The sequence below is a fragment of the Mixophyes fleayi genome, chromosome 6 (genome assembly GCF_038048845.1).
Source record: "Mixophyes fleayi isolate aMixFle1 chromosome 6, aMixFle1.hap1, whole genome shotgun sequence".
Lineage (NCBI taxonomy): Eukaryota > Metazoa > Chordata > Amphibia > Anura > Limnodynastidae > Mixophyes > Mixophyes fleayi.
This window is the reverse complement of record NC_134407.1, coordinates 182,614,808-182,884,088: the sequence shown is the minus strand read 5'-3', so window position 1 is coordinate 182,884,088 and position 269,281 is coordinate 182,614,808. Positions and strand designations below refer to the sequence as shown.

Sequence of the window (269,281 nt, the reverse complement as noted above, 5' to 3'; positions counted from 1 at the left end):
CCCATGGGTGGTTCTAACAAGTATATTGGCCACCCTGCCACCATGTCCTGTTTTAGCCTCTTTTAATTCATGTTTCAATCCACCTGAACACGTGTGTGTGTGTGTGTGTTTGTGTATAACAACCACCTGCTCTGTTTTCAAATTATTAAAATGTTCCCTGTATGTCACACACTATCTTTGCCTTACCAATTATGCCACCACCAAGGTTTTTTGTCAAGAGATGACACTCTTACTTAGGAAGCCTTATTTATTTTTAATATGGGAAATAAATAAAGATATTGCCTCCACACAGCAGGTCATAAGTTCCCCATCATTTGCATACAAAATGTAAATTTTGTAAGTGTGACATTTTCCTGTGTCCTTTTTTCCCTTCATTCACACTTAGCCCAGCTTCTCTGTCCCTTCAGTTGATATGTCCTGAGATATCACCAGCAATGTGAGGGGTCTGTTTATTGGATGTCACTGATGTTATTGATTTAACCTTACAAAGATATTTCAAAGGCCTTTGCTTTTATGACCTGTGCCATAAATTGTTACTGGGCACTCATCTGTAACCAGTGTCCAAGCTCTCTATCCATAAATACCTCATGGGTAGAGCAGAAGAGTGTATAAACTAAATCAAAGAGATAAGGTAATTTAGCCTCCCCCATCAGTTTTAACCCATGGCTGGACAGAGTTTACCCTGAGCCACACCAACCATGATGTGCACAATGATGAAGAAGTTGAGTAATGTGCCTTATGGCAGATGTAACAAAGGTCAGGGGGAGGAGTGAGAGATGCAGAGATTAGTAGTATATATCAGTGAACTGTGGCAAGCTGAGCAATGCTGGTGCACTTTGTATACCAATTGCCAAGTCCCCCAGTAAAAACTTCAGCAATGATCAAATTGAGTAGCTTTTGGAGAGAGAAAAAAGAGTAACAATTGGGAAAAAAATAATTGGTTAAAATTGTATGGGGGGGATAGAAGGTTGATAAAAGAGGAATACAAATATAAAATTAGTAGAAGCCAGCAGTTGTCGAATAGCTTTTGCCCATTTTTTTTTTTTTTTTGCTGCTACACATCTAGAGAGAAGGATTCAATTGCAATTAAAATACATTGATTTGAAATATATCTTCAAACAGAATAACTGTGTTTTATTACCTATGTATCATTAAAAGGTAATGTAAGAGGATCTCTATACAGAAGTTATCAATGGTGGAAGTGGAGGTGTACAGTGGTATGCCATACCGCCACTTCTCCTGCTGCCTTCAATGTAAAACTATCAAATTCCATTCCCATTACGTTGTTCATACCACCACTTCTAAATGTCTATACTACCACTCCTAAATTTCCACTTCGACTACTGTAAACTACATTTTAATCCCAAACTCATTCCAACTGCTATGTTTATAGTCTGCAGAATTTTGGATGCTGAAATGTGTGGCACAGATCCGTAACTCTCGTCCTACCTCACCTTCTTATATGTGCTGGGATTTGTAAACACGACAATTCATAGTAGTTGCTTTGCAGTACAAATACATTTCCCTGGAAACTTTGTGGTGGAAGCAACTATTAATTTCCCTAAGGAGAGTCTGGGAGATTACAATTTACACATATTATGTTGCTTAGCAATGCTGGGAACTACAGTAGCCAGAATGCTTTAGGCTAAGACAGTGGATCCCAAACTTTTTCGGTTCGAGGCACCCTTAGGGTCTTCATCATTTTGTCAAGGCATCCGTAAGCCAAAATAATTACCCAGTAGTCCTCCGCCTTGCTAACCACTGGCCCTGGCCGTGCACCCCGGTGAGAGCTTCGCGGCACCCCAGGGAGCAGCGGTGCACAGTTTGGAAACCACTGGGCTTAGCAGAGCGTCCCTTTGGCTCGGGTAACAGAGCTGCTGCCATAAAGCACTCACTCTGGGGCAGGTAGGTTAGTTTCACAGGTAGTTTTGCTACCAACCAGAGTGATAAGCAATAATGGTGTATGACTGCGCACAGCTACACCATTGTCTCAGCGCTTGTGTATCATATCAGCTGCAAACCAATATTCCTTTATATATACCTGGAGCTACAATATTACAGAAATAATATTTTATTTTAGCCAGTCACAACTTCCTGATACTACAGAGCAGCATCAAAGTAACATAGCTGTCAAACTCACAATTTTGACAGTCCAAGTAATAGGCTTTCCTGATAACATCCTTACACTAGCTGGTCTGATACACAGTCATCATGTCATGGGATAAAGGACAGAATGACAGCCAAGTCTAAGGGGAATCTAGCGAGTAAAAGAAGGGATTCCCAGTTTGTATTTTTCACAGTGCTAAGGTACATTCTGCTTTAAAAAGAAAATAGTATTAATTCAGTTCCAGGAGCTGTTTTATGACGCGCTGGACAGCATTAATGTGAGAGTTACGGACTGAACTTCTCCTAGGAGATGACAATGCCCAGCAGGGATCTGAGCCCTGAAGAAGGCTTTAGGGGTTTTAGGAATACATACCACCCAAATAACACTTTGGTGAACTATACTTAGTTCCACGATATTGTATACGTCATATATAGGGCAGATTGAACAAATGGTACATTTTATTTATTCATACTGCGGAATGCGAAAAAAAATTCTGGATTCTTTAAAAAGGATGTTATACATTTAATATCAAAAGGTACTTACATTACATTGGTTTAGAGAACAGGTTTCTTCTTGCCCTAGCTTCCCTCCCCCCCCCCCCCCCCCCCCTCACCACTTTCCCACCCTATCCTTCTCCCCCTCTCGTTCCAGTTTATTTTTTGGAAAAAATGGCCCTTGTTTTGTATATTATTTCATTATATTATTTGTAACTGTTACTTGTGTCGGTATTGTATTGCCTTAAGAGCTAATATAGTAGTTCATTTTTTACTATCCCTATAAGGGCCCTTACCCACTGGTGTCCAACTATATGCTTTTATTAGTGTCTTTTTAACCCCAGTTAAAACATGTAAACAGATATGGGGGTAAATGTATCAAGCTGAGAGTTTGCCTGTGGGTTTGAAAAGTGGAGATGTTGCCTATAGCAACCAATCAGATTCTAGCTGTCATTTTGTAGAATGTACTAAATAAATGATAGCTAGAATCTGATTGGTTTTTCAAACCCGCCGGAAAACTCTCAGCTTGATACATTTACCCCATGGTGTTGGAAACCATTGGTTCCAATGTCTCCACACCCACTAGCACTTACAATTGGGAGTGTTTGCATTACAGTGACATATTTTTGGATGCTACATATTCCATTTACATGCATTCAGCACATAAGAACGCCTTGAGGTTAATCGAGTGTTCTCTGTTGACCCACCACCAGCAATCGCACGTGTAAGCGCTCATTACCACAGCATTTCAAATGCAATGACCGTTGGCATGCAGGTCTACTGGAGTTTAACTACTCATCAGTGGGTAGCCAACATTAGTGAGTATTGCAAAAAAATAATAACTATAACCCTCATTGCTGCTGTACTAAAAAGTGAATAGTGAGCAGTAGTTTTAGGGCAACTGGCAGCTGCAACAAAAATAAAAAGAAGTAAAATAATTTAGCATCACTAAGCGTGCACTATGGCAAATAATAAATATTATTTCACAGATGAATCAAATAATTATTAAAAACAATTATATAAAAAAATATATATAAAATATGTCCACTCTATGTGTGGTTAGTACATAATGCATGAAAATTAGCTGGCTAATTTGTATATTACATATACAATGACATATCCTTCGGAAGAAAGCTCAAACTCACTGTTTTAGGAATATACAGTCCAAGGTGCCGATTAGTGAGAGAGCCGCCCAGTAATTTTAATACAAAGAATCGCCTAGATTTAAACAGTCCTAAGGGCCTATTTAAGCAGCTCCTAAGAGCTGAAAATCCCCTGAAAAAGGCAGTTTTAGGTAACACTCTTATCTATTAAAAAAGGATCACTGCAGATATTGGAGATATCTGCTGCAGTCCCACTGTCTTTGTATGCAAAGGCAATCCGGATAGGTTTCTATAGGGACGGCTATTTTGCGTAATTTAACAAGTACTGATAATCTTTGATTTTCTGGTGACCCATCAGAGAATCCACACCAGGGACAGACCATACGTCTGTGTGGAGTGCGCTAAGCACTTTAACCAGCACTCGACTTCTATACAGCACCACAGAACAAACAGGGACAAGATGCCAGTGGCTGTTATGGAAGTAAAAGCTGATTTGGTTGTAACTTAAATATTATCCTTATCATTATAATTTGGACACCCCAATGTTATGTCTAGTGCCCAACACCTCCAAGACCCACATTTGCTGCCCTGGCAGGCTCTGTTACCCACACCTGTGACCGAGGCCTACTGGGGACCTTCAATTGTGGGACCCCTCCTCCAGACCTCGCCTCCTGTCCTCATTGGGACACGTAGGCTGTCACCTGCCAACCTCTGGACAGCCAGAGCTGAGCCAACTAGGCTACACCAGCAAAGGAAACTCTGTGCAGGGGGAAATGTCAAGCAGTTGCATCACTGCTCCCGCACAGGACACATCGCTCCACCGGACCAGGTGAGCGCATTTGCTGACACTAACTATACCCTGGTAGTCACTTAGGGATCTAACCCAGCTCATGGTGCTACACCGTGCACCTGCCTGTATCCCTCGAGGTCTCGTGTCTCCCAGTGTCAGTGACCCTCTCCTATTCGTATTTCAACTGAACGTACTAGTGTACCGAGTAATGGCAGCAGGGCCGTAACTAGGACTGTGTTATAGGGGCGACCGCCCAGGGCGCAATGCTGAAGGGGGGCGCAGTTTATGAATATTTTAGGTTCATTTGGTTAAAATTGTGGGCTTAGGGGGTGGCAGTTTCGTTTCTCGCCCCAGGCGCTAAAATTTTAAGTTACGGCTTATGGCAGACTCTGCCATCCCTGGTGCTCTGTTTAGCGGTTGTGGAGAATATCTCCATACTATAGCTTTTCATCAACTAAGCTTCCTACCAATACCACCCTGCTCCCTGAACCAAATAGGAGCTGTATTACTCAGCTGCATTGATTAACCACACCCCAAAGGAGCCTACAAATTAAGCTAATCTCTGCATCTCTACACCTTTGATTATTACATAGCATCTCTGATGCCACAACCTGGACTGAGCTCACCTGTACACCGCTACTAAGGAATATTTGCCTCTTTGAAATTGACTTTAGTCCTTGCATTATTTGTATATTCCTTTATGGACATTCCAGGAATTGTGACTACTCCACATTACACTGCTACCACCTTGTGGTCCACTAAGCAAATAACAGCGATTGCTTCTGGTGATTATTTCTGCTATCAGTATTGTGGATTGGGAATCTTCCCCGTTACTGTTCTTCAGCTGCTACATCACCCACTACTCTGCTGCCATCTTGTGGTCATCTGGATGGGACATGGAGAATATCTCATCTGATTACCTCTGACTCCGATGTTGTTAGTCAAGCACCTCCTGGGACTTTGTTGCACCTGGACTATTCCTTACCCACCCAGCCTATTATCAGCACAAACAAGAAGATGATGGAGTTCTTTTTACCTCAAAATGCAAAAATCTACTGGTAAAGGGCACAGTCGGGGAAATTACACAACACTTTTTAAAACAAGGGAAAAATGCTTCTTCCTCGCCACCACTCTCATCATCTTTGGCTTCATCAGAGGTTGAACCAAGACCTTGTACTATCCCCTCTACTAAAGCAGACATTGAAGAATTATGAAATTTAATTGTGGAAAGGACAAACTCTTTGTCGTCAGCTCTACCAAAGGCCATTAGAGACCTTATAACTGAGATGACTGCTCTCTCAAAGCGAACAACTAAACTTGAACACAAGGTGTAATCCAATCTCACATTTCAGGAAGAAGCTTCTCAAGATCTGAATTATTTGCTGCGGGAAAATGATTGTTTGAAGGAAAAATTGGAGGACTTGGAGAATCCCAGTCCTCCAATTCGCAATGAGACTGAGACCATTAAATCAGGAGACTTGGAACAGTTCTTATTTAGACTTTCCTCATCTCTGGTACCCCACCTTCTCGCTCAATCTATCCATATTGAAAGAGCACACAGGGCTCTCCGCCCTCGTACTAAGCACTCAAAACCCCCTAGAGATGTTATTCTCAGATTGTTCTCATTTAAAACGAAACGTGCAGTGATTTCCACCGCAAGGAACTCCTCTCATGTGCTTTTTGAAGGGGCACGTATCCAGTTCTTCCAGGACCTTGCTCCTTCTACAACAGCCAAGAGATGTGACCTCAGAGATGGGACCAGTTCACTACATGAGAATGGCTACTAGTATCATTGGGGATTAGCCTTCTATGTTACTGTCGATGTTGAAGGTAGACAGGTTTCCATACGGAACCCAAATGAAGAAAAAGACCTACTTCATAAATTGAAGCTCCATCAACATTCTCGCGACCATCCTTGGGATCGCAAGCAATCTCCAACCTCACATTGTGTGTGATTTCCACCCTGATAATGTTATAAGATGCTTACTGATTTGTCACTGATTTGTTTTGTTTTTTTTACCTAGTCCTGACTTGTTTTGAATCATTGTTGTTTCCTATCAACTTTTTAGTCTTGTTATAAAATTGTTTTGTACGTTTTTCATATACTCTTGATCCTAAAGTTTGTTCATTACAGGATCGGGAATTGTTCCTAGACTCACCATTTCACCCTACTCATTTTTTAATTTACTTTCATTTGCAATCCCAATGTTTGTAATTTCATTCTTATTGTTCTCATTTACTCTTCACCTGCCTTCCCTGTTCTGTCAATGCATTATACTCTTTTGCCACTTCCAATCTCCATTTAGTAGGACACCCTAGCACTACCTACTGACATATTTCTTGAGGCAAGCACCTCTACTCCTTGCAATGCCATATCATTTTCTCTCTCTTAATTTCAGGGGACTTAAATATTCCTCAAAAACATTTTTAATGACCGGGACATCACTTCTTGTATTGCCGTTCCGACCGTTTCCTAAGCAACCGTCGGGACGCTCTTCAATTCGGCAAAAGTCCAACCCAGTGCGTGCGCATTTGCAAGGAATTAATTAATCAGTCCCTGGGGCTGATTATTCAAAGGCAGAGTGCCGGTTTGCTCATTTGACAGCTTTTGTATTTAAGGCAGGGAGGGCTTAGCCTCCCTGCTGGTTATAGCTTTTGTGGGCCTCAGTTTGCTGACCTACTCCTTTGGATATCTTTCTGTCCAAGGTTTATTTACCTGTTGTAACCCTGGTTCATTTTTTAGACACTGCTTGTTTGCCTGTGCTCTATTGACCATTTCCCTGTTTTCTGGATTCTTTGTGTTTGTAACCTGCCCTTACCTTCAGCTTGTATTCTGACTTTTCTGCTTGCTATGGACCCACGACCTAGGCCTGTCCCTGGTTTCTGCCTCCAGTATTCCGGTTCCCTACCCTGCACTGCGGTTACACTGATAAGTTTCTACTAACATAGAGTTAAGTCCTGGAGTCTTCTGAGCACCTCCAAACGCATCTTGTTTTACGGGAAAGGCGGCTACTAAAGGTGAAGACCTCTACTAGTACTAGTCTCAAAACTTATCAGTTAGCAACGACCCTAACACACTGTTCCTTTTGTGCTTTAGATTCCAAAGTTGACTATGAATGCTGCTTTATTATCCTCACTGATAACATCAGGCACCTTTCTGCTGCCCTAGTGAACATCTATGCGACTAATTCAGGCCAGTCAGCTTTCTTGAAATATTTCTTCACATGTACTGTTCACTCCTGGTTGGTGGCAATTTCAGCACTATTCTTTATCCTACTTTGGATTGTCCACCAGGACTCCCCTTCCTGACAACACTCCACACAAAATCCAAAAACACACGACTGAGACTGGTTTATTTGATATCTGGAAACTGCTATTTCCTCCTGGGATTATATGTTCTATTTTTATCCTCATCAATCCTACTCACACATTGATATGTTTATGTCTGCAGCCATCTCATTCAACATCTTGTGAAGGCTGAATGACATACTCACAAATAAGACTCTTCTTAAAGTCCCACACTTCAAGGATACTGTATCAGTCTTCTTAAGAGAATGTTTTTAATTACATTTACACCCCAATGTGCAACTTCCCACTGTGTGGGAAGCTCATAAGGCTGTCATCAGGGGTGCGATAATTAAATATGCCTCTCACAGGAAGAAACAACAAACTTGCACTTTGTACATGCTCACTACCCAAATGCACGACTTGGAATGGCTTAACAATCACTTGCACTCCCAAATTGTTCAAACAAATAACGAACTTGAAAATGGAAATTCAATGGATAGAGGCATAAAAAAAAGAAGAAAAAAAAGAAAAAGTTTTTGTTGGTCATAAAAATTTTTTATGAGAAAGGCAATAATGAGGTCTCTTTATTGGCAAATCGATTGAAAGCCAAAAATGCATCGCAGGCTATCTCGGCTCTCAGGACTGTGAGAAGTGCAAGTTTGTTGTTTCTTCCTGTGAGAGGCATATTTAATGATCGCACCCCTGATGATGTTCGATAATTGTGTTTTTTCCCATATACCTATTGCACTCTCGGTTGTTGTTATAACTAAAAAAAAAAATCAGCAAAGTGATGAGAGACTTTAATTGAAATATCTAAATAATGCATTAAACAACTACTAACTGCCTGTGACAAATTATCAACAAATAAGAGTTTGTGGACTCTTATTTGTTGGAATGGAAGTATAATGGGTCTATACACAATATCCTATTATGCTCCAGCTGTATAAAATTGTTAGCAACAATATTTGCTAGACTTTATTATCTTCTTACCTACCTGTGGCAATATAACATAAAAATATAATTCAGATCAAAACAATCCACTATTAAAGAAGTATCTTGCATCTCACCATACACAGGACAAGCACAGTACTGGCTACTTCATCATAATTTTCCCCATCCATCAACAGCTGAGCCAGTAGAACGGATTGTCAGGACGGGTAACACCAAAAAAGTAAAGGCTTCATATACATCCCAGAATATATCTTAATATTTAAATGAGTTTGAAGGCCTTCTGAATTCTATTGTCTTACTGTCACTTTAATTCAGCATATAAACACCCATTTGTCATGTTTATTTGTAATGATATCACCTAGTGATAAAAATCAAACAAAGTGCTTTTAGTGTGTATAGAATTATATATAATGCCTTTTAACATACATGTACCCAAGCCATTAGGCTGATGATATCATTGGGCCTGATTAATTAAGGATCTTAACTTAAGAAACAGTTTTTTCATGTAGCACACAAATATCAACTTTAAATTTCAGTGTACAAATAAGCTATCAAGTATTTTTGTGCTACATGAAAAAACAGTCAGTATTTAACTTTTGTCCAAAACAGAAAACTAAATTTGCACCCCTTGTATTGTAACATGGTTTTGTCCAGGAGACTAAAATAAGAAGTTTCTTAAGTTAAGATCCTTAATGAATCAGGCCCTATATTGTCATCATCATATAGGGATTTAAGGAAAATCCACAGCATCTAGCATACTTGGGTTCTAGTGGGTAATACACGGGTATACGCGACAGTCAATATTATACTTTAGTGTGAAGATTTGTAATCATTTCTCATCCTCTGCACTCGGAGAATCTTCTTTTGTCTTAATATCGGAGTGGGTTTTTTGGTGGGACTTAAGAGTAAATTTGTCTTTGAAACTTTCCCCACAATCTATACAAACATAGAGTATCTCCTCTGTGTGGATTTTCTGATGTACCAAAAGATATGATTTGCGGGTATATTTTTTACCACAGTTCTCGCAGGTGAATGGTCTCTCTCCTGTGTGGATTCGCTTGTGTAGAACTAGCTGTAACTTACGGGTGAAACTTTTACCACACTCGCTACACACAAACTCCTTATCCACTGTGTGAATTTTTAAGTGGCTGGCATATGTTAAACGATTACTGAGGCTTTTACCACACTGATTGCAGATGTATACGGTTTTTTCAGTGTGAAGTCTTTGGTGTGTGACCAGATATGATTTGCTGCTGAAACTTTTTCCACAGTCTACGCAGGAGTATGGTTTCTCTCCTGTGTGTGTTCGCTGGTGTATGACATAATGTGCACTGTTGCTAAAGGATTTGCCACACTCTCTGCATGAATATGGTCTGTCTCCTGTGTGTGTCCTCTGGTGTAAGACAAGATGGGAGCTTTGGATAAATGTTTTTCCACACACAGGGCAGACATATGGCCTCTCTCCGGTGTGAATCCTCTGGTGAGTGCTTAATGTTGAACTCCTTGTAAAACACTTTCCACAATCTAAACATGCATATGGTTTTTCCCCTGTATGTGTTCTCTGATGCGTGGAAAGTGTCGAACTGTGAGTAAATATTTTTCCACATTCCATGCAGATGTATTCCTTTTGTCCCAAACGAGATTGATACTTCCTCTTACTTCTTGGTTGACCATCAATCTTAAACGTTTTGATCTGTACGGGTACATTCTCCACACCCCAGTTAGGAACACTGTCATTGAGAGCAAGCACAGGCTGACAAACGGTATCATGTATTGAGTCATACAGATTAGTCAGTGTGAAATCCTGCCCATGGTGAAGTGACCTATGTCTTGAGAGACTGTGATATTTATTTAGCTCTTCATTGTTTCTAAAGTTGTTTTCAGGAAAAAGCTGCACAGTAGCACTCTCCTCCATTGTATCAATGGCTATTTCATAGCGCTCATCTAAAGAAGGATAAACAACAGCAAATTACCAATAACAATTTGCAAATCTGGAGACTATTGTTAAAATAGAAAGTGATTTAAAAGTCCACTAATCATTAATTACACACTGGCCTATTATGAACAGACATCTCGCAACATAAGGAGACTGCTACATTCTGCAACTATACATATATTATGCAATTGGTGCATACATACCTGTGTGAACCAGGGGCAGATATAGACTTTTCTTTTAGGTGGGACATTTTAGCAGAGCCCTAACCCTCTATAATCTCTATTGTAATAACAAAAATAATCAGACCCCAGATCTCTGATGACATTATAATACAGAGCCCCCCTTCTCCCTAAACCCTATTGGTGTAAAAATCAGACCCCCAGATCTGTGGAATGACCCAATTAAATTACACATCCTGTGGTTCCTTGTTGTATTTCGGCACACAGTACAAGCCATATGACAGCATCTTGCACTCTAATTGGTGGATAGTTCCAGCTATTCACCAATCAGTTTGGAGACCTCCTATTACTCTGTTTGGTGAATGGCTGTTTTGTGAATGACCTGATCTCAAAACATTGGACTTTCCAAACATCTATATATGAATTCAATGCCAGTTGTTACTCATTTTCATTGCGGCTGTTGTCTGAGAAAGCGTGAAATAAGGATTTTCTGTTTTCGTAACCCAAGGTATGTCTGCCAGGTTTTGTAGGGGTGTCTTTTTTTAGGAATAAATGTAATCTTTGCATCGTGTGTATCTTTTTCTTAACCACTTTTTCAACGTCCAGTACAGGTCCCGGCGGACCTGGATGATAGGGTATGCTGGCACTTGTAGTTCATCAACAACTATGCCGTCTGCTTTGGAATAGGCAAGCAGGATGGAGTGCACAGCAGCAACATTGAAACACTAGGTGGAACAGCACAGCAGTCACCAAAAACTGTTAAAATTTTACCTTTTCACTCTCTCTTCGTTCCCGAAGCTGCTGTCCGGTTCGAAAAAGTCTTCTGCGCATGCTCCCTCAGAAAACTTCTCTGTACTTCAGTGATGCAGAGGGCGGAGTGTGACAGGGAGGGATCATGTGATCCCTCCACACATGCGCTGTAAAGCTCTGCTCTTCGAAGCACAGATGAACAGTGCAGAAAAATAGCAGAAACGGTCATGTACGGCAGCCTGAGCTGGCGTACATTACCGTACATGTAAAAGAACTTTCATTCATTCTTAAATTGCGGTACATAGCAGTCCCCATAGACACCTATGGGGACTGCTATGTATTACGAAGAAAAGTGATATGCACTGTTGATAGATTAGAGAAATACTTTAATTGGCGTCTATGAAACTGAGGTTTAATAAATAAGCCCCTATATGTTTGCTCAAATCAAAAAACTTTTTTCCCTCAAGTTTACATTTTTTACAGATATTTTTTTTCCATACAGTAAACTAGCATGATTTATTGCCAATTGACTTTTGCATTTTTCCCATAACCTGACATTTGGGGTGTTTTAGACATTTCTTTCATTTTGTACTTTCCCAGATGTTACACTCATTTTTGTGGTACCTTAAAAATAATAAAACACGGGTTTGATTGTATCACACAGTTAGCAAAGTGTCATCTGTCACACTGATAGAAAATAAACCTGCATATAAATAGACATGATTGTATTAAAAAAAATGTTTGTTTCTAAAAAAAAAATGTATCTTCAGAAGATTCCAATACAGGAGTCTGTATAATAAAGCTCAAGAGACATACTCAAGTTTCTAATATTATTCTCCTCTGAAGGTGAATCATTATGAAGACACTGGACACGTTTACTATGGAGTTCTATTGAACTACATAGAGCATACAGTGGCATAGATTAATAGATTACTTATAACAAAACGTATCGAGACCCAGTAGCAAGATTTGAAAGGAGTAACGTTATCACACACGGACTAGGCAGAATAATGCTGGCATAGCTGATGCTGCTCTTCTGCAGTTTTCTTATCTAAGTATAGAACATAAGCTAAAGACTCCGATATAACATACACGAATACACACAATTGTTTAAACGTATATAAAGTATTTCTGAATTGTACATAACATGTTTCTGCTGTGTGGAATACAGCAACATGACAGTCAGTCATTGGAACGTTTAGTAACAGACAATTAGCTCCAATCTCCCCATAATTGGCCTACCTGGTAACACTGCAGCTGTAGGCGCAGAGACCGTTCTCTGCACCGATAGGCTGCTTCTGATCAGGTGATCTGCCGTTTTGGAACGTGGGATATGTAGTTCTCAGCCTTACCCCTGCCTTTATTGCTCACGACAAAAGAACTACAACCCCCAGATCCGGAGCGCTATTATCAATGTCTGTACATTGCAGTCTGTAAGCAGAGCCAAAACGAGAGATTAGAGACGGTGAATAAATACTGACTACGAGTCTGGCAACAACTTTCAAGGGGAGATTTAGTGGTGAGCAGAACTATTTTACAGGTAGTGCTATCTTGGTAAGAACTTTAGTCTATTATATGCAATCTCCAGGTTTGTAAAAATACAATCAATAAAAACTCCATATGCTATTAGAGACGTGCTATATTTTAATTATTTGGTCAAAATTATGAAATGATTTTGCACTCACCTGATGCATTTCTAAATCCATTTGTGCCAAGAACAGGCCATACCCAAACATACATTATTAAAGTCTAGTAAGCGGTTATCACAGCCTGTGATTCACAGGTAATTGTCTCTGCAGGGATTAAGCTTCACTGGCATTCTCAGTTGCCTTCAAACCACAGCAATCCTCCTACTATTTATTTCTCAGGATGGTAAATGCAGGCAGGGCTGCCAAGAGGAATTCAGGGCCCCGGTACAACAAATTCATGGGACCCCTCTTGTAGTCGAGTATGCGAAAAAATATTGCGCCACCTTACGGCAGCACAAAATTTTTCAGGGGTGTGGTCATGCATTTGGGAGCGTGGCAAATGTGCCATTGGGGCGTGGCTAACATCAAAATCACTAGGCTCTCAATTCGCCTGAGCGCCACATATGTCCAAGCACTACAGTGTAGTATACAAAGAATGCAGTGTGTACACAAAGAGTTCAGTCTTGGCCTGCACCTTACATTACACTCACCAAAAATTCAAAAATTGCCATTGTCCCTACTAGAATCACAATATTTCACATACTGTCCTGCTCTCTCCTACCTGTTCTTCGCACTTTCACCACCTGTGGCTGCATGTTTCTTTAGTTGCGGCTTGTCTGGATCCTGGAATGCTGGGGGCCCTATTTGGGAAAAAAAGGGCTACATTTAGATAATTCCAAACAACCCTGGCGTTAAATCAATACCACCCACGATTAATAATTAGGCCCCCCCTGTTATTTAACCCCTCTGTGCCCTCCTCATTTTTTAACCCTTCTGTGCCTCCCACTCCCCGTTTTTTAACCCCTCTGTGCCCCCCCCTCCCTTCACTTACCTTTTCTTCTCTCTTCTTTCTTGGTCTTCTCTGCTGCTCTGTGCTCCATTGCTCCAGACTGACTGAATGCTGGGCGTGACATGATGACGTCACACCCGGCATTCAGACAGTCTGAATGGAGCAGAGAGGAGGGACGCCGGTGCCGCGATCACGTGAGTATGTTTTTTTTTTCAACTACCCTGCTCCCCCCCACCAACGACCCCCCCCCCCCCCCCCGCTGCAAAAAACAAACAAACAAAAAAACGGCGCCCGGGTAAATAGTACCCCCCCCCCCCCCCCCCCTTACCCTCTAAGCGGCCCTGAATGCAGGAGATATTCAATGGAAAAATGCTGTATTGTTGAAATAATTTTTTGAACTGTGAATTACATTGAAATATTTTGTATGTAATTTGAAACTTTTTTTCTTCTTCCAATAAGCTGAACTGAAAGCCAGGGCTTACATGAACCAGCTAGCCAGGTAAGACATGTGTATATCCTTGGACATTGGCCCAAGAAGTGGCAAGTCTACACTTACCACTCTCTACCAGTACCACCGTGCAGCTGATTATCACTCATCTTCCCTCCTGATATTGTATTAGTTTTATTAGACAATCATGGTGATAGGAAGTTTTCCATCTGCGGTAGGAAACCATCGCCATACAGACTTGTCCGTTCTAAGAGACATAGGGGCTGATTCAGAGTTGAACGCACAGTGCGTTTCTGGAAAACACACTTAACGCATATATTGGTGAGGCATGCAACAAATTAAACTTTTAATTTGGCATTAGCTTCAAGATGCACCAGCTAGTAAATGTATCAAGCTGAGAGTTTCCCGGTAGGTTTGAAAAGTGGATATGTTGCCTATAGCAACCAATCAGATTCTAGCTGTCATTTTGTAGAATGTACTAAATAAATGATAACTAGAATCTGATTGGTTTTTCAAACCCGCCGAAAAACTCTCAGCTTGATACATTTACACTCAGGTATTTGTCACATAAGTGTGTGTAGTGTGCAGCTGGATGCAATGTCTAAACAATAGGCGCAACTTTGTATTAATTTGTTTTACGATACCCATCCCATACTAGATTTTCCTTGTGCTGCTATCTTGTATCATCTATTTCATATATTTTATTTTTGGGTTTTTTATGTCATTTCATTTGTACACTTGTTGATTAAGAGAACACTGTAGCTTCTTAATAAAGAGCCTACTTGTAATTACTTTGTAGTTTTTCATAGTTTTGAACTTTGTTAATGTTATGTGATCTTTCCATGTGCTAAATATAAATTTACATATTAAGACCTTATTGAATACATGTATCACTTACTGTTACTGCAACTTAAAAACCTTATTCTTCTCTTTTTATACACTAAAACACACTTTTAGTGGAAAGAAGCCATACTAATATGAAGGAAAAAAAAAAAGAAAAAGATTCTATAGTATAAATTAAATAAACAAAAATATTCAGTGCCAGAATCGTTTTTTTTAAAACAAATAAAATAAGGTACACATATATACATACATGCCGGAATGATTGAAAACACTGATTTCAGCTGGGTAAGCAGTTCCACAATCGTGCAACCGCTGGTCAACTTCACTAGTGTGTGTGTGTGTGTTAGCTTTCCTTTTGTCCTCACAACAGATGCAAAAGAAGTGCCTGATAACTGATAATATTAAAGCATTTGTGCAGTGTATTCACTTGTTGTAATATAATGTATCCGTATACACCAACACACTATAACTCCATATGGTTTCTCTCCTGTGTGTGCTCGCTAGTGTATGACATAATGTGCACTGTAACTAAAGGATTTACCACACTGCATGAAAATGGTCTGTCTCAGTGGTCAAAGTGGAAATTTAAATGTGGCTGAAGGAAATTTAGAAGTGGCCTTATGGAAGGGTGGGGTACAGCATATCGATGCTGAGTACCCCGACACGAGGACTCCGAAGGGCTCCTTTCCGGCCATGAGCGATGACGACTCCTCTTCAAAGCCACTTCACCCAATCACGATCAAGTAAGAAGCCTTCTCCACTTCATGACGTTAGTCACCATGGCGACGGTATTATCACTGTTGTTAAGGGGGTAATGTAAGTATGCACCCATGTACAATGTAGTTTACAAAGCCTTCTACATTGTACATGGGTGCATACTTATATTACCCCCTTAACAACAGCGATAATACCGTCGCCATGATGAATGACGTCATGAAGTGGAGCCGGCTTCTTACTTGATCGTGGTTGGTTGAAGTCGCTATGAAGAGTAGTCGTCATCGCTGATCGTCGGGAAGGGACCCTTCGGAGTCCTCATGTCGGGGTAAGTCTTGTCGGGGTACTCAATCATCATCGATATGCTGACTACCACCGGTATGGAATATGTAAGTGAATGTAATTTGATAGTTTTACTATGAAGATGATAGTGGCGGTATGCCATACCAGCCTACTTCGACCACTGGTCTGTCTCCCATGTGTGTCCTCTGGTATGAGACTAGATGGGTATTTTTGATAAAATAGTTTCCACTCTCTGAGCACCCATATGGCCACTTTGTCAATCCTCTGGTGACTGGCTAATGCTGAACTATGCGTTAGTCACTTACTATATGTAAACAAACATATGGCTTTTCCACAGTGTGTGTTCTCTGATGTGTGGCAAAGGATGAACGGTAGAAGAACTTTTACCCACATGCCATGCAGACATATTGATTTTGCCCCAAACTAGATCTAGCTAACTTTTGGGCTGATCTGAATTCTCAATCTTGATCTGTATGGGTACATTATGTAATCCCTAATTAAAAACATGGTCATTAAGAGCAGCCACAAGATGACAAATAGTATCCACTGAGTCCTACAGATTAAAATCCTGCCCATGACGTAGTGACCAACTTTTTGAGTTTCTGTGATATCTTATATTTGTTTACTTTTGTTATCTTATTATCAAGTATTGCTGTACGTCTGTTATTTTGCTTGTATGCAAATGTTTAGACTGAGATCATTGCAGATGTCTTTTCTGAACTGCCAAAGGTTCTGTTTTTATATAGAGGTGGTAGCACTTCCTGATGATCAGATACTGAACATACTAGTAGATGAATTTTCTGCTGACAAAATTAACCCTAGTCTACATGTGTTAGGGCATTTAGATTGTAAACACCAATGGGGCAATGACTGATAGGAATGACAAAATATATTCTCTGTACTGCGGAATTGGTGACACTATATAACAAAATGATGATGATTACTTCATTAGCAGCACATGACACAAATTACTCTTATATTGCTGTGGAAACAGCATTATTGTTTTATTAACCTATATTTATGTAGCGTCTGTAAACTCTTACAGTGCTTTACAATTAGGAACAAACTCAAGACTGGGTATTAACAAACAGCCATATTTGGAAGAGGGCAGGGATCAGTAATGGTATACATCCATTCACACATGGCCTCTCCATGTTGGCTTAATGTTTCTGTTGAAGAATCGATTGCAAAGTAAAATCTGTTAACCCGTGCATGATACTCATGCATTCTAGTCAAATCAAGCTACTTAAGGTGTTAAAAAGTTTCTTGTCATGCATTTGGGGCTAGGCCAGGCCTCCTCAGAGGAAGAGCGTTACTTCCTGACGTAAGCGCCCTTTTTTAACGTGGTTTTGTCCACATGTCACCACCTCATTATTTTTCTCCATCACCTCATCCTTCATCTTTATCGCCACATCTATCCAGATGTCTATCCAGACACAGGGATCTCTCTCAGCGGTCCTGAGTATCACACGCCTCTCCCTCTGTCACCCCCGGCAACCACCAACCACTCCCCACTGTCACCCCCGGCAACCACCAACCACTCCAAACTGTCACTTCTCCTTCAAGAAATATATATATATATTTTTTTTAAATCTTTATAAACACTTTTAACAATTAACAAATTAAAAACATCTCAGTATACCAAATTTCAGCCCTTTCTGAGTTTTTTTTTTCACACACTAAGAATTTAGTAGGTCAGTGTATAACTCCACCCAGCAGGTGGTGCTGCAGCAAATTTCAGCCCTTTCTGAGTTTTTTCCCCCCACTCACACTAAGAATTTAGTAGGTCAGTGTATAACTTCGCCCAGCGCTGCAGCTTGTTTTTTTTTTTCCACACACAGACACACGCCACTAGGCTTTTATATAGTGTGTGTATGTATATATATACTCATGCATTCTAGTCCAATCAAGCTACTTATGGTCTTAAAAAGGTTCTTGTCATGCATTTGGGCCTAGCCCAGGCCTCCTCAGGGGAAGAGCGTTACTTCCCGACGCAAGCGCCCTTTTTTAACGTGGTTTTGTCCACATGTCACCGCCTCATCATTTTTCTCCATCACCTTATCCTTCATCTTCATCGCCACATCCTTCATCAAGCTACTTAAGGTGTTAAAAACTTCCCACTGCCACCCCCGGCAACCACCAACCACTCCCAACTGTCACTTCTCCTTCAAGAAATATATAGGTCAGTGTATAACTCTGCCCAGCAGGTGGCGCTGCAGCTTGTTTTTTTTTTCCACACACGCCACTAGCCATTTATATAGTAGATATATATATGTATATAGAGAGTGTGTGTGTATATATGTGCGTGTGTATGTGTATATATATATATATATTATATATATATATATATATATATATATATATATATATATATTGTGTGTGTGTATATATGTATGTGTGTGTATCTATAATATAAATGTCTAGTGGCGTGTGTTAGTCTGTCTGTGTGTGTGTAAAAAATAAAACCAAGCTGCAGCGCCCCCTGCTGGGTGGAGTTATACACTGACCTACTAAATTCTTAGTGTGTGTGGAAAAAAAATTCAGAAAGGGCTGAAATTTGGTATACTAAGATGTTTTTAATTTGTTAATTGTTAAAAGTGTTTATAAAGATTTAAAAAAAATATATACATATTTCTTGAAGGAGAAGTGCCAGTTGGGAGTGGTTGGTGGTTGCCGGGGGTGACAGAGCGAGAGGAGTGTGATACTCAGGACCGCTGAGAGAGATCCCTGTGTCTGGATAGACATCTGGATAGATGTGGCGATGAAAATGAAGGATGAGGTGATGGAGAAGAATGATGAGGTGGTGACATGTGGACAAAACCACGTTAAAAAAGGGCGCTTACGTCCGGAAGTAACGCTCTTCCCCTGAGGAGGCCTGGGCTATGGCCCAAATGCATGACAAGAACCTTTTTAACACCTTAAGTAGCTTGATTTGACTAGAATGCATGAGTATCATGCACGGGTTAACTTGTATGTGTATGTGTATATATATATATATATATATATTTGTTTGTTTTTATATACATATGTGTTATGCCTCCAAGTCCCTCTCGCTCTCCCCTGCCTCTTTTCTCCTCTATCTTTCCTCCTTCCCCCTGGGTCTCCCCATCCCCCAGTGTTCCAGGGTTTCTCTGTCAATGTGTTTGATGTAACATATAATATTTAATAAGTATTTTGTGCAGCTGGTTAAAATATAACATCACATGAGAATACTAAAAATAAAAACTAATAAAAATCAGTTTCTGCCATCTTGCTGAAACTCCCACAAAAAGTCCCAGCTCCCCTTATCTATCTATTCTCATTGCACTGACCTTCACTTTGTAGCATCTAGTCTGCACACTAACATCTTTTGAGTCTGTAATGATAATCCTGTAATCTCCTTCCACACTGTACAAAACAACTAGCTCATGTTTTGGGATTCAAGTCACTAGTTTACATCCCTGGATTTACTCATTCCTGTGTTTTATACTTATTTTCCTGGTACCCTCATTTCCTAATGCATTTAATTTGGATCATATATAGTTATGTCTATATGTCTGCAAATATATTTATATTCACGTATTCAATGGCTGGCTGATATCTATTAGTTTCCATTGTCCAGTCTTACACAACCTGACATATTGCAGATTTCACACACACATATACATAGAGTAGAATAGAGAAATACATAAATACATAAATATATATGCTTTGTATGCATTCTACACTATTTTAAATTACAATTCATGAATTATACAACAACAATACACTACAACACAAACATAATATTTACAGGCCTGAGTTTATATTCTTCTTTCCTCCATTGCTCTTCCGTCTTCCACATTCTTCCTGTTCTGTCCTCTTTCTTCTCCTGATTCTAATCTTCCTAACTATCCTGCCTTTATATACATATCTCCTCATCTACATGTGGCATCATCACTCAAAGTATGGGGTTACTCCCATAGTTGGCTAGAATAAACTAGAAGTTGCTGAGCTCCCATAGTTTGCTAAGCTAGAAGTTGCTGAGCTCCCATAGTTGACTAGGCTAAGCTAGAAGTTGCTGAGCTCCCCTAGTTGGCTAGGCTAAACTAGAAGCTGCTGAGCTCCCATAGTTTGCTAAGCTAGAAGTTGCTGAGCTCCCATAGTTGACTAGGCTAAGCTAGAAGTTGCTCATCTCCCTTACTTGGCTAAACTAGAAGTTGCTGAGCTCCCATAGTTGGCTAGGATAAACTAGAAGATGCTGAGCTCCCATAGTTGGCTAAGCTAGAAGTTGCTGAGCTCCCATAGTTGGCTAAGCTAAGCTAGAAGTTGCTGAGCTCCCATAGTTGACTAGGCTAAACTAGAAGTTGCTCTTCTCCCATACTTGGCTAAACTAGAAGTTGCTCTTCTCCCATACTTGGCTAAACTAGAAGTTGCTCATCTTCCATACTTGGCTAAGCTAGAAGTTGCTGAGCTCCCATACTTGGCTAAGCTAGAAGTTGCTGAGCTCCCATACTTGGCTAAGCTAGAAGTTGCTGAGCTCCCATACTTGGCTAAGCTAGAAGTTGCTGAACTCCCATAGTTGGCTAAACTAGAAGTTGCTCATCTTCCATACTTGGCTAAACTAGAAGTTGCTCATCTTCCATACTTGGCTAAACTAGAAGTTGCTCATCTTCCATACTTGGCTAAACTAGAAGTTGCTGAGCTCCCATACTTGGCTAAGATAGAAGTTGCTGAACTCCCATGGTTGGCTAAACTAGTTCCTATGACTCTGGTTTTTCAGATATTTTAAAATGAGCTTTGAAATGTCCATTGAAATTACCTCCCAATAATAAACCTAATATATGTAACCTGTTTTACTTGATTGATTTGTTTATCATTTCTTTAGGTCCACATGTTTTTCAAGAAAATAAGGTAATCTAATACCAACTTTTAGTAAATAGCAAATAATCATTATGTCCCTTTTATATAGCTACATCACCTTTTATAAACCTGCCTTTATAGATGTAGAACACAAGAGATTTAGCATAACTGTGTGTTGTCTACTTAGCTAGTGTGTTTTATGAAAAGTGTATTAAGATTAACTCTGGTATAAATTAGAATTCTATTAAATAGGAGGTAGAAAGTTGACGAGCACTCTAATTTATATCCCTGCTACTGGACGACAATATCCATCACTCTGCAGTGAGTCCTGCTCCATGTCAAGCACCTGTTTTGAACATTACATGGACTCTCCCTACTGACATGTTAGCCTGGGTAAGATCAATGCCGATTTAATGAACCACTTGCTTCTCAGTGCGTCTAATCTGTTGATCTGTATTACCATGTTATTCATCTGTACTACCACGTACCTCTTCCCATACTGCACTGACTGCTTTCAAGGTGTCTCTACACTGCCCCATGTTCCTTTCCTCCCTCCAATCTCCTCCAGTGTGACCCATCTTCCTACCCTATATCTTTACCTAATGCAGCAGTGAAACTTGATAAAGTCTTACTCGTGAGACTAAGCTCTGCAGCACAGTGAGTCTGCCAGAGAGGGCAGCCAATTCATTCTGTTTCACTGTCTCAGCTGACCGTCACAATTATTTTAAATATATGTTTTATAGATGTGTTCTATTTTAAAGTGAAATCATTGTGGAAAGTGTTATATACATCATGAGAATATGGCATGTATTTTCTGTAACTTCCTATGTTAGTCTCACAATGTATAAGACAACAAATTAGGGTATAAGAAACCACTATACACTAGTTCAATCATTTGTTTAATTGTATTGTATTTTTTTTTATACTGTACAATAAAAAAAGTTAGAAACAAAAAAACATATTAAACTCAATAATGCCACATTTGATAGCTTTATTTGTAAAAACAAAAGGCCTTGTAGAATAAAATCGGGGTATTCATTCCCCAAATATAGCAACTTATAGTATAGTAATTTATAGAATATGAGTCATTAAATCAATCAGATTGATACTAGATCATTCCACAAAAATACACTGACAGAGGCCAGCTATAAATAAATAGGATTTTGTGGGTTCTTCCATTATGTCCCTTTTGCAAGCCTAGCAATATTCTAGTAAAGTGATTAAATATCTAATACAGACTGATATTAGACTCCTGATTATTGATTTCTCCTCTAAAACAAAAAGCAATTGTCACACAATCAACTCTTCACACATACCCTGGATCACACTAAATGGAAATAGTGCACTGCACACTGCATGTCTTTTTTCCCTAATGTAAAACTCTATTAACATGTTAGCGGATAGCATGTACAAAAAAATTACGTTAAAAACGTTACATTGGGTTTACCTCTCCCCTGAAAGATGATACATTACAGGTTTATCAGATTAATATTCATGTCATAAGTATCATACGCATGACACTAGTATTTATTCTGTACATAGCTGAAGTAATATACGTCAGACTATGTGCAGTTGTCTCCGGAATTAGCAATTTCAGCTCTCGTTTCTACATCAGCTTCATCACAAAGGGTAGAAAAAAATATTATTAATAATCTCAGCTAGAAAAAGCATTTAGCCTATCTGGATCTATGATTCACCTCCCACTTTAAAGTTTGATAAAGTGAAATGGTTCATGTATTTCCAATGTACCGATTGGTCTTTAAATAATCACAAATAAAACAATTGAAGTTTGGAAAACTTTAATGATACATAACCAAATTACCTGTGGCACTGACGGCTGCTCCTCCTTTAGGGGCGGATCTAGACATAATTTTTAAGGGGGGGTGATTTTGCATAATCACGCTCCTCCTTCATGCCGATTGGCTGGCCCCAGAAAACCCCGCCCACCACCCACAATTAGCCCCACACCCTCCACGCGTTTTGATCGGCGTCTTGGACCCAAATTTAAAGGACTTGTGCTGCTGGGGGGATTGCCCGGGTCGCGATCCCCCTTGGATCCGCCAGTGCTCCTCCATGTTAGTGATCATCTCTGAGTTTGGTGCTAGATTATGTCACAGTGCAGTGCTGCATTTGCAATGTGAGGATCAGAGGAAGCCACCCCCACCTGTCTCCTAGCTTAAGCAGCGGGTGGGGTGCAATGGGAAGAGGGGTGCCACTTCCAATAGGCTGGGGGCCCCCCCTTGGGTAAACCTCTTATATATGCTCCATATCCTCTTTGCTTTATTGCTGTATTTGGCCTGGCCGCAACTTGTACTTTTTAGCATTTTATTCTGCATCTTGAGTCTATGTTTATTGCCTATTGTGGGTACTGACAACACCATAGCAATAAGGACATGGACCAGTGCTCAAATATTAATTACTGTTACATATAACAAATTACAATTCTGCCCATAATATACAAGGTCCAACCCTGTACCACAATTCAATAAAATGTAAGTATCGGGCACAGAAGACATGCAAATAAAATAGATAAAATGATAATCTTATCAAAATAAAATAAGTGCAATACAATGTAACAAATGACATAGAGACAATATAGAATCACGTTATGAGTATGAACAGCAATATAGCCTTGTGATTTAATGCATCCATTGTAAGTTTTTAGTGAATATTTTGTTTTCATTTTATTGGACGCTCATTCTATTTTGTTAATTGGCAATTATCACCCCTATTTATATCGTCTCTGCACACACCATTGCTGTTACACCCTGAGGAAGACAGGCAAACAGACAAAATGCATTCATGTCAGCAGTTACACATCTACAAGGAAACAACTACCTGGACATTTCATTTAGTCATTTTATTTCATTCTATTTAATGTATTTTACTTATATCAAGAAAATTCTGTTTAATTTGCATGTCTTTTGAGCCACTTACTTTAGTTTTAATCAGTACCTTTGTAAAGGATCATGACATGTTAATGCAGCCTAAACCTATGCACCAACATTGATATATAGTAGTCATAGACCTCTATTGCAAAATGCTACGGAATATGCTAGCGCTACATAAATAAATGTTGATGATGATGTGTCTGTATAGGGGCAAATGATGGGTGGGTACAAATATAAATGTTGCTAATGTTATAAATAAATAATAAATATAAATGTTATAAATAAATAATATATAGATATAATATGTATAATAAAAGTGGATATTTGTATATGTTGATAAGATGTTTGCAGATGTCTAGGATGATAGACAAGTGCAAGACGGCACTTTTAATGCAGTCTCTTTGCAGCCTCGAACCTATATAATATTCTATATATATCTCCATCCACAAAAGGTTTATGGCACAAAAGGGAGGGATATTACCAAGAAAGTTTCATTTGTTACTGCGCTAAAAACCTCTGTAAAAGACCTTAGGTGATACAGAAATATTATGTTAATATCTATATATAAAAATATACAAATGTATATGTCACAGGATCAACCGATAAAATAAATAAAATATTTAATAAACATCAAAACGAAACATAAATACATGCAAAATAATATATGGTTCATGAATTGAAAACATACAAAAATGGGTGAAAGTAGACCCTGTTATAATAAATCTCTTAAAAAACAATGTCGGGAATAGATGTAATTGATATCAATTCTCTGTTCGCTGTGCACACTCCAATAGGACCACAGGTTGTTGAAAACAGTTGGTCAAACGAACAAACTCATCAATTGAATAAGATACAATACAAAGTCTGTTTTATTCAGACAGCTAATGTGGTCAAAAAAAATACCACAAACTCTTTGTTCATAAGAATGAGTTAAGGGACAAAATTCATCCTAATGGGAATGTTCCATCATGTAATAATCCCAAACTAATCAGATGTAGTGAGTGGTAAATAACTGTTAGGTACACGCAGTTTAGTTATTATTATAAGCCATAAGCAGCCTCCTAATAAAGGATATAGATGTATATTCCACAGGCATACATTGAGTGTGTCGGGAGAACGATACCTGTCTGACTGCATTATGACAACTGTGAAGTTTGGTGGAGGAGGGATAATGGTATGGGTGTCACGAGCCGCGGCGGTACTCACAGCCGCCGCGGCTCGCTTCCTGTGTGCCCCGGCGTCCTGGCCGTCACTATGGCGACCGGGACGTCACTTCCTCCTAACCCCTCGGCCGGATACTTTGCAAGGCAGTGCCGTGTCCCGGCAACAAGGGGACAGCCGGGCGCGTGCACGGAGGTCTTTAATAGCCTGATGGCTATTAAGCTAGTTATGTTAATTAGCCAGCCCCTGGGTGTGCTTGCAGAGCTAGGCTCTGATTGGTCCATGTGTATATTTAAGGCAGTGCGGTCTGCAGCCTCACTGCCGGTTATAGTTGCCAGTGTGTGACCTGCTCCCTGCCTTGTTCTGTCCTTTGGATATCGTGTTGGATTGCTCGTGTATGACCCCTTGCCTGGATTTGGACCTTGCTCGTGTTTCTTGTGACCCTGACCTTCTTGCCTGTGACCCTAGATTCCCGTCTGCTGCCGGCCCTCGACCCCTGCCTGGACTTTACTCCGCTTTCCTGGGTTCTCCCTAGTCGGTACGCACTTCACGACCCTCTGCTAGTCTGCGGCCAAGTCTGTCCCCACCACTAGGGGATCCAGTGAACACCTGACTGGCAGAGCAGACTCCGGGTTGTGCTGTACCGGCTAAAGGGGTTCCTGACAATGGGGCTGTTTTTCAGGGTTTGGGCTAGGCCCCTTATCTCCAGTGAAGGGCAATCTTAGTGCTCCAGCATACCAAGTCATTTTGGACAATGCTATGCTTACAACTTTGTGGAAACAGTTTAGGGAAGGCCCTATTCTCTTCCAACATGACTACCCCAGTGCACACAGCAAGGACTACAAAGACATGGTTTGATGAGTTCAGTGTGGAAGAACTTGACTGGCCTGCACAGAGCCCTGACCTCAACCCCACCTAACACCTTTGGGATGAACTGAAACAGAGAGTGTGAGCCAGGCCTTCTCGTCCAACATCAGTGCCTGACCTCATAAATGCTCTACAGAATGAATGGGCACAAATTCCAACAGAAACACTTCAACATCTTGTAGAAAGTCTTCCAAGAAGAGTGGAAGTGTCAGGAGTCCCAATATAAGACCACAGAGAGAGCATAGTGAACAATGTGGGTTTTTATTAAGCACTGGTTACACAGGTATCAAGATGCAGTATGGTAGGGTATAGCAGAAATAACAAGAGAACTCAGTAAACAACAAAAACAACTCAATGGTCTGCAGGATTTTACCACAAAAAGTGGTGATGACACACAAGGTGCGACGGTCTGCAGAGCAAAGCACCGAAGGTAACGGACACAAGATGTGATGGTCTGCAGCTAGACAGCGAACAGAAGCATTGGTGAGCAGGAGGTGGAGCAACAGTTTAGTCCTATGTAACACTGGAGAGCTGAAAGCAGGTATTGGTGGTAATACTCTGCAGTGGGATAATGCTGAAACACCAGAGAGATGAAAGCAGGTCCAGAGTTACAAACAAGCCGAGTTAGGGGTCACAGGAAGAGGTGCAAAAACGGAGGGACGAGCAGAGGTCAATCAGGATAACACACAGGAAAATCAACACAGGTAATGACAACAGATGATCTGGCAAAGGCAGCTGGGACAAGCAGGCTTTTCTAGGCCAAGGACAGGTGTTAAGCATCCTGGAGTAACAAGCCTAGCTCTGGCATGTAAGAGAGCAGTCTAAGTATTTCAGTGGCCCCTTTGAAGGTACAGTGGTACTACAGGCAGGATACACATAAATATTTTTAGATATATAAAAATATATATATATATATATATATATATAAATATATATATATACACACACACACACACACACACACACACACACACACACACACACACACACACACACACACACACACACACACACACACATGTCCAACATAGTTTCCGGCAGACAGGAGCCACAGAATGCAGATCGTAACAGGAGGCTGTTATCTCTGCAAAACCAAGTCCATATTAAAGTATATGTATTTAAATAAAATGTCATTACAGTTCCTGTTGGCGTAATGGTCAAACGTCCAAACACTTTTGTCCAGAATATATATTTCATTTATCACATCCCCCCCCCCCTCCCCCTGATTTTCGGCTGGGGTTGAGAGAGGAGCCGCAGAAAGTTAGTCTGGCTCTGCCCTGTGTTAGTGATGAATACCCAATGCATTTTGTCTATCTGGTAGACTTCCTCAGCTGTGTCAGTATTATTATTATTATCATTTATTTGTAAGGCGCCACAAGGTTTCCGCAGCGCCGTCAGTACTCATTGGTATTTTTTCAAGAGCTGTCAGACCTAAAGCAGTTTGTAGTAATCTTGCTGAAACAGATATCAGTGTGAAATGAAAATGGTTTACAATAAGGACCAATGCTCCCTCTTATTAGAGTTGCAGCCCCTAAATACACTTCTCACCTCCCCTAAATACACCCTTCAAATGCGGCGGACACTTTGGTGAGCAGGGACTTACCTCCCAACTTCCCATGAGTTGGGAAAAATGTGCTGACTCAAAACAGGACTGTCCCACCTAAATTGTACAAGTTATGTGCTCTTTATAAGATATATATTGTAATGTGTAAGCATTATTAGATCTACCACCAGGGGTTAATACCAAAATTAATACATTTGCATGATCCAGATTCCCCTTATTTTGCTGTCCCACAAAACTTGCACACACAAATGTAAATGAACAAATTGTCCATAATGCAGAACAATCTCCATCATTATTATATCTGCTTTCCGTACATACATTACACTATTGACAAATTCCAGGCAGATTATTCTGGAAGCTGTCAGCAAAGGCTGCAATTACAAAACTGTTTTATGTCAGTCTGTAGAACACCCATTTCACATGTATGACCAGCTGCTTCACACGTGTGGGTTATTTAAGTTCTGCTTTGAAAATTCTATTTATATCAGCAGATGGCCTCATCTATTATTAAAATTTCAATAATATGTTCTATGGCGGGACGTGCGGCCGGGCGCAGGATAGACTAATCCTGTGCTGGGTAAGTAAGTGCAAGAGGCAGGAGGGGGGCAATAATCTGTTTCGGCGGCCGGCACTGGACATGCCGCCGCTGGATACTAACAAGTAACATCTGGTGCTGCTGACCAGGAGGGGGATTGAAGAGGGCTCCATGGGCAGGGAAGGGAATCCATCCAAAGACGGGAGCACGTGGAAAATGAAAGAAGCGGGGCAAGATTGAGTAAGGGCATGCAGAAGGAGAAAGTGGGGGAAAAGGAGGAGGATGGGGAAGGGTAGAAAAAGGAAATGGCTGGGAGAGGGACAAAAATCAGCTAATTAAACTAAACATCTGCAGCACAGATAATGGGGGGTCTGAGCAGCTGCACAGAGAATGGAGTAAGAGAAGAGGGGAGAAACAGCAGGAAGAAGGACATAAAAGAAAAGGCTGGACACTGAAGGAAGAGAGATGAGAGATAAAGATAAGACATAAGTGGAGACAAATTGGTATTAAGAAAGAAAAGAAAAGTTACGCCACTTCAAGGCTTCAACCATTGTTACTGAACAGTCACACACCTCTCATGTCTCCCTTCACTGACAGTCACACACGGCTCTCCCACTACGCCTATGTCACTCCCCCAGGTCATATACATAAACAATTTGGGGCAAAAACCTAATCCGCTGTGTCTGTCCTTTCCTCGCTCGTTTTCTGAAGTGCTCTGCAAGTCTCATCTCCAGATTATTGTTTGTCCCATGTACGGAAAGCCACATGGTCATTGTTGGAGGCATACAACTATAGTTCTACATGTTACTGTGTTTTTAGTGGTAGAAGTAAATTCTGTTATAAATTGAGTGCTTTTGTTCTTTGTTGTTTTGCAGGCAATGCATAGTTGCATCTGCCCTGAAACTAGTAACTATTTGCTGCTGTGTGAGCCAGCTCCAGGTACAAGTGAATCATATTGATGTTCCAGACACACATACAGGTTCAATTAGCACATGGATATCCTCCATGTGAGCAGTAACGCCACGTCATGGCTTCAACCATTGTTACTGACCATTCACACACCTTTCATGTCTCCTGAGAGCCATAAACCTCCATGCACCACCTCCGCATGGTCTACCTCGCGCACCACCCCCTGTGCACCTCCTTGGAATAATCTTTCATCACCTGTGGTAAGGAGTCATACCCCAGTCAGTACCACCCTATTCTGTTATAAAGGATTCAGCACAAGCTTTACAAATCCTGTTTTTTTTTTTGCTTTCCCCAGGCTCTACAAAGAGTGCTGACAACGGGAACCCTTACTAACTGACCAAGAGTTCCCATATAATAAAACTAACCACTGACTTAGGGGCTTAGCTGGAGTGAGCCTTGCTGACTGACATGAGGCTGCTGCACTCTGAAGTGGTTATCACAGCGATATCCTCCTGAACAGGGAGAACTCCTGAGTTCATGCTGTCTCTTCATGGTGCATAGTGATGGCGCAGTACACAGGAGCCACTTCCAGTGTGCAAGGCTGCGCTTTTCAAATTTCTATAATACAAACACAGCTGGACAACAAGTGGTGCGTCAATGGAACGAAACACAGGGGAGCCCTGCACTACAGAAAACCACAACCTTCTCCCCAGCTGTCCTGCCTACCTGCAGACAGAAAGATGTGGAGGAAGGGGAGGGTCTTACATACTATCTGAGGGCGGTGTTTTTGTTTGCTCTAGCTCAGGGATAGGCAACCTGCGGCTCTCCAGGTGTTGTGAAACTACAAATCCCAGCATGCCTTGTCACCTATCTGGTTATCTACTAGCAAAGCATGTTGGGACTTGTAGTTTCCAAAAACACCTGGAGAGCCACAGATTGCCTACCCCTGCTCTAGCTAAACAAAACAGAAGCAAACCCAAAGTAAAGGCTGCCATGGAGGAATGAAGAGTAAAAGATAAAACCTCACACACTGCATGTCAGCTAAAGTGAATTTATCCATTAAGTTAGGGGAACCAAACACTGTCTATATCATATTTAACTGAACACAATTGACGCAGCACTGCTTTAATTGATTAGAATGAATTTTAATGACACATCCCATGTTGACATAAATCACATTCCAATAAAACACCCTTCAAAAAGGAAAACCCATATTTATTATTTTAACCAAGCATCAATTATTTGGCAAGTTTCTCTGTGAATTAATCAGTAATATTTAAAATGTAACAAAATATAAAATTACCACCTGAACTGTCAAATTTAAGTCAGAAGCAAAGATATATTAAACACTTAGGCCCATTTACGGCTGATATGAATTTCTAGAAGATAAATTTCTTGACCATATTGAGGGATATTCTCAAAAGTTGTTGATATGGTCCATTGTAGTAAAAGTAATACATTTTTCACTACTATATTTCAATTGTTTTGCTACTGGAAGACAATCTATGTAGCAGATGGAAATCAAGCTTCACTGTGTAAACATGTTAGTGGGTCGAATAAACCAGTTTCTGTAAAAAGTAACGAAGCACTTGCTGCATGCTCAGGCATACAATTACTTGTACTGCCAGGTCAGAGATATGAACATTAACAATAATAGAAATATGCCATCAGGTGACAGGAGTAATTTATTTGGTCAACAACCTACTTGAAGTGAGTTAAATAAAAATAGCATTAAATACTGTACTTCAAAAGGCAAATATTCTGCATTAATCGTGGTTATGTGTTTTACACCATTAGCCAGAAATTATAACCCGGAGATACAGCTGGTGTGATCGGTTACTACAGTATTTTCAACGAAGTGACCTTCGAAACTATTGCAATGCCTCTGCTCTTAAATTTATCAGAGAAATGATGTAAATGCCTCTCTCCCCACAACACCTGAAGAGGAGTGGGGTTTTCACCACAGCTCTGTGCTGGATACCTCAGTCACCCGGTAGCTCTGCAAAAGAGCTCCATAGAGTACGCCCATTTTCCCGGCAGCATTGGGGCATGTTTATTTAAGGGACTGTCCAACACCTTTAAATTCTTATTGATATATTTAAGAAACACCGGTTTTTTTTTTAACACTATAACCATCTTTATATACTTTGATTTTAAGAGCATTCGCTATATATTTTTTTATGTACAAAATTGCTATCAAAATTATACATTTTAGCCCTTTTGTCCTATTAAATTTACCTTTCACCTTACTGGAAATGTGCTATACTCTGTGGTGCAGTAGATCAGTGTCCGTCATCCCCCATTCTCAGCAACTGTGTATGTTTGGATGAGCATTTAATCTATTAAGTTGTGCTACTGTAATAAGATCAACAATTACACACGTTTACCTGAGATAATGTGAGCCACAAAACTTGCTCTGATGGTGAGGCTATTAGCCAGGATAATTGAGGGCATAGAGCCAGCATTACATTCTTGCCGCTGAATGAAGGTTTAATGAACACAAACATATATATTTATCTCTTCACATATATTAAGAGGGGAGACGGATTTGAGAGTCCCCTTAAAATAATTAGGAGTGGCGATTGTGTTGTAAACCATCTCAGCATATAGCATATAAACACAGTACATTTCTTTTACTCATAGGAGTAAATGTATCAAGCTGCGGGTTTCTGGCAACCAATCAGATACTAGCTGTCTATTTGTAGAATAAATAAATGACAGCTAGAATCTGATTGGTTGCCATAGGCAACATCTCCACTTTTCAAACCCTGCCGGAAACTCGCAGCACAGAACTTACAAGTCATTTTCCGCAGAACCCTCATCTCTAGGTGTGTTTCATCTTGAAGTGAATATGTCATCTAGCACACACTGCAGGCAGCCATTTTGAACTCTCATAAAAATGTAATGATGACAATACGACAGAGCCTCAGTGATGACGCCCATTCCTAGCAAACGGATAGACTGCTGAATGCCTTCACTGCATGACAGGTCCACTTTAATTGTTTCTATTGCATGAATCACGCAAGTACATTGACAAAAAAAAAAAAAGCCTCAAAATGAAACCACAGGACATTCTAGCATGGTACTGACCAATATTTTCCATGGGAAAACTCAATATATGTTACCAATACATTTCCATGAGAGAGTGATCCAGTTAAACAGATGTTTTAAATGATGTTTTCAGTGAGGCTTAAGTCCACAGGGGTAAAAAAGCATTAGCCTAGATGTAACCCATTGGAAGTCTTAAATAAACATGGAAGAAAGTTCCTGACAAGTGGTAATATACCAGGAGCCACACACATCAAGGATCGACATAGTAAAATGTACTTTTAACCAAGTGTTTTGTTGCTCCCTACTGTGTATAAAAGTCAACTTTTAGTACTTTCAATAAGACATTCATATACAGATTATACAAATCACCTTCAAATATGCAAAAAGAAACCTTCCTTCTCTAAACATTTAATATCCGAACACATATACCGACATCCACTTTTAAAGATAATTTTCTTGTAATGTGCTGTTGTACAGCTCTTTAAAAACCACACGGTTACTCTGATTAAATATAAAAGACGTCAGGTTCCTTTCCTCTCATCCAACAGAACTTCGGTTCACACCAGACATGTGTAGTTACTGGGTCTGCTGGTGACTGCTGGGTGGCCAGATGGCAGTGGATGGTTCCAGTTATACACACCACAAACTGCATTCTCCAAATGGGCAGACGTTACCACAGAAAAATACATTCACCTTCCCCCTTGGGGCAGCACAAGGGAAGATTCAATTATAAGAGGAGACAATCTCACCAGTGATACAGAATGCATCCGCTGTAAACTGCCAAAATACATTGCATGTGACACCAATAACATTTCCGTGGGAAACAGTGCAGGCTCCAGAGAACGTCATTTATAAGAATCTCATTCATTGCGTATTTCTCAGAAGGACAGTATGGAGTTTATGTGAGCGCACACGTTCTCCTTGTCTTTTTACATGTCCCCTTCCCGATTTCCATAGAACAGAAGAGCAGATTTACTAGTCTCTGGGCCTGCCTGGAGATACAGGATATCTTTCCTTTATGTGGTTTTGCCGAGATCGATCTTCTTCTGAATGGCACGTGTGGAGTGGTAGATGAGAGCGTCCATGAGGCCGGCAACTAGATGAATAAAGAGAGGGTCGGATTCCAGAGACTACTATTACAGTCTACAAGTAACTCACAGACGTATATGTAAAAGTGTCCAGGAATTTTAAATATTTCACATTATTTTGATGTGCTTTCAGGCTGGGGACTGAGCTGCTGTAATGTCCGCCTATGGGACTACTGACAAAGTCTGCTGTGATGGGTTGGGCAGAGTATCCCTATTTTGCATTTAAGGAGGAGGTGGGGCAGTGTACTGAAGCCCAATATAACCCCTTATCTTACAGGTAACAATGTTCTCTACATATTTGTGCATTTTAAGATTCATGGCCACTGCAAGGCTGGGTAGCACCCAATGCTTAGCTATTTGTGCAGTTTAGTTTATATTAGCATCCTTTTGGTCACTAAATGCAAGAAGTGTATTTTGGCATAAAGGGAGAAGAAGATACTTTACACCATGCTTTTTAAACAAAGCTGCGTTAGGAAATCAGGCCAACATGCTGGCAGCACGGTAGCTTAATGGTTAGCACTTCTGCCTCACAGCACTATGGTCATGAGTTCCAATTCCTGACCATGGTCTTATCTGTGTGGGGTTTGTATGTTCTACCCATGTTTGCGTGGGCTTCCTTCAGGTGCTCCGGTTTCTTCCCACACTCCAAAAACATACTGGTAGGTTAATTGGCTGCTATCAAATTGACGTGTGTGTGTGTGTGTGTGTGTGTATTTATTTCTATTGGGGCAGGCACTGATGTGATTGAGTTCTCTGTACAGCGGTGCGGAATTAGTGGCGCTACATACAATAGTCTGATGATGAGGCTTGGAAGCAGCCATGCTTTACATAAAGAGAATTACATTTTAGGCTTAGATGCCCTTTAAGAGAGTGCCAAAACAGTGACTAGATAATGCTAATCTTCCAAAATAACAATGTCTGCATGGCAATACCAATTTACTGAAGCCAGACAGAGGACAACTATTTCTTTACTGACAGAGACACTAGTAATTTTGAAGTACAATGTGGTAACAACATAACTTGGGCAACCTATTACAGCAGCAAGATAAATAAGTCTCAGCACACATAAATAGCACAGTTACCTGTAAACACTCCTCCGATTATGGCACACACTCCAGTTAGAAAGTGAGTAAATGATCTAGAAATGAAAACATAAGATCACATGATGTGCGTATTAGAATGTACGTCACAGATGTCACATAGCGAGGCAAGAAATTACAGCCAGATTAGGCGAATGGGGATACGGCATTCAACTTACTTATGCTTTTCTGTGAGTTTTACCATCATAGGAGAAAGCTCATATAGGACAAACACACCGGGCAAACCCTGATCTCCAATTAGTCCATTTGCAATCTTTTCATGCCTGGTCACTGAAAACTGGTTGGTACGTAATACCTACAAAGAAAATGTGAAGATAAAAGCAAATGTGAAATCAATACATCACTATACCAATCTGACAGGCTGAGGTTTAAGGTGGATGATAAAGCTAGGTCATATTTTACCCTGTATGCATCATAGAGCTGGTCAAACCAAGGCACTCTGTTCCTTACAGTAATTAATTGCATGTTTTGAAAAAAAAAATATATATACAAATATCAAAGATTCCAGTACTGGCCAGGGACTCAGGAATTGGTGCGTCACAAAAGTGGAATTTTAAGAATGTGTTTGACTACTGACCGAACACCTTTTTTTTTTGTTTTTTCGTTACCAATATTCATATATTTGTATGTACCCGGCTGTGTATCCTCTCAGATCATATGAATGTTAACAGAAGCCAGAGTATTTCAGGAGATGGGTGTGTTGATCTTGTGGGAAGCAGTGGCCCGTCTCCTCTTATTACTGTGTTGGTCAGGAGATGGCTGCATGTGACAGGGACAGTGTAATGATGTAAGGAGGAGAATGGACACAAGCCGGGGACTACAGACAGTTCAATTATGAAATTAGCATGGAAACAAAAAGATACCATTCCAGACACGGTAAAATCACACAGTCTTGAAAAGAGAAATGACTGGGCTTCCAAGTGAATAAGTGGAAGAGCCGACATGTTTAACATCTGGAATGATCTTTCATCATCCAAAAACATACTAGTAGGTTAATTGGCTGCTATTAAAATTGACCCTAGTCTCTGTGTGTTGGGGAATTTAGACTAAGCCTCAATGGGGCAGGGACTGATGTGAGCGAGTTCTCTGTACAGCGCTGCGGAATTAGTGGCGCTATATAAATAAATGGTGATGATGATGATCAGATGCCACAGCGTACTGGCTGAGGAGCGATTACTCTAATTGAGCTATTATTTTGAAAAGTGCAGGGTACCCCACCAGCACACTCCACTGCGACACTTCTGACAAACTGATGCACAAACATTGTGTTGTTAAATGCAGGTCAGTATGAAATAAACTTCATACATGCACCTTGCTTTATATAAATAATATAAAAATAAAGTATAACTGAATGACCAGTTTGCCTTTAATATATGGATTACACGCTCCTGAATGGATAAAATATTGTATGAATGCATCTGCCTGCTTTCATCGATACCTAGAAGACCACGGCACTGAGGAGCCACAGTTCACCATGACAGCTATAAAGTATCCCGCTGGATGGCCTCTAGATGTGTGGGCTCCCTGCCGAGTGACCTCTCTATGTCTGTAGGATTTCTCAATCTGACAACAAATGTATATTCTCCTTATAGCCTAATTTCATGCACTGTAGCCGTTTTATAACGCCAGCACCAGGTGTCTTGGAAAGAATTGGTTTCCTGCACTGATTCATTAGTTTACTTTTCCCAGGTATTAAAAGACATCATAGTGTCACAGTAAAACGAATGCTGGCTCACTTACTTTACAGCTGCTATGAGCCTATAAATTGAATGAGCAACTTCCACTTCTGTAGCTGCAGTACAAATGTCAGATAACGGCAGAATCAGAGATACGGGACACGTTACTTACCTCTCCATCAAGTTTTACATATACTGTAGGAACAATTTTCACAAAGTACTGGAACATCATAGATGCTGTAAGAGAGAAAAGAGGAAACAGTGGTTGTAATAAATGTAACGTGTAATTATATATTCGGAGTCAGTACAGAGAATAAATCTATAAGTACAACAGTGAGCATTATCCAAAATAACGCTTGTGCCGATATCATTTTGAGTTAACTTTTCTAGATTAACAGTACTCACACATTCTGTTAAATAAGAAGAGATCCTTGAGCGGACGCATACATGTTAGGATAGCACTTGCACAGTACCCAGCACTTTGGGGATATATAAAATATTTGTTCTGTCCCCAAATGAACTGCATGATTTCATATTCAAAAATAAGAAAGTGAAGCAGCAAGCGGTATATATGGGCATGGTCAGGCAGACTGTACCATCAACCAACACTGGAAACTTCTCTCAGTGAACAATTAAATTACTCTTCTCCCATTGTTGTATTCTCTCTCCTTCAGGTGCAAAGAGGAGACACAGTTCCATTATGAGAGTGTTTGACTGAGTATTGATAACAAGTGAAGATGTTAGGTATCGGAATATAAGTGGAAAGTGAGTGCACAAGTAAAGAGGGTAAAAGATAGAGGAAGGGCATTGTAGAGGCTAAAGGGGTAAGACAATAGTGTATGTTAGACAAGAAAGGACCATAATTAAAATCCAAAACTGCTAATTAATTTCCCAAGGGGAAACAAGTGACAAGAGAGGGGAACCTAGCATTGACCCCCAATGCACTCCAACTAACAATATCAGAGACGTGACAAGCTTACCTTGCATGGCTGCCACACTTGTACCATCAAGAGGGTTTACTAGACCTGGATAATCTCTTCCAAAAGAGAGATGTTTCATATGATGGGTCATATTTATCTATGAGAAAAAGATAATAGCCAGTCACTATAAGGGCTTCAACACAGTTTGAACTAGTTTAAGTTACATATGGGTAAAAAAAACAACTGTTGAACAGACCATGGAGACACATGAATGACTGATGGGATGGGCTTACTCTGCCATCTTTATGGGTGTGCAACTACTTCTCGCTAAATACTCCAACTCGTGCTACTTGGCCAAACCACAGAATAGCAATTGCAAACCAAAGTGGTGCCATACCTAGGTGGGCAATTACTGCCAGCACCTGGCTCCTTTATCACCACCTGTCATGGGCAATGTGTAGCTGCTGCAACACCTCCTTGCTGGTTTCTCTGGCTGAATCATTACTGACCACTTACAGCAACCCAGTAACAGATTAAAGTGTGCGCTATCATCTGTTGCTCACAGCAACAGACAGAACCTTAGTAGTAATGATGTTCTAGAACGCTTATAGGAGCGGATCCTATGAGTGCTTACACATACTACATGAAGGTAGTGATGTTAACAACTTCTTTGTTCTGCAGACAGGGTGCAGTGGGGTAAGCTGGCCCCCAGCCCTCTTATACAATTCAGAATGACACTCTAATCTGCACACAAGGGTCAGCCTGGTCACTTTACACAAGCAGTTAGCGGGCACGGGGCTTAGATACTGGTGCATCTTATTTCTAGTTCTTGCACTCAGATTTCCTTCCTGGGGTTCGGCGCTGGGCTATAGGAGCTTTGGAGCCAGATACCAGGAGTGCAATCCCGCAGCAGCAGATGAAATTCATTGATCTCTGCTGCGACACTTTGCATTCTGCCATCATTCAAAAACTGCATGTTTGAATGCTTTTTATTAGATTACACATAGCAAGATCTCATTACAAATTAAGATGGTTGCATCTGTGGATACCTTCACACAGCAAAGGAGACCTAATTTTCCTGCTTAATTGCATTTACTGCCCCACTATCTCATTAATTTGGCAGAAAAGCAAGGGAACTGTGTATCTAGTGGTCACACAAGGATACATATGTAACCGGGATTCATTTTGGGACTTCTCTAAAGCATAGTACTATACTTTAGCTCACACAATGAACTCTACAAAACCTAATTAAAATAAGTATTTGTTTTAGCAAAATGTTAAAACATGAGGTTAAACACTTGCTCTGGAATCACAGCAAAATATATAGTAAATCACACTTACACTGTCAAGTCCGAAGCTCTGCAAGTCATGGACTGTTGAAGAAAAAAACACAGATTGTTAGTACATCTATATTAAACAATACAGGTAAATGGCTCACTGATTTTGCTGTACTCAGAGATATGAAAATAATACACCTCAGGACAAACTCATACTAGGTTTACCATGCACTTTATAAGCGGTGCGCTTACGATGAAGGCCAAGTACCTCCTCTGTTCACACTAGGACACAGCTTAAAGGGCGCCTGCAATGGTAATGATTGTATTTAGCATGTGCTATGGTATGAACATGGTGGCACAGTGGCCATCAGTCATCCCTAGATCACATGCATTTTACAAGTTGGTCAGCGCTGCTGATAAAGCAGATGAGACACTCTACAGAAGGGGATCTTAACTTTTCTTGTGCCATGGACCCCTTCTCATAGTCCACACCTACCCATATCAAATAAGATATGAAAATATTTGATTTCTATTGCCGACAGTTACAAGTACTGCTAATACTACTGCGGTTTGTTGCCTGTATTTATAATTGAATAAGGAAATGATACATTTCAATTAGTTAGTGACTCTAAAGATGCTATTTTTTCCCCCATCCAAGTTCACGGAGCACCTAAAATCTATCAACGGACCGCAAGATAAGAACCCCTGCCTAGTAGATGGCCTACAGTTAATGAGCCTAAGAGGACATCTCCTAAATTATTGGTTGCACGGTGTTGTTTTTTACCAAAATAAATATGTGCAGTTAATGTTTTATTTCCTAAACAGTGTCAATGACTTAAGCAGGCTACAAATCTGTATGGAACTAGGCACCCCTTGTTGTGGAGGCATGGCAGGATTACCAAGCATTAGAAATAAAAGTCTTCAATAAAGGAGGTTTGATTCCTGAGCAAAATCCAGTATCTCAAAAGTCCTCAAAATGCAGAACTGTGCAGCAAAAAAATGAAATGTACTGTCCTACTACCACCATCTCCCAGGGCTTTGCTGCTTCATATATTTACATATTGGTTACAGTGCTGCTGGTTCGACTACTCCATTACACCTCACAAACATTCTGGCCTAAAGGGCACATTATGACTACACGGTAAGAGACACTCAGGAAATGGCTGAATTTCTAGCCCTAATGTGAAGCACGAGCTGTAATTTCTATCCAGGAGCTTCATGATCTGTACTTTTTATTTGCAAAATTCACTCTCTAAAATGACGTCACATGGGAAATTACACCCCTCTATCAGTCGTTCATGTGGTTCATTGAGGATTCAACAGGTACTTCTTGTAAACTTAAGAGAAAGCTATTTGCAGAACTACCTGAAGAGTTCTTATTAACACAGATTGTTCTAATAAGTGGCAGAATAATTATTCTACAGTAGCTTCTGTAGTGGAATTGCAAACCTTCTGTTAGAGGTGATTAGACATATAATTCAGAAATGTCAGACAAACAGTCCTATAAAATGTCTTACACTAGCCAGTAAAAATGCAAGTTGCAGTGCAACACACAGGAGAGCTCATCAAAGCCTGTCTATAAGACCATCAATAAAGAGTATACAGGAGTTTCCAACTTACTCTCAACAGCATGTACTGCACACAGGAGTAGGCAGGGAAAGAAGAGAGAAACGTTTTCTTAATTATACAACAATACCTGTTACTAATTCACAGAGCTTCCCTCAGACAACAAGTTTAGGTGATAAACTTAGTATTCGGCTATTAAAAGAGTTGTCCTCTTTTGGAAAACCTCCCCTATGTGAGCCCTGCCACATCTCTTGTGGGGAATAGGATGTAGCAAGAGTGTGGGGGTGGCTGTTCCCTGCAACTGGGAGCCAGATAATGGTGTTTGTGTAAAAACAGCAACTAAAGAACACAGTGAATCAGACTGGATGAATTAAGTCCCTCTGCACTAATTCAGGCTGGAAACACTCTGCCGAGTAGAATGGATTGTGTCCTACCACATCTGCCTCATATAAAACAGTGCAGTCCAGCTACAAGTAACAGGAACAGACATCCCACAAACTGCCCGTTTGCTACATCAATTTAATACAGGTGTGTGTATGTTATGGAATTTAGACTAAGTTCCAATGGGGCAGGGACTGATGTCAGTGAGTTCTCTGTACAGTGCTGCAGAATTAGTGGCGCTATATAAATAGATGATGATGATGATAATGAGAGGAAAACAGACAGGACATGAAGGGTTCAGGAGAGGGACAGGGGACGGAGGACGTGACTGGACAACCCTTTTAATGCAAATAGCTATACATTATGTGCCATAAGAAGGATTACGAGATACTGGATTCATGTATGTAAGATCCTAAAGGCAATATAACTTCAATTTTTTAATTTACAGATTTGAAACTTGCAGTACATGCACATATCCCACACTAGATACCCCCTCCCTCATTTAATTTGTTTACAGATTCTTAATGATGGAATACAAGTGCTCTACCAGCATTATCTTGTGGGAAGAAAGAATGGAGAGTTTTAACTACACTGGAGACAATCTGCAATATAACAGACGGTTTGGGCAAATGGCCTAAAATACTGTAGTCTGTGTAGTCCCAAAAATCGACCATGATGCACACTAGTGCTCCTATTGAGATCAAAAGAAATATCATCATGCACGTTAGTAAATGCAGTTGGAAGGTGATCGCTATCTGCCTGTGTGTGGTCAACTTGTATTCTTACTAACAGGCTATCCACATGTGTGGTCAAAATGGAACAGTGAATGAAGGGCCAAGTGGAAGGATCACAAAGTATGTGACCAGCATCAGATACACAGAGAGGCTGCTATTGCAGAGAACAATGAGAATAAGGCTACATCCAAATGGATGTATTTTCATGCAGGTTTGAATCTGGGAACAAGGCACATCCAGAATGAGTGTAACCATCTATGTTCTTTATATTTTCTTGCAATGCTTACACATAAAGGCGAACCCACTAAAAGAGCATGCATAGGAGCATAAAACACAAACATTTTTTCTTTACAATTAATACCTATAGGAAGGCAGTTTCCTAATTAAAGCTATATTTGAAATAAAATGTAGACAGGATAAAAAAAAACACGTAAGATATGGATGTAGCATCGTGGCGGCTGTTGAATATCTGGTGATACTACAAGTAGGACAAGGCTTATACTTGTATCCACAATTCCAAGAGGTATCCCCAAAAATATAAAGTGTGGGGTTAGAGAGACTAAGGGGTATATTTACTAAACAGCCGTTTTGAAAAAGTGGAGATGTTGCCTATAGAAACCAATCAGATTCTAGCTGTCATTTTGTAGAATGCACTAAATAAATGAAAGCTAGAATCTGACTGGTTGCTATAGGCAACATCTCCACTTTTTCAAACCCGCAGTTTAGTAAATATACCCCTAAGGCTTTTAGGAATCTTGTCACAATGGAAAATTATTTATGATTAGCAAACACAGAAAAAAAGCACAATTCAAAACACAAAAAATATCATTGGGCTCAGGAAATTATAAATGGGAAAGGGCAGAGCATAATTATATATAAAATAAAAAGCATGCAATTAGGAAGTTGAGACAATTCCCCAAGCATAATCCACCTAATCAAAGCCTTTACTTTGCAAGCAGAACATTTTTAACAGAAAGATAAATTGGCTTACAGAAAAACGTGTTCCTATTCTCACATTGCACAAAAGCCTCAGTGTTTACCTAGGTGTTCAGATCCTGTTTAACCTTTACCAAGCTGCGTGCACTCAAGCATGCAACACAGAGCTCTCTTTGCGTGATCTGAATATCAACTGTTCTTCGTATGCTAATAGTTTGTATTAAAAGAGTCACGGCACTTACCGTGGACATGAGATTGCTGGAAGCTTTTCCCCGGTGCAAAATGAAAGTTTCCAGCCACCTAAATATCATGAAAAAGTTAATAAAAACGGATTGTCTCCCAGAACATGTTTATCAGTTTATGTTTATCACATATATAAGACATTCCTGTTCTTCAATAGAGAAGCAGGTTCTGAAATGTAGATGCTCCACAACCAGCATGTACACACAGCTATGCATTAGGGGGAACACTTTTAGGGGTATATTTACTTAACGGCAGGATTGAAAAAGTAGAGATGTTGCCTATAGCAACCAATCAGATTCTAGCTGTTATTTTGTAGAATGTACTAAATAAATGATAACTAAAATCTGATTGGTTGCTAAAGGAAACCATCTCCACATTTTTCAAACCCGCAGTTTAGTAAATACACCCCTTAGTGTCAGGTCAAGTTTACATAAACAACAATCTACAAACTATTAGCCACCAATGCCCATATGTACTAGGCAGCCTGACCAGAGTATAGTTAGAGTCTAGCATGAATTGTATTCAAAAGACATTACCTTGTTGACTTCTAGAAATCCGTACACCTGACATCCCTCATTCTTCTGCTCCTGCATCTTCTGGCTGAAGCCCTCCCGCTTACACTGCTCTATTGAATCTGGGGTCTTAAACGCCCATCCTTTCCGCCGATAAGCCTCCCGCACATCATCACATGTATTACAACACCTGCAGGGGGTCAGGCGGACATTACACAGAGATACACAAAAAGAAAACCACCAACTGTGTAATAAAAACCTAATTACCTAATATCTTCTGTTTCTGCACCGTAACAGCTTTCACAGCGATTTGAATCTAACGTTTTGGGGTCAAATACTACAGGTTCTTCTGCTTTACCTAGATCTGTAAACAAAAACAAACAAACCAGACCTGAATGTTACTTTTCCTGCACCTCCATGGCTGTAAAGTTCCAACACATATCACTAAAAGAACAGAAATAAAGGGATTTTTTTTATATTTATTTTTTGTTACTATAAAGGTTAAATTCCTTTCTCCAAAGCCAATAGAGGGCACAGATAAGATAAGATTAATGAGTTACCAGGGCACTTTCATCTGCTCTGACCCCTCCCTGCACAGAACAGGGCCAGTTTAACATAACAATGAGAAAGAATAACCACCTTCTGGAAATATGGACACAAACAAAACCATATCACTAGATGAGAACAGAGGTGCTCACAAACAGGACAACTGTGGACCCCGACCGTAGAGATTCCACATCATTAATGTTTCCAGAACACACCGGTGTTCAAATAACATATACAAAAAACAAAAACATGATATATAAAAGGGCATCTTGCTCCCTTAGATCCAGTTTAAGAGGCTATCTTAAAAAGCGCTAGGGAATTGACCATGATCAATGTATTCCAAACCATCCATACAAGCCACGGGGAAACTGGTAAGACATCGGATCCCTTGTCAAAATTTTCACACTCTTCCATATAACCTCCTCTCCTCTTTAGTCAGTACACATGTTTCTCCTCTCACCTAATATTCCCAGTGTTTATTATTACTGTTGTACTTTAGCTCCATATGTTACAACCTTATCTGTTTCAATCCAATCGTAATATTATTACTCGGAACATGCGGTAACCGACAGCAACCAAACTGTCATTTTTATGTACTTTAGAAATAAAGGAAACAGCTGGTTACAGCATCTCTCTGCACACTTCACCATATAGGTCATGTACCTCTTGTTTCAACAGTTAGTTCTATATTATACATGCAATAAAAATATTGGATCATTGTCAAAAACCTGTTAAGTCACAGGGGCACACATTGCCTTACAGCCACCATCCTATGGACATTTAAACAGAACTGTGAAGACGCATATATTTCAAGAATGATGTCAGAATTAGGGATGATGTCAAATCTTGGATGACATATCTATCCATATCTATAAATAGATATCACCCTATACAGGTCTTTAGCAGACACTAGTAATAGAGTTGAGGGTAAATTTAGTTTTAGAAATTTATTTAACCTCCAAAATCCTAATCCATCACCTCCAATCTCAGCTGTAACAGCTCAGAACACAAACTGCAACCATGGACTTGCGGCATTTGACGCTGACTCATACCGTGCTTCTCTGCTTCTGAAGTCACAGGATTCCCATCTTTGTCCAGCCGCTGCTTGAACAGATTGTGTTCTACATCCAGCTGTTGCTCCCCAGCTACATCCATGGCATCTATGCTCAGATCTGCCATACAATAAACACATGATTAGGGACACATAGAACAACCTCACAAGATGAATGGGTGCCGAAGGCTCGAGTTATGTCACCTGCCCAGTAAGGTGAATCCACCTTCTACATAAGAATTTTCCAAGCTTCCACGGGGCCTGATAATTCCAATAAGTCTGTCAGACAATATTTGATTTATACCATTTTATGATAGCGGTACCTCACCCCACCCTCCACATATATTAACCTCCTCTAGCAGTGAAGATCTTGACATAGTGACAATGTCTGGCAGCAATGGAGACTAGTAGAGTATGTTGTGCTTTGCAAATCAACAGCCAGTTATTTACATCATTGGTTTTTCAGGATAGAACTTTCATTGCATAGTACATGCACTAAAAATGTGGATAGTACAATAAAGTATAGGTTACTCACAAGCACAAGGCATATGGGGAAATATAATATCGATGTTTATCTTTAACTTGTCTCCTCTAGATTTATCCACAAATAATTCTGGGTAGACCTAAAAAAAAAATGAAGAACAAACCTAGCTAAAATAAATTAAACAAACAAATAGATGTGTTACAATTGCTTAAAAAAGTTAAGCTATCAGTACTGGAACTAGTGTTTACCATAAGCTAACAACCTGTGGCTTCCAAGCCGCTGAGTGACGAAGTTCCAGCATTACCTGCCATAAAGGAGCAACAAGATGCCAACCTCCGGTATAGTGAGGCTAAATTATTACGTTTTAAAATACAACGTGTAGGGCCTTGCTCATTATGTACTGAGCAAATAAATTGGGGATCCCCCATGACAAGGTTTGCCCAAGAGAGTGCCAGTGTTCTCTCCAGGACCTATTGCCCAAGTGCTCCACCAGGCTATTTTTACTTGATGCGGCTCTTGGAGTCCGACGGACTCTTACTATAATAGGACAAGCCACTGTTTGTCCTATTATAATAGGCACAGTGTGAGCAGTGCAGCTAGCAGAGTGTGTTAGACCACTGACCACCAGTCCTGGAAATCAGTCCAACAGGCATATAAAATATAAGTGTCTCCAGTCCAGCCAGCAAGCAATAACCTTCAGACTCTTTATAAATAATATAAGTGTTGGCAATAACCTCCAAAATGTTTAATTATTATTACAGCAAAGTATTACACTGCCCCAACTCAGTTACTTCTTAATGCCAGCAACAGATTCTGGGGAGAACACTGAGAGCATTACATATACAGCAAGCTCTTTATCCACTATGCTCTCTTGTTTCTCCAGACCACACAGGTAAGGAGCTCTGAAGTAAATAGTAAGCCAACCTGGGAGGAGCACAGTGCAAGCTCAACTTAGAAGGCAAATCAGGCTGTCAGCATAGAGAGTTCATAGAGATAGTTTCCTCCATACCGCACCTATAGGTCTCCTGCTCTTTGGTCTGAAGGAAACCAACCCAGGAGAAAGCATAATGCATAAAGAGGATTCTTCGACAAGTGTCTATTTCTTTTTTGCCAATATAGTGCACATAACAGTGTGCAGAAAAACAATCAATTACAACAGGACAAGGTAACAATTTAAATCCAGATAAATTTTAACCGATCACAGTCATCTTTGGTGGAGGCCAAACACACAGCGATATCAGGACTCAATTGGCCAATTTAATTGCCACGTGCGTTGCCAGCTTTGTTGTACACATCAAAATAGGACAACTGTTCAAGATATTACCAGAGAATGAATATATACTGTGCTGCTGTATAACCAGTTACTTCATAATGTATTACAGTATATACACACGCACAACACAGAAAAGTTAACATTGTATGACTCTTGCAATGTAAAACCCTGTTAACTATGAAAAATATACACTGGCAACATAAGTGGAATGGAAAATTAATATATCCTACTTACTTCTTTGGTGAGGAAATATTGAAGCTCAGAGAAAAACAAAATCAGCATTATAAGACCACTAACCACGGTAACTAGAAGGAAAGATCAAAATTGAGCATTGTTAACAAACGAACAAAGATACAGAGTAGATGCAGTATTTATCCAAAACAACAGTATGCTATTTTTATCAGCAGTCATTAAAACCTTATATAAAGTTAAACCAGGAACAATATGTTTTATTTGTTGTAGACTAGAGGGAACAACTGTTTACTAAGAAAATTATGCAGAAGATGCGCGCTACGCAATGCCATATTTCAATGACAGTCTGCCCAACATCTAAAGTCAATGTACGGCTTTCAGAGAATGCTTAGCTTTATGTATAGCATTTTAGTTTTAACTTAAGAGTCGTGTTTGTGAATTTAAACTAGTGCACAGTATTAATGCAAATGCCTGAGTTAATTTAGAGGAGTTAAGCAGTAGCAATAGAAACACTATAATGCATAGGTTTATAGGGTATACTGGAGAAGTGCTGTGCCATACCATAGTTTTCACAAATATAGCGAAGAAAAACTTTATGAATATTTTCAGTAAACTGAATCTTCCAGGTTTTTTTGTTTTGATCCAAGTATAACTCAAAAGCACGAAACCAAAAGCCTTGGCTAGAACCAGCTGAGGAAGGTCACTCAGTTAAGATAATTGGCCAAAGACAGTTATGGTTCCTAGAGACACACTTTTTAAGATTTCTACAGTGATTGTGTCATCTTTCACGCCTCCACCTTCCACATTCCAAGCATACCACCAGCTACACAGAAATGACAGTCGCCAATGGCTGCTTTATTATTAGTGGCTGATAATGCAACTGTCTAACAACAGCCCAATGCTGCTTCCCCACCAGTAACTACAATTGTTATTCCGCTACCTTATCTATCAAGTGTTCCCCACAGCGCTTGGATTAAAAACTCATTTGGGCAACTTTACCTGATGTTTCATGTCAATGTATGTCATTTGTTTGCATCATCCCCTTAATGTGCAGTGTATTATAAATAAAATATTAGTATAAAAACCCCAAGTAATCTCTTGCAGATCTGTTATCACTAAAGATGGTGCAAAGTTGACTAAAGCTGGGTACACACTACACTGTTTTCGTCCAATAATCGGCTCAAACAGCCGACATACGACCGCTCGTTCAAAAGTCGGGTCAGTGTGTGCAGTGACACGATTGTTCGAAAGTCTGTCCAAATGGACGATTGTCGCCTCATTTGGTTGGTCGTACCATTTAATATTTTCGTTCCAATCTAGTTTCCGCTGTGTAGTGCGTATAAACTTCCGACCGATCCACAACAGTGAGTACTAAATTACAGTCATTGCTCATGACAACATGGCTGTAAAAAGTCGCTAAAGAGACGTCCGCTCTCCCCTTTATCGTCCTAAACAAGGCTAGCGTGTATGCAGTCCATGGACTGAGCGATCGTACCATCGATCGCAGATAAAATCGCTTGGCATAAAAAGTTGGTCAAAATTTCTGTAGTGTGTACCCAGCTTTACCCGACAAAAGTCACAGTGCTTTAGCATGAACCAGCAGTTGCAGATTGAAACCAATGCAGCAGAATGGCAGGATATCATAACAGTAAGTTGGTGAATCTGCATAAGCCTTTACAACCATGTCAAGATCCCAGCTAATTAGAGTATATTATTAAGATAGCAGAAGAATAATAGGAGGCTCACCTAATGTCAGCCTAACAATATGATACCCAATGTTATTTTATTGCAATTGATAACATTTATCTTGTAAGCACTGTGTTTCTGTATGAATAAATTGCACCTTTATACATTCAACAGCTGTCAGTTCATCAGCATTAAAAAGGTATTTGTACTTTTATAGGACAATACAGTCTGGACAGGTCTTTTCTGTAAACCACCATATGTGAAACAGAAAAAAACCCCACATCACTGTAGTGTAATAAGTAGTACACCGATAATGCTGAACCAGCTTTAAAGGGGGGCTGACTGTGAAGATTCCACACAAGGAGGGTTATGGGAGGTGTAGTCCACACAGGGTGCATCTGACAGGGAGGAGAATGGGAGCTGTAGTCCACACAGGGTGCCTGACAGGGAGGAGCATGGGAGCTGTAGTCCACACAGGGTGCCTCTGACAGGGAGGAGCATGGGAGCCTGACAGGGAGGAGCATGGGAGGTGTAGTCCACACAGGGTGTCTGACAGGGAGGAGCATGGGAGGTGTAGTCCACACAGGGTGCCTGACAGGGAGGAGCATGGGAGGTGTAGTCCACACAGGGTGCCTGACAGGGAGGAGTAGTCCACACAGGGTGCCTGACAGGGAGGAGCATGGGGGGTGTAGTCCATACAGAGTGTCTGACAGGGAGGAGTATGGGGGTGTAGTCCACACAGGGTGCCTGACAGGGAGGAGCATGGGAGGTGTAGTCCACACAAGGTGCCTGACAGGGAGGAGGAGGTCCACACAGGGTGCCTGACAGGGAGGAGCATGGGAGGTGTAGTCCACACAGGGTGCCTGACAGGGAGGAGCATGGGAGGTGTAGTCCACACAGGGTGCATCTGACAGGGAGGAGTATGGGAGGTGTAGTCCACACAGGGTGCATCTGACAGGGAGGAGTATGGGAGGTGTAGTCCATACAGGCTCCTTGCTAATGTGCACAACCTCCAGCAGTCACCGTTAGACTACTTAGGTCACTAACCCCGAGCTCTTTAACCTTTTCTAAATAACCTACTTCCTTCCATGTGATCAGAACTGTCCTCACCTACAGCCCCGCCACATGTTTTCACTCTAAAGTCCTCCAATGTCTTGGGATAGGCATCAAACTGCCGGAGCCGGTGAAGCGCCTCCATCTTCTCAACCGGAAGCAGAGACAGCAACACCACTTCCGGGTCCTATTGCAATACGTCCTAAGCTCATTGGTTGAACTGAACGCCAATAGGCGCAGGGCACCGTGTTTGCCGCATGCGCAGTTGGATTTATGTGTTTAGTCTATTAGTGCGAAGTGTGAGTGCACCACCTAGCGGTACACTTCGTGATTAGCAATTGCTTCATGCATACTGCATTATATTATAAGGGGTCAGATAATCTGCCTGCACTTGTTACCTGTATAAATATTGTATAAGGGGACACACATTTGAAGGACAGAGCCATCAATTTGTGCCATATCACAGTGTGATAATAATTAAATATTATGTTAATGTTTTCCACTTCTTTTCCAATTCCAATAACCTGGACAAGGTAACGAGAAAGCAACCTCAGAGCTAAACTATACAAATTACGGCCTATTACAGCAGAGGCTGGGGCCAGGAGGAGGCAATTTGCACGGCCCCCGTCCACTTCACTAATGAAGTGGACGGAATGCGGGAGGTTGCCCTGATCTCCCCGAAGAACTCTCAAAACTTTGGGAGTCACTCGAACATTCCGGGAGAGTAGGCAACGATGACCTTATCATTAGAGATGCTCAGGCTCGGTTCCCCGAGAACCAAACACACCCGGACTTAGAAGATCCGAGTACTCAGCCGAGCCGGCTCAGTACTTTCAAACTCCCATGGAATTGAAAATGAGGCAAAACGTAATCGTTGCGTTGTCGGATCTCGGATCTTGCGAGTTTTGGATTCTATAAGTACCGCCCTCCACGGCGATCCAGTGCCATTTAACAGAGGGACACAGAAGGGGTAGCACAGTTCTTGGCAGTATCTAGTGCAGTTGGGCAGCGTCATAGGTAGAAAAGAAAGAGGAGGGGTAGCAGTGTTCTTCAAAGTCTCCAGTGACATTAAGGAGAGCTCCATTGCTCCATTACTCCATTACTAATTGTCATTGCTGAAATAGAAATAATAGGTCTGGCAGGCTTGGTCTTCTAAATCTGCAGTCATGTTGTACTGTGTTATATAGGTAAAACACAAAGAAGAGAGCTCCATTGCTCCATTGCTAATTGTCATTGCTGAAATAGAAATAATAGAGCTGGCAGGCTTGGTCTTCCAAATCTGCAGTCATGTTGTACTGTGTTATATAGGTAAAACACAAAGAGGAGAGCTACATTGCGAGTTGTCAATGTTGCAATAGAAATAATAGGGCTGGCAGGCTTGGTCTTCTAAATCTGAAGTCACACTGTACTGTGTTATATAGGTAAAACATAAAGAGGCGTGCTCCATTGCTAATTGTCATTGCTGAAATAGAAATAGTAGGTCTGGCAGGCTTGGTCTTATAAATCTGCAGTCACATTGTACTGTGTTATATAGGTAAAACAAAGAGGAGAGCTCCATTGCTCCATTGCTAATTGTCATTGCTGAAATAGAAAAAATAGGGCTGGCAGTCTTGGTCTAAATCTGCAGTTACATTTTACTGTATCATAGCTCACTCAGAAACAGGAGAGGTGGCAGGGTTCAGTGCTGAAGCAGAAATTGTAATAACAGGGCTGTCAGTGTTCTTAAAAGTCTCCAGTGACATTCTACTGTGCCATAGCTCATACAGAAACAGGAGGGGTGGCATTGTTCTTGTTCCTCACCAGTCTCAGTCATGATGATACTAATCCCTCTACCTCATGTGCTAAAGCCTATGTTCAAGTGCACAGTGGTATTAAGTCAACAAAAATGTAAATATAAAGCTTGTACCTTTGTAAAAAAAAAAACCCTCTCTAATAAAGGTGAAAGTTTACTGTAGAAAAACATAAAATTGCCAACATGCCATTCTACCCAAAATATCACCAAGCATACCAGCATCAGCTAGCTCCCTTCTCTCAGCTAGATCTCAGCACCTGCAATCTACACTGTCATCATATTCCTCATCAGTGTGTACATCATCCTCAAACAATACCAATTCATCCCCACTGGAATCCACTATCACAGAAGTCTGTGTACTTTGATGTAATTGCAGGTAATGGCCTTCCTCATGGAATTTGTAGTTAATTTTACGGATGAGCTGTCACGATTTTTGGCCAATTCTTTTAGACCAGACCAAATGTCAAATATTGTGCAGACTCATCTGCATCACCACTGGGTGTCTCGGGAAAGTTTTTTCCTAGCAGCAATTTCCAGAGAAACTGAAGAGGGAGACATCATTGTGTCATGTAACACTTGAGCTGTCAGCTTGCTTACCAGGAGCTCATTGCATCTCTTGAGATCTGGGTCAGTTGGAAAGAAAGAAAAGACATAGATCTCAAAGCTAGGATCAAGCACAGTTGCCAAAATGTTATGATCCGATTTCAAGATGTTGATAACTCTTGGATCCTGGTGAAGTGAATAAAGTACTTAATCTACAAGTCCAACATAATTAGCGGAATTGCTTTGTTTAATTTCCTCCTTCAATTTCTGTTGCTGTTTTTCAAAAAGTCTAATTAGGGAATCAGTTGACTCAAGCTAACAGTGTCTGCACTCTCTTCACAGGTGACTACTTCCAGTGGTTTCAGCACCTTGCACAACACGGAAAGTATTCTCCACTGTGCTTGACTAAAGTACATTCCCTCTGAATTGTATTCTTCTTGCACCTGCTGCATTCTCCTACACGCTGTTGCACAATCCCGAAAATGACCCTAAATATTTCGGGACACAGATAGCATCGTTTGCATGTCATTGTCATTTTTTAAAAAGTTCTGTACCACCAAGTTGATTGAGCAAAACAAGGAATGTAATGGAATTCCCCCACCTGTAATGCTCTAACAATATTGATGACGTTATCAGAAATCACATATACTCAGGAGAGTACAAGCAGGATAAGCCATGTTGCAATGACATCCCTTAGTTTTTCAAACAGGTTCTCAGCGGTATTACCTCTGACCTGCGACTTGTCTCGTCTCTGGTAACCACCTCTCACTCCCGCCTTCAAGACTTCTCCTGTGCTTCTCCCCACTTATGGAATTCCCTACTAGGCTCAATCAGACTTTCCCAAAAACCCATCTCTTTTTTAGAAGTGAGCTTATTCTCAATAACACTATTCACTAATGCACCCTCACAACTATCCCAATCTCCACTCTGAGCCACACTCGCTCCTCTTGTTTCAGCTGTGCCCTTTTTGAAGGATCCCAGACCACTAGGCAAGATGGCGTCCAATGATAGAGGAACGCCGGGCTGAACAGCGGATAGCGGTAACCAAGGGAAACCAAAGCACACAGTGAACCTGGTGAGATGCGTGATAGTATGCTTTATGGTGGCGTTAGAGGAGCACTCTATAACAGTTATTGAATTTTGTTGAAATTTGACTGAGATTGAAGTTTATGATGTGAGTAAACACCATTGATGTAGAATTCCAAGTTGCCAACCCAACCATCTCAGTATTTCACTATTGAGAAATATACTTAGACATCCAAGATTTGTGAGATATTTGTTTTATGGATCTGCCAGGAGAGTGACTGTATGTATCCCAGTGACCCACTATCCATATGTACATTTGTCTGTTAATTTCTTACCACCGTTGTGCCTATATACATGTGCAATTGCTGTTTATTCACATATTCTATTCTGACTGTTTTTAGTAATATGAAATATTTTATTTGATATTAAATATTAATTTTGTGGATTCAGCGCTCTTCTATCCTTTTCTTTCTTAAATAATACAAACTGTCCCCAAGTGTTCTTAATTAATTTCAAAGTATTTTTAAGATTATTCCCTCTAGCAACCACTGGTGCTATAAATTACAGATGCATCCCAATGTGGATTCTCGCAGAATGTGTCTAATTTTTCGAGCACAACAAATTGATTGACTGTGCTCCTTTGATCTGAAAGCCAGGCTGGACATTATGTGCTTGAAAAGGTCAGAATCTCACGAGCTCTTTGCTGTTTATATATCCCATTTCCTTGTGGAGGCCATCGCTATGTGTTTAGGATTGGGTGAGAGAACATTTAGGAGCATAGTCAGAGCACGAACACAGGGAAACAAAGCAAATTATTATGAATCAGGAAATAGAAACGTTTGAACACTATTGAGGTGCTTAGTTTAAGAGATGAAAACCGATCATTTGAGAAAAATGAGAGAAGAGCAAAGATACCGCTGAAAAAAAGTAAATAAATGGTGAACGCGCATACATCATACATACATCATACATACATCATACATACATACATCATACATACATCATACATACATACATCATACATACATCATACATACATCATACATACATCATACGGACGTTGGGGTGTGCGTGAATGGAAAGAATAATAGAAGTGCTGGCCTGAGCTTTATAAAGCCGGGGTCTGGTGCTCCACCCTGTCTTCTCTTGGATAACCCTGAATACACAATTCATTTTCATTTCTCCTCTTTCCCACAAGGCTATGGGACACTATATGGAAATTATAGGCTATGTAGTATTGGGACAGTGATGTTGTTATTATGGGAGCAATAGCACTATGGGAGCAGTAATATTGTATTGGATAATGATTACAATGGACTGTAAGGATTATGAATCTGTTGGAAGGATAATAATGGAATAACATTTTAATGAAACCTTCATCATCATCATCATCATTTATTTCTATAGTGCCACTAATTCCGCAGCGCTGACAGAGAACTCACATCAGTCCCTGTCCCATTGGGGCTTACAGTCTAAATTCTCTAACACACACACACACACACACACACACACACACACACACACAGATTAGGGTCAGTTTGTTAGCAGCCAATTAACCTACCAGTATGTTTTTGGAGTGTGGGAGGAAACCGGAGCACCTGGAGGAAACCCACGCAAACACGGGGAGAACATACAAACTACACACAGATAAGGCCATAGTCGGGAATTGAACTCATGACCCCTGTGCTGTGAGGCAGAAATGCTAACCACTAAGCCACCGTGCTACCCAACCCTTGTAATGAAACCTGAGATAAACCCACATACAGGTGATATACTTGTTTAAAAAAAATAATCCAGAGTAATGGAAGCTTCTTAATGTTTTGTATCATCTATGCTAACTGTTTTATATATGTGTAAGATTGTTATTGGAAATTATGTTAAAGTAGGATATAATATCTTAAATGAAGCTCCACATCTGCATGCAATCTTTCTTGCTATAAGTATCATTGTCCCTATGATGTTATATGTATTTAAACTTACATTGATATCTATTTGTACTGTAGAAATATATAGCATAATCTGCATGTAAGTGTCTGAAAGAAAATTTTATATACTGTATATATGATTATAAGTCCCTAGAATATCTGTTATGGTGTGTTTGCGATTAGTATATAGTGATACATAGTTAATTCAGAGCAGAAAATGAACTGCCTTTCTGTGAATGGTTAGTATACATGATCTTACCTGTTGAATTATACTGTATTATAAATTATGTAAGGATTAGGATTAGTCACACCCATTGCCAACAGGCACATAGCATTAAGCACACAGCCATGCAATCTCCATTGTCAAACATTTGCAGAAAAATGGGTCGAACTGAAGAGCTCAGTAACTTTCAATGTGCCACAGACCTAAAACGCCACCTTTCCAACAAGTCAATTTGTCAAATTTCTGCCCTGATAGAGTTTCCCAGTCATATGTAAGTGCTGTTATTGTGAAGCTTAGCTGCGAGGTGGTAGACGACAAGCTCACAGAACTGGACGGCCGAATGCTGATTCATGTAGAGTGTAAAAATAGTCTGTCCTCAGATGCAATACTCACTACCAGGTTCCAAACTGCCTCTGGGAGCAACGTCAGCACAAGAACGGTTTGTCAGGATATTTAAGGATTTGGTTACTTGACAGATTGTCAAGAGATGAGCGGCATTGATCAGCAACTGCAGCAGCAGCTATTTATATAGCGCCACCAATTCCGCAGAGCTGTACAGAGAACTCACTCACATCAGTCCCTGCACCATTGGGGCTTACAGTCTAAATTCCCTAACATACACACACACAGACAGACTAGGGGCAATTTGATAGCAGCCAATTAACCTACCAGTATGTTTCTGTGTGGAGTTTGTATGTTCTCCCTGTGTTTGTATGGGTTTCCTCCGGGTGCTCCGGTTTCCTCCCACACTCCAAAAACATACTAGTAGGTTAATTGGCTGCTATCAAATTGACCCTAGTCTCTCTGTCTCTCTCTCTCTGTCTGTGTATGTTAGGGATTTTAGACTGTAAGCTCCAATGGGGCAGGGACTGATGTGAATGAGTTCTCTGTACAGCGCTGTGGATTTAGTAGCGCTATATAAATAATTGATGATAATGATGATCCAAAGATTTCCTTGTTATTGTCTATGCAGAAAAAAAACATTCTAAAAGTATTCCTTTAAAATTTTCAGGCTGCCCCACATATTTAGAAAACGTCAATAGCTTATTTTTGTTGTTGATCTTTAAAGCAAGTGTTCCAGCCTGTTTGTCAGCTACTTGGGTATAGTGGCATATACTAAAGATTTGTTTCCATGTTTGCAGCTAATTCTTTTCAGATGTATCTGAAGATGCAAGTAGCTGGTTTTACCCAATGTCTAATGTTGGTTATGTAACTGTTGTGCGGTGTCTTCACACCACAAGCTGTAGTTCAGTCACTCCAGCACACCGTTCAGTATGACACACTGCCTCTGGAAAACTCTGTAACATCACCCCATCATATAAAATTCATGCAAAGGAAAATGTATACAGGATTGGATACTTTGCCTGCCTGTGAAGATAAAAATCTCTTTAATTCCTCATGTTCAGGTACCATTAGATTCACTGGCGCAGAACGTATGTAACTAACAATGTTAAGAGTCAGTTACAAGGATATCTGCTGACAAACAACCATTGGTTTTCATTTTAACTTTACAGCCTGTACTGCCGCTGTTCAGTTCAGAACTTTGAGTCTGAATGTTTGAGACTCTTGGTGGTAAACAAATGTATATTTCATTGAGGTAAGAGTCAGATCAGATCTAAACCTGTACTTGCTGGCTCTATGTGGACTTACCAGCTTTTCCCTCCACTGCTGTAAGATTTAGATCCACAGTGGCAGCTCTCTATTATCCGGTCTCCCTCGAGCGTCAGTGCGTAACTGCGCACACATGCACCGCTTGTGGGAAGTGCACTGCAGGCAGGAGTAGTTTGGGTCATGAATTTTAAATTCAGCTATGTTGTAAAGTGAGTACAATGAGACATTTCTGAAAACCGTTCTACGGGTAAGTGTCCATGGCATCCAATCATGTGTCCTTTACTAGAAAAAAATATTGGTTGCTATGGTGCCTCCCATAGTGTTCTGAGATTCAATATTCTGACTTGTAGCATATACAGCAGTAGTTAGATTCTCTAATGTCATTAAATTGACCTCATACAAATAGAAGCCAACATTCCATAGATCCTATTTTAGGCAGGAGAGACCTGATTTTGTCTTGACTACCGGGATCTTGGCAGGCATGTCCTGCCATCATGAGCGGGTACTATGCACACCTGACACTGTTGCACAGCTTTTCAAATGTCCCTTTAGGGTGGGGCACACAAGATTTAGAAGCACCAGATACACCCTTGTGATGTGAACACAACTGTTTGTTGCACAGCACCATTCACATTTGTCCCGGGACCAATGCTGGGAGGTATGCAAATGGAATCAAAGAAATTGTATTACTTAGATGTAAAGTTGTGGTACAGAAAATGTATAGCTTCATAAAGTATAATTATTTTACCACTCTTCTAGACCTACTGCTATTTTGATAACAATGTATTATAACGTGTATATATACCACACACACACATTTTATTTTCTACATACACAACTGTCAATCAGAGATGACCACGGAAAGTGTAGATGTCTTGAAAGGATTTTCCACTTTAAAGCAACTCATTCATATTGAATTAACCTTCCGTGTAATGCAATTGGCCACACCTGTTACCTGTATCAAAAGGGCTGGCACCCTGCAAGTCACCCACAGAGCTTGAGAAGACCTTGTTTAAAGCACTATGGGTGGACCGCGTTCTCCAGCTCTATGACGGAGGTATTAAATGGAGAACCCCGTTCAAGTAGAAAAGTCATGTTTTGCATAGGTGCCTTGTACATTGCATGGCAAAGGATCCACTTATAGCCACCAGTTGATTCCCCTGGAATCTTTAGTGTTCAGTCAAAACCTAAAATAATAAGTAAATTAATATTCAAAATTGACTTAAACAAAAGCTTATTACTGACCAAATGTGTTTACGAAAAAAATGTTCGCATATTACCCAAGATTAAACAGCAAACCTATTATTAATTGAAGTAAACTCATCTTTCATAGTACCGATCCCTGTGCCATGCACAGTATATATATATAATCTGACATAGCCTGCCTGCTATCATAAAAGGCATTTTAAGTTCTAGAACATATTTGGTTAGAACGTCAGATATTTTAAGTATATTATTTATTTCAATAATATACAGATTTTCCTACGCGATCATGTCCAGTTGTTTTTTTTACTTGTACTGCGATATATCCCAACGTCTAATAGTAGACTTACTTGCACTTAATAAATGATGGGAATACCTAATGGTGTATGAGGATTTGTTTTAATCTTCTTCCCAAAGCTACAATGTTAGTTATCCTTGATTTGTAAATTACAAAAAAATTGTGTATGGTAAGTACCACAATCCTAACAAGATGCATTATGGGCAAGAATGTTTTCTTTATTCTTATCAAAGTACAAAAACATGACACCAATTTTCCTGGCTACAGTGACGTGAATTATATATAAAATTTCAGTCTTCCTTCCTTGGCTAATGACTCTATGAGTTTAGACTCAAAGTCTGCGTTGTGGACACCGGTCCATCGGAAAGCTCCTGCAAATCTGTTGTTTTCCCAGTAGTGGTGCCAGTTTCCGTTTCGGTCTGCACCAAAACCAAACACTGATATCTAAAAAATAAAGAAATAAAAATAAACATCTCTATTATTAGAAAGAACCATTTAAATCTGCAGTTCTTTACATTAGAAGGGTCGTTAAAATATATATGTTTAGCTATGTCTGCAGATTTTAAATTGTCAGAAATACAGGTTTTGACAGAAGGTTAATCTAAAATTGCAAAACTATGTTTTTATTATAAATTAAATAACCAACACATTTCAGCGTCAGGAACGCTGATGCATAATTTTTTTATTACGTTTTTATTGCAACTGGAAAAGTGCAGTACTTTTAAATTTCACAGCTTTTAATGAGCGCTTAAAACGCTGTGTGACAGGGTCGGCTCAAATATAATACATTTCAAACGGAGAGTGTTTTCATTGAGTAAAATCACCCAAGTGAATTTTAAAATGTTGACCAAAGCAGTCAGTGATGAATGATTTCAACTTGGTGCAGTTAGACACTGCCCTTTATACATGGAGTGGTAAATGCCTGCGCGACACCACACAGAGACTCCAACTCTAACAAAATTGATACTGTCAAAGTAATAATTAATAAAAACCCTATATTACCGTTTAAGTTCAATAGAATGAACTTGAATTTTAGGCATCTGTGCTTTTAAGGGAACGGACAAACACATCTTGCAGAGTAATCCAAAAAAACTTTACAGAACACAAGATAAGAACCAGATGTTTAGTGAATTTCCAGGACCTTTTGGATGAAATAATTCCAACAATAAGGGCCAAAATAAATCGCCAATAATCTATCAATTTACAGAAGATTAATGATAGAGTCTTTGAGTGTCAGCATTGATGTAAGTTAGGGAAGGTGTGGTTTTGGAGAGAATAATTAGTGTTTCTGGCAATGATGAGTAACATTTTCCATAGGAGAATGAGTTAACTAAAGACACATTGTCAACTTGTATTTGAGACCCTGGACATATGTCTGCTTCGTCCAGTAAGGGCAGTATATATGCATCATATCTTTTAATACAGAATAGAAATATTATTTTGAAAAGCTGCTCATCTGATTTATTATTTAAAGAGAGGATTAACCAGCAAGTGAATGCTAACTGTCTGGATGACAATTATTTATTACAGATCAATATTGGTCTTCAGAAAAGAGGGCTCAGTCCCTAAAAAGTGTTACAGAATAAATAGAACTTGTATTTTTCTTCAATTATTTAGTTTATGCAAATTAAGTTATATTTTAGACCACTTATTGCTAACTGATTAATATCAATCATGTAATTAATTTTATGGGTGGCTGAGCTCAAGTTGTCATCGTTTTAACCCTATTAAAGAATAATATAAAAATTGTTGATGGCCTTTGCTGTCATATGCCAGCTCTGAACCTCTCTCCTTTTACATCTAGATGATTCAATGTTAATGGATGGACTGTGGGGCAAGGACTGCATCTGGTCCTGAAGACCTAAAGGATATCAGAGATGTCAATCAATTAGGTCCATTAGCATGGTGGCTCAGTGGTTAGCACTTCTGCCTCACAGCACTGGGGTCATGAGTTTGAATACTAACCATGGCCTTATCTGTGTGGAGTTTGTATGTTCTCCCCGTGTCTACATGGGTTTTTTCCGGGTGCTCCGGTTTCCTCCCACACTCCAAAAACATACTGGTAGGTTAATTGGCTGCTAACAAATTGACCCTAGTCTGTGTTTCTTTCTGTCTGTGTGTATGTTAGGGAATTTAGACTGTAAGCTCCAATGTGGCAGGGACTGATGTGAGTGAGTTCTCTGTACAGCGCTGTGGAATTAGTGGCGCTATTTAAATAAACGTAGATAATGATGATTGACAAGTATTATAATCGGATATGCTCACCTCATCACATATATGCAATGCAAAAAAGAGCGCCAGCATTCCAGTAGATGGATACTTTCCATGATGAGTGGTCCAGTTATCATGAATGTATTTGAAAAAAGCTGGATTAAATATTAATACCTGGAAAAAAAAACAAAAAAACAACAAACATGAGATACATACAACATATGTTTTATAGAGTATTAATGAAGTGCGTGCTAGGGACAAAAAAAAAAAAATAATTGTAATTTTTACATACATGTCATTACACCGTTTTCATTTTAGTAAAAACAGGCCGTGTACTGCTGGTTCCTACCCGCAAAGCTGACAGTGATATGTTGTGGGTGGAGCCATTCATTTTGCAGGTATTTATTCTTCATAGGCATGAGTGTAGCAAAATATCTATTGGCCGTCACCACAATTTGTTTTGTACACTCGTATAATTAATGTTAATTTGGTTTACATAATTTGGAGTTTGCCCACTAAATTGATTTTGCCAAGAACATTTATACACTTAAAAGAAATGACATGTTTTTGTTACACAAGATCAGTTTTGACCACAAAATCAGAAGAAAATATGATTCTACAAAATGATAATAAAATTATTTGGTAACAGAAAATAAACTGATTTGTCTACAAAATAAGTTATATATCCAAAGGTTTGAACCAAACACAAACAAATTGTTAAACTGCAGATTGCAAAACAGGGGCATACAAGATCACCATTGTTCACTAGTTTCTGCAAGAAGATTTGTCCATCAAATTAGTCAACTATATTATCGGGTGCACCCCTCCTCTAATAGTGATTTTCACTCTCAGAGATAATAGTGATCCTGCACTGATTTGCATCATCCATTCCAGGTGACTTCATTGACAACATACATATGGAGTTCTAAGCTCTATTAATCAATTGAATTTAGAGCAGTAATATTACATCTTTTATTACACTTTTCACTTAATACCTGTAGTTCTTATTCATATCCTTCCCTGGTACCCCTTTCCATATTATTCTCTACCCCTCCCTTGTGCACCCTCCCTTTCCCTTGCAAATCGCTTTTTAAATAAAAGCTTTTAGTTCCAAAACCGGACTGTTCATTTACAGTGTTGTGCTATGATAATCAAGAAGGTATATGTTTTATTTTTTATTGAGATAAGTTACACCATAAGGAGTAATTCAGATAGAGCTTACCTTGTCTTTATCAGCCTGGATATACTGCTTCACCCTTTTGTATGTACTTAAAGAAAAAAATAAGAGAGTACATTACCATTCATATGCATGGCTAGACAGATCTTAAATAACTGGGGTGGAGTTCCCCTTTTTATTTTCCCTTTTTATTTTTAAATAAAATGGTTCAGGTATACTAAACTGTTATTAAAACATTCAGAAGCTTGAAAACTAAGAAAATCATAACAATTGTTTTACATTGCTGTTTTTAGATCCAGATGTAAATTAAATCCATATAAAAGGCTTTTAGAAAGCAGTCAATGATCTATGCACATTGGTTTATATTTGCATGCATATATGCATTATTACAAAATGTATTGTATTTATCTATTGTGGTTGCTACAGGCTAGGTGGCACAAGTTTGCAACCTGTTCAGGCCCTGGAGTTTGGGATCCTTCCCTATAAGATTGAAAATGTGTGTTACCAGATCCAGAAGGAACACAGTATAAGGCTGGGAGAAGAGCAAGTGGCAGGAAATTTAAGAGGACTAGTCTGAGATGGACAAGAGGTCTGTCCCAGAAGTCTAGAATTGATGTCAGAGATGACATGTCAGTGAAGAGCTCAGTAGAAGGTTCAAGTGTGGGCCTGTTGTGTGTCCTACAGGATATCTGAGACAGGATCAGGTGAAGACAGGAGGACATCCTGTCCCTGAAGAGAGAGGGTGACTATCGTGTCTGAGGAGGGAACCCCACAAATACAAGAGCTGTGCAATTCAAGTGTCCAGTCATTAAATATATTAAGTGGTAAGTGGCCTAGCTACCCAATGTTTAGAGAAGGGAGAAGAAGTGAAGTAGTGGCCCGACTGGTTAGGTGTTTGTTGTTTTCTGTTATTTTGCTGCAAAGCCGATAATTAAAGATTCTTTATGTTCAAAATGTAGCCCCCAGTAACATGTGTGCGACCTTAAGGGAGGCTGCATAGCTAAGTAATGCTCCGTCTCCCACGCACTTCTCTGCCCTGGTTAGCTGTTGGGTGTGGGCATAAGTGACTACAGGACCCCTGCTCATGTGTGTCTTACAACAACTTTGTTATGCGGTCACAGAGGTTGTAGGGTGGTGGTGCACTGCCACAAGTAAGTTTTGTGTTTTCCACTCTGGTTTGTCATGATATAACAATTATGGTTTGTCCCATCTACTGTAAGGCAATGCGGATCTCTTGTGGCACCTTATTAATAAACGATAATAATTATAGTTATTATCTCCTCCTGCACAGGTTGCATAAAGGTCAGATAATATAACATGACAAATCCATCTCCATTCTTCCTGCATATCGACTTAAGTTGCAAATACAGTTAAAAGCAGTTCACATTTCAGTCAGGGTTTACTCACAAGATCCTAACAGCACTCCTGACCGAAATCAGTAGTTCCACAGAATATCTGCAGCCAGAACCTTGCTATGCTTTCTGCAGCAGGTTCTCTTTCAGGCTGCTAAATACTAGCGCCCTACTCAGGCTGTATCTCGCTGGTGATCACTACTCACATGATTCTGATCCCCTATCTTAGGGTGGTCCCTCTACAGCCGGGCTCTTTCTCCCCTCTAGCAGGCTCTCAATAGCGGTCACGCTGCCACATACAGCAATCCCCCCTCCCACAAACCTTATTTTGCTCCACACAGCTACCTGCAACAAGCCCACTCCCGGGAGACCAGACACCTCCTCTTCTCTGTATTGGACCCTGGAGCAGTACTCCTCTCCCCATCTCATCATGTAATTATATATGGACTTAGGTTCCCATGTCACCAGCCAAGCAGACTCGCTCAGTGAGACATGAAAGCAACTCTTGGGCACACACCCCCTCACAGAGCCTGCACCTTGGCTCCAATTCACATTCCTGGTGACCCCCGCCTGCAGTCAGCAGGGTGCGCAGAGTCTGGGTTTACCAGGTGGAGACACTTTTGTGCACTTAAACACTTTAACTGGGACAAATAGCTACCTTTTGAGCTATCAACACTATGCAACCTTTAAATATATAAGTTTTGAAAATCCTAAATAAAAATTAAGATCAGAAACAACCTCTCATTTTTACCTTCTGTATTTTCTTGAAGTTTGCACTAACATTATATTAGACAGAAATATAAGATATATATCAGAGGAATCACCAGAGTACTCAGAAAAGCTTAATAGGGTCATGATCTGCGTTATGATAGAAGGGAGCCCTAATTCTTTGTAGTCACTATAATTTTAATATGTTTCCCTGCAACTGGATACTTACTACTTAATCTCTCCAGTTGAAAGAGCACTAGTAATCCACCTTAGATCTTGTAGTTTAAATGGGACCAGGACCAAGTGGACTCCATGTGGTAGGTGCACAGCACTTTCTGGGTACATAAAATGATGAGTTGTTCTAGAGCCTACGTCAGCTTCAAACCCGGAGATGCGAGCCCCATTCATTCTGATATAGGGGGGAAAAAAAAATACAGGTTGAAACCATGAGTGCTGATTGTTGACAGTTCCTAACTTCAGTACAGTACAAACATAAAAACACAGAACCAGCACATTAGAACCTAGGTTTTACAGGGCTATTTAACTTCAAATATATCTCTAATTTATAATAATAGCACTGCCATATACCACAGTACTATACAAAAAGAACTTTATTTCCTGACCAGCAGAGTTTACAATGTAATTTCCCTACTGCGGGCTGACACACATACACATGGCCATTTTAGTAACAATTCATTTAACCCACCAGCATAGACGTCAACTATCCCTAGTTTCCATGGACAATCCCGGTTTGTTCATAGAGATATTTGTTCTCGCAAATATTCCTACTTGCCAATGTCCAACTGTACACTAAAAGTCCTGTTTTTCTGAATGTTATCATAAGATCTTACTCATTTTCAACAAAATTACATAATGTATTGCTCCAAGGTCTGCTGAGTTGTATTACTTGTAACCTGCATGGATGGCCTGGCTCAGCAGCAAAGTGTCACTTAAAGTTGTCTTTTGTTAACAACTACGTGCCAGTATGATGGATATAGCTTATGACAACTTGTAGAGAGTACTGGAAAAAAGCTTTTTATGCTTGAAAAGCTAGTAAAGTTCTATCATATTCAAACAATCCCAGTTTGAAAGGATTCTTGGTAATTATTTGGACAAACTTTACTCCATGCACAACTTCTTCCTCTCAAACATCCTCCAATCTCTCATCTCTGCTCAGGCTTCTAACCCCAAACACCATTTTACTACATTTAAATCTCTTCTCAACCCTTCCTCCCCAAACCATCCGACTACTATCAAGTGTCCAAGATCTTCAAGGACAAGATTGACGAAATTCGAATTTTATCTTGTTCCTTGACAAACAACCAGCTCAATTCCTTCCCTGCCCACTCTGGTACCTGCTCTTCATTTGATCCCACAAATGATGAAGTATTTACTCTTTTCTCATCATCTTCCTACTCCACCTATCCTCACAAATCAGTTAATACCCGTCTCGTGTGCTCATCCCAACCTCAACTAAAATCTATACTCTCTCTCTACTGGTATCTTTCTTTATTATTCAAGCACATTGTGAACTCTCCTATCTGAACAAAAATAAAATTCGGACTCAAACTCTCAAATTACCGCCCCATCTCTCAGCTCACATGCCCCTCTAAGCTTCTTCAGAGAATGGACTACACTCGCCTCACACACTTTCTTCCCTCTCACAACCTATTGGGAATGAAAGCCTGACTAAAGAGGGTGCAACTAAGGTTGTCAATGATTTGATCACTGCTAAATTTAAAGGCCATTACTCGCTTATAATTCTCCTGGATTCCTTTGCTGCATATGACACTGTTGACCACTCTTCTCCAATCTCTAGGTGTTCAGGACCGTCCTATCTTGGTTCTCATCCTACCTATCTAATCATTCTTTCAGTGTTTGTTTCTCTGGATCCAACTCCACATAGAGAGGATACCCAACGTTATCTATCCCATTCGGATCTCTCACCATCTGTGTTGGTCCGCATTACCGACTGTCTATCATTTTATTTTGTATGTCGTCTTGCCAACTGAATCTTTCAAGAGCTGATCTAGTAATATTCCCACCAGAAGTTACCTACCTGATATTTCTATTTCGGTTGACACCACAATAAATCATACCCTTCTAGATGGCTGCCTAGATGTGATCCTTGACTGAAAACAATCCTTTGTTCTTCACATCAAATCTATATCTAAATCCTGTTATGTACATCTAAAAAACATTTCCAGAATACACATATCTCACACAAGACACTGCAAAAACTTCTAATTCACGCACTAATCACCTCATGCATTGACTATTGCAATACCATCCTTACTGATCTTCCATGAATCAGACTCTCATCCCTACAATGTATTTTAGATGCAGCAGCTAGACTGATTTTCCCTGCAAATCGCTTTTCCACTGCTGAACTGCTCTGTCAGTCCCCACGTTGGTTGCCTGTTTTTTACTGAATCCAATATAAAATACTTCTACTAACATAACAAAACTGCACCAACTTACAGCTCTTTACTTATCTCAAAATATTAAAAAATATTAAAATATTAAATATTTCCCAACTCAACACCTCCGTTCTTCACAAGATCTTCATCTCTCATTACCTGTTCCGATTCTGTTACAGGACTTTTTCGGGCTGCACCCACTTTGTGGAATTCCATCCCTCAGACAACAAGACTTTCCACTAGTCTTCAAGCATTGTCTGAAAACCCACCTCTTCAGGCTAGCTTATTAAATTCCTCAACAACCCTCTAAACCTCCTTAGGATACCCTATTACCACCCACTATACAGTTTATATAAGACTTGTATGTGTTCTTTCTATACTCAATCAACCCTCTGACCCCCTGACCTACATTGCAGTGTTTCTGGATCATATAGCCCACTAAGCACTTTCTACTTTTGCTATCAGGCTGGACCAATATTCAATATGTAACACTCATCTATCATATCACTATTGTCCTTTGGTTTCTAAGCTTGCTAGCAGGGCCCTCTTACCACTCTCCCTGTAACACCCAGTTTCTTTCCTACGGTGTTACAAAGCACTATGGAAAAAAGCTTGCGCTATATAAATAAATATTATTCTTATTATTATTAATAATAATATAATTAAATTATTTATATAGTATAGAGGTGGCCCACAAGACCTTTTCACGTAGCATGGAAAGAAGTTCATTAATATTTTATAGAATTTTTCACAGCTACATAGTTCTATGTAAGCTTTTAGCAGTTGTTTTATTGTTCGTGTGACAGATGCAGGAGAAAGACTTCTATGATGCAATTTTGAGTGCTTTATTTTTTTAATGTCTGTCAGATTAGAAAATCTGCTTTGTAACACCTTCTTTATCATACCCATAATATAAACAAGAATGTAAAAAGCCCAGAGCTAAAATGAATACATAAAATAAACCCAAACAAACACTATTTAACCACTTAATGAGATGGAATGTTCTCAACCCCTTCGTGACCAGGACTAATTTCTATTTTTGGGATATGCCTCAGTTTTTAATGGGAATTACTTTTCTATTTTTTAGCCTACCCAAATAATATTAGATAGTTTTTCCTCTGGACAGACCGGTCTTTATTTTGGTAGAATATTGAAAAAAAAATAATATTTTTTTCTATGATACTTCCAAAAGTTAATTAATGCAATAAATGCACCACAAATGTAACTGGCAAGTTCTCCTTAGTATAAGGATACCAAATATGTGAGATCTGATGGTATATCTAATCTTAGGGTGGGAATAAATGTAGAGTGGATAGAGTTGGCTGACAGTGGGTGGACAAAATTGGGGTAAAAGTCCTTTTATTTTATGTAAGTTTGAGGTTCATCATCATCATCATCATCATCTATTTATATAGTGCCACTAATTCCGCAGCGCTGTACAGAGAACTCACTCACATCACTCCCTGCCCCATTGGAGCTTACAGTCTAAATTCCCTAACATACACACACACACACACACACACACACACACACACACACACACACACACACACACACACACACACACACACACACAGAGACTAGGGTCAATTTGTTAGCAGCCAATTCACCTACCAGTATGTTTTTTTAGTGTGGGAGGAAACCGGAGCACCTGGAAGAAACCCACGCAAACACGGGGAGAACATACAAACTCCTCACAGATAAGGCCATGGTTGGGAATTGAACTCATGACCCCAGTGCTGTAAGGCAGATGTGCTACCCACTAAGCCACCGTTCTGCCCAGTCCAGATTTCCACAAGGGAAATGCAGTTTCTGCACTAGGGACATATTTAATTTGGGTCCTGAGAGCCCAGTTAACTGTCAGGCTGGTTCCAAAGCTTGTAATAGAGGGGCCCTACCCCAGCAATACCTTTCAGAGCCATTCATAAAATGTAGTACTGGATTGCTTGAAGGCTAAGCAGCCATTTATATATGGTTAATAGTAAGGAAGTAGATAATTCTCACCCTAGGAGTTTCGTATAGAAACGTGAATATTGTCTGGCTTAGCTTTTAGGCAGGGGTTATTCTATTCTTTCAGCTGTCTGAATGAAACCGCACACCTATTACTCCCACAGTGTGCACCCCTTCCCCCCCTCAAAAAGAGTGTAAAGCCTTAGCAAAAACATATCCCAATTTTCATTCCCAAAGGCCTTTGGATTAGAACACACGTGAATGTCAGTGTATAAGCAAAGAAACAAACAGGTAAAATAGATTAGTATGTAAAAGTAACAAATATGAATTGGTAATTAGTAAGTTACTGAAAGTGGCTTATGCTCTTTCTTGATATATCACCTTTCTAAAATCTGAGTACCATGCATGTAGCGAGGTATTCAGCAGAGTCCCATGATATATAGAGTTTCACAGCAGAGTTACAGTATAGCGCATACTTGCCAACTTTGGCAGCAAGATCTCTGGGACGGGACCATGCAAATCACGTATTCAGGCCCCACCCACCCAAACTTTACAAATGTGACCTATTACTGCAGGGGGTGGGGCCGGGATACTACAATTAGCTCCGCCCTTATCCCCATTACCAAAAAAGTGGCCAGAAATTGCCCTGCTCTCCCAGAACTCCCAAAAATTCAGGAGAGTAGGCAACTATGTTACATCTGCAAAGCTTGAGGATGGAGTATGCATTTCTGGAGGTGACAGAGAGCATATAAAGTTAGTAATCAGCTACTAAGTTTTCTGAAGAATATTGCTGTAAGTATTTATTTATTTTTAGAAATAAATAAATAGTGTGAATATTTCCTCATTCTATTTCATCACGGTAAATAAAGCTCATTTTGCTGAAACTCCTCTTGTCCACAACTTCTCTATAATGTATTAACAGAAATTCTAACTGCGCTGACAATATGTTCAATTAGAACACATCTCATGATGGCAACAATTTCTACAACTATTAGCGTCTGTTTGAAAACCTTTCTAAAAACCAGGACATTTTTAACTATTTAAAGATTGAATAAATATTGAAAACAATAGCTTGTGCTAAACAAACTGGGTTGCTTAGGCCGGTAGGCACGAAAGTAAAAATCATTACAGTTAAATAAATGCCTGGTTTAAAGCACCAATTAAACCATATATTCATATTGCGGTTAGCAGGCAACAGACATTTTGTCCATAAGTTAGGTCCTTGCAATAAATCTTTAAAGCTATGCGTTTTTTGCAGAGAACAGACATGTCTGTACTCTGCTTTGGTGTCACCAGTTAAGCAGAGATTCCTAAGGAAACTGCGTTTGACGCGCGGTGGTAATAAGCACTTGTGGTTGGGGGGAGCGCACATTGGAAGAAACTCCACTGACCACCTCGCGGTTTCTTGCAGTGAGTGAGAGTAAATAGAGCAGGCAGCGTCTGAAAGACTCCACTAGTGCTCCAGACCACAGGTACAAGCACAAGGGTGTATGGGGGACATTGGAACCAATGGTTTCCATCCCCACACTCTTATCATGATTTTAATAGTGTTTTTGATCCTTGTAAAAAGCATGTAATTTGACGGGCAAGGGGCCTTATTGTTCAAATACTCCAAAACAAAATAAGAAAACTCCACTTAAAAGACACTCCTTGTTCTTTCTTTATTTTAACATTACAATAAATTGTGGAATGACATCTCATCCTTCTAACACAGTGTTTGCTAACCTGTGACACTCCAGGTGTTGTGAAACTACAAGTCCCAGCATACCCTTCCAGTAATAAGCTGCTATATATTGGCAAAGCATGCTGGGACTTGTAGTTTCACAACACCTGGAGTGTCACAGGTTAGCCAACACTGTTCTAACATGTCTGCCATTCAGACTTAAGTTGTTTCAATCATTTTCTTTATTTAGGACTCTACTAGCACAAGAAGCCTTTTTCCCTTCAACATCTGGTGACAATTTAAGAAGGGAGTTTCCGGCTGTGAAAAATGAAATGCCTTCTGTAATCAAGTCTAGGCCTTCAGGAGAAAGGTCAAACTAAGTTATGGATTCTTGTACTGTTAAACCATCATTTGCAATAGGTCCAGTTTAACCATATTAATTAAAGTAGCAATCCCATGTTAACAAACACCTAATTTTAACATGAATCTCGGTGGCAGGCTATATGGTGTTTACCATTTTTTGCACTATTTTTGTTTTTTTTCAGGCTGCGATTAAGGATTTATAATTCTGCAGTGTGTCATGGACTACCATGGCAACCACGACACATGATGCAGTGACGGAGAAGCTTGGAACGCCCCTCTAAGCTCGGTAGGCTTCATGTAATCCCCCGTCCTCCTCCCTCTGCCTTAACATGACATGTTGAGAACGTCTGTCTAACTGGCAGCTATATTTTGCAATCTCCAGAGATTTTGAAAAGGAGATAATGACTTGTAGAAAGACTGCTAAGAAACATGACTGACTGCAAGAATGAAATAAGACGTTTAAAAGAAGGGTACCTAATTTGCTATTTAAAGAAGAAAAAAAACAATGTAATTGCTGCACATACTGTTCTCTGGAATAATGTGCACAGACAGTGTCTCATAGCCTCATTACTAGACAGAACTGCCATATTATCCACATAAAGTCAGAAACTACGTAGGTTCAAGACACAGAATCATTCTTTAGCTTTTAATAAGTAGTATAAAATATTATGTAGCTCTACAGATACGATTTTTTTTATTACAGAATCTCAATATTAATACAGCACTCACCTGAAAATTAAATTATGGGAATCAATTTTTTTGCCATAATGTGACCCCTTGAGGTTGCCAGAGTTCCCCACCACAGCACAGTGCCGGCACGGCCTCTTATACTGTTCTTCATAAGGGTTCCCAGATGGTACAACTTTGAACATCTGTTCTAGAATCCAAGGCATGCGACTTGCATTGTTTACTCCTTGGAGTTTCTATAGCATTTAGAAAGAAAATGGATTAAGTAGACATAAGCAATTAAAGTCATTTGATTCCTTGAATTAGTGCTAAGCACTGGGTATTGTAAGAATGATATAAGTTAGTGCCGAAACAGAATACTCAACTACAGACTGTTTCTCGACTCATCAGTGCAAGGCAGAGTTTTTTGTTTGCTCAACATGTAAAGTTCTAGAGAGACAACCACAACTTAACATACTAAAAATTATAAAATATAGTTTTAAATCTACACCCTTGTTACAATGTCCAAATAAGAGAACCCATTCCAAAAAGTCAACTTCTTGGGTACTCTATTTACTTACATGTGTTGTATATAATTGAACATATTCAAGATTCAGTTACCGTATATACTCGTGTATAAGCCGAGTTTTTCAGCACATTCTTTATGCTGAAAAAGCCCCCCTCGGCTTATACTGGAGTCAATAAGTTTACCCAGTTTTCTGTAGTCCTCGGCTTATATTCGGGTCGGTTTATACTCTAGTATATACCGTATGTAATCTGTTAAAGTCTACCCACCTAAATTACCAATTTCTTTGGCTTCCAACTACAATGTTTATGGACACTATCCCGTGCAGTTATCAGCTCAATCCTCTGTATCCCTGTACTCCAAGCTAATTACTTACAAAACAGTTACAGACAACTACCGCAGTCAGGTAGGTCTCAAAGGCTGGATTTGAACTCGAGTCAGAAAACTATGTAGCACATTTATACCTTTAAACCTTTTGACAAGTGAATAAGCAGGGCTGGTGCAAGCCTTAGAAGCCCCGCCAAACCCCTCCCCATGCCCCGTTGTTTTTTTACCTATAGTGGTTAAAAGAAAGTATATGAAGTTTTTAAACATCAACACAGCTTGTGATTTTGTGCCCACGTTAGCCAGCAGCTAAAGTGGGCACAAACACGAGTATATCAAACGACTTTTTTGTTAAACCGCCGATTTGAGATGTTTTTTATGGGCGGATTTCAAACCACCTGATGTTTAAAGGCAAAACCACTGATAAACTGACCCAAACACTGCAGTTTCATCCAGAAAAGCGTTCAACATCGTCGTCCCAATTTTTTTATTTTGGCTACATATAAACCATTTAATGTGTGAAAAGGCCTTAAAACCCGCTGATCTAAAGAGGTGGTTGTTACAGGCAAGGTTAGTAAAAGCAGGTTCTATTGGCCTAAAATGAATGGCGATGACTATAAAAAGGACCTGTATTTCTGTGGTTAAGATAGTGGATGTGGGTAACAGAATGCATACATGCTATAGTATGTAAGCGGTCATTGTGGTCCATGAGGCCAAAAGGAGGGAGGAAGTGGAGCACCAGGTTCCGCGGTCTTTCACTGTCCGTTTGAACCTGGACTCCCTGACCAATCAGTAGGTGGTGCCGATACGTCTCCTGAGATGCAACAATCTTCTGAATCTTTATGAATAGGTGAGAGTAGAATTGCACCCGGACACATCACGGCCTCCTGCAGTGTCTAACTATTGTTTTTTGCTGGCCAGACTCCTTCATTATACACTCTTCTGGAAATGTCATTCTCATTTTAATCCAAAGTAAAATTGAACAAATTAAAAACAATAATGAATAAAAAGGATTTTATTCATTGTTGTTTTTAAATGTGTTAAATTTTGCTTTGGATTAAAGTGGTAATACACTAGATAGTATTGTATTCCCTTTCTTCACATATACTCTGATGAGAATGACATTTCCAGAAAAGTGTATAATGAAAGAGGAGTATCATTTGTTGACATAATACAATGCAAGTACTCAAGATTCATCTTGTAAGCATATAAGATGGAAGATATTTATTGCATATTTATGACACGTGGTTGAGGAGTGTTTCTGTTTCTTCAATATATTTTTGTTAACTTTTGTTACCTTTATGGTGAAGTTTAATTGCATTTATACAAATTTACTACACTATATCAGTTTTTTATTTATTTATATTCCTCATATATTGGTCTTGTGCACGATTGCAAGAAGAATCCTATTATCCTGTTCTGGTGGATGTCTATGAGCGCCTTTGTACGTATAATTTTGTATTTGTTTTTGATATATTGGGATTGGTGGATTCCCCCTTTATACGTCAGGGCAATCTCACCGGTCCTTTTTTTGCATAAAATATATTTGTTTTAGTAAAACATGTATAAGTTGCATATTCAGAGTAGTAATTAAAATCTGCCTTCTGTGTCATTCCAGGCAATTCAGGATACTATACTAGCACCTCCGTTTAATCCGCAGACTCATAGCCACTAGAGGTGGGATAGAACGTACTTTTGGGCTCTTGAAAGCCAGGTTCAAGTGCCTTGACAAAAGTGGTGTTCTTCTTTATCCTCCGGCCAATGTGTCTGATATTGTGTTGGTTTGCTGTCTGTTGCAAAGACGCAGGAGGCCAATTAACATCTGGCGACAAGCGAACAATAGAAGGAGGTAGGAAATCTAGGCAGGCTCTGATTAAGGGGTACTTCTCATGCAAGTGTATGTATAACGGAGTACCCAAATTTGTCTGGATATTATATTGTGACAAGCTTTAAAGTGTCAGCTATTTTATCCATTACTTATAGAAATCAATACTTATCCTTAGACCACGCTGCCAACAGATGACTCAAGTGTATTTTTATCTGAAAGTTCTTAATAACCTTGAATATTCAAAACAATATACTCTAGGATAATATCAGATATTGCTGGTGTTTACTGTTGAAATAAACATATGATATCATTTTACAGAATACATAATTATAATATATGCATTTGACAAGACTTAACAATAGATGGATTTTACCAGGACCATATATACCATCATGTAAATGCCACAAAAAAAATTGAAATGGAGAGCAATTTAACATTAGTGGGATACTGTATCAAACATTTAAAAGATAATATTATTATTTGCCATGTGCCATTTCAATGGCTGGAACTGATCTACAATGTGCTGCTGTGACGTCTACTGTGGTGTGAGCACTTGTTTTTGTGCAGATGTTGGAAGTGTAAGTGATTATTGGCTCCTCCTCTCTATCATCAGGTTCCTCCACTTCAGATGGGAAACTCTGCAGGGACCCCCCCCCCCCCCCCCACCTGTTCTTGCTGCTGTCTTCCTCTCCTCAGCCAGCTGATCTTTTAAAATCTTTATTTCTGAGAATCTCTATCTAAAAGTAACTAAACTAACAGAAGTAGCACTCACACAACACTCACAAACAACAGACAGCTCAAAAAACAAACCAACCCACAATAAAGACTAAAGACACACTAATAAAAAAAAAACACCAGTTTCAGAAATCACCAATAAACCCACAAATAAACTCTACAATCACTCACCTATTCTCCTCTCAACTATCCAATAGCTCCTCACATCCCTTTCAAAGTAATGGAGGAACAACCCAGCCTTTTATAATGCTAGCGATGTTAAAATTGTATGTGAACTGAACTATTCATTAGAAATTCGGCGGGATTGTAGAAACGGACGCTGTTTAGCCTGAAACCACCGCAGTTTATCAGTGGTTTGTCCTTTCCAATCTGATGAGCATCATGGACAGTCTAAAATAGGAGCCTCAAAACCACTGGATGATACATTTGGTGTTTTGAGGCACCAAACCCCCGGGAATAGATGGCGGTGTGCAGCGCTGTTTGCTACATTTACCCCAGGGCCACTCTGTTCAAAATTTAGCAAAGTAACAGGGACTGTCCAATCAGGCAGCAATGAGAACCCTACACCAATCTTCTTACTGGGTACCAGATAACAGTGACTGACCAATCCTGTTATAGCAGCCACACAGAATATAGTTATGCAAACGAAAAGTACAAGGCAAAAAGTTGACGATTGGTATGTCTCTGCCTTCAATTCCATGCAATACTATACACTTTATGTTGACTCGTAAAGCTTTAATATTTCTGGATATCACATCTGCTGTCCTCTCCTGGGCTGTAACTGGCAGGGTACAAAGAGGTTTTCCTTACAGGAAATGAATGCGTTAACAATTTATTTTATAACCTCCATTTCATTTAGTTTATACTGCTAAAAACACATATTATAATGTGGATATTAGTGTAGATTATCTCAGCAGACGTCTGCAGAACACTATTCTATTTCAGATCCCACATAACAAATATTTATATTATTCAGAGGAACTCCTGTGAAAAATTTGGGATCGGACAACTATATTTTGCAGTTCTTAGCAGTAAAGTGTTACATGAACAGTGTTCCAATAAATCTCTACAGGTATGTCCAATTAACTGTAGTACTGACATGTAAATTGCTTAATGAAATCTTGCCTAGGTGTCAGCTCCCTGTCAAATGATTAACAGAAAGTGAAAACAAGATGCAAACAATTCTACTATCGCTGTTTCCAAAGAAATATTACATTTTATACATCACTTCCTAACCAAATCTCCACCATAAACAAAAACATCAAAATAAACCCTGACCAAAATAATTGTGTACTACAACATTTGTTGCATACAGCGACTGACATCATACAGACAGGCCAGCAATAGCATACAAAACGTGATATCTTTACTCACCAGCCACCATTGTAGAACATGGTCCGGTATCACTTGATCCTTTCTCACTAACAGAGGCTCAATAGATCCATTGAAACGTTTCTCAAACCATGGTGTCCTTAGTGTTGCGGTCTTATACTGTCCACACATGGGTACATGATCAGATCCCTCAACAAGCTCCAGTGGATTTGAGTAGTCAGGGCAGAAATAGATGAAATAGATCAAGAAGGCGACCACACACAACAGAGGAGGGATCCATACTGTCCTTCTGTGGTGGTTTAATCGGCAGTGCCGGCGAATACAGTGCATCCTAATAACCTCAGCCACTTGTCTTCTGCAGCAGGACACACGACAGCAGATCTTCAGTATGATCTCAAGGTCTTCTCAACATTATATAACATTGTCCCGTCCCCTTTCTGGACCATCCATGAACATGGTGCAGAGGAGTGCTAGAGAGGAGGACTACGTGTCTTGCACTTGAGATTGTGTGTGAGCAGGAGTTTAATTCAGACTACACTATATCAAATACTTTTTAAGAATAAATAAAACACATAAATTTACTTTTAAAGGTAGAGGGGGAATTGTGCAAATCCTTGTAAATTATCATTGAACGTTTCACAATATTGGCACCAGACAAGCCCTATTCCAGATATTCACTGCATAGGAGCAACACCGAGTTGGTAATTTAGATCCCGAATAAGTTTAGAATTAATTGAATACTATAAGAAATGTCCATTCAAAAGCTCATAAGAAATGTGTGTTCAAGGTACACGTGGAAAGGTCTTGTGACTTAATAAGTGCTTCCAATAGTGATTTCAGCATAACTCCCAAATTCTTTAGTAGGAGCCAGTTCTAGAATTTTCAGGATAATAGGAATTATGCCAGGATTTATATCTTCATTTCTTAACTTAAAAGCCGGGGTTTCCTTGGGAGGACTGAAATATATACAAAACAAACAATTTAGAAGGATGTAATCTAGGACTTGCCCTACAGAGGTCAATGTATGTAAATATTCTAGGAACAATCAGATATCTAATATAAAATATAAAAATGTTAAATAATTTAACCCCTGCATGTGCTTTATTATGCACTATATAAAACAACTTTATAGAATTAGAGGAAACAACAAATAACACATTTATAACAAGGCAACCTGCAAGTTGAGTAGGTTTAATCTAGATAAGAGGTGTCTAAAGTCTAAGGTCAGGGCTTAATCTGTACAAAAAATATATTAGAATATCAATGCAAGGAGAAATCGTAAGCTGTGTTGTGCTCCATAGAGGGGGCAGCTTTTAGCCCTCTCTATTTTGTGTGTGGCTTGCTTTTCTTGTTACCCTGCGTTGCAGAGCAACACAACTTGGGACGTGTCTCTCATCTGTCCAAGACAACATCACAACCCCCCACCCCCCCTGTAATTACAATTCCCACCCTCCCTTTCCCCCAATGCAAGTATTTTATCCCCCTTTCTTTGCCCCCATGCAATTAATTTCCTTCCGCTCCCTCTACCATCCATGTAATAATTCCTGACCCTCACTCCCCCTCCAGTGCAATTAAATTTGACACTTCCGTTCTCTCCCTGTAATTACTTTCCCTCCTCTGACACATATTACATTTACTACAGCGATGCAAAGAAATGTGGAAATCAAGAAATCCCCTTTCCGGCCTACATACTCCCCTGACTGGTGCACACAGTTCACCTGGTCTGTACCTGCACCTCAGGGTGTCAGACAGAGATAGAGATAATTCACATACAAAGAGAAGAATTTAGTGCACCAACCAGATATGTGAGATTTGTGCGTGCTGCATGGGGCAGCACAGTGGCCTAGTGGTTAGCACTTCTGCCCGGGAGAGCAGGCAAGTCTCCCGCATCCCGCAATTCCCTGGTTACAAATTACGCGATTCACGGTGAATCGCGTAGAATCGCATCATTTTGGCCCCGCCCCTGGTGACAAATCATCTGTTATGGGGGCAAAATTACGTGATTGGCTGCGCCCCGCCCCTCCCGCCCTCTAGTCACACCCCTTTCCCGGACTGCACTGCCTGAAAGTAGGCAAGTATGCATAAAGCTATGCCCTGGGAATGATTTTAGAGATAGAGATAATTCACATCACTCATCTCTGAGGTGCTCTGTGAAATGACAGCTCTCCGACGAGAAAATAAACTAAAAATAAACCCTATTACGAGGTGCAACAGTGGGTCTTCTTGCAAAATGTGTCAGAAAGTCATTGCTGACATCCCAAGACAAATTAAGCTCTGTTAAGGACCTAATGTTGATTCAATATAATATCTCCTACAGAGGACATTTTGGAAACAACATTTTTTTCTAAGAAGAAGTTCAGATTATTTCAGAACAAAGATAATACAGGGACATTCCAATAGAATCATCAGCAATTTAACCCCATTTATAATGATTAGTAACATAGTAATAAGATATACGTGTGACAATGCATACTTATACACGGCAACAAGAATTTGATTTATTTTTTGTTATCCTGGAATCAGGGTTATTATAAATATTAGACAACCACCAAGCCAATCATAGTCAGGTGAAATAGATTACATATCACATTAAGAATCAGAAGAGTTATATAATATATAATACAAGAGGAGACCTGAGATACAGGAGACCAGGAGCAGAGGAAGTTCACCACCGGCAGACATGAATTGAGTAATCTTGTAAAAACACTATTGTTTTGCGATAGCATCAGAGGACATATTTAAAAGTAAGAACACACCCTGAAGAGCATATAGTAATGTGTTATTCTGCACAATAAACATTACCCCTCAATATTTGCATAAAGATCAGAGATATAAGAACCTTAAAATATTAATTAAAACAAGTGAAAATAGCAAGGCACATGAAGTAGGGTAGGTGTATTTCATGAGATGTTATGTACACAACTGCATTTACAAGCTGGCAAATATAGACATCCTTCCTAATACATGCCTGTACACTGTCAAATACCAAAAAAATAAAATAAAATAAAAAAAAATTGTTGTAAACTTTGGACGAGCTAGTACCATCCATAGTGCTTCCGCAAAGCACAAATGGAGATTCATGGACAGATTGTAGTGCTCATCTTGCTACTCTGGTGAGCAACCACTTTAACTAGAGATTTCATCGTTATTTAGTTGTTATGTTCATTCTATGCCTTTTTTTGGAATGGGAACGCCTGTGCTTTTTAGCAACGTATTTAAGTATTCAGTCTAGTATTGTTGCTTTGGGATTTAACACAAAGCAGAAGGTGTCAGGTTTTTCATCGGTTGCACCAGAACCTCTGAATGTACCGGCCCATTCCATACACACACAAAAAGACTTGCACAGCAGTTCAGTGTAGAGTTCCAAGTCCTGATCCTCGCTCTTCTGGGCCCATGATATTAACCATACACCAGCTAGACCAGAAGCAATCTACATCAGTATCTCGGTCCTTGTAGTTAAGCAGCAAGAAACGACAAGAGAAAGTGTTGTATGCCACTTCTAAATTCATACATAACACAAATATAATTTAGTGCGCTGAAGAGGTGGGGACAAACCTTATTTGTACATTGACCTCCTGCTGTATATGTCCACCAGTGGTCTTCGTCTTCACCAACATTGCAAATTATACAGGGACCAGACAGAATGAGAAAGGTTCAGTGTCATTGTTTTATTAATTCATTCTGATAGGATCAGAGAACCAGGCCGACAACTGCCTTATTCACAGACAAATGGAAATCTAGCTGTCTAGTGCATGTCTTCAAACTCTGCAACCACAAGACGTGGGAGGACAGAGCACAGTAATTTTCCTATGATTGTAGGTCTTATATTTAATATTGCAAACTTTCATAAAGCAAAGCATAACCTTTGAAAAAGACTTTCCAAGCCAAAATAAAGAATATGGTCTGGTTACTATGGGAGACATTGGCTGTGCTATTAGCAGAATGGAGACACAACAAGTGACCAACCTGCAAACTAACAAAGACACAGATATCAAACCCTAAAAGTGATAGGACAGTAATGGAAGAAATATGTATGTTGCATTGTTCTTCCTGTGGTTAAACGTTAAAATGTTCCAGTCACTTACACAGTGAAGGTATACAGTTTATGAGCTGAACCAATACGCAGCTTGTCAATTTAATAGGAATTAGTGACATCAATGTTCCTAGTTAATTGGAAGGCTAGGTTACCATGAATCTCATACTTTCCAAACAGTTCAGCCTGCAAAATATCTGCCTTTACTGTCTGTGGACAACAGGTAAACTTAAACTTTCCAGTTGCACACACACACACATCGAAAACATTTACTCTACAGCCATCTGAGTAATGTACACAGTCAGAACAATAAAAATCAGTCACCACAGACAGGGAGTGTATGAATGGAGAGGGAACAGGGAAAGAGATTGATGTGGTTAATGAGAGGCAAAGGTATGGGGCTCAATTTTTTTTCAAATCTCTGTCCACTACGTCATTCTTAAACAACAACAAAACAAAGGGGAACACTTTTAGGAATATAAACTTCCAGACTCAAATTTTCAAAAAGTTATTTATTTGTTAGGGGCATAACAAATTGGAGATGCGCATGTACCCCCGTGTTTTGGTTTTGGTTATAAAAGTTCTACATGGCAATCTAATAAAACATGCAATCCCTAGACTAGGAGTCCCGGACAAGGGAGGTGGTCTATTTTTTCTATACAGCCAAACAAAACACCTGTGCAAGGCATATTATAAACTGTTTATTGGCAAATTATATTGATGTTGATGCCAACTATAGTGATGCCAGAGACAATAATGTTACAGGTCCAAAACATATTACAATGGAAGGATACTTGACTTTACAAACCAACATGAAAGTACTTCTAGTACATGGGAGCCCGGTTGTTTTGGGTTTGTTCTGTTTTGACAAACAATAATAACGCTTCCTTTTAGAGTGAATAATGTCCCTGTAAAAGGATACAAACTTTACCAACACATACATATACACACACAAATATATATATATATATATATATATATATATATATATATATATATATATATATATATATATATATATATATACACACACACACACTTCAGATGGCATGTATCAAAGTGTCTGTACTTACTGCATTTTCCCATGTAGTCACTGACTAATCTAACAAAGTGAATATTTTACGTTTTCTAGAAGTACATTTACAAACAAATATGACCCAAGCCACAATGTTTGTTGGCAGCTATTTGCCATGTGATGTAAGCACTGTAAATGTAATGATGAAATACATTACACTGTTCTGCACATTCAACTTGTTATATAAGACGGTCTATGCAGCATTTCTAGCAGAGGAGTAAAGTGTCTGTGCCGAGTGTATATGAAAGGAAATGGGATAGCTGGCAGGGACAATTAGTCTGGCAGAGGTCTATGAGGGTTTACAGCTGCAAATTCTTTGTAACACTAATGTATCCAAGGCCAAAGATTCTGTGTCATCAAAGAAATGGTCCGCTACTTGCAGATAAAGTTTCTGGAAATCACTATGCATCACAAATGGTCTTGTAGGGTAAGTGCTCCTATTATGGGCAAAAGATGCAAATTACAACAAACAGAAGACTCCTATATAGGACAAACACAGGTGGGGGGTCCAGTATTCCCTCTAAACCTGAAGTTTTGGGAGACTATTTCAAGGATCAACTTTCTGCAAAAAAGATACTTATTCTGTCTCCCTACAATTTCAAAGTTTGTCCTCTTGTCCCAAGTTGACACTTATTTATATTACCTATGTCCCTTCTTTCCTCTAAGCTGATCAGTTTTTTATACATATGCACCATTTTATTAAGGTCTTTTTGGAGATAGGGCTTCAGAACGTTACACAGTACTCAAGATGAAGTCATAAAGTTTCAACATATCCTCCCTCTTCCTTCTACCCATATCTCTATATAACCAAGTATTCTCCTGGATTCATTTCTAACTTGTAAATTCAATTCCCTTTATTCTGTTATTACATCACTATTCATTATTATGTATTCTGCTATAAGATTTTGGGTTCCACTGGTATTTTACAGTTTGATTTATTAAATTAAAGAGTACACACTTTATTCCATTCCCCTATTTTCTCTAGATCACTAAACATAAGCCAAACTGGGGTATCAAACCGGTTACAAATCTTTGTATCATCTGCAGTCAGGCAAACATTCCAGTTCTAGGGCACAAGTCATATCACTAATGAAAACATGGCAAATGTATTTCTCCACCCACCATTAAAAAGCAGCAGACGGGGGTGATGGAGCAGGAGGCGGAATCACATCAACCTTCGATCACAATTCCCATTTTCAGCCAAGGTTGTCAAAGGAAATGAGGAAGTGAAAGGCTGTGGGCAGGGGGAGGGGGGCACGAATACATTTTACTACATTAAAAAAAGCTAGCGTGAGCAAGTGTATAGTGACAAGTGAAATATAACATTCTATAGAAACAAGAAGTGTAAAGTGGGGAAAGATGCCAGATAGTTAGAGAAAGGAATTAGAAAACAAAGAATAGTGCAGGGGGAGAGGTGTAAATAAAACAGTATAGTTGTCAGCAAGCAAAATATAGTAAGTACTATGAGTAACAAATCAATACACTCTTACTAGATAAGATAAAAGTATATAAAATCAGTAGTTAGTAGACAAGCTAATACATTAGGGATTCACTGTAATTTTATACCAGAGTGCAAAGCACTACAGTTTTTTTACCCGATTATCGTGCCAATCACACAATAAACGACTGTTAGGTCCTATATCGCATTAGTGATGGATCACGCTTCACCGTTCGGCATTCTGACGGACTAAACTGGGTTTGGCACATGCCAGGAGAATATTTCCCATCAGAATGCGCACTGCCAAGTTTGGTGGAGGAGAAGCAATGGGACTGTTTTTCATGGTTTGACCTGGGCCCCTTCGTTCCAGTGATGGGAAATCTTAATGCTACAGCATACAATGACATTTCAGAGAATTGTGTGCTTCCAATTTTGTGCTAAAGGTTTGGGGAAGGCCCTTTACTGTTTCAGAATGACACTGCCCCATAATATATAATATCTAAATATAGTCATGTGTGTTACGGTGTATGGCGGTTAATGTCAGAAACACAGCTATTCTTCATTGTAATTCTTTTCCCACCACCGTGACCCATAGTCCTCTGCTGTACTTCAGCTCTCTCCCTGTCTGCAAGTCATTCTCTCTCCCCTCCCACTCCCTGCCATTCACTCTATCCACCCCCCTCCTATGTAATTCATTCTCCCTCCACCCCTACCATCTCATCACCTGTAATCCATTCTCTCCTCTTCCTCACACACCATACTGCTTCTCCGGGTCATTAATAGGTTGTGAACACGATGACATGACTGCTGTGCTCACAGGCAATTGGTGACACTGAACATCATTTTGGTGTATGATACCCAGAGACAATCCTTCCTCTACCTGCTGCTTGTATATGAGAAAATAGGAGGCGGAGGAGGGGTGGTGAATCCAAAGGTGAGGCAGGAGGATGAATTACAGGGGGAGAGGGTGACATGTCCGTGTACATCAGGGGAATAAACAGTTTGGTTTTTGGTGCTGCAAACATTATTTTAGTACTTTTAATACTCTGGGACATATATGAGCTGTACCAATTCACCCGTACATTTTTAATTTTGAGAGTTCAGTAACATCTCTTCTATATTTGTATCTACAATACAGTACTGTATATCTTCCCCCTATAATGTAGGTGACCCGTTTGATTTTTCAATAGTAAATACAGAGCATATATTTGACAAGGTGTATTATTTATTTATTGGGGGGGGGGGGCATTTTTCAATAAGAACTAGACTTTCTGTTTGTAAGTTTACTGAAATAAAAAGGCTGAACTGGGCAGCACGGTGGCCTAGTGGTTAGCACTTCTGCCTTACAGCACTGGGGTCATGAGTTTGATTCCTGACCATGGCCTTATCTGTGAGGAGTTTATATGTTTCCCCTGTGTTGGCGTGGGTTTCCTCCGGGTGCTCGGGTTTCCTCCCACACACCAAAAACATACTGGTAGGTTAATTGACTGCTCACAAATTGTGTCTGTGTCTGTATGTTAGGGAATTTAGACTGTAAGCCCCAATGGGGCAGGGACTGATGTGAATGAGTTCTCTGTACAGCACTGCAGAATCAGTGGCGCTATATAAATAAATGGTGATGATGATGAATTAGAGGACACAGCTTCACTCAAACCTCTTCTAGTCATGGTATGGAAACTTCTGCCTCACTCATTAAGCCTGATCAAAATATAGTTAAAAACTGTGTCCAACAACGATCCTAATGCAGCATATATGGGGTCATCGTTCAGCCTAGAATGAGGGTGGACATGAGCTGCCACCTGGCTGGACATCAGAGATACCTGGGTCAGGTTTGCCCACAAATGTTCTGATCTGGTGGTCAGCGATTTTTCAGACTTGTTTGAGCATTTAACCGACAAGGCTGAAAGAGTCAACAAGACTAACTGCATCAGGCTGTCTCCTCTCCCTTATGATAATTACAGGACTGAGTGAAACCAAGGAATAAAATTAGATATTTCCAGAATCTCTTATGTCCGTTTGCTACAACGGTGATGCCGTTTATATGCCTGAAATTATAAAGGCATGATTTTCAGACTAACCACTCAAACAAGTTCACCTCATGGCAATATATTAATTTAATTATTTTATATTTAAATTTATATTTAATTTACTTGCTATCAATAGTGTAAACAACACATCAAAAAACATATTATATATTTTAGAAAAAAAAAATACTTCAGAACACTTATAAATAGAAGCCACAGGGACTTAGAATAGCAGCTGTGTGTACTCTGTGGTTGCACAATGGGCTGTAACAGCCTCTGTCGCAGAGAAGTTAACAAAAAAAATAAAAAATGCATAAAACTAAAACAAGCAACCTATTTTGACAGCCAAGCTTCCCAAATACAGACACCTGACTCACGGTGGATGTCAGCCAAATCTCCAGGGTTCATAAAAGAACTGGAAAAAGAGCAGCACACAGAGGTATGTGCATGGTGTACTCAGATCAAAAACAGGACATTGCGTAATCAGAGTTGCCGAAAAGTAATTGTCATTTCAAGAGAGGTTTTGGAGCATGAGGTCTCTGCAGATTTACTGCGGTACACCGCCAGCATCACATCAAGCAACCCCCAGACACTGCATCTACTGCACAGCTAAACAAAATAATTAGAGACACCCAGGCTTTCTATTGATGTAACCTAAATTCCTGTAGATAAGATCATATTCACAATGCTTCTAAACATAAGGGACTAGCTACTCAATTATTTTGATCAGCGGTTTTAAATATTCTTCATAAAATGTTAACGCACATCTAGAAAGGTTTCTGCAAATCAGGCGAACATGTATAATAGACATTTAACCAATGCGTTGTCACATCACAAGAACCTTTACCTTGAAAAACAAAATTATTCTTATTAGCCTTTATTTATCGGGCGCCACAAATTTTCCACAGCACCGTACAGACATTAGACCATACAGGGTTAAACTGTACGGAACATTAAACAAAAAATACCAGGACTTCAAAACACTTCAAACATAGCTTGCACGTTGAAGATTGAGCAGAAGAATAGGTAGAGAAACAAGAGGGAAGAGGGCCCTGCTCGTGAGAGCTTACAAAATGTAAACTACAATAAAAAAAAAAAAAGAAATCGTAAAAGTTTCAACAACTTTTTTAAAAAAAGCCAAAAAAAACCAAAACGGAACACTAAGTAAAAAGTGGAAGCTATGTATCATGCAGACGGCATGCTGTAACCAGTTCCAGAAGAGACTTGCATCACATAGCTTAGTAATGATGATTTGCTGGCACGCAGTATTAGGGGGTTAATATAGCTGTGTATCTCCAATTTAAATATGTTTCTGCAGTAAGATGCTGTGTCCTAGTATCTGGACAAATAAGGACTAACCTCTTTTCTGAATCAAGCGCCTGTATCTCTCTTTCCAGCTAAAACATATCCAGCTTGTTGTAGCGGATTAAAATCTTCATTGTAGGTCTATACTTTCTGTGTCCGCCCCACTTAAAGCTTGCTGATCTGTCAAGAAGAATATGAAGTTTTTGTCTTCTTAGGAATGTAGCCTTAGGGTGTAAGACAAAGAAACATGATCAGATGGTTTCTGATCTTAGCTTGTGTGGTAATGGTAAGTCTTGTGCCAGAGGAGTAGGATTTTAAGGCTGAAAGAGTCAAAGGAAGTAAAAGAAGCATAATAAGCCAATAGTGCGTGTAGAAAGCAGCGCTATGTTGTGTGGAGCTTACTTAGTAATGTTTAATCAGTTTAACACCTGATAATAAAGGTTATGTTTCTTTCTTTAGGCTGTATTTATCTATTTTATCAAACAGCATACACAACATTGTGAAAAACTCATAAGTTAAGAAAATATCCCTGGTTAATGTTTCACTGTAACTTTACGTAGCTATAATTGCATCTAATGTGTGTACTCAGGGTTGGACTTACACTTCAGGTTATGTTTTAGGTGGGTATCATGAGATAACTATAGGATCATGATTCATGAGCAAGACCTTTATTTTCCTGTGCAGGTCTCACTTCTGGGGGACTCCCGAAATTCAGGTGGGTCTCCCGGGAGAGCAGGCAAATATCCCGCATATTGCATCTTGTGCCTCAAAATGACGCGATTCGCGGTGAATCGCACCATTTTGGATCCCCCCCCCCCGCGACAAAAACGGCCTTTTGTTGCGGGGTCGGAGCCAAAATGACGCAACTTACCACGTCCCGCCCCTCCCGCCCTCCAGCCATACCCCCTTGCCTGGCATCTCCCGGAATTAACTTACCAAAAGTTGGCAAGTATGGAATAAATTAGTGGCACCTAACATTTCGTCCTGGCTCCTGTCTGTTCTGGACAGGCCCACTTTAAGTGTTGTGTGGGCGTATTTGATGTGTGACAGCAATGCCTAATTATTCTTGCTTTTCAGATATTTACCAGGGATACCTTGCTACAGAGACCACACATCTAACCACAACATGCACACTAGGGCCTTGGCCTACCTGGGAGCATTACAATCCTCATCATGTTAGGTTTACGGAGTGCTAAATGAATGTACTTTTTTGGCATTTCAAATGATGCCTCTTCAATAAAAGTTAACTTATAAAGCTTAGAGAATAAGATGGTATCTAACAGGGAGAAAAAGATGAATTTTATTGTGCAATTGGTCAATACTGAGAAATAGGGATATAGCCAAGGAAACCTATTTAGAATCTGAGTACACCTATCCTCGCTTCTTCTTCCACAAAGCAGTGCAATAGCTTTTGCTGTCTGTAGCATAAATGAAAGATAATTGCATTTTTATTGATCTACATTATTCTCTGACTGTCACATCATTTACTGATGTTTAAGCCTTAGTCTGTAACAGAACAGAAAATAAATTGACTGCAACGTCCCCAACAGGTTGGGGTCCGGACAGCAAATATTGCATAGTTCCATATTGCAAATATTGTATTGTAACTACCAAAGGTCAGTGCAGTAGACAAATATTTGTGCATTTTCATCATCACCATTTATATAGCACCACTGATTCCGCAGCACTGTACAGAGAACTCACTCACATCAGTCCCTGCCCCATTGAAACTTACAGTCTAAATGCCCTAACATACACACACACACACACATACAGAGAGGGAGAGGCTAGGGTCAATTTTGTTAGCAGCCAAGTAAGTTTTTGGAGTGTGGGAGGAAAACGGAGCACCCAGAGGAAACCCACGCAAACACGGAGAGAACATACAAACTCCACACAGAGTCCATGGTTGGGAATTGAACTCATGACCCCAGTGTTGTGAGGCAGAAGTGCTAACCACTTAGTCACCGTGCTGACCATCTGATTTAATTAGAAAACAACTATACACAATTACCTTGTTAATTCTATAAAATGCAAAACACTGCCTTGATGCCTGCCCTGTGTTTGATTGATTGTCCTACAACAGAATGTGCTTCACTGCAGCTCCATAAAAGAATAATGCAAGACCATGGTTAAATTTATAGTCACCTAGTGTAACACAATGCACGGACCTGTGGCAGTCAGATTATGATCTCAAAAGTCAAAGTAGACCACAACCTTATCTTGCTGTAGACCTGAGTAGCAGATGGCTGGCAATTACAAAACAATGGAATTGATTTTGCTCAGCATTTTATACCATTTACATACGTTTTTAATTTACTGCAGAGCCTGTTGACACATTGTGGAGAGCAATTCTAATAATACAAAAATAATAATGTAAAAAAAAATAAAGCAAATATTGTCCCAAGTCACTTTGCATAGTCACCCCCCCCCCCCCACACACACACACACACACACACACACACACACACACAATGCAACACCCAAGCTGCAGTGTTGAATTTTTACCTTAAACCTCTATGTGCTGATAATCTGGATATATGGACACAGCCAGTATTGCAGATGCAATGGTACCTACAGTCATGGCCAAAAGTTTTGAGAATGACACAAGTATTGGTTTTCACACAGTTGCTATTTCAGTGATTTTAGACCTTTTTGTCAGATGTTGCTATGGTATACTGACATAAAATTACAAGAAATTCATAAGTGTCAAAGGTTTTTATTGACAATTACATTAAGTTTATACAAAGAGTCAATTTTTGCAGTGTTGACCCTTCTTTTTGAAGACCTCTGCAATTCGCCCTGGCATGCTGTCAGTCAACTTCTGGGCCACATACTGACTGATGGCGGCCCATTTTTGCCTAATCAATGCTTGGAGTTTGTCAGAAATTTGTTGGTTTTTGTTTATCCATCCGCCTCTTGAGGATTGACTACAAATTCTCAATGGGATTAAGGTCTGGGGAGTTTCTTGGCCATGGACCCAAAATTTCGATGTTTTGATCCCCGGGCCACTTAGTTATCACTTTTGCCTTATGGCAAGGTGCTCCATCATGCTGGAAAAGGCATTGTTCATCACCAAACTGTTCTTGGATGGTTGGGAGAAGTTGCTCTTGTTGGATGTTTTGGTACCATTCTTTATTCATGGCTGTGTTTTTAGGCAAAATTGTGAGTGAGCCTACTCCCTTGCCTGAGAAGCAACCCCACACATGAATGGTCTCAGGATGCTTTACTGTTGGCATGACACAGGACTGATGGTAGCGCTCACCTTTCCTTCTCCGGACAAACATTTTTCCATATGATCCAAACATTCATCAGACAAAATGACTTTACCCCAGTCCTCAGCAGTCCAATCCCTGTACCTTTTGCAGAATATCAGTCTGTCCCTGATGTTTTTCCTGGAGAAAAGTGGCTTCTTTGCTGGCCTTCTTGACACCAGGCCATCCTCCAAAAGTCTTCATCTCACTGTACATGCAGATGCACTCACTCCTGCCATTCCTGAGCAAGCTCTTCACTGGGGGTGCCCCGATCCCGCAGCTGAATCAACTTTAGGAGACGGTGCTGGCACTTGCTGGACATTCTTGGATGCCCTGAAGACTTCTTCAAAACTACTGAACCTCTCTCCTTGAAGTTCTTGATGATCCGATAAATGATTGATTAGGTACAATCTTACTAGCAGCAATATCCTTCTCTGTGAAGCCCTTTTTGTGTAAAGCGATGATGACTGCACGTGATTCCTTGCAGGTAACCATGGTTAACAGAGGTAGAACAATGATTTCAAACACCACCCTCCTTTTAAAGCTTCCAGTCTGTTATTCTAACTCAATCAGCATGACAGAGTGATCTCCAGCCTTGTCCCTGTCAAGACTCTCACCTGTGTTAACGCGAGAATCACTGACCTGATGTCAGCCGGTCCTTTTGTGGCAGGGCTCAAATGCAGTGTAAATGTTGTTTTTGGGATAAAGTTCATTGTCATGGCAAAGAGGGACTTGGAAATTAATTGCAATTTATCTGATCACTCTTTATGACATTCTGGAGTAAATGCAATTTGCCATCATAAAAACTGAGGCAGCAGACTTTGTGAAAAATAATATTTGTGTCATTCTCAAAACTTTTGGCCATGACTGTAGAAACTCCACATAGATCAGCACATAAATTAATTGTGTAGAAGTTCAATGGGTCACTCCTTATTTGGCCTACCCCAGCAATAAAACAAGAAACATACACCCCTCAGCCTGCCTTTCCAATCATTTTTTCAGCCCAGACAAGCCATATATGGGCTCACTGTAGCATCATCCAGTAGGTCAGACATGTCCTGACCCTTATTTTAAGTGTTTACCAAAAGATCACAATGCTTATTCAATAGAAATGGTGAAACCATATATAGAAATATAAATGCAAAACAGTTTATGTAAAATAAAATAGAAATAAAACACAGAAAAAAAAAAAAAGAATTACACTCATATGTTCTTTTGCGTAACCAGCCGCTTAGAGAAGGCTGGAAGGGAAGGTATGGACAATTCCTCCATAGAATACTAATCCTTAAATACTGCTGATTTCTAAAATCATTTCATCACTTTTAAAACTTTATTCCTTGCACAAACCCCCTCCTTGTTAACATTACTAAAATAGGTGAGGTGGTATGCTCATCATTTTACAACCAATGCATTGTCTTTTAGTCCACAAAGAATTCTATGGGTTCTAAAAATCATATTATAACTGCAATAATTTCACTAAACACGGTATGTTTTTACATACATATACAAATGAAACATAATTATGTTATATTGAGTCTTTGGGAAAATAATTTATCCCTGTATGTTCCTAATGTGGCCTATATAGGTCCTTTACACATTACCTAGTAGTACCAATGGTTACAAATTTATACACATATGTCTTCTCAAATATGGATTAGAGAAAGTATTGCTTTGATCCATTATGCTTCCTGTAAGGATTATACACAGGCAAAAGATTTTTACCCAAGATTTTAGGACCTATGGTACTCTGAGTAATATAAAGGGTTGACTGATCTTCCATGATAACATGACATCACTGGATAAATCGGGCCAGGTGACAGAGAGCATGCCATCAACATACATTCACCCCTTCTTTGCTCATAGAGTGATTTGTTGGAACAGTTAAAAATAACCTCATAAAAACCTTACCAAATAAATATAAATAAAACAGCTGTTTCTGGGGTAATTGCCAATCCCCAAAAGGATAGACCACAAAAATGAAAGCAAAAAGCTGTTCACAATAATTAACTAATATCAAGTAGCTGATGTTTATGTTTATAGGTTTGATCTCCCAGTGCCTCTGTAGTTAATGGCTATTATTGTTTTTTGTTGTCTTCTGTTTTAGCGATTTGCTGGAAACCAGGTTATCTAAAGTAACTGAAGATTTTAGGATAGACCATGACCACATTAAGGTTTCCTAATTATCCTAGTAGGCTATAAAACATGTCAAAACCTTTAAGCAGATTGAAATGAAACAAGTGAACACACATTTAAACTCATAGAACAGGGTAGAGACATTTGTGTTTAACACTAATACAAATATTTATATTAGCTTGTGTAAAGAACGAGAGGAGTGCCATGGCGTAAGCTTTCACCAATACAGGTCAGTTTCATCACTGGCCGATCAGGGAACAGAACTGTGACACGGGTAAGACCTTGGCAGAAATTCTCCAAAATGCAACACTGTCATTATGAAAACTCTACTACATTTAGAAAAATACCAGATTATAGTTTGAACATTATTGAAAACAAAATAATAAAACATGTGGTTACCTGCTTTTCCACTAAAGTGTAATCCAGCGTTTACAAGCAATTTTGTTCAACGGGTCTGCTGAAAGATCTATTACACTCTACTTGTAGCCTGTTAAATATCATCTTCCTGCTCACTTATCATCCCATTTATCTTTTCCCTCAAGGTCTGTAAATAAATATTTCACAGCTGTCCTAAATAGACTGACATGGTTAACTCATGACTACCACAGGACAAACTAAAAGTATGTGCAACATTTTAATTACAGGGGGACCTATATATGTGGCATATGTTCCCCTCATTTTGCGTGGGTCCTAGTCCTACCCCAATATATAGAAGTCATAGCCTTAGCTCGATTTAGACACTATAAATTGAGCAAAATTTCTCTGCATGGTAGCATACAGCTGCAGGTTTTTTTAGGTGGCCGTCCAGGTAGGTTTAACAGTTGGTCTTCTAAAACCCAAACGTCATACTATCCAGTCTCCTGCAATTCATTTCTCCTCCACCAGTTTCCTTCTTACCCTGTCAGGGGCGCACGCAGGATTTTTAAAGGGGGGTTTCCCCCCTACCCAAAAATAAATAGAAAAATAGAGAGAGCTGCTGTGCATGCGCCCGCGCATGTACAGCAGTTCCATTTCGGCAGCACTGTACTATACAGCAGCCGCGGCGCTGTCAAAAAAGCATCCACGGTGCTGCTGTATACAATACTGCACCGCCGCGGACGCTTCTTTGACCGCCGCGGCTGCTGTATAGTACAGTGCCGTATGTAGAGGCACTTCGATAGCGGAGGGGTTTCTGGAGACCCAGAGGGGGTAGAGCGAGGATATATCCCTGGCTGGTATCACACACCATGTTGTTGGTCTGGGGCAGTGATTGGCCTATCATTGGGAGGTTGCAGGCTGTAATTTCGACTCTCAATCTTGTGAGTGATATACACAAAATTTTCTGTGTACATCCACATATAGCTATTTTATTTCACATACTTGCATGGCAGAAACCTAGTCTTTACTTATAAAGAATAAATTACCATTTCATAATAAGTTTACATCCCCAAAACTATTTTGGATCCCTCGACAGAAGTTTTGGGCTTATTATTAAATTGCTATATACAGTATTACTTTATTTCCCGGAAAATATACCCATTCTGCATCCTCTCCCTGAAATTGCCAATAAGGATTGATAGATGAAAAAAAATTATTTCTGCTTGTACAGATATCTGTATATAAAAATATATATGCATTTTTATTTCATGTATCTGAGAAGCATCTCAGAACTGTCTTGTTTGTGCATGCTGGGACCAAAGTCTCCATTTCATAATGACCCGAGTTTCACACCAAGTCACCACCTACACTTGCAATGAAAAAAAAATCTAGAGTGTGCAATTTAGATTTTACATCAGTAACTCACCTTGGTTTTACCCAGATGTTGGACAATTTGTGGGGGGAACACCATCTGGAGGGACTTAAACCAGACTTGCAGAAGCCAAAAACTGTCCACGAGTCTGTTCCAGGGCTCCCTGCTGCTACAGCAAAACATGTGTGGGAGAATATGGTCTCTAAGAGACTGACTAATAGACACAAAGACATTGCATGGATGGCTATCCAGGGAAGGGGAGGGGGGTTCTGACATTCATGCACTCCCGGAACCTGTGGCGATATGTCCACTGTCCCTTCTGCATCGCCAGAAGTGAAACAGTTCAGCATCTTTTTTGGGACTGCCCCACATATGTGTCTGTACATTGGCGATATGGTAGGAGTATTTCTACATATCTTTTTACTGTTGGAACTTAATGCCTTTGATTGTCATCTTTAATGGGACACAATAAAATTGCCCCTTTTTTATACAATATCACGCTAGATCTGTCTTTCTGTTGTTTTTATGGTTTTAATGTATTGAGAGATACTACGAAGAAAGAAATGTTTACTGGCGAGACAGTCTATGATTACCTAAGAGGGGACGGAAAAAGAAAGAAATAAAGAACTTGCTACATGCTCATCACTCACTACCCTCTGGTAGGAATTTATCTCTTACTTTATACATGGAGGTGATGGTGAGGTGAAAGTCACGAATATCTCTGTCCCACGAGTGACCACGAGTGACATATCCAGCATTGAAGAGACTTTATATGATATTAAGATATGGACGGTTGTTTTGCAAATTGGACTCAGTTCATTATTATTTTATTTTTATATGTATAATTTTGTTTTTGTTTGTATGTATTATTTTTGAAGAGACTTTTTGGGTACCTTTTAGCGCTGAATAATCTGGATATCTATATTTCTGTATAGTGTAGGATGTCATATCTTGTACCGTATGTCCTGTATTGTGCTAAAAAGTATGAATGATTATGTTTCACAGTGTGTTGTGTACATTTGGATATAATCTATCATATGTTTTTTGTACCTTTAAACAAATAAAGATACTTTTTCAATCAAAAAAAATCAGTAACTCATTTCGGGAGTGAATAAACAGGTATATTTTTTATTACATGTGAATAAATTCATTTGTAAAAACATTTACAAACTTTTTTGCATTCTGCAGATTTGCTAAAGCAACACTAAACACTAAACATTGCATTCAGCAGTACTAGGATTTTTGTAAACAATTCTGTACTAGAGGTGCAAATTGAGATGTAACAGTGGCATCTGGTATATACCGACTACCAGATAAATGCTGCATCCTCCTACATTTGTTTGCAGTTGCACAAGTGATACTTTAATTTAGAGAGTAGACAACTATATTAAACGTGAGATAAGTCAAAAAATAAATTGTGTTTTGATGGTATTGGTAACAAAAAAAGGTATAGTATTTACTAAGTAGATTAAACTATTATTTATCTCAGCCATTAGAACTATATACTAATAAATCAGATAAACAATAATAGAAATATAGAAAGGGCTATTCCAATTCCTAATGCTAATTTCAGTGTGCTACTTTAGACATGGTTTTTGCAAATCTGCTAAATTTAACAATTGTGTGTGGGTGTGTTGCTCATTCGCCTAGTACTACTGTATAATCAGCCTGATGTTCCAAATCCCTCTGTGCTATCTATATTTTGCGAGGTGTCTGAGCTCTTCTTAAACCTCAATCCTTCTACCTGTCAGGAGCTGCTCTTCCCATCTGTTTCATTTGCATCCAATGCCATCTCCTAGTCGCACAAATACATAACATTTCCCTTCTAGAAATTAGTCTAGTAAAGCTGCACTACCACCTACATCCCTCTTACAACCCCCACCCCCTGGTTTTAGGAGAAGGAGCCCTGGGTAAATGGCTGCATTTAGAAGCCATCCAGGATGTGGCTAGAAGGAGAGGCCAGGCCCATCATCAGGGGAAAGGGCTATGAGGAGCCCGGACAGACTAAGGGGCCCAGACAGACCCCTCCACGGTGACGTCAACACTGTACGGGCCGCTCCCAGTCTATCAGTGTCTGTGAGCAGCCGCATCGTGGAGGCAAGGTAAATGATCTAGAGCAATTACATGGAGAAGGGGGGCCCCGGAGCATGTACTGTTATTTATGGGGGGGGGGGTATTTATCGTGAGGAGGGACATGTACGGCGAACGAGAGGGGCCCCTAGCAGATTAATTATTACTGGGCCCCATAGTTTGCCAGACCTGGGAGAAGCACATTAGTGAAATCTTTTATGTTGGTGGTAGTGAAACTTTAAGTAGGCAAAACGAAAAGACAAAATACACCAGTAAATGCATGCACTGGAAAGAGCTACCTCATTTTCCCATTGACTTCTGCCTCACAGCACTGGGGTCATGAGTTCGATTCCCGACCATGGCCTTATCTGTGTGGAGTTTGTATGTTCTCCCCGTGTTTGTGTGGGTTTCCTCTGAGTGCTCCAGTTTCCTCCCACATTCCAAAAACATACCAGTAGGTTAATTCTCTGAGATTAAAAATTGATACTGTAAGCTCCAATGGGGCAGGGACTGGTGTGAGCGAGTTCTCTGTACAGGCTGCGGAATTAGTGGCGCTATATAAATACCTGATGATGATGATGAATGTAAATAAAAATACTAATGAAGGAATAAAAAAAAAAGTAAATCACATGGATTTTGAGTGATTTTTTTAAATTAAAATTTTCATTTTTGGTCAAATCCAAAACCAACACACCAGCCCAGTGTTGCAAAAAAAATCAAGACACAGAATCCGGTGCTCCTCTTCAATTTGTATTGATGAATGAATGTGCCACTTTCATTACTTGTTATTATACTGAACACCCACTGCCGTGAAGCATATGCTGCTTAGTTATTAGGGTTTGTGCCAGTGGTGTCACTGTGAGGGAGGATTAATTGACTGTATGTTTAAAACATCTCTAAGTTAAATTGTATTGGCTGAAATAGGATAAAAGTCAATAAGCCCCCTTTTCTCTCTTCTACCCCGGAATACATCCCTGACCAGTTAACTCCCTTCAACGCCAACTGATGTATTCACGTGCAACAGAAATATGATATATTATTATAGGCAAGTGTACAAACAAACAATACTTCCAAAATCTTTGCTGGGGACAGGTGTGTGATCAGATATTGTATGGCTAAGGATACATTGCCAAATCAGCCATTTAAAACTTGATATATCTAAAACATGCTACACACCTACTCAACACGTTGTCACAGGTGGAGTTCATTTAAAATAAATGGATGATGACCAGGCAATCCTGACACAGAGCCTGATAAATAAATATGCACTAGGCATAGTAAATGGACCAAATTCATGCACGTGTTTCATAAATTATCTGGGTTATGCCAACAACTTGGCGAGAAGGGAGATGCGCTATGACAGTGCTGTCTAGAGGGTACTTTGACAGGAGGTGATTCATAAGTAGGGAATAAGGATAATAAGGCGTTACTGTCCTTCTCAGCTCCTTACCATGTGATGTGCTTATATGGTGCTCTACAATCTCTAAAACAAATCTGCCTAATGTTGCCGTTACAGTTAACAACTGCATACAATCGGGTGCAGAAACCTTAGCTACCGATCTGTGCACAGCATTCACTGTACAAATGTCCTCTGCCTTGCAGCTAACACATCCTAAATCTGCAATACATTGAGATCTTGAGTAACATTATGCTCTAGTCAGCTCCCTGACATTACCTCGGGGTCCCCAGCACCTCCAGATCGATCCTGATAGCAGAACAACGAGCTGGCTGAATCTCATTTCATGCGGACTGTGTGTTGGAGAGCAGAGAACGTTCACATCCTTGCAGGAACCTCCCCCACAGGCAGACAGGAAACATCAGCATAGTTAGCAGAAGATGTTTCGCCTACTAGAGTGTGGAGGTTAATGAACTTGCTACATTCAGCCATGATGCTCTGCTTAACGGTTTGGAGCCTGTTTCTCATGACTGCCAAAGAACTGTCCCTCTGTAGCTGATAAAACTGCTGACCACAAGCATAAGTTGCTGCCCTCTAATCACTAGGGAAGAGGGGAAATAACACACAATGCAAAACATCCTGACATAGCAATAAAAAGGTGAAACATTGTCCCAATAACAGGAACGGCTGATCAGACAACCATGCACAGCTGAGCTCGAATTAAAAGGGACTTCCCAAATGTAGAAAGAGAAATAGATCTATATGTGAGTGTCTTACAGTAAAAGTTAAGAAATACAATGCTTGCTCTGCAGAATATAAAGGAGCTAAACAAATCATTCTCTTTAAATGTCGGCTTCCATTATTATTTGCATAGCATTTTATTCTGCTAGAAAAAGTTAGTTTGGTTTGTTCAGAAAAATATTGTTCAGGCCTACAGCTTTGTAAGTCACAATAGGCTTTAATGTTATTAACAAGTTTCAAGGACATGCAAGAACTGCAACTATGATTTGTAACAGTTATGTCCAGTGTCACAGGACATGAATATCTTTCTTTGTTCTTTGTAACATTTGCTGACCTTGGATTTTGTGATTCAAGCTCGCTCTACGTGACTAAACATATATAGATGATTTGTTTGAATAAATTCAGAGCATATACTACAACCTTCCTGTGCATGTAATTATTGTCTCTCCGACCCTTAGGATATATCTTATCTGACCACTGACCACTTAACAAATATCGCTATCATAATTTACAATATGCATTTCACTTTCCACGGCTAATTGCAACTGGCGTTCTCCTCACACTGCACCTAGTGTAATTACTGTGATACGCATAACCAACACGTTTCCATTTTCATTCATTTAAAGAAACAAGAATTTTAATTTAAAGTCCGCCATTGTGGACTTTTAGTTTTAAAAAAGATAAAAGCCCAGACTAAGATTAAAAATGAATAGACTAAACGGCGCTCGGTGAGACCAATAAAGTGCTCAAAAGTGCTCAATAGCAATATAATACATCACATACAGTAGGCACCAAATGCGGATGCAAGAAACCTATGTAAACATAAGTAGAAAAGCGCCAAACAGTGTGATACCACAATTATTAAACAAATAATATATGAGTGCTCCAGTATCAGCGTTCCAAAAATCAAATAAGTATGAGTTTATCTGGTTGGAAATTCAGCTGAAATCCAGATTCTTCCCAGAGACACACATCTGATCCAAATTCATGCTAGAACTCAGGAAAATATAGAGTAATATAGTGTAGTAGATTCATAATATCAAATGTTGCACATAATTTTTTTTATTAAAACACAATCCAGAAAAAGCAAATTAATGCCCGTACATAAAAAAGAAGATATAAGGCTTATCTGTAGTTAGAATTCTCGCATGCAGATGACCCCAGGAGAACACTCACTAGCCAGGGAAGCACTCTCCAAAGCAGGCTGAAAGGACACAGATACCTCCTTGTCCCTTGACGCGTTTCATCAATATGACTTTATCAAAAGTGTGCTTCCCTCAGAATTGTACTCATCGTCCACTTTTCAAGCTGTTTAAACATTAAATGCATCAAACTATTACATTCCTTGCACGTTACTCACTAACGATGAACAACGATAATATTCTGTAAAGTGGTGTATTTTTCCCTAATACGTCCACAACGTGCTAATTCATGTGCACAGACAGCCTGCAATGGCCAAGCAGACAGCCCAGACCTGCCTGGTACCAGATCTCTAGAAGAGTGCATCAAACATTACCAGCTTCTAGACCCGTGATGGGCAACAGGCAGCCCTAGAGCCACTCCCAGACCTCAGAGCCTTCACCTGCAGCCCCGGCTGCTTTCTGCTTTATTGTCAGATTTGTTTGTTATGTTTTGTTTCAATTTATTACTGACATACCGCCCAAAAGTCTCAATTCAAGGGTTGTAAAATGATTATAGTTTACAAAAGCAGGCGCTGTTTTGCCCCCGAGAGTGGACATTTCTGGGTGGGAAATTTCTGGGGACTTTGGAGGCCAAGTCAACACCCGGAACTCTTTGTCATGTTCCTCAAACCTTTCCTAAACAATTTTTGCAGTGTGACAGGGCATATTATCCTACTGAAAGAGGCGACTACAATCAGGGAATATCATTGCATGAAGATCATACTTGATCTGCAACAATGTTTAGGTAGATGGTATGTGACACTTGGATGCCATTAATGGTAAATCCCAGGGTTTCCTAGTTGAACAGTTACCAGAGCATCACACTGCCTCCACCGGCTTCCCTTCTTCACATGCCTTCTCAGTGCATCCTGGTGCCATCTCTTCTCCAAGTAAACGACGCATATGAACCCAGCCGTCCACACGATGTAAAAGAAAACGTGATTCATCAGATTAATTTCTTCCATTGCTCCATGGTCCAGTTCTGTGGCTCACATTCGGCTATGCAGATCCACATGCAGCAAGCTGCGATGCACTGTGTCTTCTGACACCTTTCTATCATAGTCAACATTAACTTTTTCAGCAATTTGTGCTACAGTAGCTCTTATGTGGGATTGGACCAAGCAGGCTAGCCTTGGCTCCCCACAAGCATCAATGAGCCTTTGGCCCCCATGACCCTGTCGCCGGTTCACCTGTTGTCCTTCCTTGGATCACTTTTGGTAGGCATTGCATGCCTGGAATACCCCACAAGACTTGCCATTTTGGAGATGCTCTGACCCAGTAGTCTAGCCGTTATAATTTGGCCCTTGTCAAAGTCGCTCAGACCCTTACGCATGCCCATTTTTCCTGTCGGTGGTTTTAATGTTGTGACTGATCGGTATATTTTGGCATATTGTGGAAAATTAAATATACATAAGTTATCTTGATCAGCTTTCTTTCCACTCTGACTCACTTTTGTGACTCTATCATTTAGGTATTATTTTTTATTTATTTATAAAGCACCTCAGATTCTGTAGCGTCGGATACAGAAGCAAGTAACAAATAGATAAGATAATAGATATAAGTAGCAGAGATGAGTGTCAGTAATGCTATGGGGACTCGCACAGAGTGCAGCAAAAGATGTGACAGCACAAACAAGGGAGTCAGGCAGTAGACAGACGTAGGACAAAAGGTAGTTATGGATTTTAACTTCACAAATGAGCTGAAAACCATTGAGAAGTTGTTTAAAAATCTGACATTATGGGTGAAAATCAGATGGGACTGCCAAAACCTATAATTTGTACACAAAATCTAGGACATGAAACAGTACCTAATTATAAATAATGGACATTAAGAATTGTGAACTGATTAAAGAGATGTATACACTGGAATATACATCTGCTCAAACTTTGTTCACAGTGTTTACTTATCACACTGAACATTAATGAAGGTTTACTATGTGAACTTTCATAGGAAAAAAGATGGCTGATCTTCAGCAGAACAAAATAGCTTTGCTGTATCTGTCATCAGTGTCATAAGTAAGCTAATTACTAGTCATATAAAACGGCAAATATATGTTTTGAATTAATTCATATTGATAGTTTGATGTGGCCCAGATGTACTCTGTGTCCAGCTATGGGTTAAAACCTGGAAGGGGAGGCTAAATTAATGTGTGACGGTTTCTAAACTTTTGTTCTACCCGGGGGGGAGGGGGGCATATTTATGAACTCCCAACACGTGGTTATAGGTGAGCATCCTGTACCAATTTAGGACGGTACAAAGACGCTGAGGCCTTTGAAATCCCTTTTTCAGGTTACATCAATAACATCTGTCATATCTCAGAACAGTGCTATGCTACCAACAGATATTTCAACTGCGAGGCAAGAGCAGTGAGGTTAAGTGTGAAAAGGGAGATAAGGACACAAATCATATTTTCACAAATGTCATTCTTGGTGGTGCCATAATTGGTAAGGTAAAGATAGTGTGTGGCATAGATAGGGAAAGTTGTAATCATTTAAAACAGAACAAGTGGTTTGTGATTAACCCTTTGTCACACACACGTCTTTAAAGAGCCCGATCATCCCCCTTCTATTGAGACCTGTTACGGAGAAGAGTTTGAGGTCAAGCAGCTGTTGGATTCTTGGGTTTTCAAGGGGAGACTTCAATACTTAGTCGATTGTAAGTTCTATGGCCCAGAAGAAAGGTCTTGGGTCAAGGCTGAAGAGATTCATGCCCCACATGTTTTGGTCAAATTCAAGAAAATGTTTTCTCCAAAAAATAAAGTCTTGTAGAGGGGAGGTATTAAAGACTGACAGGTAAGACAACATGACTTCAGTAATGGAGACAGAAATGTAAATGACACTTCAGTCTCTAGAGATTCATTAGCTGCTGTTCTTTAACGCATAGTTGCCTTCTCCCGCATTTCTGGGAGACCTCCCGGGCTCTCGGGAGAGCAGAGCAACCTCCTGGTTCTTGCCCCTGCAATAGATAAGTTTGCCGGGGAAGGGGGGGGCTTGATGATGCAAATATTGTGTCATCTCGTGATAATCGTTTAGGGGGCCAAAATGATGTGATTCCTCAAGCCCCGCCCCCGCATGCCCACCTCCCCCGTGATCTCCCTGAAGCCAAAGAGGAATAGTTAGAAAATATGTAATAAGTGTTATGATATCTGGTGTAAAAAAGTCTTCTTTGCTGATTGGAAGCAACCTAATGCCCTCGTAATCCAAACCATTATTAGCAGGTTATGGCATACCTACTGTGTGGAATACATGACCAGCATAATTAAAAACTCTGCCAAGTTTTCAATAATATTTGGCAACCATGATGTCACGGTTACAAACAGAAGTACAGCTAGGAGTCACGAATATGGTGAAAACACTCTGGCCCTGAGTCATTAAGGAGAGCAAAGCATAAAAAAAAGGAGTAACATTTGCACCTGGGCAAAACCATGTTGCATTGGAGGGGGAGGTAAATTTTAAATGTGGGGACAGATTTATAGTTGGGGCAGGGTATGTCCTAGATCAATTTAAAATTTCAGTGTAATAATAAAGCTATTAAGTATTTGTGTGTTAGATGAAAAAACAGCCAGTATTTAACTTATGTGCAAAATTATAAACTAATTTGCACCCCTTGCATTGTGACATGGTTTGTCCCAGAGAACATTTACTCCTTTTTTTGCCTTAATGACTCAGGCCCTCTGTGTTTATTTGCAGACAAGTATAAATAACAGGTAGTCAGGAGTAGTGGTAATTACCAGGAGCAGGCTGATGCAGGAAATAATATAAATGTCCAGAAACAAGCAGGTACACAGCTAATGCAGGGAAGCAGGGGTATGAACAGATTCCAGGCAGCATGAACCAGAGGAGCAAGGCAGGAGGAAGAATCCACAGGTAACACAGGATATGACATCACAATAGGACAACAATAACCAGCCATGTGTGCTGGGAGTGACAGGGTATATAAAGGGAAAACCACACCCAGGTGCATGGGATAATTGGAACATGAAGGTTAACCCCTAATGCACACAATAAGGCACAAAAGCAGCACCTCTGGTGAATGGAGGTACTGCCAATACAAATACAATGATAAAGACAAAAAGGCAGGAGCTGCCATGCAAAGCAGCATGCAATGCATAAGCTGTAGGCAGATCGTGACAGTACCCCCTCCCTTAAGGGCGGATTCCAGACGCCCAATTACCAAAAATGTCTGAATTCATCGGAATCATAGTCCAGAATTGGGGGCCCGGCAGAAAAGTCCTCGTCCATGGATGGACGGGCAAAGGAGACTATGCCAGCTGCCAGTTCAAGCACTGCAGAACCACCTCTTTTCTTACGTCCTCCTCTCTTACGGGACTTCCTTAGAGTTGGAACCTGCGCCAACTGGGTGGAGCACAAGGGTAGTTCTCGGACTGTAGTGCCGGGTAGTTTTGCTGAAAGCACAGGTGACCCACAGGATGGCACTGCAGGGGTTGGAGAAAACTTTTTAAATAACTTCCTCAACAAACCGTTGTAAGTTAAACAGGATGGGATCTTGGGTTTCAATAAATGGATTTGCCCATTCCAAAGCCTCTCCTTTAAAATACGTAATAAGGAACAGTACCCGTCCCTTAGGGTTGTTAACAAGCTCTGGTATGGAGGGGATATAAGAGGCAGCAAATTTTAGAAGGGCACAAAGTTGGGAAATGTGCCCCTCAAAGAAAGGCAACGGCTCAGACTTAGCACCCTCAGCAACAGATGGCTCGGACTTGGCAGCAGGCTTGACAGGAGACCCGGACTGGGCGGAAGGCTTGGCAGAAGGCCCGGACTGGGCGGCTGGCTTGGCAGCAGGCCCGGACTGGGCGGAAGGCTTGGCAGCAGGCCCGGACTGGGCGGAAGGCTTGGCAGCAGGCCCGAACTGGGCGGCAGGCTTGGCAGCAGGCCCGGACTGGGCGGCAGGCTTGGCAGCAGGTCCGGACTGGGCGGCAGACTTGGGAGCAGGCCCGGACTGGGCGGCAGACCTGGGAGCAGGCCCGGACTGGGCGGCAGGCTTGGCAGGGACAGCACTTTGAGAAGCCTGAGGGCAGACAGCACTTTGAGAAGCCTGAGGGCAGACAGCACTTTGAGAAGCCTGAGGGCAGACAGCACCAAGTGGTAACTCGGGCTGAACCGCATGGGCTGGCAACTCGGGCTGGACCGCATGGACTGGCTGGCAACTCGGGCTGGAGCGCATGGACTGGCAACTCGGGCTGGAGCGCATGGACTGGCAACTCGGGCTGGAGCGCATGGACTGGCAACTCGGGCTGGAGCGCATGGACTGGCAACTCGGGCTGGAGCGCATGGACTGGCAACTCGGGCTGGAGCGCATGGACTGGCAACTCGGGCTGGAGCGCATGGACTGGCAACTCGGGCTGGAGCGCATGGACTGGCAACTCTTCTGGAGCAGACTGGAGGGACAGGACCCCCTCTGGAGCAGACGGTAAGGGCAGCGCCCCCTCTGGAGCAGATGGTAAGGGCAGCGCCCCCTCTGGAGCAGACTGGAAGGGCAGCGCCCCCTCTGGAGCAGACTGGAAGGGCAGCGCCCCCTCTGGAGCAGACTGGAAGGGCAGCGCCCCCTCTGGAGCAGACTGGAAGGGCAGCGCCCCCTCTGGAGAAGTCTTTAAGGGCAGCGCCCCCTCTGGAGTAAACTGTAGCTCAGGAACAGAGACAGCGGCTAAAGACTCTGAACTGGAGACAGAGGCTGAAGACTCGGAACTGGACACAGTGGCAGGAGACTCGGAACTGGACACAGTGGCAGGAGACTCGGAACTGGACACAGTGGCAGGAGACTCGGAACCGGACACAGTGGCAGGAGACTCGGAACCGGACACAGTGGCAGGAGACTCGGAACCGGACACAGTGGCAGGAGACTCGGAACCGGACACAGTGGCAGGAGACTCGGAACCGGACACAGTGGCAGGAGACTCGGAACCGGACACAGTGGCAGGAGACTCGGAACCGGACACAGTGGCAGGAGACTCGGAACCGGACACAGTGGCAGGAGACTCGGAACCGGACACAGTGGCAGGAGACTCGGAACCGGACACAGTGGCAGGAGACTCGGAACCGGACACAGTGGCAGGAGACTCGGAACCGGACACAGTGGCAGGAGACTCGGAACCGGACACAGTGGCAGGAGACTCGGAACCGGATACAGGGGTAGCAGGCTCCAAGCTGGAGGCAGATGATGACGCCTCGGCACAGGAGGCAGATGATGACGCCTCAGCACAGGAGGCAGAGGCTGGCGCCTCGGCACAGGAGGCAGAGGCTGGCGCCTGGGCACAGGAGGCAGAGGCTGGCGCCTGGGCACAGGAGGCAGAGGCTGGCGCCTGGGCACAGGAGGCAGAGGCTGGCGCCTGGGCACAGGAGGCAGAGGCTGGCGCCTGGGCACAGGAGGCAGAGGCTGGCGCTTGGGCACAGGAGGCAGAGGCTGGCGCCTCGGCACAGGAGGCAGAGGCTGGCGCCTCGGCACAGGAGACTGAGGCTGGCGCCTCGGCACAGGGGACTGAGGCTGGCGCCTCGGCACAGGAGACTGAGGCTGGCGCCTCGGCACAGGGGACTGAGGCTGGCGCCTCGGCACAGGGGACTGAGGCTGGCGCCTCGGCACAGGAGACTGAGGCTGGCGCCCCGGCACAGGAGACAGAGGCTGGGGCCTCGGCACAGGAGACAGAGGCTGGGACCTCAGCACAGGAGACAGAGGCTGGGACCTCAACACAGGCGGCTGGTGCTGGCGCCTCAGGACAGGCGGCTGAAGCTGGCAGATTGGGTCTCTTCCCAGAGAACAGAAATGGTGGAGCATAAACAATTTTGGAATGCGGAGAGGAAATAACAGGAGATGGTTCAGTAAGCTGACGTGGTCTACGGACAGGACAGTCCTGCAAGAAATGTGCATTGCTGGCACAGTAGAGACACAACTTGTATGTTATCCTGCGCCGCCGTTCCTCTACGGTCAGATGGGGGCGTGGACCACCTGTCTACTGGGAATTTGTTACCCCATAGTTCATAGAAAACAGCAAATTTGTAGAAGTACTTTTAAGAGGTGCTGTTTGCACAGGTTCATCAGCAGAGAAAGTGGATTTAGACAGATCAGCAGCTTCTGAATTAGGAGAGACAGAATCTGACAGTCTCCTGAGCGGGTCCAAAAGCAAAGTGGAAAATTTAGCCAGCTGGGAACGTAGCAATATAATGTCCATCTGTAAAGTTTGTAGCAGTGGCAATTCCAAGACTGGTGAAACAGACATGTTGCAAAACACAAATGAAAACTTGATTGCAGAAAAGGGTCCCAGAAATAAAACTTTCACCTGACTCCAAAGCTGTTTTGTGGGCTGGTTATACTGTCACAGTTACAAACAGAAGTACAGCTAGGAGTCACGAATATGGTGAAAACACTCTGTGTTTATTTGCAGACAAGTATAAATAACAGGTAGTCAGGAGTAGTGGTAATTACCAGGAGCAGGCTGATGCAGGAAATAATATAAATGTCCAGAAACAAGCAGGTACACAGCTAATGCAGGGAAGCAGGGGTATGAACAGATTCCAGGCAGCATGAACCAGAGGAGCAAGGCAGGAGGAAGAATCCACAGGTAACACAGGATATGACATCAGAATAGGACAACAATAACCAGCCATGTGTGCTGGGAGTGACAGGGTATATAAAGGGAAAACCACACCCAGGTGCATGGGATAATTGGAACATGAAGGTTAACCCCTAATGCACACAATAAGGCACAATAGCAGCACCTCTGGTGAATGGAGGTACTGCCAATACAAATACAATGATAAAGACAAAAAGGCAGGAGCTGCCATGCAAAGCAGCATGTAATGCATAAGCTGTAGGCAGATCGTGACACATGGTTGTTGAATATGTACTTTTAATCTCCATGTCCCCCTAGAGTGCCTGCTCTAGCGCACATTATGACTGTTAGCATTCGGTATGTGTGTTTTCATTCCCCATAGCATGTCTCTGCTCACCCCCATAGTGTATGAGAATGTGTTATATTATCTATTACACTGTAGGTGATGTAATCATGTTAGTCTGAGGGTTCCCTATTGTTTACTTATGTCAAAGGAGTAAATCTGTGTGTATTCTAGATCCTTAGAAACAATACATCAATAATTGTATTATCAGACTATTGTTTAATAGAAGCTATCTTTGTTTACCAAAACCACAGGAGAGCTAACAAGGGGGAAGTGCCCCCCCTCCCCCTGTACCAAATCAAGCCAGGCTAGTGTTATGCTTAAAACACAATGGAGTGAATAGCCAGCAATACATTATGCTTAAGCATTTATATAGATTGTAAATAATCTGCCCTGTGATTTACATTACTATTTAACCACATGTCACAGGTTAACAGTAAGAGACAGTAAGATTGTGTAAGATTTCTATATGCACTCGTATCAAGGAGACTTCTCTTTCATCGGGGCATATTCAATTGACGGCGGGATCGCCGTAAATCCTGCGCTTCAAAAATATTACCGTTAATATATACAATGGAACACATCACTAGCTTACTTCACGACAATCCCAACCTATTTTTACTAATATGGCAAAGTTGGACGGAGTACTTTGATACCTTAGGTCCTCTCTGATTCTTTTTTTTTCTTCTTTTTTTACGAAGGAGATGAGAGTTCTTTACATATTTTTTCATATATTCCCCCCTCCTTACTTGCCTTTCCCTACTTCTTTCTCCCCCTACTAACATTTCCCAGTTCTCTCCACCCCCTCTTTCCTCCCCTTGTTCCCTTTCTCTCATACAATCTATACATCTGTCATAAATCTGCAATATCACACTGAGATACTCTCATACATTCCTTCTCTTAATAAACAATTGTATTGTGGATTTGCACTTGTTCTGATATGTATATGTTAACATTTCGATTTCAATCCCCACCCCCCCCCCTCTTTTTCTTTTTTGTACCCCTCCCTCACACCCTTGATCTTAGTGAAATTTCAATAAAATTGTATTTATTTAAAAAAAGAAAAGAAAAAAGATTGTGCTTATAGCTACATCTGTAGGAAAACTAGATGAGGTTTAGGACTGTATTCACAAGTCAGACAAGGTGGCTCTCTGCCTGATTTAATCACCTTACATAGGAAATATGTATTGTATTCCTATGCCTTAAGATGCTAAGACAAAGAAGAAAGCTAAACACACCCTACAGCCTGAGGCTATTATGGGGGGCATAATAAGGAGCAGTTTAGTGTTCAAAGGTTGTTAACAAAGATCAGGCTGGTGTAGGAATTAATTGTTCCTGCCAGCTGACGGAAGACAGAGATCGGGAGAAGGATTGTGAGGACCTTTGTTCCTCTTCCTTTGGATAAGTTACCCCAAATCTTGTGAATCTGTGCGCTCGCCAATAGCGGGGTGACAGTGAAGCAAGACTGCTGTTTTGGTGGCTGTCACCGAGGCTTCACAATCGCGGGACTTGTCCTAAGGAGTGGTGGTTAAGATATCCAACTTAAATATTGGTTGTTAGATATCTGCCTGGGTGAATATATTTACATGTACAGGGCAACTCGGTAGGCTGTTCAGCCTTGGGGGATGTCGTATCCTCACAGTTGTCCTTTTTTAACTTTCACTCTCCATTCCTCTAAATCCCCAATCTGGCTCTAAGAAAAATACCTGTGACACAATTCTTACCATAAGCGTTCTCATGGCTCATCTTTACATTTGGAGGCTCCTGTGGTACCTCTTAGTAAGTTAGCTCTCAATTTAAAAAGACATGAATGTATGAGTTAGGACCACCCTATTAGCAGAAGCGCCGTGAAGTGGCGGGTGGCTTACCATGTGTTTGCAAATGTGTGTAACGGAGAATTCTGCAGCTCTTTTACTAGTTCATAGCATAGTACTGAGGAGATGTAAGGAGATGTTGTCCTTTTGTCTTCCCTTCTTTAATTTCTGAAATAGTTGTAGTTGAGCGTAGTTATGGCGACTAAGGCTTCAATTAATAGTGCAAATATTAAGGATGAAAATGAACATCCTTGCCGTCTGCCATTTGAAATCTGAAAAGGAGATGAAGCAACAATATCGTTGCTCTAGGGGATGTGTATAAAGCTAATATTCCTTCAAGGAATTTGCCATTGAATCCCATTCGCTTCAAAACTCTAGACATCAATGTCCATGAGATGCAATCAAAAACTTTTTGACCGTTAAGCACCGTAACTAAAGATACTGTTTTGAGCACATGAATAGAGTGGATTAAGGCAATAACTCCCCTTTGTTATCCAGGGTTTGATGGTCAGAGAGAAACCCAACCTTATCTGGGTGTATTCAGGAGTGAAGAAGGAAGTTCAATCTACTCGCTTATATTTTTGCGTAAATTTTAAGGTTGACACTTAATAATGATGGTTGTAATTAGAGCAGGAAGCGGGATCTTTGCCCAGTTTCTGCATGACAACAATATTGGCCAAGGTTGTCGCAGCATCAAATGAGGCTCCAGCTACGATTTAAGTGAAAAATTCTGTCATGACTGGGCAAGGATAGTTAGTAATACTGAGGAGTGAGACCATCAGGGCCGGGAACTGAAGATGATTTTAATGATTTTATCACTGATAAGGTCTTCTCCTGTTTCATGTTTGTATTCGGAAATTAACAATCGCTATCAGAGGGACTCGTCATTGAAAGCAATTAGTCTAATTCTTCAGAGTCTCGGCAGTGCTTTCTTTCTGTTTGTGGGGCTTTCTTTCTGTTGTGATAGTAAAAAAGTAATCCATTCCTCGACAGAGGCAATCTCCTGAGTTGTGATGTTCTTAGCAGCTTATTAGCCTGCCTGATGTCCCTTTTATAGACCTCATAGTATTTTTTTTTGTTATTTAAATGTTATTCGCTGATCTTCAATAGATAAAAGTTATTAAAAATAACAAAAGTCTGCTCTGGTGAATGATTATAAGTGAATGTAAGATAAAGTATATGCTTTAGGTGTTGCTCTTACAAAATTTAAAATGTTGGAATTTATGGCTTAGGGCAGGGCGTTATAGGAAGGCCAAAACTTATCTGGCTTTGTCGTGAACATAGAGAACTTACAGTTATAAGGGTTACCCATCATATATTGTGGGGAATAAGGCCTAAATCATAACTGCAGTGTGACTATGGTATATCAAATGAATCCATTGATAAATTGAGCTACTAAAGTGTAAATATGAAGTCAGAAAGTCTGTTGTGTGTGTATTCGGTGACTCTGCACATCCTAGTTTTAGAAGATAGCAGTGTCACCTGTAGCAGCTTTAAAGGCTCCATGCGGTGAGCCATATCCTGACACAAGTTAGTTTTTTGAACACCTGAATAGACTTTGTGGGGCCGTTCACAGCTTGACATCTTTGCAGACAAAGGCAGCATTTGAAGGCTGCCTATACATGTATATAGAAATATGAACGGCAAAGGAAAATGTCTTAATAGTTTATATTATGGGAAATCTGGGTGGCACTCCATACTGAGGGGCAGAAATCACACCAGGGTTGTGAATGACAGGTAGGGTGGTATCCGGGAACACCTAAAATCACATGTCTTTGGGAAAGGTATGTCGCATTGTCATAATTCCATCATGTTTGGTATTTAAATGTGCGGGAGATTATGACCAGTTTATTGAAGGGGGAGTTATGTCTCTGGGATATATCTGTGGAGAGTTACCAAAGGTCAAATGTTTTGGAATATTTGTGAGCAAACTATAGTGACACCCAGGAGACATCCCTGCCCCCCTATTGGCATCAACACTGCCCCTGTGAAGGCCGTCCCATTTCATTTTGCTTGAAAAACCTGTGTTGGAAGGGGCAAATTGTCAGTATTTTGTGAAAATCAATCCACATTGATAAGCTGTCCATCTTCCAAGCCAATTTCCCATGGCACAGATTATACAAATCATGTAAATTATACTCTGAATGCAATCCCTTTTATTTTAAACTGTTTTGCTTGTGTATGTCATATCAGTTGTTTATTGTTTTTTTTATATCTGAATGCCCTGTACCTTTGTATATTAAATCTATAATTTAATAAGTGGCGTCCTTGATACTCTAACAAATCCATTTGCCTGTTGAGAAGAATATAGCTCGACCAAGTTAACCCTTTGAATGCCGGTGTGTGATTTGTTAACACATTTGACTAACAAGCCTAATGTGTGCTTGCATTTACATTTGCATAACAGTCTGGATATGTGAAGAGTTAACCCTTTGATTGCTGAGGTGGGCCTTGCTAACCTGCGGGTAGCCAGAAGCCTTGTGTGCCAGTGTGGGACAGTATATTGAGGTCCTATTGCCTGTATTCAATAGGTGGTGACAAACCTGAAGTGTGTGGGGGTGTGAGAACGCTGTTGTGGGGCGATTCAGTAGGTCTATAACCTGTGTGATAGGTAGAGAGAGACTTGAGTGCTGGAATTGTGTGTAACCTCATACAGTAAACACCCAAGGTCATGGAAGCTGGGAGTGTGTTTGTGACAAATTGGTGGCAGAGGTGGGATTATTTAATTAGAGTATTAAGTGCATGGTTAGGTTGGGTGCACACTTCAGGTTTTTCACACGATTATGGAGCCAATCACATGATAAACGACCATTGCATTACTGTGTATGCTCCCATGATCATGTTTTATCGTTCCAAAGTACATCCGTATAGTTTGATTTTATAACCGGACTAAAAATCTCTGTAAACAATGGAACGATGTAGGGCAAATTCTGCAGTGTGTATGCACTCACAACCAGCAGTGTAGGCAGATCTCCATAGAGTTTACAGAGTCACAATCTTTTTAGCAGATGGTTATGATAGATGAAGAGCACAGATCTGAAGATAAATTGTGTAAAATATTTATAGTGTGTAAACATAAATCAGCATGCTGCTCAGGACTTTTAGTCATTGGTAAAATCGGCTAAAGATATCGCATCGGGAGAAATTATCTGTAGTGTGTACCCCGCCTTAGCTGGAGTGAATCAATTTGGTTGGAGTCGCAATATACAGTATTTTTACAGTATTTTAATACTACTAAATGGTGATGTTCATGTCTAATGTAAAGATTATGTAAGTTAGAAGGAATTTTTGGGTACCGCCTTTAAACAGGAGGAACTTTAAATGTTTGAAACTTGCATTTCACAAAAGCATACTTTTACAATGCAAAGTCATATATAACTATCAACTCGTTTCCAAGTACACAAAACAATCTATTTTCAGAATATGCCACTAATGAAGATATTTCATACAAATAACTGTCCAGTCACACTGATAAAGAAAATCAATGTCTCACACCTTCAATTGATCATTCTGGCAGCCTCACAATGGTCTTTGTAGTTGTCAGTGCTGAAAAGCAGAATTAATACACTGTGTAGAAGATACACCCACTTGCTATTTCCTATAAGGTGAAATACTCAGTGTATCTGGCAGGTGCAGCCATCCAGCTCCCTCCAGCTGCATGGCATGATGGGAGTTAGAGTACTTCTGTTTAGTACATAGCTTGTGGGGCTACAGGCAATGTTGTGCAAATTAGTCCCTGCAACTTTTTTGATTTTAGGTAATATCACGCTACTAATACTGAGGAGGTTGTTTGTTTTAATTACTCTCATTTAAAATAAGTGATTATGCAACATAAACAAAAAACTTGAAGGGTGGAAGCTTACAGGACTCTATTAAATGTTACCCTTTTCTTAGTCTACAGCACAGATATGTTTCAAAGGGTGACCAAATAGGCTATTTAAATTTGAGTACATATATAATACACAGGGTATTACTTGGTGACAATTGAAGGTGTGCTGAATCATGTTAAATTAATGTTGCAAGGTTACTATAGCTGGATTAAAAGTATTGAGCATGAACGGACCTTGACTTGTGCCCATTGCTCGAATTGGGCGGGTATATGGTGGTATGCCATGACGCCACTTCTAATGCTTTAATTATAAAACTATCATATTCCATTCACTAACATTTTCTATACTGCACTTCTAAATTTCCACTTCAACCACTGATTATGATTGTAATCAATGCTATAAAATGGGTGGCAGAAAAGTACATAATTAAAGGGCCCAGAGTTGAGTATATACCCGATTTGAAAAATTTGGAAAATTTGGTAATGACTCCACAAATCCTGGCCAGAGCCAACCAAATCTTTCCATTCATACCTTGACAACGGGGACTGTTGGGAGGTATGTGAGGTTTGTTCAGGTTGAGACAGAACTAGCGAGAGCCTGGCCAACGGGAGTATTATATAAACATGTAGGAATCTGAAAATGTTGTTTAATGTCTGATGTATTGGCTGTACAATTTTACACAACATTGTAACAAAAAGTCTTTAGTATGTAAAAATATATATATACTTTTATAGTTCTCCTGTTTCTATCTCAAAGGATAATTTTCTTTTTTAATATTGAGTGCTGAAAAAATAATAAAAAAAAAGACTTTCAATAAATAAGTTTATTGTGGCATTAACTAAACAATTGCCTGCTTTTTACTAATTAACATGTTCTAGAAAAAGGTGGCGTTACCCATAGCAAGTCATCAGATTCTGTCATTGTTCTAGAGCAGTTTAAAAAATTAACTTCTGATTGGTTGGTAGAGGAAACACAACCTTTTTCCTGTGTAGCGGTTTGCTTTAAAGTACATGTATAGTATATAACATGTACAGTATTTCAAAATGAATCAACATTTTAAAAAAATAAATGGTAAGGTCCTGTTTTATTGAGGCATTTATGACAGTAGTTAATAATATTGGGCAGCACAGTGGCTTAGTGGTTAGCACTTCTGCCTCATGGCCCTCGGGTCATGAGTTCGTTATTATTTTTTTCTTTATATACAATAAAACGATTTACAAAAAAAATAAATAATAAAAAATAATGTTTGGATTAAAGCTCATCCTCTCTTATATACCTTGATCTCAAGGGCACAATTTGTTGGGCACTTGAGTATGTGAAATATAGCCAACCTTGATTCAGCATAAGATCCTGGGAAGAATATTAACAAGCGGTACCCATATAGATATTACAGCTTGATACATTTTATTACCGAATGGTAATTGCATCAGAAACTCCAGAGATTCATTCTCGTGGTATTTTTTTTATAGGAAATCAGTTCAGGTGAGTTCCGCTTAATTGCTCAAGAGAATCTTTATATTTTTATATATGTTATTCATAAAATGAAGAGCTAACTTGTCCTGGTTCATAAATAAATAAAATAAAAAGTATAAAGCTAAAAATATACAAAGTTTCCATTACTATTATTAATAAATATAAACACGTCTCTTTCTCAATTAAACGGATTGCAGATTTAATATAAATTCATAAAATACCTTAGCTTAAGCTTATCTGAGCGTGAGGAATCCGACATATAGTTGTCTAAAAATCCGCTCTCAAATAAAATAATGCTTACTCAAATAGACTATGAAATATATACTATCAATTGGACATATAGATAATTATACAGTTGACTAAATAAAACAAATAACATTCAATAACAATATGATTGTGTTAAAAAAATATTGAATTAAAAATATAATAATCTTTATTAGTGAATGTCACTGTTTAGGCATCAGGATCAGCAGTAATAAAGAAAATGTTTTGCAAATTAACATTATAAATAAGTAAATAAATAAAAGTAAAATAAGGAATGAATGCATAATACAAACCAAATGTAGCAATGTCTCTAATTTATGAAACACTATTTACTATTTATTGAATGTTACTTGATTTTTAAAGGTTATTTTTCCCTTTATCCAAGTGATTGTATTAAACATACAAGAGGTAAATGTCCAGATCGTCAGTCTTGCTTAAATCTTTAGGGGACATAGTTATGAGATTATGAATCCAGAAGCACTTTCTCCTGCATAATTGTTGATATCTGTTGCCATGGAAGGTGTCTAGGAATGCTGTGTTGACAGATGTTATTGATTACATTCCTTCTGTGCGCTAAAAGTAGGTGCTCCCGTCTACATATTAAATATGACAGGAACACTCCAAAAGATAAACACAACTTATGCTACAGTTTATAAATGATTTTATTTTGTATTCCTTCATAGTGATGTATGATTGGAATTTTATTGTTCTGTTCATAATAAAGGAACAAGTGATACAAGAATTGGCCCCGCATTTAAATCACCCCACTAAATTTAGCCGCATGGGTTTATCAGGGTTTTGTTTCTGTGTTTTAAAATGACCGGGGCCATCCTTTGCGACAGGGTATCTCGCTTTTCTACTACTGTGGAGGGGTTATTTTCTATATTTGTCTTCAGGATAGGATCTAACATCAGTAATGAATTATTTTTTTTGAATAACGTGCTAAATTTTGGATACAAAATATAAAGATCACAGAACGTTTCTCACATCATTATTGCAAGTCCCAATTAATAGTTTCTCCCTGTCTAATGCTTGGGTTTTGGTCAAGGCCCTATTAAGTAAATTACAGAGAATCTTTCTTTTAATTAATTTGATATTACAGTGTACTTTTTTCAGAACAATTCCTGTGAAGTCTTCTCACCTGGGCTGTAGGTATATAATTAATCCAGGGGTGGTAGTGATTACATTTGTAATGTAGATAGCTGGAGGAATCAACTTTTTTGATAAATGTTTCAGTCACAATCTTGACTATGTTAAGAGAGATATCCAGGTAGGAAATCTCAGAGGAGTGCATACTACTAGTGAATTTTATATTGAAAGTATTATTATTCAAAGAAGTGACCATACAAGTGACAGACTCTGTATCACCATCCCAAATAAAAAATAGACCATCTGTGTACCGGCCATAGAAAACCACCTGAAGTGCCCCTCCCCTAGCCTTCATACACACACACACACACACACACACACACACACACGTACCTCCTCAAAGGCCCACATGTATATGTTGGCAAAGCTTGGAGCGAAACCGGTTCCCATGGGAGTCCCAAGTATCTGAAAGAATATAATGTCGTTGAAAGTAAAATAATTGGGAGAAAGAATGAAAACTATAGATTTCATAAATAAATTCACCGCACCATTTTGATTAAGATCATTTTCAGCTGCCGCAACAGCATCATTATGGGGAATATGTACAATGCCTGTATATCACAGGTTATATCACATTGGTAGATGCCTTTCCGTTTAATACCGCCAAATCAGAATTAACCATGGCCTTATCTGTGCGGAGTTTGTATGTTCTTCCCGTCTTTGCGTGGGTTTCCGCTGGGTGCTCCGATTTCCTCCCACACTTCAAAAACATACTAGTAGGTTAATTGGCTGCTATTAAAATTGACCTTGGTCTCTCTGTCTGTGTGTGTATGCTAGGGAATTTAGACTGTAAGCTCCAAAGGGGTAGGGACTGATGTGAGTGAGCTCTCTGTACAGTGCTGCAGAATTTGTGGCGCTATATAAAATAGCTGATGATGATGTTGATGATTACTGAATCCCGGGGCTTAATCAGACATCACTCCGATCATAAACAACAGCATCAGCTTACACATTTCTCTGCACACCAAGCAGTTTCATCAGAGGTGATATTTATAATCTTCTAGCGCCCAATATATATTCTTTTTGAAGAAACATCAAATAATAAGGATTGTTCAGAGAAGTCCTGTATATCAAAAGTGTTCTGTTGTAATAATTAATTAAGATAATGTAATTCCAGATCATCCACTTTATCCAATATAATTGGAAAACCATCAATATTATTTTTTCTTTTAGTGAAAAATATCTCTTCCAACAAAGAGATCTAGTATATCTGTTCAATTCCAAAAGCAATTGGAAAAGGTCTAGCTTTTCTGAGGGGGGAAATTTAGGTCCCTTATTAAGAAGTCACGGCTCGCTCCCGCTCACCCCCGGCAGCTCCCTGACCTCACTTATCTGTCCTCCGGGATAGACCCAGCAGTCTTCTCTTCAGCGCCATCTTGCCACATCTGCGCATGTGGGGACCCCTTGGCTGTCAGTGTTTTCATTCATTCATTCATTCACTTACTCCCTGTGGACCAATCAGTTCCCTTCACTGACTATTTAAAGCCCCTCCTAACACTCCTAAGGTGCCAGATCTTCAAGTCTTGTTCCCTAATCAGACCTGCACCCATTGGCTACTGTTTGTATTCCTGCAGTTCATCACTGTTCTCACCGTTGTTGCAGAGCATCTCATTCTGCTAAATTCACAGCCCCCTGGACGCACACCTGTTGTATACTTGCAGTATATCGCTATTCTCACCGCTGTTGCAGAGCTTCTTCATCTGCTAAATCCTCAGCCTCCTGGACGCACACCTGTAGCGTCCAGGAGGTGTGCGTCACCAAATGAGATTTTCCGAGATCTACTCTATTCCAGTGTTGTCGTGTGTTTGGACGATATTTTGATCTTTTCTCAGGACCTTTCTTCTCATCGTTGTCAAGTAGCGGAGGTGCTCAATAGACTTCGCAAGAACAACTTGTTTTGCAAACTCGAGAAATGTTCCTTCGAGACATCTCACACGACCTTCTTGGGATACATTGTCTCTGGTTCCAGTCTCCAAATAGACCCAAGTAAAGTCAGTGCCATCCTGGAGTGGCCTCAAAGCTATCCAACGCTTCCTTGACTTCACCAATGATTACAGACAATTTATTCGGGCTTATTCGAGCCTAGTGGCCCCCATAGTGGCACTTACTCGGAAAGGAGCAGACACCAACATTTGGTCTCCAGTGGCTGTTGAGGCATTTACCACTCTCAAGGAAGCTTTCTTCTCAGTTTCTCTTCTTAAACAACCTGATCCCTTCTTACCTTTTATTGTGGAAGTCGATGCCCCATCTGTAGGAGTAGAGGCAGTGCTATCTCAGTACTCCTCTCCAGGAAAGAGTGCTCATCCCTGTACATTCTTTTCTCGTAAGTTTCTTCATGCAGAAAAGAACTACGCAATTGGAGAAAAAAAACTTCTTGCTTTCAAACTGGCTCTCTCTGAATGTAGATACCTCTTGGAGGGTTCAAAATTTCCTGTTACTTTTATCACCGACCACAAGAATCTACTTTACTTTCAATCAGCTCAATGTTTAAACCCTCGTCAAGCACGCTGGGCCCTCTTTTCCCCCAATTTTAACCTGCACATCACTTTTAAACCAAGTTCCAAGAAAAAGAAGGCTGATGCCATTTCACAAGCATTTCTCCACGAACCAGAAGCTACCGAACATTCCAGTTGTCCCATCCTGGATCCAAAATCACTGCTACTCACCACAGTGACTTTTTTTGCTTAGACCCCCTCCTGGCAGGACCTTCGTTCCACTCTCTCTACGAAGAAAACTGCTTCAGTGGTGCCATGCCTCGCGCTTCTCTGGCCATGCCTGTATACAAAGGACTACCGAGTTTGTTTCCAGGACCTATTGGTGGCCTACTCTCCATTCTGATATCAAACAGATTGTTTCTGCCTGTAACATACGCTCACAAGACTCCTTGTTTAAGCCCTGCTGCCCAACTTATGCCTTTACCTCTTCCAACCATGCCATGGTTATACAACTCCATGAATTTTATTATGGACCTACCTCCTAGCAAAAACTTAAACATGGTCTGGATAGTCGTAAATTGATTTTCTAAAATGGTCCACTGCATGCCTCTCATCGGTCTTTCTTCTGCTACCCAGCTGGCCCAGCTGTTTGTTAAAGAAATCTTTCGGCTTCATGGTTGCCCCTTGGAAACTGTTTCAGATCATGGAGTTCAATCTACATCCATATTTTGGAGGTTTCTTTATAAACTTCTCAACATTCAACTCAACTTCTCCTTTGCTAACCACCCGCAATTGAAAGGATGGACGGAGAGAGTAAATCAAGATCTTGAGACTTTCATCTACATCAGCTTCTCAAGACAACTGCTCCAATCTCCTACCCTGGGTGGAATTCGCTCAAAACAACCTCTTTCACGAGTCCACCTCCTCCACGCCATTCTCCATTGTGTATGGCCAACACCCCAATCTTCCCAGATTTTCAGCCTTCCCACGCACTCAGATGCCTGCTGTTGATAGCCTTCATTGGGACTTTGTCTCCATTTGGTCTCAGACCCTCATCAACCGCTTCTCCTCCAACAAGACTTCCCCTCCTTCGCTCCTCTCTGCACATGGGACCTGATTCATTAAGGATCTTAAATGAAGAGGATTCTTATTTCAGTCTCCTGGACAAAACCATGTTACATTGCAAGGGGTGCAAATGAGTGTTCTGTTTTGTACATAAGTTAAATACTGCTTGTTTTTTCATGTAGCACACACATATCAACTTTAAATTTCAGTGTACAAATAAGCTATCAAGTATTTGTGTGTTACATGAAAAAACAGGCAGTATTTAACTTGTGTGCAAAACAGAACACCCCTTGCAATGTAACATAGTTTTGTCCAGGAGACTGAAATAAGAATCCTCTTCATTTAAGATCCTTAATGAATCAGGTCCCATGGTGAGGAATTTGAGGTTAGTCAAATTCTAGAATTCAAAGTTTGCAGTGGCAGACTCAAATATCTGGTGGATTGGAAGGGCTTTGGAACGTGCCTTGATTGACTCTTCTGATATCCATGCTCCTATCCGAGTGAAAAAATTTAATTCTAAATTCCTCAAGAAACTTGGTCTTAGGTGTTCAGTGCCCACCTTTAAAAAGGGAGTATTGTCACAGCCCGCTCCCACTGACCCCCGGGAGCTCCCCGACCTTACTTATCAGTCCTTTGTGCTCCTCCAGGATAGACGCAAGTCTTCTCTTCAGCGCCATCGTAACGCGTCTGTGCATGCGCAGACCCCGCGTCTGTCAGTATTTTTATTCATTCACTTACTCCCTGTGGACCAATCAGTTCCTTTGCAGATCTTCAATTTTGTTCCCTGATCAGACCTGCACCCGCTGGCTCCGGTTTGTATTTCTGCAGTTCATCGTTGTGCTCAATGCTGTTGCAGAGCATCTCCTTTTGCTAAATCCACAGCCCCCTGGACGCACACCTATTGTATACCTGCAGTTTATCACTGTTCTCACCGCTGTTGCAGAATATCTCCATCTGCTAAACTCTCAGCCTCCTGGACGCACACCAGTTCTTTCAGCTGTTCCCGTTTCCTGTACCTTGGTTCTCACCTCAGACTCGCCTGTTACCTTCCGTGAGTTCCGTGACCTGCAGTTAGGGAGCTGCAAAGTCCTGCTTGTGATGTTGGGTGTATCAAATTCTGGGCATTAAAGCTTTTGTTTTATTATTTTTTTCAGTAATTTGACACAATTACCTTTGTTTGCATCAGATGTGGCCTTCATGTACCGTGTCCAGGTTTGGTGTCTGGAAAATGGTTTCAGGCTAAGGTGTGCTGAGGACCCCCAGAAGTGTAAAGGCCTGTTAGTACCTGACCTTACTTGTATTACATCATATACCATTATATTACTTTGACTAGTTGATGTATTTTTTCACTTTTTTATTTTATCCAAATGATCCCAAAATCACCCTACTTGAAATAGAAGAAAACTTTTTTAAACCATGACACTAAGTTCATTTAGATTTTCAGGTTTTGTCTTAAGTAGACTCAATAAGGATGTCCCAACTGCCAAATTATGTATATATATGTATATATCAGATAACATAAACTTACTTTTTTTATCCTAATCGGATCTCTGTGCACACATTATAAGAGCTATAAATGTGATTAAAGTTGTTTGCCAGCTTTTAAGCCACTAAATCTTTTGCCTTGTTTGTCGCCTTATCTTTTATAAGTAAATGAGAAAATAGCTATGGAAATTTAAACACAGACACATTTGTAGATACAATCATTAGTTTTATTTTTTTCTTGGCAAGTTAAACATTTTTGCATAAATAGAGATTATATATTTATATATATTACCTGATCTATCTTTATTTGCACAAGTCTATGTACAGCAAATACAGGGCACACCAGGAAATGGGGCATCACAGTTTCATTGAACTCTATCATTGGCAGAAACCTGCATAAAGAAACACTACACACTCTTCTAACCTGTAAATTGTAAAAACATTTTTAGGCTGGATGGTTGGATAAAAACATTTTATTATATGTGTCCCTTTAAATGCAGTGTACCAGGAATCCCTCTACTTATGTAGACAAGATCATTGAAACACCTACCTATGCTTTCATACATTCAACTACACTGTGGACGTGTAATCCCCAAATTATTGCCAAAGTTAGCAGTGATTACGCAAAAAAATAAATAAAAAGAAAGGGAAAAAATGCTCAGCACATTGTAATTATGCTGGTACAGGTCCAAAAAATGTGTTTTCTTCCATAGGGCTCCTGGTACCAAAATCAAATTAAGACCAGTAAATCCACTTCTTGGTTGCAGTAGTTTGCAAGAAAAAAAACAACATATAGAAGATAATATCTGGGGCTTGATATAATACAAGTGTGATATTGCAAGAAATAGCTACTAAAATGTGTACATATCAATGCAGTGATAAAACAATATTATTTGCCGGTTTTATTTAGACTAACTCAGAGTTCTTCTATTTAAGTTCATCGGTTGGGCTAAACACAATGGAAGTAGCCTTGTGTAGGTTGAATCAATATTTACGAGAATGCAGCCAGTCACTAGAACCCAGTGACATCTTTAAGGAATAATGTGCTTTGTTTCTAGTAATCTGATTGGCTGAATATTGGATCAGCCCAGAGTGGCGGCCTTCATTGTGTTTAGGCAATAGAAACACTTTAAGAATTATTTTCTCTGCACTACACATATCACATTAATTTTTCCTTACAAGACAAGATGGCTGCCACGTAAACTCAAATATTAAACACAGGTTGACAAAACATTTATGTCATTTTGCTTCTGTACACAAGTAAAAAAAAGTAAAACAGCCCCTTAGACACTAATGATATAACAATATATATCTTTGTGCATATACTTCACAGCTGCCGAGCAAACAGTTTACAAATCAGGAGCTTTAGCGCTGACATAGGTAGTATATATTATTGTATATTAATACTATATTTTACTAACCAATTTTATTTAAAAATTGTAGACCAAAAGGCAGTTTTTTTGTGTGTGTAAATATGTATAAACACCACATACAAAAGAAATGCTTAAAATGGCAGTTTTGCAGTAAAAGATTTTCATTACAAAATAAATCTTGCTATCTAACTACGTACTATTTGAATAGATACAATATCAGAGCAGATGATTGGCTGTGGGTATGAAATGGGATTTGGATCAACCTGGAACACAGAGTATACTAAGAATAAAATGATCGACAAACAGTATACTCTGGGCAGCCCACAATGGTATTTGTTGTATTAATTGTTACATGAAAATTAGGTGGTGTCTATTTAGCACTGGTACACAAATTTATTAACAAGTCAAAGAACAACTGAGCGTTTCTTTTGGCATCTGATGGGGAATATAGTAACGTTTTTTTTCCTTTTTTGTAGAGAATGATATTTGAGAGCTTGTTAGTTTGGGGCTCACAAGTGGGTCCCATTTGAATGGCTACTTTGTGCCTGAGCCAATTGATGAATCAAGCCATTTGTTAAAAAAAGAAAAAAAAGTGGTTAGTAGCCTTATGTGGTAACCAGCTTTGTGGCAGTGAAACTGTGGGAGAACTCAACGCCGTTCTTTATGTATGTCTGTCTAATTGCAAAGTAAGTAGTCTTTTGAATTAAAGCTGTCCTCACGCTAAGATCTGTTCATTTGGTGAATCGCTGAATAGCGATCCTACCTCACAGAGATTGCAGAAATAATAAAAAAAACACAACAAGGCATAACTAAAATAATTGTTCTATTTGTTACAATTGTTGAATTTGTTAAATTCTAAATGCACAAAAAACAACCAAACATGTATTATGCAATCTCAATAAATGAGGTGGGCTATCAACAGAAATTGCAAAGATTCCGCAGCAAAGATTCAAGTTAATGTCTGCTCATTCAGACCAGGGTTATACAAAGCTTTCCTTAGGACAACTGTGTAACCACTCCATGCCACAGGTGAGCTGTGCAGTCTGTGAATTGTACTTTAGTGGTAGCTAATGAGTAAAGGTTGCCCATAATATAACTGGATTTAAAGAGCTTGAAACTAATGTGTGGCTCATTAACATCACTTTCATCATCCCTGCCTAGGCTACATTTTGGCACAAATTCAGAGTACAAAGGAAGACATTTCATAGATTTGATTCTAGGTGTTAAAACACATGATATACAGAATGCTGCTTCTACAATACTTTAAAATAACACTCAATTAACAATCAATGTCAACAATATCTTTTTTGAAGGACTGGTGAGATTTGACAGGTTCTGATAAATTATTATGTTCGAGGATTCTTGGGTTCACTTAAAACCATTCACCATGAGCAAATATTTCCTAGTTCATAGTACGCTGGGTCAAAAAAAAATAATTCAGAATTCATTACTTTATTATAGGGATGCTCCAAATCCAGGATACGGTTGATTTATAACCCAGATCCTTATTTCCCGGTAATTTTAGTGCACAGTTCTTGTTTGCATGAACAAAATTACAGCTATCATTTTAACAGTTATATTCCTCCTGCTTCATTTATAGTTTGCCATTTATGGCTTTGATTTGGTGAAGTATGCAGCGAAATCTCTTGAAAAAGTATTCGGTATTGATGCTGGAATAGGTTTGTTCATACTTCATTTTGTACCTCTGGAAGCAGGTAGCTTCTCTCAATGCCAGTGGTATTTGTGCAATGTAAAGAACACATGACAATTAAGTAGTTAAGTCGATTTAAAAGAAAGATGGTCACTACCATTTTCTTCTGTCATCATCTAGAGACAAGGTTTATATGACAGTTTCAGGATTTTGCAGACAAATGGTGTTTGTCCTTTTTCTTATAATACTGTAGTAATTGTTACTTGTGAGTCTGCTTGTTTAAGGGTAGTAAAGTATGGGTAATAATTTTACACTAATAGCACATCTGTGTGTTCTACCTTCGGTTTACTTCTGCTACTACTGTAGACACAACGGACCCAAGTTGTGTACGGTATATTTTGAAACTTAGCAGCTAAGCAGACACAATAATAAGATTATGTTTGTAAAAATGACAAGAAACTGTTTGCATTACAAGGCACAACACAAGCATAAAATGCATGTCTATTAACCCATTTTAACTCTCTGTCCTGTAACACAAGTTAGAGAGTTGCAGATTTGGCGATGTTGGTGTGGTCTCTATAATTATAAGGTCAATAACCAAGATTGTTCCATGTACCACCGTCATGCCACTCTACTACTGCAAAGCTGCTGACTGGTCCATACAGAGGGTGTAAAGGCCTGTCTCAACGTTATATACAACCAATCAATATATTTCATCCAGCAACGTCATTTTCCCGGGTTTCCGGTGTCTTGGTTGACATTATGTCCGTGTGATTGTGCTTGTTAATCGGTCATGATGTGCACAAAGGATGTTGGGAAAACCCCTCTTCTGTGTAGCTGTCCATCAATGTAGCCATTCTAAGGGGAAAATAAAAGCAGGGAATGAGTCGTGAGTTCCAAGCGGTTATAATACAGCAGTTTTATTAATATCGTATTTCTTTGCACAGGATGAGGAACAGTGAGTGCAAGAGTATCCAAGAGGAGAATGTGGAAAGTTACGGACTGTAGTTTCTGACAAAGTAAGTGCTCATGTCTGACCACTGGTCTAAAACCAGTCAAGTAACGATGATTTTACAAGTAATCTGGACCTATGTTTCAAATCCTATCTATATTTCAAGAGGTGGAAAGCCAAAAGACGCAGGAAAAGTTTTGCACCTAATATAATTAACTAATAAACACACAAATATATGCATTTAAACTTCTATACCTCACAATTGAATACAGTGTCTATCAGAAGTAATTAACTTACAATTAATGTAAGTGTATTTATTTACAGTAGTCACCAGTGCTTATTTTGTAAGAAAAAAGGTGGCGGATCTCACATGACGTAGTCAGTCACTGTACACACACTCACACAAGGCAGTTGTGTAACGCAGTAAGCACACAGCGCGCGACCACACGACCAATCACAAGCTGAGCAGCGCCACAAGCCGAGCAGTGGCATCACAACCAGCGTGGACGAAGTACGCATGCATCGTACTGGACACACAAGCAGCCCGCATGCACCGTTTTAATGATTTTGCCGCTGACCTACTACTCTCGACAGGGAGATTCAAGTCCACGTGGACCAAACATCAAATGTTCAAAGGTTACTTTTAAAACTTGTAAAATCCGTCAAAAAAAAGGTACTGGAACTCAGTTCTGTGAGTTCTATGACAAAAAAAAGCACTGGTAGTCACCAAGATTTGGTTAAGAATCTATTGTCATTGTCTGGGGACACACAGATCAGCAGGAGATGAAGTAGGTGAGGTTAGAACCAATTGTAGCCAATAAGATTTCATCTCTATCAACTCCTATGTTTCCATGTGAAGGCAAGTTTGAATTGGGAGGAACTAAGCTGATCTTTAGCCAATCTAACCTTCTAAACATTTACCACAACAAAGAATAGTGATGTGAGGTTTTCACTTTTTGCTGTGCTAAATAAACAAATGTGCAAAAATATATCTAGCTGGTTCTTCTGTTGAACAGAAAATATTGTTATGCTGTTTTAGTGAATATAGAGCTGTTAAACTAATCAGTGCAGAGAATACACAGGATTTGACAAACTTGAATCTGGCCCTGGAATTCTGCAGTCTGGCATTTTCAATAAGGTCTGGAGTTATTAAAATTATCCAGCAAATGTATATTTTTCTGAAATATATAATTTATGAGATTTACAATTTTAGGTGTTACATCTAAAATGTTAACCCTGAAACCGATACCCAGTATAGAAAGTGAAGGAAGGTACCCCTGATCCCAGACAGCCTGCATAGTATGTAGGAATTGTAAATTGTCACTTGTATCAGGTAAGCTGATACTCTCTTCTACCAGGCTTTGGTGTTTGTCATAACTATGTACGATTTATGAGCATCTGATCAAAGAGATCCTCCACTCCATATTCTTGTTGAGGTCCAGAATACAGGCAGGTTCTTGCGTCATATCTCATGTATCGCCACTGCCATGATGGTCTCTGGGTGGATTGTATCTGACATGTACCCATCCTTTTTCTCTCGAAATATCAGTGTCAGCGGTTAGTTACTACTGCTCATGTTTCCCAGTTCTCCCAAGGCCGTCCTTTATTTCACCTGAAGTCTCACAATAATTATTTTCCTATAATATCAACTCCCGATGTCCCAAATTAGCGGTATAAGTGAGCAGAGTAACTGCTTTTATCCATTTAAATAGGCTGAAATGCTGATTATTAAATTGAAGACATGTGTGATGCTAATTCAAGAAAGCAATTAGTATGAAATAGAAAATATTATAAATAATTTGTTTATAGTGCTAACGGGTACCAACAAATCTGTCCAGCCCATTTTATAAATATCTTGGGAGAATAAGCAATAAAGTATCTCTTCTCATTGTTTCTTGGCTTTAGTCTATAACATACCAAATGTGTGCAGGTATGCATGAAAAAATAGCTTTTCATTTCATTCCTTCTCAGGAGGAATGAAGTATTGTTTCAATGAGCTGTAAGGGTACCAATAAATCTGTCCACGTCTATATCTTATTTGGGACCTACGAGACAGTGTGGGCAGATTTTACGGCCTATGAAAACTCACATGAGTGTCCCGGGATTCTCATTCCAGAATTATGGGAGCCCTAACTACTATGGAGACCACATGACTCCTCCTTTCTTACTATTTAGCCCAATACCTGCTGCTGTGACCAGTGACCAGTCTGGCTGCTAAGTTGTTGTTTTTTTTTCTTTTAAATAAACACATATTTAAAGTAAGTCCCAGAAAGTCTTCTGGAACATTATTGGGCTTTCAAATTTTGGGAAAGTAATGGTTACTGTATACTGCTCTGCATATTAGATAGTCTCCACCACCATTGCATAAGCCCTTTCATCAGTAATAAAAACCTGCACTCAAGTTCTGATTCATGCTTGAGAACCAGAACCATAGCTGTAGGCCTGTTTCAAGGTGCTGTCTAGTTTACGCTCCAAACTCATGGTCACATGCTCATCAACTTGTACATGGCAGTGTAACTACAAACTACAACAACTTTTATTAAAATAATTTTTTTCTAGAAAATATATTTGTATTATAATTTTTTTTTTACATTTACAAGCTTTCAAAGTGACTGAAACAGCTGATTATCCACCACTAATACATTCCCCGATGGAGATGGACTTATAACAGTAAGGCATTGCTTTTTTGCATGTGTGATCACGGACAGTGATCCAGCAGTCAGAACGAGGGGTCCTCTGGTTCCAAACAGTGCTCCAGGTTATCCATATAATGATGGACAGAGGTGAGGAAGAAGTGAGAAGAAAAAGAAGGATAATAGAGCATGTGCATTCAATACCTTTAGTTTTAAAACATTCTAGATCACTGACACAGTCAGCAGCTGGGGGGGCTGCTCACACACGTCTATATACAAACGGACAACGGACAATGTGGCTTTCTGATTTTGGCTTCTTATGTATAACTCAATGGTCAGAAGACGTTAATACCATCATTAACTTTTGAGAACTCCACATTACGAATATGAATGAAAAGTCCATTATTGGTTCTACATCAAATATGTTCCTTCGAGTGGATTTGTGAATGGGAAAACTCTTTTCAGCTACTTACCCACCAGTTCTGATCCTCCTTTTCTGTCACTACAATAATTTCTCCTATACTAAACGTGAGCTCATCTTCTCGATCGGCTGTGCAGTCAAACAGAGCCTTCACCCGCTGGAGCTTCGGCTTGCTCTATAAATGAACAGATAAGCCATATATGTAGCATTAGATATTTCAAGGAAAGCTTTACCAATGTGTGCAGGGATAATGTGGGCTCATAACTAGATATCAACAGGCCTCTAATGTGTACCGGTAATGCAGTTTTCAGAAAACTAATATTAATAGTAATTAAATGAAAGTCTGAACAAAAGCCTAATTACTGTGTAAATGTATTAATACACATGTACCATTTTTTGAGGAAAATCAAGTATAACTGTGCCATAAATTCATTACATAAGTGATGGGCAACCTAATACACTTTGGGGGCCACATGGGGCGGCCCTCTAAGCTTCAGAAGGGCCAAACATTACCCTTCATCTAAGTATTAAGTTAAAACAATGCATTTAATCAAAGAAAGAGACCCCTATCTGTAATAACATATCATCAAACATTTCAAACAAGTGCTACAAACTATAGCAAACAATTCTGACAAAAAAGCAGGAAAGAGCTGGGGCTCGCCGGTGAATGGTCCGAGGGCCGCATGCGGCCCAAGGCTGCCTGTTGCCCATTACTGCGTTACATTGTGATAGACCATTAGTTTCTGAGTGTAGCCATCACACAGAACTGTTTTATATAACACTTTTGTTAAATTACACCAGTAAAATCCTCCACCTCCTCTATTTCAACAGCTAAAGTCTGGTCATGTTGCAGATGCAAACAGGATCATTTAATCACAGAAGGAGGGAAAACATACAACGCTCACCAGACTCATCCTCCGCGGCATCGGTAGAGGAGGCTCCTGGCTGGGGGGAATGACATGGTAGATTTCTTGCACAGATGATCCCGGAGATGTATTACTCGGAGTAGATCTTTGGTTTCCTGGTTTTGAATATAGCTCTGTCCTGTAATCAACTAGTAAACAGAGAGTCACACAAGTAGCATGCTTTACAAGTCACCTGAAACATCATCTGTATCTTGTATCTGTCTTCCGTGAAATCCCCGATATTGTCTGAAACGGCATCATTCAATGACAGGATGTATAGAAATCTCTATTGTATGTGTTGTTAGGGGGGAATGACACCATCAGCTACTCCCAGAACCTTTGTGCTGCAACATTTAGAGATTAACTGGGTATTGTACAGCCTAAAAATTGACAGGGATGTCCGGAGGTACTGATCTAAGCCAGCAAGAGGACATAAGAGAGACAATTAGAAAGTACAATTTATCAGGGCTTAGAATTGTGCTCCCAGGTGCTGAAGTACCACGTTGTTGGGCTATAAATATATTTGTAATACACCATTGCATAAACAGGGGCCAATCTAATACAAAAGCTGGCATAATTGTGATATGAAATAGTACAGGATGTCACAATCATTGTAAAAGAAAACACTTAAAAACAAAACAAAACAAATGAAAACAATTTCAAGACTATATAGATGTATTGTAAATTACGAAGAGTCTGTGAAAGACATTTTCAATCATACCTTTTGGTGGAATTTCTGGCACTTCATGTAGACTACTGAGCTTTGGAGATCCGATACTGTAGAGAGGCAGAGACAACAACTTACTCACTGAATGATAAATTATCTCACACTACAGTATTTCCACTTACAAACCATGGTTTTAACTCATTACATTGTCTATTCCATTGTGTCTTCTACACCCGAATCGCCTACATTGTGGAGCTGCCACATTGATTCTAGGCAGATTAATATTTACCTTGGTCTCCTGGATACAACGTCTGACTGGAGAAATTTGGACGGAGATGTGCAGGAGGATCCATAATCTAAGATATGAAGACAACATTTCCTTCATTCTAACACAGGTATAAACTATAGCCAAATATAAACACACTTACAGGTGCTTAAATAGCAGCTGTCAGCTACATACTGTGGGGGTGGCCATTTTGGAAAGCAGACTATACATTCACTAGGAATGCCACTGACACCACAGAGCTTCATGACCAAATATTTCTAAGGCACTGCTTCCTAGTGGATGAATAGGATGCTCTGTCGGGAATTTTGGGGCAAGCAGCAAGACCTCTGCCTACCCTGTATAAAGGGGACATACACTAAATAATAATAAAATGAGCTCTGAAACAGATTATTATTTATAGGATTCTAAGGTCTGCAAGGTAAGGACCTAGTATGTGAACATCACTATACAAATATTTTATTTAGGATATTTCCTAAACAAGGAAACATGGAAAAAATAACATCCATCCATTGTTACATTTTACCCATAGTTAAGAGCCTGACGGCAGCCCCCTTACCAAAATGGAGGTTGGACTGGCTGGACGGGCTGTGCGGGATGACGGGCGATGGCTCTGAGAGCGCCCTTTTGTGCTTTGTAGTCAGCGGAGGTGTGGCAGGCAGTTTTTTGGAGACAGGTGAGGGGCTGGCAGGAGGAGGTGGTGGGGGCACATTGGGTGCTACGAAAAAAAATAATTATATTATATTATATTAATTTTTGTACTTTTAAATCAGTGTTTCAATTGTTTATGCGCATTTATTTAAAACACATTCAGTTTATAAATTTCAATCTATTCCAAACAAGTGGCAAAAATATTACAAAAATGTCACACACCTTCAATTAATTTACAATGGATCTTAAACCTCAAACACAACCACATTAGTACATTACGGTGGACCTGCCACCAATGCGAATAGCGATGTATTCATTATCTAAACACTCATAACAACAGAATGCAAAATAAAAAATCCGCTCTCCCTCTCGTTCGCCTGGGAGAGTATCCAGGCGCTCAATATAATGAGACACATACACCAGTGTTATTTTCCTTGGTAGAAGTACCTCTGATAGGATTGCGTGGAGGCAATGGGGGTGTAAATGGAGTTGTTGGAGTCACTGCATTTTCAGAACAGGATTGTCCTCCGCCTGCATCATAGCGTGGGTCTTGAGAAACCTGAGAGGCGCGCCTTAAAAATGATGTAGGAGGTCCCCTGTCCGATAACTGAGCGCTGGGTGACTGGAAGCAACTATACGGGCGTAGCGTTCTCTCCTTCTTAATGGGGCCCAGCTGCATGGAAGCAGAACACAACTAGAAATGTTAAATGTTTAACTTTCTCATTTTATACATATAACAGATTATATCATACACAGATTATTAGTGAGTAGGACTGCACACACAGATGTGTCAATCTAAGGCATTTTGTTGCCTCTCGCTTGCTTGATGATTACCTCAAAACTCCCTACATGGCCATTCGTAACAGGAACCCAACACATTGTCAGGAATTATATTGGGTTCTACTAAACAGGCCACATTGGGGGTTCCACATTCCAGAGGGCCCTGGCTCCGATTTTAGGGACCTTATCTATGCCACTGGTCAGGGCTCTAACAACCAAATAAATTCTGACATTTGTCTCCTGATTTTTAGAAGATGAAAGCAATAAACTGACTGGTTGCTGGGATCACAGCACCTTTCCCAGTGCACATTGATAAACATGTCACCAGTAATACCAAAACAACAACAATAGTGTGCAGTAATACTCTGGTAGTTTCTGCACTGAACGTCTACATTCTCTAAAGTTTGCTCTGTAATACTTATTTACCTTCTCATCAAGATCATCGTCACTTTCATACATGTCATCCTGCCGCAGCCGCCACTCGTACTCCACGTGGACACGCATGTTAAATTGATTGTTCTGAGCTTGCAGCAGCTAATGGAAGGAAATTACAAGGAGAATAAAGATAATATATCATATTATAATATATATATATTTTTTTTCAAATAAAGCTACATAATAGAAATACTTCATTAAAGCATCTAACCACACAAGCTTGTAACACGTGTTTCCCAAAACAGAGGAAGGCGAGCAATAACATTTGTATTTCTGCTTGCGATAGAAATGTATATCCACTGCCTTTGTTCACCGATTAAAACCCTCAGCGGGTATGCTCACATATTAAGCTGTGCCCGTTCTCTTACCAGATCTTCACAAAGAGAATGCTCGAGTCGTTTGGCGATATCCAGTGCAGTTTCCCCAGCTTCATTTTCTGCAATGGTAAAATACAATGAGAGTTAATCTTTTTAAAAAGCAGGTACCCGGAAACACCCACTTCCAAAACAGAGCCATCTCTAGCACTACATGAGTATATGCACTGGCTGCACACTACAGGACAGTGTGATCTGCACACTCGGGTATGTTATTTATCAAAGCAGAGAAAGTTGGAGGAAGCCTTTTGTTTAAATCCACAGTAACAAAGTGCATGCACATAATCATGCCTACCTCATTTATTCAGGTCAGTGAAAGTTAACGCTCAGTATACTCCATGCAAACTACTGACTAATGCCAGCAGAGCTAGTCTATAAGTTACCAGAATCAACTGCAAGAGTCAGCAACAGTGGCTCATTGTACCTCAGCTCTAGTCAACTGTCTGGCTGCATTGTTCTGACTACTGGTCAAGCCCACAAATTGGTTTGTACACCAACATGTGGTAGTAACCTGGAGCCTGATTCATTAAGGATCTTAACTTAAGAAACTTCTTATTGTTTTGCACATAAGTTAAATACAGCACACAAATATCAACTTTAAATTTCAGTGTACAAATAAGCTATCAAGTATTTGTGTGCTACATGAAAAAACAGTCAGTATTTAACTTATGTGCAAAACAGAATACTAGTTTGCACCCCTTGCATTGTAACATGGTTTTGTCCAGGAGACTGAAATAAGAAGTTTCTTAAGTTAAGATCCTTAATGAATCAGGCCCCTAGTGTGTTAGAAATCAAAAAAGAGCGAGAGGTGAAATGACAGGTCTTCAGCAGTCCGCTGGGCACTCACTGATCTTTAGGTTGACTTTAGCCCTCAGGAAGAGTTTTATGCTCTCAGTTTTGTTGTACAGGCTGCAGTAATGGAGAGGGGTGTTGCCTCGGATTGTCTGCTTAACTAGATTTCCACTACAGAAAAAAATAAATAATATAAATGTTTTGGATAAATAACAGAATAAATGTTGTGTCAAATCAAAATGACATTAGGAAATCAGATCATTGTTTACCTGTTGTGCACCAAAAAGTCTACAATATGTAATGAAGTCCGGTCTGACAGTAAAACCGCCAAGTGCAGAATGGTCTCACCAGTCTCCTTAACAAGAACAAAATATTTATTCAGTTAACATCAGTAGTGAAAGCTATTCAAAGATATCTTAGCAGTACTGAAAGCCAAAAAACCTATTTGACATTACATAATCTGTAAACTAGGCAAAGAAAAGTTAAACTAGTATGTAAAAATATCACCATGGTAAATGAGAGACAAGTACAGAACATAATATAACAAAACATTATTATAATGAAAAAACAACATATGCGTTTCCTGTAATTATTACTACAATAGACCATCTGCTTATCTCGTTTGCTATGACAGCACAACACTTTGGGAATACACTATGTAAACATGTATATGTGCTCATATCTACACTCAGTGCTTGTCAAACACTACACAGACATTTGTCTATCTTTTCTTATACATAGCACCTTAACAAGTTTAAGAAGGAGCCCTAATGTTTGCAAAGTTATAACCAGTACCCAAGGGTGTAGCTCAGTGATGGCTAACCTGTGACACTCCAGGTGTTGTAAAACTACAAGCCCCAGCATGCTCTGCCAGCTATCAGCTAGTTATTTACTGGCAAAGCATGCTGGGGCTTGTAGTTTCCCAACACCTGGAGTGTCACAGGTTAGCCATCACTGGTGTCGCTAGAACTTTGGGGGCACCATAGCATTTTTTCTTATGTTCCCCCAAGGTTTCTAGGTAGGGACACCCTACGTCCTCTTCCCTCACTTTCGCTCTTGTTATTAGTACCTCTAATTGCTATTAAAATATATAATATAAAATATTGATAATATCCTGGAAAGCTATACCAAGAATCCATTAATGTCTGTAAATGTATAACACGTACCTTCATGACACACACGGTACACATGCCACAGGTGTGCCCTAAAGAATATTTCATCTTAATTTCATGGTCCACAACAACTTTCTCTCCCTCTATTGTTGATGTTGCAGACTGTGACATATATGTTATATGCAGAAAACAAGCATCCGAACAGCATTGTAAGATGTACTGCAGTTACCTGCGCTGGTTGAGGCAGTGGCTCTGTTAAATCAACCTTTTCTGCATAAGCCTGGATCAGTGCATAAATGTCTTTAAACCGGACGGCGTCCTGGAGCTCATGCAGCCGCGCCACTGGGTGTGTGATGCATCTTTTTGTATAGAGCCAGTGCACATACTTGGAATTTATGAAGTCTTTTCTGGTGGTCCTGGTAAATGCACCACAGAGAATTCCTTGTTAATTAATTACCCCCAATATCAGAGCTGCATTTTCCTGTCGTCATCGGTGTAGATATATTTTACACACAAGCGTTCCATCCAGACCAACACAATATAAAACTATTCAATGTTCTTAAAGCAACTTGATACCAATAATACTGACACAGAGTAAAAAGGAAAAATCCACTTATGGTAATATGGTCATTTAATGGCATAGATACCATGGGAAAGACTTTGGGCCTGAGTCATTAAGGAAAGCAAATCATAAATAAGGCTTAACTATGCACTTGGGCAAAACCATGTTAAATATGGCTGTCACAATCGCCGAATATCTGCAATTTGACGGATCCGCTCCTTAATACATTTACCCCTAGTGTCAGACTGAGGTATGAGGGGTAGACTAGAAAACCTAAATATAACGAATCACTGTACAGTTGAATGCAATATATTATACTATACGTTGCTCATATTTTAGGCTAGAAATACCAGAAACACTAACAAACCAATTAATAGACAAATAGCCAACAAACTAGACATGGCTCTGATACATTAGAGGGAATAAATACACTTTTCTCAACAGTTTCTTGTGTCATAGAAACCAACGGGGGCCCAACATTGGATTGCCTTATTTGAAGACCATTCTCAGTCTGCTGTGATATAATGTAAGTAAATATAATTGACAGACAGCATGATGGCCACCAACCCATCACCATAACACCAGTGCAATCCTGTAGATCCACCAGCGATATCATTGATTGTTATTACTTTTTTGTCTAGAAGATGCATATCTCATCAGCTCTTTTACATAGCGCTGTACAGAGAGCTCACTCACATCAGTCTAAATTCCCTAACACAGAGAGAGAGAGAGAGAGAGAGAGAGAGAGAGGGAGAGGGAGAGACCCTAGGGTCAATTCAATAGCAGCCAACTAAGCTTCTAGTATGTTTTTGGAGTGTGGGAAGAAACCGGAGGACCCAGAGGAAACCCACTGAGAACATGGTCGGGAATCGAACTCATGACCCCAGTGCTGTGAGGCAGAAGTGCTAACCACTAAGCCATATATGCAGTCTGACACACCATATATGCAGTCTGACACAACATGACACCATAGATTAGTATATAACATTAAGTAAAGTTTGTTTTTTAAAGTTTGTTTTTCTTTCTTGACAAAGACTTTGGAAAAGTTGAAACGCATTGGTTTTAATTCAGGCGGAAGCCAATTTCCGGGACACATACAAGTCAGGAGGATGAGATCTGTGAGGTCCGTGAGAGGGACTCGATTTTACAACTGTCCGCTGCTTGATGATATCAGATTCTTTGTACGGTTCCCAAACATGTTTTTATCATTGTTTTAAATAAAAGATAAAGCACCAGATTGCTTTTCTTTTTCTTTTATGTTTACCACGGGATCGAGGTCATTAAAAAGTGAAGAAGGGTATGATACCGTTTGGACGCTTTGGGATGTGCAGGATACATTGAAGTGTTCACAGACATCCGGTTGATTAGTGTTTGGCGTGCATATCATTTACCTCTTGTAGGTGTATACACAATCTCTCCCATAGAAATCCTTTCACACAAGTGGCTTAATGGTGTTATGCTATGTGAAGTTATGTTTTTTATGTAGATATTTGCTGCAATAGATTGAAAGTTTAACGGTGGTGAAATATCAACAGGTGCAATTGAAGGAAGCGCTTTATGTATGTTAAACCTCTTTGTTATACATCTGATTTAAAAACATGGTAGTACTTTTAAACATACAGGAGGCTGCAAGCCCTAGTGGCGGCCCAGACACTCAGAACTTGTTTTTGTCTTTAACCTTAAACAGTCCACCAAGTGATAATAAGATGCTGCACAATGAAAGAATCACAGAGGCGGATATACTCACATGGGGCTGTCTATAGTAGGTTTGATTGTCGGAGACGGGAGATTGGCCTCTACAATATCATTAAATCCGGAGTTACCAACATTTTTGCCCAGCTGAAAAGACAAATCAAACATGAGATATGAAGAAGCAGAATCCGTCATAAAGTACTATTGTGATAAGTGACACCACAATATTCTAAGTCCCATAAGCTCCAAGCAAGTGGCATTGCTGTCAAATAAACAGAATATTAGGCAGTACAGTGTGTGCCTAACTTACAAAGAACACCCCAATACACCTTACAAAGAACACCCCAATACACCTTACAAAGAACATCCCAATACACCTTACAAAGAACACCCCAATACACCTTACAAAGAACACCCCAATACACCTTAGCTTTGCACTGCAGTGCCCGGACAGTGCACATTAAGGCGCACAACTACCTTCTGGAAGACGTCTCTGTAAGCTAGAAAAGCACTTAGGTGTGCAGCGGTGTGGAGAAATACCAATGGAGCAAAAGTGCAAACATCACATCAAAGTCCAAGCTCCAATTACTTTAGTAACACAGTGGCAGAACTGTACATCGCCAGGCACAAAGCAAGATTTGGGTAGTGGCCCGGAGATGCCCCTCTAGCCTCTTAAGAACAGGAAGCCTCTTCAGAAGCCATGTGCTCTCTCCACCCCTTTATCTCATTCCAACAATTTCACATCGCAAAACGAAATCTTGGCTCTGCACCGCTCCATAATTCTGGGTACACCATCACTATACTAAAGAATCCCCTTACCCTCACTGCGGCCATCTTGCTCTACAAACATACATGTTATGATGGAAATCTAAGTACTCCTGTTCAAATCAAAGCACGCCATGCAACCAAAGCTGATTTGACCAAAGCCTCAATACTATTTAGTGTTACAAATCTATGATTAAAATAAGATCTATCGCTTTAAATTGCCACTATTTCAGGATTTATAGAAAAATACAAACTAAAATGATGGATACAAATATTTACAATTGTTCACTGGAAATATGATAATGAGTCTGGTTTGGCATGGTCACAGTGTTCTGGCATGAACGCTGATTAGGACTGTAATAACTTTTGAACAAGGCATCTCTTAATAGTGAGTGGAACTTCGATTCATGCTGCAACAAACCTCCAATAATATACACATATATTTGCTTATTACAAGTGGTTTAATCAGTTTAACATCACTTTTAATCAGTAATTTCCACACATCCCTAAAAGCCATGACAGCAGATTTTATGTAACAGTCAGGACATTATCACATTGTGCGCTCATGCTGTTCTCTTCAGCAAACAGATTGAGTGTTCGGTATATGCTGTGACCGACAGGCGACAATCAAGGCCATTGCAAAACTTACTCTTACTGAGGTAGTTATTTGTTTATGGGTCACTTCTTTGGACCAAGCTATACGAATAACAAACATACTGTAAATAACAACTGATAAATTAGTTACTGGTAAAGGAAGGATGAAGCACACCCATGTTGGAATCTTATGTAAAAGTACTGAATTTTAATGAGCTTTCACAGCTGTAGAGATAAGGCACAACCATCGCTAAATAATCCTGTGACCTTCACAATATAGATTTAATTTCCATTCTGCTAAACTTTGCTGCCATCTGCTGACTCAGTCATAAATGTCTCCTTTGTTAAAAATACTATTAATAATATTGTGGGTACAAAAGAGTGTCTAGATACACCCATCAGTTAGAACATCTTTGGATATGACTTGCTGCATAGTGTATGTATAATATTCATCTCTACCAACTTGGTATAATAAATTCTATCATTTTATCAGCCTTCTTGTCTACAATTCTCCTTCCATAGGAGAATTGTTCAACACAGACAATTGGTAGCTGGGGAATAAAATGGGGGTCGCTGAAGGTCATTTATGAAAAACAGCAAAAACACAATAATGCTATTTATGGCGCTGTGCCGGCTTCTCTGCACATGATGTTCCTGTCCCTTTCCTAAGAGGGCATGTGCTGTACTTGAGGAGCTGGTGGTTGTGTCAGCCCACAGAACTAGGCTGAACGGCAGATATTTCAGTACTAGATTAGTGCTTGAGCTGCAGGTCTTAATAGGTGGACCTGTGTCTTCCTTATTTAAATAAACTAAAAAGGGACATGACAGGATAACATTGTATGTGTTCTATTGATACCCGTCATTTTTACTTCCTTATCTAGATGTAAAACCATTTTCTTCATGGTAAATTCATTGGGGCTCCTTCAGAGGTGGGCAAATTTGCAATCTAAATATACTTAGAAAACATATGCACAAAAAACCCCAACATATTTATATGTATTTGTTGAGTTTGGCCCATCTCAATATGCGTCCAGCCCAAAAGCAGAGCCATTTGCACCAGGCGAACATCAGCCGTAACAAGTGTGTATACTTACGCCCCACGACACTGTGGAGACAGTGGCATGACTGTGTTTGTAAAATGGTAAAGTCACATTACCCTACTTGTACCCAATATAATGTACTGAAGCACACAATAAACACTTTTGTCCAGTTATTAATAAATGCTAAAGTTGCATTGCAAAATAAAACGTAAATTCAAATACAATTTAAATTTAATTAAACCCAAACATCTGTTGTTTTCCACTTTAAAAATGATATGGAAATCTTCTTTCCTGCACTAGTCCAACTTGATATGTCAATTGAGTAATGTAAACAGATGATTGAAACTCAATATCATAGAACCGCAATGCTAACGATTTAAGCACCATCACCTGGAAGTCAATCCGTTATCAGCCAATCAGAAGTAGCTAGCGCTGCTGATAGTCATCGTCATCATCATTGTGGATTATTGTAGTAGCTTTGAAGTCAATTTTTAAAATTACATTTTTATTAAAGACAAGGCCCATCGGGTTTGTATTTTAAACAAAATTGCCGTTTGAAGAAATTACTTCAAAGCGCCGGGAATTGGCGGTTCTGCGGAACCGCTGCATAGTAAATAAACCCCTTAGCCTTAATCTGGTACATACGCTCTTCTGCGTTACTTTAAGCTTAGCAAATTAATTATTTCTATTAGAGCAGTAAATACTAGCTATTTAGCTATTGAACAACAAAAAGTGATGCTTCTTGTTTTTTTCCTTTTTAGGAAGGTTCCAAGGTGCATTATTTAGCAGAGACATGCATGGAGGGGCTTGCTACAGGATTAAACCCATAATAGTGAAGTCAGTCGGCATTCAGCAAGAGTTTTCAGTGTTCAAGAAGTGTAAATCTGTCAGTAAAAGGAGTTCAACCACTACTAGTCCCAACTGTCCTAAAAAGTATATTACTGTGATCTTATGTGCTGGTCATTGCCACTATATACTGCTCTGTTATACAAAGTACAGGGGAGAGGTGCAGAGTGCTCCAAGTCACTATGCTGCTTTTCCCTTTCCCAAAGGTTGGAAACACTTCATTCAACACAAAACTGTTTTTCCATTTACAAAGTTTATTGTCAACACTGCAATTGTGCTGAGAGTAGAACTGCACCTTCACAGAAATCTATCTTGCAGGCAGATTTGTTTATTTTCTTTGCCTTTTGTAAAGAACATAAATAAGCTCAGGATGGTGCGTTGGATACAATTGTACCGTAATGAAAGGAATCTGCCTGAGCGATACAATTCTGTAAAGATGGGGTTCCCCTTCTGCAGACCCATATAAGGGCTGTCTTTCTTCTTACCAAGAGTTCTGAGGTTCCGAGCTTGTCCAGGGAGAGTGACTGAATACGAGAATGATGGACGCCAAGGTCTCTATGTACCCCAGAACATTCAATGCACGTCAAGATACCCAGATTGATAGACAGCCATGTTGGATCTGGTGGAAACATACATACAGCAAATTGATAAAACATGCCCAAAAGCACAAAAACGCCAATTGTAAGACAAATGGAGAATCACATACAGTTTACAGGCAAGTTATTATATTGGTGTAGTAATCACATCACAGCAATCTAAGCAGAACAATAGGTTTCCTAGTAATTCCTTATTTACAGTGCAAATAGAGAAGTGATAGGTCTCGAGGTGCATTTGTGGCCGTTGAAAAATCCCCAGCAGGTGCTTTATAAAAAGGAAAAATCACGGATTACCTTTGCATCTGTACGCGGGTGCCTTTCGATACCAGACGTAACAGCTCGGACATGTTTATATGTGCAGTGAGAAACCAACTGAATAAACTATAAAACTTCCAAGAAAGTAGCTCCTGAAATACTGTGGGAGCCTTGGTTGGGTAAGATATAGCAATTGCCTCTGTATGCAAAAGTGAGCTAGGTCTTCCATTCCTCTAGAAAGAAAGGTAATCTAATGACAGCGTAGTTTTCCATTGCTCAGTTTGTTTTCCATATTATAACTATGCCTCACTTAGATAAGAAGAGTTGGTGACATTTATCACTAGTCTATAGGGACAGTATTCAAATAGGTCAAGACTATCAGGTCTCTGTCCACCAAATTCATTATAATGGGATCTATGACTATCGAAAAGTGTCAGTCATTGCGAGGTTTAGTATTTGAAGCTGTAATAACAGTAAAGGGAGGTGAACTAGCAGCAAATGCAGTAAAATATAGCATTAAGTGCATGGTAGACTATAGTACACAGTAGCTGCAGAACTTATATACTTATATCTGGCTCAGGGATATTAGTACAAATGTAATAGTCCTCCACCCAATATACCAAGCCTGGACTGTTAGTTTGTGCAGGAAATATGCTACTATAATCATTACATTCTAAAACCACTAAAACAAGGGTAATTCCACGGTTTCCATTGTTTGAATGTTTCTAATAAAAAGAGTGGAAAAATAGTTGAGTTTAGTTTTATATGTCATCTAGGCACCAGCAATTCTACTAAGTCTTCCCCAAGTTGAAGAGGCCGATGTTGAATTAGATTTCTCATATACAGCTCTAGACACAGCGCCACCTTGGGGATCATAATCAGGGACATTATGTGCTAAGATGTGAGCGTCTGTTAGTGTCTCTGAGCTGGAAACGATGGCGTGTCTGTCTCACCCGGTGCTCCACAGTCACAGCACACACTGTTCCCAGGCATACGTTTCATATCTTCAATAATGGCTTTAGTGAGATCTTCTATGCTGTTCTCCTCGCTCGGGCGTACTTCATGGAATGCCATGTTGAGAGCTTCCTGCTTGCTATTAGTTAGTACAGAGATCCACCTGAAACATTAGAAGACATACATATTACAAGATATGATGCTTAGATATATGTTTCTCCAGCCTTTATACTTCTACCCCTTGTGTAGACTAGAACTGTTTAATAAGTTATAATAATTATATACATCTGGGTCATGGGAATGAATAAGCAGTTTTCTGCATTTAACAAACCACATAAATACCTATCTGGGGTCCTCAGGACAGATCATGAATTTAGTAGTTTAATGCCAGTACATTGACAGTTTGTGTATTGAGCTACCTATTACCAGTTGGTCACGTTCATTATATGCCTATGTATGTGCAATTTTAGTAAAACAATCCCTTAAAAAGTGAGTCAGATTGTTGTGGGCGTACAAAGGCTTTGGCCCTAGCAAAATAATACTAATTAATACATGTCTTCACTCACGCAACACAGTCCTGGTCATCCTCTGCCAAGAAATGGTATGTCCGGTTATCTGCAAGTCATGAACAAAATGTGTTCGATTTTAGATATTTCACACTACGTTCACAATAATATTAGATGCTATTGAATGTTCCATACAGATAGAATGTTTGATAACTCTTCTTTGTTTCCCTGTTAATCAGTAACACACCTCCCAAGGTTTCCCATATTAAAAAGTATAGTACTTCTCCCAACAATACAGTTTTGCCAAGTAAAGTGTATTTGTAATGTCTACTGATTTGCCTTTGGTTGAATATGAGAACAGCTCTGTTTACTCAAGTTGCTCTCTGTACTTTGCCATATTTCATTAAATTTCAGTTTCATATCCTACTCACTGCTTAAGTACTGTAATACCAAACTTACAGATATACTGGCAATGTATGCTATAGCCAGGGGCGCCGAGCTGCTACAAAGTGGCCTGGTCCTGCCTGTGTAGTGATGGTAGAGGCCCCGAGAAGTATCTATTGTCCTGGCTATAGCATAATTACTTTACATGCTTTACAGACCGCAGTTGTATAAAATTGAAGCAAAATATTTCCAGTATTATGTAAGTTTCTTTGCTATTGTATCTTCAGTAAAGTATCACCCACTTGGATTAAAACACACATTACAACCAGGAAACAAATGACATCTACATATAAATGAAAGATTAAAGATAGCAGACAGGGTAACATACGTGATATAAGGTCAAAGCATTTCTTGTCTTCCATATTAGGCTTCACTTGGCACGTCAACAGATTTAATTTGGCTGGTTGGCGGTTCGGCTGCAGAAAAACACAGATAATTAGTAAATGGCAAACCATGCATGTTACATTCTTTTACTGTACACCATAACTGCTGGGAGACTACGTCTTGCAGCTATAACTCTTTCAATAATAAAAAAGTGTTCCCAAATGTTACCCTTCAATCTTACTAACTTCAATTTCAAAGTTCCCCCCATTCCGCCTTTCTGAACACTATTAATACTTGTGATATTTATAGAGCCTCTGGAACCGAACACAGCACTCTAGATGAGGTCTTATCTGTGACACAATGGCAATATACTCTCCCTCTTCATATACAACCAACCACTCTACTGTCTTCTCGCTGCTAGACTACACTGCGGGCTCACCTTCACCTTAAACTACATCTTCAAGATCCCTTTCCTCTATTGTTATTGATATTATATCACCATTTATTCTGCATTGCACATGCATTATTTTACATTTTGATGCATGAAAACTAAGATTTTAAACTTCAGTCCATTCCTCTATTCCCTAAATCGCTACACATTGTAAATCACTTGTTTAATCCCTTTGTGGTTATCAACCCTTATACAAATCTTTGTATTAAATGCAAAATGACCACAAGTAATACCACCAATGAATACATTAAACAAAATAGGACCCAGGACTGATCCCCGAGACCAATCACCTGAGCTTACACCTTTTACTACAATACGCTGTCTCCGACCATTTAGCTCTATTTGAGTCATATCTCAAAAGGAGTTTCAGTTTCTGAATTAATTTATTGAGGGATAATGTATAAAATGCCTTCCTAACATCTAAATAAGCTATATTCGCTTATCCCTGATCTATAAATTTAGTCTAGTCTAAAAATCCACTAGCTTTGTTTGACATGATCTCCCAACAGGAAAAACAAATCCATGACTTGGATCTTGTAATTTATTTGACACTAATAGATAATATGTTTTTACATTCTTCGCCCTACTGTTGAGGTGAGACTCACAGGTCTATAGGCAACAGGTTAAAAGGTTTGGTTAATGGCGCTGCAAGAACTACTCTTAGGGGGCAAATCAGTTAGCCATGAACAGCGAATTTATTGCACAATTCGATCAAAATGCTTCTCTTCACACGTATTATGTTATTTGGCTAAACACGGACAAGAATTACGCTGCAGTCTATGACAAACATTTAACACAATTTGAGCTAGCATATTTATTATGGAAATTGCAATATTTGGGATCTACATACTGCAGCAATCTACTTTAGTCGCCTTAATGTTTATGAACCAAGTCCTAAGGAATCGCACACTACTATGGAGTAAAGATTCCTTTGGATTTCATCTACTTTGGAAAACAGTACTTTTGAGAGGACTGGATAACAGGTATCAGTACATTCTGAAACTCGTTGCTAAGCCTATTGTGTCTGAAGTGCTTATTTGTGGGTATTCCTGATTCACGAGTGTAAGCTGGGACAGTTCCATAAAGAACTGGATATGCTGAAAGCAAATTACATGTAGCGGAATGTTGGAATCCTGTGGGTATTTGAGATTCATCACTCCTTAAGAAATTTAATTGTCAGCATTTTTAGGGAGCATAGGTTCCATCACATCTGGAAATTGTGTGTGGTTTAGAGCTCTGGCGGTCTTAGTAGTAAACATTGGTTGACTAACATGGCATTTGTGTAGAGATAGTCTCTTAACAGAGGTTTTATAGATTAACACTGCAGTGTGAAAGGATTCAGCGTGTTTGCATCTTTTAAAGATTTTTAATAAACATTCTTGTTGTATTTACATCACAGACATAGGTTTTGCTTTTGTTTTGAGTTCATTTGTTAGCGCTATCATTTATTTTTCATATATTTGCAATATTTGCTTAAACAAATACTGAACTGGACCCATAACAGATATCACCATAATGGATATTGCAGCGAAAAGTGTCATTGTTTTTATCACCGATGCAGTCGAGTGATTCTCAGCTGCCACAGCAGAAAATATCCAGAAGCGTCACTTATCTCTATGGAGTTCCCTGTTCAGCTTTACTGAGCATGTAAATACAACTTTCATATTATATAATTATTATTTTTTAAATATAATTATTTTTCTTTTTTAAAAACTATTTGATTATTCATTCTCCGCTTCATGTTATGATACATATGTGCATTCACATCGTCAGCATAGGGTTAGGAATGTACCCTCATTAAAGTTGATAATGTGTAAAAGAATTTATCCTCATCATTACTGCATGCACAATCACTTCACAGGTTTTATCAACTGAATTGGACAATTTGCATCCACCTATCAATGTTTTATTGGAAAAAAAAGGTGGTTGTGAGTAGGACACTTTTGCCTGAAAAATATATGAACTGAATTGCGTTTCTTTTGTACACACCTGTGTTCGCAGCTAATTAAATTGCCATACCAGGTATTTTATTACTTTTGGATGTGTTAGTAACACCTGTTCTGAAAATATATTTGTGTTTACAGAACAGCAGGGTGTATCGTTCCCCTCTGGTGTAGATGATCAGATTGAATTTTCAACAGTAAATACAGAACACTTTTATTTAGGCAGTCTGCAATTTCTTTGTCTCTTTCACCATATCCACCTCCTTCAGCTTTTAGTCTTACTATTGCTTTTTTTTTCTTCCAATAATGTATCTAAAGAATATATGGACACCTTATTTTACTGTTGGTGTCTTCAGTTTGCGTTCTAGCACATTTTATTATGTGTTCAGTCTCTTTTTGACTAGCTTTATATGTTTTTCATCCTCCTCTGTCTATATTTCTTAGGTGTACTTGTAACAACTAACACTTCCTTGGAGAAACATATTTGCTTTCTCCTCTTTTAGCTTTACTAACATCTGCCAGAATATTCCTTTGCATTTAATAGTGCATTTTTCAGTTTATTCCACCTATCCATTCCCACTCAGTCAAAAATTGATATAAATGATTTCTTATGAGTATAGTCAGCCCTTTAACAAAAACTTTCTATAAACTCTGATCCTTGCTTCTGTTAGAGGGATCCAGTGAGAAGTGTAGTAGAAAATGATTGCTTGTCAGCAGCTTTTAATTGCAAAGCTCTCTTCCATTTTAAAATTTTGCTGCAGATCACCGACAAAAACATGGATGACATATGACCAGCTGCCCTCAACACCTCACATTTCTTTGTAACAAAAGCTACCCTTACGCCCCACCCAGTCCAAGCTCCCTTCTATTCTAGTCCTGATCTGTCCCCCTGTTTCCTGGGGTCCGGATTGTTAATGTGAACACTGTGATATTTATTTCTGTGTCACTGCTCCTAAATCTTCATGGACCCTGGTTTTTCACAGGAAGGGCTGCTTACATCTTGCAAGTGGATGTTCATGGGCTAGATCCCACTATCAATCTAAGGTAAGTGGGTGCTCAAAGAAGCTCCTACTCTGCCTGTATCTAGCACAGGGGCTGCTGGATGAATAGCTGTGCCTTCAGGTATTTAAAAAACACTGTGCATTTAAGCTAGTATTTCAACAAGTGATTGTTATATCTCTGTTTACTCCTTGGCATCAGAGCAGAAAACTAATAAATGTACCATTTATAAAAAAAACAAAAACAAAAACAACAAAAAAAAAGCAGTGAATTCCAAGAATAGTCTCCCTGCAGAGTTATGCATTCAACACTTGTAGAGCCAGCATCTGCAATGGGCCGTGCATGCGCAGTTAAGTATAGCAGTGATGTCAAAGAACTACAACTCTCAGCAACCCAGAGTTATGCAGAAGTGGTGCAGAGCGGGAAACAGGAAGAGGAATGCTTGGAAGAAGGAGGGTGGAGCTTGAGAACAGAGAGAGGAGCAAGTGTGAGCCGGGCGGAGAGACAGGAGACAGGCAGAGAGGGAGGAATTGAGCTGGTGACTGATGCACCAGGGAGTGAGAGAAGGAGATCCGAGGAGAAAGTGAGGAAAGAGAACAAGAGACCATTTGGTGAGAAGTCTCCCTCTAGTATTGCAGATTCACTCTACGTTATCCAACAAAGATACTGCTGAATATGATTAAGGTGGAGGCACTACGCAGAAGATATTATGGTGAAGATTTCTATTTGGTGAAAATAAACACACTTCTTCCCAAAGACACTCTGGGGATAGGGGTGTTACACACTGAATTCTCCAAGAACTCAAAGACCAGTTATTAGTAGTGCTTGGGATTTTCAAGCAGGTAACATCAGTAGCCGACACGATTACAAAATGCGCATTATTTGATGAAACACTGTTGAAAAAAAAATTAGCCAATACCGTTCCATGAGCAATGGTCAAGTAACAATTCTTGACTGAGCATTTTCTCTTCTGCCAAACCTTCCGAAGCCTGAAATTAGAGGAATACATTTATATATGCATTCAGCACTAACAGATATTAGTATACCCATTTGAAAAAAATATGTATTTTGTATAATAACAGTATGCAATGTATTCGCTTCAAATGATCATTTAATTTTGATTAAATTTTGGTTTAACAGAAACCCATTAAGCCTCATCTGACCCACAGGAGCTTGTTTTTCAGTGTCAAATTAAAATTTACATATGTAAGTATCAACAAATCTATTTATTGTGCAACCCGTGGTCTAAATTTCAAATACAGTCTCCAATCTTGGAACTCTTGATCATTACAAATTACTCTTTATATCCATAGTGCAACAGAGGCCCATTTACCAACTACAATTCCCAGCATGCCCTGCCCTTGCCCATCTTCCCAGGAGAGGAAACAGAGGAGAACATTTCTTCATAGTGAGGTAAACTTTTGCCACATACAAATCTAATGATTCCGCCAATGCTATGTGTGTGATTAACATGACAACTGGGAGAATTAATATATGTGTCACTTTCACAGATACACCAGTGCTAATTTCAAGTGATTAACACCGTAATTAATTGTGATTTATCCTAGACTCTTTTTCAGAATCGTTAGACCAACTAGCAAACAATGGAGAAGTGATCAGAGCGCTAGACCCCAAGTTCTACAGACATCTCCATACTCCCCTTTTGTCTAGACTAGGGTATCAGACCTACAATGGGTTAACCTACTGCAGGATTGTCTAGTTAACACTGTCTGGATATTTCTTAATATATAGTGAACTATATCTTGGGAATAGGGAGGGTCTCCAGAACAAGCCTGCCACTTAAAGATGTACAGTTATTTCCTTTTCAGCTACATTAAAACAGACATAAAATAAATACTCTTCCTGTAAGGCATACCCATCACTCTTCTTGTACAGGTAGCCATGTTTTTCAGTGCCATACTGCATGTTTCCTTGTAACTGATGCATGTTGTACACCAGCTGCTTACTGATGGAATCCTGTGGAAAATAACACAACTATTAATTAATTGATTGGATTAAACATTGCTGGGGATTCATGCACCAAAAAACTCTTCCGAATGTAAAGAAGGGACAAAATTACAACCCGTGCACTCTACGTGTATATTATCCATACGTTTTAAAATACATACTTTCATTTACAATATATATTCCCCTCCTAGTACCTTTATATACACTCACTTATTGAATGTATTTATCTAGCCCTGTGGCAGCAATATGCCTAGCTGCCTACAAAGATCACATGTTGGGAAACGACTTGAAAGGAAACAAAACCACTACTGTTGCTGGTACATGACTAGAACAAACACTTTAAATATGAATGAATTACATGCATTGACAGAACTTGTCAATGGGGAGATTTGTTTTACTGTTACGAGCAAGACATATACCTTACAAAACTTCTGGTGCACATGCAAACTGTATAAACCCAATTTGGCAACAATCCACCCTATGTAAACTGATTGGCTGGAATTTCAAGAATTTTGTTTCAATATGGAGCACACTTGATGAGCACCAATCTTGGTTTTGAATTGATGTGCTTGGATGGTCCACCAAGTGCAGACCTGCTCTCCATGTTTGGGAGATGCCACCACAACCTAGAAGTACATGTAAGTAATATGCAGAGAGGTGGAAAGATGCTTAGGTACAATGTACACAAGGGGAAATGTCAAATCAAAGACCAACCTCCCAACTCCAACTAATAACACCCATTTATTAAAATAACATCCTCCTTCTAAAATAGTACTTGGTTTAGCCAAATTTATGGATTAAATTAAATCAAGAGTGAGAGAAAATGGGGACTAATTTTGTTAAATTTGACTTCTACATTAGATATTTTTCAAAGTACATCAGAAATGTACTGCTCCACTGGAAAAACAAAGAGGCACTAAACAGGTCTCACTTAAAGTATAGAATGAGACTGGAAGATCGCCAACTTGGGACTAGTGCAAAATTAAAATGCTTTTACTGAGTAGACATGTTCTTTCCCCTCAAACACACAGCAAAGAAAACATTGACCCTCTAAACCTCTTAAAGTCAAAATGTTGCTCTGCAAAAGGAAATGTTGTGTCTCCGCAAACCGAGGTGCATTAGCTCACAGTACTGTGCCAGGAACGCTCTCATCCCACCCAACTCTTGTCCTCATCCTATGGAAATGTTGTCTCCTCTACATATGCTGCCATCCTACACCAAATACTCATGAACCGTGGTAGTAATCTAGGAAAGTTTAGGCAAACAGAGGCACACAGCGGGTCTAAACAAGGCCACCAAGAAGAATTTCGGAAAATCTTGGGGCCCCTTCCATAGCTGCCAAACGGGTGTGTGCCCACACCAGGTAGCTGGCTCCTCCCACTGCAAAGGCAGGCCAGGGCCGCGGTACTTTGTACCATACCACCCCCCTTTCTTGACGCCCATGGATCCAAAGCATAAATTTGCACTTCTAACTCATTTCTTGTGAAAATAAATACTGCATTCAATAGAACTGCGTTTGTGCCTCTAAATTTCCACCAAAGTAAATGGGTTTGTGGTGCAAGCAGGGCCGGATTAACCATAGGGCTAACTGGGCTTCAGCCCAGGGGCCTATGGCATCCAGGGGGTCCTTGAAAGTGCTCAGCAGCAGTATTGATCGGTCGGGGGCGCCCCCAGCCCGATCAGTGCTGCTGAGCACTTTCACTGCAGTACTTCCCCGGCGCGCTGTAGTCTCCTTACTGAGGAGATCTCGTGAGTCTCACTCTCACGAGATCTCTTCAGTAAAGAGTGTACAGCGCGCCGGAGAAGGAGGTAAGTGCCAGGGCGGGGGGGGGGGGGGGGGGGAGGTTGTGCGGGCAGCTCGGATCACGGGGGGGTCCCTCACGGGGGAATGGAGGCCTCCTTAGCCCAGGGGCCTCCATTCCCTTAATCCGGCACTGGGTGCAAGATGACACCGTTGCAGTCTTTGAGCTACAAATGAGGCAACACCAAGCAGTATTTTATCAGAACAATTTATTTTATTATTAAATCAAAGGGGTGATTTTAAAATGGTAAGAGGTTGTGACTTTGAGCAGGCAGCTCATGTAAAAGTATATAGTCACATCAGATTTTTCCACCTCCTGGCAAACCTACTGTTGATGCATCTTTACAACCTAAAGCGATTTCCAGGGTGCTTTGCACTTGATATCTAATGTGTGAAGGTGAAAGGTACATTTTAACGCCTCTATTTAATCCATTCCTAAGGTGGCCATACAAGGTCAGATCTAGTTGGTCGACATGTTTATTAACGACCATATAAGTTGCAGATTTACCCACAAACATTGTAGTCAAATTGGTCACATATTTGGCCGTTCGCGATAAAGCTAACAGACCAGATAGGACATGGCTGCATTGGACTTCCCTCTTGCAGGCAGCTGATGGCGCCAGAAATCAGTGATGTGTGTTCACGGAGAACTGGATTTTCCATCCTGTCCCAACAATTAAAATTCTATTAGATCTGATTTTTATTGGACCTGATTGTCTTCAGGTGATACATGCTACGATGTGACTCTAATTTGGTGATATTATTTATTACTGTCAAAGTTAGGCACAATTTAGCAGAACATTATATATATATATATATATATATATATATATATATATATATATATATATATATATATATATATATATATATATATATATATATATATATATATATATTATATATAAAACAGTGACAGTATGAAATGAAGTCACAGACAGGTGTTCTGTATAAAAGACAGGTGGAACTTCCTCTACAACATGACATTGATGGCTGACAAACCCAAACCACTGAAAACATATGCTTGCTAATTAATCTGTCAGACCCACTCTTTTGCACGAATATACAATAACAAATTGCTCTTCCAATTTATAATAGCCATTAGTGTTAACGGCATACTAAATGACCCGTTAATGTACTGTTTTCATGTAGCCCTTGTAAAAGTAATTAGTTTTCTGAAGGCTGCTTTGCCTATTTTAATTTGTGAAAAAATAATTTGTACCAATTATGTATTTGTCACAAGTAATCAGAGTAAAAATTCTCATTTTTTGTTTTATTGCTAAAGTAGCTTAAAGTGAATAAAAAAAAAATGAAAATAAAAAGATAATCTATGTACATATAAGTTTATACACGCATATGCATATACATACATGTACACCAATCAGCCCTAACATTAACACCACCTGCCTAATATTGTTTAGGTCCCGCTCATGCTGCCAAAACAGCTCTAACCCGTCAAGGCATGGACTCCACAAGATCTCTGAAGGTGTTCTATGGTATCTGGCACCAAGAGGTTTGCAGCAGTTCCTTTAAGTGTTGTACGTTGCATACTTGTGTATAATTATATATATATATATATATATATCACACATACACACACACATACAAATACACACATGCATATTTAAACACACATACATATCCTTATATATACACACACAAACATATGCATATACATACATGTATATATATGTACATACATATATATATATACACACATGCGTTTACAGCTCCCGTTTATGTAAAACAGTACTGCCTCAAATCATTTTAAAAGATCACCATGGCAGCTCCCAGACAGCAAACACTTAAGAGACATTTATGAACACTGGTGTACAGGAAATGGATGTGTTGAAAGCAAAATATCCTTCATGAAAATTCCCAACAGAGTAAGCTTATCTAAATCTATTTTAAAGCACGTCTTATACTTTTTAAAGCATGAATAGATTACAAAATATAGGTTTTAGGATATGTGTTTTAATTTTATTTTGGTTATAGCTATAATGCACTTAGACTAACACACAGGTGCCAAAGCAGTGATTTTTATAGTATAACAGGAACTCAAGATAACGAATGTTAGTATAATTTAATGGTTCTCATTAATGGACACTTCAATGTTAATGGTTTATATGCCTCAGATCCTTAATAAATAATCTATTGATTCCCTGGAGAATACACCCCAATAAGAATTTGTTTATGTTTTTTTATTTCAAGACATTGAAAACAAGACCATGTCTAGCATGTAAATTCATAACATACAACATAAAGAGCATTTTTAAACAGTGCAAACAAGTATGTGATACATCCACTTTGTCTTGATTTATGATTTAACGAAATTATAGGTCAACAGAAATATAATTTCTAGAATTATATATAAATCATAAAGACCAAGTATGGGCCCTACACTTGGTTAAATTTGTCTCTTTTGTTATGAATGCAGTGGGTCATTTTTTCTAGCTATGAATCAAATCTTATTTTTAAATTATATGACTTGAAGGTCTTAGCATCTGTTTCCCAAAATTCACTACTGACCACCTGACAGCTTGGAGGACCTAAATTATTCATTGATTAGAATTTGTAGATAGGCACAAGACAAAGGGACTGAGTAGAACAGTCCTGATACTTTGCAGAACAATAGTTTGCAGTTATGTGACCTAATTTTTTTTAAAAAAATTCTGACCAGAAGACAAAGATCATTATCAGCAAATGTGAAACAATAGTTATCCCTTTGACCACAACCTCAGCAGCAAAGGCGAGAGGTCAAAGGGAAGATTTATATTCTCCCATATGGGAGTTAAAGAGGCAGGGTAATTGGTGAGATTAACCCAATAAGAAGTTTTATATTTACTTTATACAAATTATACAACAGCTCCAATTATAGAAATAAAAAGAGACTGCTATAAAAAAAAAGAAAACCGCCAGCCACCTAATGGATGAATTATGAACATGACTCCCATGCTTCCCAGATTTTCCTAGACTGTCCTTTTTTGGCAACTGGAAATCTGTAACTCATATACGAGGACTAGTAGGAATATAATCCTATAACTGTATTAAGCACATAAAAGGCAAAGCAAATTGTATACTATCTAATATCCTTTTTTCTGTTTTAGAGTTATGGGAGGCCTAATCACACAGAAGTAGAAGGCTTTAAACTACCAAGCAACAAAGAACCTCTCAGACATGGGAGCACCACTGTCTAGCGAAGTGCAGGTAATGTTTGCCCACTTTTGGAGAACATAGACCCTGACCCTTCTTTTATATGGAATGGTAGATGATACCATACATTCTACAGCATGTCCATAATTGATCAATAATCCCCGTTAATAACATTCCCCATATTTTACAACATCCTCCTGGGTGAAAAATAGGTCAGTTAATATAATATAATACACACACACACACACACACACACACCAAAACAACGGCGAAAAGCCAAAGAAATGTTGTAATCCAGATTATTTCTGCGATTGGAGGGAGAATATTGACCTTTTCTACAAATACGTAGAGATCTTGGAAAATGTCAACTTCTTATATTTACGAATGAAATGGCATAGAGAGGAGAAATGAAATAAAAATCAATTAACTTACTCTTCTGAGCTTTGGAAAGCAAATGGGGGAAGAAGAACATAGAGAAGAATATTAGAAAATACATTTGCTTTGTAGTGCACGGTGCATAGTAAATTGAAATATAAAATGACATGTCTAATGTTTTATTTAAAATGTAAATAATAGTACAAACTTGTTCCCTGAATTGGCATATAGCGGCTTATATTTCTTATCATGCTCAGTATACAGCATTAGCATGTATACATGCTGCATAGACAAATCGAGGGGGGTTTCCTAGTACCTGGAAACCCCCCTCCAAGCTTGAGGCACTGTATAATTGAGCTGGCTGGACCCTGCTCCCGTTTCACACCATTCTGCTTGAAAAGGGAGAGCTGCGTCACCTAACAGTAGTCCACGCAGTATTGTCCATGTATATTATGGGGATAGGAAGAGTTGGAGAGCAGCCAAGCACTGTCTAAAATTATAGCCACGGCCCCTATGCATGCTGGTCATGCTCATTGGCGGCGTGGTGTGGAAACCCCCCCTCTACGAATTTTGTGTTTGCCCCTGTGCTGTGATAAAGAGCAACAGTCTCCCCATGCAGTCTATGAACTGCCTATAGAGTTATCATGTAGAGTGACTACAGAGAGAGATATGTGGATTCCAACTCGTCTTCTCCTGGAGGCTACAGAACTCAATGTCACTGCAATCAGGTGCTTGGGAATAAGGTGAAAACAGGTGTGAATCCCTTTGAGGTCTATTGCATCACGGTGGCTTAATGGTTAGCACTTCTGCCTCACAGCACTGGGGCCATGAGTTTGATTCCCAACCATGGTCTTATCTGTGTGGAGTTTGTATGTTCTCCCTGTGTTTGCTCCTGGTGCTCCAGTTTCCTCCCACACTCCAAAAACATACTGGTAGAATAAATAAATGTTGATGATAAATATGCAGGGCAGACTGCATTTTCTCTTATAGTCCAGATAAAGATGGCCTATATCTACACAAGCGAGAGCGCAGTGTGCCCAGCATATAGCTATAGACTGCAACTGACTATTACTTTCCTAAAAGATGAAATTAATGAGGTGCACAAAATAGAGCAGTCAGTCATATGTCAGATTCAATGACTAGGTGACATGAATTATAAAATGGAAAATAACAGCCTTAGATTAATACCAATAGAATGGAACACGGAGTAAATTGAGTGACTTCTACAATTCATTTTATCCAGTCAGCTTTGCATTAGGCGATTGTGCGTTTGAATTTTGAAGTTTAGTACCAAGGTTAAAATGTGCACTGTCAACAAAAATGTCATTCATAAAAAACATATTATAATACAATAACCAACAACAGTAATAGTAAGCACAAAAAACCCCTAAGCAAAAATTATGGTTAAGGATTTCTAAGGGCTCTCAAGCCACCAAATCCGGTTCACTTTCCAGGAATATTGTTACCAAAATACTAATATTAAAAGGAAAATAAAGGTTTAAGATTTAGATACTACTTTTTATGTGCATTTATCCCTGTGTTTTTCTGTAAAATGTGTATATGTTTTAGTATGCCAATTTCTTTACACCCATATTTCGATTTCCTGAAATATTTTTTGTGCCCTGTAATGTTACAAAATAACATGTCAACTTGCTTTATCTTTATTTTATTTATTTGCAATTGCTTTATCTATAGGCCCACTCACTGTATCTCTACAACAGCAGTAAAGTTTCAATTAGTTAAATCTCTGTTATCACTTAAGGGGTCTACCCCTAATTTTCTAAAGGTGCCCACAATTATCACCGATTCTGATCCTTGCGGCTAGTTGCTTTGTCTCCCCATGTCACAGACGTTAAATAGGACGCTGTAATATCACCTGCACCGGGAAACTGCCTGGGTCTGCACAATGCTGTATAACATAGTATGCACTATTTACAAACAAATAATAAACAAGCTTGTAGGACTTTTGTGGAATTATGTCTGTCCAAGGGAAACAAAAGCAAAAATTCTCACTTATGAAATCTGAAAAATATAATTGTGACATAGACTTGTACAAATGTGAATGTTCGTACATTTTGACGTGGTGCCATTAGCTATTTCAGTGCATTAACTTAATGAGCTTTGCCATGTCTCGCAACAGCACTTAGGAGCTTAGGAAAATTAGGAAAACAAAGATCATTAATGCGGTTCCATTTTTGACGTATAAAGGTCTTTCGCGCAGAACAATCTTGTTTCCCATAATGATACAAAAACATTTGTCACGTCTTCCAACAAGTAAAGTGGATAAAGAGGGGCACATAAAGGAGTGGGAAACCCCCAGTTGCATAGTAATATTTATGGCAATGAGGCCTAGGGACTCAGCAGCAGGTTGTGCTCGTCTTAAGAGGTTGTGTAGACCTGATCGGCTCACATTGTACCTTGGGGTGACCTCTTCTACCACGTATATGTCCTGCTGCTGCTATGGCCTACTCATTTAATAAAAATGAGAACACACACCCTGGCAAACAAATATAAGGGATCATCAAACAAAACGTACGATACACAAACACAATAAAATACATATTAATATGCAATGAGTAAATATAATATTGAATTTAAATGACCAGACACTTTTGGAATTTATAAAAAGTATACCCCTAGATTGGACCCAGAGGTTGGACAATTGGAAAGAAAAACTTGTCTCTGAAATGGGCATTGGAAGGAATGCTATAGGAAAATTAATGGATAATACTACAAACATGGATGATCTTTACCTCTTTTGGTTCGACCTGCAGTGTAGGTTTGAGTAGATCCCGCAGAGAACACAGCTGCTTCTTCTCCTCCTCCTGTCTGCTCTTGATCTGTCATTAACACACAAAAAGGACAATATTAGTGACGTGGGCTCTCTGTGTGGGAAAGGTCATTGACTTTTTTTTTTTTTTTTAATAATCATGCAAGTCAATCATTATTCTCTTGAATGTTAAAATGAGCTTCATGCCCACGGACTAACAGGCATCTCTCCCACCTCTCAAACATGTGACCTACCCAAAAACATCCGAGTCATCAATCCCCTGGAGGGACAGTTCTCAGAAAAGGATTACAGGTTACACAATTTACCACATAGGATTAGACAATTTACCAATGCCTACTGTGGGCCTGAATTAGAATAGGCTGGCATTTAGTGGCACAAATGTAAGTGTAAGCTTACAACTGCAAAACTGTGGCTTAATGTGTATTTTGAGCGCCACTTATTTTAAGATAACGGGCCTTATTCTTGGCATCACTCTACGACGGAGGAACCCCACAGTGCACATCTCCAGCATCATTGACAACAGTCCCAATTTAGGTTAGATGCTGAATAATTTACCCAAGGCAATTAGGCTTTCCTGAATTGTTTTCTCCTTTGACCCTGTTGCCTACCCTCCATTCTCTTCTGGAAAAAATGTTGTAATCTCTCAGTCTTTAAAAATTACTCACCCTAAAAGTACTGCATTAAATGTTATTCTTTCCCCAAAACCCTTCTGAATGTTAGGGATTTTTTTGTTATAATGGGCTCCACTGAGCCTTCCACTATTCAGGGATTTACAGTATGTACCTAATCACCTACCTGAACTTCAGAACATTAACTATAAGCTCATACTGAAATGTTTAAACTTGAGACGGCATTAAATCATGGCTTAGGAGAATGTACGCTACTAAATTGATGCTCTTACCTAAATTACTGTATGTAATTAGAACCCTCGCTACCTCTTTGGTGGCAGCAGAATTCTATAAAATTAATTAATATTGCTGTTTGTATGCCTCAGATCTCTAGAAACATCTCTGTATACAGAAAACTACTGGTGGACAATTTCTACCCCACTTGCCCCTCTTATTACGAAACAGCGCAACTCAATCGAAGGCACCTCTTAACATATATAATATAATTTAGCTTTCTCTTAAATATTTACCAGCCTTGCCATCAAATCCTTTTTATTCCTTCAGTCTCTGAAAGTTTTGTCTATTTAAACAGGAGTTAGCACCCGTTTCTCCCTTTGTAGGGAATCCCAATTCATACCCTAGATTTCCCTCAGGAAGGTGCAACAATGGATAGATAACAATTTGACTAATGTTTACGACTTGACCTGTGGTGTGTGTGTGTATGTTGAACAGTGTGGGTTTGCGCCCTGTATGTGGTTTCTTCACCATGTATATGTCGGACAGTGTGGTTTCTTCACCATGTATATGTCGGACAGTGTGGTTTCTTCACCATGTATATGTCGGACAGTGTGGTTTCTTCACCATGTATATGTCGGACAGTGTGGTTTCTTCACCATGTATATGTCGGACAGTGTGGTTTCTTCACCATGTATATGTCGGACAGTGTGGTTTCTTCACCATGTATATGTCGGACAGTGTGGTTTCTTCACCATGTATATGTCGGACAGTGTGGTTTCTTCACCATGTATATGTCGGACAGTGTGGTTTCTTCACCATGTATATGTCGGACAGTGTGGTTTCTTCACCATGTATATGTCGGACAGTGTGGTTTCTTCACCATGTATATGTCGGACAGTGTGGTTTCTTCACCATGTATATGTCGGACAGTGTGGTTTCTTCACCATGTATATGTCGGACAGTGTGAGTTTGCACCATTTTCTTTACAGAGCGTGCTGGGAGTTAGAACGAGTTTTTAAGACATACTGGAAGTGGAATTTCAAGAATATCTCTCCCCCAATATTAGCTGTCAATATATGATCATCTAGCCAAACTTTCAACATCCACCATCATACCCAATCTTTCCCCTTTGATATCGACGCTGCAGTAAAAATTTACTTTTTTGACATGGTGGAGTTGCATAAAAGTATTTCACCTCCAAATAGATGCATTTAAACTATGAATTACACTTATGGGCAACACTATCCAACTAAACATATGGGCCACGCTAGTCAGTCTACCCATTCAGCTTTCAAAGTCCACTGACAGGTTTGTCTCTCTTTAACTGTACATCACCCACTGCTGCCTAGTGAGGCACTAGAACACCCCCTGCTCCCCAATGTCAGAAACGGAGATAACATTTCAGCTGTACTGAATGAGATGTAGGCCAGTTGGCCTGAATTTGTACTGTATATATGCTTTACAATATTAATCATCGCCCAATTTCACATGTAAGTATGTACATATTAGGAGGAGCACCCTTATAAAAAAAAAATTAGAAAATACGTGTGATAAAGCAGGGCTTTTAAACAAAAAATGCAATAGAATTTGAAATCTGTAATCCTTATTTATAGCCTAGATTGTACAAGGATTCCTAATCCAGTAAAAATATACAAGATGTGTGACGCAATCCCAAAGGACCAAGTATGCTCAGACCCCTGGTGGTAGAGGTATGCATGACCAGCGTGAATAAGGCAAAGTAGGGGCCTAGCTCTTTGTGAATGAACCCCAACATCTCTGTCTTATCAGATGAACAGATTATCAATTGAAAACTATAAATACAGAGTCAATCTGGTGTTGTGTTTATGAAAGGCACACAATAAAATCCAAGCTTTATATTTCATGATGAGAATGTGGAAAAACTCTGAATGGCAAGTAAAAAAAAATATTTGATTTTTGTAGCTCAACATAAAGAATATGGGACTATAATCTCATATAGAAACTACTACATAACTTGGTAAGGCCACCAACATATCTGTATAATAAGCAATACGTGTGTGTATATATAAATAGAAAATGATATAAGGTGACTAAGGCATGTGCAAAAGAATAATGCGGAACCCTGTTGTCTTCGCCTCTTTGTGGCTGAAACGGAATCCTTTGGACCTTGATCAGCAGCTATTTAATGATCTACAATTGCTTGTTCAGCAATGAGGCCTAGTTTAACCTGCAGGTCCGATCCCTGTTCTGGTGTCTTGACAATGTGTGTCCGGGACTCATGGGGGACAATCATTGGAACAGGAATTCCCATCTGATACCATGATTGTAGAGCATTTTTGTTACATTTATCAGTTCTCTTCATCTCCTCCAGGTGCTGGGAGCAAGGTCTTGGAAAAAAAAAAAAGAGCAGGTCTGATCCTTTATATGTGATTTTCCTGGCATTTGGGCCTGTGAGCGCAGTCTACGAAGGAGCAGTCCCTCAGCATATAAAAAAAAGGGTCATCCGGGTCCACAGATTTAGGTACATTTTTGATCCTTATATTTGTTAAAAGGCAGAGAATAAGACTGAACATGAGCAGCCGACCACCGCATCACGTGACCTCCTGTGCACAGGTAGCATACCATAGGAGACTGCGTGCTCTGCCTCCTCTGATGGGCATATGGGGAGATTTTAGGGACATGTGGGGAGGTCTGAGGGGTATGTGGTGGCATTTTGTGGCAAGAAGGGCCTGAGGGAATATTATGGGGTTTTGCAGCAATTGGGAGGTCTAAGTGGCTTGTGTTAAATTTTATAAGTAAGTCAGAGGCATGTGTGAGCAATTTAGTTTGAGTGATATGGATATGCCAGGGTCATTCCCCATTATTGAATCATACAACCCATGAAGTACATCAGGTTGCCCGTCAGTGATCTCTATGCTCTTCCACCAGAGTGCTGGGCTAAGAGGGTCACTGTGCGATACTACTGGTAATCTGTCTTTTTGAATGTAGAGGCTGCATTAGCTTGCAGGGATTTTAGGTCGGAGATTTGACGAATCCGATGCTTAATACATTTACCCCCAGGTGTTGCTCGAAGAGAGAGTGTCTATAAAATTAGGGTTAGTGTTTCCAATGTCTATTATATTTTCAGTCTGTTGTACATGAGATTAAACTGCACTCTATGCAATTAAACACAGATATTCAACTGAGCCCAACGGTTCTTCACCAATATTTTTCTGATCTCATTCAGTATGATATCAAGTTACTATATGGTGTTATACTGGGTCACAGAAAGGTAAAAATAGGAAGTGTAAAGTGTCGAGTAAAAATAATTTCCTATAATATGATCTGCGTTATGACCAGGAGATCCACAGCAGGGGTGACTGGAAGAACTGGAGCTGCTTTATTTAGCCATATTAGAATCTGGGTTCAAGGAAAGTCCCCCCAAAATATAAAAACAGAAATTAGGATATAAAATTAACATTTTATCCCAAAAGAGCCTGCAAGTAAGTGGGAATGAGCAGGGACCGAGTTTCTATAAAGCACCAATCAATGGCTAGTCAGAACAGGCCAATAAATTTATGTGCAAGTTGTTAGTACAAAGAGTAACGAGGACACTATACCATTGAGGAACAATATGCTAAGTTCCTGCTAATAAAAGAAAAAAAACAATTGTTTACACCGTATGTACCATCTAGAACCCTCATCTTCATTACGTATCTCTGTGGGTGAAAATCAATTATGATATATAAATACATATCTGCATTAGCAGTATATACTTCTGTTCTGCATCATTGTATATTACAATGTGAGTATATAAGCATATGACAACAACTGGAGGAGGGGGAACGGAACTGTGTATTTGACAATAAACCTCTGGGTTGAAGTGTCAGGGAGAGGGATGATCCATTACACGCAGCCAGATGGATCTTGGTTTCACTGGCTGCCGTCTTTGTCTGGACAGCGTCAGGGGAAGCAGAAGTGAAAGGAATGAGCTTATTACTGTCTGTGAAAGACGGATTGTGTGGCTATAAAAACCTGCTTTACGGTGAAGCCCAGACTAGCAATCTGATCTATGCAGGGTGCTGGTTAAATGTTTCATTACCTAGAACATTACATGTTGAAAAGAGGATCTTCTACCTATGAGGAGAATTATGCAGTCCAATATATTATATAATACATACATATATATCTATATCTATCTATCTATCTATATATATATATATATATATATATATATATATATATACACACACATATATACACACACACACACATACATACACACACACACACACACACATACACATACATACATACATACACACACACAAACACACGTGCACGCACACTAGTGTACATTCTGTCAGAACCCAATTATCCTACTACTAATTTTTTTAGTGTGTGGGAAGAAACCGAAGCAGCTACCATACCATAAATATCGATAAAATCCACATAGATCAGGCCTTGGTCTGAATCTAACTCATGATGCCAGTGATGTGAGGCCAATGCAAACCACCGTGCTACCCTCTGTATTCACAATGCCCATTAACTGTGAATACATCCCAGAATGAAGCATTTCACATGTAGAGGTATATAAAACATTAGTAACACACTATTATATTGATTTTATTTTACTATAAACCCAGAGTTGCATTAAAGTGTTGACATTCTGGCTGAGATTACTAGGATACAGAAAGTGTACTTACATTTTGTAGTTCGGTGGTCAGACCCTCAATGTAGGATTTCAGTTTTTCAGTGGCTTGTAAACATTCCTGCAGAAAGCTACAAATAAGTCATTATTCTGGGGTCATATCACCACTTGGGCTGTATGCATGTGAGGGATTGTTCAGTACACAGAATAACTGAATGACATGTGGCCTGCCATATTTTGGCGAGACTGTTCTGATTTCCACGTGTTGAGATGCCCATGATGTGTATCTGGGTTGGGTCTATTTTATCCCGATTATTAGTTCTGGACTACTGGGAGTGGGGTTGGGTATGTTAACACTTCACTGAGCCTATTGGATGCTTAATGGATGATTTTATTAAAAGGTGCTTAGAACACTTAGAAAATCATAACCACAGGAAGCTTTTCTGTCACAAGTAAAAGTATGACTTAGAGGGGAGTTTTATAGGGATTTACCTTTAAGATCATTTTGCACTTGCACACTCCTGCAACTTTTACTAACTAGATTGTTTTTGCTTTCTGGTGTCCTTCAGTTGTTTTTTTTTACTTCTTTTTTGTTACCAAGGCCCTTACATTTACCATCTAGAATTGTATATTTTTATTGTTGATAAAAAAACACATAGCTCTGTGCCTTGGATACAACTTTGAGTAATATCCAAGGGTGACGAACACCATTCTGCTTAGATGATGTAATGGCTTTGGTGAAAAAAACACAGAAGCTAGAAAGATAAAGCTTAGCTCCCTGGGTATTTGTGTTTGCGTATTAAGGTTTTTAACTTCAATAGTATTTTTTTATTTTTCTTCCAAATTTAAGGGATACAGAAAAAATAGAAAAGGGAAGGGGAAGGGAAGGCCAGAAATCGTATTAAGGTTTTAAAAGGAAATAAACACCTTAAAAAGAGTTGTGTAGAAAAGTAACACCCCTCCTGTTTAAAAATGCAGCGTTCCTGTGAATTGCTCTTCTAACCATACCCATTGTCTAAGCACCATGAAGGCGGGCTCATCTGCCAAATGACATACCACACGCTGATAGACAACTACCACTAGTGACTATACCCGTTACACACCCAGATACTGATATCAGTGGTACAGAAAGGCTACAAGGCTTGGGAATCAAAAATATCGGAATCTTACTTGCACTGGGAGGTGTAATGCTTGATGAGATTCTGCAAAAGATCTGCCCCTTTCTTGGTTTTTATCTCATTCACTTTTATCAGATACTAGAAATAAAATAAGAATTAAATGTTAATCCTGTTGAGATAAAATCCGATTACATGAAACGCTGCTCTTTAAAATGATGTCTATTGCTAAATTAGGATCAGAATTGAGTACAATAGGTGAGGCGAGACAGCCGGCAAAAGGTTCAGAATCTTCGGTCACACATTTAAGTGATGTTATACTTTTATCTTTTTATTTTATGGCTACACTACCAATTTGTACTGTGCGACATGTGGCTCATGCAGCAAATTGTATTTGTGTTTTGGATGAGTCAGTCTTGCAGTTTGTCGATTATGACCATGTGTTTCTGTGTTTACTTTTGACAATTTCCTGCTGCTTCCTTGTTTGTAATTTTGCGACAAATGGCATCTCCCATTAAATGAGTAAAATCTTTTGTGAAAATCAAGTGCGTCCTGACACAGGTTCAGCAAGCTGCATCACTCAAGGTAACACAAAGCACTTTAATATAAAATTATGCACAGTCAATCACTAGTATAGGACTCCACACGTTCCCCAAAAAATGATGTATCTAATGATGTATTGTAGAATAGTGCAGAATAATAACAAACATCATCATATTTATGAAAATCTTAAAGATAACTGATAGTTGAAATATGAAAATAGTCATCTTAAAATGGCCTACGATATTACATTAAAAGTAACATTACTTATTTCTATAATGTCTCCATTTACATTCAAATAGCAAAAAATTATTTCATTTCCCCAAGTACTCCCAAAAAAGATTTTTTGTGCATCTGTTCCAATTTAGAATATTGGAAAGAGGAAACCATCTTTCTTCTCCACAAGCAACGTGATTAGTCCGCTTTATGTATGTGACTGTATGGCTATAGAGTCTCTGCTTCGATACTGCATAGGATAGGACAGTGGAGACTTTGTATACAGGAGTAATAACAGTATAACATCTTACTTCACACATCTGCAGTTGGAACATCCTGCGCTCTTTCTCCAGTTCTTCAGCGATCTCTCCTCCTGCCACCTCATTCCGCACCATCCCATACTGCTTTGCCAGCTCTCTCTTCTCCTTCTCAATTTTAGCACTGACAACAAAATAGTTACAAAGCATTACAATGCTAATGGAGGAAAGGAATTAAAGCAAACATACAGCGCAAGAAAATCCCAGAGCTACTCCCACCAGGGCCAAGTTAAGTGCATGTTTGTAGAAATTACACGATATCAACCTCACTCCCACTCAGGGCAAGGACAGTTGTAATATCTTTTATACCTAGAGAAAATATTAGTTAGGCTTCTGTTCAAGGGGTATCTCTAATAGTGCAGAATGATAACAATGTAGATAAATAACACAAATAGATGAAGTGTTAGAATTACTGAAAATTACATTGTCCAACTTACAACTTGTTCTCGTAATCCTTCCAAGCTTTCTCAAAAGGTTTCTTTAAATCCTGCAATAAATAAAAATGTTGTAACCGAAAATACTCTGCAAACAGACAAAATACAGATACAGTACTGCTAGGAACGCCTGTCCCTTGTCTATGGTGAATGAGGGGCAGGAATGGCACATGTACTGTATGCGGAGCTATAAATTATTTTGTTAAGGTGTGATTGGCTATCACTATTCATATGCTGTTTATCTGATTGGACACAAGTTGTCGGGCTTGGATAATCAATATACAGCAGCATATTTCTGGAGAGGAGTGTGCTGGCCTTGTGGAAGGCAGTGACCTGTCCTCTTGTGTGAGGGCTATGATGCATTTTACAGGGGCAGCGTCATGAAGTTAGAAGGACAAGAAGGAATGCCCTGACTCAGAGTAAGATAGTGGTCATCCAACAGCACAGAGTAGTGATGTACGGTGCCAAATATGGGAACATTGCGGTGTCTTCAGTCTACACCTCAATATGTACTGAAGGTCATACATCCAACTTGTCTACAAACAAATGTAATATAACACAGTATAACACAGCCCTGATCATAGTTATAGAAAGAAAGGGGATTCCAGATGAATGGGGAAAAAAAAAGATACAGAATGACAAGAAGAAGTGTACTTCTATACAGATTGTATAGGAATAAGATTTAAGATCAAAGTAAAACCATGATAAGACCAAGTGAGACACTTTAGAAAACTATAAGTGCTTCAGTCTACAATAGGATGGTTCTGATATCTACCATTTATTGAAGTTACGGGGTACCATAAAACAGGGTAGTGTTCTGTGTTACATTTCTAAGATTCTACCACTCTTCTAGAAATGTGTTGTCACAGAGTAAAGCAACGCTGCAAGTGCCATAGCCACTGCTAATAAAAATACTGGCACAGGGTAATATGCAACAGCAGAACCATCACTATAATATATCTCCATGGGCAAGAAACAAATAATATTACTAGCTCTAGTGTCCTGGTGTGGTGGGAACCTGGCGGTTTAATGAATAAGATGCTACTCTCACCACTGTAGTGAAGTGCAGGAGAACACTTCTTATACTCCCTTATGGTGCAGGGTGGAGTCTGGTCATATATTGGGGGATTGGTGATTTCATGCCCTGAGGGAATATTAGCACCAGAGGTGGGAACTAATGCAACCTCCAGGTTAATTCCCGTTCCTTAGTTGTTGGAAGAATGGACTTGACAAAAGACTTGCATCTAGTGACCAAAAGGGCTGCAACATATTTTTCATGGTGTAAATTAATAATTAAAAATCAAAACTATTTCTTCATTGGGTACGAGATTACAAACATTTAAAATCTTTTTGTTCTTTATATTTTCATTTTGAGTTGGAAAAAACAAACAAACAATGGCTTTAAAAGTACACATGTGGACTAAGTGCAGTGAGGCAGCCATTTTGTGAGGTAAACCAAAGTCTGCTAGCTCAATAGAGTGCAGTCTTCCGTATACTGGATGCTTCACCCCGTAAAATAATTGGCTCCACTATGCATAAGTAATTGGTATACTTTAAATGACTCCAGGAGGTATATTTATTAAACTGTGGGTTTGAAAAAGTGGAGATGTTGCCTATAGCAACCAATCAGATTCTAGTTTTTATTTAGTACATTCTACAAAATGACAGCTAGAATATGATTGGTTGCTATAGGCAACATCTCCACTTTTCCAACCCACAGTTTAGTAAATTTAGCCCCGAGATTCATTCAGTTCCCTAATTACTACCTAACACTGTGACTCAAAGATTTGACAGGACAAGCTGAACAACACTTACTCTTTCACAGACACTTACCCCTTTCACCTCCTTCAGATCTCCCTTAACCAGCGAGTTTAGAAAGTAATTAATGTTGTGATTAAAACTCTGCAGCTGTGTGAGACAAATATGCAAATGAGTGACAGTTACACAAATCATGGCTATCATTTCTTACATATCTGATGCACTTGTCAGCAAGCCATCTAATGCATTACAGAATTCATCTGCTCATGTAACAAAATTATTTTCATGACTGCCCACCTCACCTCCCATTTCAATGTCTTATATCTTTTTATGTTGGAGAATATGGACCTAAAAAAAAAATCATTTTTGTTAGTGTTGTGCTCCAACACCCTACTTTGTGCAGTGTTCCTAGCAACGGAGAGCAGTGTGTGCACCTCCATATGCACAGAGCATCCTTTGCATGTCCTAAATGTGCTCCATGAGAATAATGACTTGTCATCTTTAAAAGACAATGGAGTGTTTACAAAAATAATTCCAGTGAATTCAATTATTTGCAAAAAAACCCCGCTTGTTTATGTATTTTATTTTTAGTAACAAAATAGCAGATTACTAACCTCTCTAGAAATCAGCCGAACATACAGTTATATTGATATACAGGTGTAAATATATATTTAATGTCTTAAAGAGGACAATGCGGGTTTATGTATGGAAGGGAAGTCTTCAAGAATTGTAGGTATTTGGGATTAAAAGGTCATATTAAACCAATTCTGGCTACTTCTGGTTTGAAAGTTTTAAGATGCTATACAGAGTGCGAGTGTGAGTGTATACATACACACACATTATCATTTGCATTCAATATTATTAATAGATGAATATTAAAAGAAAAGAAGTACATTTCTTTTTAACAAATTGCAAATAGCTAAACAACAAACAAAACATTTCTGCAACAAATACCATGCATGAATGCACGATACTTGCTATAGGCAGGTTTATAAATACATCTGAATCAGATTTTCATTTCTGGTGACAGGGTGAACTTTAAGTAACGCTCCCGTGTGTCCTGGTGATTACAGTAGAGTCGCCATTTTTACCCAACAGAAATATTTAAATCAAAATGCTATTTTTTTTTCTCCTGAGGCACCAAAATGTAAATAGGTTTTTATAACTGTATTGACTTATTTGGGACCTAAAATGAATTATTGGGTTGACTTTATGTGTTTCCCAATAAATGAGTCCTACTTATATGCCTAAGTTGCTTCTATCACATGGTTTTTTTTTACTCTTATATTTTGACATTGACAGTTTGCAGTGAAAATGTAAAGCAGCAATGGCTTTAAAACATAAAACAATGGCTTTAAAGCCATTGCCGCTTTCAATTTTCACTGCAAACTCGTCGAATAGCAGCGAGTTGAAAAAGTGGACACTCCATGGAAAGTAGTATTTGAGATCCATTACATCATTGACACTGGAACCTATATTCACTCAATGTGCTCTCAGTAGTTGTTTAGAGATGAGGTCTTAGATGTTATTTCTATGCACAAAATTTAGCTTTGACTTTGCAAGCAAAAAGTTCAATAAACATGCAATAAAAAAATAACACCACAACAGCATTGAAAGACTACATCATGCATATTCTGTGTTAATAACTATCTAACAGAATGAGGGCGATTTACAAGATGGTATTCGCGGCAGAAGGAACACACATTTGTTCTATATAATGATAAGAAGGGGCCAGATGTGGGGTGGATCAGGCATTCTATAAAGAATACGGGAATTCCACAATAATGAGCCTTTTTTTCTGCAGGAATGCTGAAACAAGATTTAATTATGCAGGAAAAGGTCTTATAATGAAGATGAAGTAATGGAGAGCGCACATATTTGAAAGTGCTTCCAATTTACCAGGAGTATATAGAGTCTTTTAGTCAGGAACAGCCACAGTTTTACATCTGGTGGTAGTCAGGCCTTGGCAAATACTTTCAATGGAGTGTGTCTTGCAGGAACTAGGGACATGTTATTGAGATGTGCAATAATAGTCACTTTTTCACTTTTGTATTTTTTTTTTGTCACAAATCAAAAGCTGGAAAAAAAAGTTACACAAATAATCTGTGCAGATGAACAACAAAAAGTGGCGTCTTCCTGCCACACTTATAGGGCCCCGCCGGCCCTGAGTGCTAGCTATACGAGTCAGTGAACTTGCTTGATACTTTGGAATCTGGGAAACTTCCACCTGAATAAGAGAACATACCACATTTTTTATTGGTGTCAACAGTTCCTTTGAAAGCTCAGCGAAGGCATTGAAGGCGTTACTCAGAGCTTCCTCTCCATTGTCCCGGCAATTTAGTGATAGTTTTTCCAAGGTTGCTATATAAACCTCTAGGTGCGTGATATGTTCTGCAATGAAGAAATACAAAAATAATGTACATTACCTTGGGAAAATACAAGCAAACATTCTGATCATTCAACAAGGCCTAAAGTCAACCAACATGGAACCTCTAACCTCATCTCCCAATAAAAATAAATGCAATAAATAAAAAAACAGGTTGCCAACGCAATAAATTAATAATAAATTCATTTTTAAATCTTTAAAATCAATTATATTCAAATCTATGGCTGTCCTGTTTCTTCCATAGTAAAAACAGAAAGGAACATATTTAGATTATGCTATTCAAAATGCTGAATATAATATTCATGAGATCAACAGCTGGCAAGTCTAAGATCTTTCTAGATTAAGGCTAAAAAGCAACATTTAATAAAAACAAAATAAAAAGGGGGATAATCAAAAATGAACTACATCATAAAATGACCAACATTGTCTTTGACAATAAAATTTAACTTAAACAAATCTCGGGTGTAACTATAGCTGTACCAGCCCATGTGACTGCTATGGGTTCAGACAGCTTGAGGGGCTCAGAATGCAGAGAACAGAATGTACATGTACAGCAGAGTTCCCTCTAATCTGTCTCTGCAATGCGTAAAGCAGTTAACAACCCCAGAACTATATAATCTGTTGTAATCTTAAAATAGGCCCTGGCCAGTCTGACTCCGAGTAGAATTAAATTACAATAATGAAGCAACAACAGTTAGAAACATTTAAATATATTTTTAATGCGACACCAACACTGTCGTAATAAAAATTATACAGTCTTTACCTTCAATGTTTAATTCTACTATATAACCCAAATATATTGACTTATATTTTCCTCTTGTGCCCCACATTGTCCTCCCTTGTACCCCACATGTCCCCCCACCCCCTCAGATTTTGATTGTTTAGGATAGAACAACAAAATATGCAAAGGTCATATCAGTTGTTGAAAAAATAATAACAAATTGACCGACAAACTCCAGCACAAGCAGAACGTGATAAGATTTTCAAGTAGTTGTTATTCTTACTAGCGTTTATTTATAGGGTGTTCTGCAGTGCCGTGCATGGTGGTAGAACAAACAGGTAGACCGTTCACATAAACAAAAGTTCACAAGAATGTATATAACGCCCCGTGTTTTTTTACTGTGTTTGTTCCCATTTGTAAAGCTACAGAATTTCCTGGCACTATATAAATAAATGTTGATGATGATGATATTTTCCCCAAATAAAACGTTAACAGTGTATATAACATGCTTGGTTTAGGATATGAGCTTTTGAATATTTGTGAAACAAGAGCTGGTAAGTGGAACTTTAGTACTTTAATAATTGAGTGATTTGGTTAAAATAAGTAGGATGTGAATGGTGACCATCCCAGAGCAAGAAAGACATCACTGATAAATGTTGGCATGAGATTATATTCCCAGTAAAATTGAATACTGTACATGCTTGTATACCCTGCTCAATAATATAGTTTAGGTCCTCGTTATTTTTTCATTTGTGGCCAGTTAAACATACAGGCATGGATTAGTGGTATTACGCATCTCTAATACATGCACAATCTCTTTTTCTTTGATACGTGTTGATTAACTTTTTCCTTTGACACATGAGAATAACCCTTTTTACCCATGAAAATACACTATATAACATTTTATAGAACATTTGTATTGTTTTTGATAAAAAAAACATATTATATAAACACTTCGGTTTATATTTTGACTATTTTTTCAGTAGCAATGCTGCCAAAATAACATCTGCCAGCGAGAGCCCCAAAACAGATGCCAGATCATTATGCTCATCTCTCCCTGATGGGAATGTGCTGCATGTGTCCTTTATTAACCTTTTTACATAGAAATCCAAACCAGCATTCCCATTTTCCTAAACTGAAAAGATTAGATCACTGGCAGTATTCTGCAGTATATAGCGTCACACTACAATTTCAGTCTAATGGGACTCGTTAAATATAAAATAAAAGCTTCTGCTCTATTACAGAGATCACAACCCAATATAGCAGACCTGGCCATCCCGGGGCTCTTCAGGTGTTGTCAAACTACAACTCCCAGCATGCCCTGCCAGCTATTGGCTGGCTATCAACTAGCAAAACATGCTGGGACTTGTAGTTCCATATCTGGAGAGCCACAGGTTGGCATATATAGTCTGTGTTAGCTACTCTATCACAGACAATGCTCCAACTTCAATACAGCAATTATACTTTTCTTACACCATATAGAATATTACCAGTATTCTATCCTGTTCCGTTTATGAAACCCATTTTTCTTATAAGAACTTAGTAAAGACAATGCAGCTGACTGCAGCAGCTTCTCTAATGAAAAGAAAAGCAATGTCCCATCCCTTGTCTCTTGCGCTGAAAGCAGATTAGGACCAACACATAATGGGGCTGGTAATGTTTTATTTTTATTTTTTTAAGAAATGCTAATAAAGCATATACAGCGCACATTCTAATCAGGTAGATAAGTACTCTGCTGGCAGTTTTTTTTTTTTAGTAGAATTGCTACCATAAAAAAATACTAAAACACACAAGTGTTCATACTATATTATATTCTAAAAGAAGAACGGACAAGTTGGATGTATGAACTTATTTTCATGTAGACAAGCCTCTGCTCCTTCCACTGACTGTCAGTATGTGACTTCCCATCCTAACATGCTGGTAACACCCAGCCCTGTTCTCAAAAAATCTGGTGGACAGATCACTGCTTCGCACAAGATAAGCACATCCTGAAATGTTCTGAACATTCCTATGATCTGGTGACCTGATTCCATACAGACTGTTGCACACACGCCAACTTCAAAGCAGGCAATATGGACTAATAATAATATGGTGCTTTGACAACAGTAAGACCTGTATAGTAAAATAAACTAAACCAGCACCCAGCACTAGTTTCTGCTAAAACCCCCTATGAAGTCCCCTTGTGTTTTTTAGCAATCAATATCAATCAGAGCCACCAAATATATTATTAGCTGATAATAAAATAGTTCCTTACGATCACATTTTTGGAATGATGTTTATTACACATGCCATTCTAAACCTTAAGGGCCTGAGTCATTAATGAGCGCAAAGCATAAAAAAGCAGTAACTTTGCACCTGGGCAAAACATGTTGCATTGGAGGGGGGGGGGGGGGAGTTAATGTAAAATGTGGGGACAGATTTCTAGTTGGGGTAGGACATGTCCTAGATCAATTTGAAATTTCAATGTAAATATAAAGCTATCCAGTATTTGTGTGCTTCATGAAAAAAAAACAGCCAGTATTTAACTTATGTGCAAAATAAATAAACTAATTTGCACCCCTTGCATTGTAACATGGTTTGTCCCAGAGAACATTTACTCCTTTTTTTGCCTTACTTTCCTTAATGACTCAAGCACCAAGTCTTTTAGTTACAAATAACAGCACAGTTCTGAAAACCTCACAAATCGCTTCATGTGTACAGCACATAAAGGGGCATATTCAATTTTTTTGAATTCCCGTGGCGTTAAAACTATCACCTTTATTACGGTAATAGTAAGCTGGATTTCAGCTTGTGGCTCAGGGAGCCGCAAGCTGAAATCCAGCGAGAAAACTACCGTAATTTCGGTATTCATGCGCACTATTACCGTAATAATGTTAATAGTGTGCGCTCTGCGAGATATTTGGCGTTTTCGCCAACAATTGAATATGCTCCTTAAAGTCTCAAAAATCTCACACAGATAATGGGAATATGCTCCCACTAAGACTGCTACTTATTTTCTCTTGCATCACATCGGTGACTAAAACCTACTGCAAAAATGTCTCCTTTTACTTATGCTATGATCCAGGCTCTTGCCCTCTCCATACTAGATTATTGTAACCTTTTAATGAATGGTGTCACACACAGGGGTCACCTGTTGCCCATCACTGTTCTATAGTTTCTTCCCCCACACAGACTGCAAGCTCTTTGGGGGCATGGCGAACTATTCTCTGTATCATCATCACCATTTATTTATATAGCGCCACCAATTCTGCAGCGCAGTACAGAGAATATTTTGCTATTCACATCAGTCTCTGCCCCATATAAGCTTACAGTCTAAATCCCATACCACACTCAGACAGACACAACTTAGGGTTAATTATGTCAGCAACCAATTAACCTTCAGTAGATTTTTAAAGAGTGGGAGGAAACCAAAGCTCCCAGAGGAAACCTTAGCAAACACAGGGATAACATGCAAACTCCACGCAGATAAATCCCTGGTCTGGAATTGACAGCCCAGTGCTGTGAGGCAGAAGTGCTAACCACTGAGCCACTGTGTCATATTCTAAGCAGCGACTCTATTCAAGTCTATGTATGAGAACTGGTTACAGTGATGGGCAACTTTTAATTGTTCTGTAAAATGTGCCATACACTTCTGGATCACAGCTTTCTGTACTTTAGCTAGCAATCTTCACTGACCGACATGTATCTAGTAATTATTTTGACAGCATCCACCGCAGAACAGCAAGTTAAGAGAACAAGCTGCTGGCTGTAAAATGACCTAAAAACCTAGCACTGCCTCCAGTCCAGCACACATCACTGCTGTAACGCTGTAGATTATACGTTACATCACAGTATGCACCCTCTGATCAGCCAGCCCTTCCTGCCCACATACAGTCAGCGCTAGCACTGAAGAGAGATGAGCACAGCAGAATATCTCAGCAGGGGCTGAGTGGAAGCTGCAGACCATGAATCTTATTTGACAAGATGCGAATGGATGTCAGGAGCAACATATATCTCACACGCCACTTGCGGATCAATGGAAAGAGACAAGACTCCATAGTTGGCCACAACAAAACACTCTTGTATTTGCGTTGTGCTTGTGAGAAATTAAGCCAAGTGAAGCTCAGTTCATGACCATGGTCGAATACAGATAACTGGCTAAAAAAACCTGCTATAAATATAACCTACTCTTTCTGGGAGAGGTTATGAAAGGAAGATATCAGCAGGGCTAGATGACATGATTTGGGTTGGGCGTATGGTGACACATATCACATCATCACATAGGGCTGGATGCAGAGGTGGACGCAACTAGTGCGTCATTTATGGCTCAAAATGCAAAAGTGTGTTTCTCGTACAGCTCTGTATCTGTACTATATGCACCTGGTTTACGGTAGGCATAAAACAGAGAGACTCATTTGCCTTTAGGCTTCATATAATAACCATCCTTCTTGCGTACGCATGAACGTATAAACATCTATTTCTTGTAAATACACACAAGAAATCCTTTTATATATGCATGATCAACGAAGAAAAAACCCAGCCTTTTCAGCGGTGAAATCGTAATCAGATAATCAGAAGCACTGGAGATCATTATCAACAACATTGTTTATATATGGGACGCCACAGATTCCTCAGCGCTGTACAGTCAGCACTACACAAATAGAACATAACACAGATAAATATTGGAGCAAGAGAAAGAAACAATAGTGGACGACACAGCTTAGAACATGAAGAAACCTTTACATGAGGACAAGCAGGTGAGGACAGGTGGAAAAGGCCCTGCTTGTGAGAGCTAACATTCTAGATAGGGATGGTGGAGGGAATGGGTGGGTGGAGCATGAGGAGGGAGTATAAGGCAGGGTAGGCAAGCATGGATAGGTAAGTTTTGTGGGACAGCTTGATAGATTGGAGGTTGGTGGAGAGTCTAGTCAGGTGGGCAGAGAGATCCAGAGGGCAAAGGCCGGCAGGCAGGAGTGTGAGGTGGTGACAGAAGAGGACAGGCGTGTATGGAGGTATTTCTTAACATGGTCGGTGATGTAGGAGGGAGAGGGCTTTATAGGTGAGGGTAAGCAGCTTGAATTGTATTCTGGATTGAATGGGTAGCCAATGGAGAGCTCTGCAGAAAGGCACAGCAGTAGAGGAACGACGGGGGAGAAAGATTAGACATAATGCCGCATTCAGAGCCTCTAGACTGGTGAAAATAATATAACTATAAAAAGATAAATCTGTCTCTGCGTATAGGTCTGCATCAGATCACAATTCCCCAAACACACCCTAATGTACTCAGCCTACTTTACAAAGCCTCTTCGTTCACCTGTCACGCCTCTTCACGTGTGTGGATGTGTGCAACACTGCATAGGCACCCACAGTGTGAAATCACAAAATGTATGCTATGCAGATGGGTGTGCGTTCAACTCTGCTACAGGCCCTTGGCGTTTACTTTTGTGGGTGGGGCTTGTTGAGGTGTCTCCACCCACTTTGAGGACTGTACAGCTTCCTTTAGAGAGAATTGGCTATTCTCAAGGCATTCTGGGAGTTTTTCCAATAATTCTGGCATAGACAACTATGAAATATAGGTACAGTACAAGCCATTCATCATATGTGAAAAATATGTGATCTTTCTCCTTGGCGCCAGTTGATGTAGAGAGAGTGTTCAGGTACACACAAGAGCGCACAAGAGAAAAGCAAAGCACACAAAATATATAGCATTTTATAGCACAAACAAAAATGTCTAACCTACCTTCTCCTGCACTGTGTTTGGCTTTAGCAGCTTTCTTCATCTTGTTGAGAACTGTTCGGTCAGCGTCCAGGGTCTGGAAGGTGAAAAAGATAAAGGATTATGATAAATTATGTGCACATGTAATGGGAATGTGTCACTTTGGATTAAAATAAATATATTTTATTACAGATACCTGGTGACAGTGTAATGAACCAAGAGTAATATTTCTTACTGGGGGGAAACAATATTTGAGATCATTAATTTTACCTTCTGCCTAGAAGTCCATCTGTAAGCAGAATTCTTCCCAAGTTATATTTGCACACCATTATTATAAGAGGTGTCAAGTTGAGCTGTGCTACATACGTATATGAAGATGGGGTAGACAGTTAATATAGCTAGAATACCTGCTGTCAGGGGCTTATATATGATCTTTCTTCCTCTTCATATTCCATGAACTGGCCAATAAAAAAAATGTTTCTCCTATAATACCCCCAATTAAAAACTTAAACATATCAAGCATAGGAAAGAGTTTAATATGTTCAATAATTCTTAATGTATTTACACAGATTTTGCCAGTGTATATAGATAGATTCGATAGTCCTATAATTTTCCATTCCCTAAAGAAAAATTACACCCCTCTTGCCTTATCACTTCCTAATTGCTCTAAACATTAAAGATGTTACACAGCCTCCTATCCTTTCCTCCTCTGCCTGCTGTGTTAGTGAAGCTCTAAGGTGCAGTAACAGAAGATATTCTATTTAACCTGCCAACATTTATTTGTACAATTAATTAGCAGAAACATTGCGTTCATTAATTGCAACACATGCATCCCAATAGTCAGCTTTTCAGGAACAGTCCCAGTTTCCAAAAGACCAAAATCTAAAGGGGTGCGGGCTTATGAAATGGGGCATCACCTAATGTGTCCCTTTCTGTGACATCACTGTTCGTGTTCCCATGTCTGACTTCACCAATCCACATACAAACTATCACATTTAGCCACTGTTTGTGGAGTGATACTATTCATAGGATGTTTTATGACAATCCTTTGATATTACGATTACTGTTAAATCCATTTTTCCATGGTTTCCTTGAGTCCACCATTTCTGGCTCTCCTTCAGATTAGATCTGATTTAGATCTGATTAGATCTGATTTATTTGAATTTAAATTTGGTCTTCAATACACTTCAACAATTGATTTTTACTTCACCAATGACTTCTTAAAACTCTCGCTTCATGCAACTGCAAAGATATCACATGACCATACATGCCAACTTTTTAGTATCTCCCCTCTGGAGCTCCTGATGCCGACTGCAGGAGGCATGACCATGCAAATTGCACTATTGTCACCCCACCTTCCCACAGCGCAACATTGTGATTTGTGCCACCACGCAGCAGGGACGGGGCCAGGTGACGCAAATTGCTGTAAATTGCGTCATCAAACTCTTCCCGCATCCACTTAACTAGGAAAGTGGGTAGGATGTGGAAGGTTGCCCACCTCTCTCAAGAATCCAGAACTCCTAGAATTTGAGAATCTCCCTGACATTCCGGGAGAGTAAACAACTATACACAGAATAGATCATGTTTTCTGGCTGCTGGTTCAGATTTACAATTTTTTTATTTTTTTTTCAGATTGGCAAGGCAGTTTGCTATTTCACGTTTGTTCACAATGGCAATGTAGTCCCTTTATTCTGTCCACATATTTAGAATGAAATTCAACTTTGTCTTCTTACACTGAATTTTATTCTGCGTCTTAGGTGCTATGTCTCGCATGTCTATTATTCTCTAACTCTATCCTTTCTCTGGTAGCAGCACACAGATCAACATTTTTCAGCACATGTTTTGGCGGCTGTTCCATGACCACTAACATATGGAATTTTATAATGGGCATTTTCCCTTGTAGGCCCGTAATGTCAGTACAATTGGCACAGAGTGTTATATCAGTGGGAGGAGCTTTTAAATTGAAATTGGTTTTGCTCTGCTTCCAGTGATGAAGTCACTTAGACATCAGTCATCTGTACTGACATAGATTTACAGCATATGAAAGATTTCATTATTAAGCCAAAATTCTCCCATTCTCCATTTGAAAAATGATTTGTCGCCAGATACATCTCATGTCTAAATAGGTCACTTAAAAACAAGTAGAAACCTTAGAGTGATAAAGCACCAAAGCCATAGAGATATCACGATTCTCACTTTTTTATTTTACAAAAAATAAAATGATACTATTATATATATTGATTTTTATTTTTCAGTAAAAGGAATTGCCCATGTTACCTTTGCAATAACTTGTTCACCCTTGAAACCCATACGTTTTGTATACCCGATGCCTATTGATACGAAACAGAGCCTTCTCTAGAGTACACTGCAGAATGTTGATGCTCCCAAGGTTCTGACTGTTAGTAATGTAAAAGCTCTGAACAATTATTGTGGTGCCCATTGGGAGGCTGGCAGCAGTACAGTGTATCTTGGGGGATGGGTACAAGAAACAGACTGGGTAAATATCAGATTTGATGCAATTAAAGACATCCTTTTGGGACTCCCAATCCAATAACTGGCCCGCTCTGGATTCTTGTCTGTGAGACACGGTAGAATCACAATGCAGAATTCCCATTAACCTATGCTATGCTTTGCTGAAGCCACTGGGAGTCAACCATTGAGTGACAAAGTGCCCCCCTGATGTTTCACAACCTTTAAAGAAATATTTCATGTTTTAAGTTAGAATAATGCTTATGATTGATGAGTATTAATTTTTTGTTAAATAATATAAACAGTTGCAAAATAATGTACACTATAATTAATAACTGAGCAGGATTAGGTCCACAGCTCTGTGGGGTGCAAAATGAGTGTACTGAATTAGTGGCAAACATTAAAGTAAACATGTCAGCCCAAAATATGTATGTATAGTACATCTCAACATTAATTTACTCATGCAATGCAGGGCACAGAAAGTAAAGTATGTTACTAAAGCAACAAAGCAATGCCTCAATTTATTGTTAAAAAATGCATACCTGAAATGCATGGTATGGGGTAAAAAATATTTACTTTTTACAGCATGTGCCATATGGTAAAAAATTACATTTTTGAGGGAAAATTTTCCCCTATAGTCAATTTGCCATATCTAGAGTCAAATGCCACCATTTAGCCTCACATGCCCCCAGGTAGACCAGGCAGGCATGTAGGCTTTTGTCCCAATCTTTCGGAAATCAGTAGAAGTCAGGACTGTTACACTTTTCGCCTCCTTGGTTCCCCTTTACCAATCTTATCTTGGCCAGACTGCCCTGGGTGTTACTGCCTGAGAGGGGGGGGGGGGGGGGGACGACGACGACACATGGCCATTCATCAAATTAGACAGTCTGGCAGTGAATCAGAGTGAATCACTGCACTTGGATAAGCTGGCAGAGATTAGTCACTCAAGTGTGAAATGCTCAAGTTTTGCATGGAACCAGAGAGGACTGCCTGGCCAGCAGAGGCCTCAGCTGGTCTGTTCCATGTCCTCACCACTGGTACATACTGTAGAGAGAGAAAGAGGAGCTCAACTGGCAACCATAATCTGACTTGGTGAGAATGCACTGGGGGGAAATGAGGGGTATCATGCGTTGGAGGAAAATGGAGGGGTATCAACGGGAAGGTCACACTGGATCCGGGGATGAACCAATTGTGGGTTTGACATGAACTTTTGGAAAGTCAATTTACTTTAGTCAAGTTGGGGGAAGTATCAAGAAGAGTCAGACAAGATCTGGGGGAAAACGAGTTGGAAGGAAATCATCCTTGATCTGGGAGAGAATCATTTGTGGAGTCAAGATTGGCTCAAATCATGCAAGGGGTTAATTCAAGGGGAGATCAGAGATGATCTGTAGGAGAAAGTGTTTTTTCCCCCCTTTGTTCTGAAATGAAGCAATTGGAAATCCCAGTCTAGAAATCCTGTGTTTGCCCCTGTAATTAATATGCTACATGTAGGCTCACCTGCCTCTAGATAGCAAATATACCTACAATGTAGCCTCACATGTCCCTACATAGCCAATGTGCCCCATATAGCCAATATACTGCAGTTTTATAGTGAGGTATATTATGATAGAAAACCTCATGTCACATAAACAGTATAATAAACCAGGTTTAATGGGTAACACGGTGGCTTAGTGGTTAGCACTTCTGCCTCAGAGCATTGGTTCATGAGTTCAATTCCCAACCATGGCCTTATTTTTGGAGTTTGTATGTTCTCCCTGTGTTTGCGTGGGTTTCCTCCGGGTGCTCCAGTTTCCTCCCACACTCCAAAAACATACTGGTAGGTTAATTGGCTGCTATTAAATTAGCCTTAGTCTCTCTCTGTCTGTGTGGGTGTGCGCATTAGGGAATTTAGACTGTAAGCTCCAATGAGGCAGGGACTAATGTGAGTGAGTTCTCTGTACAGCGCTGCTGAATTAGTGGCACTATACAAATAAATGGTGATGATGATGTATTGATATTATCGTTTTATTTTATGCAACTACATAACAGTTAGTGTATTGCTAGAAATGTTCTGCATATGTAGGTATTCAATGGGATGTGTTTTTTGCATAATTATGTGGATTTTCTTGATTATGACACCTGTGTCATAAGGGTCACCTGTAATGTGAAGGGGTGTTTTGGGGGGATACCTATGAAAAAAGTAATGTATTCATCTAGTAATGATAGGCCAGCTGCTGTATGAAAAGCTTAAGCATATAATCACTTTCATGCTGTATAGATGAGAACTAAATAAAGACCATACATTTGGTGATATTATCTTGAGCTGGAGTTGGAGCACGGGGTCGGACAGTCCAAGTTATAATTTTGACTTCATTACAATCTGGCAAGTTACAGTGGTCGTGATGTTCGTTTGTATAGTTACCAATAAGTAGTGTAACAGTCTAACCCGTTTTAAAATATCTTTGGGACAACTAACAACGTTTGTATACTGGAGCAGTATAATACCACTTTCATACAATATCCCGGGTTTTTCAAGCCGGGTTTTTGCAGGGGCTCGGAGCGTCCTAGCTCAGAAACACCATTCATACTGCACCTCGGACATGGGAATTTCCCGGGTTGACCCCATTCATACTGCACAAGTCTGGGCCCTGGCAATTTGTGGGAGTCATCACCAGAGCAGTTTTCATTGGCTGAAAAATGAAGACTGGATGCTGCTCCAGTGTTTAAATCCTGGCAGAAAAACCTGAACTTTGCTTCCTTTCACACAACTAGTATTTCCCAGACTTTGTACCTCTGTAATGTGGGATGTCAGCTACATCAGACACCCAAATAAATACACAGCACTGCACTTTAATCAGGACAAGTAACCTTTAAAGGGAAATATACTCTATCTATTAGCATGAATTATATATATAAAAAAGTACAATAGTGATGGTATGCCTTCTCTATATATCTCCAATCATGTATACCCAATGGTATATTTATGTATGTAATAGCCATTAATAAAATTTCTGTAAACTGCCCTTCTTTTCATATACATTCTTTGTATTCTCCTGCTTTAAATCCTCCAGAGACAAGCAGACAGCCAATCATCTTGTTTTCTGTGCAACCCGGGTTGAAAAACCCGGGTTGCACCATTCATAGTGCAGGCAACCCGGGTCCGACCCGGGAATTACCCCTCGATAAATCCCGGGTTTTTAGATCCGGGATTTTTGACTTGTACCATTCATACTGCACCAAGACCCGGGTCATTTGAGTTCGCCCCGGGAAAAACCCGGGATTTTGGTGCAGTATGAATGGGGTATTAGTGTGTCTGCCCCACCATCTCCGATGTCAGGGGATTCTAAATGCAAATCCTTCCAGACATCAGGCATTGTATCAGAGAGGAATTAGTGACATTGGTATGCTAATATTATGAAAAAGGTGGCGTTACTCTTTAAATCATCTTTAATTTACTAATAAAATTGCCCTAGTACGTCAGGTGTACAGTTATATAATATTTTCATGTTTAACTTACAGTACTATGTGGTTCATAGCACTGACAAAGTTAAAAATAGACTATAAAACCTAGGATCCACGTACAGAATACTTTACTCTGTCACAAGTTCCTTTTGTTTATAAATAGCAGTACATATAGTATATATTTAGCACTGAGTCAAGCTGTGGCTGAGTCAAACTGTTATAATGATGATCCTTTCGGTGTGGGACAAATCTGTAAAACATATGGTATGTTACAATGCTTATATTTGTGTCTTAAAGGGGACAACGTAGCACACCGAACTGTACCTATACCTACTTTTGCGTTCAGTAAGTCCTGATCAGCCCTACTCAGAAGATGCAAAATATTGAACCTCTCCACAGATGACACAATCTTCACTTGTAGGTTTATTCACTTCCCGTAGAAACAGACACATATGCGAAAAAGCTGATGCCCCAAAATATCATTTAAACTACGGACCAGCAGATTCTCACTTTTATACATAACCTTAAATATTCACATTTAGTTTTAGTTTCTTATTGTAATTTAGACTGTTTTTACTGGAACGGCAATGCTTTATGGCCACACTGTACATAGGACGCAGGTTCTAGATACCAGACTGATGATTAAAGAAAAGAAGGGATTGTTTACATTTGTATATTGTGGCAGAGAAGTAAGAGAGGCCCTCCCATTGCTGACACCATATTACATACATGATCACACATCATAATTGTGCTGATAATGGGATAAAATAACAGTTGCTATAAGAACAAATAAAGCCATTATTTAACATAAATATATTATATTAAGAGTTGTGTAATACCTGAATAATATACATGAAATTGCTGGAGTATACCTTCTGTGGCTGGATAACATATAAATAACTTATTGTAGACATTTATTTCAAATAGCGGTACAGTGTCCCACTGTATATTATTGCAAAAGGTACTGATTTTTTTTTTTATTACAAATGTATTGATTTTCCTATGCAGTAGGCATATATTGAAGGAAATGTGTTTTTGTAAGAATGTTAGAAATTAAATTCAATGCAAATTAGGCCTTTTCATTTGTGAGTGACCAAGACATCTTTTAGCCTGAATGCACAGGAGGGGGTCGTTACACTTTCAACCTGTGTCTTAGAGAGATAGAAAACCAAGCAGCAAGTAGTTTAGGAAATCACAGATTGATGTACATTTTGTTAAGTTTAAATTGCATTTACATCCAAGTTTAGAGAACATATTACATCATGATGCTAATAATTATATGTAATATTTCAGACGTTGTGGTGCCAGTTAGGAAATGGGGCTCGTTTACTCCCTGTCAACATGTGTGTGTCAGAAACAGTATATTAAGAGCTTTGTTTGACCATGTAATGTATTATACCATCTATACTTCTGGATGATCACTAATACACCAAACTAGTGTGTAATGGTCCTTGTAAGCAAATAAACATCATTGCTTGATGTAATCTGTTCCCCTGCTGTCCTGTGTTGAACTCATCGTCTCTGTGCCAATGCTCTACCTGCTACCCAGCAGTCCTGATCCACAGCCTAGTGGCGTTAGCCAGATTCTCCTACATCTACTGCGCAGTTGGCTTTCCCAGTCGGCAAGTGTCTGGTGGCAAGGCGACACCAGTAGGAGTGATCAGTAACAGTCGGTTACTGACTGTGAGAACGAAAGCCAGATAAACTGTGCAGGAAGAACATCCCTTCATCCTTATTCCCTCAACAGACTTTGGGTAGCAAAGTATGCCCATCTGGTCACACCTTACAAATCTGAGATTGGGACAGACTACAAAAGTGGCATGGACATGTTATGGTGGGGGCAACCTGTAGCACTATGTCACCCTTACGCCCTCCCCTCAAAATAATCATTATTTCCGGTGAATGGGACATACCTCCCAACATTCCGAACACCAGGAAAGGAAACTTAAGAAAAAGTTGTACCCCACCTCTGTGCAAGAAATTTTAGCCCTTGTGCACCATCTGAAACATGGAGAATGCAGACACCAAATTTGCAATGCTGTGAAATCTAATAAGAAACACAGTCCATTTAGATACTAATAAAAATCTGTTCCATTTATGCTCAGGTCAGGTTGCCTGTTTCCAGAAGCCCTGATTATTGCATCTGGGCAGTCTTGAGGAGTGGAAAGTAAGAGTCAGCAATAGCGTTAGTCAAACAATGCTAACGTGTCCCACTTTACACTGTTTATGTTGGGTAAATGTTGCTGGCTTCTAACCGGGCCACAGTTTCTGTCAGCGGGACAAGCAGATAAGAACGTGAGGCTGGAACTCAACTCTCTGAAACCAAAGAAACCACCCAACCAAAAGCACTTGGCTCTTCAGAGCATAACACTTAAGGAGGGAGGGGGATGTATCCTTTGACCCAACACTTGTGACACCCAAACATAGAACTAGCTAACAGCATAGACATTAAATCCACCCCATAGCTTGAAAATCTCTTTCTCCATCAGCTGCCTATGTCTTGCCTATGTTGTGTCCTCCCTCCATCTAGCTACTCCTGCCTGCAGATTACCTCTACGATCTTTGGAAAACCAAGACCAAGTTTTTAAGGATTTTCCAAGTACACAAATTAATACCTAAACACTTCCAGTCACTCTTGATTCCCTTCCCAGTACCGGAGTGTACAGCTGCCAAAAGCTGCCATAATTTCCTGCTATTGAGCAGATGCATCTAAGCACATCACACACGCACAATACAATCCATGTGGAGCTTGCTGTATGAAAATCCTAATGAGCGTTAGCTTACAATGTTTAGTTATAATTAGAGAGGAGCAAAAGTATTCAGTGGAAAATTTGCCTCATTATATATTTGCCTGCAAAATTTTGTACATTTTGCTGGCACAATTTGTGCCCACCTGGAATTCACAAACTCTAAAAAAAAATATATGAAACTTTTTATGGTGTATGTTTTTACGCTTTTGTAATAAAAGGATTTAGAGGCCTCTATTCAATGATAATGGGACCTCCGATATATCCAAGGATGTTAAGCATAAAAACCTCACAGCCTTGTGGGGATGGGAAGATCTCCAGTATTGTAGGTTGGGTATCGTCTGGGGGGGGACGGGGACGACGACACTTATTTTTGTGCCACCCACCCCATAGAGGTACCCGTCATTGCTGGTTTTCGCTATTGCAGAGGGAAACCACACTCCCGGACTTCCTGTTATAGAAGAAACCAACCCAGGTGTCTAGCACTGGGGCAGGTGGAGGATTTTGAGAGGGCATGATGTCAGCTTTATTAAAATGACTTACAGCTACTGCACAGCACGTGGAATTAGAAGAAGTTATATCTGTAGTCACTATTAGTTTAGCTGCATAGTAAGTTGGCAGGTATTGAGGATAAAAAAGTGTCTTTAAAGCCACAGTAATGCCAAATATAATGGCAAAAAATAGTCTCAACTCACAGCAGGCATTATGCATTAGTTTACATGGGGAAAGTACTGACATTTAAGTCAATGGAGCACATACTGTCAATGGAGCAAGTAAACGTTTTCAAAAATGTACACTACCGTATTTCCCCATGTATAAGATGCTCCCAAGTATAAGACGCACCTGTATAAATCATGTGAAAAAATTGAGGATAATGTTTTTCGCAGAGTAATTGTGCAGCGGGTACTACAGAGAGGAGAGACAGAGTTCTAACACTATTGCTAATTCTGCCTTACCCTGTCAGATGCTTCCTCTGTCCGGTAAAGTCTTCTTTCTTATGTCCGTTCTGATCCCGATCCTGGAAAGTCGCTTACCGTCCTCTTCCCGATGACCGGATGTCAAAGTCCTGATTGGACAAAACGCCAAATGCAGAAATCGGAAGTGTGCGTTCCAACTGTGGTTCAGGCACCACATCTGGTGATCGGGAAGTGGACGGTAAGCGACTTTTCAGCATCAGGATCAGAACGGACAGAAGAAAGAAGACTTTACCGGACAGAGGAAGCATCTGACGGGGTAAGGCAGAATTAGCAATATCACTGAATAAGACGCACCCAGTTTTTAGACCCAAAATTTAGGGGAAAAAGGTGCGTCTTATACATGGGGAAATACGGTAATTTTTATAGTAATTCTGGAAAATATGTATTCACTTTCATCTATGTTTTATCTACAGGCCTAAAAAGGTATCCGCTAGTTTAGCTGCAATCGAACAAACCATTTTTTGTAAAAAAAAAAGAAAAAAAATTAAGAGCAAGTTTTGTATGAGTCAAGTGAATCTGAGTCATTGTCTTGTCTGCAAAATCTCTCAGTGTGGGAGAGCATCTCAGTTGTACCATATTTGCATTTCAGTACAAAATCTCATTCCCGAGGAGAGAGCGTCAATCTGAGTACAAGTTCTCCCCCAACTCTATGTACATTGGGGCTTGAGGAGAGAGACAGGGGGAATTATGCTGTGAATGAGCATATAGAGAAGTGCGTACTAAGTGAAATTGCAAAGAAGAACCTAGTGGCAGAGAGATAACATAGGGTATTTCTGCAGCCACGGGGCCTTGACTCCTCAAAATCATTGAGTCCTCCATGAATCCCTCTTTTTATCCCGAGGAAAGTGTGACGCCATCTATCCAGTGTCTACAGCTTGGCCAAAGTTGGGTCATGTAACAGGACAATGATCATATGCACACCCACAAATATACAACTGAATGGCTGAAAAAGAAAATAATTAAGGTTTTGGAATGGCCAAGTCAAGTTCCAGACCTCAAGTCCATTTAGATGTTGTATAGGCATCTCCGAGAGCTGTGCATAAACAAATGCCTTCTAACATCAATGAACTGATGCGTTGTTAGATGAGAGGGCAAAAATTTGTAAAATACGATGTACGTGACTAACAAGCCCATAGAGACAATAATTACTTCAACCTATTGCTGCTATTAATTACAAAGTAAGATTTTGTATTCTTTTGTCATATATTTTATATACTTGTGTTCCACCCACCCACACCTCCAAATAATGATTCAGATGTAAATATAATGCAACTTTATGGCAAATAATGGTAAGTCTGTACCCAATTAAGCAGGGCCTCGACTGTGTGGGCAAAATGTGATAGTGTGTATTGAAATGTGTGTGTTGAGTGTATGGAACAGAATATTTTTTTAAATTATATCTTAGTACTTTACTTGGAATAATGCTATATAGTTCCTACTTGCAGTTTGCCTCATTGCTTCACTGAGCATACCTTGCTATAAGTTCACTGAACCAGATCTGACTACATATGTCTACACAGCAGCTTCTGTGTTCAGCTCCGGTCCAGTAAACAACTACCAAGGAAGGATCTGGTGCCAAGACTGGCAGAGTTGAGATGAGCAAAATATTGTGTGAATCGCCCTTCACATCAGAGCAGGATATTTTCAAAAGGTCCACAGGTCCGGCAACACAACCTTTCACATTTGCTTCACCATTCTGTGTAATGCTATTCCACACTGTATTTGTATATTAGCATTTCGCAAATTTATATTTTATGAATAGAGCTGGGATGATGGCTACTGTGTGGTATGGATGCAGGGCCGGATTAACCTGAGGTCTAACTGGGCTACAGCCCATGGGCCTCAGGCATCCAGGGGGCCCTTGAAAGTGCTCAGCAGCATTTTTGATCTGGCGGGAGCGCCCCTGGCCCGATCAATACTGCTGAGCCTGTCAGTAATCTCCTTACTGAGGAGATCTTGTGAGGGTGAGACTGATAGTCTCACTCTCACGAGATCTCCTCAGTAAGGAGCTTACAGTGTGCCGCTGAAGGACTACAGTGGCAGGAGAACAGAGAGGTAAGTGCCTGGGGAGGTGGGGCTCACGGGGAAATGGAGGCCTCCTTCGCCCAGGGGCCTCCATTCCCTTAATCTTGCTCTGTATGGATGGAGTAGGCCTGGGAACATTTAAGGCCAATTCCCCAAGCAAAATGTGCAAAACTTCACAGCCAATGAGGCAACGGTTTCTTTCATCTCTAGTGCAGGACCATATCTGCTGCCAAGTTTAATATGCAGAGGCATGTCTTGGGCCAAGACCAATGTGACCAGGGAAAGAGAACACCCTTTGTAGGAGAAAAACATGCATGTTTCAGTAAACATTAAGTTATAAGCACACAACTGCTGAAGTGTCTTAGAAACTCCTAAAAACATAAGGGAAAAGCAGTCACACCTGCTATCAGGCAGTCCAGTTTAATCCTGTATTTAATATGGACCACAGGTTTAATTACTTTAAATCCTTAAGTTAGAAAGTACCATGTGCAGAGTGTATAGTAAAATACCAAACTTATTTCATTCAATTTCAAAAATAAAGGATGTCTAAAAGTCATATCCAACTTGTCCAGCAGATCCCGCCAACAATGATCTGGTTCCAAAAGAGCTATAGATATTTGGTGACAGAGTCATCAATGTGCAGAGCCATATCTGGTGCTAAATCTAGGTACACCCTGCGCACACCTCTCCCGCTTCCCTCCCGTTCCAGCAGTGATTTCATCCCCTGCTGCTGGGTTCCAATCACAGCTCAGCGAATAGTGCTATTACTGCTCTGCACTGAACCGTGACAGGCAATCAGAGTTTAGTGTAGGACACGAATATGAACTGCTATTAGTAAATGCTGGAAACTGTTTGGTCCACAAGAAAAAAAAACCCAACAACAACAACAAAAAAGACACAAAGTGCTGCAAATACAAATTTTCTCATTCACAGCTGTACATTAGGTCTGTGTTTAAAGATGAATTTGAGAGAAGAGGGGTATTTCCTTTTTTGGATAATTTGAGTGAAAGAGAAGGGTGTTAGAAGTGAATGTTTTAGTTTAACTTAGTCTTAGGTTGAGTTAAACAATCTCTGAAATATTGGCATAGAGATGGATGATAACGGACACAGAAGTAATAATATAAGAGATATATTGTTTACTAAACTCTGACAGGTTATCAAACAGGTTCAAGCTTCCAAGCACACTAACGGAAGTCCCAGATACCCAGTCTTACGGCAAAGCACCCAAACATTAAAGTCATTTTTAACCAGGACACTTGCTTCTTAGTCCACTGGAGAGATTTCTAGTTGCTTATGTTAAGACAACGCCATAAGAATAGACAATGGATAGCAATATCACACTACTTAAGTGTACAATATGTCATCATTGCACATCAATGTTAGATAGCAAGAACAAGACATAGTAACAGTTGTAGAAACAGATTCCAAGATACCAAATCCTCAAGATTTTACGGTTTTTCTCCCAATGGACATAAAATATCACCACTGATCAATCAAATACTAAGGGGGATATTTACTAAACTGCGGGTTTGAAAAATTGGAGATGTTGTCTATAACAACCAATCAGATTCTAGCTGTCATTTTGTAGAATGTACTAAATAAATGATAACTAGAATCTGATTGGTTGCTATAGGCAACATCTCCACTTTTCAAACAGTTTAGTAAATATACCCCTAAGTGTTATCATGTCCTGTCTTGGTGTGCAAGGTCTTAACATGTTTTGTAAGCTTTTCTCTGGAATTTTCTAACACTGATGATGTGAAGAATATAATGATATATAAAGCATTATAATAAGGCTTGCACCAGAACAGAAAGTTACGGTGAAGCCTTGCCTTATATATGTTTTCATGTATATAAAGAGATATAAGCTTAATGCAATGAACATAGTGAATCACAAACCAACTCTGTCACAGAGGGGCTTGGCAGTATAACCGGAAAGGTAGGATCAATCGCACTGCCAAATTTGGTCAGCCGGCCACCAAAGACAAAATGGACGCCAACACACCACAAGACTAAAACATTTCAGTGGACTTCCACTTTACTTTGATGCTCAAAAAGGATAACTAACCACTTGTATGGGTTGTGAAACTCTCCAGCAAGACTCTGTGGCAAGTAGAAAGGTTTCTTTGTAAAGGATCTGTAGTGAACAAAGCAAATTAACTCAGCAGAAGTCTTGAGCTGAGAGCAATCGCTATTTGCTTTCCAAGGCTCTCTCATTATTATTCAGATTCTTGTCTCCTTGGAAACCGCTTCCTGCAGCTGCCGAGTTCTTCCCTAAATGATTGACACAATGCTTTTATGAATCTCTAGCGAAGGTGTATTTGTTCTGAGTATTGATTCTAAACAATTTTAAACGACTTCCGATTCCTCTAAGTATCCTGCAAAAACAGGGATTTCACAATAAGGATACAATTTGGTTATTTTTAACCATGACATGAAAGGGAATTAAAATGTGAATTTCTCTAGGGGATCATTTATTCTTATCTAATGTATATACTTAAAATATTTCCAGCATTACACAGACTATATTGGTCACCGTTGCCCTATGGAACTTGCAATCTAGTTTTGTTACCTAGATCAATCGGAGATAAAAAAAAATATGGCATCCTCGAGAGTGTAAGAAGATAACAATGTGAATAGGAGATTAAAAAGGAGTTTTCCACTTTTTGAAGAATTTATTGTTTTGTACATGCCATCCTACAACTTTTGCTAACAGAAGCACTTTATCTTTTCGACTACCTTCATTTCATATTGAAATATTTTGTTGCTCTAGGACAGTGATGGGCAAACTACTGCCCGCAGGCTTATCGGGGCCACTTAGAGGTTCTATCCGGCCCGCCAATATTTTAAAAGATGTCATTAAAATATGCATAAAATTATTAGGGCCGACCCTGTGTGTCAGAACCTTCATTTTTATGCCTTCCCAGCTATTTCCTCCATTACACTTCATCCTCCTTCCTAAAAGGACACTTCGTATGTCAATCACTCAAACACCTGCCCGCCCCCTAATGGCTGAAAGTCATGTGAGAAGAGATGGGCTGGGCCATATACTAAGGCGGATTTCGATTGGCTGCTGTGTTGTCAGTTAGTGGCTCACCAGAAAGACGGATCTGCAACAACCAGCTGAAATAAGTGCTGTGTCTGTACGATCGCTGCACTTATAGAGGTAACACTGCTATATAACACCCTCCCGTCCGATTCAAAACATTTGTATTATATATTTCATTATTTGAGTTTTTTAATAAATTATATTGGCCCGCTTAAAGTTTTTCTTTTTTATTTGGCCTGCTCCTGAAAAAGTTTGCCCATCACTGCTCTAGGATACGCACACAGCGGCGTTTTCTGTAGTGGAGACCACTTACCCACAATGCTGCTTTGTATCATATTCATAGTCAACATAAATAAGCAATACTATCTAATCATAAGCCAGAAAGATAAAACACTACATTTAGTAAAAGTTGTAGAAGAAGTCAATGGGCTTGAGTCATTAAGGGAAGTAAGGCAAAAAAAGGAGTACATGTTCTCCAGAACAAACCATGTAACAATGCAAGGGGAGCTAAATAGTTTATTATTTGCATATATGTTAAATACTGGCTGTTTTTTCACGAAGCACACAAATACGGCATAGCTTTATTTTTACACTGAAATTTAAAGTTGATCTAGGACATGCTCTACCCCAACTATAAATCTGTCCCCACATTTTAAGTTTACCAGCTCCTCCAATGCAACATGGTTTTGCCCAGGTGCAAAGTTACTTCTTTTTATTGCTTTGCTCTTCTGAATGACTCAGGCCCCATATGGTCAAATTCCTCTGACGGAAGAAAACTTCTTTAAATTGTGATGTATGTAGAATGGAGCTGAATGGAAAGATCATCACTGTAACCCAAAAATATATGTATAACATTTAATATTTTCTTGTATGTATTAATGACATGGGGTAGTGCTGCAATTTATGTACATGAACAAGGTTATTTATGTGCACGTGGTTGAGTACAGTTAAAAAAAAAAAATGTTCCCCGCTTGTCAGGGAAGGCGGGAGCCTCCTTAGAGCTCCGGGGTCAATGAATCCATCTTGCAAACCGCCAGTTGACAGGGATAAAAGAGTCTGATTATATCTTTTCATACAACCCACTAAATAAATTTGCTCAGTCGATCTGTATTCTGAGGTCGGTAGCAAAACAACATCAAATGAAAAAGACGTGTAATTGAGAGATACCTTAGTTACCCAGCATAAAAGATCCGTAACCATGCACCACATTCAAATTAACTTTTATCTGTGTGTCTGAATGATGCTTTTAACCTCCACAGAGCAAACAATGGGAGATGTTTAAAGTTATTTGAGAATTCCATAATTGTGACTAAAGTATTCCCATGTAGCAATAATAATAACTTAAAGGGCTGTAGTTTTATCTTCTCACACAAACAAATATCCCACAATACTAATAGCATAGCTGCCAACTGTCCGTGATTTCAAGAGTCAATCCCAGATATTAAAGTTTTGTTCTTTTAAACATACTGTATGGTGGAGTGTAAAAGAAAAGCAACAAACATATCAATCATACGGCAATAGGTAGACCTACAAAGACCTATGAGGTTTGAGGTATGATAAGATTTTATGTAATAAAAACAAAAATTATACATGTGTCAATAACTATGCACAAGCTGGCCTTATGTTTGTAGCAAGGTATTTCTAATCACATATCATGATTATTCCATACTCGCCAACTCTCCCGGAATGTCTGGAAGACTCTCGGATTCCGCGGTTGGGTCTCCTGGACTCCCAGGAGAGTATGGCAGCCTCCCGCATCTGCCCACTTCCTAGTGAAGTGGGCAGAATTAGACCCAAAGTTCCGCAATTTGGCCCCGCCCTGTAAAATGACGTCATTACGCGATTTTCTGAGCCCCGTACGTCCACCACCCCCGGCAGCTCCTGGACGCTGACTGCTATAAGTTGGCAACCTCAAAGATAATTCTGTAAAGAACTGTCCATTAACATGGAAAATGCAAAATTTATGCATGTAAAACATTCACAAAAAAAAAGGTGTACTTGTGTAGATTTACAATCAGGCTTGCTAAGATGATTTTAAAATGTTGTCAACCTTTTAGTTTATGTAAACATATACATACACATAAATGTGCAGAATTGCTGGAGTCTGATAATTACATTTTATACACCAACATATTGGTGTTTCACATAGAATGTATCATTCCTATTAGTACCCTCAGTCTATGCTTACAGTCTATATTCTCTACACACTCACTGTGGGAGGAAAACCCTGCAAAGTAACAGTGCTACGGTCAGAACCCCCAGGCCCTGGGGATGGGACAAAGCAAGCCAAATCTACCTTTATATTTTAGAATGAATGGAACATTAAAAATCAGACTTTTGAACTGGATGACAGGAAGTAGATACTCCTATGTAATATAAGTGGAAATATCCAACTAGGAACAAAAACAACAGTGAAGCAGATGGAGAGAGCACTTGCTGTGGAAGGCTGGAAGGGAACCGGAGGAGCATTTCCAATAACATTTGTGGAAAAATGCTTGCCATTAAAAGGGAAAAATGAGTCAAAAGGAACATCACATTCTAGGTTCTCTATTTTATTGTACTCATAGAAGCTGTTCAAAAAAAATTATTGACCTGAAACAAATTTGGAAAACAATCTCAAATTGTAAATTTATATTATCTCAGAAAGAAAATGATTCCAACTTGCAACAAATGCAAATGTTAGATGTAGTGATGATAAAATCAGTTACTTTATTCTAGTCACATACATCTTATCATGGGACATCATCTAAGTATGTAACCAGCAGTCAAAGTGGACATTGAGAAGTGGTGGTATGGAAAATGTAACTGAATGGAATATGACAGTATTACAATAAAGGCCACCATAGGCCACCATATACCAGCCCAATTTGATTACTGTATATAACAAAGGAAAAATAACCTAGGTTACTAGCAAACTCAAACTATCCCACTATGGCTTCCATAATTGTATAATCAAATCATAGAAAACTGGGACTTCTGTGTTACTATAATTGTGATCAATCTACAGGGTGATTCAAAAGTCGCAGTACACCCTTTTATTTCAAAAACTCTACAGGAAATTGGGAAACCTGAATACCCCAGTAAGGTATGGGTAACGTGGTCTATCTTTTACGGTATGTACCAAACATGGGCGCCACCTTGAAATTGGCAATTCCTGTAGAGTTTTGGAAATAAAAGGGTGTACTGCGACTGTTGAATCACCCTGTATATAAACCATCCATGTCACCTGGCAAAGTGAGGGGGTCCTGGAAGTGGAGGGTGATGAAGAGAAGAGAAAATTGTCACTAGTGGGTAAATAGTTCAGCACAGACCTTCATCATCAATTAGTGATTCCACAGCGCTGTACAGAGAACTCACTCGCATCAGTCCCTGCCCCATTGGGGCTTACAGTCTAAATTCCCTAACATACACGGACAGGGAGACCAAGGTCAATTTTGATAGCAGACAATTAACCTACCAGTATGTTTTTGGAGTGTGGGAGGAAACCGGAGCACCCGGAGGAAACCCACGCAAACACATGGAGAACATACAAACGCCACACAGATAAGGCCATGGTCAGGAATCGAACTCATGACCCCAGTGCTGTAAGGCAGAAATGCTAACCACTGTGCCTCAAGACCCTGCATCAAATAAACTTATTGCAACTATATTTTGGGCATGTGTGAACCAGTAATAGTGGAAAGTTTATTTCAAAGTGTACAAATCGACTGAAGTTATTTTTTTACAGAACGATTTTCAGGTACATTTGGCTAAGGTAAGGGCATCATATTGATCTCCATTTGTACGGATTTGGTTCATCCCCGGTTTTGAATTGGGTGGGGAGAATACAACCATCAAGTCCACCAGAACTTCCACCATAGATCAGACTCATTCAGGTGATTATTTTGTAGGGGCAGTGACCTGTGATTATTTATATGAGAACAGGGTTGTTTGAGTGAGTATGTCATCATGTGGTGATGGCCACAAACTTAAGGCTCGTTCCTACATATGCACTATTAGCACATGTTAAATGTTGATTTCAATGCATTGATAAATGTGGGACAGTCACAAAAAGAGCAAATAGGTGTCCTCTCAAATCGGGACTGTCCCTCCTAAATTGGCATAGTTGAGGGGTACGATATTAGTGTAGTTTACACCACAATGGTCAATCAATCATTATATATTACTATACAAAATAAAACTAGAAGTACCATCACAGCAAGTTAATTAGCATTTATTTTGCAAATTACACCTGCTGCTTTAGACAACTGTTTCTTGTTTTTTTTTAGCATTAAACTCACACCCATGATGCTTACGCACAAAGATTCTTATGGTATAGGATCCGTAGGGTATCTGATAACTAACTTGCTAACAGCTGTTATATCAGTACTTTTAAAGTGCAAGAAGAAGCAATCATAAGATTTTAACATGGCCTCAACAATCTTATGATCATATGATGCAGGGCTGACAAAGCCAAGGAAATGTGTGGAATCCATAATTTATCACCTATAAAATAGGACACGGAAAGCTGCACTAATTACATAGAAATGATGAGTGTTTGACAGGCTGGTACAAATAATCATCATGCTCAATGGAGAGAGCTCACTTTCTGCTGTAACCTGCATTCATCTAGCAACAACCTCTGAAATCAATGCATTAAATTCCTAGACAAAAGGGATGCAGATCGATATCGCTTTGTGTGATCTGTCTCAGCAGAGACCGGAGCATTTAATGTCGCTGACAGAACATGTGTCACCTGGGTGCTCTATTTATTGTGATAAAACTATGATAAGCCACCACAGGGATTTGCCATGCATCTGTGCTATTGTAATTATTACAGACATCTCTTCACTATACACAGGTTTATTTGCCTGGGTAAATTAAATGTTTTATTGAAACTTGTTCTGTGTCATCTTTGACTATGCAATGCAAAAAATAATCTCTTCTTAAAGAAAAACATTGTTAGAGATCCATGACACTGTGCAATTGGCTTCTGTATTATATATAGATACAGCACTCAGATAACAGGACGCGGTCATATTACAGACAATGGAAACATTAGCCGTTAACCTGTCAGCATGAAACTGTTGGCAGGCCAAATGCAAACACTTCCATTCTGGTGAAAGCTTGAAAATGTCAAGTATGATTATCGATATTCACAATGAAGTCATAAAAAGACTAATGCCGGTGGGTCAAACGCCTATACAGCGGTTAACTGCGACATTTCCGTTGTCTATATTTCGTACCCAACCCCTAATGGCACCTCTTCTTCCATTTGTTGGCTACAGTAGTCCTGGCATTGGACCCCTCAGTTCTGTTAGTGGAGGTGAAGGGGGTCTGTTAACTGGACTTTGTGTGTGGACATATCCTGTGTCTTATGTGTCTACTCTCCCGGAACTTCCGGGTGGTTCCCAGAAGAGTAGGCATTGTCCTGGGTATTGATGGAGACGGGCTAAATGACGCAATTCGCGGCGTCATGTCCCGCCCCCGCTATGAAATGCCGTTAATTTTGGCATTTCATAGTAGGGGGCGGGGCGGGGCCACGGTGATGCGATTTTAAAAGTTGTAAAAGTAGGTAAGAATGCTGTAAGTGTCATTGTTACACAAGCAACAGCATTTTCTATCACGGATGGCCTGGAAAAACAAACATACACCAAAAGGTGTTATAAAGTCATCGCAACCCACAATATATAGAAAATACCACGGTTCAAAATAGTCCAATATGCTGCAAAAGCTGTAAGCGCATAAATTGGTATTTTTTTTATCTATAATGAAGTGTTTTACAACATGACCTATTGCTTCCAGTAGTCCTGCATCCATGACAAAGGGACAAGTTACTCAAAGAGGCTTTACTTACCACATTGCTGATCTAAAGGAGGTAACCTGGATACTGCTACCCACATCACATTACCTTATGTACTCTTAAGCTAATGGCACATACATAAAGCACCTCTTAAAAAGCAAGCATATTATGTGAGTGAACCTATTTATCTATAAATACTGCATCTATAGATAAATAGAGCAGCAAAACCAAACAGCTACTGTGATGCATCAGTCAAGTTCTCCGTACTTACCAACATTTTGGATCTCCCCTCTAGGAGTTCCTGGAGGGGTGGACCCTGGTGCAGAGTGCTAGAGGGGGCGTGGCCATGCAAATCACATAATCACAGCCCCAGTGCTTAAGCCAGGTTGATGTGATTTGCTGTGAATCGTGTGATTAAGCCCAGTTCCCACCCACTTCAATTGGGAAGTGGGCAGGATGCGAGAGGGTGCACTGGTCTCCTGGGAGAACTCCATGAGTCTCTGTACAGCGCTGTGAAATTAGTGGCGCTATATAAATAAATGGTGATGATGATGATGAGTCTCCCAGACATTCCGGGAGAGTAAGCTGGTTATATGGAGTGCTATGCACAGAACTATTTTGCACATGATATATTTAATGTGGCTATTGTAATGAAATTTATACCAAAATGTCAGTAACAACCCTTGCAATCCACAGACGCAATGAAATCAAACCATAGATGTCCATAAATTAAGTTGTGTGTAACAATGTGAAATGACACAGGGAAAAAGTATTGAACACTCTTCCTGAAATTTATTTAATGCTTTAAACAAAAGCCTTTGTTGGTAATGACAGTTTCAAGACGCCTCCTCTATGGAGAAAATAGTCGCATGTACTGGGGCAAAATCACACCTAGCATTCTTCAATGCAAATAGTCTTCAAATCTTGAAGGTTCCGTGGGCTTCTTCTATGAACTCTGATCTTTAGTTATTTCCATAGATTTTCAATTGCATTCAAGTCAGTTGAATAGCTGGGCCATTCTAGCAGCTTTATTTTCTTCCTCTGAAACCAATTGAGAGTGTCCTTGGCTGTGTGTTTGGGATCATTCTTGTTGAAATGTCCACCCTCGTTTCATCTTCAGCATCCTGGCAGATGACAGATTTTCATCAAGTATGTCTCAGGACATTTTTCCATTCATCCCTCCTTCAATAACATGCAGTATACCAGTACCGTGTGCAGAAAAACAGCTCCCCACCATGATGCTCCCACAACCAAACTTCACGGTTGGTATGGTGTTATTGGGGTGATGGGCACTGCCATTTCTCCTCAAAACATGGTGTGCATTATGGCATCCAAAGACTTCAATTTTGCTCTCATCTGACCACACTATATTCTCCCAGTATTTCACAGGCTTGTCCAAATGTTGTGCAGCAAACTTTAAATGAGCTTCAACATGTTTTTTCTTCAGCAAAGGAGTCTTGCGTGGTGAGCGTGCATACAGGCCGTGGTGGTTGAGTGCATTACTTATTGTTTTCTTTGAAGCAATTATACCTGCTAATTCCAGGTCTTTCTGTAGCTCTCCACAAGTGGTCCCTGGACAACTCTTCTGATAATTTTTTTCACTCCTCTGTCAGAAATCTTGCGAGGTGCACCTGGTCGTGGCCAGTTTATGGTGAAATGATGTTCTTTCCACTACCGGATTATGGCCCCAACAGTGCTCACTGGAACATTCAGCAGTTTAGATATCCTTCTGTAACCAATGCCTTCAGTATGTTTTCCAACAATAGGGTAGCGAAGGTCTTGAGAGATCTCTTTGCTTTTACTCAGCACAAGAATAAGCACATTCGTTCCATTCAAGCTCTAAACATCTCAGGTATGTGTTTTTTAGCAGCATCACTTACACCTGCCCTGTAGCTGGTCCAAGTGCTTATTGATAGTGATGACGGACGAGTAGGCATGCCAGAACATGTATTTGCAAATAAGAGCAACTCTAATAAAATGCATTTTATGTACAGTCTGCATTAACAACATCCTGATAAATGTATTACATGAAAAAATAAGTAATTTTATTAATGATTATAATATTAATGCATTTATTTTTTTCTATGCGATCTGATGGGACTTTATATTGCACATATACATTGTGCGTATTTTGCAGTGTGTTGTGCCGTACTGTAGAGCCAGGGCGTACGTGCATGAAAGCGAAAATTGCGTTCCTTGATGAACGAGGCCCTATATGTTTAATATACTAGTAGTTGTAATGTCAAGAATAATGTGGTCATTTGCCACAAACATACTCGTTTGTATGGAAGTGGTGTTAAATGGGACATTTTTTTATGCAAAGACTTTCTGGCACCAGAGAGGAGAGGAGACTGAGCACCCCTCTCCCTAGCAGCTTCTGGACAAGGGGGTGCCCACCATTAGCAACAATGTAGAAAGGAGTTAAGCCCTCCAGGCTGAGTGCATGCATCATCTGGATTAGTTAAGGGGGCGGGAGTCCCGATTACCTCCTGCCAGGTTATGTCTGTATAACTGTATAAAAGAGCCCTGCTGCCCATGTAAAATGTATTAGACCATCTGTAACTTCTGGATATCATTAGTACCTCAAACTAGTGTGCAACTGTCCTTATTAGGACTTCCTGAGCTAATAAACATAACTGTTTAAGGAACCTGTTTTGATACTTCCTGCGACCTACAGATTAGATTAATCTAATCCATTTTACAGCTGTTGGGACCCAACATCTAATAACAACGCTCTGCCCGGTACTCCACAGCTCTGGCCAGTGCAGTTGGTTCCCCCTGGCCTTTCACACCAACCCTGATATGAAGGAAGAGGTCAGGGGTACCAGGCCAGGTACCCAACAAGGGGGTACACTACCAGCGATAGTTACCCAGGAGGACGTGGTTCTAGGTGCCGCTAAGGAGCCTAGTGATGGTTGGAGAGCCCTTCCTACTGTGTTTAGAGGGGTGCAGTTGAGATAAAGAAAGATGGTCCCATAGATTGTAAGCTTGCGAGCAGGGTTCTCTTACCTCTCTGTCTGTATGTATTACCCAGTATTGTCTTATAAATGTTTGTTCCCAATTGTAAAGCGCTACGGAATTTGCTGGCACTTTATAAATAAATGTTGAGGATAATGATGATGATGGTCCCCAGCACCACAATAGAATCTCTTAGGAAGTCCATCCTGTCACAGACTCTCCATGGAATGTCCCCAATAAGATCTAGCTGCTCATTAGAAAAGGATTAGAATATACTTGAGGCGGATGCTGCCTGCTTAAACAGGATTACAAATACAATATGTTAGATAAGGAATAGAAAACTGAATATATTCTGCCTCACGCTAAACCATCTTGATACAGAACTTTAATGAGTACAGTCCAAATGGGAACACAGTTTATTTGTTTGATTTGGTAAAGTCTCTGAAGTTGAGCTGTGAGCATGGATTATATGTACACCGATATTTTAACTCTCCCTATACATAGGCACCAAAACTCATACAGTGTGCTTGTATCAAAGTCCTGTTTCAATTCACTAGCTTGTGTCACGACAACAAAACCTATATTCAGGATTAAAGTATTTTTTGTAATATTGCTTTAAGGTTAAGATGAATCAAGTCAAATAGAGCAATTAGCAACTTTCTTAAAGTGTACATAACATTTGGGAAATTTTTAAAAATGTATGTTAATGTCATTTTGTGCCATCTCTATTTATTATAAAAGATTAATACAGAAAGGGGCTTTATAATGGTGTTGCAAGTCCCAAACGATGTATACTTGTATAGATACTGGGTAAGTCTCCTCAGATTGTTGATTTATTTTCAAACAGAGCATCGAAAGTGTAGCCAGCACCTGGGCTACAGACAGACTAGCTTTGGCCCTTCTTTACAGTATTGTGAGAGCTATAGACTTTAATTGGTTTAAATATAGGGGAGGGGCATTTATGACATTTGCTGCATTGTAAATGGTGCGATTGCCCATAGGAACCAGTCAGATTTTACCTATCATATTTCTAATACATGTTAGAAAATAAAAGCAAACATCTGATTGGTTGCTAAGAGTAACACCACCTACTTACTTGCACCAGTCATTGTGTCATAAATGTCCCAGGTGTGTGTGTTTGGGAAAGATTCTCCAGCCGTGAATATTCTACAGACAAAAATACACAGCTGGGGGCAGTTGTGTCACAAGAGCTTGCACCCAAGTCCCTGGAAACAAATTTTATGCAGAACCATCTAGTTACCTGTGACAGCAGGAGAGCCGGACATACTTGCCACCACCTCTGTGATGCACACTGCATTGGCAGTCTCTGGGCTCATCTCCCCATTACCATGACTGCTGTACATTAGTGCGGCCCACAATCTTCCTAATGCCAGTCTTCAATTACCAACCTTGTTTACAGAAAATATTTAATGGTACTCCAATTGCAGCCACTTGTGACATAGTACAAGTGCCCTAAAAAGTAATAATGTGTGGAAATCCTACATTTTCAAGTGGAGATATAAAAACAAAACAACAGGGTCTTGAATATACATAAATATTACATATATATCCAAATTGGGTAAATTTTCAACAAGCCTATTTCCCAACTGCACCCCCTTCCCCCCCATTGCAGGAAACTCATAAACGAACGGTACCTTCTTTTCAACCCTGACAACAGTTCTGGGAACACGGGCATCTGTCTGATTATGAGCAAACTGCATTTTCTCCAGAAGAAAAAAAATGATTTATTAACCTAATTCTATGTAAATTTATGATTTCTTATGAAATAAATTTCTATTTGGCATAGCAAACAGTAGTTGACTCGGACATTGCAAGTCTCAACAATATGAAAGTTATAGCCCTGCAGAAAACATATGTTTATTAATGTAGGATACATGTTGCTTATACAAGAAAATAAACAAAGTGCTCAAACTGACTGCCATGTAAGGCCCCTTTTTCTGCTTACACACCACCATGAAGCAGCAGTGCGCAATTTGCAGCAAACTAATGTTAGGAGGTATGCTATGATTTAATTGATACAAGAGAACATTGCGATTTCAATATTGTTTTTTACTTTTCTGTTTATACTGCCACAATTTTGCCGCATCAGGAAGAATAGATTCACAATGATGTGCTGCATCCAGTAGAAACCAGTGAAATATAACATTTCTGCAGACTAGTGTTGTTTGTATAATCAAAGCTCAAATCTCATTGGTTGCTACGGGTTAGAACACGTATTCTATTTGCACCAATTTATTAAATAATCCTCATACCTCCCACCATATAGAATCACAATATCGGGACAAATTAAGCCCCATCTTAAGTTCAGCCCAAAAATGGTAAATTTAGGTAAATCTCGACTCACTTTTTGCTAATTTCCTTCCCATTTGTGACCCCACAAATTGGAAATGTCCCGCCAAAATCTGTACATTTGGAAGGTATAATCATCCTGGATGTGCATAATGTTATAATATAAGTGTTTTACTAAAGTTGAGAGAGCCTTTATTTGTGAGAGGTGATAATCATATTTAGCTATGTCTTGCTTTAATTAATTGAATTATACATTCCACTGTGGAACATTTTCAAAATGAGTGACACACAAGTGGCTAAAGACTATATTCATATGGAGCTCCAGATGGATTTGGTGATATAAATAAAAATGCATATATTGTGAGAGAGAATCATAAAATTAGTTTAAAATCAATAAATAGCCTTTAAATCTGCATGAAACTAATTGGGAGGTATGATGTTTATAATATATATATATATATATATATATATATATATATATATATATATATATATATATATATATATGAACAGTGCCATATAGCAGACCTCCCAAAGTGTAAAAAAAAATTGTTGACCAACAATCCAAGGAGTCAATCAAACAACAATTGTTTATTAATAAAATTATATCAATAACTAATATAAGCATGCAAGATATTGGTACGGCACATGAATCCAAATACCCTATATTTCAATGGCACGACACAAATAGATATTCATAGAAATCAGGGATTCTGAAATATTTTCATTCATTAATTATCCTCCAATTATATTGCACCTAATATATATAGTCCAATATGCATTGATTGAAAAGTAAACAGGAATATATAAGATCCGGATCCTCAATAGAATATGAGTATCTTTGATTTATATAATAAATAATACTGTATAACCAACTGAGTCTCTCAATATAAATCAGCCTGAGAAATATGTTCAATTCTGTCAGTAATAATATGGAACCAGTCCAACTATAATAGGCATTCAATTATGTCAATAACAGAGGAATGAGATATTAAGAGCCTAAATAACTTCAAATAGAATGTAGTTCACCCGGGAGTTGGTGAGTTTCTCACACTCACAATCTCCCCGAAGTGTTGTTAGTGCAGGCTCGTTTTTCTCCACTGTATTCTGTGATAGTGCGCACCATAAAATTATCCAGATAGGAACTAAAGGGGGATTGCATAAAGCAGTTGACAGAAGCGAACAGAGAGACCTCTTTGTAATCGCTTTCTCCGTAGAGAAATAGCCAATCCAGAATAACAGGCGACCCGTTTCATCTATTGTCCATAGACTTTTTCAAAGCCACATCCGTTATGATGTATACCGTGTTTCCCCGATAATAAGACCTAGTCACTTTATAAGCCCTACCCTAAATTCCCTTCCTACGGCTAAAATAAGCCCTATCCCGAAATTAGGCCCTATCACGAGCGCCATTTTCCCTGCGCTCCGCTACGGTACACACTGGTACCCTATCCGCCCACCTTTCCTGACATGGATGCCGCGATTTTGCGCCGGCATCCAATCACAGGCTGCAGCAGTGAGCGCGCTCCTCTTCCTTCCCCCTGACGTGCCTGCGCCATTGTTGAGAGCCGCGGAGGAGAGCTGAGAGGCGAGGCAGGACACAGAAAAAAACAGGTATGCAGCACTCAGGGCCCTCTTAAGAACATCTTGGGCCCCTGGGACACCTATATATACAAAAAAATTTAAAAAATGATTATATATATATGGGCCCTGCAGCCCAGGGGGGCCCGTCGGAGGCAGCAAAAAAACCCCCCAAAAAAACCTGCCCATTGTGCCCAATGGGAAAGACGGCCCTGGCAGCACTGAGGGGGCATGATGGGGATAAAAGGAGCACTGAGGGGCATGATGGGGATAAAAGGAGCACTGAGGGGCATGATGGGGTTAAAGCAGCACTGAGGGGGCATGATGGGGATAAAAGCAGGACTGGTGGTCATCATTTACCTTTACCTTTGTTTAATTGAAATTGCTGTCAATGTTAATTAAAATAAGCCCTACCCTGAAAATAAGCCCTATGGTGTTTTTTTGGCAAAAAAAAATAAAAAAAAATAAGACTGTATTATTATCAGGGAAACACGGTATGAATGATACAAGATCTGTGCATATAATGAGCCTGTTAGAATAGAGAAGAGAACAGGTTGCCACTATAATCTGCAACAATTTAGCCTACGTATGATCCGTGTAGGAACTTCCAGTATAATTTAGGCAAGTAACAAAATGTGTGTGCCTGTAATCAGCCTGTGCCTATGTATGCAAAAGAGAGAAAATATCCAGCCACAAGCAGGGCCGTCTTAACAGCATTATAGGCCCCAGGGAAAACAATGCACTGGGACCCTACCTACACAGCCACTCACCCACTTATGTACAATTAGTATGTATACGTTGTTTTCGGCAAGGTCAAGATATGTATTTGCAACAAGATCTCATGCACAGCTAACAGCTGATACTGAGGTCATTAGTCCACCTAAACGTTTTAATAGAGTAGGTTTGAAGGTTCTGAATAAATCTCCTGGAACAATATACTGAAATGTTGGCCAGCCTATGAGGCCCCTGGGCAATTGCCCAGCGTGCCCATGCGTCAAGGCGGCTCTGGCCACAAGCTACATGTTGCAATCTGCAGATCAGAGATAGGTAACAGGCAGCCCTAGAGCCACATTCAGCCTTTGAGCCTTCACCTGTGGCATCCAGCTCCTTCCTGCTTTATTTTGAAATTTGTTTGTTATAGGTTGTAACACTTGTTTACAATACCTGCTAATATGATACTAGAAATTTGTGTCTCTCTTTGATTAAATGTATTGTTTTAACTTATTGCTGAAATTAATGGTAATGTGTGGCCCTTTTGAAATAAAAACCTGCAGCAGGAAGGCAATGCACCGAAGACTTCAATTTTCTCTGTGTGCTGCAGTATTTTAATTTACTGTACAAATTAAAACCAGTAAGCAGAAATCTTTTCTTTTGTTAGTAACATTCTGACAATTAAACTTTCACTTATTGCCATAACTACACAGAGTTAGTTGTGTGAGTGTGAAAGCCTGGGTCAAATCTGCAGTAATATATCCGTCACCCTCTAGTGGCCAAATAAAGAAGCTGGCAGCACTATGTACTTCTACTGACCCAAAACCAACATTATCTATTTATTTATTTATTTATTTATATAGCGCCAGTAATTCCGCAGCGCTCTACAGAGAACTCATTCACATCAGACCCTGCACCATTGGAGCTTACAGTCTAAATTCCGTAACACACACACAGACTGAGAAAGACTAAGGTCAATTTGATAGCATCCAATTAACCTACAGTATGTGTTTGGAGTGTGGGAGTACACCAAAGCACCCGGAGGAAACCCACGCAAACACGGGTCGAACATACAAACTCCACACAAATGAGGCCATAGTTGGGAATTTAACTCATGACCCCAGTGCTGTGAAGCAGAAGTACTAACCACTATGCCACCATGCTGCCCAACTGCACTACCACCTCCACCCACAAATATTGGTACATTATATAGAAAGGCTTGATCCTAAAAAAAAAATGCACAAAACAGTAGAATACAGAATGTATTATTATATACAGCGCCACCAAATCACACAGAGCTTTACCGAGAATGTTTATTCATTCACATCAGTCCGTGTCCCATTGGCGTTTACAGTCTCAATTCTCTACCACACAAACACGTACAGGTCTATTTTGTCAACAGCCAATTATCCTACTACTATGTTTGTGGACTGTGTGAGGAAACTCATGCAAACTCCACACATAGTGGACTTGTCTGGTTGGAATAAAACTCATGGCCCAAGTGCTGTGAGGCAACGATGCTAACCACTACGCCACCCATATAATGTGACATTGTCCCTATGTGTTAGAGCTGCATTTGCTGTTCCTGTAGCTTTTTTCCCAGTCTCAGTGGCTTTTATGGTGCTACAGAATAAAATAAGCTGCGTTTTTACAAATTTGCAGATAATGTTTTCTACATCTTGTGAAATGCGGCAAAGAGTTTGAGTTACCAGAGCAAAATACAGTTGTTTCTTTGGGTATAAAATTGTTTTGATAACACAAAGCAGGCTCTTCACATTTTACACTAACAGATTTTCTAGAATTCCAGTCACTTTTCATCTTTTCCGCAATTAATTTCTGAACAGTCCCCCTCCCCCACCCAAAAACCAAACAAACAAAAAAAAATATGCGAGAGAGCTGCGCACAGCAGCTCCGTTTCTGCAGCACTGTACTATACAGCAGCCGCGGCGCTGTCAAAGAGGCGTCCGCGGCAGTGCTGTATACAATAAAGCACCACTGCGGACGCTTCTATGACAGCGCCGCGGCTTCTGTATAGTACAGTGCCGTATGTAGGGGCACTTCGTTAGCGGAGGGGAGTTGTTTTTGGAGACCCAGAAACCCCCCCCCCCCCCTGCGTGCTCCCCTGAGTGCAAAAGGTTGGTGGCAGAAGCAGTAACATGTTTGACATTAAGCATTATCTGACAGAGGATGTCACAGAGCAGACAGAGCTCAGTAGGGGCATTCCAAAGCATCTCTGCTCACCACATCATGTGTCATGTGCAAGTGATTGCCATGGTACTACAGAATAATGTTTCCACCACTTTTAACTTTGCTCTCCAGCTACTCAGCCCACCTCCTCTTGGACCTTCTGCCCTCCGACTCCTCTCTGTTCCTCTCAGTGGCTCTTAACCGGTCATCCGCGCCCATCCTTTTGGGCTCAAGTTACCAGCTTGTACTGATTATCCCTCACCCTCTCTCTCTAGCTCTGCTTTGAGCTCCCAGAGTTATAGTGCTTACTGTTACTTGTACTGTGCCATTGTTTGTCCTTGTACGGCACTACGGACACTTTGTGGCGCCCTATAAATAACAATTATTATTATTAATAATAATAATAATAATAATAATAAAATAATAATAATAATAATAATAAATCATTAATGGCAGCCTGAAGAAACACAAACATGGGAAATGGTAAATACCAGCATTTTTCTTATAGCCGGCCATAGTGATTTATGTTAAAACAATCTAAATAAAATATTGGGATTGCCGTTTTAAGAACTTAACATTTAACTTTAATTTCAAAACAGGGATGTTGGGTTCTACATACTGCAATTATTGCAAGCAGACCACCTGCAGCAATGTCATCACTTATAATGGCCGGTCTCTAAACTAATCAAAAATTAAAACATAAATAATGCTATGCTTTTTAAAATTGGTTAAACCTTACTTGTGTAAGGGTGAGTGAACTCCCAGAGAACTACACAGTCTAACATTCGACCAGCAGATGAAGAAGAAGGAGGTGCAAGTAGCATTCCATTAGTTTAAATTACAGACACTGACTGCAGAGAGTCACGGCTCTGTCCAGCACTGACTGTGCTACAAATTAGCACAGATCTTTGTGGTTTTGGATTCTCTGGGGAAAGGAAGCATTTGGTAATTCAATGTAGCTGAATGCCCTGGTATTGGACCACTACATTTCCTTGAGTTGAGGATGGTAGTTAACAATATTCTGTGATTATAAAAAGGGCGAACAGACCAGCACCAGTAAACGAATAGTCAAAAAAGTTAGGAAAGTACAAAAAATAGAAACACGTTACAAAATGTTTCCTGTCCGGGGCAGGAAACATTTTTTGTAATATATTTTTATTATTTTGTATCTTTTGTACTTTTCTATTAAACTTTTTGACTTTGGATATTTTTTCGCTGTTTCTGGTCTGTTCATTTATTATATGGACTGTGCACAGCATTTTGTTTTTGTATTGTATGGCGGCTAATTGAGTGCATCCACTCCTATATATTTTTATCCTAAATATCACTAAAACACCCTCAATTATGTTATCTCTAGACACGGAGAAGGGCTTCGATAGGATATCATGGCAATTTAGCTCTCACACGTAACTGCGTTATCGCCTCTCCAAAAAGTTTATAACTGGCGTCAATGCACTATACTCTCACCACTTGGCAAGGTTTATGGTCAATAGCTCTCCTTCTGGTCTCATTTCTATCACAAACGGCACACTTCAAGGTTGTTCCCTCTATCCTTTTAATTTTGCCCTCGTTATAGAAACGCTCACAGCTACTATCAGGGCTTGGACAAGGGGGACAAGGGGGACTTGAGAAGCAATCTATCGCTTATCACCTGCATGATAAATGTTTCAGTTTGTTTATCTGTTTGATTGTTATATTTAATCTGGTTTTCATTGTGATTACAACTGGTATTTTTTACTTTGTTTTTCATTCTTGTTTGTAATTCACAATTGTTAAATAAATACAGTATATATTATATATTTTTTTTTAATTATTGTGTAAATACTGCCTAAGGCAAACAAGCAATGGCTGTTATATTGTCTGCTTGGAGTGAAGCACTCAAGACATGAACAAGGACATAGACAAAAGATTGTGGTTGGTCAGTTTGTCCACAGGGACCAACCATTGAACTCAGTTTGTGCTCCAAAGTTAAAAATCAAACCCTATCAGATTAAATTGGATTGGGTATTTCAGAAAAAAAGCACTTTTTACAATGACCATGTTGGCAGGTTGGTGGGGTCATATTTCCACCTGCAAGTGCATGTCCCCAACTTTGTGTTGTGATCTGATTGTTTGCCAGCACCTAAACAACCTTATCAATAATGTCTCGCTAATTGTGAGTGCCATCCTTCTAAAGCTGGGTACACACTACACGGTTTTCACCCAATAATCGGCTCAATCAGCCGACATACGACCGCTCGTTCAAAAGTCGGGTCAGTGTGTGCAGTGACACGATGGTCGAAAGTCTGCCCAAATGGACGATTGTCGCCTCATGTGGTTGGTCGTACCGTTCAATACTTTCGTTCCAATCTCGTTTCCGCTGTTTAGTGTGCATAAACTTCCAACCGATGTGTATAAAATTGCAATCATTGCTCACGACAACATGGCTGTAAAAAGTCGCTAAAGGGAAGTCCGCTCTTCCCTTTATCTTCTAAAACAAGGCTAGTGTGTATGCAGTCCATGGACCGAGCGATTGGACCATCGATCGCATGTAAATTCGATCGGCATAAAAAGTTGGTGGAATAATTCTGTAGTGTGTACCCAGCTTTACTCATATGGTTGTGCCTAAAGGACTGAATACAACAGGTGTGGTCAGCATATTCCAATTCCAATAGCAAACTTATTACTAAGTAATATGCTAGGTGTACATAGTCAAAGGTAGAATAAATCTATTACTCTCCGTCGATCCATCTGTCTGTTCATACACATTATATAGGAAAACCATGCTGTTATATGTTTTCTATACATTAAAAAAAAAAAGGAATGGGAGGTTCACCAAGGCTAATATCTATTTGTAGATATAGAGAATATTATTTATAGTCTGCCTCTTGGTTCCGAATATATAAACATTTTTTGAACCTCGAAATGCTCATTAAATTAAAGAAATGTGGCTGCCGCAATAAATTGCATGGCTAGTTAATCTGCTCTACATGAAGCAATCAGATTAGGTCAGATTTGCCAGGGTGAGCAATGCCCTTTTACAATAAAGCTCTCTGAAGCAAGATAACGTGAGGAGCTAGGGAGCCGTCTATAGTAATGTGATTAGAGGAAAGTGCTCATTTCACTGTTAGGACCACTAGCCCTTGAGGCAATCATTAGGGCACGGTCATGAAAAGGACAGCAGTGCAAGAATGTTCTCACTAAACAAGTCCCGACAGATTGGTCGCCAAGATTCATACACTTATTTAGTAAAGCACTGCTGGCATCCAAGCAGAATTAATGCACTCTTGTACTTATTGATTCTGCTTGTTCTTGAGATGCTTGGCTTGGGGGTGTATGGGATTAAACCAGACACAACACTGTAAAACACAAGATAATTGGTCATCACATTTATTTATATAGCGCCACTAATTCTGCAGCACTGTACAGAGAATATTTGTCATTCACATCAGTCCCTGCCCCATTGGGTCACTGGTCACAGTGTAAATTTTGTCAGCAGCCAATTAACCAACTAGTATTTTTTGGAGTGTGAGAGGAAACCGGAGCACCCGGAGGAACCCCACGCAAACACGGGGAGAACATATAAACATCACACAGAATTGAACTCATGACCCCAGTACTGTGAGGCAGAAGTGTTAATCACTGAGCCACCATGCTGCCAACATTCACGGCTGTATAAAGAAACAGATTATGGTTCTAGCCATTTACAGAATGCAACGGTCACCAAGGTTCCAGCTGCCCAGTGCTGCCACCATCTCTCTTACTACCTTCTTCCCTTATTCAAAGAGGCAGCAGTGTTGTCAATGCACCTCCCCTGCAAATGTCCTATTGATATCAAGGGGTATAAACAAAATTGCTGTTACTTTGACCAAGGCTTTAGTGCAGGCCTGTCCAACCTGCGGCCCTCCAGGTGTTGTGAAACTACAAGCCCCAGCATGCTTTGCCAGTAGACAACCTGTTGATAGCTGGAAGGGCATGCTGGGACTTGTAGTTTCACAAACATTTGGAGGGCCGCAGGTTGGACAGGCCTGCTTTAGTGGATCCACCTGGTCGGGGTAATTCCAAACCCCCCCCAATTATAAATTTTTGATGTTTTGGGTGGAGCCATCTTTAAGGCTATGGTTTGCGAGCTCACAGATTTAATATATTCTGAGTAACCTGATACAGCAACATGATCCCATTATAGCCTTGAATGTAAAGTGGTGCACTTGAAAACCATTCACCATCAAATAGGTGGCAGATGGAATAAATAGAAACCAGCTAAAATGTTACACAATTTTCCATCACAGGAACTGTCTTCTTCTAAGAAGTGCTAAATGAGAACATCATGTTATGTGAATTTTACTTACCTTTTTCCCTTCAATTTGTATCATCTATCAGTTTATTGTTTTTTGTTGAACACCATCTTCCCCAAATAATGGAGAGGCAGAGATGTATGTGGAACGCACAATTACTAATTTAGGGTCTATTTATTGACAATGTCTATGGCAGCATCAACTAAAAAGAAATTCTTGGCTATAGAGATCATTGATTTTTTAGGGGAAACTTCAGGAAAACCATGTCTTATTGTATGTTCTTCACGCCCTCAAGATGCCCACAAGCATGGGAGAACTGAACATGGGATTTTGCTTAAATTGCCATATGGATAAAGGCTGGCCAATTTCTTTCCAAAGGAGGATTGCACATGTATACTTCCCAGTGACCATATTTGAAAGTATAAAAGGTAAAATAAACTAAAAAGTACAGGTGTGATCAAGCCATGAAAGAAAATAAATAAATGAACAATTCTTGAACAGAATGAGTCACCTTGAGTTGTGTAAAGTCAGGGAAAATTTCTCACTGATGAAACAGAGAAGCAGATAAGATTTGGTTTCACTTTAAAAGGGAAATTCATAGACATTACAGCTGGTAATTTAATTGAAAATGAATATCCACCAACTGATAATAAAACTATTTGCCCATTATTTCTGTTATATTTCATTTTGTTACGTATTTATTTTAGTGGCCGTTTAATTGAAAGATAATTTTACATTGAAGGGTTTTTCTCTTTCTACAGCGCAACAAATAAATGGAATTCTTTATACTTCTATGAATTAAAAATACGGATAATGACAAGTGCCACACGATGGGTCATCTTTGAAGCACAAGAAATAAGCCCCACAGTACAAACACCGTTATGTAGTTATTTTTCGTGAATTAACCGGTTTTCATGGAAAGTGCATGGAAATGGTGGTGACTGCCATGGGTTTCATCTGTTCAAATTGGTTATATCTTTCACCGCCCAGTTGCGCTTTCATGGAAAAAGTCACTCTGTGACGAATATAATAAAAAGCATTAAAAACACAAAAGTGACATATGTAACAAAGACAGTCCCAACCATTGTCCCCTCACTCTCATAAATAATTTACCACATACAAACTTGGCAGTATTATAGCAGGACAGAAAACGTTAATTTAATAAAAGGCTGGTACTTAAATGGAACTAGTTTGGATTTTGTAGTGAGGCTTTTATTATATGGAACAAGCATTTTATTGTAAAGTAGATGTGTAGGCTCGGTAACGGGTGATGGGCCCCCTTTGTTCCAAGTCTTCACTGTAAGTAGGGGGGTATCGGAACTAGTGTGGTGGTATAGGGGATGGGCACATGCACACACTCTAGGCAGAGGGGTGCTGGAGATCCCACACCGGCCGGCCTGGGGAGCACCTTGACATGCACAAATGAAAAAGCAGTGCTGGTCCTCATTTCTGGCACTTTGTAAATGAGCCCTTTCATATGCAAGCACTTCAGTATTTACATTGCTGCTCCAATTAATTTTCGCGTGTGTCATTTTGATTTGTGAGTACAAATAAGAAAGACTTGCTCTCTCCTTCATGTCACTGGAAATGCAGAAACAATCTCTGTACAAAACCCCTCTGCACAATCCCAGCTGCAGAACTATTATGCTGACAGCTCTTCAGGGAATACATAAATACACATCTACAGGTCTACTCGTGAGGAATCCTAAATTCTGCAGCCAGGGTAATACTTGGCCTACGTGGGGCAATCAGAGATGGATTAACATATTGGTCTTTCTGGGCTGTAGCCCAGGGGACTTTGGGCAGCCAGGGGGCCCTAACAAAGATTTTAACTTAATGCCGGCAATCGGGTCCCATTCATTTAAGTTAGGCAGGCGCAGCTAACAGCAACTCTGATGCTGTTGGCTGCCTTGCTGTCAGTGCGGGTGCTGTGAGTAACATGCTGCTTAGCGAAGAGGTCTCACAAGACTTCCTCACTGACCAGCGCGCTGCGCACCCCGCCCTCACTGATAGCAGGGTAAGAAGAAAGAAGAGGTGCCGCCTGGAGCCTGAAGGCTGCAGCGAAGAGTACCAGGTAAGTTTCTATGTATGGGGGGAGCGGAGGTGATACACTGGGGCTAAGGGGGGGCCTTTACAAATTACTGGAGGCCTCTTAGCCCAGGGACCCACACTGACTTAATCCGGCCCTGGGGGCAATCCACTATTACAGCATATAGGTCAAAGCTGTGGCCTGAATTTGACATTCAGGCCACAGTCATTCCCACCATGAGCCCATCTTAGTTGTGGTTGTGTGTGCATAGTTGTCCTTTCCTGACACATTGCTTTACACGTATAGTCAAGCTTTATACATGTGCCTGAAAGTAAGGAGGCAAGTCCGACACTTGTCCAACACTTTTTCCAATTTATAAATCAGTGGTATGCGCAACTCAGTGTACAAAATTCGGGATGTGATTATGTAAGTTATATATGCAATACATAATACTCTAATATAAAAACACATGCTGCAATGACTAGCCTGCTATATTACCAAAATGACCAGCATATTATACCCAGCAAGGCCAATATAGGAACATGTTCACATAAAAGATAAACTACTCTTAGATTACCCATTTATAATAGTATCTTTGGTCAGTAGTAAATTTGGGAGATATACTACATTATAGACCATAATTATTATTATTATTATTATTATTATTATATCGCATTATATCATGTAGCACTTTACAGGTTATTTAATCATTCACATGAACATATGCAGGCACACAGTATCAACAATCTATATTTTGACTTACACACATCTTAAGATTCGTGATACCTTAAATATAGCACATAGATGTGTTCGGAGCAAATATGCAACAATCAGTGTCTCAAAAACTGCACCTGTCTTGTGTGCAAAAAAAATAAAATAAAATAAAATAATAAAGATTATTTCCAACCAAGGGGACATACCCCAATCCTGAAAATTGGTTTCATCATGAAAGAGTGATGATATGGTCATTGTGCGGTTAATCATATCAGGATTGAAAGCATGCCCTTATAAAGATATCTCATGTTATAAAAATGTTACACATGTTTCTAATCATATCTGACAAATTGTCCAAGTTCTGGTAGCCACCCTAGACTGATGACCGAGATAACACTGGAGACTGGGCAGGATACTGTGTGAAAGATATTTTTGCTCTTATAGTAATTAAACATACTGAACTATAAACTTGCAACATCCAGACTCTTTTGTAAACCAACTCTTATTATTGTTGCACTAATAACGTTCAGGGTAGCTAATCAATAAACACTACTGCTTTTGCAATTCAGTAATATGCGACTTAACTTTATGCTGTAAATGATTTTTAGGAATGTAGAAGTATTTGAAGTTAATATAAAAAAAAATTATAGACTTCTTTTTTTTTTGTTTCCAAACAAACATGTAAATTTCCATTAATTCGGAAGTTTCTGTGGAGAAGCAGTATAGACCATCATGTTACAACACCCTGGCTATATTTAACGTTGTATTATCGCACTTAACAGAGAACATTGACAAAAATGAGGAAACAGATCACACTTCACAACTTCACTAAATGTTTAGTTTAAAAGGTCTGTTTGCCAATACAAGAGCTCGTAGAACTCTACAGTTTAATGTTTATTAATGTTCAGCAAAAATGCTGAATCACACTGCTTCATAACTCCCAATCGTCCCGATTTGAGACTCTGTCCCACCATCCTAATCAGAACAGCTTTGTCCCAATTGGTGGGAAAGTTGGGAGGTATGCCCTCCGCTGCTCTGCATGGCAGAACAGTAATGAATGGGTGTGTGTGCTTGGCAATTAAGGTGCTTGGAGGGGAGAAGAGATTGGGGCAGCTTCAAAAGCGCTAGGCAGCACCATGGTTGTGTGGCCACACCCACAGAGTGCTGTGGCCACACCCTGTCCCGCTGCTGGAGAGACAGTATGCTGCTTTTCTTTGTGCAAGAGCACCTTTTTGTCCGCCAAGTGCATTTCAAGGTGCACCTTCACTTCCTGAGCTTTGGAAACACCCACGTCAAGTCCAACTTACATTCACTTTAGGACCAAACCCTTCAAAAAATTTAAACTTTTATGCTTTTCTTCTAAAATAATTGCTTCACCTTAAATTAACCACAAAGGACATTGGCACTGTTCCTATTATATGAGGCACTTTTGTATGCTTGATCTTCTTAAGACTGTCTAAATGTTTCTAGAAATGTGCTTTTATGCTCAAGGGCAACTGGAATGTGCAAAAGGTATAGGATGAGGCCTGGCTTGCAACACCCTAGAAGCTGGGAAAGCCTCCCTAAATCTGCCTTGTCTAGACCTCACAGCTTATTTACATAATCCCTTCTGAAAAATTAAATCTTCATTTTCCACTTGAGGGCAAACTAGATGCACTTGTGCACCTAATTTGCACTTAGCAATGCACCCCCTGATCCACCCAACTCCTAGAATATTTCAAGTGCACCCCCGCAGATTCCTTTATTTCGCATTACATATCTCTAGGGGTTTACGTAACATTGGATGGCGCTCATAAATATGCATGTCATAAAAGAGCATTTGGGGTGCAGATTGCACATTTGCAAATGAGCCTTATTGCTGGGCAAAATCTAACTTTCATTTTAAAGCTTGATTCTTATTAAAATATTATAACCATATCATACCAAGATAAATGAAATAAATTGTCTCAGGAAAGTAGGGTCACTGATCCTTAGTGAATTCATAGGCTTCATTGTCATGAATATTGCGAATTGGGGCTGGTAAATTTTAGCCTGGGTGGCAAGATAAGACTCAGCAACCTATTAGGATCATTTTAAAGGAAAAGAAATACAGGTAACCCAGTGACCCAGCCCAAGGTAGCCCACTATGGGACTGGCCCAGTGGGAGCATGCCTCCATGCCCCCCAGCCCAGCCAGCCTATGTATTGGTACAGCCCTCAAGCTTCCACTATCTGCAGGCACTTTAACGCAACAATCCCACATAGAATGTGTTGTACAAAAGCAATTTGGCAAATTTGTAGTTAGGAGACGGGTGTGGTGCATAGGCTCACAGAAAGAGCAAAGCATAAGAACATATAGTTTTATGCAGGATTACAAAATGTTATTTGGTGAAGACTGGCTCTGGATGACAGCCCCATATCCAGGGCACCAGAACAGTTCCTCTAATCTAAAAGCTAAATGCCGGACTCTGATTGTAATGGTTAAGATATATAATGCGATTCTAAGTGTTCCGCTATTTCCTACTCACAAATACAGCACTACTCTGCTATTGCTAATACCTTGGTAAAAGCTGCTCCCAATGGAAATTCAGTTGATGTAATAAACGGGGTGAGAGAGACTCCTGCCTCAGTAACGATAATAGCGATTTACAATGATAAATGCCATGTCTAGAAATGCTAATGCTGGAAGTCAGCAGCCATGTACACTGAAGAAGGGAAGTATTACTGAGTGTCACCGGCTGGTGAACTATATATACATATATTTTCAAATTAAAAAGGGGTAACACAGGCTGGTATAATGCTTTTTATGCGTGCACACTGGCTGGCCTAATGTATTTTCTGTGGTATACGGCTTAAAGTTGTTTGGGGGGCACACAGACTGGGCTATGGGCAATACTTATTTTGTAGTGGCATTCAGGCTGGTGCAATGCTTATTTTATGGGGGCATGCAGGCTGGTGCAATGCTTATTTTGTAGGGACATGCAGGTTGGTGCAATGCTTATTTTGTAGGGGCATGCAGGTTGGTGCAATGCTTATTTTGTAGGGGGCATGCAGGCTCGTGCAATGCTTATTTTGTAGGGGCATGCAGGCTGGTGCAATGCTTATTTTGTAGGGGGCATGCAGGCTCGTGCAATGCTTATTTTGTAGGGGCATGCAGGCTGGTGCAATGCTTATTTTGTAGGGGCATGCAGGTTGGTGCAATGCTTATTTTGTAGGGGGCATGCAGGCTGGTGCAATGCTTATTTTGTGGGAGTCAATTGTTAAATACAATATTTCTGGCTCCTAACTTTTGGCCCTGGTATCTGAATTTTGGCTAATTTTCCCCAAACTTTGTTTAAACCAATATTAAAATATCAAGCACAGTTATAACAATATGGATCTTAGACTTCTCCAACTGTACATCGCAATATAAAAACTCCACATGAAATATGCGATTGCCCCACATGTTTTTGCAGCAACAGTAACATGACCAATACTTCCTCAGCCTTGGGATGTTAAATGCAGAAGTTTTGAAACAAGGAAATGTGTAAACAAATAATTGTATGTCTGGCAATAACAAAAAAATATGAAAACACCCTTTGTAAGCTTAAGTGGAATCACCCGTTGGTTATAATTATACGAGTTTGATAAATGCAGTCTACTCAACTTTTTTTTATTTATTTGTTTACTAAGATTAGGGAAACAGCATTCATGTTATTGTTTTCTATTTAATCTGTAGAAAACTGCACCAGGATGCTACTGGCTGTGCCACAAGAGTCTATCCCCTCTCACACATTTTGCCAGAACCCACAATACTGGAGCACCCCTCGGCTACCTACCCACAACAACACAGGAAGCTGCACAAGGGTTGATATAAAAAAAAAAACAAAAAAAAAAACAAGTGTTAAGCTGCAATATGCCCCAAATGGTTTGACTTTACAAATTATATACTGTCGGAATTTTATTTTGAAATATGCATTTTATAAGGAAAAATACAAATATTTAAAGCTTTAGAAATGTCAGGCGCCGTCCGCACGGCCGCCTGACTGCCTGACCGCGCGTCTGGTTGCTATGCAACCAGACGCATCACTTCCGGATCCCCCCTGCCATCTGACTCCTCGCTGTATGACGCGCCCCGTTGCTAGGCAACGGGACGCTATGTGGATTCCCGGCGGCAGGTATGACAGCGCTGCAGCGCTGATGCTGATTGGGTCACCACACTATTTAAACCTCTTCCTGTCCTCTAATCAGTGCCAGAGTATCAGGTCTTCCTGTCTCCAGCGTTTGTGTGTACCAGTTGCTGTATTTGTTCCTGACATTCCTCGTGCTGCTTGTGACCCTTTTGACCCGGACCGTTTGACCACCCCTATCTGGATTCTGCCTTTGTACTGCGCTCCCTGAAAGTTACCGACTCGGCTTGCCTCACCATTCTTCTGGATTTCCCTTTGTACCTCCTCTACCTGAACGTTGCTGAACCGGCCTGTCTGACACCCCCTTGTATCTCGCTGTGGACTCTAGGAAGGACCGCGACCTGCGTGTCCCTGCAGCGGAGTCCATACTTCCTTGCGGGGGTATCTGGTGAATACCAGGGGCACGTTAGACTCCGCGCCTTCCTCTGAGTTGCGCCAACAACAGCAGGTACCCACTATCAGTCATACACCCACTATCAGTCGTGACAGTATACTCTGGCCATGACAACGGAGGGGTCTGGTGAACCGTCTGCTCGTGACCTACTCCTGCATTTGGCTCAACGAGTGGAGCAACAAGAAGCAGCTCAAGCGCATCTTCTACAATGTGTCCAAGGGATTGCTACCCGCTTCGATACATTTCAGAATGCTGCACCCGCTACACCAGCCATAACCTCTGCGGCATCCACAGCATCCAGTGTGGTTACGGTCTCTACAGCGGCCTCCGGTGTACGCATCCCGACACCCGAAAAGTTTGACGGTGATCCCAAGAAGTGCAGGGGCTTTCTGAACCAATGTGCCATTCAATTTGAGTGCAACCCAGGGGCCTTTTCTTCAGAACGCACCAAAGTAGCCTTTCTCATCTCCCTCCTCAGTGGTCAAGCCCTTGCCTGGGCCTCACCTTTATGGGAACAAGGGGGTCCACTTCTTAATAACTCCAACTCTTTCATTGAAGCTTTCAGGAAAGTCTTCGATGATCCCGGAAGAGTTGCTTCTGCAGCTACCAGCTTGTTAAACCTCCGCCAAGGTGACCTGTCCGTGGGGCAATACGCAGTTCAATTCCGAGTTAAAATGGAATAACGAAGCACTGGTGGCAACCTTTTGGCAAGGTCTGGTGGACCGGATTAAGGATGAGCTAATTTCCAGAGAACTCCCGGCTGAGTTAGATTCTCTCATCTCCATGTGAATCAAGGTGGATTTGCGCTACCAAGAGCGCACGCAGGAACGCTCTCCTGGCAAACGGTTCATACCACGGCTAGCACCCCAGTTCCAAAATCCCATCCTGCCAGTGGACGAACCAATGCAAGTAGGACGCTCTAAATTATCCCTTGAAGAGAGGGAGAGACGCTTCAAACAACGCCTGTGTCTGTATTGTGGAGATCCGGGACACCTGCTAAGAGTTTGTCCCAAGAAACCGGGAAACTCTTCCTCCTAAACGGTGGCGGGGAGGCCGTTTTAGGAGAATCCACAGTTGCTCCCTATTCTAAAGAAAATTCCCCAGAATTTCAGATGGCTGTCATCCTGAGCACCCCCAAGGGTACCTTTTCCACCACGGCCTTTGTGGACTCCGGCTCCTCCGGGAACTTCATTTCGGCGGATCTAGCTTCGCAGCTCCAAATACCTCTAAACCCATTGCCCCAACCGTTATCTCTGACGGCAGTCGACGGAAGTCGTGTCACTCACGGCTCCATCTCCTCCGTGACTTCTCCTGTTCGGTTGATGGTAGGAGTACTTCATAGCGAAATGATCCAACTTTTGGTGTTGCCGAGGTCCATTAATCCCCTCATCTTGGGGCTACCGTGGCTGAGAAAACATTCTCCTCAGATGGATTGGGACCACGCTCAAGTTATGTCGTGGGGTTCAGGATGTCGCTTTGAATGTCTGTCTAGAGTCTTGCCTCCAAAATGTCAAGTAATGGCTCATTCCGAGCTAACCCACCTTCCTGAGGCCTATATAGAATTCCAAGATGTATTCAGTAAAGTGGAAGCAGAGATCTTGCCTCCTCATCGTCCCTGGGATTGCGCTATTGTTTTATCTCCTGACCAACCCATCCCCAAAGGGAGGACCTACCCTTTATCTCGTCCAGAGACGTCAGCCATGTCTCAATATATTTCAGAAAACCTGAAACGGGGATTTATCCGCAAATCCACTTCCCCAGCGGGTGCAGGGTTTTTTTTTGTTAAGAAGAAGGATGGGTCTCTTCGGCCTTGTATTGATTATCGTCCTCTCAACCGCATCACTGTCAAAAATCAATATCCACTACCTCTCATCTCCGACCTCTTTGACAAACTCAGTGGATCTCAAATCTTTTCCAAACTAGATCTCCGTGGGGCCTATAATTTGATTCGCATCAAAGAAGGAGACGAATGGAAAACGGCCTTTAACACCAGAGATGGACATTTCGAGTACCTGGTGATGCCCTTCGGCCTCTGCAACGCCCCAGCCATCTTCCAAACCTTTGTTAACGATATCTTTCATGACCTGTTATACACTTCTGTGGTAGTGTATTTAGACGATATATTAATATTTTCTAAAGATCTGAAGACTCATCGGGAACAAGTAAAGGAGGTCTTACGTAGACTCCGGAAACATCACCTCTACTGCAAGCTGGAGAAATGTGTGTTTGAGATTAGCCAGGTACCTTTTCTTGGTTTCATTGTGTCGGGTCAAGGTCTTTGTATGGATCCCACCAAGGTGTCAGCTATTCTGGACTGGCCTCAGCCACAAGGCCTTAAAGCTATTCAAAGGTTCATCGGCTTTGCAAACTATTATCGCCAATTTATTCAGGGATTCTCCACCATTATAGCCCCCATTACAGCTTTAACCAGGAAGACTGCCAACCCCAGGGTTTGGTCCTCGGAAGCCATGTCTGCCTTCATAACGTTAAAGAAAGCATTTTCTTCAGCCCCAGTTCTGTCCCAGCCAGATCAAGAACGACTTTTCTTCTTAGAGGTAGATGCATCCTCAGTAGGCATTGGGGCGGTGCTTTTTCAAGAGTCTCCGGCTGGCTCACACAACCCGTGTGGGTTTTTCTCCAGACGATTTCTTCCAAGTGAATGTAATTATGGAATAGGGGACAAGGAGTTACTGGCCATCAAGGCGGCTCTGGAGGAATGGCGACATCTGTTGGAGGGGGCTATATTTCCTGTTACTGTGTTTACCGACCATCGGAACCTAGTGTTCATTCAAGAGGCTCGTTGCCTTAATCCTCGGCAAGCCCGCTGGGCATGCTTCTTTGCTCGATTTAACATGAAGCTCACATTCTGCCCGGGAGCCAAGAACGGACGTGCCGATGCATTATCTGGCTCATTTGACGATTCCGATCGTTTAAGACCGTTGGTTCCTCAGCATATTATTGATCCTTCTAATATCGTAGCCCTTACTAGGACCAAAACGTCCTCTCCTCCTCCAGGCCGGTCATTCGTGGAACCCCATCTCCGGTTCAAGACCCTGCAGTGGGCTCATTCATCCCGCATTGCCGGCCATGCTGGAATAAAGAAGACAACATCGCTGCTTTGCCGACGCTTCTGGTGGCCTAATGTACGTGCCGATGTTGGGAAATTTATTGCTTCCTGCACTACTTGTGCTCAACACAAAACTTGTAGAAGAGTTCCGGCAGGCCTTCTTCGTCCACTCCCTATCCCCGATGCTCCTTGGGAAAGTGTGGCCATGGATTTTATCACAGACCTACCCCTCAGTGCAGGGTTTACCACTATCTGGGTGGTTATTGATCGATTTTCGAAGATGGCACATTTTATTCCTCTAACTGGACTGCCCACGGCCAGTCGTCTGGCAGATATCTTTATCAAGGAGATATTCAGACTACATGGTTGCCCGAAGGAGATCATTTCGGACCGTGGAGTCCAATTCACATCCCAGTTTTGGAGAACCTTTTGTAAGAGATTGAACATAAAATTGAAATTCTCTTCGGGATACCATCCGCAAACCAACGGACAGACGGAGCGAATCAATCAGGATCTCGAGACATTCCTCCGCTGTTTTACCTCCGACAACCAGAATAAATGGTCTCAATTCCTTCCTTGGGCGGAGTTCTCCCATAATCAACACATTCATGAGTCTACCGGATTCTCCCCTTTCTTTATTGTATACGGAAGTCATCCTGTGTTTCCGGATCCTTTTCCAGTGTCCTCTTCACCGGTTCCAGCCGTAGATACTCTTTATCGGGAGTTTTCTCTCATTTGGGCTAAGACTAAGATGGCTTTACTCAAGGCTACTCAGCATCACAAAATCTTTGCAGATCGTCATCGGAGGGCCACTCCTCTCTTAAAGGTGGGAGACCAAGTATGGCTATCCACCCGTGACCTGAGACTAAAGGTTCCTTCTATGAAGATGGCTCCTCGATTTATTGGCCCGTACACCATCATGCAAGTCATTAATCCTGTATGCTTTAAATTGAAACTTCCTCCTTCTCTGAGATGTCATAATACTTTTCATGTCTCATTACTACGACCAGTGGTACTCAATAAATTCTATCGACCTCCCTGTCGTCCCCCACCAATACAAACCTCTTCTGGAACTGAATTCGAAGTCAGTCAGATCTTGGCCTCTCGCATTCTTCGTGGCAAACAGCAATTTCTTGTCCATTGGAAAGGATTTGGCCCAGAGGAGAGATCATGGGTGGACAAGCAGGACCTTCACGCTCCTAGAATTCTCAAAAAGTTCCTTCAAACAGGAGGAAGAAGAGGAGGGTATACTGTCAGGCGCCGTCCGCACGGCCGCCTGACTGCCTGACCGCGCGTCTGGTTGCTATGCAACCAGACGCATCACTTCCGGATCCCCCCTGCCATCTGACTCCTCGCTGTATGACGCGCCCCGTTGCTAGGCAACGGGACGCTATGTGGATTCCCGGCGGCAGGTATGACAGCGCTGCAGCGCTGATGCTGATTGGGTCACCACACTATTTAAACCTCTTCCTGTCCTCTAATCAGTGCCAGAGTATCAGGTCTTCCTGTCTCCAGCGTTTGTGTGTACCAGTTGCTGTATTTGTTCCTGACATTCCTCGTGCTGCTTGTGACCCTTTTGACCCGGACCGTTTGACCACCCCTATCTGGATTCTGCCTTTGTACTGCGCTCCCTGAAAGTTACCGACTCGGCTTGCCTCACCATTCTTCTGGATTTCCCTTTGTACCTCCTCTACCTGAACGTTGCTGAACCGGCCTGTCTGACACCCCCTTGTATCTCGCTGTGGACTCTAGGAAGGACCGCGACCTGCGTGTCCCTGCAGCGGAGTCCATACTTCCTTGCGGGGGTTCCTGGTGAATACCAGGGGCACGTTAGACTCCGCGCCTTCCTCTGAGTTGCGCCAACAACAGCAGGTACCCACTATCAGTCATACACCCACTATCAGTCGTGACAAGAAAGTTGCTCCACATAAGTGGGATTTTGATTCTTATTCTTTCTGACTTGTAGATATCACTGTTGTTACTGTAGTATATGAGGAGGATTAACCAACGACTAAACACCCACCATCATTATCATCATCACCATTTATATAGCGCCACTGATTACGCAGCGCTGTACAGAGAACTCATTCACATTAGTCCCTGCCCCATTGGAGCTTACAGTCTAAATTCACTAACATACAGACACCGACAGAAGGACAAAATACTAAATATAATCAAAATGAAACCTTGTGTATTATCATTATCACCACCATTTATTTATATAGCGCCACTGATTCCGCAGCGCTGTACAGAGAACTCGCTTACATCAGTCCCTGCCCCTTTGGGGCTTACAGTCTAAATTCCCTAACACACACACACAGACGACAGAGAGAGAGAGACTAGGGTCAATTTTGATAACAGCTAATTAACCTACCAGTATGTTTTTGGAGTGTGGGAGGAAACCGGAGCACCCGGAGGAACCCATGCAGAAACGGGGAGAACATACAAACTCCACACAGATAAGGCCATGGTCGGGAATTGAACTCATGACCCCAGCGCTGTGAGGCAGAAGTGCTAACCACTTAGCCACCGTGCTGTATTAGAACATGATTGACATTCTTACCAACATAAAATGTTTTATTTTAATCTCAGTGTAAAGCCCAGTAGTGGGTGTAAGTCACCACTCTAAGACGGGGCAATTGCTTGCCCACTATTGGACAGCAGAGCTCTCCTGGAACGTATACCTGAAAAGTTTTTGGGAGCCAATGGTTTTTAATCTATACAGCAGACACAAAAGAGGTGATCTGGGGTCAAAATCTACCTACGTAAAGAAAGCTTACAGTGGTTTATTTTCAGTTATCAGGTTTGTCTAATAAGAGGGGGGGGGGGGGGGGTAGTACAAATTGTTTTTCTATAGTCTCTAACCTGACCCAGAACTGCAAACCATGTTTCATATTGACGTCTCTGCCCTTTTGTTTACACACGAAACACGTGGGATAATAGTAATGTGAATTATAAGATAGTAGGAGTCCCTGAGGTGTTTGACAGCTAAAGGGCATTAAGATGTAGTCTCAAATATCCATATGATTTAATCCGGGGTGAGGATACTCCGTATAATCAATGGAGACAAAAAACAATCAATTACAATGGATAAATTAAATATGTTCTTTGAATAATGTCTTTCCTGGCTGCCTGCATAAGAATACAAAGAGCTTTTCTTGTTTCCCTTGTTCAAGCAGATTTTATGGTATACGCCAATAGCAGTGCTTTTTCATGTACCATTTCTAACTGCTTGTAATGACTCTTGTTAAAAAAAAAAAAAAATCTTTAGAACTATCAATACGAAAGAGCAAACAAGTCAGACACAGCATGAATAGAAAGTGTTTACTCAGAACTATTTCTGCCTATCAGCACAAGCTTGTCTATGTATGGTGCTCAATTGTAGAGTGTGAACGTGCTCTGTACCTGTATGATACTGTAGGGGTGTGCACAATACAGACTACAGTGTCACTTTATATACTGTTAAAACGTGTATAACTAAAACAAGTGGGTGCAATCACTCACACCTCCCAAGTTTTCAATTGGCCTGGATACTAGTAGCAAGTGCAGGATTTTGAACAAGGAATTTTAAATGTAAAAAAAAGTTATAACAGAATGGGAACTCTCCCAGGGGCAAACACAGAAACGTGAGTGGTTGGTGGAGCAGCATTTAGGCTTTTTTAGATTAGCTAAAAAAAAAAATAAAACATTATTTATACTGCATGGGATACCAAAACAACCTAAGCAGAATTATACTCAGATATCCACACTGAACATGCCTTCTCCTTATCTACTCAACATATCACTTGGATTACCCAATGTGTTGAAATTGTATTTCCTATTATTTTTCTTCTTTTAAGCCAACCAAATCTTTGATTTCTACTTGCCAAGATGTAATAACAGTTGGCTGTGGGAGGAAATAAAAGCACAATTTCAAATGAACAGAGGCAGTTTGAAGTCTTGCTTATGATAACCTAACAGCATGTTTAAATACATTTACATGCAAGTATCTCGTCACACTGTAGGAATTGGCCGATATAATGCAATGATTCGCCTTAGTTCGTGCAGCGACAATTGCAGAATGTAGATCTTCAAAGGTTAATGTTTCTGTTATGAAAATAAACCTGAAATGTGATTGGCTGACTCAGGTTGTCAGGTGATTTGATGTAAACATTAAGCTTAGTCCTGAAATCTGTGATCCATCTTCTCCCTCTTATACATACATATGGTTTTCATTTGCAGAAATGATCATCATCATCAATTTATGTAGCGCCAGCAGATTCCGTAGCGCTTTACAATTGGAAACAAACAGTAATAAAACAATACTGGGTAATACATACATATAGAGAGGTATGTCTTACCATAGTGTTAGGGCTCAAGTACATTATTTTTTGATTTGCATATTACCTGTTAAATATATCTTTAAACTTTCACCCATTAATTAACTAACCTAACCAAAACTATGGACAAACTATGAGAACTGGCTGGGTCGATTATTGGATTTAAGATGATGCTATTGCCTAAACTCGTGTATATATTTCGCACCATACCATATATTACCCCAAATAAATACATAGATAGACTCCATTCAATTATGAGGACAAAACCCCACACATGGCCTATAGCAGAATGATCCTAACAAAACATCAAGGGGGCCTTGTCCTTCAAAATCTTACTAAATATCAAGAGGCCTGATTCCTAACACAATTAAGAGACTAGTCTCTCCCCAAAAACAACAAAAAAAAAAATGTGTAGATTGAGAAACAGCCTCAAATCTTGATTTCCCTTTTGAAAACCTTGTATGCATTCCTAAACATCTAAGACCTCAAAAATACACCAAATCTAGCTCTAGATATACTAAGTTTGGGACAAGATAATTGGGACTGGGGGGGGGGAAATAATAAGATCACGCAAACACTAATTTTATCACTAAAAGGACTAGCCAAACTCAAACCTCTCTGGATATTACAATCCTAACCAACTTATTTAATATAGATAGTTTAATATTGTACTCCCAATTTCAAGCACAATACCACCAAACATGACACTGGATAAACAAAACTGGAAAACACCATTGAAATCCCCCCCAAGACAAATATTAACAAAACTCGAAAGAGGAGATGGCAAACGTGGCATCGCCTTTTAGTATAAATAAATACACAACATCTTGTGATAACTTCAAAAGTCAATCATCCAAACACAGTGTTAAGAAGACTTAGGCTGGGTACACACTACAGGAAAATTCTAACAATGTGATTTTTAGCAATTTTACTGTCAAAAAAAGTCCCGATCAGCATGCCGATTCCTGGGTACACATTAACACATTACTGAAGTTTTACACGAGTTACCGTCCGATCTGTGCTCTTAATTTGTCATAACCATCGGCTGAAAAGATTGTGACTCTGTACACCCCATAGAGATCTATGGACACTTCGGTCGTGAGTGCATACACACTGCAGAATTGGAACGACATCCTTCCATTCTTGAACAAGATTTTTACTTTAGTTTAAAAAACTAGTTAAATGATTCGATGGGCTTTGAAATGATAATCGTTCATTGTTGCAGAGTAGACACTAATGTGACATCGGGCCAACTGGTCGTTTATCGTCTTATTGGCTCGATAATCGGCTAAAGATACTTTAGTGTGTACCCAGCCTTAAACAAAACTCGCTCGCTTGAACAATGGGGATAAATATTCATGAACTCTCTTCGCATGACTAAATGCTTAAACCATACTGAGATTTTGGTCAAACTGTTAAACAGATCTTTCCTAGCCCCAGCTAGACCCAATAAAACCAAGTTTTGTTGGTGTGACTATAATGAGGTAGGAGACATTATACATGTTTTCTGGAACTGCCCAGTCACTCATCACCTATGGAACGAGAAGTTTGCCTAGTCTAGCAAGGTCATCAGAACAATAAACTTCTCCCCAGAATTGATACTTAAACATCTCTATCCACCCTAAATATTAAACCATGACATATTGGGTTGCATATTAATTATTGCACTAGCAATTGAAAAACCCATTCAATGTTCTCCCCAGAAAGTTCTGCCCGCCGGGTGGGGACAGTGTAATACTTTGCAATAATATTGACAAATATTGGAGGTTATTGCCCACACCTGTAAAGAAATTATCCACCGCACCAGGCAATCACTCACCCTGTATGTTACGTATAATATTGAATTATAAATTTCCAACAGTTATTTGGGTGGTGTTCCCCTACCATGTATAACTCATAGAAATTAGCAAAAGAAAATGAAAGAAAGCATGTAATATAAATAGGGGCATTCTTGAAGTGAGAGTAATATTTAAAAAGAAACTATTCATTTTTGTTTTAAAAATTTTCGCTACTGGTGGCTCATTGGCCATTTAGGGATCATTTTATTATATATCCAATAAAATATTTATTTTTAAATATTACTCTATCACTTCAAGAGTGCCCCTATTTATATTCTGTGCTTTCTTTATCTTTTGCTAATTTCTATTGCCCACGCCTGCCAGGACTGGTCAGACTGGTTGCCAGTGGTCTAACACACACTGCTGGCTATAGTGCTCACATAGTGCCTATTGTAATATGGTTTATAATAGGAATCTAATGGGAACCAAGGTCTGGGTGGAAAGTAAAAACAGCCGGGTGAAGCACTGTGGAAATAGGTGCTGGGGAGAACACTTCCCTTACTTGTAATATAATTAAAAGTACAGCTAAAATCCAATACAGCTTCGAAACAGAAGCATTAGGCACACCCTACTCCATCGCAGCTTTCTCACGATGTGGTACAAATGGCACGGATATGTGACAGAAGGGGACGGCTCCCTAAGCAGATGGATAAAGTGTTAGAGCTACACCGAATACTCTAAATGAAGCACAACTTTATTATACTACACCCACCAGCTTAATTATCTACACAAGTTAGAAGTAAACACTAGACAAAGTATTTTGAAAACTTATACTCATACATAATTAAAGTGACAACACACATGTAGTAGGGAAATAAAAAAAGAGAGACAAAAAATATATCTTTAGCAACGTATGAATGTGCCTATATGTACTCACCCCGGCCTCACATTTATTCAACCTCCCTCTCTCCACTTTTTAGCTTTCTCTACCCCTTATAGTTGAAAATGAATTAATAAAAATAAAAAAAACACTGATAACAATAAACAAAACAAAAAAAGCAATCTTAACACATAAAGGTGAACAATCAAAAATGTGTTTTTAATGAGTTTTTACTATTTTATATAATTTTCTATATTTTTAGTTGGCGTCTACCTCAGTGTACGCTGAGGTTATCCGCCATTGCAGGCTGAGAAAGGCAGCCTGACATGTCGGTCAATTACTGACGGGAAGTCTGATGTACATATGGAAACTTGCACAATCCTGATTGCAGTCTTATCTCAAATATCTTGTCTGATAAACTCCTGACATTTGAACATATAAATGAACAAAACTATTCAGAAAAACATTGTATTTATTTCTGAAAAGAACATAAAAAACTGTTTTGTTTTAATGGGTTTTAAATATCACATCAGACAAATGGCGGCCGTCGTTGGCAATACATTGCTGAAGACGTTCCCGGAATTTCTCCATCACTTTCCGGGTCATATCAGGTGGAATGGCTTCCATTTCCTGTCTGATTCTTTCCTTCAACTCCTCAAGCGATCGAGGATGATGTTTATAAGGATGTAATTTTAAATCAGCATGTAAAATTCTTCTCAACTCCAACTTGATATCCCCAGTGAGACTGCATGCTTATGAGCGGAACACCTTGATGATTGCTGAATAGATGCTCTCACTGCTTCCACATTTTCTGGCGTTCTACCGGTCCTAGGTCTGCCAGGTGATTTTCTTTTCAGTGTGGATCCAGTTGCCCAAAGATTAGAAATCCATAGCAAAATCGTTTTCCGATCTGGTACAGACACATTTGGACCTAGCGCGAAGAGTGTATGGAACGCTCTCTGCTCTCGTTATCAGGGTTGTTCTCATAATAGGCTTGAACAACAAAGCCCCGATGTTCACCGGACCAATTCATGATGGGTACTAACATTGGCAGAGAATAACCTACCAAATTAAATCTACCCCACCTCTTTACCCCCACTACAGCTCACACAGTGCCCCCTCAAAATATGGGAGATCTTTATGCCCCACGCTGTATATTCCATTCATATCGCCTATGCTATCTATACCTTATATGATATATACTATCTGCTCCATAAATGATATAATATCTATTATATGTTGTATAATCAGTGGTCACAGTGGGCCGGTATAGAGCAGTACGCCATACTAACACTCCTCCCCACTACTTGTCCCACCACTTGGTAATCAATATTCACAAGCAAATTTGTCTCCAAAGCGGAAGTTTGATAAACTCCTGAGATTTGTACATATAAATGTGTTAACATCCAGGCCGAGGCAATTTGTCTCGTCAGTCCTGTACACACACGCATTCTCTATAGGTGCTTGACAATAATGTGTATAATGCACACACTAGAAGGACCAGTAAGTAGAATACGCAATATATGTTAATATAAGCAGCTTTAAGTGAAACTGAATCCACCAAATGATATAAATATACAAAAACTTAGTACACCAATGATGTATATCGGCTGCAGAGATGGTTAACAATTATGTGTATAATAAAACAAAGAACAGGAAAAATACACAAATGACATGAAACAGAAGCTAAAGCTATTACTCGATATGGGGTACACTTGATACATATGATAGCGGGATAATAATTGTAGCTATTGGTGGGGATACTCCTCCAGATCAGTCTCATGCATTGATAAATCAGAACACTGCAAGGATCTGGGGGTAAATGTATCAAGCTGAGAGTTTTCCGGCGGGTTTGAAAAGTGGAGATGTTGCCTATAGCAACCAATCATTCTAGCTATCATTTTGTAGAATATACTAAATAAATGATAGCTAGAATCTGATTGGTTTTTTAAACCCGCCGAAAAACTCTCAGCTTGATACATTTACCCCCTGGTGTAGATTGTCTCAGTGAGGACTGAGCAGACAAGGGAAGGCCGCAGCATGTTTTTTGCAAGGGGCAGGCACCAATGCGTTGCTAAGGAGTACATTGGCGGTTCTGAACCTCAGCCTTACCAGAGCTTTTGGCTGGACTACAGTGATTAAAGAAAAACTACGCAATTGTGTATGCTTACGCATCAACAATGGTCACGCTAGACATTTCTGCATAAAAGGAGTATGGCATTATATCTTTATATAATCCAATACTCCTCTTTTTTGGTAGAAATATAAAAAAAGATTAAAGGGTGTAATTTTACTCCACAGGAATACAGATGTAGTGTCATTACTCTTCTTACCACTAGCATACACTAAATAATCTGTAGGGACAAATAAAAAAAATAACTCTAAATCTGGTTCTTACTTACTTATAAATATAAAACAACAGAGAATAAATTGATTACATAAGTATCCTGCTCCTTTTATTGTAATACTTGGTAAAAACTCCTTTAGCTGCAATTACAGCTGCAAGTCTAAGGGAAGGGATAAATTTATCAAGCTGCGGGTATGAAAAAGTGGAGATGTTGCCTATAGCAACCAATCAGATTCTAGTTATTTATTTAGTACATTCTACAAAATGATATCTAGAATCTGATTGGTTGCTATAGGCAACCAACATCTCCACCTTTTTCAAACCCACAGTTTAGTAAATATACCCCTTAGAGTTTTGCCAGGAAGCATGTGTGAGATCCACATAATAAGGAGTGGAAGTTTCTATGGTGTGTTGAGGCCTAGATTAAATATTTGGCCTCCATGACAGGAACTATGTTTGTTGCAATCCTAACACTGCATATCATCCCAGGAGCGCCTTCCTAAGTCTCTACCAGAAATGCACACCTGGACATTGCAATTTTCACCCACTTTTCTTTGCACTTTTACTCAAATTCCATTGGTTTAAATGAGAACCCTTGGTGAACAGCAATTTTTACATCATTCTACAAACTCTCAACAGGACAGAGGTCAGGGATTTTACAGGACCACTCCATGACAATGTGGCTCTTGCTGTATGCTTTGTGTCATAGTAGAATATAAATCTTCTTCCAAGTCTTGGGTCTCTTGCAGACAGCAGTTGTATTTCTGTAAGGTTTGTCCATATCTCCATCCATATTTTCCTTGTTTTTGCCAAGCATACCTTAGCAGTATACTCTCTCCACTATGTTTCACGGTAGGAAAAGCACTCTTGGGATGATATGCAGTGTTAGGATTGCAACAAACATAGTTTTTGTCATGGAGGCAAAATATTTAATCTAGGCCTCAACACACCATAGAAACTTCCACTCCTTGCTATGTGGATCTCCCAAATGCTTTCTGGCAAAACTCTAAGTGATATATTTACTAAACTGTGACTTTGAAAAAGTGGAGATGTTTCCTATAGCAACCAATCAGATTCTAGCTGTCATTTATTTAGTACATTCTACAAAATGACAGCCGCAATCTGATTGGTTGCTATAGGCAACATCTCCACTTTTTCAAAGCCACAGTTTAGTATATATACCCCTAAGTGAGAGTTCATGTGAGCAGTGGACAATTCACTATCAAGGGACTTCCTTCCAAATGCAACCCCTCCACCCCATTATCCCTTTTCAAACATTTTCACACCAGAGTATGAAATCTCTTTTTTGCACTGCTCAACAAAACTAGGCTCGTTGGTGCACCTAAACTGTAAGGATTACCCTCACTTCATGTAACTCCTCCCCTCAGCCTGTGCAAACCTAGGGGCCTATTTATCAACAAGTGCAATCTTTAAAAAGCACACTTACCGTCATTTAGGTGCAATTTGGAGTATCCTTCAAATGTATTATTGTTGCATCGCAGCAAATATCCACGCTTTGCATTCTATTTCGTTTTTCTGAGCAGTCACCATCAAATAGTATGGTGACTGCTCCCTAACGCAATCTAACAAATGAATTTTCAGAAACTTGTTATGTTAATATAAGCCAGCTGAAGCTGGCGTGCATTAACGTAATTGAAAACTTTGCTAGCTGTCAGCTTTGCTCCGAAGAGCAGAGCTGCACACCGCATGTGTGGAGGGATCATGTGATCCCTCCCTGTCACATGATAACAGTCCCTCGTTAGTATAGTCTCTGTGCGCATGCCCAATACTTTCGGTCGGGCATGCGCAGTAGGACTACAACGAAGATGCCGGTATCGCAAGTTTGTTCGCAGTGATCAGTTACTGAAAAGGTAAGTGTTACACTTCACAGGGACAGCAGTTTATCGTGACTGCTAGCCCTGCTGAAGTTTATTCATAAATATGAGAAATAGTTTAATCCTTATCAATGCGATAAGGATTGAAAACTATTTTTTATTTCATGCGATTGTTGATAAATGTGCCCATTATACTCTTCCTCAAAAGGCCATCTTGCTCAGGAAAGTCATGCGCTTTGGCGGAAATCTAAGTGAAATTGTGCAACTCAAGCTGCACGGCAGAAACAAAATGGAGTTTGTCCTGCATAGATGACCGCCACTAGGTGCTAGTTGCTAAGACACAGGTGCAAACTTGCAATAGTGCAGTAACACACAATACTTACTTTAATTATTATTGCCTGCACTGTGCAAATTTGCAATTATGTTAGTAACTAACCACTACCAGTCAGAGTCAGGCAAAAGATAAAACCAGAGGTGTTCTGTATTTAGGATTATGACATAGTTAGTGACAACACCGCTAATCATTGATAAACAGGACTGTGAAAAGTGACAAACCACGGATAAAGAGTGACAAAACATTTATAGCAGATCTACCACATACATTTATAAATTGAATTTGCAGAACGGGTTATATCTCTACATTGCTTAAAGCTGTCCAAATGAAATGTTAAACTTTTTAGTTTATTGCACCTCTTCAACTGCTGTATAGTTCCTGTTTTCTGCCACATAGTTAACGCTTCTCTAACATTTCAAAATAGTAATGTGTTGCAATATGTTACTAACAGGAGTTCATTTTAAACATGAAGGAAGTGGCTGCTGGTAATGACATTCAGAAAATCTATTAATTAACCCAAAGAGATGTTGTCCTCTCTGAAAATCTATGGTCACTAGCAGATGCACCTGAATTATAGAAAGCTTTAAACACTCTGACTACCACAATGCAATACTTAAACACAAGCTAAGTACAACATTTTAAAAAAAACAAAACAAAATTCTATTAAAAAGAAACCACACGTCCATTTTAAACAGCAACTAACACAAGTCAGGTTGGGAGTTTTCTCTATCTTCATATGTGGACCAGTGATATAAAAATTTAAGGTAACTGCAGTGGGGTTAGATTTAAACTATCTCAAAAGGTTAATGGCTACTTTTACCTAACATCATTCATTCCAATACAAGGCCCCACCTTAAATTCCAAATGAGTTCCTCTATCACCTGCCATCAAATTCTCAGCCAAAAGTTTTAACCCTAAAGAATGGAAGTCTGAATCACAGGATGTCATAGAACATGCAATCTCGCCATCACCATAAACCTCAGGTACCAACTGCTGCAGTACCAAGAGAGGAGGCTGAAGTAAGACAGCAGTGTCCCAAATCCTGCAAGGTCCCACTTACCTCTTCAATATTGGCCACCGCGTTTCTGCAGCTGCTCATCCTAGTGATAAACGAGGAGGTAGTAGGTGAGCTGTGGTCCTCCTGCGTCTCCATTATAAACTCACCTACACTAATAAGATCAGGCATGGTGATGGGGGGTAAAGGGGCACCTACCAGTACAGGCACTGCGTGTGTGTGTTTTGTGCTAAAAAGCGGTGTTGTGCTGTGCAATAGAAGGCGTGTTTCAGGCAGTTTGGTGCTGGCTGCTGTACGTGTACAGTATTGTGTGTACGTTCTGTGTTCCAGATTGTGCAGTGTCTACTATAGTGTGTAATATCAGCTGCTCTATTAAACCCAAGCTGTGCGCCTATAGGTGATGCTCAAGGTTTGCAAAGTCAAGTTTGTTTTTTTTAATATCCGTGTCTTTGCTAGGTTAGCTGTATGCAGTCCAGTAGTTGTGTGTTTGCGGTATATGGATCTCAGCTGTATCTTATATCCTGCCTGTTTTGCTGCGGCTCCTCTCACTGTGCAAGTGAATGAAAGGGGAACTGCGCCGCGCATGCGCGAGTTACACGAGGGGGCTAAATGAGAGTGGGTAGGATCTGAAAAGGAAGAGAGGTTTGGTTTGTGAGAAAATAATTGATGGGGGTTGGAGAGGAGAGACAGAGAATAAGGATGGATGGTACAGAGACTTGGGGCTGGTAAAGGGAGGGGGCTTTGGGGGGGATGCTTGTAAAAGGGAATAAGGACATTAGTTGAAAGCTGCAATTTTACAAGAAAACAGAGAGGGGGATTCTGGATCTTGTGTGAGAGGACAATCAGAGAGGGATGTCCTTAGATTTGAAATGTGCTCTGCCAAGTAGAGGTCTAATAAAAGTCCAGTTAGTTTAGAAAGAAACGTTATTGTATAGAGAAGTGTGAGAAAAATCCCTGCGTTAAGGGAGCACTGGAAGCTTAGCAGAAACTGGGGTGACAGCAAGTATTGAATCTATAGACCAGACATAGACAGCCAATGGGTCTTCAGCAGATTTGAAATTACAAGTCCTGGCAGGATATTTTGGTAGCTGTAGTTCCACTACAGCTACTGGGCCTGATTCATTAAGGATCTTAACTTCAGAAATTTCTTATTTCAGTCTCCTGGACAAAACCATGTTACAATGCAAGGGGTGCAAATTAGTTTTCTGTTTTACACATAAGTTAAATACTGCCTATTTTTTAATGTAGCACACAAATATCAACTTTAAATTTCAGTGTACAAATAAGCTATCAAATATTTGTGTGCTGCATGAAAAATCAGTCAGTATTTAACTTATGTGCAAAATAGAATACTAATTTGCACCCCTTGCATTATAACATGGATTTGTCTAGGTCACTGAAATAAGAAGTTTCTCAAGTTAAGATCCTTAATGAATCAGGCCCGTAGATCCTAAAGTTGCGTTGCTCTACTGTAGAACAGGAGGTTGGCAGAAGGTGTAGTTGTCAGTAGACTGAATTTGAACATGCTTATTGCTTTTTACAAAGCACATCTGGGGGTAAATGTATCAATGTCCGGATTCTTCAACCCTGGCGAGATCGGCGTCTTCAGCGCTTAAATTTAAAGCGGCGCTACCTTGTAAAGGGAAACTTCCCTTTACAAGGTAGCGCCGCTTTAAATTTAAGCGCTGAAGACGCCGATCTCGCCGGAGTTGAAGAATCCGGACATTGATACATTTACCCCCTGCTGTACATTTTCAGGCAACTGTGGGAAAATTCTGACAGTGGCCTTATATAGGCTGAGTCAAAACAACTGTAGGTGTCTCTCTCTCTTTTGTCCCCCACATCCAATCTCTAGCCCAAACCTGCCGCTTCCAGCTGCGTAACATTGCCCGCATCCGGCCCTTCCTCTCACAAGATGCCACCAAAACCATCATACATGCTCTCATCATCTCCCGCCTCGACTACTGCAACCTTCTCCTTACTGGCCTCCCCCTCTCCCACCTCGCCCCCCTTCGCTCTGTTCTTAATGCGGCCGCCCGACTCATCTTTCTCTCACGCCGCTCCTCCTCCGCCTCCCCTCTCTACCGTGCCTTACACTGGCTCCCCTTCCCCTACAGGATCCTTTTCAAGCTCCTCACCACCACTTACAAAGCCCTCTCCCAGTCTACTGCCCCCTACATCTCCAACCTCCTCACCATTCACACCCCTGCCCGCTCCCTGCGCTCGGCCAACGACCGTCGCCTCTCCTCTACTCTGATCACATCTTCCCACTCCAGAATCCAAGACTTCTCCCGAGCTGCTCCCCTCCACTGGAACGACCTCCCTCGCTCCATCCGTCTCTCACCCAGTCTGTGCTCCTTCAAACGGGCACTCAAAACTCACCTGTTCCTCAAAGCCTACCAACAATCCACTTAACCCTTACCTCGTTGCACCTTCGCAAACATCCTTCTCTTGTTCTCCCCTCTCTCCACCAGCCCCACCCTTCTCTCCCTTACTTTAATGGCTCCCTCCTGTACCTGTTTGTCCACCCTCCCTTAGGATGTGAGCTCGTATGAGCAGGGCCCCTCTCCCCTCCTGTCTCCATACCTGTTCTTCTACTCCATCTTCACTCATATGTCTGCCCGGAGTTCTGAAGTATTGGTACTTTGTGTTTATTGCTGTGTACTATGTCACCCTGTATGGTCTCCTGTTTGTATTATGTACGGCGCTGCGGAAACCTTGTGGCGCCTAACAAATAAATGATAATAATAATAATAATAGGTGGGAACAATACAAAGCAAGCAACTTAGCACTAGCTACAACAGTGGTAAGTGGGGTCAATGCCTGAGATTGTGATAACGGAACAGTCATTGTAGTTCAAGTACTGACACAATAATTATGGGTCGTAATTAGGGCTTTGCGATAGGGATGTCCGCCCTGGGCACAGTGCCGAAGGGGGGATGTAGTGTATGAACATTTTGGATTCATTTAGTTAAAATTGAATTACGGCTCTGCAGTACTTGTTAAGTGGGCTTCCTTATGCAGAGGCAACCTTTCTGCTGGTGAGAAAAAGCCCTATTAATTTATTAAAGGGCTTTTCACCCTTTTATAAATTTCCCCCATTGCGCAGGCAAATCCTCAAAGAGGAATCCCTGACCAGCAGTGTCAAGAACCCATGCAGTAATGGGACTTTTAACTTGATGAGTGAGACCCATAACAAAACAAAAGTTTATTCAGATAATCAGCATAAATGATTACAATCAGAAAATTGGCCTTACCTTTCACCCTTATGTAACCCATACTTGCCAACTCTCTTGGAATTTTCGGGAGGCTCCTGAGTTTTGGGGAGTCCTCCCGGAAGAGTAGGCAAACCTCCCGGATCCTAGAAATTGCCGAAATTCATGGCATTGAATATCGACGGGTGCGTCATTGTGTCCCGCACCCGCTATTCAATGCCGTGAATTTCAGCATTTTATACTGGGGGCGGGGCTATTGTGACTCAAAGACGTCACCTCGCCCCCTATTACCCCTGTCACATGACCTGTCCTCCAGGATCTCCGGAGGAAAGAGGCACAAAGTCGGCAAGTATGATGTTAACCCCTGTCACTGTGTGAAGTGTTAAGGTGCACAGGTTAGGCAGTGCATTGCTACACTAGCCTTGCCTCGCTCCTGGTCATGGATGTAGATGAACAGAGGGTCTCCGAACATGCAGGTTTTTCAACGAAGTCTCTTTAAAGGTGTTGGGACACATTGGTGGTAATGGGCAGTGCAATCAGATGTCTCAATAATTTGGGTTCCAGACCATCTCTATCACAAACTATACTTTTTTATTTAAACAACTCCTTCACTCCAGCACAATACTTGGCTTCAAAGAAGTAAATAAACTATATACAGCTCCTTACTCTCTCAAGCACATTTCTTCAATGAGTAATATGAATTCGGTTACATGTCCTTTGTGGAGTTTGTATGTTCTCCCCGTGTTCGCGTGGGTTTCCTCCGGGAGCTCCGGTTTCCTCCCACACTCCAAATACATACTGGTAGGTTAATTGGCTGCTATTAAAATTGACCCTAGTCTCTCTCTCTCTGTCTGTGTGTGTGTTAGGGAATTTAGACTGTGAGCTCCAATGGGGCAGGGACTGATGTGGGTGAGTTCTCTGTACAGCGCTGCGGAATCGGTGGCGCTATATAAATAAATGATGATGATGATGATGTCCTTACTCCTCCTCCAGACATCTTAAATTGCTGGTGTAGTCACAGTCACAAGTTAACAGTTTAGTTGCACAGCATCTGTATCACAGTATATACCAGGTATTCATGGTCACTGTAGTACCACAGCTACTCACAGTGCATTCTCTATCTGTTCCTTCTTGAAGGCATGCTCGTACTGTCTGCTCCTGCTTTTAATACATTCCAGCTGCTGCACTCCAGTATAGCTTCTCTCCTCTGTAGTTTAGACACACTCTGTACTTTCACCTGCCGTTCACCCCATTCTCTGCTGAGATGATATCACTCATTTGCTTGAGTATGCTCTGACGCTCTACACATCCCATGGACTCTGGCACCTCTTTTGTGCAGCTCTCAGTCCATGTTGGGTCCATGTTGGGTCACACTCAAAATTTCTTCTATCTCTCTATCTCCCTCTCATCATCTTGATTTATTATTGGAGTTGGGGTTCTTTCATTTTTCAGGGCTAACTCAGCTTGCCCCTCATGGCAGTCACCACGTGCCCACTCCCAGGCAATGCCAAGGGAGACCAGGATCTCCTCCCTACTGTGATGAGGCCCCGGCTGTCACATCACCTCTCCTCTCTCTCTCTGCTCTTTTTTCCACACACTTTTTTTTCTCTTAATAATTTCTCTAGCACTGGTTCTGCAAACCACATCTTCAACTCCAGCAGAAGAGGAGGAAAGAATAGTGTGAAGAGGGGAGAAGTGGAAGATTAGGGGTTAGGAGGTGGGGTGCAAGAGGAATGTGGGTTGTTGCGGCAGGTGGGAAAAAAAGGACGGGAACAGATAGTATGTGGGGATAAAGGGAGAAATACACACAAAGAGGGAGAAAAAAAGGAAAATCACCCATAGTTTGGAGACAGACGCACAAATAATTGGGTGTAGGCAGAGAGAAACACACGAGACAGTTGGGTAAACATCGGTACACATACAAAATTGGAGACAGACATACAAAAGTGGAGAAAAAAAGTGACAGACATACAATAAGGGGACTAATGCAAACACACACGGAGGGGGGCAGGAACATACATGGGGAGACAGAGAGAAGTGTACATATACAAAATTGGATGCAGAGAGACTAACACAAAAGTATTGAAGGGACAGAAATACAGAGGGGGACAGTGAGTCATAGACACAAAAAGAGGATGAAACTAACATGAAAGAAAAAAATCAGGGTGGGCAAGGGAAGAATAGAGAAGTCAAGGCAGTTGGGTGGGCTGGGCTTATACAAGGCCACGGCTATTCAGAGAGGGTTTCCAAGTACTTCTTGCTTTACTGGCCTAGGCTTTTACTGGGCAGCGTGGTCCCATTGCAATTCAGAGAAAGCTACGGATTTGCTGTGCACCAATCACAGGCCACTGCGGTGGACTAAACAGGAACCACTGCAGGATGAGTGGCGAAACAGTTGGGGTTCTCCACGTCATTGATCAGGCAAGAAGATGCAGAGGGCAAGAAAGTAGTCGCCACACTCGTTGCAAGGGAGAAAGAAGACTCAAAGGAGAACAGTGCAGAGTCAGAGAGGCTGCAGGGAGAGACATAGGGACACTGGAAAAAGAAGGAGGCAGATCCCTGTACAACTTTGGAGCAGTTGGAAGTTGCAAAAGAGCTATTACTGTGTTTCTCCTTGACGTCTGTCAAGAGGTTGAAAGAGGTAGGACCTCTGTGTTTGTCTACCTACCCAAAGCCTTTGTTCGGATCTAAGCTGCAGCCCAGGCCCTGTCCTGATAAAGGAAACAGCCCAGGCCTCTGCTCTCATGCAAGCCACAGTTCAGGCAGTAAGCCCACACCAGGCCTTAAGCCAGACCAAGGCTTGTCTAGTCCTGTAGGCCGCAGCCTCTACCTCAGCCTCTTAGTCCTCTACCCACACACAGTCCTTAGTCATGTCCCAGATCCCCACCTGACACCGGTCTTTTGTCATTGTCAGTTCACTGTCCTTCTACCCTGTCAGTGTTGTGCCCCACCCTTTGGCTGCCCCATGGTATTTGATTGTGTTGGTGCTTAGTGTAGGTGGACTCTAGTAAGCCTGATTGTTAGGTTTTGTCTGTGACACAGTAATTGTTTGACCCACTCAGGCAGTTATGGTATAGTATTTAGATACCTCAGGGTCAGTGTAGGTAGGTCACTTACAGGTATTGTATTCAGCAGCTTGGCAGTATTCTGGTGAGGGTCTACTCCAGCCAGTGTAAGTAGGTTTTGTGGGATTTCTAGGGAGAAGAGCTGAAGTTCTGGGGGTAAATGTATCAAGCTGAGAGTTTTCCGGCGGGTTTGAAAAGTGGAGATGTTGCCTATAGCAACCAATCAGATTCTAGCTATCATTTTTCAGAATGTACTAAATGAATGATAGCTACAATCTGATTGGTTTTTCAAACCCGCCGGAAAACTCTCAGCTTGATACATTTACCCCCTGGACTGCAATGAGATCCTTCCTTGTACGGATATTCCTCAAGGTGAGTATCTACCTGTAGGGATTCATGCCCATCACATCATACCCTACAGCGGGGAAACTAAGCCAACATCGCTTCGGATGTGAGTATAGAGGTCCGGAAGGACATAATTTCTTATACCCACAGGACGGACTAAGATCTCTATCTACACACCTTGAGTTACCAACTTATTACACCCACATTGTTGGAAACGATTACTTTTCGCTACCATGTGATTTTGCACAACACTGACAAGTTGGACAGTCACTTATTATAAGACAAGGAGATTCCTGTCTTTTTATGAAATTTTTATTGTAAACATTGGCATAAGTTTTTTATGCTTTATACTCTGTAATATTTTTATATTTACTATACATGTTTTGAACAGTTGTTACACTCTGGCAAGAGCATTTTTTACCTATAAAGAATTTGTTCTACATGTTTGTACTTATTTTTCTTTATTGATATCAGAGGAGCGCCAGGGAATTTTTGTTTCTGTTTCTGTGTATGATACCTTTAGATGGTAGGGAGACCAACCATATCCCGCTAGGTAGCATCCTGCCATATTGCCCCATACATTTTCTCTAGGGATAGATATATTCAGTATATATATATATATATATATATATATATATATATATATATATATATATATATATATATATATATATATATATATATATAATTTTTTTGGTCTTTTGTTTTCAGTTTTTATTTTATTTATTTTTTATTTTCTCTTTTGTTTTGTTGAAGAGAGACCAGAACGTGTCACACACAATAGATTCCAGTAAATCTCACCTACTGCCAGCACTTCTACATCCAATATAAACTAGGCGAAATTGTAACTGGCAAGCCAGCTATTATTATATTCAGTTTGCTGTTTAAATATAGTGTAGCAGTGTATTCCACATTAGCAACACACGGAATGCACTCCAAACTGCACTTTTATTAACCGCATTTGCGTGACTTTTTTTTTTTTTCAGCTTCGCAATTCTTGCACAAGAGAGCTTTTGTGTGACTTAAACTGTGCCCTATTTATAGTGTGACCATGGAGACTGCGTTGGAATGTTGCATTAGAAAACTCAAGCAAAATTACCACGTGTTCCCCAGGTAGTGTAGTAGCTGCAGTGGTTTCCTTTGCGTTTGTTGTGTAGTTTTGTGGTTTGTACATAATATTTGTAAATGTTTTTAAAAATGTCATGCTAATTTGCACAATTTTCCATGATTTTTGCTCAGAATTTGCGCAATTTAACAGCCACTAGTTTTAATTCAGTGCATGTTGTTTTTAATCAGTTTTCCTGTGTTTTATTCCCCATGATAAATGATACTAAGGAGAAAGCAGAGGTATTAAACACTTTCTTTTCTTCAGTATTTACTAGAGAGAAACAAATGGTAGAAGTAATACATAAAAATGGAAATGAAACCATGCCATTAATTAATACTTGGTTGTCAGAGGAAGAAGTCCAAAGGCGACTGAAAAATATTAAGATAAATAAAGCTCCAGGTCCAGATGGCATACACCCAAGGGTCCTTATGGAGTTAAATTCGGAAATAGCTAGACCGCTATTCTTAATTTTCAGAGATTCAATCTCATCAGGCTCAGTACCAAGGGATTGGCGAATAGCAGATGTGGTGCCATTGTTTAAAAAGGGGACGAGATCACAACCAGGGAATTATAGACCTGTAAGCCTGACTTCAATAGTGGGGAAACTACTGGAAGGTATTTTAAGGGATAGTATTCAGGATTACTTGGTACGCCATAAAATTATTAGTGGGAATCAACATGGATTTGTGAGGGATAGGTCATGTCAAACTAATCTAATTAGTTTCTATGAGGAAGTTAGTGGAAACTTAGACCAGGGTAGCACAGTAGATGTGGTCTACTTAGATTTTGCAAAGGCCTTTGATACAGTGCCACACAAGAGGTTGGTTTACAAAATTAGGGAACTGGGTCTAGGAATCAACATTTGTACTTGGATCGAAAACTGGTTAGAGAATAGGGAACAGAGAGTTGTGATAAATGGAACATTTTCTAATTGGTCAAAAGTCTTAAGTGGAGTACCTCAAGGTTCCGTGCTGGGGCCACTCCTTTTTAATATATTCATTAATGACCTTGGTGATGGTTTAGAGAGTAAAGTTTCTATTTTTGCAGATGACACTAAACTCTGTAAGGTAATAAAATCAGAGTAAGATGTAGCTTCTCTACAGAGGGACTTAAATAAACTGGAGGATTGGGCAGCCAAATGGAATATGAGGTTTAACACTGAAGGTTATGCATTCAGGGATCAAAAACAAGAACGCAATCTATAAATTAAATGGAATTAATTTAGGAAAATCTATAATGGAAAAGGATTTGGGAGTGCTCGTAGACAGTAGACTTAGCAATAGTGCTCAATGTCAAGCAGCAGCTGCAAGGGCAAACAAAGTATTGGCATGCATAAAAAGGGGCATAGATGCAAGGGAAGACATTGTAATTTTGCCACTGTATAAATCGTTGGTAAGACCTCATCTTGAATATGCAGTACAGTTCTGGGCACCACTCTATAAAAAAGATACTTTGGAACTAGAAAGGGTTCAGAGAAGGGCGACAAAATTGATAAAGGGTATGGAGTCATTAAGTTATGAGGAAAGGTTAGCCAGTTTAGGCATGTTTACTTTAGAAAAGAGGCGTCTAAGGGGAGATATGATTACTATGTACAAATACATTAGGGGTCAATACAGAGAGCTTTCATGGGAACTTTTTACCCCAAAGACTATACAAAGGACACGTGGTCACCCTCTAAGGTTAGAGGAGAGGAAATTTCACAACCAGCAAAGGAAGGGGTTCTTTACAGTAAGGGCAGTCAAGATATGGAATTCATTGCCAGGGAAGGTTGTGATGGCAGATTCAATAGATATGTTTAAGAAAGGGTTAGACACATTTTTAGCGGAAAGGTGTATCCAGGGATACGACCGTTAATTAAAATGTAGGATAGTAGTGGATATATGGTAAAAATAGGACTGCAATATTGAGTCTGGGGGGATTTTCACAATTGAAACAGATTGGCGGTTGCTTACTCTGGATCAATTTCAAATATAAGCGCAGGATCGCAGGAGATCCAAAATAGGTTGAACTTGATGGACTGGTGTCTTTTTTCAACCTCATCAACTATGTTACTATGTTTATCTTAGTCTTGTTCTGAAATGTTCCTAGTGATGTAATAAAGTGGTTGTTCAACCTGCACCCTACAAAACTGTATTCATAGGGTAACCCTGGTGTCTGTGCTGGACTTTTTCAATAGAAAACTTGGGCAAAATCACCTCCTGTTCTCCAGGTACAGTATAAGCTATGCAGTGCTCTAGAGGCACTTCATCATCATCATTTATTATATAGCGCCACTAATTCCGCAGCGCTGTACAGAGAACTCACTCACATCAGTCCCTGCCCCATTGGAGCTTACAGTCTAAATTCCCTAACACACCCAGACACCACACACAGATTAGGGTCAATTTGTTAGCAGTCAATTAACCTACCAGTATATTTTTGGAGTGTGGGAGGAAACCGGAGCACCCGGAGGAAACCCACGCAAACACGGGGAGAACATACAAACTCCTCACAGATAAGACCATGGTCGGGAATTGAACTCATGACACAAGTGCTGTAAGGCAGAAGTGCTAACCACTTAGTTACCGTGCTGCACTTGAAAAAGGTATTGTTTTTTTCTGTGTTTGCATAACATTTCTAGAGCTCATTGCATTGTTTTTAAATAGAGATGGGCGGGCTCGGTTCCCCGAGATCTGAATTCATCCGAATTTAGCCTATCTGAGTACCGAGCCGAGCACGCTCGGTACTCTCCCGCCCATTCGGAATCGTAATCGAGGCAAAACGTCATCGTGACGTATTCGCATTTCTGAGCTCGGTTCTCGCGAGATTTGAAAAGCATAAATACCCGCCTCCACAGCAACCCATTGCCATTTGACAGAGGGAGAGAGCAGGGTTAGGTCACAGGCTATATCAGAGCAGTAATTGGACACATTATTGTTTCTATTCAATACAATCCTAATCTTAATACCAATTGTTACAGCAGTAAGGGGAGGATAGAGGAGGGTTTTTTTTTAATTTCTGGCACTCCAAGTGCTTTTGGGGTGTCCCTTATTCCCCATTCTTTTGCAGTAATTTTTCTGGCTGTCAAAAGTCATATTTGTCAGCAGTATAAAAAAAAATATTTAGCACTACAGGTGCTTTTGGGGTGTCCCATATTCCCCAGTGTTTTACTGTAATTTTTCTGGCTGTCAAAATTCATATTTGTCAGCAGTATCTAAAACAATTTGTAGCACTACAAGTACTTTGGCCTCATTATAATGGATTCAAAGCAGTCCACATATGAGCAGAATCAGCAACCAGGTTCTGTCACCAGTCCTGATGGTAGTGTTTCCAGTACGTCGTCTGGGAAAGGCAAAAAAACACACACCCAAAATTTTTTTACCGTGTTGAAGCGAAAAAGAAGTGTAACTGAGGAAAAGTTAACTGGCGATAAAAAAATAATAATTTGCCAACATGCCATTCTACACACGCAGTGGCAAAGAGAGAATGAGGCCTTCACCTTTCTCTATTAGTGACAGATCCAAAAATATTACCGAGCCTACAAGTGGTGCACAACTACTGTTACGTGTCAAAGCCGAGCTGCAAGATAACAGTAAGGCATTAGAGCATAATGTATGCTCTGAATCAGAAATGACACCAATCCCTGTGGAGAGTCCATCCAACAGTGGGATGTCTAATCGTGAGCATTCTGTTAGTGTACCCATAAAGAGGGGCCCTTTCAGCAGTTCTGCTGATGTGTGCCTGAACAGCCCAAGTGTAGCCGGTGATACACAAATTGAGGATGCCACTTTGGAAATAGAAGAGGATGAGGGGGAGATTTGTGTAGGCGATGAGGGCGCTAATGAGGATGTTGGCACGTGACAAGAAAAAGGCCATTGTCATGCTAGGCCATAAAACAAGAAAATCCACTTTCTATGTGTGGAATTATTTCTACCCCATTCCAGACGACAATTGTATAGCCATTTGTAGTGTATGTCAAGTCACAGTCAGTCGAGGGAGGGACCTTAACCATCTTGGAACCTCGTCTATGTTACGCCATTTGACGAGAGTTCATGGCAAAGTGTTGGGAAAAGCTGAAAGTTCTTCCAAAAAAATTACAAGCACTCCGGTCACCGACATCCCGACGGCTAGAAAATACACCCACCACACCATCCTCATCAATATCCTCAGTAGTGCTCGGAGTTAGCCCTGCATCCCACTTATTAAGGCTGGATGAGTCCTGCACTATTATTGATTCCTCTGAAGAAAGCGTTAGTCCCACTGCTGTTGCTGCTGCTGGGGGTGAATCGTCAGCCCAGAGGAAGGGCAAGAAAAAGACCAGTCCTACATTTCAACAATTAACTGTGAAAATATCATTTGCGAGGGGAAGCAAATATGACAGCAGTCACCCAGTCGCCAGGCGAATCACAGACGCAATGGCTGCCATGTTAGTGTTAGATCTGTGTCCAATATCCACAATAAACACAGCTGTTTTTTCACAGTTAATTGAGGTTTTGTGTCCGCGTTACAGAATTCCATCGCGACACCATTTTTCCCGTAAAGCTATTCCACAACTATACCAAAAAGTGTGTACAATTGTAGAGATTGCGCTGAAAAATGCCATTCTGCTCACTGTCCACTTAACCACAGATATGTGGACAAGTGGAAGTGGGCAAACCATCATCATCATCATCATTTATTTATATAGCGCCACTGATTCCACAGCGCTGTACAGAGAACTCATTCACATCAGTCCCTGCCCCATTGGAGCTCACAGTCTAAATTCCCTAATATAGACACACACACACACAGACAGAGAGGGAGACAGACAGACAGGTAGACACTAGGGTCAATTTTGATAGTAGCCAATTAACCTACTAGTATGTTTTTTGGAGTGTGGGAGGAAACCGGAGCACCCGGAGGAAACCCACGCAAACACAGGGAGAACATACAAACTCCACACAGATAAGGCCATGGTCGGGAATTGAACTCATGACCCCAGTGCTGTGAGGCAGAAGTGCTAACCACTATGCCACCGTGCTGCCTTCGGCGCCTTCAGCGCTTAAATTTAAAGCGGCGCTGCCTTGTAAAAAGAAGTTTCCGCTTTAAATTTAAGCGCTGAAGACGCCGAACTCGCGGGTGTTGAAGAACCCGGAGCTTCATACATTTACCCCCTGTGCTGGTTTGAAGGATTTTTCAAAAAAATGTGTGACCTTGCCCATAACTCCATCCAATATGAGTATTAACATGCAAAGGATGGTGGAGGATTATTTTCAAGAGGTAATTGATATGGAAATGTCAGAGAGTCCCTTTCCTTACTGGGAAGAAAAGCAGGCAATTTGGAAACCCATGTACAAACTTGTTTTGCAATACTTAAGCTGCCCACCCTCCAGTGTGTACTCTGAACGAGTGTTCAGCACAGCAGGGAACTTAGTTAGTGATCGCCGTAGAAGGTTACTTCTCAAAAATGTTGAGAAAATGATGTTTATAAAAATGAACTACATCTTCCACAAGGAAGGCTTTCACCATTCAAGACATCCAAGCACTGACTGTTCTCTAATGGCGGATTCAAGCGGCGATGAATTGATAGTCTGTGATGATGACATACACACTGATGAGGGTGAGGATGAAGCTGAAGATGATGACGATAACATCTTTTTAAAAACTTTCTATTTAAGTGTAGGGTGCAATCTACCCCCAAAGAGGAAAGGGACTTGGGGCATTATCATATCACGTACCATCTTGAATGGCTGCTGTTTGGGCAATTTCTCCTTAAGGGTAGGGTGTCATACACACAGTGACCCCAAAATGGCTTTGTCCATTTCTATTAATATTGTACAGTCTATAACGGCTGAATTTTTGGGTATTTTCGACAAGTGGAGGGGGGCCTCGAGAGACAGAAACCAAACTGGCTTTCTCCATTTCAATTTATATTGTACAGTCTATAACGGCTGAATTTTTGAGTATTTTCTACAAGTGGAGGGAGGCCTAGAGAGACAGAAACCAAACTGCCTTTGTCCATTTCTTTACATATTTAACTATAAGTGTAGGGTGTAATATACATCCAAAGACGATGGCTGCATTGCCAATATGCATAGATGGAGAGGAAGACAATCTGGTTTGTGTGTAGAATTAATGAAGGCCTACCAGGAATTTAACTTTTTTTTTGATAATTTATTAGCTTTACAATTACATTACTTATCCAAGAAACAGGTGGAGCACTAAACTTGGTTATTTATGCCCAAAAACATTGATTTTTAAACAAAATAGCAAAACAAAACCAAATAAAACCAAACAAAACCAAAACACGCAATGCCGGTTTGGCAAAACCAAAACACGACGGTAATCCAGATCTAAAACCAAAACACGGGGGTCAGTGAGCATCTTTATTTTTAAACATGTTTTGCTATTGTGCACAATTGTTTCCATTATCGCAGAATACACTCAATATATCCATCTTTGTTTTATAATTGTTGCTCACAGTGTTTTGTTTGATCACTATGTGCAGTGACTGTGGGGGACAGGTTCTGAATAAAACAGTACCTGGCCCCAAGATTGGACCCCAAGTCTCTTGAGTCACCATCTTTAAAGAGATTGTCCAGCTCATGGCATTTATCTGTGCAAAGAAACCATATAATTGCTTATACTTGCCAAACATATATTTGAACACTTAGGGGTATATTTAACAAATTGTGATGGTGCACTAATGTGCACTTAACATAGAATCCATGCCCCGATGTGTCCCCCGCATATTTATTAAAGATGCATCGCAGCAGATATCGTGGATATCTGCTGCTTTGCATTCTGCTTCGTTTTGGGGAGCAGTCACCATTCAATAGTATGGTGACTGCTCCCTCTTGCAATCTAACAAGTTCCAAAGCTGGCGTACATTATCATAAATGAGAAGTCTCAGTGCTGTCAGCTCTGCTCCGAAGAGCAGAGCTGGACAGCGCATGTGTGGAGGGATCACATGATCCCTCCCTGTCAATCACCGCTCGCTCTCTGCAAACTATAGTTGCAGAGATTGAGGGAGATATTTGTGCGCATGTGAACTGCACATGCGCAATTGCTGAAAGAAGAAGACTGAAGATGACGAGGAGGTGATCCAGGGACATCGCGCTCCGAAGAGGCGGGTAAGTGGGATTTTTTTTATCACAGAAACAGCAGTTTTTCGGAACTGCTGTTTCTGTGCAGGGGTGTACATAAATGTGAGAAATAGTTCAATCCTTATCATTGCGATAAGGATTGAAAACTATTTTTCACTTTATGTTGATATTGATAAATGTGCCCCTTAGGGGCATATTTAATTAGGTCCGGAGTTCGTGGTTACGCTCCGGAATGGTCAGCGAAGGTACTATGTGTTCCGCAAGTAGCGCAGATCTCCCTTCGCTTCCCATAGGGTTACGAAGGGAAATCAGCGTTGTTGCGGTACCGTATTACCTTATTTAATGTGCATCCGCCGCTTAACAGCAATCTCTGGACCTAATTGAATGTTCCCCTAAGGGCCCCCAATCTCTTATTCATAAGTGTTTCTGAGCAATATTATTCTGCCGGTGAATGCAGCATTCAAGCGCTCTTAAACCACACATAGGGCCTGATTCATCAAGGTTTGCAAACTCATACGCATCTGCTAAATGGGACTTGAGCTACGTAAAACACCACATACACAGCGCAAACAGAGCAGATACGGCACTCAAAGTCAACTCAATCTCAAACTCCAACGCAAATATAAGGGTTTGCGTCACTCAAAGTATGAAACATGAGTTTGCGTACCTTGATGAATCAGGCCCATAGTGGTCAATGTAAAATCCCAAATAACTGTCGCATAAGACGCTGTAGAAATGCTCTGCATTTGCTCCTACACCTGTGTGGCATTTACTTAGCAATTCCCAATGACTATTATTTGCACAGCACATACTTAAACAGCTTCGGAATTCTGTGGATACATTTATTACAACCAATGAAGCAATGTATGCAAATCATCTTGGTTCACCTCAGTTCTCTAGACCCCTGTATCTCAGCGAAGGAGCTGATGTTCTCAGGATAGATTAGCATATATGCCAAAGGCAGAGGTCACTTTGTATGCGCACATGAGTTCACTGCAGACGAAACCCAGACATTAGCAATGTGCGGGTGTGTGACTATAGAAACAAAATAGCCGTCCAGTGCTGAAGGCACAAGAGATTGCCCCTGCTGATTTCTAGCCTGGTGTAAGAATAAGAAGTTTGGAAAACACAAAATCATTTTTGGAGTATTTGTTTTTTTACACAAGTGGCCACTGACTGATGGTCGCGATACCAAGATCTAAATCTGTTCTCATCTCTTATATGAAAATGTATAGTTTTTAGGCTCTACCTATTGAAATGCAATAGTTCCCTTGGCTACTAGATAAGTCAATCAAAAGTTAGCTCTTCAATTGTAAATGTTTATTTTTAAACCTGTGATATCTGTTTATAACTGTACTGTAAAGTGTAATGTAAGATTTCAAAAAAGTAATGTAAAGAGTATTACAACTGTTATTGTTGGTAACTGTAAGCATGCAGTCACACTCTGGGCCAGTCTTTTTGGTATGCGTGTTTCTCGTGCCAGATTTTTATTGCTGTTCCTTTCTGCAGTGAGGAAGAGGAGGAACTGCAGTCAGAAGCATTAACAGCTTTCCCTGTGTCCCTGAAGCAGTCAATGAATAGCGTGAGAGGAATCAATCGCCACTAACCACTGACTAGCAGGGACAGAGAATGTCTCTGTGTGTGCATACCATTCATACTGCTCTTGGGAAAATCAGTGAGCATTAATAATGGGAAGTTGGGGATAGAGGATGATGTCTCAGACTCATCATCAACACCATTTATTTATAAAGCACCACTGATTCCGCAGCGCTGTACAGAGAACTCACTCACATCAGTCCCTGTCCCATTGGAGCTTACAGTCTAAATTCCCTAACATACAGACAGATAGACAGACAGAGAGAGAGAGACTAGGGTTAATTTTTTATAGCAGCCAATTCACCTACTAGTGTGTTTTTTGGAGTGTGGGAAGAAACCGGAGCACCCGGAGGAAACCCACACAAACACAGGGAGAACATACAAACTCCACACAGATAAGGCAATGGTCGGGAATTGAACTCATGACCCCAGCGCTGTGAGGCAGAAGTGCTAACCACTTAGCCATCGTGCTGCCCCACTCAGCTGGGAAATGCTTGTTTAAAGGTCTGAACTGGATGTTGGTATAATTTGGAGGGACTGCTGCTGGCTAAAGTGGATTAAGTGCTGTTGGATGTATTATCACTGTTGTGCATATTACTGGAAATATCACTATGTGGCAGCACATGGTCATTTCTGCTTCACATTACTGGGGCAATGGGTTTGACGCTCACCAGGAAACTATCTGTGTGGAGTTTGTATGTTCTCTCTGTGTTTTTCGTGGGTTTCCTCCAAATGCTCCGGTTTCCTCCCACACTCCAAAAACATACTAGTAGGTTAATTGACCCTAGTCTGTGTGTCTGTCTGTTTGTGTGTTAGGGAATTTAGTCTGTAAGTTCCACTGGGGCAGGGACTGATGTAAGTGACAAATATTCTCTGTACAGCACTGCGGAATTGGTAGAGTTATATAAATAAATGATGATGATTTGCTCCTACATGTCTTCCAAACTGCAAAGTTTTGCAAAGCAATGTGGAGGTTTTTAGCAGAGGAGCAGCTAGTGGGAGGAGTTGGCGTAAGAGACTTCTTTGCAAAGTCTGCTATAGACTCATCAATGCACCTAGTTTTGCGGAGTAGTGCAAAAAATGACATTTCAATATGAGAGAGATTATTTAAATTAGATAAAGCATTGGAGAGGGCACATTTTTTAGGAGTGTTGCTTGTTATGTCCATAGGCACATATTAATCAAACTTGCTAACTCTCCCTGAATGTCAGGGAGACTCCCTGAAATAGGGGTGATCTCCCTCACTCCCTGAAGAGTCTGGCGTTCTCCCTGATGCTGAGCCAGTACAAGACGTGGTTGGCTTCGCCATCTGTGAAATGATGACACAGTTCAGAAATTGTGTCCTATGTCCATATTGATGCCTATGGAGGTGGCCATTTTCATGGAGACCAAAATTCAATCAAAGACGGACAGTTAAGACAACATGACTTAAGTAATGGAGACAGAAATGTAAAAGACACTTCAGTCTCTAGAGATTCATTAAGCTGCTTTTCTTAGTTGCACTTAGTTGCACTGCTTTTCTTAGTTAAACGCATAGTTGCCTGCTCTCCCGGAATGTCCGGGAGACTCCCGCATTTCTGTGAGACTTCCCATGAGTGCAAGCCAACCTCTCGGTTCTCGCCTCCGCAATAGATAAGTGGCAGGGGCAGGGCTTAATGACGCAAATATTGCATTATCTTAGCCCCGCCCCCTGCTGTAATTGGACAGAATTGTGACAATCATTTAGGGAGAGGGCCAAAATTATGCAATTCATGAAGCCCCCCCCCCCTCACACCCACCTCCCCTGGGTTCTCCCTGAAGCCAACGAGGAAAAGTTGGCAAGTATGATATTAATTCTACTAAGGAGCATTTTTCAACAGCTCTGATCTGGCAGAGATTATGTTTCATACATTTAATGGGCCACATTTTGAGCCTTCCAGATACCTTTGTCAGAGAAGTGACTTGTGATGCAAACTTTGCCCTTTGAAAAACAAGGCTTCAAAAACATACAATAGTCGTGATGTGCTCAGTGTCCTGATTAATATAAGATAAAAATGAGGCTGAAATGAGTAGTATTTTAGGAGAGAAAAATGTAACACAATATTTTAATCAAAGGTATGGTTTAAATTCATGGTAACTTGGACTTTAATACTCTTCTTCAGATACTTCTTCTTTTCTACATACCTAAGTGCTGTATTATTTTGTGTCTCCTAAAATCAGGAGTGCACCTTGCTATGAAAAGGGCGAACCAGATAAGCATATGGATGGAAAATCACATTTGTTACCCATCAACTGCTCTTCGTAAATGACCTATTATTGTGTCTACTGTATTTTATGCTGGATAGTATTGGGGCTGTCAAATATAAGTCTGTGGAGTTATTAACTTTACCCATTGCCATCTCTAAAAAAAAAAACACTAGTTCTATGAATAATTTTTAAAAAACTGTTCTGTTGCTAAAATAACTCAAATCGTATAAATTATGAGGTTTATTTCGCTCTTGGATTTCCATATGTTTTGTTAAATCGCCTCAGAAATAAATCTGTCATTCATTGGAATAATCATACCACTTATAAAAATAGAGTCTTCAAAGAATGAGTAAAATGTCATTTCCTCAAACAGCAGCTGCCTTTTAGTTCAGTGCGGAGTTTTATTTGCACAGAATGAAAGCGCTTCTTAATTCCTTTACACTGGCTTTTGCATTGCTTGCCAGGTGTCAGTCATTTATTTAAATTTCTTGTGGCCCAAGTACAGTAAATGGCTTTCTGCCATTAAACATTCTAAGCTTGGCAGACACCTAAGACCCGGTTCAAACCAACATGTGTAAATTGATTCATAATTATCCTCTTGATGCATGCTCTGAATTTTTAGATTTTATAAAATTGCAAGAAGTATGTACAGTAAGCCCATTGTTAGTGCTATTTTTCCTTTTTACAGAGTACGTATATTGCTCATGACAAGTGTGTGTCAAGGGGTTATTAGCATTACTCTCAGTGCTATTTCACCTCATCCTATCATGTGATTCATTCACATCATCATATAGCCTGCTAATTTGAGAACCTGTTCTTCTTCTTCTTCTTCTTCTTATTATTATTATTATTAGTTATCCTTCATTTATGCAGCACCAATATGTTATGAAGCAGTGTACAATCAGAGAATGTTTAGTCCCTTCCCTATTGGAGCTTGCAATCTAAATTCCCTACCACAGATGCATGCTAACACCAATTTAATTAGAAGCAATTTAACCTACCCATTTATTTTTGGACCATTTAAAGGAAACCAGAGCACCTTAAGAAATCAACAGCCCCCTCCCCAAAAACCACAAAAATAGTGGGGGTTGCTTTGAGATCAGGGGTTGGCTGGCTGGGACGGGGGGCACAGGGGCATCTGCCCCTCGGGCCAGTCCCATAGCAGGCGAACTTGGGCTGGGTCACTGGGCTACCTGCAATTTTTATCCTTTAAAACAGCGGTTCCCAAAGTGTGCGCCGCGGCGCTGTCACAGGGGTGCCGCAATCGCCTACGTAAAAAAAAAAAGAACTTACCAATCCAGCGCCGGACCCTCCTCACTGTTCTCACTGACTGCCGGGCGTGACATCATCACGTCCGACAGTGTCAGTGAGGAGCAGCAGCAGAGAGAAGACATCAGAAAAAACACAGCAGAAAATGAGGAAGAAGGTAAGTAAAGGAACGGAAAGTGAAGAGGGGCACAGAGAGAGAGAGAGACGCTGAAGGAGGGGAGCGGGACACAGAGAGAGAGACGCTGAAGGAGGGGAGTGGGACACAGAGAGAGAAACGCTGAAGGAGGGGAGGGGGACACAGAGAGAGAAACGCTGAAGGAGGGAAGGGGGACACAGAGAGAGAGACGCTGAAGGAGGGGAGGGGGACACAGAGAGAGAGACGCTGAAGGAGGGGAGGGGGACACAGAGAGAGAGAGACGCTGAAGGAGGGGAGGGGGACACAGAGAGAGAGACGCTGAAGGAGGGGAGGGGGACACAGAGAGAGAGACGCTGAAGGAGGGGAGGGGGACACAGAGAGAGAAACGCTGAAGGAGGGGAGGGGGACACAGAGAGAGAAACGTTGAAGGAGGGAAGGGGGACACAGAGAGAGAGACGCTGAAGGAGGGGAGGGGGACACAGAGAGAGAGACGCTGAAGGAGGGAAGGGGAACAAAGAGAGAGACAGACGATGAAGGAGGGGAGGGGGACACAGAGAGAGAGAGACGCTGAAGGAGGGGAGGGGGACACAGAGAGACAGACGATGAAGGAGGGGAGGGGGACACAGAGAGAGAGACGCTGAAGGAGGGGAGGGGAACACAGAGAGAGAGAGAGTCGCTGAAGGAGGGGAGGGGAACACAGAGAGAGAGAGAGAGTCGCTGAAGGAGGGGAGGGGGATACAGAGAGAGAGACGCTGAAGGAGGGGAGGGGAACACAGAGAGATGCTGAAGGAGGGGAGGGGGGACACAGAGTGAGCTGTCAAAGAGGGGGGACACAGAGTGAGCTGGCAAAGAGGGGGGACACAGAGTGAGCTGGCAAAGGGGGGGACACAGAGTGAGCTGGCAAAGAGGGGGACACAGTGTGTGAGATGGCAAAGAGGGGGACACAGTGTGTGAGATGGCAAAGAGGGGGACACAGTGATATGGTGAAGGAGCGCAGTAATATGATGAACGGGCACAATGTGATGGTGAAGGGATCTAAATACATCTTACATCATTTTGACCCAACTACTTAAAAAACGGGACTACCCGGTAATTATTTTGGCTTAGGGGTGCCTTGGAAAAATTATGGTGACCCTAAGGGTGCCTCGAACTGAAAAAGTTCGGGAACCACTGCTTTAAAATGTTCCTAATAGGCTGAGCCAAGTCTCGCCCCCTGAGCTAAAATTTGCCTTCCAGCCCCTGATAACAATGATAACCACTGCCTCACCTTTCTTATACTGGCCCATATACACAGCAGCATTAGTTTGAATGTCACAGCTATTAATATTTACAACAGGATGTAAATGGTTCCTGTTAGTTACATGATTTTACAATGAAGTTTTCCTCTATGTCCTCTGATTGATGTCATTGTTATACTAGTATGTGATTGGTTCTTACAGTCTTAGGTGTAGGCATACTATATACATCCCATTTGTCCTACAGATGCAGGTACATTCTGCTTGAAAAGAAAGTTTAAAATGTAACATTTTTATTGATTTGTAATAATGTAGCCCAAACAATAAAGGCACTTTTAAATATTCTGGTATTAGTTCCTACTTCAGGAGTAAATATTATGAGTTACATAGCTTTGGCATGAGTGGGTGTGCCACTTATATCTATTTAAAGAGCTTTTTATAGCTTAGATATTCGTAATATATTCTGACAATTCCAAATTCAGCTACTGGTTGTCTGTGCTTGCAGTTGAACCTGCCCTAAAACAAGATGGCGAGTAGTACATCACAAGAATCCATCTTTTTCTTGTTTGCTATTTGGGCCTATGAATAGTCATCATCATCATCATCATCACCATTTATTTATATAGCGCCACTAATTCCGCAACGCTGTACAGAGAACTCACTCACATCAGTCCCTGCCCCATTGGAGCTTACAGTCTAAATTCTCTAATACACACAGACAGACAGACAGACTAGGGTCATTATTGTTAACAGCCAATTAACCTACCAGTATGTTTTTGGAGTGTGGGAGGAAACCAGAACACCCGGAGAAAACCCACGCAAACACGGGGAGAACATACAAACGCCTCACAGATAAGGCCATGGTCAGGAATTGAACTCATGACCCCAGTGCTGAGAGGCAAATATGCTAACCACTAAGCCAACGTGCTGCTCAGCTGCAATAGTAACTTCCTTTCCTTAAGTATTGTGTTTATACTTTGTTCCAGTAATGTTTGCTAATCTGGAATTGAGCTAGCATCTCCCTGCTCTCAGTATGCTTACCTTGTCTACCAAAACTGAATTGCATCTGAATACTCTCAATCTACTAACATTGTGTACTAAACCTGGCTTGCAACTGACTGCTTTCAATTTACTAAATGTCTGTGCTGAAGCCGGCTTACTATTCTCGATTTGCCATCCTGTATAGGAATTTGCTTGTTAAACGTTTCTGCATTCATTTGGGCTATCAGACTCCAGCTAGACACATCAGTTTCATGACATTAGGTGAGCACCCACTGAGAAGAAAGTACATCACTACAATCCGTTAATAAGACCACTTGGGAAATGTGTTCATTCTCTGATACTGACACTGCATGCATCATTAACTCAGGAATAGATTTGAAACAAAGATTAATTTGATGGAATACTCCAAAAGATTGAATGCAAAAAAGGCTTTTCTGACTCTGGATAAAAAGGAGCTAAAGGACCATTTGAGGACCACCTTACATCCAATAAATCAATAAATTAAGGGTACCGAGTTAACCAAACCCAAAAAAATGTAACCATGACATTGATTATTACTTCCCTGATATTTACGATATTAACAGTGCACCAGCAAGGCAGCATCTAAAGGAGAAGGTGGATGAGCAAAAATAGTGTATTCTAATAATCATCTATGAGCAACTCATAAAGACCATACCAGGTAGGAAGACCTACAATAAGGCCAGCATCAACACCAGCAGTCATGGTGACAGTCCCACATCATCTTGTTGTAAGATACTAAGAAGTAGGCACTGTGATACAGAGGTCCTAAGTTCAAAACACCAGCAGAACCTTACACCTGTCCTGCCTCACCATGATTATTCTTATCAATAAAGAGATCAGCAGGTTATTTAAAGTAGAGATGCTCAGGCTCGGTTCTTCGGGAACCGAACACACCCAAACTTAGGGGATCCGAGTACCGAGTCGGATCGGTACTTTAGTGCTTTTTTGGAATCGAAAACGAGGCAAAAGTCATTGTTACGTTGTCATATCTCGCGAGTTTTGGAATCTATAAATACCACCCTCCACAGCGATCTAGCACCATTTGAGAGAGTGATACAGAAGGGGTAGTACAGAGTGTAGGCTTTTCTTCTGAATTTGCACCAAAAAGTGTACGGTGATATATACACCCAAAGAGAAGAGCTCCATTGCTAAGAGTCATTGCTGAAATAGAAATTATAGGGCTGCCTGGCTTGGTCTAAATCTGCAGTTACATTTTACAGTACCATAGCTCACTCAGAAACAGGAGCGGTGGCAGGTTTCAGTGCTGAAATTGTAATAATAGGGCTGCCGGTGTTCTTAAAAGTCTCCAGTGACATTGTACTGTGCCATAGGTCATACAGAAACAGGAGGGGTGACATTATTGTTGTCACTCTCCATTCTCAGTCATGATGATACTAATCCCTCTACCTCATGTGCTAAAGCCTATGTTCAAGTGCATAGTAGTTTTAAGTCAGGGAAACAAAAAATAAAATAAAAAGCTTCTACCTTTTTAAATAAAAAAAACCTCTCTAAAAAAGGTAAAAGTTTACTGTGGAAAAACATAAAATTGCCAAGATGCCATTCTACCCAAAATATTACCAGGCATACCAGCATCAGGTAGCTCCCTTCTCTTAGCTAGATTTCAGCACCTGCAATCTACACTGTCATCATATTCACCCTCATCGTTGTATACATCATCCTCAAACAATACTAATTCATCCCCTCTGGAATTCACCATCACAGAAGTCTGTGTACTTTGATGTAATTGCTGATAAAGGCCTTCCTCATTGAATTTGTAGTTCATTTTATGGCAGAGCTGTCACGATTTTTGGCCAATTCTTTTAGAGCAGAGCAAATGTCAAAATGTTGTGCTGACTCATCTGCATCACCACTGGGTGTATTGTGAAAGCTAAGTTTTTTCCTATAACCAGTTCCCAGAGAAACTGAAGGAGAAGACGTCATTACAAGATGGTGATAGCTCTTTGATGCTGGCAAAGCGAATTAAGCACTTGACCTACAATTACAATATAGTTACCGGATTTGTTTAGTTTAATTCTCTCCTTCAATTTCTCTATCTGCTTCTCAAAAAGTATAATTAAGGCAATCTCTTAACTCAAGCTAACCGTGTCTGCACTCTCTTCACAGGTGACTACTTCGCTGGACTAAAGTACATTCCCCCTCAAATTCTAGTCTTCTGGCAGCTGCTGCATTCTCTTACATGCTGTTGCACAATTCCAAAAATGACCCAAAATTTTTCGGGACACAGACAGCATCTCCTGCATGTCATTGTCATTTTTTAAAAAGTTCTGTACCACCAAGTTAATTGTGTGAGCAAAACAGGAAATGTGATGGAATTCCCCCCTGCTGTAATGCTCTAACAATATTGGTGGCGTTATCAGAAATCACATATCCTCAGGAGAGTCCAAGCAGGTTAAGCCATGTTGCAATGACATCCCTTTGTTTTTAAAACTGGTTGTCAGCGGCATTACCTCTGACCTGCGCTTTGTCTCATGTCTGATAACCACCTCTCACTCCCGCCTTCAAGACTTTTCCCGTGCTGCTCCCCACTTATGGAATTCCCTACCACGCTCAATCCGACTTTCCCTCTTTTTTAGAGGTGACCTTATCCTCGATAACACTATTCACACTAATGCACCCTCACAACTATCCCAATCTCCACTCTGAGCCACACTCGCTCCTCTTGTTTCAGCTGTGCCCTCTTCCCTTTAAAATGTAAGCTCTGTAATGAGCAGGGTCCTCCATACCCTTTGTTTTCATGTCTCCATTCAATTTGTCTGCCTTGTCTGTTCTTTTTTATATGTACAGTATGTCTTGTTTTTTGTATGTCCTTGTCTTCCCTACTGTACAGTGCTGTGGAGCACTGTGGTGCCTTACAAATGTACGATAATAATAATAATATGCCTCTTAGTGAAGCAGATGATACACAGAGTAGCCTGCCTCTGACAAATGTGACGTACTTAGGTACATGCTGCTGCTGTTCCTGCTGGTGAAGGCGAATCACCAACCCATTGGGCTGTCACAGTCATATAATCTTTAGTTTGCCCAGTTCCGCTTGTCCCCATATCTGTGGTTAAGTGTACAGTGGGTAGATTGGCACTTTGTAGCCCAATAATTACATTTTTACAAACCTTCTGGTAGAGGTGAGGAATAGCTTTTCTAGTAAAATGGTGTCGTGATGGAATTTGGTAACGGGGACACGACTTCGAGTAATTGTCTAACACCAGTTAACTGTGAAAAACCAGCTGCGTTTATTGTGGATATTGGACGCAGATCTAATACTAGCATAGTCCGCATGGCGTCTGTGATCCGCTTTGCGACTGGGTGACAGATTTCTTACTTTCTTCCTCTAGCAAAGGATTGTTTAACAGTCAATTGTTGTAAACTACTAGTAGTCTTCTTCTGGGTTGAAGATCCACCCCCATTAGCAGCAGCAGCGGGACTAACGCTCATTCATTCTTCAGAGGAATCATGGTTAGTAGAGTCATCTAGCCTTAGCAACCTGGATGCAGGACTAACTCCCATCACTTGTGAGGATATTGATGATGAAGGTGTTGGGGGTGTAGATTGCAGGTGCTGGGATCTAGATGAGAGAAGGGAGGTAGATGATGCTGGACTGCTTTTTTTTAACATAAGTTTCTGATTTTCCCAACAGCATTCCATGAACTCGCTTCAAATGCCGTAACATGGATGAGGATCCTAGATGGTTAGCCTCTACTGAGTGTGGCTTCACAACGCTACAAATGGCTAGACAACTGTTGTCAGAATTTGTGTAATAATAATTGCACACATAAGAGGTGGATTTTTTGACTTATGCAGGCATGACAATGGCCTTTTTCTTATCACTGGCAAGAACTGCGGCAATCTTTGTTTGAAAGTGTATGAAAATAATATTGTGACCTGTGAGGTGGTCAAAATTGACTGCAAATGACATTAAATTAGTGTTAGTGAGGTTAATAATAATGTAGGATCAAAAAAAGAACCAAATTATGTGATTTTAGCGTATTTTAACAAGTTTTATAAAAAATACAGATCCAAAACCAAAACACACGAGGGTGGTTTTGCCAAAACCAAAACCAAAACACAAAGTTAATCCAGATCCAAAACCACTTCACGGGGGTCAGTGAGCATCTCTAATTTAAAGTACTACATGCGTAGTTACTCCATATATTACATTTATTCATACTGTTGATATCTGAGATATTAAAACACACTTATTTGAAAATATCTTAAGCAAAATTAAGAGATGACAATTTAATAATTAAATAGAATTACATTTGACATACACTAAGGTTTATATTAATAAGCAAAACATTGACAAATACTGACAAGAAGTTTAAAGTCCAGTAAAAATAAATTTTCAGTTAATTAACTTCCAGCATGTAGCAGAACTAAGACCGGTTCAATGTCCTGCAGTTCTAAATTCATCTTTATACTGACTACCGAGACAGTGGGAGATACAAACAATCTTGTGTTTTTAACACAGATGCTATATATAGAGAGCCATGACTAATAATGTCCTGTGTTAAAAAGAGACACAGCTCTGCTTGGTTTCATGCCAGGGAAAACCCACCCCTGGCCAGGGGTGGGTTTTCCCAGGCATGAAACCCTCATAGTTGGGGAGAGAAACTTTACTTTTGATATATTTTATAAGCTAGACAACATTACGGCACAACAATTGATGTAATAATAATAATGGAATTGACAAATGTAAAAGAATTGACAAATGGTGGCTTATTAGTTAGCACTTCTGCCTCACAGCACTAGGATCATGAGTTCGATTCCCAAACACGGTCCTTATCTGTGTGGAGTTTGTATGTATTCTCTGTGTTTCTGTGGGTTTCCTTCGGGTGCTCCGGTTTCCTCCCACTCTCCAAAAACATACTGATAGGTTAATTGGCTGCTATCAAAAATTGACCCTAGTCTCTCTTTCTCTCTCTCTCTCTGTCTGTGTGTGTATGTTAGGGACTTTAGACTGTAAGCTCCAATGGGGCAGGGACTGATGTGAGCTGCACAATTAGTGGCGCTATATAAATAGCTGATGATGATGATAATAACAACTTGATATAGGCATGTGGACATGGGAGAGCTCTATCTGACCTGGTCAAGGAACCACATAGAGAGCAAAAACATAGCCTTCACGTGACCTACTCTGGTGTAGCCTATCAAACAGGAAATGATGTGTGTTTTCCCCTTCATGCAAGGCCTGTCTGCTTGGAAAGCACAAGCATGCTCTTGTGAAAAGTCCTCAGTGCACCTATCAAAACCATTTACAGTGCCTTTTTGGCTACGAAAGGGCTGTTTATTAGGCACACCATGTTGTTACCAGTTATTGAGTAATACTATAAGAAAATAAAAGCTTTCAATTCAAATGTTCCTTTTTGAAGCCGCACATAGTTTTGCTGTAATGTTTCTAATGTCATGCACACTATGACCGAACAGCATGAAATTCCTATAGCAGAGAGTATCAGGGTCTCGCCGTCACCGGCAGCTAATCACAAGTTTTTTCCAACTCTGGCAACTGTTTTATATTGTTTACCTGTTTATAGGGATCTTTTTTTGTCCCGTTTCAACTACAACGATCGTGTTAATTATCCGGGCACCAAAGCCCAGGGAGGAGGGGCGCAGGCAGAGCCGGGTGCTTTTCAATGTGGGGCTTATAGGTTAGGCAAGGTGAGGGAAATTATTCTTGTGGCTTTTATTATAGGGAGAAGTGACACATGACAAAAATAGTTCCAATGTCCTTTCACTTTCAGGATTCAATTAATCATAAATAAGGCTAAACCAGTTCGTATTTTAGTAGAAAATGGAAACCATTTTTGTATTGAAAAAGACTAAAGTGGTAGCAGATTGGATTTTGATGCTATGTTTACACTTTTGCATAGTGTAAAACCTAAAGATTTCTCTGCACATTGAGGCGCACATCTAGTTGCTGTGGCCGCTTTAGTGCGGAGAGGAGAGGTACGCCTTGATACGTGCTGGGCAATCCGTCAAGGTGCCAAATAAAAATATTTTGACATTTTCCTTGGGTGCCACAAAATCTATCGCCATCGCACATTCATGAGCTTTAAGTTTTAGATTTTCTTGTACAGTCCACGGAATGTAAATACACTAACAGTATAAAGAATTATATATCCTGGCAAAGATATATTAGAACCACTTAAAAAGAAAATACATTTAAAATTTTTGTGTATGTATCAGGCAACCTTTGTATGCCCAATGAACTTTACAGCACTGCCACTAATGGATAAAGAATAGATGTCCTATAAGGAAGAATTTGAAGAAACCTTCACATAAAAAATATTGTATTTAAATATTAGGTCATGGTTACCTACTTTCCTAGAATGTCTGGAAGACTCCCGATTAGGGTTGGAGTTCCTGAACTCCAAGGAGAAGCACTTATCTGCCTGCAAGGCACCGGGCTGTGCTGTGATGACACTAATTGCATTATTACACCTTACCTACTGCAATAAACACAGGGTGGGTAGGGTTATGGTGACCCAATTAATTTCATCATACACGTTACCTTGCCCACTTGATAACCTGAATGGTGTCATCAAGTCATACCCACCTCTTTTCATACCTTTCCTACGCATCTCCCAGTAGAAATGTATCAAAGGAGGCAAATATATATATATGAGGTAGTATCTGCTTAATGAAGAGCCCCTTTGTTACAGACCAGCCTTGTCATGCCTGTGTTCTCCATGTGGCCAATCAAATCAGTTCCCTGGCTATTTAAACCTCTCAGTCTCACACTATCAGTCTCACACTATCTTTGCCTGTGCATCCCAGAAGGACCACTGCCTGTAGAGTTTTACACCTTTCCTATATATGTATCCAGGGAATTTAAGTTTCAGCTCTACTGGTAAGCAGTTCATTGCTATGCAGTGAGCCTGCTAATCAAGGCACTGTGTAGAAGACCTGATCATGGGTTGTCACCCCATGATACAGCTGTTGTTGCTTAGTTTGAGCACTGCTTAGTCATATCAGTGTGTCAAGGTGTGAAGAATTGCACACAGTTTCGGTTCCGCTGCCCTGGTGTGGATGAGGCATGGAACCTGTAAGCACAGAGATGTAGGCTGCTTAAGGGTTAGGGCCAAAGTAATGGTTATGTTGAAAGCAAATCCAAGGTCTGGGTGATAAATGTGTTTTTGAAGCCCAAGATATTAAGTTTGCATGAGGCCTAAACAGATAAACAGAAATGCCTCAGATGGCTAGACAAATGGTGGAAGGTATCTAATCCTGACCACACCCACTGCGGTATCAGGTAATTAACCTTATGTTGCAGTTTTTGTGGCTACAAAATGAGAGCAATGCTTAATAATAATAAGAATAATAAGAAAACAAAATAAATTGGATCATTATCGGGCATGTCTGGAGATGACACTCCCAGACTTGGCCAGAGCACTGACTGGTCAGACCATGGGGTAAATGTATGAAAGTCCGATTTTTTTCAACTCGCCTGAAATCGGCAACTCTGCATTGAAAATGTAAAGCAGCGATGGCTTGTAAAGGCAAACTTGACTTTACAAGCCATCGCTGCTTCAAATTTTACCTGCAAAGTCGCCGATTTCAGGCGAGTTGAAAAAATCGGACATACATTTACCCCCATGTCTAATTTGGGTTGCACTGTGATCCTGAAGCTTGGAGGTAGGGCCGACTGAATATGGCCAAGCTTCAAACTCTTTTGTAGGATGGTGTTTCCCATAGATACGGCAAAATGTAGAAAGAAAAACTTTAGATGGGAGTAAACAGGGTTGTTGTGCAATAAATTGTTTATATAACATTACTTTTAAGCATACACTCTCACCTATAAAGAAAACACTTTGCCTTACTTAGCATGTTTTTACAGAGGCTAATATTAGCAGTATGTGTCATGTACAGCCCAAGACTGTGATCTATCATAACAGTTAATGAATCTACAGTAAGGTTTCTTACTTTCATATTCAGGAGCCAGATTACATTTGGGAATCAGTTTAATTTAATTCCCATAGTTTTAGTTTAAATTTAAATATGTATCACCCTTTAACCACAATTTGTTATGCATATTCTTATTTTTGGTTTTCACATGTTTTTATTAAAATCGAATATAAAAATAGTCATGGGTTTATTGATTTTTAGGACACCATGGTTTTGCAAAAAGAGGATTATGGAAACTCATCCTAAACCGCATCAATTCATTTATCAATAGTGTTCTGTGTCTGTAATTACTGGGGAAACACAAGGTGCAAACAGGTACTAATACCAACCAATTCTATTTTCTTGCTTTCCAAGTTGTGTTACAAAAATCAGAATATATTGGTCACAGACCCTTTTATGGAGTTGCCAATGCACCAGTTTTATGTACCTCAAGGCTTAAATGCATGCTCTGTATGTGTTTAATGTGTGCACTATTGTCTTCTTGCTGTAGGGATGGTGCTACAATTAGGCAAACTAGGGCGGTCGCCTAGAGTGCCAACATTTCGGAGGATGCCTAAAACTCTGAATGAGTGACATCATGTTTTACTTTTCTCTGTGGCTCCCCTGCACTGACCCCCTTCCTCATTTGCTAACAATGGGGGAGAGGGTATGCTTCACTATTTACATTAAGTTGAGTGTGCATCGCCCATCTCCTATTTTGTGTTGTGAGGCTGCCACTAGTCAGCAGGGGCGGACCCAGACATTTGCCCTACCCGGGGCGATTTTAGGGGGGGGGGGGGGTTTAGGCCCCGCCCCCTTTCTGTGTTCTAAGGCTGCCGGCAGCTGCACACTATGTGCAGGTCCGTTCAGCAGTGAAAGTGTTCTGTCCCGCTGCTCTGATTGTGTTTAAAACACAATCAGAGCAGCCGGGCAGCACACTGTCACTGATGAACGGACCTGCACAGTGTGCAGCTGTCAGCAGCAAGCCCCTGGTAAGGGGGGGCGATCGCCCTGATCGCCCCCCCCTGGATCCGCCACTGCTAGTCAGAAGGCTTGGGATAGTGATGTCACAACTACACACCCTGCCTGTCGCTGACACGATGAGCAAAAGCCGTCAGCATCACAAGTAGTGCTGAGGCAGAAAGTTACCCCCTCCCCATTTGCTCCACGCAATGTAAGAAGTGGCAGAGTTTAAAGGGGGGGGGGAGCATCTGAGTGGAAGGTGAGCCTAGTAGTATCCTTCTGCTGTCTGTCTGTATTATATTTGTGTATGATATGTAGTTTTACTGCACACTAGGGGCCTGCTTCATTAAGGAAAGTAAGGCAAATAAAAGGAGTAAGTTTCCTCCTGGACAAACCATGGTACAATGCAAGGGGTGCAAATTAGTTTATTATTTTGTATGCACTATCCAACTATAAATCTGTCCCCACATTTTAAATTTACCTCCCCCTCCAATGCAACATAGTTTTGCCAAGTTGTAAAGTTACAGGACCTAGGACTCTTCCAGCAGCATCAGAATTGTAATCAGTAGATAATCAACCATAAAACCCTTTGCTGCTTCTGGCATATATAAAAAAACTCAACATTCAGTGAAATAGAAAGATAAACCGGGGTCAAATAAAGGGGAGGAAAGAGTGGTTCACTAAATTCAACTAAATCTGAGAAAAGAAGTCAGGAACTGACATTTCTCCTGACTTACCAACCAAATTACAGAGATAATGAGAAGCAAAAAATCTAATTGAGGCAATTAGTATTGCATTTATGTTCTCTGATAAAATATAGTGCTTAAATGGAATGGTAGGTAAAATTGTAAGCTTAATTTAATCTTTAAATAATATATGCAATAAAGCCAATATATGCTGTAGAAACATGTCTGTTTTTTTTCTTATTATTTTAACCCCCCTAAAATCCATTCTTTAAGCTCTTCTGTGTACCCCAGTAATATTATTCTGGCTGGGTATCTTTTGCAGTTCTAGCGAGGGAAGGGCAGCTTACAGTGATATCACAGCACTAATAATACAATGATAATTGTTGCAAACATACATCTCTTCCCTATGATAGTTACCAACTGGATTGTAGTCATCATTGCCATCTTTTTGCTGTAATACCCAGCTGACTAAATTTCAGCCATAGTCTTTGTGCACTACTCTGATTTACTTTCCTTTTATATATTCTTTTTTCTATTTTAAGGTGTATACTTTGGGATGACCCGCTGCAGTGGATGTATCTAAAAAATAGGTGTGTCGCCAAAGTGGCCCTGGGTTTATTTTTAAGAGTATGGTGACCTTATTATAAATATACTATAATGGATACAAAAAAAGGAATAGAGTTGTCATTAGTGCCTGTTCTGACCAATGTAGATCTGACATGTTTAGCATAATCTAGGAATGAGTTGTATTATTAGGGAAAAAGACTATAACGGTAATTCAGATTTGATGCATAGACCATAACACTTTTGGGTGCGACCACTAGGTACTGATTTAATTATCTATTTTGTAACTGGTAAAAATGCTTTCCTAATGCCCCCAACCTGGTTGAGTAGTTTTTGAAAGAAGTGTACCATCATTATGGTCTCCCTCCTGAAATTGTTTCAGATCATGGAGTTCAAATTGCCAAGTTTTGGAAGGTCTTCTAGTCTAAACTTTGTGTAAAAAGTTGTTTCTCTTGTCTATCTTATCCCCAGCCCAGTGGTCTGATGGTCTGTCCATGTGATAGTTTCGTCTACATTCTGCCATGAAAAGTTGCTCATCAAAAATCATTGGCATATTCAATCAAAACCAAATCACACCCTTCTTTGTAGTTTATACTTTGCATTCAAATGTGGCTTTCCCTCTTCTATGTGTTTGAGGAATATAAGTAGATTCCACAATCTCAAACTATCAGGACTGACACCCACATGTCACTCAGTTTAGCATATGAACGTTGCAGTCTGTACCCACATTGTCCATCCTGAGGACAAAAATGTGACACCAAATATTTCAGACTCAGGGTTCTTGACCAACAAATTTATTTCTCTGGAAAGTATCAGTTTCTCTAGCAAGTTAAATGTAGTAACCTTATACCTTTCAATTTCCCTAATATATTTTTTTTTTCTTTCATTTTTGTTATCGCTTTACACATTTCAACACAAAAAGAGTTGTTTTTTTTATTATCTCAATCATCAGTACTTTGTCAAAAGATACATACAGGATCAGACCCCAGTGGCTGGTAACCTCTAATACCCAATAACTGTATTTATAGCAAGTATAACAGAAACAGCAAATTAAGTTTGGTGATGGAAAGTTGATCTGGAAATGCAGTTATATATCATATACTCTGTTACATTAATCTTCTAAAATGACTGCACTTGTTCAGAAACAAAAAAGAAAAGCAGTAAGCAACTTTCAGACACCGTTCCCAGAGGATTCTGGGAGAAACTCCAACTGAGACCAGGCATACATAGTGGAGTAACAGTTTCAAGCAATGTGTATATCATCGTGCACAGAACCTTGAAACGGTAATGATAACATGGCGTAATAGAGTTGAAGCTGAATCCACAGCCAGGGTACAACACTGGGATCACCAAAGTGCAAACGATGAATGGTTTGTGATAGACAAACACAAACCATTTCAGTAACAACAGGGTCAGGAGCCAGTAATACAGTTCAGCAGTAGAGTCACTCACAGATCCCAGAGCAATAAGACCAGATTAATGACTGAAAGCTGGAGCAGAGTTCACCGTTCCACCACATCCCAAAGGTGCCCTTATTGGATTGAGATCTAGTGACTGGGGAGACCATTGGAATACACTTAACTCATTGAACCAGCTTGAGTTGACATGTGCTTTGTGACATGGTGCATTATCCTGCTGGAAGTAGCCTTAGGAGATAGATACACGTGGTTAGCAACGCAATACTCAGGCTGTAACATTTAAACAATGCTCAATTGGCATAAAGGGACCTAATGTGTGCCAAGAAAACATTTCCCAAACTATTACATGCCCACCACCAGCAAGCACCATTGACCCAAGGCTGGATGGATCCTTGGATTCATGTTGTTTACGCCACATTCTGCCCCTACATCTGCATTTTGCAGCAGAAAACGACAATCATCAGACCAGTCAACGATTTTCCAGTCTTTACCTGTTCAGTTTTGGTGAGCCTGTTTCCACTGTGGATTCAACTTCCTGTTCTTATCTGTCAGGAGTTGAACCTGATGTGTGTGTTCTTCTGCTGCTGAAGCTCATCATCTTCAAGGTTCGACATGCTGTGCATTCAGAGGTGCTCGTCTGCATTCTACTGTTGTAGTGCATGATTATTTGAGTTATTGGTGCCTTCCTGTCTGTTTGAACCAGTCTGGCCATTCGATATGACGTTTCTCTTTAACGAAGTGTTAGAACTGCTGCTCCTTGGGCATTTGTGTTTTGCGCACTATCCTTTGTAAACTCTAGTGTAGTGTTTCCAAAACCTAGTCCTCAGGGACCCTTAACGGTGCAGGTTTTCCAGGTTGATAAGTGAAATAATTTGTACAAAATGTGGATCTTTCAAAATGTGTCTGTCAGTAATGATTAAACCTTCATCATCATCATCATCATCAACATTTATTTATATAGCACCAGCAAATTCCGTAAGCACTCTACAATTGGGGACAAACAGTAATAAAACAATACTGGCCAATACATACGTACTGAGAGGTAAGAGGGCCCTGCTCACACGCTTACAGTCTATGGGACATAGGAGTTTGATACACAAGGGTAAGTGCTACATCATATTGCATATATTAAGCTAGAATACAAAGGTAAAAAATATTGAGTAGACTGAATGATCAGTCATACAGCAATGTTGACCAGATTGTTGTTGTCTTGTGTTAGCTTTGTAGAGAGTGGTAATAGGGTAACCTAGGGAGATTAAGAAGCTGGTTGAGGAATATTATAAGCTTGTCTGAAGAGCTGGGTTTTCAGAGAACGCTTTAAGGCTAGAGGAAAGTCTTATTGTGCGAGGGAGGGAATTCCACAAAGTGGGTGCATCCCAAAAAAAAGTCTTGTAACCGGGAATAGGAGGATGTAATGAGAGTGGATGAGAGACGTAGATCTTGTGCAGAACGGAGGTGTCGAGTTGGGAGATATGTTGAGACAAGTGAGGAGATGAATGTCGGTGCAGTTTTGTTGATGGCCTTGTATGTTAGTAGAACAATTTTATATTGGATTAGTTGAAAAACAGGCAACCAATGTAGAGACTGGCAGAGGGGCTCAGCAGAGGAAGAGCAATTTGAAAGGAAAATCAATCTAGTTGCTGCATGCAAAATAGATTGTAGGGGTTTGAGTCTGATTTTGGGAAGACCAGTAAGGAGGGAATTGAAATAATCAATGTGGGAGATAAGTGCATGAATTTAAGCTTTTGCAGTGAATAATGTCAACAGTGTTAAATGCAGCAGAGTGATCCAGAAGAATTAGAAGAGAGTAATGGCCATTAGTTTTTGCTGTGATCATATCATTGACAACCTTGGTCAGCGCAGTCACTGTGGAGTGTTAAGAGCGAAAGCCTGACTGAAGAGAATCCAGTAGGTTGTTTGCTGTAAGAAAGTGTGTGAGGCGAGTGTAGGCAATTCTCTTGAGAAGCTTGGAGGGGCATGGGAGCTGAGAGATGGGGCGGCAATTTGAGAGAGTTTGGGTCATAATTTTGTTTTTTCAGAATAGGAGTAATCATTTTGCGTGCTTAAATAGTGATGGAAAGATACCAGTAGAGAGAGAAAGATTATAGATTTTAGTTAGAGGTGGAATGAGCACCTGTGCTCCAGCTAAGAGATATGGAAAATAAGCACTGTTAGGGGTCCCTAAAGACTGGGTTTGGGAAACACTGATTTAAAAACTGTTGTTTGTGAAAACTGGGACACCAGCAGTTTCTGAGATACTTAAACCACCACATCTGGCACCAAGAATCATTCCACAAATAAAGTCAATAGTATCACATTTCTTCCTCATTCTGGTGTTTGGTTTGAAAAGAACTGAACCTGTTGACCATGTGTTTGCATGATTTTATGCATTGAGCTGCTGCCACATCAGTGGCTGATTAGATATTTGCATTTACGAGCTGGAGTACCTAATATAGTGTCTACTGAGTGTAATACATTGTTTACTTTATTTATATTATGGCTAAATGTATCATTATCATCCTTTTTTATAAGGTGCCACAGATTCCATAGAGCTGGACAATCTTACAGATATAAATGCAATAAACATAATAACATGAATACAGTACACATGATACACATCATTGCCAGTACCGGAAGGTACTAATATATTCTTTTATGGAAATTTTGTTATATAATAGAGATGAGCGTTTTGAATTGGGAGAAATCTGACAAATCCGAGATTTGGGGTTCCGAGTAGATTCACAACACGAAACCCTTGTGTGTATTTCCGATTTTGGCACTTCTGGTATGTGCTTTCTAGGGTGGAATACATATTGATTGGTGTGCCTCATAGAGAATACAAGGGAACCATTGCCTCATCAAAATCAATTAATTTCACCATTTCTAATTAAATCCAGATCCAAAACCAAACCAAAACTTTTCATATTTTTGGGTCAAAACCTGTAACAAAACCAAAACATGAAGATGTTTTAGAACCAAAACACATCCAAAACCAAAACACGGGGGCCAGCGCAGATAGTCCCAGGGACAAGCCAACTGGAACGTGTTATGAGTCCTAGATTAGGGGTATGTATGGACATTTACATTAGAACTAATAGGCTGATATTTTGCTTTACATTTTTCAATTTGATACAGGATAACAAGTGACTCCATAACTTGAAAGGGGAGTCTCCAGTATTTGAAATGATGGGTTTCTTATCTTCCCAGGATGTCAGGGAATGAAAACATATGGGGGTAAATGTATGAACGTGCGGGTTCTTCAACACCCGCGTGTTCAGCGTGTTCGGCGATTAAATTTCAAGCGGCGCTGCATTGTAAAGGGAAACTTCCCTTTACAATGCAGCGCCGCTTGAAATTTAATCGCCGAATACGCTGAACACACGGGTGTTGAAGAACCCGCACGTTCATACATTTACCCCATGCTCTTTTTATGTCTCTTCTGCTCAGACATCATTAACAAGAAGTTTAATGGTGAACACCCTGTCCAATATCAAAGCAGCCCTGATTTTGGACTAGTAAGTTAGTATTGAAGATGACGAACCGCTTGTGACCAGCTGCTTGAGATTGTACCATTAATGCTGATTGGTGCTTATATGCTTGGGAATACATTATGTATTTGTGTATATTTAAGCAAAATTTGCTGTTTCTGCTGTAGTAGAGAGGTTTTCTTGAAGTTTTATTGACGCATAAAAGCAAATACGATTATTGTACATAAAAAAATGGATAAAAACATGGGTGCAAGTGGCAAATTTTCGCCCTTTTTCGGTCACCACTGGATCAGGCACAATTTGTTGTTGCTGTGATTACAGAATGGTGGCTGTAGTGAATACAGTCATTTTTGGTGTATTTGCAACATGAGATTTGCAAACCTGCTGTAGAGCATTGCCATTGAATGAGTGAAGAAAACATATGTCCTGAAATTTATTATGCTGCCTCTCAGTGCCTTTCGGTTACCAAGTATAAACCATTACCATCTATAGATCTTGTCTCTTATATCCCCTGACACATTCTAAAGGGCGAGAGGCCATTCTGTGCAAACTATAAGAGACTGCATTGTGACTCAGAACTGCTTCTATTTGTTTTCAGCTACATCCCGTTTTTTATTGTCAATTCAAACGAAAAGTTACTTAGATTAGGGGTGAAAAATAGACCATAAATGCAAGCGTCATTTCCTTACTATCTTTGTCCCTTAGAATAGACACTGACAAATTTCCCTTGAGTAGAGGGTAGAGGAAGTTCCAATATTCAGATATTGCAGTGTTAAAGATTTTTTTGTAATAAAAAAACACCTTTACATCGGACGAAAGACCCTTTACACCTTGTCACAGATCTACCCAGGAGGAAAGGGGTTAAGCAATACATCTGGCCTTCTTGAAGTTTACTGTTTTTGTTAATACAATTCTAATAGTTTTTGTACCCAAACAGTATCGTGTGTAAACCCAGATTAACTGGTGTATACTGCAGTGACTGTCACATTGGATCACAGGATGCCTAGAGAATATTACAGTTCTTATCGAATTGCTGCAGCTGGTGTTGGAGGTCTGACAAGATCACAGATAGCAGAGAGTCGTTAATAGCACAGATTATACAGCAGAAATAGGAGGGCAATCTATGTGTATTAATAGAGGGGGATATTCACCAAACATTGCTGCAAAAAGGTATCGGAAGCCCAAACAAAATACATAGGCAGTGTCAGTGCATGCATCTATGTACAGATGTGTGCTTATTAGTGCAAAGGTCAGAAATGCTGAGCACATTGTGAATTTGTTTCAGCATGCACACGCCCAAATTCAACAAGGATCGGATCTGAGGCAGGGGCAAACGCAGGATATGTAGAGGGGGTTTTCCACACCACGCCGCCAGTGGGCGTGACCAGCATGCATGGGGCCGTGGCTATAATTTTAGCAAGTGCTTGGCTGCTCTCCAACTCTTCCTATACCCATAATATTGCTGCGTACAGTTAGGTGCACACAGCTCTCCCTTTTCAATCAGAGTTGGGTGAAGCAGGAGCAGGGTCCAGCCACCTCAATTATGCAGTGCCTCAGGCTTGGAGGGGGGTTTTCCGATACTAGGAACCTCCCCTCGGTTTGACTATGTGAGGATACTCTGATGCAAGACACTGCAGGTTGTGTCCAATGACTATGTGGGATTTAAATTCGCAAAAGATTGCACAGGAAAAAATATTAAATGAATGTCGCCAGTTATAATATAGGTATTGATGATCAAACAGTTAAAAAAAAAAAAGTTATTTCCTTTTTCCCCCATAACATACATTTATTAAGATGTTTTTAATGTCTACTGAATTAAAATACATTTTTACTGTTTGTCCTGGCTGCAAACACTTGTCATAGCATGCATACGCGATTGTCATCACCAGTGATCAGGACTTAGATTAGCCCTGTAACTGGAGCAAGAGATGCGATTGAAAAACAAGTACCTGAGAGATGCCCAGAGCTGGAATCGGATGCTGCTGTGTCTGCTCTTGATTGGCATGTCCATAATCAGGGGCAAACGCAGGATTTGTAGAGGGGGGTTTCCACACCACGCCACCAGTGGGTGTGACAAGCATGCATGGGGCCGTGGCTATAATTTTAGCAAGTGCTTGGCTGCTCTCCATCTCTTCCTATCCCCATGATATACATGGCAATGCTGCGTGCACTACTGTTAGGTGCACGCAGCTCTTCCTTTTCAAGCAGAGCTGTGTGAAGCGGGGACAGGGTCCAGCCACCTCAATTATACAGTACCCAGGCTTGTAGGGGGGTTTCCAGGCACTAGGAAACACCCCTTGGTTTGCCTATGCTAA

At 40.2% G+C, this 269,281-nt stretch overlaps 4 protein-coding genes across 7 annotated transcripts; all 4 read right to left on the bottom strand.

The window, feature by feature from the left end:
* Positions 1–8,579: 8,579 nt before the first annotated feature.
* Positions 8,580–14,763, bottom strand: LOC142094902 (uncharacterized). The gene is made up of 3 exons (XM_075177512.1): positions 14,633–14,763; positions 12,841–13,029; positions 8,580–10,677 (listed from the first exon to the last, which is right to left on the bottom strand). The coding sequence occupies exon 3, from the start codon at positions 10,646–10,648 to the stop codon at positions 9,563–9,565; it is 1,086 nt and encodes a 361-aa protein (XP_075033613.1). The 5' UTR covers positions 10,649–10,677; positions 12,841–13,029; positions 14,633–14,763; the 3' UTR covers positions 8,580–9,562.
* Positions 14,764–30,256: 15,493 nt separating this feature from the next.
* ERGIC3 (ERGIC and golgi 3) lies at positions 30,257–49,095 on the bottom strand. 2 transcript variants are annotated; one of them, XM_075177510.1, is made up of 14 exons: positions 48,959–49,095; positions 46,205–46,275; positions 44,749–44,836; positions 44,215–44,334; positions 42,884–42,980; positions 42,641–42,806; positions 42,104–42,161; positions 39,865–39,879; positions 38,309–38,340; positions 37,028–37,124; positions 36,220–36,284; positions 34,530–34,666; positions 34,354–34,409; positions 30,257–33,279 (listed from the first exon to the last, which is right to left on the bottom strand). In XM_075177510.1, exons 1-14 carry the CDS (start codon positions 49,044–49,046, stop codon positions 33,200–33,202), a joined length of 1,170 nt encoding a protein of 389 aa, XP_075033611.1. In that variant the 5' UTR covers positions 49,047–49,095; the 3' UTR covers positions 30,257–33,199. The 2 variants fall into 2 exon arrangements, with proteins under 2 accessions (XP_075033611.1, XP_075033612.1); XM_075177511.1 differs by lacking the exon at positions 39,865–39,879 and having other exon boundaries at positions 48,959–49,094.
* An 8,624-nt stretch (positions 49,096–57,719) lies between these two features.
* LOC142094900 (CMP-N-acetylneuraminate-beta-galactosamide-alpha-2,3-sialyltransferase 2-like) lies at positions 57,720–95,776 on the bottom strand. 3 transcript variants are annotated; one of them, XM_075177509.1, is made up of 8 exons: positions 95,511–95,776; positions 84,707–84,876; positions 74,820–75,733; positions 70,096–70,289; positions 63,200–63,379; positions 60,956–61,001; positions 59,788–59,907; positions 57,720–57,966 (listed from the first exon to the last, which is right to left on the bottom strand). In XM_075177509.1, the coding sequence occupies exons 3-8, from the start codon at positions 75,105–75,107 to the stop codon at positions 57,799–57,801; spliced, it is 996 nt and encodes a 331-aa protein (XP_075033610.1). In that variant the 5' UTR covers positions 75,108–75,733; positions 84,707–84,876; positions 95,511–95,776; the 3' UTR covers positions 57,720–57,798. The 3 variants fall into 3 exon arrangements, with proteins under 3 accessions (XP_075033610.1, XP_075033609.1, XP_075033608.1); XM_075177508.1 differs by having other exon boundaries at positions 84,707–84,832; XM_075177507.1 differs by lacking the exon at positions 84,707–84,876.
* A 23,004-nt stretch (positions 95,777–118,780) lies between these two features.
* Positions 118,781–230,230, bottom strand: LOC142094899 (arf-GAP with SH3 domain, ANK repeat and PH domain-containing protein 1-like). The gene is made up of 28 exons (XM_075177505.1): positions 229,715–230,230; positions 172,324–172,396; positions 165,743–165,888; positions 163,573–163,647; positions 161,743–161,792; positions 161,300–161,429; positions 160,288–160,373; positions 159,173–159,248; positions 153,626–153,712; positions 145,452–145,552; positions 144,495–144,564; positions 140,187–140,274; positions 139,475–139,523; positions 138,908–139,071; positions 137,589–137,722; positions 133,914–134,005; positions 131,834–132,020; positions 130,762–130,847; positions 130,548–130,663; positions 129,695–129,762; positions 129,318–129,425; positions 128,559–128,784; positions 128,020–128,178; positions 127,467–127,533; positions 127,232–127,287; positions 126,511–126,659; positions 125,658–125,780; positions 118,781–122,457 (listed from the first exon to the last, which is right to left on the bottom strand). Exons 1-28 carry the CDS (start codon positions 229,838–229,840, stop codon positions 122,383–122,385), a joined length of 2,967 nt encoding a protein of 988 aa, XP_075033606.1. The 5' UTR covers positions 229,841–230,230; the 3' UTR covers positions 118,781–122,382.
* Positions 230,231–269,281: the final 39,051 nt, after the last annotated feature.

Bases quoted from the DNA above. Each gene is read 5' to 3' on its own strand.
- LOC142094902 (XM_075177512.1), bottom strand. From the start codon at position 10,648: ATGGAGGAGAGTGCTACTGTGCAGCTTTTTCCTGAAAACAACTTTAGA.
- ERGIC3 (XM_075177510.1), bottom strand. From the start codon at position 49,046: ATGGAGGCGCTTCACCGGCTCCGGCAGTTTGATGCCTATCCCAAGACA. The intron at 46,276-48,958 runs GTGAGGACAGTT...CTTTCCTTCTAG, and splicing joins AACATGTGGCGGGGCTGTAG to TTACCGTGGTTAGTGGTCTT. The intron at 34,667-36,219 runs GTAAGTAACGTG...TTTTCTTTGTAG, and splicing joins ATGTAAAACTTGATGGAGAG to GTATTACGTACCAACCAGTT.
- LOC142094900 (XM_075177509.1), bottom strand. From the start codon at position 75,107: ATGCACTGTATTCGCCGGCACTGCCGATTAAACCACCACAGAAGGACA. The intron at 59,908-60,955 runs GTAAGCTCTATC...TTTTTTTTCCAG, and splicing joins TCCAGGCTGATAAAGACAAG to GTATTAATATTTAATCCAGC. The intron at 57,967-59,787 runs GTGAGCATATCC...TTTATTTTTTAG, and splicing joins CATTGCATATATGTGATGAG to ATATCAGTGTTTGGTTTTGG.
- LOC142094899 (XM_075177505.1), bottom strand. From the start codon at position 229,840: ATGCCTGATCTTATTAGTGTAGGTGAGTTTATAATGGAGACGCAGGAG. The intron at 139,524-140,186 runs GTATGTTACCCT...CATGACTTGCAG, and splicing joins ATGCTTTGACCTTATATCAC to ATAACCGGACATACCATTTC. The intron at 130,664-130,761 runs GTAAACAATGAT...TTTTTTCTGTAG, and splicing joins GACTTTTTGGTGCACAACAG to TGGAAATCTAGTTAAGCAGA.